The sequence below is a fragment of the Rhipicephalus microplus genome, chromosome X (genome assembly GCF_043290135.1).
Source record: "Rhipicephalus microplus isolate Deutch F79 chromosome X, USDA_Rmic, whole genome shotgun sequence".
Lineage (NCBI taxonomy): Eukaryota > Metazoa > Arthropoda > Arachnida > Ixodida > Ixodidae > Rhipicephalus > Rhipicephalus microplus.
The window spans coordinates 105,771,554-106,009,261 of NC_134710.1; the positions used below are offsets into that span (position 1 = coordinate 105,771,554).

Below are 237,708 nucleotides of genomic sequence, written 5' to 3' on the forward strand. Positions count from 1 at the left end.
GTGCAAGCGCGGTCGCAAGAGCAGTTATTACCTTTTTAGAAACAACTGGACTATGTGCGCGGCTATAAGATGTGTCTCAGCTAGAAAGAACACTAGATACTCACCTCTCTATCTCACCATCGTCATCCATTAATCTCTCTTTTCCCCTTTCCTTTCTCCCAGTGTAGAGTAGCAGGCTAGAGCAAGCTATCGCTCAGGCCGACCTCTCTGCCTTTCTGTAAATAAACTTACCTCCTCCTCCTCCTACCTGCACTCACTTGCCTCATGACTGCCTCACGCTTATGTCCTGGGAACGTCCCTACTGAAACCCTCTTGTCGCCTCTTACCCTGTCTCCCATAACCCTCGTTTTTTCTTGCTTGTCGCCGACACACTCTTCAGCTCGGCAATTTTCATCAGCAGTTCACCTTCGGCAACCATCATTTCCCTAATTTTTTCTTGACCTCACATTGCATACACTTGGCATCTGCTTCCTCTGCATTCGCGTGCACGTATAGCGTCATCTCTCGTCCGTGACAGTGGTGGTCTCTTTAACTAAACGAGAAAGAGTAAAAAAAATCATATCACGTGAAAAAAGCTTGTTATCGAAAACGACCCCCATTTCTATACAACATATATTTAGTTAAACATTCTGTTAAAATTATTGTGGCGCAGTAAAAATCACGTGGCTTCCGAGAGTGTTGCATATTGCCGCGTTATAATATCTTACAATAGGTCTACTTCTGCTTCTTATGGGCAGTGTTCAGTTGTGTGCAATAGCACATTTTATTGTCCGATACTGCAATTTTACCAACACTTTCTATTAGATCTTTGTTGTATAGATCCCGGAGTCATTTTTGATAACTAGCTTTTTTCAAGAGACATTATTTTTTCGGCTATTTCCTATTCAATCATGGAAGAATGCCGTTGCTGCAGCTGAGAGCTGACACCATGTACAGGCTGTGAACACTGTTGCTGCGAATCAGGTGACGTGAAGTTTCAGTGGTCCACCCAACAGAAAGCGTGCAGATATTGGACTACTCGGCTGATGAGAAACACGGGTGAAAATGTCCAATGAATAATGATATGTGGGGTTTAACGTCCCAAAACCACCATATGATTATGAGAGACGCCGTAGTGGAGGGCTCCGGAAATTTTGACCACCTGGGGTTCTTTAACGTGCACCCAAATCTGAGCACACGGGCCTACAACATTTCCGCCTCCATCGGAAATGCAGCCGCCGCAGCCGGGATTCGAACCCGCGACCTGCGGGTCATGTCCAATGAATAGCACAAGCGCACCACACAATGACGCACCCGGCCCACGCCTTGAAGACTTCGCAGGGCGAGGGGGTAGAGTCCAGTGGAGAGGGAAGTCGAGCTCCTGTGGGGAGAAGATGGCCGCTGACACGAACGTCAGCAGTGGTCCATGACTGCGCTCAGCTACAGCGTTTCCAGAAGTTTCTCGAACTTGGCAGGCCAGATGCTCGATCCCTGAGAACTGCGACAGCGATGCCTTCCCACGCTTCCGAACTGTCGGTGCTTTCGTCACAACCTCGCATAGGCGACAATGGCTGAGTGGAGAGGTTGACTCCTTGAAGACTTCAACAGGGGCGCCGTCTCACGCTGTTTGACCCCGTTCAACCAAAGAGTTGTCCTCGAAGCTTCTACCTTCTGTCGAGTTCACTGTAACCCGACCACAGTGAACCGCCTGCTGGCTCCTCTTCATGACAGCGTGTTGCTTCCGACTAGGCACCGATATGGGGGTGAAAAGCGTCCTTGCAGACCGGCTCACGCAAAATGGTATCTGCTGAGACAAACTGCCGTGCGAAACGTAAAAGCAGTAAGCACAAAATGTAGTTTTTCAGAGAGTCTCAGTAAGCTACACATTTTTGCCGACCTATGGCCGCCTATCTACTCCGCTTCAGTAATGCTACCAGTCTTATGGCGGCTCACGCTCATACTCACGTATACGCACATGTACTCCCACGCACGAGTGTTAATGCACCACCTCAATATATATATTTATAGATCAGATGTGTAAGTTACAGGAGGGGTGCCTTCACCCAACCCCCGGGAAGTTCTTGATGAAAATATCTCGCATGAGTCACATCTTTTAAAATAAAACTGTCTTACTTCATTTCAACCACTAATAACGCGTATTTGGGGGTACGAGAAGAATAAAACGACAAGTAGTACACCGATAATGTGAGATATTGATGTTAAAGAGCATAAACACTATGTTCGAAAAAGCCAGGTATACGCTCACAGACTGACAAGCTGATCAACTCAGACACACTTAGACTCAAATAGAGTCGTGAGTCCGAGTAATATTTTGGTGAATTTTAATACTTGCGATTCCTATACGCGCGAAATGTATTTTTTGAGTGAGTCTGCGTAAGGTCCAACATTTCTGCCGACGCGTGGTTGTCACCATACCTGTAATTTCTACCATACAACTCTTTCGAGTACCAGTGACTATGCGCACGGTTGTACGCCTGCCAGCACCATCTATGCGGTGTGAAATTGGACGTCAGTGCGTAGAAACTTCAAGGAAAAAAAAAAGGCAAACAGCATGTCATACTTCTATTAACTTATTTTTTGTGTTTATCTCCTGAAAGAACACAGTTAGTACCGTGCAGGAGTACGCGCTAATTAATTGAACGTAAACATACTTTTCAATCAACGGCACCCATCATGTCTGTTTATGTCAGCTCATTATACCGTAATGCAGGTGCAAGTGATCCTGGTACATACTGCACCTGAACATGGTGTGCAAAGTAATGCCTAGAAGAAGGCTTGACTCCAACCCACATACTGCGACTTGCCACAGTTTCAATGGACCCGTGCACTCTGTTGAATGAATTGTTCGCAGTGAAAAAAGGGACAAATAAGAAAGTGCGCAGCTTGCACTAGACGCGCAAGGTTATAAGCATTAGCGAAGCCAGTGTTCTACCTTAGCCAAGTTTTTGCGAGAGATGCTAAGTTTTTATTAGTAGCGTTAAGTGTAACTACCCTTAGCTAGACTTCCCTAGACGTGCCATGTGACTACCTAATTGATTGATATGTGGGGTTTAACGTCCCAAAACCACCTTGTGAATATGAGAGACGACGTATAGTGGAGGACTCCGGAAATTTGACCACCTGGGGTTCTTTAACGTGCAGTCAAATCTAAGCACACGGGCATTTTTGCCTCCATTGAAAATGCAGCCGCCGCAGCCGGGATTCGATCCCGTGACCTGTAGCAGTATATTATGGTTGGAGTGGCCTGACCAGCTGTTACGTGGTTTTTGGTGGAAACATGTCAAGTGACTAGTAGCCAAGTATTTACGGAGGGTGAATATCCCGTGACCTACGCGATCTTGCGTGAATCCAGTCACGTGATTGAGATTGGCTTTTGGTCGCGTGACTAGATGCTGCATGATGTTACCTGATGTTACATTATTGTAATGATCGCATGATCTTACGTGATTTTTAGCCGTGTGACTAGCTTTTACGTGATATTACTCGGTCTCAGAGTCGTGACTCAGCTCTTACATGATGTTACGCGATCTTTAGGGACGTAACAAACAGACTTGCGCTTCTGTATCCCACGCCAGAAAAATTGGCGCGCATGTTGTGGCAGTGAAGGAGAACTTAAAAAAGAGGAAGTGAGTACGTACTGATTCACGATTATGCATAGTTCATGAATTCCTGCAAGCACTACCCGGTGCAACTAAAAGCTTGAAGTGTTCTACTCTTGAAAGCTACGTGACGTAAGGATGGAACCTTAAAAGGACATGAAAGGCAAATATTAAGTCGATCTTGATTGCTGAAATAGCCTTGAAGCAACTTTGTGGTGCTACTTTTGTGGCAAGGAAGTGCTTATTTTGAAATAAAATCACGTTTTAGTGGTCGGCATCGCGTTAGCACACTTGAAATTACCCGCCACAAGTGGTGCCTTTACGTCACTGTTGCCGTGCACAACATTCCCCGGCATTACTGCATGGCCGCTGACTATATAGTATAGCAGTGGAACGAAAGTAGCGGGAGCCACAGCCGCAACAACATCCGTTGAAGAATTTAGTGCCATGGCCTCCGAGTTGGTCGGCGTACTTGGTTCAAATGGCGCCGCTAGATGGCACGACCTGTCCAGTTTAACCAGGCGAAAATTGAACTTTTGAACCAATCACAGCATTCCACACAGTGACGTGCGACGGTTCTTTTTTGCCATGAATTAAACAGAAATGAACAGGCAGCATCTTATTCCGTCTCCTAATGCACGGAAGGTTATTTATTAGGAGGAGCTAGATCAATTACCAGTGAATAATTTTAGGTGGTAAGACGTACGTAATCGGGATCATTTTGCGAAATGTCCGACTCGTGGCGCACGTGTTCTCATGCATTTACCTTAATTTCTCGGTAAGTAGGGTACTGCTGTTGAAAATATTGTTGTTTTATACGTTGTCATACATTCAGCTTTCACTTTCGCTTAAAGTGTTATTTATTATTACTGTCCCTTTATATACTGATACTTATGCACATTATCCACAGACGTAGATACATATTGATTCAACACTAAGTTATGTAGTACCATATTTATTCTAGTCTGGGCCAGCTTTTGTTCTAGACAGGTCCTCATAATCTTGAAGCTCAAAAGAATGAAAAAAAAATACCGCACGAACGTTAATGAGGCATTCGATTATAGAACAGAGCCTGTAACGTAGTCGAGATAATACGCTCTCGGAATGTTTTCATCATCAGCTCCGCCCGAATATCATCTGATGCTTACAGAAATGGCTGGAACGTTTGCGACATCTTTCGCTTGCACGTACGTCGTTAAGAGGATTACTACATCTGTCGGTACCCTGATGAAATCACCGACATGTTTTTTTTTTATTTTCATGTTGCGCCACCGATATCCTTTTTGTGCATGTGTGTGTATGTGGGCGTGCGCGCGCGTGTGTGTGCCGACCGTGTCTGGTGGGCGCGTATCCTTCAGCATGAACCAACTACATTATGAACGCGAAGCATTCTTAGCGAAGCCTCACAGATCTTACTTACCGTGTCTGATACTCCTGCGGTCGTCTAGACGAATATATCGCACATTGAAGAGCACTCGCTTTACCAATCGGCTTATATGATACGCAATACTCTCTGCACTATATCTACAGATGCACCAGTGTGCCGCTTTATTCTCAATGGAATTATGCAGCGCAACAACGCTACCTAAGTATATTCGACAGGTACTATATTCAGTCGGGAGAACTTTTTTATTCTTGTGTAGCTGCATTTTCGTAAGGAGGGTTTATCGCTGAATTAAGTACGACGACTGCAGAGGAAGCGTAATCCGTGGTTGCGCGGTAATGAGTACCGTGCATCTTACCGTACTGCCAAATAGACGTATGCAATGGCTGTTGCCAAACACCACACCGAAAATGAATGGATGAATGAATGCGAAACTTTATTTGAAGTCCTGAGGTGCACGACTGAACGCGCAGTGGGCCGCTCCCACGTTGAGAGAGTCAGGCAAAGCCCAACCGCCGCATCGTGGGCCCTCTGGACAGTTCATCCCCGACATCGGGGCTCTTCATAGAAATATAGTTGTATAGTAACCGCGTCTCGAAAGCTTCTCTTGACGATTAGTGAAATGTGTTTCGCTTTTTGTCATGGTGAAGCTGTCTAATAATAATAATAATAATAATAATACGTATAGATTTACATCACAAAACCCCGATATGATTTTGGGAAAAGCCGCAGTGCAGGGCTCCGAAAATTTAGACCATTGCTGGCGTTGTTTAACGTGCACTGACAGCTCCAAGCCACGCGAACACACACGGAGCCATAAGTACGAAAATTAGACAAATCCGTGTACTACCCATCATTTTTATGCTCGCTGAAGCGCATAAGCGCCGTGCGTTGCAGCTGTCATGGACAACAGCGCCAGAGTTCCCTCTAGTGTATATTAAGGACACTCTATGGTTTGTGTGGCCTATCGGGTATGGGCAATTGTGTGGAAAGCACACAAAATAAGTTACCAACATTATTAACAGGTATGTGCCATGAAAATTGGGCAAATCCCTCAACTCCCAACTTCTACTGAAACGGAAGAGGGTAACAGCCCAGCAAGTGACTGCTCAGCAACGGCGTATAGATCCGAAAAGCCCGAGTACGTACAAGAAGCGAATACTAAGGAAATGAAAAGGCAATGGTGGGTGCGAGAAGTTCCCGATACGATGGAAGGTTAATGCCAACCACGGCGTGCCTCTGTCGTGTCTGTTATTGTCTGTCGTTTAACTTGAACTTCTCTTCGCTGAGAATCAACGTAGAAAGAATTTCTAGATTGACATAGTTGAAGCCCAACTCCGGCGATTTTTTGACCATGTCAAGACACTGGTGTTTTTATGTTCTTGATACACTCTTGTCAAGAGCCCAATAGCTGACATGCTCAGGAAGTTCGAAAATAATTTTTCAAAAGCAAAAACCTGCAAAACCGAAACCGAAACCCGACCGTGTGCCCTGTCTGCGTATGACGTACTATTTGGTAGGAACCGGAGACCATATACTGGTCCCGCCGGTGCGTAGTATCAAACCTGTGAAAGCCAGACCAGCGAAGCGCCGTCCAAACACCAAAGAGAAAGGAAGGAAGCTTTCCCGTGCTACATTCATGCCAAACATCGCCGCCGTCACCTTGTGGCCAGCACAATAAACGCCGTAGCGGCTGAAATAGCGATGCCATCGGCTGCATCACTTCAGTTGACATGCCAAACATGACGACACACAGACAGTGTTGCCAATGATTCTGGCAAGCGAGGTGAGCTTTTTGAGGCAACCTTTCAAATTAATTTCCACGCAATCAACGCATCTCTTAAGCTTGTAATTTGGCACAAATGGCGGAAGTGCGCAAACCCACGTACTCAGTGAATTTCATTAAGTTCCACTGACCTCTAAATATCGCCGGAGTTGGCCTTTAAAGCGTACTAACGCCTCGTTTGTGGCATATACCCGCATACCACAACTTGCGGATTGCGGGTATGTACCACACATGACTGATGGCAAGCCCCGCCACGGTGGTCTAGGGGTTAAGGTACTCGGCTGCTGACCCGCAGGTCGCGGGATCAAATCCCGGCTGTGGCGGCTGCATTTACGATGGAGGCAGAAATGTTGTAGGCCCGTGTACTCAGATTTGGGTGCACGTTAAAGAACCCCAGGTGGTCGAAATGTCTGGAGCCCTCCACTACGGCGTCTCTCATAATCATATGGTGGTTCGGGACGTTAAACCATACATATCAATCAATTAGATATTTTGTTGCACATCTTAAGCAAAAGAAAACTAGAATTTCACAGGCTGCTTGCGCTGCGTAAATTTGCGTGAATAATTACTCTGCAATAAACACATTACTCCCAAGAGCGTCCTATGCCAACAAATTTCTAAATTTGGCATCGCTAGACGTAATTTGCGTAGTTCAGCGACATCGAACTCGTGTACCTCGGTAGGGCTTCGATGTCACAGCAATCATTAGGTAATAATTATAGTTTGTTCTAAGGCTAATTAGTTTTTTTAACCCAATGAGACTGAACTCGGTTAGTAACGACCTTTCTCAGCTTGGATTCTTTGAGCTCATAGAAATTATACCTCCATTACTTTATTTGGTTTTAACAAGAAGTTGCTTAATTAAGCTAATTATAATCAGATTACTTTAAGTTCAACTTGGCCTAATCCACCAAAGCCAAGCTGAGGTGAGAAAACTTAATTTTATACGCTTGGCTTCTCCAGGTTTTGCAATGTTAGCTACGCTTGGTTATGCTAATCAACAGTTTTAAATAAAGACGCGAGCCCGGCGTTGGAACCGGCCCCATCGCAGCAGCTACGTAAAAAAAAAAATCGGCACAAATTCGATGAAGCAAAGAAAGCGACACCTAGTTGTCGTTTTTGCTACGACTGTTGTACCCGCCTCAGAGAAAGCGACATGAGGGGCCAACCGATGTGACGGTACGCGCATGTGCACCGCAGAAGGTGCAGCAGGTTTCTCGTCGCTAGATAACGCTTCGATGCCTTCGGCCACTCAATCCCATGGTCCACACACTTTTGCTCACGCCTGTACGCACATCACGCGTATTGGTTGTTCTGACGGCGCGGCGAACCAAGAAGGTGATCACGCTTGTCACCTCAATATAGCCTTCGCACGGGGAAGGAAGCCGCCATAAAGAATCTAGAGCAGCAATATTCTGTCTGGGCGTTGTCAACATGACTGGAACTACGGGTGCATCATGTGTTATCATTGTGCCACCCAGCTGGCAGGGTTAGCTTTTGTCCTTTTCTCTTTCGCATATGCGCGCGACGTCTTAAGGTACAGGATGCCAGACCGTTCAACAACTCGAGGACAAAACAAATTTTGCACGAATATAATGTGGGCACTCTTCAGTCATTCACGTAGAGACGTAGAAATGGCCATACGTAGAAATGGCCGAGTGGGCACGGCGGCGTCGTAAAGATGCAGCCTTCAAACCCGTTCCTGTTTATCCCGCAGATTGGAACCCTGCTGCTTCTTCTAGGCCTTTCTGCAGCATGTGCGGAGCGACAACCAATGCTTCGACCTACTTTCAACGGCGATATGGATCTGCTGATAAACCCAGCCTCAACTGACGAACGCTACCGGTCCTTCAACGATGGCGCTGGTGTTACATCGTCAGAGCCTCTGGGATCACCGATGACGTCACCATGTAACGATCCTTTAAAAGACAGCGCTTACGGCACAATCGGCAGTGGGCACGGCGGCGTCGTAAAGATGCAGCCTTCAAACCCGTTCCTGTTTATCCCGCAGATTGGAACCCTGCTGCTTCTTCTAGGCCTTTCTGCAGCATGTGCGGAGCGACAACCAATGCTTCGACCTACTTTCAACGGCGATATGGATCTGCTGATAAACCCAGCCTCAACTGACGAACGCTACCGGTCCTTCAACGATGGCGCTGGTGTTACATCGTCAGAGCCTCTGGGATCACCGATGACGTCACCATGTAACGATCCTTTAAAAGACAGCGCTTACGGCACAATCGGCAGTGGGCACGGCGGCGTCGTAAAGATGCAGCCTTCAAACCCGTTCCTGTTTATCCCGCAGGTGAGCAGACGCTATGACAAGTCTTTTCGCAGTAACGATGTCTGCCTAATTCTGCTGCCGTGCCCACGGTCGCTTCGTGAAGCCTTTTGTAAACTGATTGTTTCCTTGCGCTGGTTGCTACTGTTGAGCGGAGATGTTGAGTTGAACCCAGGCCCTGCACTAGACGCCATAGCCGAACAGCTAAAGCAAATTGCAGGAGACATTCAAGATATTAAGAAAGAAAAATCCGCAACAAACACCAGACTTGACGCGATTGACAAAAAACTTGAAAAGATAACTGGCCTTGAAAAACAGGTCACTGAGTGCAATAAACGAATATCTAACTTAGAAAAAAACCTAAAGGCTATGCAAATGAAAGTGGATGATCTAGAAAACCGGAGCCGTCGGTCCAACCTTGTCATTTACGGTGCTGAAGAACAACAAAATGAATCGCCAGACATGCTTGTCGAGTTGGTCGAAAAGAAGATTTTAGATGGTGTGCTAAAGATAAAAACCAAGGGAATCGAAATAATCCACCGTCTAGGAAAAAAGAAGCCAGTTGGTATATCTAGACCCAGACCCATTATTCTAAGACTACTCGATCATCGAGACAAAGTTTCAATCCTCAGACAGTGTTCAAAGCTGAAGGGCTCAGGTTTCTCTATCAGTGAAGACTTTTCTCGTAATACTCGGGACATTAGAAAGAAACTGTGGGATCGAACGAAAGAACACCGGGACAGGCAAGAAAGGGTGTCACTGGTGCGCGATAAAGTGCGAATCAACGGTCAACTTTTTGCTTGGGATAGTGAACGAGAAGATATATATGCAGTGAAAAAAAACGAAGTTGGCATAGAAAAAAGAGTCACTCGAAGTCGACAGAAGTAACCCTGCTGAATGTGAACGCACGTAGTCTTGTAAATAAAGTAGATCAATTCGAAGCTCTCCTTCTAGAAATTAAACCTGACATAGTTGCTGTCACGGAAACATGGCTGTACTCGGACATCCTAGACCATGAGGTCACGCCGCCAGGTTATGTGATTGTGCGCAAAGATAGAGAGACTAGAGGAGGGGGCGTGGCACTTTTTTTCAAGAAGGAATTGCGCTACTCTGTCTTACCGGGCAACCCTAGCATTGAAGCGGTATGGTGCAAAGTGCAGCTGCAAAGGGGCTGTGTATTTGTTGGAGTTATTTACCGACCACCTAATGCTGAGACAAGTTATCTGGAACTTCTTCTGGATTATATGCACGATCACGTGACGGGTGGTATGATCATCATGGCTGGAGATCTCAATCTGCCTGAAATAGAATGGTCATCAAAAAAAGTGCGAAGTGCTGCAAATGACGTCATATTAGATATGTTGTTCAATTTTAACCTCGAACAACTGGTGCGCGTCCCCACACGTGTACAGGGCGTATCCAGCTCTATTCTAGATGTTGTGCTCGTTAGTGATCATTTTCCAGAAGACCAGGCGCGCATCGAAATCTTAGACGGAATATCTGATCACAACTCAGTCCTATGCACACTGCCTCTATCTGGTCTTTCTAGAATCCATAGCCCCGATAGACACGTTCTTGCCTTTAACAGAGCAGACGACGCAGCAATAATAACATATCTTAATCACGAATTCCTTGCCTTCTATGATCTTTGCATGGACAAAAATTTATCAATGGATCACATATGGTTACAATTCAAGGCACGTGTCATTCATTGCATTGAGAACTTTGTCCCCACACAGCGAAAAATTACAAGAAAGCATAATGCCTGGATCACACGTGACATAATTCATATAAAACGTAAAATCAGTAGGCTGAGGAAAGCTAGGAGGTCTAGCTCACGAGCTGGCTACACCGCTCAGATCGCCACTTTATCAAGAACACTGAAAAGCAAAGTACGCTCTTCAAAAATTCACTATTTTGGTACCACGCTAGCAAAATTCATCAAAACCTCGCCAGGAAAATTTTGGCGCTATGTAAGTGGCAAACACAGTGGCCAAAACGCCTCCCCCTCGATAGACACAAAAGATAAGGCAGACAATTTCAACCGCTACTTTCAGTCCGTCTTTACGATCGATAATGGGCTAGTGCATCATCCCGAGATTAGGCCTCCCACTGACAAGAAGTTATCTAAAACTCCGGAAATAACTGAAAGCGGTATACTAAATCTGCTGTTAAACCTCGATGATAAAAAGAGTTGTGGTCCAGATGGGATACCGAACGCTTTTCTCAAACGGTATGCGGAACCGGTTAGTAAGTACCTGCGCTTACTATTTACAAAATCTATTCAAGATTCGCAGATTCCCTCTGAATGGAAACTTGCAAAAATAATCCCTGTGCATAAATCTGGGGACAAATCGACTCCATCAAACTACAGGCCCATTTCCTTAACTTGCACTAGCTGTAAGCTACTCGAGCACATTATCCTTAAATTCATTACAAAGTTTGTCGAAGAAAATAACCTATTACACCCCAACCAACACGGTTTTCGGAGAGGCCTATCGACCGTAACGCAACTAGCTGAAACAATTCACGATCTGGCCGAAGCCATTAATCAACACTCCCAAATTGATATAATCTTTATGGATTTTTCAAAAGCGTTCGACCGGGTTTCCCATGAAAAGCTAGTTTTCCAGCTGGTTTGCAAACTCGGGGATGGGCCAGTGACCCGTTGGATATCCAACTATTTGTCCGGTCGCCAACAATTTGTACACTGCAGTGATCACGTCTCTGACACATTAAACGTTACGTCCGGTGTTCCTCAGGGATCCGTCTTGGCACCGATATTATTTCTTCTATTCATAAACGATCTAACAGTCAACATTAACGCAAACATAAGGCTTTTTGCAGACGACTGCATATTGTACAAACAGGTTAAAAGCTCCAGAGACCAAACTGAACTGAACGATGCCCTGAACGACGTTGTACGATGGTGTTCTAACTGGCAAATGGTGATTAATTCTGACAAAACAGTCGCCATGCAAGTAACAAAAAAGAAATCACGTCTACCTTTCCATTACGGTTACAACAGCATCGTGCTACGAAATGTAAGCCAGTATAAATATCTTGGTGTGACTATAACTTCCGATCTCAGTTGGACAGTACACCTAGAAGACATAGCCGAGAAAGCCTTAAAAAAATTATTCTTCCTTAAGCGGACGCTGCGCCACGCTGACCGCGACACTAAGCTTCTAGCATACGTCACACTTGTCAGACCAATCTTGGAGTATGCGAGCATAATCTGGTTTCCATTCACGGATAGTGGTATCAGCACGCTTGAAAGAGTGCAGCGCAAAGCGATTAGATTTATTTTTAACCGGTATCGTCGCCTCGACTCCCCAACACAATTACTACGCCACGCAGATTTGCCGACACTCGAAAGTCGAGCAAAAATTCATCGCCTAAAGTTCTTATACCTGTTATTGCACAACTGTCTTAAAATAGACCACGCTAAATACGTGAAAACCAAGACAACAAGGCAAACACGTCACACACATGATCACACACTCCAAGAGTACTCTTGCAACAATAACACATTCTATTATTCTTTTTTTCCTAGATGCATTCGAGAATGGAATGCTCTTGACCGACTTATAGCCGAACAGCGTACAGTTGATGACTTTCTAGCAATGTTGCAAAATACACATAGCACTTAATCATAACGCTGATTACATAGTATGTATTGTATTTTCATTTCCTTGTGTACTTCCTTGAATTGACTTGCTTGCCAACATTTGTATTTGCACCAACTTTTACAGCTATGATTTATTATCCTTCTTTTCTTTTCTACGGGTGTAAAATATGTTTAATGCGCCCACTACCACTTTAACTCGTACATGCAGCCTCCTTAATTTGAACTTGTTGAGAAAGGCTGCTCGGTCCAAAATTGATTGTTACTATTGATGTGAATGTTTTCTGTTTTTCTTTTGTTCCCCTTCGCTCCCACTCCTGTAATAACCCTGCAAAGGGTTAACAGTATGTGAAAATAAATAAATAAATAAGTGTGCGCATGGGGGGGGGGGGGGGGTTGAGGACAGGGGCGGGGGCGCCCTCTATAGTCACCTAAGAGTTGCAGTGCAAAGTCTGCCTCATATTTTTATGTGATAGGGGAGGGGGAGGCTACCATAAACCATCGCCTCTCCCCCCCCCAAAAAAAAAAATTGATACGGACGCCTCTTGGCAGTAGTCGGCAAGGATTCTTTTGCATCGGTTGCTTTCGTTTCGCTCCGCTCATACAGGCCGAGTGGCTGGTCCAGGCGACGATGGTTTTCGTGTGTTAATCATTCAATTTTTATTTCTTTTCATTTCAATCCCTACACCTTGTTATTGTTTTTGTTTTTTAGACATGTGATTTAGTCGCTAGAGTTTATATTTAACAATTGGGATAGTAGGACATTTCAAGGCTTATTTTTTGTGGCAGGTATATTTCAAAAAGAAACAACAAACAAAAGAAATGTGGCAGCGAGTCAGCGCTGACGAGGGATCAGAAGGAAAAGCGAAAACGGTTCGTGAAAGACGGCCCCTCGTTTTCTCCATAAGTGAGCAAGTAGAGAGGGCCCGTAAGTTACAATGTCTTCTCATATGGCACACCTCACACTGCAGTCGCGCGAGATAGTACTGAGGAATCCGCACTTCTTTCGCCTCGCTCATTATGAATGAATGGGTGTTTCGCACGACACATTTAGCAGCACCTGGAGGAGGCAATTTTAGACAGCAGTGAGTGGCTTGACCTTAGGAAAATAACACAAATAAAGAAAGCTTGGCAACCCCCACCTCGGAGCTCTTGTCACAACACTATTGTACTCTATTTTTTTTCATTCCTCTTTGGCTACTGGCCTTAAGAAAAAGATGAATCGTGCAAAAGAGGGTATCTCCAACCTATAAACTATACCGTGCTGGGTGTAGAAATTAGCTCTGGGGGACAGTCACCCTTCAATGAAGGAAACTTGCGTTTGTACGTTTCAGATATCTTGCATGAGCAACAAGGGAAATGAGCGTTTTACGGCACTCGATAGTAAACACTGCGAAGGCAGGCTTATCGCTAGTATGTAGAGCCGACCTTCATTATCAACCGAAACCTTGGCAGAATTTTTTTCCCTGCATGCAATGCTAGATTTTAGTTAGTTGTGTGTCTGACAACGCTAACCTGTTACGCCTTCCCTACAAAGCATTTGACCTTTACGCCTTACAGCTCAGGTTTGCTGAATGTAAGACCAACTGTTCGGGCAAAGTTTAATACAGATATAACAATCGATGAATGAGCTATTTAAAATATTCTCCGAGAAACGAACGTAAAACGAAAGGACGTGATAGTAACAGATGTGAGATTGCGAAATACACTCAGGGAAGGGGAAGAGATTCTCTATAGCACATTTTCATTAAATACTGTTTTGATCAGTGTAACAATAATTAGGCACATTTCTTAACTTGAACAAATATTTCCCGAGAAATTGAACATTCATTTAGTTATTCCGATCAGCCTGTCGGTAACATTCGCGTCGCCTACGAATTAGATTGACTTGGTTGACACTTCAATGCAGTGTCATGACGTTAAAAGGTGTTCACAAACATTGAACGTGTTGCAGCGGATTGGTATGAATCTTTTATGTTGTTACACAGAATATTACTTAAACACTGTGTCTTAAATATAGTTAAACACAAAATTAGGTTCATTCACTCTTTTATTAACGTTAACAGCGGTACTTTACGTCAAACATTGAATCATTGAGGAGAAAGCTTTATATGCCTCATGAGAAATTGAACCCAGCATTACTCAGAAACGGTGAAAAAATACCACGTGACTTCCAAAACGTGGCTCAAAGCGTGCGTTCACTTCCTATTTGCGGTGTTCGCGCAGCTGAAAAAAAAAACTGCGTTCTTTTCAAGTTGGCCTCAAGGCACGTTAACTTTGTCTTTGCAGCGTTCGCAGCATGAGAAAAGTGCCATAACAAGATACGAAAAAGTATAAAATATATTTGTTAATCAATTTAAACGAACGTTACAATCGTACAAAGAATGTATCAAGTGCGTTATGTGCTCGTTTTGAATAGTACTTCTTATGCACGTATCAAAAAGGGCATATACGCTCTTGCCTTCCACTCGTCTTAAGTTCATATCAAACAATGATAATTTATCATGGTGTAGTGTAAGTGCTAAAACAATACAGAAGTTCATTTATTAACTCAAGTACGATCATTCTGTAAAGATAAATATGTAAACATCCTTGACTTGTACGAGCACCGACGAGATTTTTTTATAGTTTTGCTTGTGTGTATTGCAATCATGTACGTGTAAGTCTTGTTTTGTTGACAACAGCTTGCCATTTAACCATAGACACCATTTTCCAGCTACTGGGTTAAGCTCCCGTTAGAGTGGAAAGTTGGGCAAGATAGTATGGTTCTATAAATGTAGATGGCTTCCACTGACGTCACTAAAACGGCCACATTGGACCACCAACATAATGGGGCGCGAACTTTAATGATGTCACGTTAGTTTTCTCATTAAATCGCATGCTGCTTCATTCGCCATTAATGATGTACAGAGGTGCAATAACGTTCCGGTGACGTCGTTGTCACACTGAAACAGTTTAATCGCTACGTGATTATACTGCCATCTTGAATCCATGTCGTGTGTCTATGACATCACGGACAAGCTATCAATAAAGAGCGCGGAAGACAAGGGATGAATTGACAGGAAACCAGGACAGTGTTTGTCCTGTTTTCTTTCCAAACTGTTCATAGTCTCCTGTTTTTTCAAGTTTCCAAACCATCCATGGTCTTATGCGCTGCTTATAATCATAGACAATTTCCTTCCATATATGCTAAGAGCAAGGTTATGATGTTACACTAGGCTCATTTTGAATGGCCTTTCTACGCTTCAGCCATTACGTGAAGTGACAGACAGATAAAAAATGCAGGAAAACAAACACTAATTATCAATCCTGAGTGTAAAAATTATAACGTACAACTGAACATCATCAGCTAGCAAGCAGAAGCAGCCCACGGAGCCAAAGCAGCATGCCACAGACGTACCTCGCGATGAAGAGGAGAGGAGAGAAGCTTTATTTCAACAGAGGAGTTTGGAGCACGCAGGCTCCTGGGCCCCGCACGATCCCGCTGCGCTCAAGCGTTCATTTGGTGGTGCTCTATGACGCGGGCAGCCCGGTCGGGAAGCCTTTGTCTGCTCAACCGGGTTCTCAGAGCGCTGTAGGGTCTGCCAGTCTTCCCAGTTCTTTAGGCGTTCTAGGGCCCGTGGGGGAGGATCCGCCGGGCAGGGAGAAAGGATGTGTATAGCAGAAGCATGAGATTCGAGGCATAGAGCACAGGCTGGTGTTAGGAAAATGGGGTGATAGTGACATAGAATGAGAGGAGAAGGAAGAGTGTGAGTCTGTAGCTGGCGCCAGAGGGTGGCCTGTCGGTTGATGAGGAACTTGTGCGGTGGAGGCTAGAGAGAGAGAGAGAGAGAGAGAGAGAGAGAGAGATATGATGTGAAGAAAGGCAGGGAGGTTAACTAGAAAGCAAGTGTCTGGTTTGCTACCCTGCACTAAGGAAGGGGCAATGGGAGACAGAAAAGTATAAAAAATGGAATGAGCAAATGAGAGTGGGACGGAAGCGAAAACACACAAACACACTGAAACGTCACAAACGTTGACGAGGCGGGTTGATGGCAGAAACTTTAGAATGGCCTTCGTCGCTTTTCGGCGTGAAGCTCGATCTTTCCGGTATTTCAAAATTAATTTTTCGGAAAGCGGCTGGTCGTCGAGGCGTGCGAACACTGCTGACATGGATCGGCTGCTGACCCGCAGGTCGCGGGTTCGATTCCCGGCTGCGGCGGCTGCATTTCCGATGGAGGCGGAAATGTTGTAGGCCCGTGTGCTCAGATTTAGGTGCACGTTAAAGAACCCCAGGTGGTCAAAATTTCCGGAGCCCTCCACTACGGCGTCTCTCATAATCAAATGGTGGTTTTGGGACGTTAAACCCCACAAATCAATCAATCAATGCTGACATGGACTGTCTCTGACAGTTGTACTGAAGGCATTGACACAAAATATGTTCAACAGTTTCGTCAGCGCCACAATGATCACACGCCGCACTGTCTGCCAATCCGATGCGGCAAGCAAAGGCGTTCGTGTAAGACACCCCAACCTACATACGGCAGAGAACGGTTGTCTCATATCTGGATAACTCAGATGGAATGGAAACTCGTAGGTATGGGTCCAGACGGTAAAAACGGGTGTGTGAAAATCCGGGCGTGTTCCACAGAGGCCTGATGACATCGCGCGCGAGCGTATTAATTCTTGCTGCTGCGTCGCTTCTTGACAGTGGAATGAGATCCATCATGCCATGTGAGTATCTTTTCTGCATCGTAGGCATGCTCGTTATCGATGATTCCGCAGTGGCCTGGTAACCATTGAAAAGTTACATCATGTCCTTTCTGTAGTACTTGCTGATACAATTGTCTTGTTTCTAGCACTCATTGGTCTTGAGGTCCACGACGTAGCGCAGTTCGAATACAATATAGAGCTGGTTTCGAATTGGTGAAAAAGCACCATTTTAGAGGTGCTTCTTGATCAATCCTGTGGAGTGCACAGCGGAGTGCTGCTAGCTCTGAGGCTGTCGATGTTGTTTTGTGAGACGTTCGAAATTGGATGGTTTCGGCTTTTGCTGTGAAGATCACAGCTCCTGCAGATCCCGTAACATTTGTCGAACTATCCGTATAAAGTTTAACGGGGTTTTTGTATCCATGGTGCAGCATAAATAAAGTAGGAAGTTGAAAAGTTGGGAGATGGCTGTTAGGCGTTTTTAAGAGGGGCCACATGGGGACTCCAGCAAAGATTTTGATCAATTGTGACTCCCAAGAACCTGTGTGTGCGTGTGTAGCAGACAATTTGTTCATTGATGGTGATGAGGTATCACGTCATTGCCTTTCGCGTGAACGCAACCAGTGCCAATTTGTCTGGAGAAATCTCGAGTCTTTGCTCTCTAAGGTACGCCGAAATAGAGTTTGCAGCTTTCTGAAGTTTCGCACGTATCTGCGGATGCGTTACACCAGATGTCCAGACACCAATATCGTCTGCATAGACAGATATCTTCACACACTCTTGTATAGTTTCCACGAGGCAGATCATGACAAGACTGAATAGTGTGGGGCTCAATAAACCACCTTGGGAAACACCACGGTGTATGTAATGCTCAGATGTCGGCCCATCATCAGTTTCCATAAATAATGACCTCATATGAAGGTAGTAGCAGATTCAGTGGTACAATCACCCACCCAAGCCAACGGACTCGAGGGCATCAAGTACGGCTTCATGGGAGACATTCTCATAAGCTCCTTTGACATTCAAAAACAACGCTACAGATAGCCGTCGGCTCATTTTCTGGTGTTGTACGTATGTCACGAGACCAATGACGTTGTGTATGGAGCTACGAAGACGACGAAACCCGGCCATGGCGTCTCGACAGACTCTGTATCGTTCTAAGAACCACTCGAGCCTGGCAAGAATCATTCTCTCTATCAGCTTGCCCACGCAACTAGCCAGCGCTATTGTTCAGTGTGACGTCAGTTCTAAAGGTGATTTTCCGGGTTTGAGAATTGGAACCAAATGGCTTTATTTTCATCATCTGGGAAGAGCTTCAGCTCGCCAAGACTCATTAAACTCGTCCAGTAAAGCACTACGTGCGCGATCACCGAGGTAGCAGAATAGCCGGTATGATATACCATCTGGCTAGGGCGACGACGATTGATTACAAGAAGCAAGAGCAGCGTTTATAACGCCTCCATCAAAAAAGGCAGGTCCATGCACGGATCAAGGGAGTGCGGTACGCTATCAGCAGTAAGGACCCCTGTGCAATGTGATGGTCCTGCAATCTTCCTACAAAAACCTTGCGCTATCTCGATGTCCTTTCTACGTTGGAAAAGTGCCAAGGCTTTAAACGGATAGCGTTTTTCGGGAAATGTGCGTAGGCTTGGCATGGTTCGCCATATTTGAGAGGGTGGTTTGCGAGGGTCTAGAGAATCGCAAAAATTCGTCCACCGTTGGAACTCTAGTTCATCAATACGACGATAGATCTTATTTTGAATGCGCTTTGGTATGCGCAGATCTTCAATGGACTTTGTGCGCCGATATCTGCGCTCTGCCCACCGATCAATCGCGCGAAGTCGCTCTAACTCTACATCCATTTCCGAGGGCCTTGAAGAGCACGTCAACGTGCACATCGTGCCCTGCGCTGCTTTTTTGATCGCTTGCTCAATGCCAGAAGATAAGCCATTTGCGCATGCGTCTTCGGTGTTGGTTGTGACTGCAGAAAAACTGATCCTCCGGATGGTATTCGGTGGTTCAACACTGGCGAAGCCAATGATGTTGAGATAACTGGGGATGCCTAAAAACCACTTGACGCTTGTGGCGAAGCGACGGGACACAAATATAAAATCCAAGCAGCTGCTGTATATATACGCTGTGCCCTATAGGCCTGGGTCAGCTCGTTGAAAGTGTGCGCGTTCTTCTTCGAGAATCTGGAATCGGAGGCCGCCAGTGCCCGGTTTGGAGAACCTCGAACTAAGAGGTTGGCGGTCTCGTTTTCAGGATTCCCGGAGTGCGCGGGCATCCAGATAAACTCCACACCACGGGGCGGGGGTGCAGCGGGCGAGTCCAGTATGCGAAAAACAGGAACGTGAACTCGGCCTCGCGCGAAATTTAGAAGTGCAGTTTTGGAATCGGATAAAAGATGCCATGCTTCAGTGTTAACAATTGCTAAGGCAATGGCTTATTCCTCTGAAGTTTCGCGGGAAGTGTCTGGAAGACGTGTGTGTGTACCTATTGGGGAGAGTGTGTGATCCACCATGGTGGTGACCGCCTAATCACCCACGCAGGCTGTGTCCAGCCATACGGTGTCCGGTTCAGAGACGAGACATCAAGAAAGCAGCAAGGGCCACGAAAGCCAGCAGGAACGCGCAACAGCAGAGTCCGGTCGAGGCCAGCCCAAAGCGTACCGCGCGACGCTTCCGAGTTAGTAGGCCTGTGCATTCTTGTGAGGCAGCATTATTTTTGAATCGAAATTTCCGTTGCCAAGCCAAGAGTACCGACACCACTGACGACAAAATTTCAGTCCCAGTAGCATGACATCATAAAGTAGACTGTCCAATTCTGAGCAGGCACGGAAATCGCCCAGTTGGCAATATGGCCATCGTCTGAGGAGCTATAGTCGTAGGTTCGATACTACCTTTATACATACTACCTCTGTTCGTGTTCATTCCACCTTTATACATTACTTTTGTTATAACGATCAGCGAGGTGAAGTTGAAACGTAAGAGCACGCGCGAATAACACAGGTTTGCGAGGATTACGTAACTTGGCAGTGATGCCCTCTTGTAATAACTAGTGCAAGCGTCTCCCCCACCCTCCTATAGCTGTGTGGAAGCGCGCACGTAATAATACATCGCGGCCAGCAGACGCCGGTTTTTTTTGCCCATTGAGGCATTTGGCACCAAACGCTGGCATTTGGACGATAGCGCTTAAAAAAGGTGCCATCAGGTTAAGAGAATAGACAATCACCTAAATATGAATAACTCCTAACTGAACTCAGGTCTGCAAATTGAAGCTTCGAATGTGTTATCAACTTTTCAGCATACGATTCTTTTTTATAATAACGCGGCACATTTAGCTTCGCGTTAGACAGTGATCGCGACCTCCCCAAGGTAGCCCCACCGCAGTGGTCTAATGGCTAAGGTACTCGGCTGCTGACCCGCCGGTCGCGGGATCAAATCCCGGCTGCGGCGGCTGCATTTCCGATGGAGGCGGCAATGATGTAGGCCCGTGTGCTCAGATTTGGGTGCACGTTAAAGAACCCCAGGTGGTCGAAATTTCAGGAGCCCTCTACTACGGCGTCTCTCATATTCATACGGTGGTTTTGGAACGTTAAACCCCACAAATCAATCAATAAATCTCCAAGGTATGCCACTTGCCCGCCGCAACTCTGGTGCCGCAGAAGAGACAAAGTGGGTCGTTCTTTTCGCAAACTTCTCGCTACTGCACAGCAGACTGGGCGCTTTCTTGAGCTTTTCGTGATGAACTGTTAGGTGACTAAAGAAAAAGATGCAAAGGGGAGCGACAAGGGCGAGAGCGCAGGCATTCCACTGGACGCATTCCAAGCCGCCGGAGGGCTCCTGCTGCCAGAATAAGCGCACAAAGAGAACACACCCGCCGTCGGCCGTAGTAAAGTGTCGCCTTTGTGGTTGTGTAATGGCACGTCACAGTGCGTCTGGCGATTTCTGGCTGACGTAATGACGTTAATAAAAAGAATACTGGTCTATTCAAGGTCGATTTATAGATCTATTATTTGTCAGTGGGGACAGAAAAAAGCCGACAGACACAAAGCTAGAAACGTTGAAAGAGAAAAAATTGTTGACGCCTGAAATGTCGGGTTAAAGTTAAGCGCAAGCGCAAGCGCACTAGGCACCCTACGAAGAAACGGCATGACACGCACAAGTGCTGACTATCAACTCAGTTGACAGTCAGCGTTTGTGTCGCAGAGCGTCTTCTGTGTTTTCACTGTGGCCTTAATCTGAGGATTATATACTAACTAAGCCTAAACAAAGTTTTGACGAAGCGTCAGGCACGAAGGAAAATGCACATACATGCGTTTATGCATGTATAATACATACGCAGCAGGGAAAAAAATTGAATATTAGTGGAGCAATAAATAAACGAAACAAGAAGTCAGTTGACTCCAAAAATGATAATAGAATTCCGATAGTAATAATGAAATGATGACTGGGTATATTGAAAAATGCTCCACACAATAGCAGAAACACAATGAAGTAAAATAAAATAAAACATATCAGCTGGCCTGTACACAACTTGCGAGCAAAAGTTTATGGGCAAAAAAAAGCTTGTAATAGTATACGTTTGTAAAACAAACAGACACAAGCTAGGTTGTTAGGCGACAACTTTGAAGTGCGCTTTGTGAAAAAATGACTGACTCACGGAAAGACAAAAAAGATGGTCGACTTCGTGCGTTTACAGGTCACATAATGGTCTGGTAATTGATATGCCACGATGTGACTTTTTATTTATTGCCATCAAAACAATTAAGAAATTACTATGTAATGCAATAAGGGTTATTGCATTGTTTTAAAACGGCAACTACACCAAGGAAATAATTTGATTTCTTTAAAAACAACAGCGGAGCTGCTGAGGCGTGTTCAAATATTTGTGGCATGCATATTGTCCACCATGAAAGAAAGTAATAACATGAACTGAAAATTTTGATATGTAAAAGTTTCTAGTCTTGAAAAAATATGAAGAAAATTCGGTTTTACTTAGCCTTTTATTCATGCAAGTTTTCGCCCCGCCACGGTGGTCTAGTGGCTAAGGTACTCGGCTGCTGACCCGCAGGTCGCGGGATCAAATCCCGGCTGTGGCGGCTGCATTTCCGATGGAGGCGGAAATGTTGTAGGCCCATGTACTCAGATTTGGGTGCACGTTAAAGAACCCCAGGTGGTCGAAATTTCCGGAGCTCTCCACTACGGCGTCTCTCATAATCATATAGTGGTTTTGGGACGTTAAACCCCACAAATCAATCAATCATGCAAGTTTTGTACAGTGAAGGTAATTGTGAAAAAATCTCTCTTAACCTGCTTCCTTACTGTCTGTTTTTCCAGAAGCCTTAATTTTTTGTGCATCTGAATACCTTTGCCTCTAAGGCATGTTTATCCGCATCGTCTTTGCTTACTATACCGTTGTGTGATAGCGACTGCTGAACAACCAACCACGCCGCTTATTTTTTAAACTGTGCGTTACGTAGCACAGGATCAGACACCTTATTAGAAGCAACCCGCGCAACAGTAATTTCAAGGCAGCCTCTGTTTCAGCTTGGTGTCTTCAGTGGTGCCAGCTTCACTCCTCATAAAGGACGTGGCGCCACCTGTTCTGCAGCTTCCTTTCCACATTGGCAACCTCAAGAACCGTTATTCAAGCTCAATTATCTGTGTAAACAAAACTGGGGGTATATAAATGTACAGTATCAATGGAAAAAGATTGGCACAAGGGACCAGTTGCCAGAGCGACAAGGTTATGATACGCGGCACAGCGTTTTTCCTGAGCCCGCCGATATCTACAGTGCCAAGTATAGTACAGTGGTGGTCACATCTGTGTAGAGCATTAGAGCAGCCGGTTTTCGAGCGGGCATCGAGGCACTCTAGGCTTTCGTAAGGTCCCTACATAAAAAAAGTTTCCAAGGTAGCGACACCTTTCCATTTCTTCCTCACCTAGGTTCATGGAGTGCCACCTAGGAGGTTCAAAACTTTCATCAAAAAGTGAATATTTAGGTTCAGTTGCTACGGTGAAAAGATGTAAATGAAACAAAATAGAGCGAAATGAGTCGTAGAATAATCGGTTACCTTATGAACATAAACGGTACAACACAAGAGCAAGCAAGATGTGTGTTACTCAACTGGCAATGTTGTGCAGTGCTATATTTTACACCACTAGCCATAGCGTCTAGCGTTGTACATCGTAGTTCGTCCAGTTGTAACTAGTACAGTTCTCCGAAGCTGTTTTGTTCGTGCTGGGACACAGTGGACGCGCTTCTTGTTGGATCGTGTCAGTGACCACAGGGAGTGACGTTATGACGGGTGATTACAGCCAGCTTGTGCACAGGCAAGGAAAAACCACAGCCAGACTGCTAAGAACGCTTCACTAGCAGCACTGCGATGGCGATGATGTTTTCTTTATATGTGCCCATTTTGACAATCGTGGTGTCAGGTGATTCTGGTGTGGTGCGCGAATCTTCCTGAAAAGTGCGAGTTCTACTGGTGAGGTCTCCCGAAGCAGTGCGTTTCGGCTCCTATATATGCCGCAGACTGGTCAAGCATGAAATGTTCCTGAAGGTGCGTTGATTACACGCTGCAGCTGTTCTGTATACGTGCATACGCACAAACATTTGTAACAACTGGCATGCATTAGACGCTCATTAGACGCGCTCCTTTCGTTTGAATAAAAAAAACGACATATAAACTCAATTCGCAGATCCGCGTCGACGTAGGTCGACGGAGTTGCACGAAAGCGTTTGCGTGAAATGTTTCAGAGCAATGAGCGACGCTACTTTGTAAACTTGTTTCATCTAGGGACCTTAGGTTTTCGCTATGCGGGGTGCCACCTGGAGGCAGTTGCGAGCTCTGACGTGTTGTGTTAGGAGCATGCGCGGCCTAGTAGTCAGGCTGGCCACGTCAGAGCCTGAAACTGCCTCACGGTGTCACCCCGCAGAGCAAAAACTGGCTGCTCTCGCACTCTACACAGACGTGACCATGGCTGTACTACATTCCATTTTCTAAAGTAGGGGTTGCCGGTGGAAAGCGCACCAACAAGCAGCTTTCTCTGGGCAACTGCGATAAATATACGGTTGCCACAACTTCGATGAAAAAAGTGGGATATCGTGTGCATATAGCCACATCTGCCAATAAGCAATGAACAAAAGTTTCCTTAAGATAGTGGGCTTTTGGATGAGCCAACAGCAAGATCGGCTGCTTTCTGGCGGTCTACCCCCCCCCCCCCCCCTGCAGAAAATGGAATGTACTTGGCAATCTCGTTATTGGCTTGCTCGGGAAAAGCGCCGAACCACGTGTCGCAATATTGCGTCTCCGGCCACCGTTCACTTGCGCTATTCGTTATCCGTTGATAATGTGCAGAACTGTCGTATACATTCTGCCAATGCGATCTATGACGAAACACCCTGCTTCTGTCGCAGGTGCAACGCACTTGGTGCAAAATGTCGGTGATAATGTTACGAGTAACTTATTTAATGATCTATTTACAGCGCACAGAACTCGACGAGTAAGATGGCGCCAGACCAGTATCCAACGGCAAAAAAACCCACTTCGTCCTCCTCTTTCATGCAGCCGTGTTTAGCGGCTGTTTTGTATCATAACCCCCGGCGGTAGAAGCACCATCCCGGTGCTAAATGTACGCAGATGATGTCGAAGGGGGGTAATAGGGCTTTAGCCGAGCCACGTGAACAATGTCGCTCGGAGCTGACGATGACTTTGTTGGATCAGTTGGAACAATCTCGTACGTGACGTCTGTCACTTGGCGAACGATACGGAATGGTCCATTGTAGGGCGACAACAGTTTTTCCGGCAGTCCCACACGCCGAGTAGGTGACCAGAGGAGCACGAGAGAACCCGGAGAAAAGTGCACGTCCCTATGGTGAGAATTGTAGAGCTGTTGTTGGCGCGCCTGTGAAGCCTGTAGACGGTTACGGGCGACCTGGCGCGCGTGGTCGGCGCGGGCAATGGCTTCACCAGCATATTCAGTGGCCGCAGGTAGTAACGTGTCTAAAGGTAGAGTTGGGTCCCGGCCATATAGTAGATAGAAAGGCGAATATCCGGCAGTGTTGTGACGAGATGAGTTGTAGGCGAATGTCACATACGGCAAATGAATGTCCCAATCGTGGTGGTCTGGCGCAACGTATTTGGCAAGCATATCGGTTAGGGTCCTGTTAAGGCGCTCCGTGAGGCCATTTGACTGGGGATGGTACGACGTAGTAAATTTGTGCTTGGTATGACAAGACCTCAGGATTTCATGAACGACAGCTGATAAGAACGTGCGGCCACGGTCGGTGAGAAGTTGACGGGGAGCGCCGTGCACTAATATTATGTCGTACAGCAGAAAGTCCGCAACGTCGGTAGCGCAGCTGGTCGGGAGTGCTCGTGTGATTGCGTACCGCGTCGCGTAGTCCGTGGCAACAGCAATTCATTTATTTCCGGCTGTGGAGAGTGGAAAAAGGCCCAACAGGTCGAGACCAACTCGAAAGAAAGGCTCGTTGGGAACGTCGATCGGCTGAAGGTAGCCGGCTGGGAGGGCAGATGGCGTTTTGCGACGCTGACAGGGCTCACAAGCGGCGACATAGCGTCGAACAGAGCGGGCAAGTCCAGGCCAAAAAAACCGACATCGTACTCAATCGTACGTGCGAGAAACGCCCAAATGGCCCGTTATGGGAGCGTCATGGAGTTGATGCAGGACAGAGGAACGCAGGTGCGCTGGGATGACGGGAAGTAACTCTGATCCGAAGGAATCAAGGTTTCGGCGATATAGGATCCCGTCTTTCACCAAAAAAATTCGTAGGAACGGGTCACGTGGCGTTGACTCCAGTTTGTCAATGATGGCTCGTAAAGAAGCATCCCGACGTTGCTCTTCGCCGATGTTTAACAGCTCCGACACGGAAAAAACGTCCGTAATAGCGTCGGTATCGGTTGCTTCGTCAACAGGGTAGCGGGATAAACAATCCGCATCCTGATGTAATCGCCCTGTTTTGTACATTACAGAGAACGTGTACTCTTGAAGGCGTAGAGCCCAACGAGCGAGACGTCCCGTGGGGTCCTTCAGGGAGGCTAGCCAGCAGAGCGCGTGATGATCCGTGACAACACGGAATGAGCGCCCGTACAGGTATGGGCGAAACTTGGCGACTGCCCATACAAGGGCGAGGCACTCGCGCTTCGTGATGGAATAGTTGCGCTCGGCTGGAGATAGTAGTCGACTTGCGTAGGCTATAACACGGTCGTGTCCGCGTTGTTGCTGCAATAGCACAGCTCCTATGCCGTGTCCACTGGCGTCCGTGTGAACCTCGGTTGGGGCTAATTGATCAAAGTGAGCCAAGATTGGTGGCGTTGTAAGCAGTGTCGTAAGTTGCGAAAACGATGACGCTTGATCATGGCCCCAGGTAAACGAGGCGTCTTTCTTCAAGAGGTCTGTGAGTGGGCGTGCAATGGTCGCAAAGTCCTTAACAAAGCGTCTGAAATACGAGCACAACCCAACAAAACTGCGGACATCCTTTGTGGTCCTCGGAACGGGAAAGTTCGTGACTGCACAAATTTTCTCTGGGTCTGGACGCACGCCTTGGGCATCGACAAGGTGACCAACCACGGAAATTTGGCGACGAGCGAAGTGGCACTTGGAGGCGTTAAGCTGGAGTCCGGCTCGACGAAAAACGTCCAAAATAGCTGACAAACGATCAAGATGCGAGTCGAATGTGGGTGAAAAGACAATAACATCGTCAAGGTAACACAAGCAGGTGGACCATTTCAACCCTTGGAGCAATGAGTCCATCATTCTTTCAAATGTGGCTGGTGCATTGCAGAGTCGAAAGGGCATCACCTTAAACTGATAAAGACCATCAGGAGTGATGAATGCGGTCTTCTCGCGGTCCATCTCGTCGACGGCTATCTGCCAGTACCCTGACCGAAGGTCAATAGTTGAAAAATAGGTGGCACCATACAGGCAGTCGAGGGCGTCGTCGATGCGAGGTAAAGGATAAACGTCTTTTTTGGTAATTTTGTTAAGGTGACGGTAATCGACACAAAAGCGCCATGTTCCATCTTTCTTTTTAACAAGGACGACTGGAGAAGCCCAGGGGCTGCATGAAGGCTCGATGATGTTTTTCGCAAGCATTTTGCCGACTTCATGTTGTAATATTGCACGCTCCGACGCCGACACACGGTAGGGGCGTCGGTGAATGGGGGTTGCATGGCCAGTATTTATGCGATGGGTGACAATGGTCGTTTGGCCTAAAGAGTTGCTGGCAAAGTCGAAAATGCTACGATAGCCCTCAAGAACGTGGCAAAGCGCTGAAGCTTGCTCAGACGTGAGGTCCGATGACACCATTCGCTCAATGTCGGCACCCCAAGAACGTGATGGAGTGGAACCACTGACTGAGCTGCAGCAATCGTCAACTCTGAAGGGCTCGACATGGTCATCTTGGAGAGCAGTAATTTTGGCCAGGGAGATACCCTGTGGCAGAACTTGGGTGGTGAGTGAAAAGTTGACCAGTGGAAGGAAGGTGCGGTTTCTCTTAATCGTCAGAATCATATGCGGCACAGCAACCCCATGCGTAAGCATCACTGCAGGAATCGGGGCCACCATGTAATCACCATCAGGTACTGGCGGCGTGGAGGATAAGTCGACATGTGTGACGGAGTTAGGAGGGAGACGCTTGAAATCAATGCAGCAGAGGCTGGTTTGCGGTGGGCTAGGTGGGTCGGAAAAGAGGGGTAAATCGAGATGGAGAGAGCCAGCTGAACAGTCTATGAGGGCAGAGTGCGTGGCTAGAAAATCCATACCGAGAATGAGTTCATGAGGGCAATGTTCAATAACGGCGAAAAGAACGACAGTGCTTCTCTCCCCAATAGACACTCGCGCAGAGCACATGCCAAAAATTGCGGCAGTTCCTCCATCGGCGATTCGTACAGCTCGGTTGAGGGCGGGCGTGACAACTTTTCTAAGTCGGCGGCGAAGGTTAGCACTCATAATGGACACATGCGCGCCAGTATCTATCAACGCACTGACACGAACATTGTGGACAGTAACGTCCAAAAGGTTCCGGTTCGTTGTTAACGTTAATCGAGGATTTTTTACGAAGGTCGTCAACGCAGCTCCACCTCCAGAAGCTGCACGGCCTAGTTTTCCGGTCGGAGATGCTGCGAATAGGTCGGGGAGGCAGCACGGCGTTGTGGGGCGACCGGGACTGACGACGAGCAGGGGACGGTGACCGGTCGTAGCGAGGTCTGCTGAGAGGTGTTGTAGGAGCGGAAAATGTGGTCGGTGTTGATGGAGAAAGTGATGGGGACGATTCGCGAGCAGAAGTGGTGTAATACTGAGGTGCATAATGGGACGGTGGAGCCCAGCGTCTGCGGCAGTGACGTGCGATATGACCAACGCGTCGACAGTTGAAACATATGGGCCTGTCATCAAAGGTACGCCATTCGGACGGATTGCGTTGTATGCGAGGAGCAGAAGGGGGACGAAAAGGAGGCGCAGCAGAGTATACGGCAGGTACAGGATGTAGGCCGACATTCGATAGCTCTTGACGAACGACGGCTTGTATCAAAGAAATCGTGGTCGGGGAAGGCGTAGGCGTCGGTAGTGGCGTGGCTAGCGGTTGTGCTGCCTCGACCTCTCGACGAATGATGCGTGTGAGGTTGTTACATGGAGGGGCCTGGTGGAAGACGTCGTCACACGAAGAGGTGGCCGCTGTGTTCGGAAGGCGCACGATGTTTTGGGCTACACGGCGGGCTTTAGCTTGTTCGAGACGTCGGCATTCTTTAAGGATGTTGTCGATGCTCGAGATGTTGTTAAAAACCAGCAGGTTGAAAGCATCGTCGGCAATGCCTTTCAAGACGTGGTTAACCTTTTCGTCTTCCGACATGGACTGGTCGGCCTTGGAACAAAGGGCCAAGACGTCAAGAATGTAAGAGACGTACGATTCGGTAGAAGACTGGGCCCGTGTGGCGAGAGTCTTCTTCGCAGCGAGCTGACGACCAGATGAATCGCCAAACAGGTCACGTATCTTTTCTTTGAAGAGATCCCAGCTCGTTATGTCGGCTTCGTGGCTTTCAAACCATGTTCGCGGAGTGCCGTCCAGGTAGAAAAGCACGTTGGCGAGCATGAGCGTAGGATCCCAGCGGTGAGTTGCACTGACGCGCTCGTACCGCTTCAGCCAAGTGTCGAGATCGATCGTACCATCACCGGAGAAAGTGCCGGGATCCCGGAGGTGCGGGAGTGTGACGTAGGTGGTGGCTTGGACTGACGAGGGCGGCGTAGAGGAAGTACCAGCAGTCGAAGCAGTCGAAAGCTCGCCGATGGTGCGACCGCTGCGCGTCTCCATCGAGGTACAGGGGTCGTCCACCTCCACCAATAATGTTACGAGTAACTTATTTAATGATCTATTTACAGCGCACAGAACTCGACGAGTAAGATGGCGCCAGACCAGCATCCAACGGCAAAAAAACCCACTTCGTCCTCCTTTTTCATGCAGCCGTGTTTAGCGGCTGTTTTGTATCAATATTTAGCTTTCTGCACTCTGATACGCGACGGCCGGTTGTTCGAGATGTACTGGTTTTATAAAAAATTGCATCAGAAATGGGAGCACTGTGTTCAGCGCTTTAAATGTCTTTATTTCTAGAAAAGAGCGCTGACAAAGTATCTCTGCATCGGTGACTGAGCTCTCGCGACTGACTTCTGTGCGTTTTTTGTAACATCGTTGTTGCTATGCTTCGTGGTTTACTCGGCACTGACGTAGACAGCCAATACCGTTAAGGACATGTGAACGTTCCGACATTTGGTACGTCTTGTGGCTGCTGTGCGACTCTTGGGCACGCTAACTGATAGCGACCTCGATTTACCACGCAATAAGCACAGACAATTGAAGAAGAATACAGACTCCCGGGACACACGTGTGCAAGAAGTGTGAGCGGTCCGCCTGGGTGACTCAGTGGTTAGGGTGCTCGGCTGCTGACCGGAAGGTCACGAGTTCGATCCTGGCCGCGGTGGGCGCGTTTCGATGGATGCGAACTGGTAAATGCCCATGTACTGAGCGATGCCAGTGGTCGTTAATTGTTCTGTTAATCTTGTCGAGCTTTCGTGCTTTTTTTTCTTTCTGGTGTCTACACCTATACGCATTTGGTGTTCCCTTCTATTAAAATTTCAGTTGAAAGTATAGCACTTGTCCTGTGTCCTTCGCTCGTCTTACGCACGCGCCTTTAGCGCTTACAGAAGTTGTGAAAGAACACCAGATGGTGAACATTTCCGGAGCCCTCCACTACGGTGTCCCTCAGAATCATATCGTGGTTTTGGGACGTAAACCCACACATAGTAAATAGGGCGAAGAAAAGTGACTTGACCTCCCGTTTACAAACATTTTCCTCGTGATGCTTTTTTTTGTATCTGATCCACTGTCCTTTGTTTGTTTATTTACATTTTCTTTCTTTTTTCTTCTTACCCTCATTTCCTCTATTGATCCCCTCTTCCTTAAAAAGTAGCCATGTGCTCTCGCGTTTTCAATTGCCAAAAATTCTCTGTCCTTTCTTCATGTTTCAAGCATTGCACCAGGAATAACATGTTTATAGCAAACAGATGCTAGGTGGGAGCTGACAGCCTATTCCTTCATTGCTTCCATTGAGTGCGTTTGTGTTTATTTCTTGTGTATTCGTGGGAAATATTGATGAAAAGTATTTTTGCTTATTTCACTTTTGCGTTGTCTAAATCGGTCAACGTAACGGCAAATTCACTGGTACTGGCTGCACCCGAACATAACGACTGCGCGTGGAAACGTATGCTGGTAGGCTAGTTGCTATATGACTATACAAATGGTTTGAGGCTCAATACAAAGGGAGGACTGTGAGTAGACAATTCCAAAGTTTGCTTTATTTCGCGAATCAAGCACCTACTAATCGAACCGATCAATATCAGATTCACCTGCCAGGAGAATAAGGGGCCCGGTGCTGGACTCAAACAGGGTCAATGTTGTACCTTCGTGCGATAGAGCACCTGTGCGCGCAACCAGGGAGTGCTGTAGACAATCATCGCGTAATTTTTCAGTTCACCTCTCACTTAATCTAACTTTCCTTGTGGAGGAAAACATATTTGATAAATGTGCTTCGTCCATATCGCATACTCACTGTGATACGGCCACTTCAGATGCAATGTTAGTGTGACACTTAAGTACTCGAGGTTATCAACTTGTTATATGAACAGTACTCTGCTAAGGTAGAGTGTTAATCTTTCTAGTGGCGTTCAAATAAAGAATATTCCCAATTTTATTGGCCTTTATCAACACACTGACCACCATACTAATAAATGCAAATTATTATTAACAATTAACTGCCTATATGCGCGATCATCTATACTAGTCTAGCGTTGTCTGTTTTGGAATAAATAATTTTGAGATTGGTGCAATATACCAACACATGCAAGAAAATTGAAGCATGTGAGAACCTTGTTTGATATTGCCATTTGCTAAGTACGTTTACCTTATGCGCAAACTACGCTGTGAATTTCGTGTGTTATGTATAAAAGTATTTGTGTTAGAGCTCCCGAAGTGAAGTATGATTGAAAAAAATTAAAAAATGAGAAATAAGAGCGCTGAATGCTACTTCAGCAATGGTTTAGATCCACACCCGCGTTGTGATAAAATATAGGCGCAAGGACACTGTAAGACTGAAATTCACAGACATACATACACACTCATACGGGCGCACATTCATACATCAGACGCATCCACGTATACAGACACACACATCACACACGTGCACGCGCGCGCGCACAATCAGCGAAGTCAGCGTTTCACTCCGAATACCCAAGGAACGAGGTTATCGCGCTACAGCGACCGGAGAATCCTCTGAAAACTCCGAACTTGAGCGTGGGCGCTCGAAGACATCCCTGTGAAGCAGACGATCGACGTTTGTCGAAGACCAGGAGCTCGTCGGCAGAGACCTGCACGGCCGGCTTGCAGCGTCGCTGGAGCAGCAGGTGTGAAGGGGTGGTGAGCCCCCTGTGAGTGGGGTGTGAGGGCGAGTGAGGTTACCGCCGTGGCTGCCTGACCAGTGCCAATGTGGCCTGCTGTGAGCGGGCCCGAGCCGCCGACCAACCAGCCGAAATCTGTTGGCTTCCTAAAATACGCGCACAATGAAACGCAAGACCCGGCCTGTGAGGCACCACCTAAAATAGACCGCTCGAGGCCTAGACGTAAGGCTGATGTCAGGCCGTCGGAAAATAGCCGCTAGTCGGCAGAGCCGAGGGTCGTCTCTGTTTTGCCCTCCTCCGCTCTGACCCTCCTCGAGGATCCCGGGACCGCCCCAGCTGCTCCAAATCTGGCTCGAAGTGGCGAGGAAGCAGGCACCGCCGCAGTCGCAGTGCCCGTCCCTGCTAAGCCTAAGTCGTGCGGCCGTCCCCGTGGCCAAAGCGCAGGACAACACCGGCGCTGCTGCGCGTGAAGAGGCCGGCTTCGTTGGCGTGCTGTGGGCTTTGCCGAATGTGCTGGATTGCCTCTGATCACTCGAACGGAGCGCAAGGTGAGGGCCACGCTCTGCGCGCGAAAGCAGGTGCCCGCTCGCCGCTGACCCGAGGTACGCTGTCAGCCGCAGTGACAGGAGTGTCTTGGGCCGCCCGAGCTGCGCTCAACATTTTTGCATACTGCGCTTACACCGCATCCACAGAAGCGGGCAAACGCGATGCAAGGCTCTTGTTTCGTGTGGATTCTGCTACTGCCATACAGGTTTCTCTTCTTTAGCCCCCAAATGCTTCAGTGTTTACACAGTTGTAGTTTGAATCGTTTTGCTTGTATCTGTTCAAAACACTCAGAAACAGAACGATGTCGTCAGTGCTAGGCGTACTGTCTGAGTAGTAAAATATTTATATGTTTATCAGTAAACGTACAGGCTTCGTTGAAGCAAGTTCCGGCGCTACTTTGAGTTAGCGGCTGTCGTGATTGATATGTGGGGTTTAACGTCCCAAAACCACCATATGATTATGAGAGACGCCGTAGTGAAGGGCTCCGGAAATTTCGACCACCTGGGGTTCTTTAACGTGCACCCAAATCTGAGCACACGGGCCTACAACATTTCCGCCTCCATCGGAAATGCAGCCGCCGCAGCCGGGATTCGAACCCGCGACCTGCGGGTTAGCAGCCGAGTACCTTAGCCACTAGACCACCACGGCGGGGCAGCGGCTGTCGTCTTTAGCTTGATTAAAAAAAGATTTAAATGGCATCTGCATGAAAACAAGACACAGCAAAAAATATATACGTGACGCCTCATATGTATACATAGCTTGCATTTGAATGATACTCGTTTCTTTCTTTAGTATCAAAACCTACGTTCCGAAATTGTGGCATATGAATTCATGGCTTCCAAAATAAAGGAAAGAATTATCGACATTGTATGAAGCTGACGGTCATGAATAATTATAGATCACAGTCTCTCATAATTTTTTATCGTCTTTATTACTGAGTTTGTTTTTGTTGCCCGTGTTTATTAGTTCAGACATTTGTGTAACAACCATCCTGTTTATCGGTTTTGCAATTCATAAGCAGCTAAACTTTTAGTCAGCGTTAATTCTTGCTTAAAGTCATCACTGGGCCCTTTATGTTCGCTAGATTCTGCATTTCTTTATTGGCAGTGAAAATGTGCCAACAGTCCCTTGACAGGAAAGGAACACCACCGATCATTTAACGATTTTCGTCATTTATATATTGAGATATGTTGAATAATAACTAACGCCATGTTCTTAACAATTTTGTAAAAAATAGTTTGTATCTGTCACTCATTTCGCAGTAAATCATCAAATTTGAAAACTGAAACAGTGAATGGTGAACTGCTTCTTGTGCTCAAATGACGCATATGGCCAGGTGAAATTTCAGAGAGGCAGGCGTAGTTCTTTCTGTAAAGCATACGGTTTGTGCATGTAGATGTTATTACCTTGGACCATAACGAATGTCTGGCAATTCATTCTGTGCCTACACCACGTCCATGAGTTTGCAATGTGGTAGTGCTTTATAGCGATTCAACTATTTCACTTTTTCAAAAAAATTCGTATTCCGGAAGAAGGCATTGTATACCTTAAGTAAAAAAAATGCTTTATTCAGTGAATACCAATAATTTGTGAATTCCAAAAGTTGGAGATTAAAATCGAGATCACTAGCTCATATGAACATTCTTCATCCAAAAACTGTACCCGCAGCTGCTTTTTTTTTTTGCTACACGGAGTTCAGCAGCAAAGCAAACAATAATTCGTGTTGCCATTTTCACTGCGATATATCAAGCTCTTTTCAGTGGTCGGCAATTGGTATCTGCTATGCGACTCTTTCGTGCGCGCAAGGATTCAATCTGTGTCACATTAAACCACTCTTGAGAATATTTGAAAATTTTATATCGTCGATACTATTTGTCTCAGTACAAAAGACTTCTTTATACTAGCGCATCTATAGATCGAGCAAAATTAGAATTTAGATTTGGCTGTTCGGTGTGTATGCTCTTTCACGCAAAAGCGGTTCCCGGCCACAGCCAATTTACAGCACCCGAATTATTTACGTGGCCAATTGCCAAGGAAAAAGCGCGGTACATTTAGAGGTAAGCATATTTCTCTCTATGCTAAGATTTTAGCAGCAGTCTTGAAGTTGATAACGAAGTTGTCTATAACTAATCGCAATGGGCAGCTCGTAAGAGACAGACTCTGCAAGCAGCCCCACTTCCTATTTCCCTGACAAATTAAGATTACGTTACTAGCAGGGAAGTGCAAACATCAACTTTCATCCGCCAAAGCAATCTAAATGCTTACCGTTGGAAGTTGCCTGCATTGAATTACAAAGAAAGTATGGCACAACATTGAAGTTCTTAAATGTTCGTGAGTTCTCATGAATGTGGCATTCACTTTAGATACATAGCGAGATGGCTCCCGGCGTAGGAAATTATACTTAGTACTTGCATAAGCACAAAAGTGGCAGGTTTCTCAGTTTCTAGTGTGTTTTTTATACAACTGAATTAGATAATTCCGCTTGTTTACAGCAATAACTACATATCTCAATATTCGCCCAAGGTCACACCAAGAATATCAACTATTGCCATTCGCTAGCTTTATAGTCGGAGTTCGACAGTGAATGCGCGCTATTTTGATGGCATGAAAAAAAAAACGACTTTTTCAAATGACATGGCTCGTTCTCTGGTGACCTCACAGAGAACGAGACTCGGTTGTCCTATATTATTTGCTCTTTTGCATTACCTTAAAGAGACAGAAAAAACAAGCCTAACGCACTTATCATAATCTGGAGCGACTCATGAATACAACAAATATTCATTGTGATAGCTGTTGGGCCAAATTCAGAAAGGTTTTCAGTTCATGGTTCAGATTGACGGCTCCCTTCGCTATTAATACGTGCAGCATTACGAATGGCCGGTATTTTTTTTTTCGCGTGCAGCTAGCATCAATATAATTATGAATAAAACAGCCAAGAGCGGGATTATTTAATTTTTTATGCCAAATTATAGTAATTCAAATTAACTAACTTAAACTTACTCAAGAACAGAGACAAGAAAACGAACTTTTTTGTCTGATTTGGTGACCAGCAACGACATATATCATAACTGACGCGCGTTCCTTTTTAATACCAACAGACCTCACACAAGGGTAACTGCTAAATCGAGGCGCAAAATCTGGATGACCTCTCGGAGCTCGCGTTGCACCTCCGTTGCCACCGCGAACGCAACCATGCACGGAAAGTGCTCGAGTGCATATCGCGGCGCTGCCAAAGCGTTTTGCGCCCCCAGGAACTTATAAAGCATGCGGTGGGTGTATTTATGCCCCGGCGTCTCCCGGACGCGCTTATACCAATGCGTGTTTTATGTTAGTGAAACCAAACACTCGCTCTCCTTGGCTTGTTGCGTTGCTGGAAAAGTGGCGTGAAGCGTCAACGAGGCGGCCGCGAGCGTATGGCAACACGGCACACTCTCGAGGGTTAAAAAGAGATCTGGAGCGCTGGTCCGTATTTTTGGCACCGCCTGGTGGCAGCTTGGGCTGAATGCGCGCCGCTCGTGTCACGATATGAACAGACCCCAGTAATAGCCCGTTCAGGCCAGGCGTTTTCGGAAGGAAGAGAGGTGGTACGGGAAGCTGTGCGGGCTTCGCCATCTGGAGCGTGACCAGCTTGCTCCAAAAAATAAGCTCATAAAAAATACACGGAGGCACATTGGGACGCCAAGGTTGGGCGCCGTGAACGTATGCCAGACGGCAGCCAATGAACTAAGCCGTTGTGAGCTTCTTTGCGAATAGCATTGCGTCTGAGCCAGACCGGTTTTGCGAAGATGCTGCCCTTTGTCTTTTTATCCGTATTTGCTAAACATCCCTTACGCAACCTCCTTCAATCATAAACCTCCGCCCCGCGGTTTACCTCGTTATCCGGACAGTCGCTGTCGTGAGCAGGCAGTGTCTAAACGCTGGTACGTCAGGAAATACTGTTGCGTAAGGGAAGCTCTGTAAAACACGGGACCGCATCAGCATTCGACTTGATGTGACCTCAATGTTCCTTCTACCATATGTCGTGCAAAATGAATGCCAAAATTTGGCGAATATCCAATAATAAAGCTTTGATGGCATGGCAAGCGCTCTATGAGAGTGGCTGAACATTTGTGTAATTCTTACGCAATTCAAACGGCTGATATGTTTACCGTGTTTCCTCGACTTCCGGTACAAGCAAAACGTACAGGCAAACGGTACAGGCAAATATAAAAGTTTGCTGAAGAGAAGAGGTAAAATGAAGCACTAATGAATTCAGGAGTACTTCCCCGGACAGTACTATGCCCCACAACAAAACAGGTGCTCTTGCATGTTAGAGCTACTACTGATTGCACGATAGCGGGAATTGTCTTGAATATTTATCAGGGCGATAGTCTTAGATGTCTCATCAAACGCAAATATTGACTGATGGCGTTGAAGTCTTCACGAGTAATGCAAAAGATGATCACCCCGGTATGACGTCGCATACCAAGACATCACATGAGGACGTCATTGCATGACGTCCTCATGACAACAATATTACAAAAGCAGTACTGAGCGAGCTGCGCTAGTTAGGTTTCTTCTTTATTTCCCTACATGTCACTGCCTCTTGCTGTATGTATCGCGATATTGTAGCCTATAAACTTTTCGGTGTTCATTTCGTTCTCCTGTGACCATTGTTTTGACTCCAACACCTGTGACAATCAATTAATTTGCACGCCTTTGAGTTGACCTAAAATACTGAGCAACAGTCGCATCGCAAACGTTCCTGCTTTGTATATTTAGCAACTTTTATTCATCATCATTGTCAGCCTGACTACGACCAGGCAAAGGCCTCGCATATGTTTTGTCAAGCAACTGTGCTTGCCGATGACACCTTCTACCTGGAAACTTCTCAGTCTCCCCCTTACAAACTTTCCGCCTCCCCCTTACGTCTTTGCCTTCCCTTGGAATCCCAGTCTGTTACTCTTTATGGCCAGGGCCAGCGGCCATCTCTCCCATACATGCGCCCCGCCGTGGTGGTCTAGTGGCTAAGGTACTCTGCTGCTAATTCGCAGGGCGTGGGATTGAATCCCGGCTGCGCCGGCTTCATTTTAGATGGAGGCGAAAATGCTGCAGGCTTGTGTGCTCAGATTCGGGTGCACGTTAAAGAACCCCAGGTGGCCAGTATTTCCGGAGCCCTCCACTACAGCGTCTTTCGTAATCATATGGTGGTTTTGGAACGTTAAACTCCATATCAATCATCAACCTCCTATACATGCGGCATGCCTTGCCCATGCCAAGTTTTCTTCTTAATTTCAAGAAATATGTCCTTATCTCCCATTTGTTCTCTTACCCACGAAGGAGGTCGAGTTTCTGTGAATGCCTCCGATTTTATGGAGTTCTACACGCTGCAGTGAATTTACTGTCTGTCTCTCCCTTTTCTTTTCCTTCTCTTCCCTCTTTCTCACTTTTCTAGTCCCCTTCCCTAATGCCCCAGTGTAGGGTAGCTGACCGGATGTCTTTCTGGTTAACCTCTCTGCATTTTCCCTTTTGTTGCTTCCTTACTCCCTTCCTTCCTTCCTTCCTACCCACCCAAGTTTCTTCTTGTTCTTTAAGGTTCCACCTATCATATTCATTTTCATTGTTCACTTAGTCGTTCTCAATTTAAACTAAAGCCTCTCTATAAGCCTGCTCCATAGGTAAGTACCAGATATATGTAACTGTTATATACCTTCTTCTTGAGAGACATTGGTAAAGTACCATTCATGATATGAGAATGCTTGCCAAATGTGGGCCACTCCATTCACATTGTGTTTATTTCAGCCTCATTGCTCGTAACCAAAGTCACTATCAGTCCTAAGTAGGCTTATTTACAGCTTTCAGTACCTCATTACATATCGCAAATCACTATTCTCTTTCACGACTGTTGCATATAACCTTAGTCTTCTGCACATTATTTTCAGACCTACCGTTCTGCTTTTCTTATTAACTTCAGTGAACATAAGTCGCGATTAGTTCCCTGGGTTACTCATCAATCTCATAAGTGAATCGTACGTTACTTTGGTACTTTTCGTCAACTCGCATCCCCAAATCTTCACAACCCAATGTCCCAATGTAGGGCTCTGAAAACATCCTACTAGCAGGCAGTGAATAGCATTGGGATTTGGGAAGATGCCTCACACCATTCTTTATTGGAATCTTGTCCCTTTATTTATGGAGGACTATGGTGGCTGGGGAGCCACTGAAGATTTCCACGAGTATTTTTATATGTTGTTCGTCCACGCCCGGATACCGCCGTGCCTACACGACTACTGACATCTCGACCGAATAAAATGCCTTTTTATAACCTAGGAAGGTTTTATATAGGGGTTAGACATTTTTCGCGCATGTGTCTATCTCCTGTATGATAGTGTCAATGTGGTCTGTTGTGCTGTGTTCTTTTCTTAAGGAAGTCCGCGCTCCCCTAAGAAAAAATGTGTTGATGGCTTTCATAATTGGACGTGTTTTAATGAGGCTTTTCGTCTGCTGGAAAAGCTTGCCCACTCGCCGTCTAATGACGGTACCTCTAATATTTATTGTGGGCTCCGTAATGATAATTGCCCGATTATCATTCACTGCATCAGTGCCAAGTACGGTTTCTTTGGTTAGAGGAGAGTATCCGTTGTGAAGCGAGATCAGTAATTCGTGCACTTTCCATCTGATGCTACCTCATTAGGTGGCTTTGTCGGTGTCAGATATTTAATGATCCAAGATAATCAATTGGAGAAGGCAAAAAAGAAGAGGATAGAGGTAGACGTAGAAGTGGCCAGCAGAAATGTAAATAAAATGGCTGAAGGCAAACTGATTGCGTTGGAACTTAAATTTGGCGCAGCCGACAGGACAAGATCAAGGAGGCGTCTCTCTCAAATATACTTCCGTACCATTTCCGTAAAGATTAAAACAGGAGTATGGGAGAAGGGTGTAAGGCAGGGGGACACAATTTCCCCAATGCTGTTTAGCGCGTGCTTACAGGAGGTTTTCAGAAGCCTAGAATGGGAACAGTTAGGGATAAGAGTCAATGGAGAATACCTTAGTAACCTGCGCTTCGCCGATGACATTGCATTGCTGAGTAACTCGGGGGACGAATTGCAACTCATGATTACGGAGTTAGACAAGGAGAGCAGAAAAGTGGGTCTTAAAATTAATCTGCAGAAAACGAAAGTAATGTACAACAACCTCGGCAAAGAGCAGCGCTTCGAGATAGCTAATAGTGCACTTGAAGTTGTAAAAGACTATGTCTACTTAGGGCAGGTAATAACCGCAGAGCCGAACCACGAGATTTAAGTAACTAGAAGAATAAGAATGGGGTGGAGCACATTCGGCAAGCACTCTCAAATTATGACAGGTAGATTGCCACTATCCCTCAAGAGGAAGGTATATAATAGCTGTATCTTGCCGGTACTTAGCTACGGAGCAGAAACCTGGAGACTTACAAAGAGGGTTCAGCTTAAATTGAGGACGACGCAGCGAGCAATGGAAAGAAAAATGGTAGGTGTAACCTTAAGAGACAAGAAGAGAGCAGAGTGGATTAGGGAACAAACGGGGGTTAAGGATATCATAGCTGAAATCAAGAAGAAGAAACGGACATGGGCAGGGCATGTAGCGCGTAGACAGGATAACCGCTGGTCATTAAGGGTAACTGACTGGATTCCCAGAGAAGGGAAGCGGGTTAGGGGGAGACAGAAGGTTAGGTGGGCAGATGAGATTAAGAAGTTTGCGGGTATAAATTGGAAGCAGCAAGCACAGGACCGGGTTAACTGGCGGAATATGGGAGAGGCCTTTGTCCTGCAGTGGACGTAGTCAGGCTGATGATGATGATGATGATGATGATGATGATGATGATGATGATGATGATGATGATGATGATGATGATGATGATGATGGGAGAATATAGTGATCCAAGAGAATCAGTCAGTGAAGGCAAAAATGAAGAGGATATAGAAAGATGTAGAAGGGGCCAGCAGGAATGTAAATAAAATAGCTGAAGGCAAACTGCTTTCTTTGGATTTTTATATGTTATATTGAGCCTTACCGAATCAATGGAAATGACAAAAATGAAACGAACCAAAAACTGTCTTCTTTATTATCTACAACCCCATTATATACCATGCTTCCTCGTTCTATTTTCGTTCCTTAGCACTACCTCACTCAACTGATCCATTAGGACGTCATAAGTGCATCGACGTTTTGTGTGGGCGAGCAGAACTTAACCTCGAAAAAACAGTGAATGCACTAATTGAAAAATGTGAGAGAATTTTAGTGATAACTTAGAAGAGTGGCGGCTTGGGTTAGTTGGTCAGTCATAACGATTGCTATAGCGCGAGCTGAGATCGACGACAAAGGGACAAGAGGAAGCGCTCGTCTTCTTGACTCATTTTTTGTTGTTTTCCTCTGCACATGGTTGGTACCCGATGGTGGGGATTGGCCGATTGTCGTCGTTCTCAGCTCACGATATAACAATCGTTTAGCAATAAGCGCTAAACGCCGAGACCTGCAACGACACTCGTAATGTCACGCCAGCCTCAACACAAGCTAGACAAGTGTAACTGCCTGTTCCCAGAACTCAATTTTGAGTGAATTTTGAACGTCATTTGCATTACACGTAAGATGACGTTACCATCTCCCGTCCACCTGATAAAGGCAATGAGCCCCTGATGCACTTATCTATTTATTTATGTATTTATTTATTTATTTTCTTATTTACTTAGGTTCAAGTGTTTCTAAGCTAGGTCGCTGAAAATGCCCTCACTGCTGGCGTCTGCCAAACGTGTGTTCGGAAAGCATGACGATCATACCCCCGGAACTGCCGACAGCCGCCGTAGCAACCACCTAACTAGTCACTGCAACATAATCTTATACCTTCTCTAACGACGTGCATACGCGACGTATGAGAGGGGAATCTCTGCTGCCGAAGGGGAAGTTCCCACTCGAAAGGGACAAGGACAGCGCATACATAGGATTAGGTCACGCGCTGCGCAAGTGCACCGACGTCAGCAACACGTGGCCGCCTACAAACAGAGTGTGTACTTGTCCACCGTATCAGACGGCTTTCAACACAACTCGGCAGCACTACTCCATAACAACCAACTCGCAAAAACAAACGCTTCCATGTTCTCATCTCACAAGAGAATACTTAGGGGCTCTGCAACTTTATTTATTTATTTATTTATTTATCTATTTTTCATTTATTTATATGTGTGCTAGTAGATTTTACCTGCAAGTTCGCAAATGAGTATTTTTTTAACAGAATACTTCGAAGCGTTAATGCGCTGGTTGTAAATTTGGAAGTGGAGGCATCGCGCAAGATATTGGCATAAAAAGAGGTCCTGCTCTATTCGAATACTAAAAGCATAGGGGGTATCTTGTTACCCCTCGGCATCAAGTTGGAATGAGGTGAGTTACATGAATCAACTTCATGTAAGCTGTTCCCAATGTTTGTTAGTGAGGGCTCGTAATGTGTTTATCCTTTTTGTTCTAGCGAATTTCGCTAGAGTAATATTCTCTGACAAATACACACACTAAAAGAGTTCTTTTCAGCGTTAACAGTTTGCTACCGACACGTACAATATACCACCATAACAGAGGAATCAAAGCCCACCATGACATTTTATTTCTGTGTTTATTAGAATGTTTTCAATGCACTGAGAACGCATTAAACCGGGTGTTCAAAGTCAAGCTTTATGACTCTTTTATAATTAGGCACTCGAAGGCCCGTGAGAACCACTTGTGCCAGTAGGTTAAGCGGCCAGGGGGACAGAAAGTTAGATGATAACTAACGCTGTAAGCAGCACAATTAACCAAAATTTATTAATTAACTTTTTACTCCCGGCGATAAGCGCATGTTTATATTAAAAAAGCTGTACGCGGTGGTGTTTGTACGCAGTTTCAATTGGAGTATTTTTTTCCCACCACGTCTGTGCTTCGAGATTTACGGCTCCAAAGTTTAATTGTCTTTCGCGTGAATACGCACATAAGAGGGTGAGGGTCCGCGCAAGGCTCCTCCACAAAGTGACGCATCTGTTGGGTGCACCGTTTAGTGTGTGAAGAAGGTGAAAGCATAGGCATAGGTGATAACAGTTAGCCTTGCTGCCTCCGCCGTCGAAATAAGAAAATCGAAGAACTCTTGCAACCAGTGTCGTAACACGCAACTGCAGAGCCTCTAACGATAGTGGCAGATACCATGCCGAGATGATTGAGCGAGTGAATAATCTGGATGCCAGTGCACGTGCGTAATAATGTCTAGAATACTCGTCGTTGCCTGGGCTAAGCGAATAGCGCGACTGCTGATATCTCAGTACTGTAACTTTGATTGCAATCAAGAGCAACAACTCTACCAATAACAACTGAAACAGTATTATCCTTGCGAATGCATATTTCCCGCTGCTACATAAGCTTATTTTGGTCATGCACGAATCTCACCAAAACTTTTCACCTCTCAGGTCGTCAATGCCCCAAAAAGTGTTCAAAATGCTTGCCTTCAGCAGCAACGCAAAGCATGAACCACTCTCGCGTCGACTTGATGACTCGGCGCTTTACTTCTGCAGGAATACTCGCACAGGCAGATGTTATTCTGTCCTTCATGTCATTACCATCGCTGGGGTCTGTTACGCAAACTCGACCTTTAACGTAGCCCCAAAGAAAAAAGTCCAGCGGAGAAAAGTCGGGAGATCTTGCTGGCCAAAACATTGCTCTTGCGCGCCCAATTCACTGTTGTTGAAAACGTCTGTCCAAACAGTTATTCACCGTGGTAGGAAAATGTGGTGGTGCTCCATCGTACTAAAACCATACTTGGTGCCGGTCATTCAGGGAAAGACTGCAGGCAAGGTCATAAATGACAACACCTAATATTTATTCTGTGTACATCTCTCCGTTGTCCTCAAAACAGTGAGGTCCGATGATCCTGTCTCGGAGTATGCGGCACCACACATTCATCTTCCAGCGAACTTGATTCTTGTGCATGCTGCCTCAGCCAGTGCGTGTTTTCTTGTAACCAATAATGGGCGTTGTGAAGAGGAACACTTTCATTTCGACAAAACTGAGCTTCATTAGTCCAAATTATTCTGTGCAAAAAGTAATTTTTTCATCAGTTTTGATGAGGCCCCAATCACAGAAGTCAACTCGCCTTTCAAAGTCCGCCCCATTTAGGTCTCGATAAAAATAAACGTGATACGGATGGAACTTGTGCTTTCTTAGAACATTTGTGACTATTCTGATGCTGCCACCACACTGGTCGGCAATCTGTCAGATGCTGAGCTTTGGCATCGAGGTTACGCACGCGACAACGTCAATTACATAGTTTTCATCGACAATTGCCTTCGTGGTCCGTCTTGGAAGGTGTGGACAGAGCCTGTTCTGCAAAAGCGTTGACATAGGTTTATGAAAGTGGGCCTAGTTGGAAGGGGACGGCGTGGGTGGCGATACGCGTGAAGCTCCATTGCTAGCGAAGCGTTGCTATTCATTTGAGCCATTGCAAGCACCACGTCCACTTTTTTCTTTTCTAAAATAAGTCACGACAGAAGCAGCCATACTAGCTCGAAAGGACTCACGTGTATTTCCTTGGTAGACCTTCAATGCAGAGATGCTGTGCTACCGGAAGCACCCTAGTACAGGACGGTCAAGCCAACGCGTTCACACGATGTCTCCGTGTGATCTAAAGTCACGAAAAAACGTCGCGAGAAATGATCTCCTGTTATCGCGTTCATCAGGATCATGCGTTAGGCTCGTGGCGCACCACGCTGCCACATTTTGATTTCGCCGGCCAAGAGGGCAAGGGTAACTGTTATCAAGCATGCCTACGTTTCCACTCTCTTCACACACTAAACACCACACGTGACAGATGCGTCACTTTAGGGAGGAGCTTTGCGCCAACCCTCACCCTTGCATACGTAATCATATGAAAGACAAAGACAAACTGAAACTGTGTACAAACACCACTGTCTACAGTTTTTTCAATATAAACATGCCAACTTACTGTAGCCAGTAAAAAGTTAATTACTAAATTTTGGTTAATTGGTCACCTGACAACAATAATAGTGACCCAATTTTTTGTCCCCTTGGCTGCTTAACTTATTTGCACAACTGCTTCTCACGTGCCTTCCAGAGCCTAATTTTCAAAAACTTATAAAGCTTAACTTTGAACACCCAGTATATAAATAGAACTTATATTCAACGCATATTGACACTGAAGTAGTAGCGGCATTTGATTCCCCCGAGATCATTAGATATTTAGGAAAGAGATGATTCGACAACTTTTAAAGTTCCTCCCCAATACCGGGCTTTTGTGGTCAACTTTGTTATTTACTAAGCACCATAACATGTTGCTGTAGGTGTAATTACCATCTTATTGTTCCGCGTTTGATTGGTCGCGCATAGATGAAGCATTGACGGTGATCTTTGCAAAACTATACATGGCTGAATTCATCCTCTTCAGGAACGAGAGCTCGTTTTGCCCATCTTCCTCGATTTGAGAAGTTTGAGAGGCGTGCGGTTGCGGCGTGACATTTTCACGACTTGTGGTTGCAATCATGGGCAATAGTTCTACCACCTGTCGACTGCCAGCAATGGAGGCTCACTATGTACACAATAACCGCAGATGCATTAGAAGAAGCGTTTAGATGAAGAAAAAAGTTCAGCCTTGCCTCGATATTTCAATAAAAATGAGAAAGGTGATTAAAAAATTACATTTTAAAGTTTTACGAGTCAAGTAAATTTTATGAATATGAATCTATATTAATTTTAACCACTTCTACATGAAGAAATTGAAGTGTTTTTTTTATTTTATTTTCCACATAGTCAGCCCCTCATGAGCTATGGCAGGAGTCACATCAACATCACATGTCTATTGCAGACATAGGTGATTGGTAAAGCGCGAATAAACCCTGGATCCATTCTAACGTTCAATTTTTCAAAGAAAGCAGCTGTAATGTGAAAACTAGCTCTACATTTAGGTGGTAAAAGATTAAGATTTTGTATGCTACGAGCACTGCAGCACTGTGTCCTACGAGTACGATTAAGGTTGAGCAAATATAAAGTATTGATTTAAGCGGGTACAGTATGGTGAGTTAATATTTGCGCGCAAAAATTTCAAGCTTTCGTTGATGTGGCGTGTTTTCAATAGTGATCGATGTGAGATTAGAAGAATGTACGAATTATCACACAAATCTTCATCGACGACAGCAGAATTGGTGGCTATCTTTGAAGCAGCTAAACTTACCTGCGACAATTCTGAGCCACGAAAGGGGGTGATATGCACAGCTGGCAAACCTGCCCTTCAGCAAATCAAAAATGCAAGAATGTTTTACAAGATTGGTAAATAGCACAATGTATTGCAGAACTATAACTCACGGCCCTCTGTCCCCAGCAGCTGTGAAGCAACTGACCACGGCGGCGTTCAGATCTGCACGCAGCAGCGGGTGCTAAGAATCTCTGGATCCGGACAGGCCGCCATTGGAACCTGAACTTGGCAACGTTTAACGCTGGAACCTTATCTAGTGAGGGAAGTCTATCTGTACTATTCGAGGAGCTAGAGGGTGTTAAATGGGATATAATAAGGCTCAGTGAGGTTAGGAGGACAGATGAGGCCTATGCGGTGCTACAGAATGGGCACGTTCTTTGCTATCGGGGCTTGGCTGACAGAAGAGAACTGGGAGTGGGGTTCATAATTCACAGAAACATAGCTGGCAACATAGAGGAATACTATAGCATTATTGAAAGGGTGGTAGGCATTGTAATAAACTGAATAAAAGATACAAGATGAATGTGGTACAGGCTTACGCCCCTACATCAAGCCACGATGACGCTTCAGTTGAAAGCTTCCATGAAGACGTGGAATCGGCAATGAGTAAAGTAAAAACACAGTATACTATACTGATGGGAGACTTCAATGCAAAGGTAGGGAAGAAGCAGGCTGGAGACCAGGCAGTAGGAAATTATGGCATCGGTACTAGAAACGCCAGAGGAGAGCTACTAGTAGAATTCGCAGAACGCAATAATTTAAGGATTTTGAATACCTTCTAACGAAAACGAGGAAACCGCAAATGGACATAGAGGAGCCCTAATGGCGAAAATAAGCAAGAAATAGACTTTATAATGAGTGCACACCCAGGCATCGTGCAAGATGTGGAAGTGGTTGGCAAGGTATAATGCAGTGACCATAGAATGGTACGGTCTCGAATTCGCCTAGACTTCAAGAAGGAACGACCGAAACTGTTACGCAAGAAGCTAATCAATGAGCTAGCAGTCAGAGAGAAAGTACAGGAATTCATAGTCTCGCTTTAGAACAGGTACTCGGCTCTTAGTGAGGAAATCAACCTTAGCGTAGATACAATGAATCATAATCTGACGAGTATCATTACGGAGTGTGCAGTGGAAGTTGAAGGCAAGGTAGTTAGACAGGACACTGGTGAGACGTCCCCCGCTACGCCACCGATTACCAAAGAGAGGGAAGACCACTCAACCCCTTGTCTATCCGGTTCCCTCTTGGCTACGTGTCTCAATCACTTTCCACATACAGGGATTCGTGCTGGAGCCGGGAAGTAAGAGACGCTACGACCTGTTTCTGTTTACTGATTCATTAAATTTAATACTAACTGCAAACATTGTATACCCGCGTACATCAACCACTACACAAAATTTTAACACAAGATTTACACACTCGTGATGTGCGACGCAGGATACATAAGGGAAATAACTTTGACAATACAATGGTGCGACGATACAAAGTAAACACAAGCCGACACAAATGATAAAGTCATTAATTAATAAAACCGCGCAATGTCTCAATATGCCGCATCCTTTCCCGCAAAGTTCGTTCAAGTAAAGGAGGTGAAGTTCGTCTCAAAAATGGTCCATGTGGTCAGTCTTCACCGTCTTCGTCGTCTTCATTGTCTCTCTCGGCGATTTCCATCTTAATGTTCTTTCATAACGTCCCGCAATCACTCGTTTCCTCGTTTCCCATCTCTAACTCTCATTCCTCGTCATATCATGTCTGCCTCAGTCACCATCCCATCGACTCTCATTGCTATCTCTTCACACCGTTATCTTCCTTTTCCATTCCGTCTCTCTACCATCTCGAGCTCATCGCATCGTATCTCCGACCCTCCTCGCATCGTCTCGTAGTCCCTTTTTGTCGGACCTGACTCCGCCCTACCGGAACACCAAACCAATCGCCACTATCCACGCGGCATATTTCTCTGTCAGTCGGTGTGTGTCGCCCCGCCGCGGTGGTCTAGTGGCTAAGGTACTCGGCTGCTGACCCGCAGGGCGCGGGTTTGAATCCCGGCTGCGGCGGCTGCATTTCCGATGGAGGCGGAAATGTTGTAGGCCCATGTGCTCAGATTTGGGTGCACGTTAAAGAACCCCAGGTGGTCTAAATTTCCGGAGCCCTCCACTACGGCGTCTCTCATAATCATATAGTGGTTTTGGGACGTTAAACCCCACATATCAATCAATCAATCAAGTCGGTGTGTGTCATCTTCGACGGCCGCTCCCGCGGCCCGCACCAGCAGAAAACCCTCTCCCAAACAAAGCCGAGCAAGTAACAATGTACAAACTTAAGCCTCAGGGAGAGTGATGGGCGAGCCGTCCGAAGACACTTTAATTACGGGCGAACAATGGTCCCGATGCTTCCGGTACTTGGTGAGCCGATGTCCAGACCACGTCTCAACGTTTCCATGCAACTTAGAAGTGTGGCAGCTTGGGCTAGTTGGTAAGGCATTACGATAGTTATAGCGCGAGAACAAAACGACGACACAGATACAAGAAGGTCGTGTCTTTCGTGTCCTTCTTGTATCTGTGTCGTCGTTTTGTTCTCGCGCTATAACTATCGTAGTTTCCATGCAGCTCGGTGTCTCCTGCAAAATTCTCCGTAGCCGCCGCTTCTTCGTCATTCACTGCCGGGGGTGGCCATCCACGCAGAACGCAGTAATGAGCCCTGGAGCCACGGAGGCTGACAGAAGTCAGACCGGACCCGGCACAGGCGCTGCGGCAAAGGTCACATTCCCCGAACCAACAAAAGGTGCTCTGCTGCTCCCCCATGCCACAAATCTGAAGGGTGCGCGCCGATTATCTCCGCCGTACACTGTCACGCGGTCTGTAGACGACAAGAAGCCGCCTGGTCCTCGTGTTTGCGCGGGGGAGCCCGTGAGAATAGTAGAAATAATCCTTCTGGTACTTCACTCTGTGATGCCCATTCGTTACACCGAAGGTTTTCTTTTCCTTTTTTTTCATGCGTGGGTTTGAGAAACGAACGAAAACATCTTGAAAGGAGCGGGGTTTAGTCCGTGTTTGCGTGGACGTCACACTGGCAAGCTTTCCCAGGAAACGAAGAATCTCATTAAGAAGCGTCAAACCCTGAAAGTTTCAAGTACAACAGACAAAATAGAACTGGCAGAGCTTTCGAAGTTGATTAAAAAGCGTGAGGTATGCGATATAAGAAGGTATAACATGGAGAGATATGAACACTCTCTGAAAAACGGAGGAAGCGTCAAAGCAGTGAAGAGGAAACTTGTAATAGGAAAAAAACGGATTTATGCACTAAGGGACAATGAAGGCAAAATAACTACCAATATTGATAGATTAGTTAAAATAGCGGGGGAGTTTTATAGAGATCTGTACAGTAGCCGGGACAACCTCGACCTTAATACTATAAGAACTAGCAGCAACCCAGATGACACACCACCAGTAATGATGTAAGAAGTCAGAAAAGCTTTGTAGAGCATGCAAACAGGCAAAGCTGCTGGTGAGAATCAGGCAACATCAGATCTGCTGAAAGATGAAAGACAGATTGTGTTAGAAAAACTAGCCACCCTGTTTACGAGGTGTCTCCTGACAGGAAGAGTACCAGAGTCTTGGAAGAACGCTAACATCATCTTAATACATAAAAATGGAGATGACAAGGACTTCAATAATTACAGGCCAATCACCTTGCTCTCTGTAGTATACGAGCTATTTACAAAGGTAATTGCTGACAGAGTAAAGAAAACATTAGAATTCAATCAAACAAAGGAACAAGCAGGATTTCGAACAGGCTACTTAACAATCGACTACATTCATACTATCAATCAGGTAATAGAGAAAGGCTCAGAATATAACCAACGACTATACATAGCCTTCATAGATTACGAGAAGGCGTTTGATTCAGTAGAAATATCAGCCGTCATGCAGACACTGCGGAATCAGGGCGTCGACGAAGTATATATAAACATCCTGGAAGAAATCTGCAGGGGATCAACTGCTACCATAGTGGTTCACAAAGAAAGCAACAGAATACCAATCAAGAAGGGTGTAAGGCAGGGGGACACAATCTCCCCAATTCTATTTACCGCGTGCTTACAGGAGGTTTTCAGAAGTCTATAATGGGAACAGCTAGGAATGAGAGTTAATGGAGAGTACCTTAGTAACCTGCGCTACGTCGATGACATTGCATTGCTGAGTAACTCAGGCGACGAATTGCAACTCATGATTACGGAGTTAGACAAGGAGAACAGAAAGGTGGGTCTTAAAATTAATCTGCAGAAAACGAAAGTAATGTACAACAACCTCGGAAAAGAGCAGCGCTTCGAGATAGGTAATACTGCACTTCAAGTTGTAAAAGACTATGTCTACTTAGGGCAGGTAATTACCGCGGAGCCGAACCACGAGATTGAAGTAACTAGAAGAATAAAAATGGGGTGGAGCACATTTGGCAAGCACTCTCAAATAATGACAGGTGGATTACCACTATCCCTCAGGAGGAAGGTATATAACAGCTGTATCTTGCCGGTACTTAGCTACGGAGCAGGCACCTGGAGACTTACAAAGAGCACTCAGCTTAAATTGAGGACGACGCAGTGAGCAATGGAAAGAAAAATGGTAGGTGTAACCTTAGGAGACAAGAAGAGAGCAGAGTGGATAAGGGAACAAACGGGGGTTAAGGATATCATAGTTGAAATCAAGAAGAGGAAATGGACATTAGCCGGGCATGTAGCGCGTAGACAGGATAACCGCTGGTCATTAGGGGAACTAACTGGATTCTCAGAGAAGGCAAGCGGGTTAGGGGGAGACAGAAGGTTAGGTGGGCAGATGAGATTAAGAAGTTTGCGGGGATAAATTGGCAGCAGCAAGCACAAGACCGGGTTAACTGGCGGAACATGGGAGAGGCCTTTGTCCTGCAGTGGACGTAGTCAGGCGGATGATGATGATGCTGCTGCTGATTATGATGATAATAATAATAATAATGATTGCAGAGACTGTGGAATATGCCTCAGCGCAGGGTCACAACATCGTTTTCCAATGAATACCCAGTCACATTGGAATAAAGGGAAATGAAGAGGCTGACAGCCTCGCCAAGAAAGCACTGAACGAAGGAGGGGATTGCGCGATCCCTATGTCGGGGGCAGATATTCGACACTTTATAACGCAAGGAGCAAACCATTTTTCGATGGAGAAGGGGTTTGATAGCCATAAATCAAAGAAAACAGTACTTTGTGAAGTTGATCCACAGAGAAAATGTTTCATAGCGACAGATCTCCCACGACACACAAAGACATTAATCCACACACCTCGATTGAAACAAGCATACACAAACAGCTTTCTGCACAAAAACGATCAACCCAACTCCCCGTAATGCCATTGTGGTCATGCAGAAAAAAAAATGTTCGTCATATTCTTTTGAAGTGCGTTAAGTGTGCGAATGAAAAATTAAGAAGCAAATTAACAAGTTTGGGCAGACGGCCCCTCACATTAAAGAAATTACTTGGACCATGGCCTGAGATGCATCTTCAGAAAAAGGCAAACATCTTCCTGACAGACTTCTTAGTGGAGACTGGACTGGATAAGTGCCTGTGATAGACAGCCGGGAATTGATATATATGAAATGTGTTAGTGCATATAGTGATAGTAGAAAAGGAAGGTGTGCGTGCGAACAGTTTATGACAGTGTGAACTGCCACAAGCAAACTGCACATTGACATGATATTTCCACTGGTTTTAGTGTGCTATTATGTTTTTTTTATTGTCCAGTTTTGGGTGCCGTTCAGCATTATTTTTTTTTGCTGCAGAACCTATTGATATGGAGTAGCAAAGGCAATATAGACCTCAATCTCTCCACAGCGAAACGGTTAGAACAAAACAGAACAGAGATCAGATAGATTAAACTGGGGTGAAAAGTTGTCATAACTACGATAGATGAAACGAAGTTTTCTTTCCACTAGACTCAATTTCGTTATTATTGTTTTTATGAAATTAGTTCCAAACAACAGATGTATATTCAACTGCTGAATGTATTAGTGTTTTCTTTTTGTTTTTACGGGAGCAGTTTTGTTTCTTGCATTACACCCCCATTAGGGCGTAGCCGCGATGGTCAGAAATCGAACCTACGTCTTCGAGATTAGTGATGCAACAAAATCGTGCTTACGCAACCGGGGTAGGAAAGATGATGAAAAGGAAATCTACAAATGTATGTTAAGGTTCCCAGAATAAATACTTAACACTCTGCAGTCTAATAGAAATACAGCTTGAGGGAAATATGAGATACAGCTCTAAGCTTCGTTGTCCGTCTACCAGTCAGCTGTGGCGAGGCAGGCATTGACATTCCGTTAGGCGCTTTCAAACAACTGTCGGCTAATTATTGCAAACATGACTATTTTGCATGACATTCATGACACATCACGTTGTAGATGTTCTATTCTGTCGGCACCACGTCCCCACAGGTCTCCTTTTCTCGACAACGCTTCCGGACCCAGACTTGGACGCTTAAATTTGGCACGCAGCCGCCTTCAATGAATGACACAGGGGAAAATGCGACTCTATAGTCACGTGTGCTAGAAAGCGTATTGGTAGCCAAGTTCATTCCAATGTTTAATACATTCAGTGTAAAATTTTATATTGCTCTAAAGAATGAACTATCAAAGCATTGTTGAAATCGACACTGGCCTATACGATATGATGCATGGAATTCAAGTACTCTAAATAATAATAATAATAATAATAATAATAATAATAATAATAATAATAATAATAATGAACTGGCCGATCCCACGTAAATTTGATGATACGCGAAGCACTAATGAGGAAGGTTGATATGTCACTTTAAAATCACCACAACGTTACGAGGGCGATGAATGTAGTCACAGTAAACACAAGTAGAAATTTCATGCGCACCCAGGTAACTAGATAAGATGCAACTATGTTGCTTATAGTCGCGCAACGACGGAACCCCTAACGTTTTAGTGCAAGCCCCAGCAGTGGTAGGCATGTGAATTATGATACATGACTTCCATGTCATGATGATCATGTTTGCGCCTCGCATTTGTGTTCGTCGTCCCTTCGCGTCACGTGATAACGAATTTGGTATATGTGAAGCTAGTGAAACGAACGCGAGCAAACCATGAGCGTATCGCATGCAGTCATGACTTACATGACATGCATGTCATGATTTCCACGTTAGGGCCCGCCACTTATGTTCGCCATGCAGTCATGTCATACCAAACCAGTTTTGCAATGTCATGCGAACGAAACTACTACATGGGTAGCAGGACCACGACATGAAAATCACGATACTCATGATATACATTTCATGATTTCAATGTTACGGATAGTAATTTATGCTCATCATACAGAGATGTTATGCCTTAAAAAGCCTGGTATAGGTCCTATCATCGAAACGACCAGACCTAAATGTAGTAGGTGGCTATATGGATGGATGGATAGATAGATAGATAGATAGATAGATAGATAGATAGATAGATAGATAGATAGATAGATAGATAGATAGATAGATAGATAGATAGATAGATAGATAGATAGATAGATAGACAGATAGATAGATACGCTGAAAGTCGCCAAAGTTCGCAGAGAAATTATTCGCATTTCATTATTATTATTATTATTATTATTATTATTATTATTATTATTATTATTATTATTATTATTATTATTATTATTATTATTATTATTATTATTATAAAATATCTGGTTTTGTGACCAAAAACCATGATATAATAATGAGAGACTGCGTAGTATACAGGGCTCCGGGAATTTCGCCGTCTGATGTTCTTTAACGCGCACTGACATCGCACGGGCCCCTACCATTTCATCAAAGCATTTCTAGCAATCCACCTCCACCCGAGGCTGCGACCTGTGGGCCTGCAGCCGAGCACCTTAACCACCATGGCACACGCAGATACTTTAGGGCACATCGCTGAAGAAAACAATGTTACGGTGACTCTAGGTTTTCACGTTTCCGCAATTGCAGTTGCGAAACCGCGAAGCTTCTTTTTCTTCGCAACTGCTCGTCGACATTTCCAGACCACCTTGCTCACTAATAAATCGAGCCTGAAAATTCGCCGGAATTTTTCTTTACGACCGCTTCTGGAGGAAGTTTAGGTTTTAAGTGCATAGCGCTTCAAGAGTTTCGGCTTGTGATCCGTGGATCTCATGTGGCGGGGTCACACTCGCATATAAGCGATCTATACAAGACAAACAACAAGGTTCACAGCCTCCTAAACAAGTTAAAATAGACAAACAAGATCTAAACTAATAGAAATAACTAAAGCAACCAACAATTGATCCAGAATAATTTTCTTAAATTCGCTACGGGAACGCTTTGGAAGCATGCCGCTCACACCTGAGCCGCGGAAGCGCCACTACTTCCTCGAGCGAGTGATTGCTCCTCACACCGGCGCTTCTTCGGCATTTCGCCGCTACATCTGAAAAAGTAAACAATCTGACAGATCTCGCGGCAGACGACTGGTATCTCAAATGCCGTAACAAGCAGGAACTCGACAAAGTTATACTGTTATTAATTGGTGTTTAACGCCCCAAGAGAGAGAGATAAAGATGCAAGGAAACGCAGGGAGGGCGCCCCAAAACCACCACATAACTATGCGAGATGCTGTAGAGCAAGGTTCCGGAAATTTCGACCACCTGGAGTTTTTTAATGTGCACTTAAATCTAAGGACACGAGCCTCAAGCATTTTCGCCTCCTTCGAAAATGCGGCTGCCGAGCTGGAATTCGATTCTGCGAACTTGATGTAGCGTAGCAAAACTTAAGCACGCATAGCTCCCGCCGAGTTTGCGAATCTCTTTAACTATAGAGATGTCTGAAAGAGAGGGAAAAAGAAACGAAGGGGAGAGCCAGGGAGATTAACCAAGCTATAGGCATGGTTGGCTACCCCACATGTGGGCTGGGAGAAAGAGGGAATAACAGAATCATTATCTAATGCCGAAGACATGGCACTTGCTTACCTGAAACACTGATGTTGTCGGTGGTTTGGTAAAAGGATAGTGGGGACTCTACGAAAAGAAATCGCTGTGTGCGCGTATTACGTGCCCTTCCTCAAGTGTCACAGTAGTGGAGCTGCATTTAACACCGCATTTAGGACTATAGCAATCTCTACACAAGCTTTCTTTTTCGTTCATGCGAGCCTTGGCGCCAAATTCGCAAAGCTTTTAATTATTAACACCTATTTGTTATTGCGCGACCACATTGTCCAATAATATTCGCAACATCACACTTGGCAAGCGCCTATTTTAGGGAGAGATTCTAGCGTAATAACCCATCTGTGAATGCTGGTTGACCAATCGTACACAGAAATGTTTCCCACCACCCACCGTGGTGGTCTAGTGGCTAACGTACTCGGCTGCTGACGCGCAAGTCACGGGTTCGAGTCCCTGCTGCAGCGGCTGCACTTCCGATGGAGGCGGAAATGTTGTAGGCCCGTGTGCTCAGATTTGGGTGCAGGTTGAAGAACCCCAGGTGGTCGAAATTTCCGCAGCCCTCCACTACGGCGTCTCTCATAATCATATGGTTGTTTCGGGACGTTAAACCCCACATATCAATCAATCATCAATGTTTCCCGCCAGAAATATTCGTCAAAGTGAATTCCATGCATTCCTGACGCAGGACATAACGTTCGCGAATCAAAACGACTAATGAACAAGAACACTTAAGGCACATTCATACATGAGAAGCGAAGCGAAAACAAGAACGCCAGAGCGGCCGGAAACCCACATCCGCACGCATCGAAAACGTTCACATTCGTGCTGCCCCTCGTACATAAAAATAATTCCATTTTGCCCGTTTTCTGAGCTTTAAATTTCGTACCGACTTAGAGTTATGCATGCAAAACACTCAACATGAACAGTTTGCACTTTTTCAAGCGTTGTTACAGGAGATACGCCAGCACAAGTGACACGAGCGGACACTGCAGCTGCAATGGCCGCGATGGATTCAGTAGGCTGTGCAAAAGCGAGTTGGGACTGTTGGGGCTGCTGCCCCTTCCTCGACTTCCATCCAGTACGCGTTCTCGGCTATCATAATCCAAAGCAAGCCCTCGATGAACGCGTCCCTGTCGAGGTCATCAGCTTTGTCGTGATACTTGGGTAGTTCGCTGCGCCTATGCGAGCCACCGCCTACGCCTTTGCCGCCATGTTGAATTTGTGGCCACTTGTTTACATCACGTGATTTGAGCTATAGAGTAATGCCAAAGTCATGAACAGGATAGGCAATCTGCCATCGCGTGACGCAAAAATCGGCCTCGGACCTATTTGTTCCGCATGTACCTGGCGGTGTGGTTTTTGGGCAATTTGGGCAGAGAAGCGAGTGAATTTACGGAGAGTTTTGCTGCTCTCGCTTCCTTCGAGGAGAAGTTCGAACGCGCCTTTAAAAAAATTGTTGTCATTCGGCCTGTGTTATTTTATTTATGATCGAAATAAACGCCACGATCAATTAAAAGCGAGTATTAATAAGCGTCAAGCTTAGTCCTCTGCAAAAATGACCACTCATATAGGGCTGCGCATACCTGATTGGAGAAATGCAAGTGATTTTAACGTTAGCACGAGAACTTCTTGAAGCGTATCACCTGCACAAGAAGGGGACGGGTCCATCAGCGTTCATTCTTTCCCTCAGTATAACAGCGAATGCTTAGTTTCAGATCACGCTCTCCGATAATTTTTTATACTGCTGTGTTATATTATGCATGTGCTGCGTACCCTTTGTGTGAGTGTTTCTAAAAATTTATATCGACCCTTTCACTGATTACAAACGCACGTCCTTGATGACATGCGGTCTCGTCTATTGGTGTGCCTTAATATCATCGGTGGGCAAGAAGAGCTTTAGAAACTAGCCCTCTCATCTTCTACCCTTTTCTTTCCTTATTTTGCGAAATATATTCAAATAGATGTTCTTTTGAGCTACATAAAAACTATAAGAGATTTTGTTGTACTTATCGCGCGTTGCTTTATGGGAAAAACTAATGAGAGACTTTTCTTTCCCTTAAAAAAATAAACTTGAAAACGTGATTTCAGTTTTGACGTTAGAAGCTGGTAAATGAGGTGACCGGAAGTTTTTTTGGGATGCAACGCTTGTGAACTTGAAACCTTCTATAGTCTAGTCATGCAATTTTTAATTATTATGCATGTGTTAATATAAAAAGTAACTGTTCTTAAAATACACACGTAGAATAGCCTTCCTCCACATTAACTTAGCAATGGTACATCTAGTTGGCAACAAGCATGACCCCCGCTTTCAGAAAGGTCCACGTAGAGCAGGCGGAAAAAAATTGGCGTTGGCCTTTTTCACCTAAACTATCTTACGTTCATTATCGACTGGCTTTCATTCAGTTTAGGTTGAAGAAAGAAACGAGTGCTAAACTTTTTCTTTCTTAATTGATTAATCTAAATTAAGTGCTTGTATATTTTGCAATTAGCTCCTCGTAGAAAATTACACGAAGAATGGAATGCCTTTTGCAGTGATACTCTGTTCGGCAACTATTTGCGCAGTTGCTCCTGCCGAGAAAAAAATTAAAGGGCACTTAACCAGAGTGCATCGAAAACTCTAGTTGACTGCGTAAATCTGCAAAATGTCTTTCAGCGAGCATTCTCTGACGCAAGAGTTTATAAAAGGGTTTTGTAATAGCGAAGGTAAGAGCAACCGAGAGACGGTGGTTCGACGAGTACGGCTAACTTCTCAGCAGCATAGCGAGCTCTCTTTCTATTACCGCGACCAGAGATCACCGTCTGCTTCTCTAACGGAGCCGAAAGCCCACGCCAGGCTTGCGTCACTGCCTCGCGTTTATTTTTTCTCCCCCCTCGATTTCTTGCTGCGTTTGGCATTTCCGGTGATGCTTTCGCATGCTCTCCAAACAGGAATACCCGAGTTGTTTGCGTTGCCGCTCGCTATACTTACGCTGCATGGGGAGCGTGTGATGCAAAGGTGACACCAGTGACGTCATCGCTTCTAGCGTGAAGAGCGCCTCCGCCGACCAGGAAGCAGAGTGGGTTTTCGTTAACGCTTCAGGCTCTTGTCGCGGAGTCGCATTGTTGTAACATACTCCAGACACAATAGTCATCGTATGAGTATACACACTATACTTGATCATTTGTACTTTCAAATTTAATGGATCATATATTTGCTGCGGGGACACTTGCACTGTATCTAAAGAATCTCTTTTTCTATCCTCAGAAAAGCGGGTTTCCTAGGTTTAATTCGAAATTGATTATTCTACCCATATACTGATGACGTAAGTGTGCTTGTGAGTTTCTAAGAAGTTTACGATGGCGTAGACTGTTTTGCGTGGTAGCTTAGCAGGTAAATTGTCACGCTGTTAAAGTTGACGGCGTGGGTTTGATTCCCGTGCCCTTGACCTAAACAGCGAGCGCAATTCGATGGTGGTGAAATGCAATTATACTCATATGGTTACATATTGGTGCACGTTAAGAAAGGCCAGGTGGTCAAAATTAATTCGCAGCCCCTCCCCCTTAGAGGGTGCCGCATACCATGAATTTTTTGCACTTGACACCCCAAAAATTAGTTGACTGCACACTTTCAGAAGGATATTATCATTGCTACTAGAGATTCAGGCAAAATGAAAGAGGGTAGGGAAATAAACGTTTAATACTTTGCATGGGACCTTTCACTGCGTGTATTGTGAGAGAAGACGGAGAAGCGCAAGAAGTAAATAAGCTTGTGTACTGACAACAATCAGGTTTAATCTTAACTTCTTCCCGTGCTACGGCTGTGGGTAACATGCTGTAAGCGCAGTATAGGTACGAATCAACAAAGATGTAGCGATTTGGGTAAGAAGTAAACAAGAAGTGAATAGTGCCTTGAAGTGTAACATAGAAGTGTAAACAAGAAGTGTAACATAGTGCCTTGAATGACGGCACAAATTACTTGCATGTGTGAAACACAGATGCGGTAGTTGGTTCGGAGAGCGTGTGTTTATTTTTCACGCTTTTCACTCGTCATCCATAGCTTTCCCTTTTTTGGTGCATTTGTTGTCTTTCAAAAATGATAATAGCATGCCAATTCAGTATTCATTCTTTGAGACGTGTCATTAGGGCCCACGAAATTAAACTGCCTGGCATTTATTTTCGCTAAACATCAAGGTAATCCCTGATTTTGCATAGGTCGAAAATTCTAGCATACTCCTTATTTGTGGGAATAAGTTTCATGCAAAGCACCGCTCAGCAAGTAGCCGATGTGAGGCTTTTTTTTCTTTTTTTTTGTGGCTTTCAGATAAGCTTTACAGGTGGATCGATGTTTTTGTTTAAATTAGAAGTGTGAATATTGTTAAATATTAAGCATGTTGGTTACAGTGGCATTTAGAGTGTAGGTTATGGTCTGACGAAACGTCTGCCGTTGCGTTACAGCACAGATGTCAGTTTTGCCGACCGAAAAAATAACCAGTGTTCTTCGTATGTTCCGTACGGGACGAACTACGCTAAACAAAATTGCTTACTGGATCGTCAACATTATCATTGTATCGCGCGATGCGATAAAGCAAGACGCCAGCCTCGGGTTGCTGGAGAACGGCCACTGCCTTTAATCGAGTGTGCTTATATACATGTGAGTGGCAAGGGTGACAGCCTGCGTGGAGCACTGTCTGCACATAGCGCGGGCTCGCTTCATATAACACACTCGATACAATCATCTTCAGGCTGACTACACCCACTGGAGAGCAAAGTCCTTTTCCATGATCTACCAATCAAGCCGATTTTGTGCTTGCTGCTGCCACGTTACACCTGCGAACGTTTAATCTCATTGGCTCACCTAACTTTCTGTCTCCCCTTGACGCCTTTGCCTTCTCTGGGAATCCAGTCAGTTATCGTTAATGACCAGCGGTTATCCTACCAACGTGCTAAGTGCCGGCCCATGTTCACTTCTTCTTCTTGATTTCAACTATGATATCCTAAACCCCGGTTTGTTTTCTGACGCAGTCTGTTCTCTTCTTGTCTCTTAAGGCTACACCTATCATTTTCCTTTCCATCGCTCGCTGCGTCGTCCTCAATATAAGCTGAACACTCTTTATAAGCCTCCAGATTGCTGCTCCATGGGCATGTACCGGCAAGATGCAACTGGTATATACCTTCCTTTTGAGAGTTAGTGGCAGATTACCATTCGTGACTTAAGAATGCTTGCCGAATGTGATCCACCTCATCCTTATTCTTCTAGTGATTTAACTTTCATGGTTCAGCTCCATAGATACAATATACATGTCCTAAAAAGACATATTTCTTTTCATTTTCCAGCGTCTCTCCTCCTATCGCAAAGCACTGTTTTCTGCCGAGGCTGTTGCAATTGCTTTAGTTTTATGCATATTAATTTTCAGGCCTACTCTTTTGCTTTCTGTGGCCAGTTCAGTAATCACGAGCTGTAATTTGTCCCCTGAGTTACTCATCAAGGCAAAGTCATCAGCGAATCGCAGGTTACTAAGGTACTATTCATTAACTCTTATTTCTAACTCTTCTCAGTCTAGGGTCCTGGGAACCTCCTCTAAACACGCGGTGAACAGCATTGGGGAGATCGTGTCTCCCTGCCTTACACCCTTCTTTATTAGCATTATGTCGCTTTCTTTACGGAGAACTATGGCGGCTGTGGATCCACTGTAGATTTCTTCCAGTATATGTTTATGTATGGTTCTTCGATGCCCTGATTTCGTAGTGCCTGCATTATTGCTGATGTCTCGACTGAGTCAAACGCTTCGTAATCCATGCAAGCTATCTACAATGGTTGGTTGTATTCCGTGCATTTCTCTATTACCTGATTGATAGTATGAATATGTTCTATTGTGGAGTGGACTGCACGAAATCCTGCTTGGTCCTTCGGTTGATTGAACTCTAATGTCGCCTTAACTTTATTAGCTATTATTTTGGAAATATTTTGTAGAGAATGGACAGTAAGCTGATTGGCCTGTAATTTTTTAAGCCCTTGACGTTTCCTTTCTTATGAATTAAAATGATGTTGGCATTCTTCCAAGATTCTGGTACCCTCCCCGTCAAGAGACACCTCGTATATAAGGCGGCCAGTTTTCTAACCCGATTTCTCCGCCATGTTTCAACAGGTTCGTTGTTACCTTGTCCTCACCAGAGGATTTGCCTCCTTTCATTACTTCTAGGGCTTTCCTTACTTCCCCTGTTGTTAGTGGTAGGATTTTGAATTTGTCTAGGCTATCATTGCTTCCTGCGATATTATCCTGGTTATTTCGGCTTCTGTATGGCTCGCAGTAGAACTCCTCCACCTCTTCGACTATCCTATCCATATTGGTTATGACAATTCCTTCCTTGTTCCTTAATGCATAAATCCGATTTTATTCTATGAAAAAGTTTGCCTTCGCAGCTTTTAGGCTTCTGCCACTTTTTACAGCCTGCTCAAAGCTCTCTATGTTACACCTTCTGATGTCGGCTACCTTTCGCCTATTGATTAACTTCGAAAGCTTCACTAGCTCTATATTGTCGGTTGCACTTGTGGCTTTTATTGTTTGGCGTCTGCTAGTGAGATTTTTTCATCTCCTCAGATAATTTGCCAGTGTCCTGTCTTGTGACTGTACCTCCGTCTTCCATTGCGCATTATTCAATGATACTAGTAAGATTATCGTTGATTGTGTGAACGTTAACGTCGGTTGCATCGTTTAGAGCCGTGAATTTGTGTTGAAGCGAAAACTAGTCATAGGAGTGCATATTGAATGTTTACCATGTTATCACAAAGGCCACAGTGTTCTGTGAATCAAACTGTTGGCCAGCCGTTGATGCAATATAGTTATTTATAATCTGTACCATGATCTCTGGCAAAGCTTCGTTGCAGCCCTTTTGTTATCGTTTTTATAGCACATTAAAGTCACCAAATATAACAAATAGAATACATTTCTCTCGTTTAACTCACCAAAAGTGTTATCAAAATTTTAATATCTATACTTGCTGCTCCTGGGTTGATATTCACTGTGAATCACGTTTGACGCCTACCAACATACTACAGGCCGCGCTATGCGGGTATACGCCACTCAACAATGGCAAAGGGTTTATGACTTACACGATAGGTATGTCACGTTATTCATGACATGAACTGTGAATTGCATTCGCTGTACGCCTATCTATATTTCCTTATATTTTAGGCTAAAGACATGACCACGAGAACACCCAGACATTGTAGAGTCTGGCTGCACTCGCAATTACAGCACGCATGACGCACATACGTTATCGAATGGAGAAGAACTGCACCCCGGTAACCGCTGTTTTGAACAGTGACGTCTGCTTGTTGCGCTCTTCGGTCCATTGGTCTAAGTTTCGTCGTAGAGTTTAGGAGAATTAAATTGATTCGTAGTTATAATAGAGTCTGTCTGTTTTTTTTCTGAACTTTCAAAGCATGCAGCAATGGGTTTTTCGGATCAAGGACTTCGATTCTTTTATTTGACGTAACTGCCGAACTCCACTAACTAAAACAAATTATTTCATTTATCTGTCCTAATTACCGTTACAAATGATGTCTTCAACCTTCTTATGGTGCCTGCCGCTACAGAAAAACCAACTGTGAATACAGCAAGCAAATAGCGTTTTTTGCTGACTTTTAAACAATATTGGACACATTTATTCAAACATCCTGTATAGTGTCTTAAGTGAACAGTGAAAAGGAAGTTCTTTTTTATCCTAATGCAGATGGGTCGCTTTCACTGGAATGTTCTCTTTTCTTTTATATATATATGTACAAACCAAAACTACCAATCGGTAGCGTTTTCGTCCCCCGCTCAAAAAGCGTCCCAAGGACTCTTCAAACTAGGTTACGTAAGAATGTTTCAAGCTAAAAGTTACCACCAAGGCCACCAGGTAAATGAGGTGCAAACAATATTCTGTCAGTTTTTTATGTAAGCTACAAAAAACTGCTTGTAAATGGAGGAAGGAACAGCAAATTTATGGGCTCATTTGCTTTGTTAGTTTCTAATATTAATTAGACATAATTACTCCAAGTAAAGGGTGTAAATGGACGTCTTGAGCGCGAAGTGTGGCATAAAGATACGCACCACAACTTAAAAGCTCATTTCGGTTTAGTACAGTGGCAAGAAAGACTTGACATTGTGTCTCTTAAAGAACTTCAAATGCAGCCTTCTGTTTTACGTTCACCCGTATGTAAATGTGCGAACCCTTTCAACTAGGCATTATGACCTCGAAAGTATGAATACGCATATTGGCAAAAGTGTCGTGGTATTTACACAGTCACTGCCGGCGCAAAAAATATCGAAACATCGGCTCGCTTCCCCACGCAGGCTTTTTGCTTTGCTTTTATAAATAAAGGCAGCAGAGGTCAGCAGAGGCAAGCAATGAACAGCAAAGCAACGCGACCAAATGTAGCGATGCTCAGAAAAGCACGTTCTAAAAGGTTCGTACTTTCATAATTCACCATGTTCTCAACATGAAAAAAATTAATGCGTTGCCTCCCACTGCTTCACTGAAAGTTTTACGCCAACAGCAGAAGCTTGGCGGCAACTGAATCCAGTTGTGCGCTGTACGTTGCAGCGAAATGCCTATCGTTATTGCGCCATTTCAATGCAGCAACACCCATTTAGTTTCTAGGCGCCCGTTGAAAGGGCCACTCACCAGGCTCTCAAGATACAAAAAAAGAGCGCAATATTTTTTTCTGATATTTCTCGTCCTTCTTGGCGCGCTACTGTGACGTAGACAGTAGTTCTCGTGTCATATGCAGCGTACATGCTCTTGATTCGTTGATATATGCGAGATATCACAAGTTATTTCTCGCCAGCACTGCTTTTCCAGGCAGCCGCTCATCCGTTCTTCTTTGTCTCGCATGAATATTGGGCACAATCAACCGATCAAACTTCATTTTTTGGGTGTACAAATGCGCAAGCGATGATAACAGTGTGCAGCCGAGAAGCATGAAATCCTGATAGGCTCTAGCGCTTAGTGCTCATATTGTTCGCGTGCATTCAAGAACTAAGGGGCGAGGAGGATGCATCGTGTGTATGAAAGAGAGAAGGAAAGCACCCCATCGTCTTCAAACGCGGGGTGGTGAGTGGCCCTTTAAGGCCGACTCCTGTGATTTTTCGAGGTCAATAAATCTCAATGAAATTCGCTGGGTATGTTCCTTTGCATATTTTAGCCCTTTATGCCAAGTCACAGGTTTGAGTGATGCACTGATCGTTTGCAAATGAATTTTAAAGATTGCCTTGAAAAGCTGACTTCACTTGCCAGAATTATTGGCAACACTGTCTGTGTGACGTCATGCTTGTCATGACAACGGAAGTGACGCAGCCGATGGCATCGCTATTTTGGCCGCTACAGCGTTCACAAGGCGACGGTGGCGGTGTTGGGCTCGGGTATAGCACGGGAATGCTTTCTTCCTTCCTCTGTGGTGTTTGGCTGGTGCTTCGCTGGACTGGCTTTCACAGTTTTCATACTCCGTGCCGGCGGAACCAGTATACGGCCTCCGGCTTTACCAAGTAGTACGTCATACGCAGACAGGGCGCTCGGTTGGGTTTCGGTTTCAGTATTGCACATTTTTGCTTATTAACAATTATTTTCGAATTTCCTAAGCATTTCAGCTATTGGGCTCGTGACAAGAGTGTCTCAGGAACATAGAAACACCATAACCTTGACGGTCAAAAAATCGCTGGAGTTGGCCTTTAAATGTCAGATAGTGAAAAGTAAACATAATTCATTGCAACGTCATCTATCATAGCCAGACCCACAGTTTTGAGACGTACGTAATTACAACAGCAACAGCTTCAGCCTATAGTCTCATAAAGATCTTAAGCTAAAATAGTTCGTAGGAGTAAAAGCAATAAATGTCGCCCACTCCTCATGTTTGACGAAGCTAGTAGACAATGGCACTGCCTCGACCCTCACGAAAGCAGGCATCTGTGAACTCAGCTTCGTATAAAGAACTCCATGTATGCTGTTGTTATGTCAGGCCATGAGAAAAAAGATAAACACACTAGGTACAGTGTAAATGCTTCGATCAGTTGAAGCTTTGCAGTTTGCCGCAGCAGCACCAAACTGGCTGCTGTTGAGGATGCCGCACATCTATAAACGATAATCCCTGTGTGTATTTTTTCACCCTGTTCTCTTTCTGACGTAGTATTCTTTTGCGTAGGTCACCTTCCGGCTTCGTGGAATCCACGAAAAAAATAGTTGGTCTTTCTTTCGCGCAGCTCTAGGGTTTTTTTTTTTATTTTAAATTCCAATATCGTTGTGTGGCTGGGACACCTCGGTGAGAAGTGACGCTCTTAGCTGACGTAAATGCGTAGAAATTTGCATCGTAACGCAGTAATTAAGAGGGTTTTTTACACCCACTTGTCAACTAACTATTTGGGATAAACCAGAGGGGTATGTACGTATCATCATTCCTCCCCTCCCCCTCGCAAAGAAAAGAAGGCGTTTTGTTTTGGTAAACTGCTTCTCATTGGGTGATAAAAATGATTCCAATGCAGCTATACTTTAGCTTGATATGTAAGTGGCCTTAACAACCTTTTATTACAGCCAATTCGGTCTGCGTAAACGCGATTCTTTTTTTTTTCTTTTTTTGCCGCGTTGGTCTAGTAAGTAAGGTACTCGGCTGCTGGCCCGCAGGTCACGGGATCAAATCCCGGCTGTGGCGGCTGCATTTTCGATGGAGGCCGTCTTGCAAATAAAGAAGAAAAAGGGGGCGGCGGGCACGAGCACGAGCACCAGCCACGGGCGCTGGCTCGTTCAGTTGTTTCCTTGACCTTCAACGCAGCTAGACGATCGGGTTCGGGTCCCCTTCTTCGTTTCTCACACTTCGTTCTGGTGCCGAAACCCACCCGGTCGTCTGCCCTCGACTTCGACAATGAATCAACTCCGAGTACAGCGTGGCTTCTACCGGACAGCCATCACAAAGGACATTTCGATGCTCGACGCCCTTCTTGCCGACTCAACGACCCCCGCTCTCAGGCTCCAGGAGCTCCTGGCAATTATCGTCTCGAAACATGCCCACCTAATGAACCTTACCTTCACTAGGAGGACTTGTTAGCAGACTTGACCACCGCCATTCAGTTTGAGGACAAAGTCATCTGCGCTCAAATAAGACTTCGCTGCACAACCAAGCCACGGCCACGAAACCAACCCGTATTCGTTGCAGTCACATCCACCCAACTCGGTACGCCTATCGCCTACGCATCGCCGCTTGCCGCGACGTCGTCTTCGATTAGCCTTTTGACCTCTCTCGTCTCGACATCGAAGCAGGCAGCTACTTCATCTTCATCCGGCCTGTCGACTGCTCTCGCTCCGACATCGCAGCAAGTAGAGACTCCACAGTCAACCGCCTTCATGACCGCTCTCGTCTCGACGTCACACCAGACTGCGACTTCTTCTCCGTCCAGTCTGTCGACTCCTCTCTCTTTGACGTCGCAGCAGGCCGCGACTTCGCCGTCAACCGATCTCACGACTCCTCTCGTCTCGTCATCCCAGCTGGTCACGACATTAACTTCTGAAGGCTTCCCCACTGCAACGCCAGTATCTCGCATCGGACTAACCTAGGCTACGCAGTTCGTCGCGCACAAGCCTACTGACAACTTACCTCGAACCCATCCCCACCAGTTGAAGAGTTTCGGGTACACGCTGGAAAAACTATCACTCTCCACGCGATCCACGGTGCTTGGGTGCAAAGACTCGTTCGGAAGGTGTGTCATGGAGATTTCGAAGGCCAAGGGAAACACCGGGCACACCAAGTGCTTCGACTAAAAAGACTCGGTTTCTCACGTCCTGAACCACAGATTGCTAAAGCACTCCTACTTCCCAGAACGAAAGGACAAGCGCATGTACTATCCGTCGTGCGGTCCAATGTACCCCCATCGAAAACAACACGTGGAGCCCTACTTCTCGTCCCACATGCGCCTCGATCTTATCCTGGTGGTAGGGTCTCCAGTTCGTCTTTCCTGAAGCCCAAGGAAGTCGACTATCAGGAGTGCGAGCGGAAGCGCTGCTACGAGCCACACTCAACCAGGTTCATGGACCCCATGACCGTCTACGACGCCACCGAACATCACAAGCAGATGGCGCCTGACGCCAGAGAACTGTGCTGGACGTACGAGCGCCACACCGCACAGCTCCAGTACTACGTCACGCACGTCATGCAGGAAACTGGCGCAAACGAGGACCTTCGCCAAGCGGGACACACCATGATCGAGAAGTCGTCGGGAGACTCCCGCAGCGATGTTTCCAAAAACACCATCTTAACTCCCACTCGTGTGCCTGAAATTGTCAGTTCGATGTGCGCAATCGCTCGCGATGCCGCGGCGGACGCCGGCAATCGGCTCTCGGCCACAGAACACGTAGACGAATCTCAGCTGTCTCCGAACGTCGCCGAGATTCCCGCTCTTGGCGATATCTCCGCCCGACGGAACCAGGATGCTTCGGCACCATCGTCATCCTCGTCAAGCAAGGAAGAAGAATCGTCATCGACTTCGGATTCACTTGTCGGCTCCAATCGGATACACCAGCGTGGCGGCGATGACTTCGAGTACTCCGCCATAGCTCAGAAGCTTTCAAACGGAGACGTCAGCTCGACGTACGTAATCGTTCGTAACCCCCAGACAGACTCCGACAGTCCACTTCCGACAACAGCGCACATGAACGTGTATCCGACGCCATCGAAAGCGGCCAAGATGCCCCTGCTTGATGGGGCCGCTGCACGGAAATGCCCGAACGCTTCTGCATCGTCGTTGTTCTTATCAAACGAGGAAGAAAACATCGTCGATTCCGGAGTCTTCACCCAGCTCTGATGCGTTTTCCTGCCAAGAACACGCGAGAGACTACCTGACCCCTCCCATGGACAAGCACCAAATGACTGCACACCTACAGAAGCTTCACATGCAACACCAGGAGTAGATGATGAACGTCACTCAAAAAAAGCATGCAAGTCATCAAGAGACTTCACGATTTTACGAAAGTAGGGCAAGATCAGACTCCTCATGCTACAAGCGACGCAAGAAGTGCGAAAGTCCCCAGTATGACCTGAAGATAGCTAACAACGTGGCCAAGTATTCTTGACATCATAGCGACATTGGACGACTTCCCCCGCAAGACAAGCCACCGCCTCCCCAAAGCCCTCCATCATCGCCGTGTAACAACACCACCTTTTCTATCGTTCGCATCTTGCTCGCCAATGTCCGCCTCAACTTCCGCCGCTGAGCACCTGAACATTGCTGCGAGTTTCTGCGGCCGCGGCAGTGGGTTGCAAATAAAGGAGGAAGAAGGGACGGTGGGCACGAGGACGAGCCTGGGGCGCCGGCTCGCTCAGTTGATCCTTTGACCTTCAACGCAGCTAGACGATCGGGTCTGGGTCCCCTTCTTCGTTTCTCACAGGCGGAAATGCTGTAGGCACTCAGATTTGGGTGCACGTTGAAGAACCCCAGGTGCTAAAAACTTCCGGAGCCCTCCACTACGGTGTCTCTTATAATCATATGGTGGTTTTTGGACAATAAACCCTACACATATCAATCAACATCAATCAGTTCGGCCAGGGGGAGGAATACATAGGAAGGCAGAGAAGTTAGCTGGTACCCACACTGGTTTTCTATTATCAAATGGTGCTACACGTTGCCATGTTGGCCATCCCTTCTTCCTTGGTGATTAACTTACTTTGTGGTGTTTATGGCACGAAAAAACAAAACCAAATTACTAAGTAATACATTCTTCCGAAACACATACCGAAGTTTACATTGAGCTGGTAGACTGAAATAATAAGAATTATTGCTGACAGAATTAGGTACGAACAAAAGAAAGGGAAGGAAAGAAAAAAGTAACTACACATGAGTGTAACTTAGCACGCGGCACTTTTTCGAAGTTCTCGATCAGTGTACAGGAATTCTCGCTTGTGGAAAAGGGCTATATTCAAATCTACTTAAACGATTTGCAAAAGTAATCGAAAGTGGGGTTAGTTGGATATGCATGGCATAACTGTAGTTGAAGCGCACGAAGAAGCAAAAAGCATCACAGGACTGTGTCCTGTGTTCTTTTTTGTTTTAAACTACAGTTATACTATTTAAACGGTTGAGCATTGTTCTTTGAACTTACTCTAACGAGGCCAAATGTGGCGCGCTACCCTTTCCACGCGGCCGCAGCTGTCACAATTTGAAAGGTAGCCGAGCATTCCGATTCGAAATGAATCTGTTTGTTACGAATTTCAGCGAGAATTTGCTGAAATTACGCTGGAGCCTTCTAGATGCGTCGGTTATTGGTAGTCGCATACACAGTGGTCACCATCCCGGGCGGATTGGGTGGCCACATAAGCGCGTTCCTTACCACCAATGCTGCAATGGCGCAGTGTCCACTGATACGCTATGTCGTGTCGTTTGTCAATTGCACGGCGATGGAGTATTCTCATGATGACTACTAACTTTTACAACGACATTGTAAATCTTTTCACTATACGTGTTAGCGTCATCAGCAAGCTGGTCACCCTGAAAAGGCATGAGCCACAGAAAGCGGGCAATACAAGTCGCATTTCCAGCTTGGCCAGTGAAGGTCAAACTCAGGAAGATTCTAGTTATTACTGATCGAGTCGATCCTAATTATTCACAAATAACACTCATTAGTGTTAATTAGGACAAACCTTCATTAAGCCTAAGAACTTGTATGTAATCGGACCAAGCCTACCCAAGGTACCTCAGTTTCATGTGAACTAATTGTGCTAAATAATTTTAAAGAGTCATGAAACGAAAATAAAACTTCCCGGTTACAGTTTTCCTTGACCTAAGGTTTATACATACCGATTCCGAAATATATCGGCACAATTCTGTAATTATTGATGCTCGTTTTAAATCGCATTTTTTGGGGCTCACTAGCCCCAATCGGGATATAATAAAACAGTGACACAAGATACTGGAGTGTTGAAAGGTGCCAATCAAACGTCCTTGTGACCGGTCTTATTATTCCAGGGAAGCATGGATGATGCTGTGTTCTGCTACTCGATGACCCCAAATGATATTTTTTTTTAATTGAAACTGGTGGATATAAAAAAATAATAACTTCACCGGCCAAACTCGTAGGGAAACACAAAAACCACACTCGTGTCAATGTGAAGATGTCCACTGTTTTTCTTGTGCGGGTCTGTTAAGGAGCTAAACATGACCTCAGGAGTACACACATGACAGCGTCCGAGCTCATATTGTCATATCCATCGCGTAACAAGAATAGCACATTGAGTTTCCAGTTTTTTATGGTTAAATAAAGAAAATTCAGAGACACTAAGGATTTTTGATTTCAAAATAATGCTTACCTTGTTATTCAACGTGTTTTCTCAGTATGGGATTCTTTGTTTCACAATAATATAGAGAATATAGAGGAAGTGCAAAGTTTTAGGTGTTTGTTACGCTTTCAATATTTATGGGAGCAATTTATGCGCGATTCCTGTTAACTATGCCCCTGACTGCAAGTCACTGGAAAAGCGCGGAGGCGTGTTTACACTCAACTTTTACGGCATATTGTATTTTAAAAAATGGCGTAAATTAACTTGTCTGAACTTACTGATATGTAAATACGCAGGAATCACACGTATGCGAAGTTCATTAGTAAAACAGACACAACACGTTGCTTATATATATATATATATATATATATATATATATATATATATATATATATATATATATATATATATATATCGCATTCAACCATTCAACACCCGCTCCTGATGATGTGGCGCCCAGTTGCTAAACATATCAAAGCATCATGCGTCCCAGTATGGCCACCATGCCACCAGCACTTGACTCACAGGTTGCACCCTTCAACCCAACCAACGCTAAAAAAGTCATTGAAGGGAAGCAACATGAAACACTGAAATACTGAAGTAAACACGGACGAAATTTGTGAGATTATTTCCAGTCCAAACAATCCTGAAAGTATTGCTCATTATGCTCTTCCACTTTCATATTCTTCGGAACATGTTCTTTCAGAGATATTGCCTTTTAGTAGCGTGATTTCGCTATAAAGCAAGACCAGATTGTATTATACACGTTCCATTTCATCGCTTCACTGCACGATGCAGACGAGTGCCTCAAGTTTCAATGTTCATCTATGAGCGCCGGCTGAGTGACCGACATCTAAGTCCGTATAGAATGATGATGATGATTTGTGGCGTTTAACGTCCCAAAACCACCATATGATTATGAGAGACGCCGTAATGGAGGGCTCCGGAAATTTCGACCACCTGGGGTTCTTTAACATGCACCCAAATCTGAGCACACGGGCCTACAACATTTCCGCCTCCATAGGAAATGAAGCAGCCGCAGCCGGGATTTGAACCCGCGACCTACGGGTCAGCAGCCGAGTACCTTAGCCACTAGACCACCGCGGCGGTGAGTCCGTATAGTATGGCGAATAACTTCTGGTTCACTAAATTCTTTAACAACTGGAGGCCGACTCGATGATTTGTTGTGTGGACGATTGTGGAGCTCTCAGTACCACACGAGAAAAACATTTTTTCTTTCTTGTTTCCCAGAAACACTGTGGGTGGTGAGCAAAGAAGTGTCCTTCAATCTTTTGACGTTGAGAGAAACTTGACTGTGTGTTTCATAGCGGATTATCCAAAGGAGTAGCAGATGCTGGCAGGGTCTACCAAAGACCCTCCTAGGAAAACACCATCACAACCCCCAAAATTACCTGTTCAGGTTAAAAAACCATGTGTTTGCTCAGAAGCTATCCTGGTGTATTTTTGTATTTACATGTTCATTTTTTATCGAAAGGCTACGGGGAATCATGTTTTATACGTGATGGGTACTATATATTTTTTAGTTCTCAAGTTTTCATGTGTGCATGATGGCACGTTATCGAGTCAGTGCAGAGATATTGCCGCTCAAGTATCATTACTTCATTTTCGTATTTCCAGATAGGCACTGAAAATGTCGTACTCAAGGTCATCGTACTCAAGAACATCTAAATACAGCGAAGGTAAGTGGCTAAATCTGCAGTGACACTTCTTAGATCTTGTGAATCAACGCACCATGTTATATATTGCAAAAATGACTCGTTATATGTCATCATAACTTGTTGAATGCGGTAGATGGGACAATACACCTTCGTGCCATGCACTCCTATATTGTGCACTTACTTGCCGTAAAAAGCAAGCAGTAATCTACTAAACTGATGCTGAAGGGAAACAAACACTGAATGAATTTCTACATTTCAGTCGTTAACTAAACACTCTACTCGTGCTCTTCACCCCCGTTTGCGCCAATGTAGTCTCCCGCTCACTGTCACAAGAGCTTTGTTGTTTTGTTTTTTTCACACTTTTTCTGCAGCAGAAGAGTCAGAGTAGGAGCTTGTTGGTTGTGCATGGTTGATACTTGTGACGCACTTCTCGCCAACAAAAAAGAGAAACAAAATATACTCGCTTGCTTACATAAGACAAGTGCGCTAACCTTTTGTGCATACGAGTGTGTACATATGCATGTGTTCTTTTTCTGTTCTCTAAGTGTTCGAGCAGCGCGTTGCAAGCGTCGACCTTGCAGGTTCGAAATTCGGGTAATTGCTGCGGCATTTCAAAATCCGTGTTCTGTCACTATAGGACGGGACATCACAAGGGGAAACATAATGAATGCCGTTTGCATGAAAATATAGCCGTGTACGTATACGTACATTAATAATTTACTGAATTTAACTTTTATGGATGTAAGCCAACGTCATGTCTGTGCTCACTCGCTGTTTTTCGCACTATAGAATTTTATTGCATCCTTGAAGCATGCTAAATGTTGCAGTTTTACCAGCTAAAGGTTTGGCCTAGCGTTTAAGTTGCGTGTATGTGATTTTTTTCCTTCTGTAATAATTCCTGGTGTGTTCTGTTTTTTTTAATACTTTTTCTATAGCATAGCAAGCACTGTTAATCCAGCCAAATGCTTCGTCGAGCATTTTTATTAAATTCAGATGGGGGATGCACAGAATAGTGAGATCAGAAGCAGATGTGCCTTCTGCTACTTCATTTCACATCTGTATGTCGTGATAGGCATTAAGTGACGAAAATCGTTGCCATTTATAAGGGCAAAAACTGAGCACTGTCCGTAACACGCCTTTGGACAGTGAAAGGGGAGCTATACTACAAAGCAGTGGCTGACAGGTTGTTGCTACACAACTTTTATGAACTTATAATTTTTTCATATGACTAGAGATTGTCTGAGAGGCAAAGTCGTGTTCTGCTCTCTTTCGGCAACTTATTTCAACTTGGCGAGAGTGTGGGTGCCAGGCGACATTACACAATTATCTTTTTTTGGCGAAAATACTTCCGGAACGTTTTTTTTTTCACATGAGACGTAGTAACTATTCTGCATGCTAGAAAATTCAATGTCGAAGTTTTGTTTCCGGACTATGTCCTGAACGTAGACATAACCAGTATTTATTACTAAATTCATCTTTATAACAGCGTGATAAAAAAGAAGGTTCAATAGGTGGGTCGAAGGTTCGCGGTTATTCATACTTCGTTTGTGTTAAGCCTGTATAATGACCTTCACATTTTTCCTGCAATTATTGACGTTGAAGGCAGCACAAAATAATATTAGTGAGTCTTCCGCAACATGAACTTCACAAGCGTTTGAAAAGCATTCTAATTTAATGTATGAAACTATGCTATCAAATAACATGGTGTTTTACTGAAGTATCTTTCACGACTTTATCATTTATCTACCTTGTCCTTATTAAGGCAATGCCTTCATATCAAGATCGTATAAACCCCGCATCGCAGATGGCCACAAAAGGACCAACCTGCCAAATCATCTTTTTTTTATGCGCATAGATGCAGTCACTCAGTCATGTGTAGGTTCATTCATTACTCAGAGGTCAACGTCTGGCTGCGTGAACTTTCACACTAATAATACAAACTCTCCAGCCAAGTTATAGTCCAAAGATAAAAGTTAAAAACTATGAATTGGCCCTACGTTTCGGGACCGATTAGTTGCCGAAGCGTCGGGTCAGTTCACAGTCCTTAACTTCTATCTTTGGACTATAACTTGGCTGGAGAGTTTGTATTATTAGTATGATATGATATTTAGGTGGCACATAACTTATGCATACGCTTGCATTTTGACTTTTAACTAGTACACAGACAAAAAACTTTTTTGGCCCCTATAGGTCTATAAATTTTACCTTGCGTACTGATGGGCGGATTGTGAAGCGGATATCCTGCGTATAGATGAGGCTAACGTGGTGAATTTTACGAGTCACAACCACTGAGATCCGTTCTACGTAATGGATTGAAAGTCTTATGTGCAATAGTAACAAAAGCAGTTAGGGTAGCTACAATCGCCTTTATTTGCAGTGCTGTGTTATTGTGACTTCATTTTGTCGTTTTGCATTTTGTGATGTCACAACTACTTGAAGGATGACATTCGTACGTAATGCACGTGATAAATGTAGATCGGTTACGTTTTTTTTGTTGCTTTTAAATATTTTTCTGTAAATAGCATATAGTTTGTTCGTGTAGTTTTGCATATTTATGGGGAAAAGATGGTTAAAGCTTTATAAGAAGAGCCGATATGTTGTGGCCAACATTCATTCAACGGTTACTGAGTAGTGGTTTTACTACAAACTACATACCAAATTTTCGTTTTTCGTGCTGTTTTAAACATAAATTCGCCTATTAGTATTTCTTCTTCTTTAGTTCAAAAAACGGTAGGAAGGGGAAGATGCAAGCTTGCGATGAAAAATTCGTAAACAGGGCCAGGCGCGTACCCAAACATTTTAGGGGGGGGGGGGGAGGGGACACCACCTTGATTTCGGGAGGGACGCCCCTTAAAATGGTGATTTTTCGCTTTCTATGCCACGACAAAAAAAATCGGGGGGGGGGGGGGGGGGCTTGTATCTAGTGTGCCACCCCTGTGTTACTCCCCTGAACAGGGGTTGTGTTGAGACGACGTTTCGACAAGCGTACTTGTCTCGTGGTGCGATTACAAGTGGCTCCACCCTGGCTGCTGTTGCAGGGCTGTCGGACGAGAGATCCAGCCGGACCTCGGCCCGCAGCTCGTCACTGATGGACTCGGACATCAGCAGCAGCATGTCTTCGACACGGCGCATGGTGCGCACCACGTCGTACGGTGACGATGGCGGCGGCAGCTACTCGTCCACCGCGGTGCGACGCAGCTCGCGGCTCTCGGCGCTGGACGACGACGACATCGGTTCGAGCACGAGGATGCAGAGCAGCAGCGTGCGCACCTCGAGGCTGAGCTCCCGAAACGACGACGACTTTGGATCCTCCGCGATCACTCGAAGGGCTCTGGCCATATCGAGCGGTGACTCTTTCGAGAGCAGCCGCAAATCTTCGCTCACGTCGAGCATCCTCGGCGAGTCCATGGACAGCGCGGCGTCCCGGGCGCTGCGGCGTCTCAGCAAGGACGACGACAAGGAGAGCTTCAGCAGCAAGCGCTCCAAGCTCACCTCCAAGTCGTCCTTCGATGTCGATGAATCGAGCGCGTCCGTGCGCTACAGCAGCACCAAGATCAGCAGCACCATCGAGTCTAGCGACCTCGGGGGCGCCAGCTACGTGGCCAGCAAGTCCAGCTACAGCTACAGGGACTCGGCCGGCTCGGTCACCGAACCGGAAGCTGGGGTAAGCACTGATATTCGTTGCTCTCGAGGCTACTATCCACCAGGCACATCTGCGTGCGTCGCAAGTAATCTATCGAAGGAAACAGGAGAGTGAATGTTAGGCCAAACGAACTTATCCACTAAGCTCAATCGCACTAGTCAAATATGAAGTATCAGTTGTACTCACACTACTGATTCACTTAAGTTATGCGCCCTACATTCTTACGCCTTTCAGCAGTACTTCTTCTATGATAGCTACACTTTCAACCACAGCTTCCTAATTTCTTATGCTGAAGCAGCCATGCTTTGATCGCATAAACCTTTTTAGGCACATAGGTAGTGATAATTTCACGGAACATATAGCTGCCTGTTTGAAGCTTATACCGAACGCAACACAACGTTATGAGGTAAGCCACTCTTTCTGTTCCTATATGCTAAGCCATTTTATTGTGATATCAATTATATGGGAACTCTCCACGAGTATTGCTGTCACCATCGCCATCATGTTCGGCGTAAAGTCCAAATCGATAACATCCTCTCGCGCATCGTATGTTTTACCCGCGGGTAAAAGCACACGAGTGGGGGCAGAGATTAAGAAAGCTCACCCATCTCCTTTCCACCGAAGGTGCATGCGGTAACATCAACCTACCCGCGTGCCAGCCTTGTCATCGATTGTTACTCAAGCAGAGAGGAAACGCTTTCAAAAAAAATCAATTGAACGCGTGGAGGGGGGGGGGGGGTGGGGGTGGACGTGTTACTCAAGCACCAACAGTGAACATTGACTTTAAAGGTACGGTCGATATCGCTGCCACACATGATATCTCGGCAGGCATGCAGAGACTGCTCGTGCACCCTTGTGCGTGCTGCGCTCTCAACGCAGAGGTCGTGCGATTATTGCTTCTCTCTCTGGAGCGGGCGTATTCTCTTACACAACCGTTTTATAGAATTAGGCGACATCTTATTGAAAAGAGTTAAATGCCAGCCTTACTTCGTATAATATTATAATGTGTTGCTTTCGCATTCATTGTTTCACTTTTGCGGTGAAGCTCTGACTTTTTTTCGTACTTATAAATTTTGACATACCACATGACCAAGTTTTCGATACGTAGCGTTCACTGGCATAGTCAAAAGGGAGGGAGGTTCAACCTCCTCCTACCCCTAATATTTTTCAACTTTTTGTATATATATATATATATATATATATATATATATATATATATATATATATATATATATATATATATATCATCATCATTATCATCATCATCATCAGCCTGACTACGTCCACTGCAGGACAAAGGCCTCTCCCATGTTCCGCCAGTTAACCCGGTCCTGTGCTTGCTGCTGCCAATTTATACCCACAAACTTCTTAATCTCATCTGCCCACCTAACCTTCTGTCTCCCCCTAACCCGCTTCCCTTCTCTGGGAATCCAGTCAGTTACCCTTAATGACCAGTGGTTATCCTGTCTACGCGCTACATGCCCTGCCCATGTCCATTTTCTCTTCCTTATTTCAACTATGATATCCTTAACCCCCGTTTGTTCCCTAATCCACTCTGCTCTCTTCTTGTCTTTTAAGGTTACACCTACCATTTTTCTTTCCATTGCTCGCTGCGTCGTCCTCAATTTAAGCTGAACCCTCTATGTAAGTCTCCAGGTTTCTGCTCCGTAGCTAAGTACCGGCAAGATACAGCTGTTATATACCTTCCTCTTGAGGGATAGTGGCAATCTACCTGTCATAATTTGAGAGTGCTTGCCGAATGTGCTCCACCCCATTCTTATTCTTCTAGTTACTTCAATCTCGTGGTTCGGCTCTGCGGTTATTACCTGCCCTAAGTAGACATAGTCTTTTACAACTTCAAGTGCACTATTACCTATCTCGAAGCGCTGCTCCTTGCCGAGGTTGTTGTACATTACTTTCGTTTTCTGCAGATTAATTTTAAGACCCACCTTTCTGCTCTCCTTGTCTAACTCCGTAATCATGAGTTGCAATTCGTCCCCCGAGTTACTCAGCAATGCAATGTCATCGGCGAAGCGCAGGTTACTAAGGTATTCTCCATTGACTCTTATCCCTAACTGCTCCCATTCTAGGCTTCTGAAAACCTCCTGTAAGCACGCGGTAAATAGCATTGGGGAAATTGTGTCCCCCTGCCTTACACCCTTCTTCATTGGTACTCTGTTGCTTTCTTTATGAAGCACTATGGTAGCAGTTGATCCCCTGTAGATTTCTTCCAGAATGTTTATATATACTTCATCTACGCCCTGATTCCGCAGTGTTTGCATGACGGCTGATATTTCTACTGAATCAAACGTAGAAGTGTGGCAGCTTGGGCTAGTTGGTATGGCATGATGATAGTTATAGCGCGAGAACAAAACGACGACACAGAGTCCTTCTTGTCTTCTGTGTCGTCGTTTTGTTCTCGCGCTATAACTATCATCATGAATCAAACGCCTTCTCGTAATCTATGAAGGCTATGTATAGTGGTTGGTTATACTCTGAGCATTTCTCTATTACCTGATTGATAGTAGGAATGTGGTCAATTGTTGAGTAGCCTGTTCGAAATCCTGCTTGTTCCTTTGGTTGATTGAATTCTAATGTTTTCTTTACTCTGTTAGCAATTACCTTTGTAAATAGCTTGTATACTACAGAGAGCAAGCTGATCGGCCTGTAATTCTTCAAGTCCTTGTCATCTCCTTTCTTATGTATTAAGATGATGTTAGCGTTCTTCCAAGACTCTGGTACTCTTCCCGTCAGGAGACACCTCGCAAACAGGGTGGCTAGTTTTTTTAACACAATCTGTCCTCCATCTTTCAGCAAATCTGATGTTACCTGATCCTCACCAGCAGCTTTGCCCCTTTGCATGCCCTCCAAAGCTTTTCTGACTTCTTCTATCATTACTGGTGGGGTGTAATCTGGGTTACTGCTAGTTTTTATAGTATTAAGGTCGTGGTTGTCTCGGCTACTGTACAGATCTCTGTAAAACTCCTCCGCTATTTTAACTATCCTATCCATATTGGTAGTTATTTTGCCTTCTTTGTCCCTTAGTGCATACATCCGACTTTTTCCTATCCCAAGTTTCCTCTTCAATGCTTTGACACTTCCTCCGTTTTTCAGAGCGTGTTCAATTCTCTCCATGTTATACCTTCTTACATCGCATACCTTATGTCTATTAATCAACCTCGAAAGCTCTGCCAGTTCTATTTTGTCTGTTGTACTTGACACTTTCATGATTTGACGCTTCTTAATTAGGTTCTTCGTTTCTTGGGAAAGCTTGCCAGTGTCCTGTCTAACTACCCGGCCTCCAACTTCCACTGCACACTCCGTAATGATACTCGTCAGATTATCATTCATTGTATCTACGCTAAGGTTGGTTTCCTCACTAAGAGCCGAGTACCTGTTCTGCAGCGACACTCTGAATTATATATATATATATATATATATATATATATATATATATATATATATATATATATATATATATATATATATATCGCAGATACAAACGCATGCACGAACATCCAAAAAAGTATGGTTGAACACCCACGCCCCTCTCCCCTCTCTCGAAGAAAATTTCTGTTACGCTGCTGACCATGTTACCGTTACTTCTACGAGGCATGTTAACACAAGTATAGCCAAGAAACGCAGTAAGAGCCACACTACGAAAGCATGGTAGTAAAAGCCCATGTAATATTAGATACGCTGAAACCTGCAATGCACGCTTATTTTACTTTATTAGTAACTTAAACAAAATGTGCTCGTTGTCGTTTTGGTTTTTTTTTTTCTATATGCGGGAGAAAAATAAATTTAAAAAAACTCGAGCACAGAGCGCTGAACGAATGTGACCTGGCGAGTAGACCATCTGTCAGCATGCCCTTTAGCCAATCTATTGTAGACGTAAAGTTGATTAATATGTAGGGTTTAATGTCCGAAAACCACCATATGATTATGAGTAACGCCTTAGTGGAGGACTCCAGAAATTTTGCACTCTGGGGTTTTTTAGGGTGCACCGAAATCTGGTTACACGGGCCTGCAGCATTTCAGTCTCCATTGAAAATGCAGCCACCACAGCCGGGATCCCATCCCGCAACCTGCGGGTCAGCAGCCCAGTAGATTAGCCACTAGACCACCACGGCGGAGCGTAGACAAAAAGTTATAAATGAGTTTGTAATCATCATCATAGTATAGAACACCAGTCTATTTTCTGTTCACTGTAGGACAAAGGCTTCTCCCAACAATTTTCAATTTGCACTGTCGTGCGGGAGCTCATTGCATTTTATGCCTGTGAATTTCTTCATTTTTATCACTTCGCCCAATTCTTAATCTGGTAACGTGTCTCAAGCCTTGGTATTCATTTCATCGCTTTAACGTACCATTATCTATACTACGCACTACGTGATCCGCCAGCGTATCAAACACTGTACCACACCACCCTGACATTAGAACACTCATAAAGTCATTCCCGTCGCGAAGAGTAGTGACTATTGAAATTAACAGGAAAATGAAAGTGAACAAGAAAAAACATGCCGGTGTTGAAGACCTGAGCCCATGACCTTAGCATTGCGCGTGCGATATTTTGTCAATGAAGCAACGGCAACGATCAGTACATTCAGGCGAAATCATGAATGTGTAACGCAGGGACTGTTGACCAGCGCCACACCTAGCCATGGCAGAGAACGTGAAGCGTTCTTTTTCGGGGCACAGCTCCTTAGTACCTACGCTTGCTATTCGTTGTGGTTACGGTATAGAACCCTTGCTGTAGTCGAAACATATGTGAGGAACAAAAAAAAAGGTTTTACAATAAACTTCAGCGTAGACATGGGTTAATTATCAGGTGAGAGATCATTGTTACCAGCGAAAATAACCTATCAAGAAGAGTATTGATGTGTTCATCTCTAATAAAAATTTGCCCAGATGTTGAGGCTTCTCAAGAAAGCCTGTAACACAAAGGCACACGTTGGGCACTGTAGGTCCTAACAAAATACCCATATTCAAATTGTATCTTGCCCCCGGTAAAATGGCGGATTTTTGGGTGCGTTTTTGAGGCATATATCCCCCGCTCCAGCAATTTTCTAAATCCTCCTTAAACTCGAAGGCGAAATAAATATACATTTCAACATACACTTTACGTCACTAAATTTACATTACATGCGGCAACACTGGGGTAACGTATACGGTTACTCACCGATACGACACTCAGAGCTTCGCCAAATCATCATGATTCACTTCCTAAAAACGCACGGATTTTTTTTTCACATAGCGTCACGTAACACGTGAAGCCTCTTTACACTCGTACTCGTGGCACACACTCGTACTACTAAATGTAGTAATTAAATATTAAAAGTACTGTAAGTTCAAGCCTACTGTGTGCCTTCCCATCCACTTACATATCACGCATACATATGATTTCGCTTTCCGAGTTCAGTGTTCAATAACTCGTGAAAAGATTGATTGATATGTGGTGTTTAACGTCCCAAAACCACCATATGATTATGAGAGACGCCGTAGTGGAGGGCTCCGGAAATTTCGACCACCTGGGGTTCTTTAACGTGCGCCCAAATCTGAGCACACGGGCCTACATCATTTCCGCCTCAACTCGTGAAAAGTAAAATGACATTATTCTTTATTATAAATTGTGCCCAGCCCCGCCGCAGTAGTCTAGTGGCTAGGGTACTCGGCTGCTGACCCGCAGGTCGCGGGTTTGATTCTCGGCTGCGGCGGCTGCATTTCCGATGGAGGCGGAAATGTTAGAGGCCCGTGTACTCAGATTTGGGTGCACGTTAAAGAACCCCAGGTGGTCAAAATTTCCGGAGCCCTCTTCTACGGCGTCTCTCATAATCAAATGGTGGTTTTGGGACGTTAAACCCCACAAATCAATCATTATAAATTGTGCCCAGCGGAATGGAGTACTCGAAGCTGAGGTGGCATGAGTGCTATTGTACTGGTGGTGCACTGATGACGCAGAGCATGTCATGACTTCTACTCCAACAAACACCCACACACACACAAAAAACCAAGGCATTTGGGAAGAAAGCAGGAAACAGCGTGAAACACACGTCAATGAAAGAGACGCACAAAACGCTGGTTCTTTCTCTTTGATTGTTCTATGTTTCGCGCCGTTTCCGGTTCCCTTGAATATCTACCAATAGGCCTAATTAGGCATCCCAATGCAAGACCTTTGTATTTTGCTCGGGACAGTTGGAGTATCTGAACGCCTTACGCCACTCCCCCTCGCTTGCCCACCACCGCTACAGCCCAACCGACTTCGTAACCCACACCAATGGAATCCTTTTCTTCGTGAAAGCATACCCGAACAGACTTGTCGTTTCGTGCTGTTTATCGGCACGTTCCATCGCTGAAGGTGATTAGCAGTACTTATCGCCTATGTTGCTACTTAGAGAGAAATTACACGCTGAGAACTTTGGAAGCACAATAAAAACAGAAAACGCACCAGCTGGAACAAGAACAAGAATGGATGGGATGACCCTACTTCCATGCCGTGACCTCGTCCAACAGCCAACTAAATAAGTAAAAACGCCCCAGTAAGTATAAGCCTTGTTATTGCTGTGCATTTTACAATTATTTTGTAACGTGCCACACGCACACGAATAAAACATGGCGACATGTTTACAGCCCCCGAAACACCAAAACAGCTTTTGGAGGCTGAATGCGCTGTTTTCATCTGGAAGTGTACAATTGGCACCCCGGATGTTCAACCAGAGTTTCTCTGAATTAAACTCAGGCTTCCTTCCTTTAGATCAACTGGTGAGAAAACGTTATTTGCACTGACCAGATGGAGCCAAAATGTGATGGTCTAGCCGTCGGTACGTCCACATGATAATAACATACCACCTGAAATTGTCGACTACGCCATCATAGGGCATTTGTATGCGTCACTGGTTTTGATTGATTTGATTGATTTGTGGGGTTTAACGTCCCAAAACCACCATATGATTATGAGAGACGCCGTAGTGGAGGGCTCCGGAAATTTTGACCACCTGGGGTTCTTTAACGTGCACTCAAATCTGAGCACACGGGCCTACGACATTTCCGCCTCCATGCGTCACTGGTTTTCGTAGCTGGGCAATTTCATGTAATTTATTATGGTTGTGACTTGCGCTTAACAAAGCTTCACAGTGCACTTGTAATAATAATAATAATAATAATAATAATAATAATAATAATAATAATAATAATAATAATAATAATAATAATAATAATATCTCGAGTTTAACGTCTCAAAACCCCGATATCATTATGAGAGATACCGGAGTGGAGTGCTTTCCGACCACGCATCTGGTGTTCCTTAAGGTGCCCTGACATCGCACAGTACAGGGGCCTCTAGCATTTCGCCTCCATCGAAATGAATGCGAATGCCACAACCGAGATCGAACCCGCGACCTTCAGGTCAGCAGCCGAGCAGCCACTGTTTCACCGACGCGCACCACAGTGCGCAAATGCAGTGTAATAGATATTTAGACATTTTCATAATTATTTAGTTATTTTTTTAAATATAAACTTTCCGATTACAATTAGCGCATAGGTCGTGTTGCTCGTATTGGATCTTGCTTCTTTTTGTTTTCTAATGCCGTTACTTACCAAATTAACTGCCACCAACTTACTTGCGCAGCTCAGTAGTACTGCGTCTTTGTGTCTTAGCTGTTGCCTTTTCGGATTCGGGGATTAACCGCTTTTCAAAGCAAGTCTGCTGGAACAGGCAGTGGGATGGTAATCCGTTTCAAGCGCTTGTAACGGCCTGCCATTCACAATCGTTCTGCGTGGTTTTTATCTTTTTTTTTCACTGACGTGTACTGATGTGCAGTTAAAAAAGCGACATAACACCATCACTGTTATTTGACTTTGTGGGGGAATAAGAACAAGAGCTCAAGCAACATAAAGTATCCTTCACTGCGGACTGCTTTTAAAAGCAAGCCAATTGGTGCGGAGAACGTGCAAATTTTCCCCTCAAGTGTAGCATTTACCATCTTTGCAAAATTTCACTTGTGTATAATGTCACTCGCACCTCTATGCGCGCCGAGGACTGCGTTGATAAAAGTCATCTTGCATTTGAGGCTAAAGTGAAACGACCAAGAGAAAACCACACTTCGGGACATTCGCTTTATTAATGGGTCTTTAGATTTCTCTGAAGACAGACATGCAACGATTTGTCGTAGCCTTGTCATAAGGTCTCAGTCAACTCATTTTTTTACTATTCTGACTAAAACAACTTAATACAAAAAAAAGAAATAAAATGTGTTGAAATAGGACCAATTTCTTACGTGGGAGTGACAAGGCACCTTCAAAAACGTTTGTTTAGCACAAAAATGCACCAACTCGCGCATTTTTTACACACGCATGTGCTCAGACACACACTACGTGACCTACAAATACAATCTCTCGGTTGTTTTGCTTCAGCTGCAAGAAGAGACAATAGCAATGCTTATTTTGCCCTAGGTAAGGTATCCCATAAATATTCTGAGTTGGATGTATACTTTTGTTAGTTTTTTTTTGGCTACAAGCATGGAGCGACACTCGTCTCGTCAAGTTGATTACAAAGCTTCAAGGAAAGCTCCTCAAAATGAGCTTATTGGTAAGTAGACCTAGCTACAGGTTCACTACAGAGACAAGAAGACAGGCCATCGATCAACTTTATGTAAGTTTCTAACTCGCTGCTGTAGCAAGAGCTTAACCATTCAGACATTGACAAATGTTCTTACTCAAAGATTCTGGTTAATGTATTAATCAAGGATCTCACATTTTGTTTACCTAACATCACCAAACACTTGATAAATATATTAGGCAGCAGGTAACTTTCAGCACAGCTTTTTAACCGCACTCGCCCCCTTCGAAAATACATGTAAGCTCGATTTTCATTTCTACATTGTGTTGCAAGCGATTAGAAGCACTCGATTATGGGTAGAAACGGTAAACAACCACAACAACAACAACAAAAAGTTGACTCCACCAGTGTCATTGGTTATAAAACACAGAGGCTTTATTCAGGAAGACAGGGGTGGGAGGGGGGGGGGGGGTTGTACTCGGAGAAACGCCCTAAATAAGAGCCGCCAAGAACGACGTTTTGACTCGTTTGTGCTGCGCCTCTCGAGCAAATCAGTGACCTTCACTGTCTTCGCTATAGCGCGCAGCTAGACACAGCTGTGGACACGGTAATATGCATGTTTACAAGTTCTTTTCAATGACAGAAAAAAAAGGGGGCTTCTCAGTTTGGAAACCCTGACTGTTGCTCGGCGTGTAGCGTACAGCGAGCGGAAAAAGTTATACTATGAAAGAAAACTACAGGCATGCATGCATGCATGTATTCTTCTCCTATTGTATAGCTACATACATACATACATACATACATACATACATACATACATACATACATACATACATACATACATACATACATACATACATGCATGCATACATACATACATACATACATACATACTTTCATACATACATACATAGATACATACATACATACATACATACATACATACATACATACATACATACATACATACATACATACATACATACATACATACATACATACATACATACATACATACATACATACATACATACATACATACATACATACATGCCTGCATGCCTACATACATACATACATACATACATACATACATACATACATACATACATACATACATACATACATACATACATACATACATACATACATACATGCATGCATGCATGCATGCCTGCATGCCTGCATACATACATACCTGCATGCATGCATACATACATACATGCCCCGCCGCGGTGGTCTAGTGGCTAAGGTACTCGGCTGCTGACCCGCAGGTCGCGGGTTCGAATCCCGGCTGCGGCGGCTGCATTTCCGATGGAGGCGGAAATGTTGTAGGCCCGTGTGCTCAGATTTGGGTGCACGTTAAAGAACCCCAGGTGGTCGAAATTTCCGGAGCCCTCAACTACGACGTCTCTCATAATCATATGGTGGTTTTGGGACGTTAAACCCCACATATCAATCAATCATTACATACATACATACATACATACATACATACATACATACATACATACATACATACATACATACATACATACATACATACATACATTCATATATACAATGATTGATATGTGGGGTTTAACGTCCCAAAACCACCATATGATTATGAGAGACGCCGTAGTGGAGGGCTCCGGAAATTTTACATACATACATACATACATACATACATACATACATACATACATACATACATACATACATACATACATACATGCATACATAAACTCTACGTCTATAGGCTACATCGTATGAAAGACCTATCACGAAAAGAAGGGCCTGTATTTCGCAGGAATAGTGCCTTAATAGCGCTCAACATAGAGGCAGCACACAACCACGTTCTACGATGTCTTGCAGCTGAAGTCACTTTCAAGATGTGTGTGGAAAGTAAGTTTTTCATGTAATCTGTGTGGTAATCCGTGTAAATAAAATTTAGAGGTATGCAATATAGGAACGCACTGTAATGCTTACCAAGTTCTCTTGGCACATAGGTGTCATACCTTGGCTTCAGCAACTATAGAAGCGCATTCTCGCTTAGCAATACGAGAAGCGCGCTGCTGCTTAGCAATTTGCTACAGCGCGAGTGGAACGTAAAAGATGTAATACAAGCCATACGATACTTTAAATATATTAGCTCAGATAATCCATAGTGAGTTTTTACAGCGTCATCAGCTTTGACATTACGTACCATGCCACAATTGTGCGAATGACTCCCTGGAACAAAAATGGTGGCTTAAGCGGGAGGACAATCAATATAAGCCTTCCTTATCTGTAATATGTTTGTGCATGTGCACCGACATCTCAGATATCTTGTAGTTACCTGTGAGTCATTGAGGTCCATCACACGCTATATGGAAGTCACAAATTGTAAATGAAGGCTGACCACCATGCAATCAGCTCAGTACTTGTGACTTAGCTCGAGGAGATGCCATGCGATCAAACAACTGCTAGGGAGCCCAGGTCCCAGGTAGAGTGGCTGGGTGGTATTAATTCATCGAGAATAAGCGCGAACAGGTAGACAAACAGATCTGTACAAAAAAACAAACGCCTGCCACGTTAAGGCTTTCTGTGTGTTTGTATGAGCTCTTTTCATGCAGTAAACTGAATAAAGAGGAGAGTCCTAGAATTATTTATATTCCACCACTCCCGACAGAGCTATATTGGCGATAAAGTAAACGAACAATCACGCCGCTCCGTGCACTGACGAAGTGAAGGCACTGAACAGAAGAGCGATTGGAATAAAGTAATGTTGTCCCTGTTTATATGTTGCGACTCAGTCATAACGAGGAAAAAAAAAAGAGAACGCACAACCCAAAGCACCGTCGTGAAGCTCTTTCGTCGCGTGCGTTTTATTATTTCCCAATAAAAGCCTTCGATTTTCTTCGTTCTCTTCAGAACAGCCTAACATAACATAGCAGAAAAAAAAAGAACCATTTTATCCATCCCTTTTTTGTCATTCATTATGATAGTTGAAGCCTTAAAAAAGACAAGTCCGCTTATCGACGCGTCGGCTCTAGTGACATGACACACCGTGCTTATAAATATTTTGTCCCAGTATGACAGCGGGTAGCCAAAGCGGAGTTTCATTGAGCAAGGTTTCTGAGATGCTTTGTTTTCCTGTGTATTGAATTCAGCTCACGTACTTGTCATAGAAGCCTTTAATTGCTCATATACGATACTGGCCACCCAACTTTCTCAAAAGCGCTTTTTCTTGTAGATAGGTAGGGCGCGTCGTGAGGCTCACAGAAACTCACACGAGCATCCAGGCTGTGCGGTTTCACACAGAAACCGTCCACTCAAAAACGTTCCACACAGAAACATCACACAGCGTTCAGGTCTCACACAGAAACGAGCGTCCAGGTTGTAGACGGTGAACAAGTGAGCTGACTTTGATGCATGCGAATGCTACGCCCATGACAACAATGACCACTCTGCAAAACAAGTACCACTTCAAACTCCTTTGTTTTAAAGATATGTATATCTTGAAACATATCGAAATTCTGGAACATATCAAGATTTCGTCGTGGTAATAAATTATTTTACCCTTGTTCTTTGTCAAATGAAAATAACAAGAACAGTCAAAGTGTAAACCCACCGCGTGCTTTATAGAAGGAATTGTCAATGAATTATCCGGCACCCTTAATTAAAGATAGTCGTTAAATAATGGTGGTCAGTAAACAATGTGATGTAATATACTCAAGGTAAATATAAGAATTAACTTTGAGAAGAAAATATTTCACAGCAGCGCTCTTATGGTCGAGGTTCGCTGAGTGTAGTAGATAGAAAATATTTGTCATAATGCAACGGCATGCACGCGCTCATTCATCGCCCAAGCATAATATACAGATGGTTGGCAAGATAAGCCGAAGCGTAGTGGGGTTCGTCCAATATCTGTGATTGATTGATATGTGGGGTTTAACGTCCCAAAACCACTATATGATTATGAGCGACGCCGTAGTGGAGGGCTCCGGAAATTTAGACCACCTGGGGTTCTTTAACGTGCACCCAAATCTGAGCACACGGGCCTACAACATTTCCGCCTCCATCGGAAATGCAGCCGCCGCAGCCGGGATTCGAACCCGCGCCCTGCGGGTCAGCAGCCGAGTACCTTAGCCACTAGACCACCGCGGCGGGGCATCCAATATCTGTGGCACATTGCAGTGTTAGAATTTTACTGCAGAGCTGCTATGGTCAAGGTTTGCCAAGGGTATAGTCAATAGAAAAGTATTATAACCATAAACCGGCAAACGTTCAGTGAATTCCAAGCACTCTTTACAGACGATTAACAAGAGAAGCTGAAACATGCCCACCATCTCTGCTGCGAGCAAGGCTTAAATGACTTGATGCAAGCAGCGCAATTTTTTTTTAATTTCCTTCAGGTGGAAACTGGTTGATTGATATGTGGGGTTTAACGTCCCAAAACCGTCATATGATTATGAGAGACGCCGTATTGGAGGGCGCCGGAAATTGCGACCACCTGGGGTTCTTTAACGTGCCTTCAGGAGGAAATTAAGCTGCCTCAGTAAAAAAAAAAAAAGACTACTTCAACCTTATGTTTACTTGAGTTTATGCATCCTATCTTCCCAGTCAGGATAAGTTTTTTAACCACCACTATTATAGTGAGTATTGCTCTTTCACTTTTAGTAGAAACAGTTTAAAACTGATTTCAAATAAATATTTATTATTTCAAGCAGCATATATAGCGTACCAGTGTATAAGAACAGCAGAAAAGATTAAACTCGAGTACGCGTTGAAAGCGGGACAAAATCGTTCCCCGCATGAATGATATCACGTTCGGAAGAAGCGATATGAAAGTTATTGCGCTAAACAATGCAGGGAAAAGAGATTGAAAACGAGTTAAGCAGTCCGGGACAATTAAGTGTTCACTGAAATGACCCTGAGTCATACTGATCAGACGCACGTGTTCACCGAAAGTTAGACACAAGTCTAGGATTATAGCACGGCACAAAGTTTTAAAATAAGTTAGATTTATGTAGCGTTCACAAGAATAAAGAAGAAAAGGAAGGCACCTGACGATCACTAAGAACACTTTTTCCACGGGACACATCAATGAGAGAATCACCAGGCATGGATTGCGATTTCCTTGACAATATCTCTGTTTTCTAAAAAAATGCAGGGCGTGCAAACACAGTGACAAGAAGGAATTCAGGACACCACACCTCTTTCCAGCTGTGCATTTTTCGATAATCTATTCTATAATCTAGGTTTCAAATAACTTTGGACAGCCGGGCTCTCAAATGGTCCCTGCGACACTTTTTTAGCATGGTCAGGAGACACTGCTGGTCGCTAGTCGAGGCTCTTGAGAACCCGCGAGCCAGACATTGTGGATCAGCACGTGGCCCGGAGTTCTGAAAGTCTGAAAATCAGCACGTGGCCCGGAGTTCTGAAAATCAATTCTGAAAGTACGCTAGAAATGGTTCCTCTTTTTTTTTCCACGAATGATGCCATATACCCAAATGACCATGCCGTATACCGAAAGAGATGGCCACTGACTGAATTAAACACCGTGAGCTGCATTCTTACCGTGACCGCCGCGAGATGCCGCGACGTGCCCACGCGCGCGCGCGCGCGACCGCAATGAAAGTAAAAAGCACACTCGAAGAAAACAAAAAAGTCCTTTAGGTCATGATGCACGCGGCACGTAACTTCTTTAGCAGGGCCCGTATCATGTCTTCCTCCTAAGCTTTCAACGCGCTCATAAGGACGAGAGAAGAGAAAAGGCATGCAATTAAAGGGCGCGACTAATATCTGTAACTGCACTCGCACTTGAAGTATTCTAAAAATTATCGCGGTGGACGATTTGTGAAATAATAAACTAGTATAATGAAGCCGTTTATTGGTTACTTGAAAAGTTGCACGGTCCCTTCAGGACAGCGAACTACCTGAAGCCGCGTGGAAAAAACGCGCATGCTCAAAAATTGTGGGGTAGCACTCACGCTCGCTAACTAACAGATCCAGTACACACCGTAGTGCAAAATCAAACGTACATTTATTTGCACCTTTTACACAATACAGCGGGCCAAGTCATACCGACCAACGTCCTGACTTATTGACATTGCGAGCCGAACTATACTAACAACGCAATTGAATGCCAATATAACGCATACAATGCAACACAAATCCGGTGCCGTCGGTGTTCGACTCGCCATGGGAGGGAGTCCGTGGGGATGGTCCACGGAATGTCCATGCGGATCTTTCAACGCCTGCTACCATTCGCTACCAGCCAAAAGGATGCAGCGAGAACGGGCCTCTCTTCATGGGCGCACGCGGCACCAACGCTAGGGTTCCTCGATGCGCGCCCCCCCTAAAGCGGTGGAGGGGGGCGCGCGCATCGAAATACCCTAACCAACGCGGAAACGGAGCGTCATCTCTCGCATCGACTTGTCCCGCTGCAAGCCAGTGCGTAGGACATGCGAGCGCCATGCGGGAAAACCAACTTAACGGGGGTACGAGCACCCCAATCGACTACAGAATGCAGTGACCAGTTGACAAGCTTGATACCCTGTTAATACAGTGCGTTGTATATTTTGTAATTTCAAGCCATACGTCGGAGAGTCAGAAATGAGAGGTTAGTAAAGGTACCGAAGTGTAACAAATAAGCACCTGACACGTACTCGACCATCTCCAAGAAAGCGACAGGTAGGCAGCCTGTTACATGGTTGCCCCTGGTGCAATGCTAACGTCCTAATCACCAGCTAGTTCCACGGTACTAAACTCTGCGGTCCAGTGTAAGATCAAAATGACAATTTTTTGTTTCAAATTAAAGATATCGTTCTTACTTCGACGCCTGTGAACACTGCCTAGGTTGTTTTCAGAAGGCCTGCCATGACGAAAAACTAGCACGTCTGTCTCTTGTGCTTAATTTACCGAGATACGACGATTTATTGAATCTTCTCATTTTTGTCGCCATGTTTTATCATTTACAAGCACGGTATAGGCAACATGGGAACAATTTTCTTACTACGCATTTTTTGTTATCTAAGTGCGGCCTTTTTTTTTGTCACTGTCATACAAACGCTTGCCTAGACGTAGAGGGATTTTTAATTATTGTTCGTGAAATATCTCCTATTCATTCTTTTTCAATAATTAATTTCTTCTAGATGCTCTGAAGCCGCCACCACTGAGCATCCATTTTAATATTGTTTTTCGTCTCCTTTTATGTATTTTGTTATTTTGTTGTGCGGTGAGTAAACGATGATGCGACGAGTATTACGGACAAACACAATTTATGAATATTATGTTTTACAACAGTTTTATTTCGGCATCCAACACACAACACGCCTTAGAGCAGCACACGTTAAAAGCAAGTCATATCTTTGCCGGATATTGCGCAGACACTTATTTTGACAGCACAAACGAAAAATGATTCGGTGCTGAAGGAAGATGTCGCATTCTATAATTTGTCCTTTTTTTGTCGTCTAGTAAAATGAGCACCCACTTCAAAAAATATAAACCAATTATCTCGCATGAGAACTACTGTACAAATGCCTGATTTCACGTGTAATAGCATTCATTCCATCTTTTCCTAAACGTTTGTGAAGAGTAAGCTACATAGATGGGGTGTGAGATTTCGTATCAGCTAGTCTGTTAAGAAAAAGAAAACATTGTCATCTGTGCTATCTTCCGCGAATCCTAGACCAGTGCTTCCCCCTAGCAGTGACTCAACGAAAGAATCGCTCTGACGCAACGATGACGTGTTCTGTAGGTAGAGGAAGGGAACTTGAACGCCACTTTCACTTGTGGCTCCATTTACCGGCTTGAAGAGTGGGGGCCGAGCTAAGTTTAGAATCAGGTGCATGAAAAAGAATAAAATCCATCCCACGCTCATAATAGAGAACCGCACAAGAGATAACATCAGTTGCCTCGGCTTGCTTCTCGGTTTATTTCATAGGTGTCGCTCAAATGCAGCGTTCGAGACCCATGAAGCCGCGAATGTCTGTTAAATGAGCTCATTTAATTTTACGCGATATATTGCACCAAATCTTAAATGCGAAGCATTTAAGATTTGCCATACCGAAATTGCTATGCCATACCGAAATTCTATGGCATAACATGACTGTATGACGAGAATAACTGACTAGCCATAACAGGAAAATCATAATATGTAAGTCATGAATGTGATTATTTGTATTTCATGGTCTTGCTGTTCTTGCGGCGGCTTCGTTCACATGACATATTGCAAAACTAGGATGGTATGACATGACTGCATGGTTAAAATAAGTGACAGACCCTAACTTGGAAATCATGATTGATTGTTATGTAAGGTTTCACGTCCCAAAACCACCATATGATTATGAGAGACGCCGTAGTGGAGGGCTTCGGAAATTTCGACCACCTGGGGTTCTTTATAGTGCACCCAAATCTGTGCACACGGGCCTACAACATTTCCGCCTCCATCGAAAATGCAGCCGCCACAGCCGGAATTCAATCCCGCGACCTGCGGGTCAGCAGCCCAGTACCTTAGCCACTAGACCACCGCGGCGGGGCAACATGAAAATCATGGCATGCATGTCATGTAAGTCATGACTACATGCTACACTCATTGCACTCGCGGTAGTTTCACTAGCTTCACATATACCAAAGTTGGTATTACGGCCTGCAAATGGATGACGAAGGTATATGACTGGAGAGAACCTGATAATCAACATGCATGTCATGTGATACATGACTGCATGCTACGTTCATAGTGCGCTCATGGCCGTTTCGCTATCTACACATATGCCAAACTTGATATTACGTGGCGTGAATAGACGACGAAGGTAAATGACATGGCGAAACATGATAATCATGATATGCGTGTCATATAAAGCATGACTACATGCTACGCTCACCGCGTGCTCGCGGTCGTTTCGCTAGCTCCACTTATATCAAATGTGGTATCGCGTGACATGAACAGACGACGAAGGTAAATGACACTTCCGATAATGATCATCATTACTTCCGTCTTATATAAAACATGACTACACGCTACGCTCACAGCGTGCTAACGGCTATTTCGCTATGCCCACATATACCAGATTTGAGATCACGTGATATGAATAGACCGCCAAGGTATATGGCACGTTCAAAGATGATAATCATGACACGGGTCATGCGCAGCATGGTTTACGCCCGCTTCGCAACTTTGTGCTGATATTAAAGTGACGTATCCACATTCCTCATTCGTGTTTCGCATATCATTGATTCCCACTGTACGTGGGATCTGCCATTTTTTTAAATCAAGTAAGCCAGTTTTCTTTGCATTAGGTTTATTATTATTATTATTATTATTATTATTATTATTATTATTATTATTATTATTATTATTATTATTATTATTATTATTATTATTGCATTTTTTATGATATAGAAGGTGCCCCAGCTATCTTTAGTCAGAGTTAAAAAACTACGCCGACACACGCAGTTACGACGCGATCAAATGCATGTTGCTGACTGTTGCCTGGAGTTAGTGAGACTTTTTTTGTGTTTCAAACATTCTTCAATTAGATCTGTTTAATTAACAAACATTTGAAGGGACGAACATGGATAAAAAGTCTTCATGAGGAAGTTGTAGACCGGTTTACAAAACGTCCGATTAGACAGTTTCTAACTTTGTAAATGTTGTTTATTGGCGTTTTTCTGCTAACTACAAATGGCCGCGAAATACAAAACGATACCATGTGACAAACACATCAACAAACCACCAGCTCTAATTGGAGATGTCAGGAGAATAAGCATGTTGTTTACACGAACGTGTAGAATTATATACCCAATCATACAAATCATATGTTTCACAGGCATTCCTAAAGGCAGCCACATGTTTTTTTTAGATGCTGAAAGAAGAAAAAACATAAACGCCCGTTAGAAACTGCAATTTTTCTCTGGACACATGTTCTCGGTGACATTCTTCGGAAACATTTTGTTTTTTTTATTTTTTCGCTACAGAAAAAAATGATCCCAAAAATTAAACTCTGGGAAATGTAAAGCTTCGCCTTCTGGCATATTATAGGAAGGATTATGTGGTATTCAAAAACCCAGTTACAGTCGCTAACAGGACTGCGTTATAACTTGATCTATAGATAAGGGACAATCTCTAATCACTTTGCGTCACCACAATGTCATCGTGATTGCATTCGTAACTGCAGCACGTAAGCTCGTTTCAAGAAGTTATCAAGTCACTGAGCTGGCTGGGCCCGTTGCCCCAAGACCCCTACGGTATAGGAGAAGCATCAACTGTTCCGTCGCTTATGCGCTCAGTAAGGCTGACCTCGCACGCACAGAACCCAGAGCGTATTGTAACGATAGCACTTACGCAGTACGTGATCGTATAAAGTATTCGCGTAAAATAAGTGGCACTATAGGTTTTGCTCGACTTAACGCTTTTACAACCATTCCAAAACGTCCTGTGTACACGCGTTACCATGAGAAAACATAAATAGTTCATAATCACTGTAATCTGAACTGCGATATCATGAATGCGTAGGTTGACGGTCCTCACACATTCAACGTTGAACAACGGTGACACTTGTCGCGCGCAGCTGCTTACAAAGCGTGGACTAATGGCAGCGTCAGCCTATATCTAGATAAAAGTAAACTTTGAGCGAAAATCACACGCGTCGCTGTAGGCTAATGAGCTCTAGGGTAACAAGCTGGAAGTAGTCCAGTTAACCTCTCTATCTTTCTTTTATTCCCTATTTCTCTCTCTCTCTCTTGAGCGAGAATCAGTGTGGGCTTCCTATGAGTCTTGATATCATGACCGCTTATTCGTGCCACTTAAACGTATTGATCGGTTGTGAAGAGATTTCAAAGCCCCGTAGAGGCGCCAGCTCCTTTGATCCTACGTGCAACATACGGGAGCTAGAAAAGTCTGGCAAGAGCAGGTCGTTAAAGATCAAGTGTTCCTGCAACTAGTGCACGAGTCGTGCACATGTTATTCTACCGAGTGTTCTCTAAATAGGATTGCCCGGTATACAAGACTCACCCAGCTGCAAAATTTTGCAGAAATGTGGCTTTTACATTTTGCTAGGTTCCTCTGTTGACCTTGCTAGGTTTCTCAATAGCAAAATTCCCCTGTTGCTCACACCAATACAAAACCCCTAAGAAATAAAACAGTGACAGTAAAATTTAATCTTTCCAACAGCGGCACAGATTATGGCTGATTTATTTATTTATTTATTTATTTATTTATTTTTGTTTATTTATTTCCTCAAGGGTCTCTTATGAAACTTTACATGAGTGGCTTTGATTCTGATTGCTTTATTATATAGTATGGGTCAGTGATGGGTTCCGCCGTTACCGAGAAACAAAATATAAAAGCAAATAATGAAATCTTCTGAATTCGCCACCACCAGAAAAGAACAGTGCCGTTATCAGCTGAGCGTCTTCTGGTACTGCCTGGTACAGTTCAAACAAAGAGGTAATAAATGTTAACCCATGACACAGGGCTCCTCACCAAGCTGTGAGATGTCATCGAGAACAAAGCTAAGGAAATCTAGCCGTCTAAATTCAAACAATCTCAACGGCTCAAATAGCGCATTTGACAATGGCACACGTCCTTACGGGTTATGAAATTTTCGCGCGTCTCTCATCTTCGCCTGACGAAGCACACAACGGCTTCTTGAGTTGCCTAGTGGTAAGAGCCGTCTATGAGGTATGGTTGTATGGAATGAAAAGAAAGGGTTATTTCAAGTGAAGTTCTTTTCTTAACTGTCCAAACGTGCAGTTCTGTGCTGTTATGCGGCGGCTCATCCATCGGTGGTATCATATATATAGTCACGAGACCCACAGGGGACGGTATTTGGAGATGAAATACTGTTCTAGCTAGATATGGAATGGAATGAAAAAACTTCTAGCTAGGTATGATCGCTTGATTTTCGAACTTTTATGGCAGCGTTTTGAACATTACGAACATTTCTCGGACAAATGGAGCTCCTCTTTAGGCAACACTTTCTGCATATTAATAGGGACTGGTGGAGAATTGAGCAGCCTTAGTGCGTTCGAAAACAGCCCCAACGGCAACAACGGCCACAGTGTGTAGGCCTTTCGTAAGCTGCACTGTTGAGCCGTATCCGCGAAGTTCAGAACTGACAGCTGCTCGTAAAATAGACACCGTTTATTTTCCACCCGTCGATAATTCTCCGCTTCCTGTTCAATAAAAGTGAGATGACCGTTGATCAATAGTGTAACAGCGTGCACTTTGTTCGGAATTTTCATTTAAGAGCACATGGAGAGCGCTGAAAGTTTAACCGGTATTCATGAAGTAATTCCCTCCTCTACTTTATATAGTAAATTCACTGCTGCGAAGAACTTTTCTGTACGCTGATAATGCTGCAACGTTTCCGTCGTATACGTGTAATATATGACCATGAAACCGTCAGTGCTTCGTCCGTCGATTCTCAACGTATACGAAGCACTGAATCCGCAGAAGAATACATACATACATACATACATACATACATACATACATACATACATACATACATACATACATACATACATACATACATACATACATACATACATACATACATACGTATGTATGTATGTATGTATGTATGTAGGTATGTATGTATGTATGTATGTATGTATGTATGTATGTGCGCGTGCGCGTGCGCGTGTGCGTGTGCGTGTGCGTGTGTGTGTGTGTGTGTGTGTGTGTGTGTGTGTGTGTGTGTGTGTGTGTGTGAAAACCATTATAGCGCCAAGACAATGACGTCTGACTCAGGTTATATGAGAAAATTACGCCAACCTCTGTGAGGCTAACAAAAACTGAGGTGACCATAAATGCCCGCAAAAATTGCAAAGTGGTGAATTATTAAAAATAACGAAAAAGACACAAATTACCACCAGGGATATTGCACAGAAAGGCGACATAAGAAAGTAGGAAAATGTGCGTAGCGTTGGAACTCAGGATGGAAGATGGAAAGTAATGCAGGCTATGCTAACCTTCTGTATTTGGTAACAGCTTTTAGAAGCTTCCATAAACTACTGTGCAATGTCATATATATATTGCAAGGGGGTTTAATAGCGACGTCAGGTAATAGGCAGCAGACAGCCGGTACTGAAACAAATACTCGGGAAGTCCAGCGTCTACAGCTCATGCACCCGCTCGCGCTTCGCACTCAGCGATGGTCCTACTAGTCATTGCCTTGCGAATTCTCCACTACGATGCCCCGGCGACGAAGACGAGCCATCCTGGCGACTCAAGGTGACGAGAGAACAGGAGGGTCGTAACAGGGCTTGAGGCGACTGACGTGGACCGTCTCACGACCAAGGCGGCGCTTGCCCGTGGACGGCTTGAGCGGTTCAATCACATAGGTGGCAAAAGAAGGGTGCTGTATGACGTGGTAAGGGCCCGTATACTTCGGTGCAAACTTGGCAGTCAGTCCAGGAGAGTGGAAAGGCAGTCGGAGCCACACGAGAGAACCGACGGGGAAGGTATTCTGAACAAGATCATGGTTGTGGCGATCTTTTTGGAGGGCTTGGTTATCGGCTGTGAAGGACCGTGCAAGCTGACGACACTCTTCGGCATGTTCGGCCATTTCAGAAACTGGGCTGAACTCGGAGGCATCAGGATTGTATGGCAGAATTGTGTCGAGTGTGTTACATTGGTCACGACCATATAAAAGAAAAAATGGAGAAAAGCCTGTTGTTGATTGAATCGAATCGCCGTATTGCAGGCGTACGTCACGAAAGGAAGAACAACGTCCCAGTTGGAGTGGTCAGAATCAATATACATAGCGATCATGTCTCCGAGGGTTCTGTTGAAACGTTCCGTTAGGCCGTTCGTCTGAGGGTGGTAGGCTGTTGATGTGCGGTGTACCGTACGGCATGAATGTAGGAGCTGCTGCAGAACTTCGGACAAAAATACACGACCTCTGTCACTCAAGAGATCCCGTGGTGCACCATGACGAAGAACAAACCGGTGCAAGATGAAGGTTGCAACGTCACGAGCGCCAGCCGAAGGTAGCGCAGCCGTTTCGGCGTACCTACTCATATGGTCGGCAGCCACAATCACCCATCGATTACCACCAACAGAGCACGGTAGCGGGCCGTATAGGTCAATCCCAACACGGTCAAATGGGCGTGCAGGACATGGCAAGGCTGCAGTTGACCGGGTGAATGAGGGAATATCTTGCGCTGCTGACACTGAGAACATGAGCGAATGTGTTTGCGTACAAACGTGTACATACCCCGCCAGTAGTAACGTTGGCGGATCCACTCATACGTCTTTAGCGCACCGGCGTGTGTGTGTTGTGGTTCAGCATGAAAATATTTGCAGATATCAGACCGCATATGGCTGGGTATGACTAGCAGCCATTTACGACCCGCCACTTGATAGTTGCGACAGTATGACAGGCCATCCTGTATGGCGAAATGCGTTGCTTGGTGGCGAAGAGCACGCGGGTAACCGGAAGTTGATGCGTCAGAAAGCATATTCAAGAGCGAGCCAATCCAAGGGTCCTTCCGCTGTTCGGATGGCATGTCTGTAACGCTGACGGCAGAGAGGGAAAGGTCAAGGGCTGGTATATCCGTATCATAAGATTTCACGGGTGATCGTGAAAGCGCATCTGCGTCAGAGTGCTTTCGCCCCGATCGGTAGACGACGCGTTTGTCGAGTTCCTGGAGGCGTAGTGCCCAACGTCCGAGGCGGCCAGAAGGATCTTTCAGTGAAGCCAACCAACAGAGTGCGTGATGGTCAGTTACCACATCAAAAGTTTGGCCGTACAAATAGGGGCGAAACTTGTTTAACGCCCACACAATCGCGAGGCACTCTTTTTCCTTAACAGAATAGTTGGCTTCTGCCTTAGTGAGGGCGCGGCTGGCATAGGCGACCACATACTCCGTAAAATTTGGTTTGCGTTGCGCGAGTACTGCACCAAGGCTGACGCCACTTGCATCCGTGTGTACTTCGGTTGGCGCAGTGGGATCGTAATGGCGCAGTACGGGTGGTGAGGTAAGGAGTTGGCGCAGTGTTGCGAAGGATTCGTCACAGGCTGCTGTCCAATTCGAAAGATCAGCAGGGCCAGCAAGGAGTTTGGTGAGTGGAGCGATGATGGAGGCAAAGTTCCGCACAAACCGACGAAAATAGGAGCACAGGCCCACAAAGCTCCGTTGTTCTTAGTCGGCTTAGGAAATTCGTGGTCGGCTTAGGAAATTCGGCAACAGCACGAAGCTTGTCAGGATCGGGAAGGATGCCGGCTTTCGAGGCGACATGACCAAGTATGGTGAGTTGTTTAGCCCCGAAGTGACATTTCTTCAGGTTAAGCTGAAGCCTGGCGTTCGTAACGCACTGTAGAATCTTACGCAGACGTGTGAGGTGCGAAGTGAAATCGGGTGAAAAAACCACTACGTCATCAAGATAGCACAAGCAAATGTTCCATTTGAGACCGCGTAAAATGCTGTCCATCATTCGCTCGAATGTGGCAGGCGCATTGCAGAGTCCGAATGGCATGACGGTAAATTCATAGAGGCCATCCGGTGTGACAAACGCCGTTTTTGGACGATCAGACTCAGCCATTGGGACCTGCCAATAACCCGAGTGAAGGTCAAGCGAGGAAAAGAATTCTGCACCTTGGAGACAATCGAGAGCGTCGTCCATGCGGGGAAGAGGGTAAACATCTTTCCTCGTAATGTTGTTTAGGCGCCTGTAGTCTACGCAGTACCGGATTGAACCATCCTTTTTTTTTTGACGAGTACAACTGGGGAAGACCAAGGACTACAAGAAGGCTTGATGACTCCACGCTGTAGCATGTCATCTACTTGTTCTGCAATTACGCGACGCTCCGCCGGTGACACGCGATAAGGGCGCTGGCGCAAAGGAGTACTCTTTCCTGTGTCAATTGTGTGCACAACGGTGTTCGTTCTTCCTAGCACCGCTTGGGGAAAGTCAAACGAATGCTTGAATTCGTGCAACTATATATATATATATATATATATATATATATATATATATATATATATATATATATATATATATATATATATATATACTTCAACGTCATATAGACATCTTTGTCCAATACTGATCCTGTTATGGCTCTGACTTTTACTTGGTGAAAGAATAACGCTAAATTCTCCTTAAGTCTAGCCTGCACACGGTGTCCTTCTCTGCATGTTATGTGGCTGCAAGCATCGTACTGCGTATATGTTTATTCAATAACGACGTCAGCTTTCATTATTGTCGAAACAGCTAATACAAAAAACTGTGTAACGTTGCATGGTGAAGCTCGCCACGAGATTTTTAAACTGTTATGGTTGCACACTTTAGTAATTTTGCAAACCATAGGAAAGAATCATTTCGCAGGGTTGCGAAGAAATTGATCTAACAATACTTTGACTGGCGTATCTTAGCAGGACATTGGTGCTTTACATTTTGTTTCTATTTAGTACAGTCAATGGGAATTAGTTTTTCTGTCTTTCTTAGACTTTGCTTATTGCTTTCTTTTCGCCACTGACCCCTTCGAAACCTATATTTTGCGAAATCAAAAAAAAATATGTATTCGGTGTCTCTTTAGAGAGCTAGGTGTCAAAATGTATACTGTTATATTTTTGTTTCCAACGCCCCCAACCTCAATTTTTCTTGTGGACGCTTCTGACAGCGCGCAGTTTGTTTTCTTGGCAGTAAATGTGTGTGCTTGCCAACTTCTTGGTTCTCCCTAGCTTTCTATCAATATTGTTTTTCTGCGCTCCATGCTGGCTAATGGCCAGTCAGATAGCGCCTTGCTTACTGCAGGGAGCTTTTCTGTGTTCAACCTTCACTGAGATTGAGGACACGTCCTGGACAACTTCTTTACGTTTCTCCATTATTATTGTGACAGCAACAACTAGTATCGAATTTCCACCTCATAAACACTTCTGCAGAGAATACAAGCGACCAGTAGAAACACAGATGTGCAGTATTTTAGGTACTTTTTTCATGCACCGTTCGCACCTAGGGCACTGGTTGCTAGATCACAGAACGATATGCTTATGAAGTGTGAGTGGAAGTAATCTGGGGCAAAAACAGCGGGCAGTTGAGGAAAACGGACAGAATTAGAGAAAGAGAAATAGAGAGGAAAGGCAGGGAGGTTAACCAAGCTGGGCTTGGTTGGCTGCTCTACACTTGGGGTGGGGGTAAGGGGAATAATAGAAAGGAAAGAGGTATAGAGATAAGAAGAAGAGAGTGAACACATGCGCTGACTAACTACTGGCGTTTTATTTTTCGCACGCCATGGTAAATATACAGCACGTATCAACAATAACAACAACATTTACAACAAATGAGGCATAGCGAAACGAGCAAAGCCTGACAGATGCACACCGTTTTCGCCTCAGTGTGCTCAACGGACTCGCTGGAGATGTGCCATTCCGAAGTATTCTGCTTTCTGCACGGGTATGGAATTTACGGAACTAGGCACGATCTTTAAAGCGGCTATACTACGTTAAAGAAGGACTGACTTGACATACAAGTCATCTCTCAGTTGTGTCGGTAAAAATCGCAAGCAAATAGTCTTCGTATACCGTATCGACCACCTACGGCTTTAAGAAAACTGCACCTCAAAAAACACTCGCTCGGCGAGGAAGTCTTCCCGTGTTTTCTCTCTCTGATAATTTAGTCCCTTATTCTAGCAGTCCCATTAGATTGCTAGATAATATACAAGGGTTACTTCATGTGATGGTGCACTAGGTGCTCTGTCAATTTCAACCCACGCTGATTGAATGGGGCTCGGTAGCAGTGATAACGACTGGCAGCACTTCCCCATCTCTTTCGCTCTATTTAATCAACGCGTGTTGAAAATGGTGTACCTAGTGAACACTCACGGAATACCATTTCAGGTATCACGAGCAGAAAACACGTTGGAACAGCGAACTGGGAGCGCGGGGGTAAACACAGACACAAAGCAAAGAAGAGGCACACAGCATGAGCGCTCGTGCTGTGTGCCTCTTTTTTGCTTTGTGTCTGTGTTTACCCCCGCGCTCCCAGTTCGCTGAACCATCATGAGTTACCAACTAGCCCACCTTTTCATCCTGTAACACGTTGGAAGTCAGACTTTTTTATTTTGTCCTACAGCTTGCCATCCATGGTAGGATCACTATTGCTCAAAATGCTAATTCTTCTCCAACAAGAATGTAGTTACCCGACGGACCGAATCGGTGTTCTAGTAAGAACTGGGCTTGACATACTCTACGGTAGCGAAAGAGCAGCAGGAGGCGTGACGCTATTTTTTGTGTGACCATAAGCTGTGCTACGTCACAATTCTGCTCCCCCAACTGCTCACGGGATTGTGTCGGCCTCTCTCGCTTCTTCTGTCTTTCTTTTCGACCTTCCGTTCTTTTCCCGAGTGCAGCGTAGCAAACCGGGCGTGCTTCTGGTTAACCTCCCTGATTTTCTTTGCTTCTCTCTCCCTCCTCAAAAGCGAATTGGCGCTTGTGTCCCACCGTCTAAAAACGCTGACCTCCGCAAAAAAAAAAAAAAAAAAAAACATGTGTCTCAGTATCACCAGTCCTCTGAGGAGTGCGACGCCGCTGAGATGGAACTAATCGCGCCACAAGCAGCCCATGAAGCTAGTCAGTGGCTTTCTTTCGGGCGAAGTGATAAGGTGGGCGCTGAGCCACGTCACGCTTGTCCACATGAGTGAAACGGCGATCCGTCTCGCTTATGTAAATACAGCTTCATCTAAAGAGATTCCGGTCACACTCACCGTTCCAGTCGACGCTTTTTTCGGTGGTCATGAAATTTTTGGCAAGCACTTGTATATCATTGGCGTCTTAAGGACAGTGGGCTGCTACGAATTAATTGCTCTTGGGTGTTGGTGTTGAGTGGTGGTACACTTGAGAGGTTACTTGCCGCTGCACTCCGTCGCCAAAGAAGACCTCTTGAAGGAACGCAGCCGGCTCTGGCATCATGATTGCGTGGCTCGCAGCTTCGTGTATCTGAGATTCGTGGGCCCTCGTGGTGAGTCTGGCACCACTGCAGTATGCCCGGTATAGGCCTGCCAACTGCACCACGAAGTCTTGAGTGGCCGTGCCAGAGGGATTCGGTCCAAAAAAGTGTCACTTGCCCTAAGTTATGAAAAATACTGCCTGACAGCTGCGCCACTTTAACGCAAACTGTAGCGAAGGATATCAACAGAGCGAAGCGATTTCGATATACTTACGAGCACGAAAAATTGGGTCATTCGTACGTGCCAATCAACTAAGGTAGAAATCGTAAAAGTGAAGAGAGACAACACAGGGCACGTGGGATTTGACTGCTTGGCATCAAGATGTGATTATTCACGCGTTGTGGTCAAGCTTACACCGCGAGCAGAAATCAAACATATTTATAGGTTATAGGACACAATAACCACCCACCAGGACAAGTTGAAGAAACAATACCAGGAAAACAACACCACTTGATTTATCCAGTAGTTCATGTTTCAGCATTTAATAACAAGGATATTAGATGCTCACAAAAATCTCCAGTTATCCACTCTTACTGTCTATACTAAAGCCGAGATACCCTGAGATGGCGTAGTTTGTCTGTTATAGATTTTAGCTTCGCCATGGGTGCACGCTAAAGAACACCAGGTGGTAGAAATTTCCGAGGCCCTCCACTACAGCGTCTCTCACAATCCTATGGTGCTTTTGGGACGTTAAATCACACGTATCAATCAATTACATTTTAGCTTGAAGTCGTCGAGCGTCAAGACGATATAGCATGCAACGTTTCGTTGTTTTTTTACGTTAAGTGCGAAAGCCACGAACGTAACTGTGCTTCTCAAAAAAACTGAGATGGATTGGTGAACACTCAGGTGCAAAAGAGCTTGAAATATCTCAACTTTTTTTATTTCACACCCGTTTGTTACGTGTACCTGTACGAAATGTGAGTAGAAGGGATGAATCTGTTATCAGTCACCACTAAACCCTTCAGCGTCCGCACCCTCCTCTTGACCACACACTGGAATTTAAAATAATAATAATAAAGACGTAATATTTAACCCTAACTTCTATTTGTTTACTCATCTTTATTGCATGAAATTGGCCACGTGCACAACAAGTGTGTCACCCACTCTTCTACCAAGCTAATACCCACAAGTACTAGAAGCGTAGTTCACAAAACTAGTTAGAGATGCATATCTTAGCCAAGAGAAACGATTTCAGTGCGCAAGAAGTTGAACGAAATGGGCGGATAGAGCACGCTGTCGTCACATCTCCTTCATTTCTTTCAACTTCTTGCGCACTAAAATAGTTTTTTTCTTGTCTAGGATGTTACCCCTATTAAGAAAGACCAAAATATTGTGTTGTGGACAATTATTGCGTACGAACGCCTTTTCGAATACGGACCCAGTTCGCTTAAAGGGAACTTAGAGGTTTGAAACAAAAACACTTATGACCTTGTCCCTGTCCCAGAACCATCACCATGACAGGCGCATGGCCGCGATGGCGCTGTTTGTTGTCAACCATTTCCGAGCCCGTGACAGTCATTAGCTTGAGCGACTTGGAATCTTGGCGCCGATCGCAAAACAACGTACAGAGAGCACGTGTCGGTTCCTGTTTACTAAGTGGCCTCGGAATAAGCAGAGATACAACTAATTTAATGATTCACTTCACTCTCTCTCTCTCGCTTTTTCTCGTTTCATGATTACATTTTCTCGTAATAGAGCAGAGCCTCAACCACAAAGTAACGAACACCAGTTTCATTGACGTCAACGCCCCACAAAGTTTTCTTGCCAACAACGCACTAACCCGAAACGCTATGTTTAGCCCAAACCCCGTGTATATACGCTAAAGCGGACAATAAATACACACGCTGCCCAGTTGTGGTGGCGTACCTATTATTAGCGGCGTCGGTCGGCCATTAAAAAACAGGGAATCTATTGACAAAGACCTTAATTTGTAAGCGCCCTTCGATATTGGCCAGTTTTCTAAGCTAATGTTAGGTGCAGCGCCAGCATTTTGCCGTAATTATGTGCGAGAAGTCATTCTAGCCCAAGAACATTCTGTGAATACGGGCCCAGGAGCCGAACTAAGGAAGCCTGTCATTCGCAGTTGGTATGTTTTGCCATTGGCCTGTAACCCTCATTAATAATGAGGATCATCATGATTAGCCTCTACATAACACCTGTCGTTGCAACACTTATCTATGGTGCATACCTCATCTTACGAACTATTCTAGGTTAAGAACTTGTGTTTTCCTTAGAAAAGGCTGGAACGAATAACCCCAGAATTCACCCGCTGCCTCTTGGGATAATGTTAGTACACAAGCTTCGTATTGTGAGGCATGACATGACATGAAGGATTTAACGTCCCAAAACTACCATATGATTATGAGAGACGCTGTAGTGGAGGGCTCCGGAAATTTCGACCAACTGGGGTTCTTTAACGTGCACTCAAATCTGAGCACACGGGCGTGCAACATTCCCGCCTCCATCGGAAACGCAGCCGCCACAGCCGGGGTTCGATCCCGTAACCTGCGGGTCAGCAGCCGAATACCTTAGCCACTAGACCACCACGGCGGGGCTGTTTTGTATAGGTAACTACTATAACAGCTTTGTGTGAGCTGAACGCAGTGTTTGACTCTATGCTCGTGTTTCACCAGCTTATTTGTGAATGCTCAAGGATTAACGAATATAACACAGATTATAATCAAAATCTAGGTGTCATGGCCCCTTCAAAGCATGCGCAGGGGAGCTGCGCCAAAAGCCGCGATTGCAAGAATGATTAGCATGAGCCTCTATGGCAGTTCGACAGAGCTTGAACGTTCACGTATCATCTAAGCTAATACAGGAACTTTACTAGCTCATTCTTACTAATGGCACTATCAAGCTTAAACAAAATTCATTGAAGGGAACAGGTCGAGCTTCTGACGGCATGTTTTGCACTGGCACTGCTCCCTTATCTCACTTGAATCAACTTTCCCGTACCTGAGTGAAGAGACGGGGTGCCGAGTCACAGCCTGCTATCTCGGCACTCCCGTCAAGCTAGTAGTGCTACGTGGCAAGGCCAAGGTCCCGATTTACTCCAACCACTATAGCATGCAACAAGGCACACGGAGTGCGGGAGCTCCGAACGAAACGAATCTCTTGTTCTCGGGTGCCTGTTTGTTAAGCGTGTCTCTCGGTAGCTTGTCTCATCCGGCTTTTTTTTTTATTTATTTCTTCGCGGTGGAACTGTTCCAACTGTTTCGTTTGATGTGCATGCGCGATTGCCCCACTCTTCTGGTTTTGCCAGGGCTTGCCTCGGCACATATACGCTCGATAATGTCAGCTGTGAAACCGAAACTGAACTTAATACAAACGAAGCAGAAGATTACCACAGTTATGCAATTTCTGGCAAACGCTGTCGTTCAACTTTGGAGAGTACACAAGCATTCCTTATTAGTGTGTACTCTACCGGATTACTTATTTGGGCGTGTGGCTGATCGTATTGTGATAACTTATAATCTTCGCCTGTTGTCAAATTTCATTTTTAGTGAAAGATCACACTGCACATATCTTGCGTTTGTATAGGAAAGCAGGAAGAGGGTGTTTGCTGTGTGTTTCATTTTATTTTTATCTTTAAAGAAGCATTTCTATATCCTCTATCGCTATAAATAGCTTTGCATTCGGAGGGGCGCTGAAGCACTTTTTTGAATAACCATGGAATTAATTTACTGGAAAAGCGTATTACGTACCTCACAAATTCAACGCCGCAAAAATATTAGAAATCCATCCAGTACGAGCGGAGTTACGAAGATTTGTCACACGCTGAAATCGCATTCTCCCTTCTCCCGTCCCGACGAAAGCGCTGGAAGCTAAGCAGGGCGAAATGGGAGGGGCAAACAAAAAACGTCACGCGCGCTTCGTGACCTTGAGCACTTTTTTTTTTTTTTGATCGAATACGCGGCTTTTTGGTGCGACTGCGCGCGAACGCGTGGACAAGTGATGGCCTCTCGTGGTGATTTCTGTAACAACCAAGCGTGCCATGTTTAAATCAGCCAATGGCTGATAGATGGGTCATCTACGTGTGATTTTTGGGTATATTCCGTGATTTTTCGAGGAAAGAGAAAGCAAATTTCAGCTTATTTTCATAATTTATTGAGAATTCTAGGCCACGTGCTGCGCTATAACACTTGGCTCGCGTGTTCTCGGAAGCTTCTACTACCCATCGGCAGCGTTTTCTGCCCATGCTCACAAAGTGTTGCAGGGCCCTTTTAAAGAAAAAAGGAACGAGCCGCGAAGCAATGGCATGTACAGGGACATGCGAAGTGAAATCATTAACCTGCCATTAAGCAATGTGTATTCACAAGACTGCATCTACATCACAAACTTTATATGACTTGTTAGTCACAGAACTTAAGTCAGCTTTGCACTGGTGGTTCCAAGACTGAGAAAGAGAAAGAAAAAATATAAGAAAGGTAGCGAGATTAACTAAACCACGCCTTCTCCCCACGTCTCCCCAAAGTAGCCAAGAATGAAGTCAGTACGGAGCTAGGCACCCTCCTTTGTTTAACTTTTCTTAGCATTTTAGCATGTTTTTGCATGTTTTAGCATGTTTAGCATTTCTTAGCGAACTTCGATAACATTAGGCGTATCTATCTATCTATCTATCTATCTATCTATCTATCTATCTATCTATCTATCTATCTATCTATCTATCTATCCGCTTACTTGAGTGCTCTCGTGGTAACCTCCTTAACTTGGCGTGAACCAAAATTAGCATAGGAAGGTAAGATGGTTTGACGAATACGATGCGCTGGTCAGGACATGAATAATGTCACAATCCCGTCGCGTACGTCATCAAACACTTCCAGCCAGACAGTGGCACATACCCTCGAGTGAGTATGTGCCACAGGTGATTGACACCCAGGAACGACGAGAACACACATGGGTAATTTTAACGTGCGAGCATACCCGACATCAGTGGCATCATTAGAAATACCCGACATCAGTAGCGTCAACCCGACGAATGCAAAAAATAAATGTCAAGTTCCCAGCTGAAATCAAACCCAGGCATTATGCGTGGCAATGAATAATTTTACCACAGAGCTACGCCAAGTCTCGGAACTACTTTTCAAATAGACGCTAATCTTCAATAAATGTCAATAGCAGTTGCAGTGCTGCCTACACAATTTTATAAACATCACATATGTAATCCTTTTATACAGCCGCCAAGCCGGGTTAACGTCAATTGTGGTCAGTTGCCATGCGCTGAAGTTTATGCAGCAGTGTCCAGGGCTAGCATCCTCGCAAGCATCAGCGCTTCATCACAGCTTCTGGTGTTGCTAATACGCATGTTCCAGTTCGCATCATCGCGCAACTGCACACGACTGGTTATATAAGCATCTGCAACTCTTCAACATATGTCTGTGCGTGCAACATTTGTACATATATTTAGCGTCATTTCCCGACGTGTCACTCAATAAAAAAAAAAAGCTGCAACACGGTCACCTTCCCTGCACATGCTTCGCATAACGTCGATTCCCAGGTACGTGGGATCAGCCGAAATTTCCCCTTTCTTTCTTCATCTCTTTCTTTTTTTGTCAAAATAATATTTCTGGCTAACTGGTTTAAATATAATTAAGGAAGTCATCAATATCATGGATGCCGAGATTTCTGCAAGAAATGCCCATAAAAACATCTTGTGGGAACCCGTTACACCGTCAAGAAATGACGCATCAGCTATTATTCGCACCCTGGCACGTGATGCTATACACGACCTGCGTGGAACAAGCCTGGGTTATTATATATTCGCATCCATCACTTAGACTTATACGTCAGACTCCAAACCCGTACACAACCTAGACCCGAACGACCACTCCTTTGACTCTCGTATGATAAAAGGCCTTTTCAAGCACGTTCGCTTACTGCACCGATGTGGCAGACAGCGCCTGCAGCTGTTGTTAGGTTAATCATTGAACTCATCATCTGTAATTGTTGTCCTCGTACATATATATATATATATATATATATATATATATATATATATATATATATATATATATATATATATATATATATATATATATATATATACAGTTCCAAGAGATGGTCTCTCACAGCAGTGTTAGCACACCTCAATAAGCAGTTGCTGTACGAGCGATTTGTAAAACGACAACCAATCTTTTTGCGAGCAATTCGGTCACATATAAGCTGCAAATGTAGTAACTGGTATGTAAAAGCCTTGTCCACGAGCACATTTGTTTCACTCGCGTTCTTAAATTCTTACACAATAAGTGCAATGCGTCGTGTACATTAGCCGTGAGTATGGGAGGTGCGATTGGATCTGCGTCTGTGCTAACAGTCAAATTGCTTGCATGACCCGTGGTCCTTCGCTGTTGACAGCGTCTGACGAGCGCGAACAGGTGCGCACCGAGTGAGACCACGCTGGCGCAGCAATCTGAACAACATCAGTCAGGCCTATGACGCCATGGCGAGCGCGACGAAGCAGAGGGCACATTTTGTCGACGCTCGTTCCATCGTTCCCGGCCAGACCGCGACACGTGACGGTGGCAGAGCTCTACAGGGGCTACCGGTTGTTCGCAGCCCTTCCATCAGCCCTCCAGTAGGGGCAAACAGGTCATCAGTCTTCGTGGCTCAACCACCGGCCACTGGTAGCAGCAGGTCTTTGCCAAAATGAAAGTGGTTTCCACGTTCCGTTCAGGCGTCCAGCGCCCGTCTCCGCCCCTCTTATAAATAAGATGAAAGCGAACGCGTAATAAAGACCTATTCTCTCCTGAGCATTGTTAGGCTTCCATGCAGGCTTCTCTGGTGTCACCATGCGCTTTCGGTCGGTAGGCTAAAAGAAGGTAGCACGACGAACATGTTTTTCTGAAGAACAAAAGAAATGAAAATATTCCTTGAGGCGATGATTAGGCAGAATTCACAAAACGATAAAACCAGGTCTCTATTAGCGTCTATGTTCGCCCTTCAAATATAGACTCTCATAAAGGACTGTACAGAGTGGAGGAGGCAGAGTCGGCTTGTGGAGTAAAATTATTTTTAGAGCGTCCATGGATGTTGCTGTACACTGGTCTCCGCTGCGTCAGTTTTGCGTCCTCGCAAACCTAAACAAAACACATTTTACTTAAAAGAAAAAAAAACAATCAAAATGAAGACGCCAACAGCCCATGTTATGGCGTCGTCCTACGACGAATTCTTTTTACAGCATCCTTCACGTGCTTCTGGAGCCTGACGTGCAAGCACGCACATGCGCGTTTTTATGTCGCTCACTTGTAAGGAACCAGTTGGGGGCCACATAGCTATAGGAAGTTGATAAAGTAGCACCACTTTCATAACCTGTATTTGTTTCTTCAATTCATTTATTTGTTAAATGCTGAGAATTTCTCAGTAGCACGACGTCGCGCTTCGGCGTTGGCGGTGGCGCCGTCTACACCCCCACTGCGCATGCTCGCGTCTCGCACCTCGTGCCGCATGCTCGCGTCTCGTGCCGAGACGCGCATGCTGGTGTCTAGTGCCGGCCTAGGAAGACACCCGCAAGACTTCCGCTTCCCCTCCCTCTCTCTCACCTCACAAGCACGATTCAGACAGCAAATGCTAGTAAAAAAAAAAAAAACTGCTCGCGCTGCACAACCATTCACTGGCCACTCCTTATATTCACTGGACACACTGAATCGGGCGTTCCTAATTCAGTCAAGGGCGTCTTTACTTGGCTTCCGCCTGACAATAAAGGCAACGCTTTTCCTTCATTCAATAAATAAGAATAATAAAGACGAGATAACAATCAAGCATTCCCAAATCATACCCAACTACGCAATACCCACTCTGCGACGTAATTACTCGAGTCCCCTCACCCCGTGGGAAGATGCGGGCGGCGCTGTTTTTTATTAGTTCAGTGATATCACTGACGGCACTTAAATTATAGATTGCGATATTAGCAGGCACCATGGGCAGCCGTACAACGCCAGTGTGTGAGTTTTAGCAAGAATTACTAGCTGTGGCACTGAATTAATACGAAGCACGTGAATACAAGACGGTCCGGGGCAAAAACGGTTGTGCCATGCTCGGTATTTACATCTTTCAGTAGCTTAAAAGCTTTCATAAATAACCGAACAACGCCACAACTGTTAAACCACTGGTATACCGCTGCCACTCTGAATGCATGCTTACTAATACTAGGGCCTCGAGAGAGGTATAGAGTGTTACGTGATTAATACATTAAGAGCACAGCAAAACATGACCTGCAGCTTATGGTTACCTTAGCATGTTAAGATAGCGGTAAGAGCACTCTTTATGGGCTCTTGAGGCAACTGCGCCCTTGCCAGCGAGCAACGCACTTGATCTTTGGAGCCAAGTCTGCAAGGTCCTGACGGAATTAGTGCATTCGTTGGTACATCCTACAAATTTCACGATATCAAAACAGTATGCGAACTGCGACTGTTAAGACACGCTGGCATAATGATACAAAATTGCGGCCTCTCCAGCACCATCTTCCCACTTCTACTCACACCGAAAATATGCTCAAAGCGGCGAGGTGGCCTAATGCTGCTGCCTGAGAGGCACCGAAAAAGGGACTACGAAGTATAATTATACGAGTGTTTCATTTAAATAAGACTGACATTCTCTCGAATGTTCGCACTGACATTGTATCATGATGTAATTCTTCTCTCCCCTGCCTCTATCCGTTTCACATCAAAATAGCACGTTTTTTGTGTGTGTTTTTTTTTTGCCAAAGCCCGAGAGAAATACACCAAGCGCAAACCCTCCAAAATCGTGGTATGAAATGCTAACCACGTCCACTTCGGTGGCACAGTGTTCAAGTTTCTCGGTTCCCTGCCGTTAAGATGATCGGTTGCATTCCAGCCATTGCAGTGGCATTTCGATGCTTGGAGGTGAAATGCTAGAGGCTCGCACATTTGCAATGTCAGTTCACGTTAAAAAAAAACACCATATGCTCGAAATTTACGGAGCCCTCCACATTTATACGACGTCCCTCATAGTCATACCGTGATTTTGGGACGTAAAATTTCAGAGATTATTACCGAAACGCTAACCACCCGGCCAGCTCAATGTTACTCCAGAGCAGCATCTGCCACTTTACGTAAAAGACTAAACTCCCGCTATTGGTGGCACTGCTAGCTGCTCTTTCGGATGATTACTAGGACACTGCGATGCGCATGCAAGCCCGGGTTACATGAATGCGGCAGTATATAGCGCGGCGCGTTTGCAAGTGCGTTTCAAAGCGACGACGCGGCATCATCAGAGCCGCTAGACGCGGCTCTGATGAAAAAAAAAACGACAGCATTTCGGAATGTACAATCACGGGACATCTTAGCAAGAAATAATCCTTTGCGATTTTCGCTGCCACGGTCGTTGGCCACGATACTGATCCCGCAGTCTGCATAAGCACCAGGGACTTTAAACTTGTCTATAACGAGCAGCTTCAATGCCCTCAGTGAAAAAAACCGCACAATAAATATGTCGTCTGCGGCTTGTATATTTACTCCATGGCAGTCTTTTTGATATCAGCCGACCTAGTGTACGAACCGCTTTTGAACAGGACCCCAATAAGTGAGCTGTCTCTAAAATTACAGAATCGTTGCTTATAATTGCGAACATTCACAAAGCCATCCACACCCACCGACATCCGTAAAATCGATGAGCATTAATATAAGTTTGTATTTGACCATGTGTGCCTTTTTGAATACATAGATGATCTTGGAAATCCAATTTTTTTCCATTATATTGCGTAAACCTATTCATTCCCAGGTTACATATGGTAATGCCTTTCATTGTCATAAGAAAAATCCTCCCATGGCCTTTCCTGAAATTTGTTCATTTGCCGTAGTTACATTGCCTGAAATTTGTAACTCCACGAGGAAAGACGTGCGCTTGAGGGCGCGCGTATAAAATATACGGTGACAGTATTTTTGCGATTTGATTTCCTAACCGAGGAGGGAATAACGCCCTTTTCAACATTTAAGAGGGCATCTTTTAAAGTTTGGCAAGGGCCAATGAGTAATCTATGCAGCCACCATCGCATGCTCCTTTTTGGACCTTTGGACAACGCTACACGGACTGAGTAAGCAGAGCAAAAGGAAGTGGAGACAGCAGAGCAGGAAGCATAAAGCTTGTGAAAATAGCCACTGACAAAAGTGTCATAACTCTCACCTAAGCCACGCTGCGAGTCCGTGTTGTCTTAAGGCCAACGATGACGTGAAGCGGCAGCCTTAGGGTTCGTGCCTGCCGAACATTTAACTGCACACTGGTAACAGGACCACACCGCTTAGCCGCCCCGCCCCCCACCCTTAAGTCACATGTAAACACGTATCTGTCTAAAAATAAACAAATCTGGCTGATCAGTTTTCCGGTTCATGCAAAAAGTTTCAAAATTGCGAATCTAAACAGCCTAGTATAAGAAGTATGTATACCTTAACGGAAAGCTAGAAAAGCCAACTTTCACCGTTGAACAGTTTAGTTATAGGTTCGTATACCATGTGAAGTCCATTTTACTTCGCCGTGCATAGTCTCCCTCTTGGAGGACCTATTACAGACGAGTAAAACAGTGCTAGCGTGAATAGCCACTCAAAGAGAGAGAGGGAGAGAAAAAGATAGATAGCCAGGTTAGCCAGCACAGCTGTCCAGTTGGTTACTCTGCATGGAAGAGGTGGATGGGAGCATAAAGAAGAAGAGGGAAAAAGAAACAGAGCACGTGCGCGTAATCGGTGCTGTTCGCAGCAAAATATGGCCCTTATAAGCAGTACAGCAGTCGTCCGTGCAAGTTTGATGTTTGCAAGTATTGCACTAATGCATCTGTAGCCCTCTAACACGTAACAGTTATTGTTATGCCTTGCCTGCCGGATTTGACTTTGTCTAACATATTTCCGTTAAATCAGAATCCACCTGTTTTATGAGTTACTTTCTTAAGTTTGGTGCCTGAACATCAAATCGTTTGCCCTGATTACCATCCCGTGAAGATAAATTGAATCGATGCATTGATGAGTGTTAAAATAGCATAACTTTAGCGCAGTTACGTCGAGCATGTTTTTTTTTTTTTTTGCAAGTCCAGACACAACGTGGCTCGGGATAATCACAGCAGACAGGCGGTGATTATTTTTGAAAGCAGCTTCTCACCTGACTTCCCGCTGGTGTGTTGTTGAATCCGAGGAACAGTATACCGAACGCTGAAGAAACAGCGCGCAGACCTCAAACCGCTCGTCCCGCGCCATGGAGCACGCCAAACACTTCTTGGTGGCTGCTTGTGAGGCTTTTGTTGTCCCGCAGCCCGACGCCAAGAGTTATTTTGCCCGGCCTTTGTAACTAGCGTTCAAAAAAAGCACCCTTCCCCGACTCCATGCCAGAGCTCGTTGCTGCCGACATGCGACTTTGCCAATGCCCTCCGGCAACGCAAGGGAGTCCCTGTTAACGCCGACTTGTCTTCAGAAACGTCTGGGAGGCGCCGAAGAGTGTTATGCATGAGCTTTTCAGAAAACGTTCTATGGGAAAGCGTTTATTATAGCGCACATGTATGTCAGACTTTGCCGCTACTGCATTCGAACATATTTTCCACAGGTGGATTGATCGTTCACCCATGCACTGTGATTCCTTTCCGTTTATGCCCAGATCAGTCATGCCCAACAAATTATATGTGCATTTTTTGTTGTTGCTGTTTGTTGACACCGTCTACACTGACATACGTGTAAGGTGACCAAGATAGCCTACAGCTGATTGATCAGCGTTTCCCCTATGGTCTCCCGCAACATTATTGTTGTAAACAAATCAATAAATCAAATCAAATGTCATTATTATATTGTAGTATATTATCAGGGTATAGCAGACCACAGCGAACTATTACTCAGGGCGACCTCTCTGCCTTTCTGTAAAGAAATTTTAAAGGCTACAAATAACGACTCCTGCACCTTTCTTAGCATTGGTTTCATTAGGTTGTGTCTTACAAAGTATACAATAAATCATTCAATTTCTCCTCTATCCGTCATTCGTAGCGAGGGTCTCGTTCCGGCAGATTTGTTACCTTAGGTAGTATGCGAGAGTATATTGGCAATCTTCCAGCTCGTAATCAGAGATCACTTACTGTACATGACACCAGCTGACAAGAAAATAGTGGGCCACACCGGCCATGACGGTTGCCAGCGGCACTGGCTATATCTTACTGCCAGTAATGCATAAAATATAAATACCCAATAAAGGATGTGAAGAAGCGACCACCACTACAGCTAAATTATGTACAGCATCGGACGCACCACCCGAACGTTGTAGCAGGCTCTGGTTGTAAGTTTAGTCCCGGCCCTGCAGAAAGTGTATTTTTTTTTCTTCATATTGTAAAATAGCTCGAAAACACACGGACACAAAGAGAAGATGACACGGGCGTTTATTTTTTTTTTCTCGGAAAGACAACACATAGGTTAGCCCTGGGTCATCTTTTCGCTGTGTATTTTTGCATTACCAACAAGCTCGGCTTCTGTACTACTGCTTTTCATTCGCTTTAATTCAATTACATTTATTTCATGATCACTGTACTACACTTAAGAACAACTGTCTTTTAAGTAGTCTCCGCGTGGCGCGCTCCGCGTGGCGCGATAGGGGCTCAATGATTAAAGCTTATAGTTCACTGAAAGCGGTGACAAAACGTGACGTTGCATCTCTGTAGTTGGCTTATTAATGCGAGCTATATCATCTGTGATCCCTCAAGTTTTCTAGCAATTGGGGAGGGGAGTCGAAGGAGGGGGGAGGCGGGAGCTTATGATGTCTATTTATGGATGATCGGGTCTCTCATTCGACCAAAAGCATAAAGTGTGCCTTACATATAAGAGAAAGGCAGCGTGATTCCAAGAGTTTACATAGCATCATGTCCTGCTGTAGCCTTTCGTGTATAACAAGGAAGATCAATGGATTGCCTCGCTAACAGTTTTTCCCAAGAAACTAGTACGCGAGTTTTAGAAGTCGAAGTAAGGCACCACTCCAGCAGCATTTATCAGTTCTTATTGAGTGGAAAATCGAGAACAACAAGAGAATAAAAATTCCATAACATAATTAGGCAGCTGTACCCACGTACTTGAGAACTTCACTGCCGCGTTCTATCTTTTTCTTGAGAAACGGACACATGAAAGAGTTCAATCCGAATTTCGTGGCACTCTATGAACTTCTCGTTTGTATTTTCTTTTTCCAATTGAACTTTTTGCGTTTATATATCAGCCTAAACTATACGCAGCATCATATAATACGTCAAAAATTATGTCTGTCCCCAAAACGTATGGACAATAGTTTAGCATATCCATCAATCGATGGCAAAACTGACATGTGCAAGTGTGGGTCAACAATAAGATTGTAGAAGTGTTCCAACGTGTGCCTGCTCATTCGCGTCGCATATAATCAATTTATCACGCAAATATACTTTTTTAGAACTATTTTGCCGTAATGACTAAATAATGTCACATACGGACAAGACTTCTAAAACTCTTTTCATGAACGGGGAAGACAAAATTATCCCGAAATGTGTTTTTTATGCCATTCTCTTGTTTTTTTTTTCCTTTCACGAATATCAGCATTTTTATTATACGTTAAACTAAATGCACGTCGAGCACTTTTCGCAGGCCTCAGCAACACCTTCATGCATTCAGTTTAAATAAAAAGAACAAAAGGAAGTGGGAAGGTGCGCCCTGCGAAAGGTGTGCATGGCGACATGCACTGTGAAAGATTTTCGCGGTGCATGCCAATATGAGGAATTTGTATATCTGCAAAGCTATATGCAGCAACTTTTCGCAGACTTCGGAAGTACCACACACCTGTTTGCTGACTGTTCGTATGATGAATAATAAACGATAGCCTGGTACTAACGTTGCTTGACAGCGCCTGCAGCTTTCCCTGCTCCCAAAACTATTACTAACCTCCAACATGGAGCGCGTTTAACGGAACCTGAGCAACAAAAATAGACGCTGGTTGAAAAATCGCACGTATAGGCTGTAGTCTATTTGAATGGCAATGTACGCAATGTAACTTTTTAAATACCATTATCTTTTATCATTATATTTCAAAGCAAATTTAGGGCTTCTGCAATGGTTTTGTTGCACACGCGTTTGATAATACGCTGTCGCCCGGTTTGGCTCTCACAGTCGCGCGAAAAGCGTTCTGAAACTCGTTTCAGCCACTTCGCTATAAATCCCCATACAGCCGCTTGTGCACTTCAGATTAGGCGCTGCTCTTTTTAAACGGGACCACCCCGCGTGCACTGTCAAGGGCGGGTCGGCGATGGATAATTGTGCAGACCGCAGTTCTGGGGTGAAAAACGTTCCCCTTGCAGTATGCTAAATAAGGTGAGGCCTGCCTCCGTGCCAAGCTCACGCATCGAGGTGTGAAGCAGACTCCAGACACAGTGTCGCTGGGACATGAGCCAGGAATAATGCGTTGCGTGTGTACACGCTGGTTACCGTGCTTGTTTGGCAATTCGGCACACTGTCTGTCACGGATCCTTGCGTTGGATCGTGGCCGAATGGCAGCGCCGGCCTTTTATCATACTGCGAGCCAAATTTTGTCTAGCCCCTGTGAAAAAGCGATGACAACGGGTGCCAAGGTAAAATGACACTTTCTCACATTCGGTGAGTTATATCTTTGCAAAAACCAAGACTGATCGACGCCCTCGCTGAAAGAGGCTAGCAAGTGCAATGTGCCGTGTGCGGTACGCACGATCAGTGAGTGGGGATCAAATAAATATATCGCGCATGCGTGTTCTAGAACATACATGAAGGAGTTTACATTACGGATTGTTCAAGTGTGATAGCGAGAATAACGTCATTTCAATATTCGTTACTATATTGCACTGATGGATCACAGCGAAGTAACAGACAATGAATCTTTAAAACAGTCACCCGTAAGAAATTTCAGTATAGGACCTAAAGTGTTGCAACTTGAGGCACGAGGCTTATAAACTAATTTCGGAGCTTCGACAAATTACAAGATGCTCTACAATCAGTTTATAATTGCCTATATACCACTTTATTTCCGGAATCACGTCCCTGTGTTTCAAAACGTTCTTCCTTTTTTTTATTTTTTCTCACAAAGGTAATCACAAATGAGCACAATTAATTAACGCCATAAGCTTCCCCTTAATGAGCCCGAGGCGTCATTATTTTGTTATTTTCTTACCAGCAATGACCCGGGAGATTACTCAATTTGTCACGTCCATGTAATTATCACCATCGGCGTTTCTGCTGACGACACTGAAGTACCCAGAAAAGCCCCCCCCCCCTTTTTTTTGCCCCACTGGGCCCTCATAGAACACTGCTGTGCTCGCATCTTTGAGTCACGCTTCTAGCACACGTGACCATGCTTTATACTGGTCGTTCGAGGGGAGTCTAGCGTGAGGTAAACAGACACCTAACCGTCGCAGTTCTAATTAGCTTGAGCGCAAATTAGAGAGCCTGAAAAACGGAGCCCATCGTCGACCATGTAAGCAGCGCTAGACGGGCCGTTCTATTTGAAGGATGGCGCGTGAGTTGAGCTAACGGCATCTGAGGAATGCTTCTTCCGTGTTTTCAAGGCTGATGCAGCGGCGATAGATGGTTGCGGAGGAGAAGCACCCCGTCGCAGCCCTGCCTCGTTTGGAGGCCGGTTAAATTTGGCCGAATAAGAATTGCTATCTCGCGCTGTTTGTCCCGCAGGGTGAGTAAGCCGGCAAGATGCAATTTGTAGTTCTTTTTTGCACCAGAACAGAGATGCGGTGCAGCTAAATTTAATCTCCGTAGTCCGGGCCAATAGGGTGCGCCGAAATAAGATTGTAAAAATCTAGGGAGGAGCACCCTAGGGACTTGAGGCCAGGATTCCCTGTTCGTCGTGAGACCCGTCTGAATTCTTGAGCTTTGGAGAGTATCCATCTGCGCCAGGGGTGCTTTCCGGCTCTGATTGGTCGAGAGGGAGCGCACGCCTCACGACAGCTTGGCACCTCCCATTATTTGCTTGTGCTTTCACGCCGCGTTAACACTATATGAGGCAGCCTCGTGTTTCATCGCGTAGAACGTCGCAATCACAAACGGCGTCTAGCCGGAGGTAGCTGTGATCGTTCCCGTGCCGGCGTCGGCCCCTTTTCACTTCAGCCTCTCCCCGTACTCCTCAGTCAATCGCCGACATGAGTGTGGAACTCCCGCTGGACGAAGAGGCCAAAAAGAAGCTGCAGCAGCGGCGCAGCAGCAACGTGCGCAGAGTGTCCGGCGTGGACTTGTCCGTGCACCACTACGTTCCCTTCATCCCAAAACGCCGGACTTCGGTCAGCAGTGGCTGCAGGATCACGGCCAACAGTGAAGTGTTCGCCGACTACAAGCACATCTTTCCCTACATCACGGATGACGGCAGGACTACGCTGGTGACCGAGTATGACTTCCACAACAAGATGTGCCGTAAGTACAAGGCCCTGCTTGGCGACACCTACATCTATCCCATTTTGGGCACGAATTTGACGGTGCAAGAGGATCTGCTTTGCGAGCTCACCAGGGACGACAAGAAGTTCTTGGAGTTTCTTTTCTTCCCTGAAGTTGAAATTATGATACCTGGCGGCATCTCCACTATCCGCACAAACAACAAAAGGATCGGCCTTTTTATCATCGGAAAGAGGGGAGACATCTTCCCAGCGGGTCTCAAGACAATAACTAATCGAGAACTAAAGCAGCTTGAAGAAAAGCTCGAGACTTGGGCAGTGATTAAAAATTTCGCAGTCCCTGACCTCGGTGAGTCGCCAACCAGCGACCACGTCGTCGAGCAGTTCGTCCAAGGCATGGACAAACCCCACGTGAGACGAATACGCGACGTGCTCGGCATTATCGAAAGCCAGGAGGAGTTCATCGCCAAAATGGAAGCGTACGGCATCTTCCACACTTACGTCGAGCAGCTAGACTTGTCCACATACTACGAGAGCGTCCGAAATCGCAAGAGCCGCTTCGTCGACACCGGTGACTGGAGGGAGTACAAGGACGACGAGCCGTTCGATTGGAGCGAGTGGGACGCCATGAGCAAGCGTCGAGGCACGGAGACCAGCGAGGACAGCGGCATTGCGCACGACGACGTGCCCAGCTCTCCGAACTCGGTGGTCATCTGCGACTTGCCAACATGCGACGGGAATGGCGTCTGCGGCCGCAAGGGCTCCAAGCAAGACGAGGAAGTACCCCAACTCGTTAGCGCCAAAGACGACGACGACGTCTTCATGAGCCACAACGGAACAGGCGGCAATTAAACGAGACCATGAAGTTCGTGTGTATACAGCTTTCAGCGGAAGTCAGTGATGTGCCCGTGATTATGGCAGCATTCGCTTCGTAGGACCAGTTAAGTTCGTGCCAGAGAGCCGCCAAGGAAGCATTCAGCTCGGGACGCTTTAATCTCTGTGCTTTTTAACGTTGACTCGCTCTTTCGAATCTCTGCTATCATTGTACAAACTTTCCTTATTGTTTTTGCGTCATACATGATGTACGTTTCAGTTTTAGAATAAATCGTATCTCATTATTTAAATGCATTCACATGCTTGACCTGGCTATTGTGATGACTGTCAGTAGATGCAATAGCGTATTTTCACTGACGTCGTGCAGATGCACGCTAGACTTCATTCATGTTCACATGCTTGATCATTATTCCAGCAATCTTACATTTAAACACACTATAGACGGTAGAATAAAAGAAGCTTAATGCTTTGCATACAGGTGTTTCGACGCAGAAGAAAGGTAACAAGCTTAAGTCAACGTTTCACAGCGAAAGCTTTTATGAGATCGGAACACAGGTGACATGCGGCGCCGTAGTTGTCCGCCGCCAACGCCACAAGTGTCCGTAACCAATATGACAAAAAATAACAGAACAAAACTCAGTTTTTTATTGGTATTCGAACCCAGATCAGGTGCGTGCCAGCCCAGTATTTTACCACTGAGCCATGCCGGCGCTTGAAACTCATTTCAAAAGTGGCTTTAGGCAGGCTTGATGTCGGGAAAGTCATCGCGCTAATACGAGTAATAAAGCATTTTACAACATCATAGGAACAACCAGTCGTCATACAATGCGAATTGTGTAGAGTGGGTCGTTCAATGATCCAAACAATTACAAAATTCTTGTTCTTGTGCTTGTTCTCCTATTAACTGTGGCACATACTCTTTTATGGCATATTTATTTATCGTCGTCAGCCACTGCATAAAAAAATTGCACAATATTCCTAGCAGGTGTGTAGCGGATACCGCGCTTCCCCGAAGAATAATGAGTGAGACCATATGGTGACTTCCAGCCTACTACACAAACTTTATGATTATTTGTGGCGTAGTGGGTACCCAGCAAGTATGTTTGTAGCAGTTACTCAAAGAGTGTTAAGAAAAGGCTCTCAAAGGCCGCCCTTTGAGCTTTCACTCTACGCATTCAACCATACACTTATAAACGTATGGTTTGCATAGCTAGGATCAACGCATTACTTTTGCAGGCTACAAATGATTGACTTGGTATAGGACTTAATACAGCGAGTTCTTTTGAGTTAGTCTCAAAACAATCACGCACTTTCACAAGCAGTCATGTGGCACAGACATAAAAATACACATCGCCAAGTCGTCGTAAAGGTGTTTACTCTCTGCGCGGAACGCACTGAGCCCGGAAGGGTTGCATCATTTAGAACGGCGACAGAAGAAGAGGCAGACTCCGAAGTGGTTGTTCCCCCACCGAGCGGCGCCCAAACAATTATTCGAAGCTGACACCTGGCTGGTACCTGCGTCTCTACGGCCCACGTTTTTCCCCCTCGCAATAAAGCGAGGAGCACAAAGCGCGGGGCGCAGAACCTGGATTTATGCCAGAAAGCCGGCTTGTCTTCGTTCTCCTGACTCGCACTGGCGCCGCGAGGAAGCGCACGCCTTTTCCAGGCGCGTTCCTTTGTCCGCGGCCATCCGCATTCCGCCCTTGCACGCGGGCTCGCATCCGCGCCCGCTCCGTGTGCAGTTTCACGCATGGCACCCACAGGAGCCCCGCACGAACTGCACGCCCTGTAGCAGCCACTCCCTCGGTGTAGCCTTTCATTAAACCATAACGCGGTATAGACACCGCACAATCTCTGGCCTCGAGCGTTCACCCGCGGTTCCTAGAGCGCTCAAGGCGCTCAAACGAATGAAAGCACCAAAGTGATAAAGCTTTGCGTCGTGAATCACACACACTCGCAATGGTAACCTGCCCAATTGAGCACGTTTTGCGGAGGCGACATAAGCCGAAATCTCTGACGCTCCGTCTCCGCGGCGCCCTGCTTTCGTATTCTCGTTGTAAACGCTCTTTATATTCGTCCATCCTTTACACTTAACCGTAATTGTTTCCTCAGCTGCATATAATCAGTCTTCTTCCTTACTCGTTTTATATCTCCCAATTTCTCTCCCCATGTTGCTGGAAGTAAAGTTCCCCTGTTTCCGGTGACTGTGCATCACGCACGTAACGTGGTGACCTTTCCCAATCAGGTCATTTCACGGTACTAATTCAGACAGCGTAGCTTTAGCCTCCTATATGTTTCCTGATAGGCGGCGGTAGATCCTGATATTGAAAACATGACGTTTACTACCGGTAACTCATTGTACATATCTACCGTGGTCCGTCACATCCTTACTATAATGTAAAAAGGCTGCGCATGCACCACGCGCATTGTGCGAAAGTTGCCGTTTAAACTCTCACCGGTGACCGGCTTTTTCATCCTTTCTGGAAACATTTTGTTTATCTGAGCACTTAATTGTTATCACTAACTACGGAGTAGAATAAGTATATAGAATATTTCTCAAAGATTTTTTAACTTCTAAAGCTACCGGCTTCATAATATAATTGCATGCAGACAGCGAAGCTTTTTCTTGTCACCTTACGCTTGCACAATCGCACGTTTCACATGATCTGTATAGGCGCGCAAATGACAACCTGTGTTCGACAATTAAAACAAGCTGGCTAATAAAAAACATAGACGGGTGTGGCAACCCATAATGTTTTTTTTTTCTAAAATCCACAACGTCAAGGGTGGTAACTCCAGTCAATTCCACCCGCCGCAATACAGCGGTGAGGCTAGTTGCGTATAGCTGTGTCAGCCGATGCCGTTCTCAAGTCAAGCGTCCACAATATTTTCGATTGGGCATGGAAATAGCTGCTCAGGACCCACCTCGGTTGCCTAGCGACTAAGACGCGCTGATAATGCCCACGTCCGAAAGCGCCCTCTTTTTTGAAGCGGCGAAATGTCAGAACGCCCGTGCAATTGTGGGCACTTTAACGCCAGAGCCGTAAGGTGCCTTCAGCGCATGGGCAGTAAGGGGCTTTGCTTTTAAGGTGGGTGCACACAATGAACAAAATTTGGTGGATCATGAGCTTGAGATAGCTCTGCTCCGCTGATACCCTCAGTATACGATACAAAAGTAAACGTATCACAACGCAGGCGCTATACTGAAGTTCTGGAGGTGTCCATGGTTAGGAAGCCTCCACCAGCACTTTACAGACGTGTAGAGGTGAAGAAAACAGGAGTTCGCGGACTGAGCCAGTTATTCATAAAAATGGGAATGCAGTGAAGGGTGCATTGTCAGGATACCGCAGACGAACCGCCTGCGGTGCGTTAATCCGTTGTAGCTCATCGTCGTTGTGCTTCTCGGTGGACTGAACCAGCGATCCGGCTTTTAGCCTGAATCAAAGTTTACTTTTGGTACTTCCGCTTATTCTAAAAATATACGCACCAGACTTGCGCGCTGAATCTACGGTATAGTACGGTCATTCGCAGAGTGTCCTTCCTTTCCACATGGTCGTGTGTTTTAATAAGTACGTAACTGCTGAGAGGGTCAAATACTTCTCGACAGAACGGCCGCACAGTACTGACGTGCGTAAGACATACACTCCCTGATATTCGTCATGCTAAGCTACTTATCTCGTCACCTATTTCGATATACAAATTATCGTGCAACAATCAAAACATATTTTTCTGTCATATCTTCCCTTCGGTACAACTGGGCACGCACTTTCACGGAGGACTTCTCACATCAGTCTATAAAGTACAATGATATCTTCCTTTTCATTCTTTTCTATTCCAGGTAATTGGTGGAATCTACGAGGCCATCCTCGACTACAAGCCCCTGTCAAGCGACGACGAAGGGCTGCCGCTAAAAGAAGGACAAGAAGTGGAAGTAATAGACACCTCGAAACCTCGAAAGTAAGTCGCAGGTTGTCAGAGCGAAATTCGTAGCGCGCTGTATATTGATCATTCTTGCACACCAAAAAAGCGTGGATGCTGCAGCCTAATGCATCAAAGTACCGTACAGTAAAGAATTCAGAGTTGAAATTTTCAATCATGGCTTTTCAATTAGAGCTGAAAACAGCTTTGTTTTCATTACTAGAAGCACTCGCATAACATAATGCTTATAATTTTTTCGTGTGCGAGAGAAGATAAATAAATTGGATATAATAAACTCCTTTACTGAAGTATTTGGCGCAAGAGGCAACATAAAGTAAACGCTATCACGACGAGAGTGATAATCGTTGCAGTAAACACTATAGCGTACTTTCTTTAGGAGAAAGAAGTGAGGTGTATTTTTTATTGTTGCTGTTTCGTTCATGCCACATGAGTACCAAGCGATGTGTACAAAGTTTTCTTGACGTTAATCACGAGACAGCAGTGCCGATCGGAAAACGACTCAGACCAACTAAAACGACTTGTCACGGTACGCGTACTGGATAATAATGTTTGGCTGAAAAAGAATTGGAATGAACGCTTACAAGTTCCTCGCCGTCCCTGCGGGCATGGACATTTATAGCAAGGCCTAAAATATTTACTGAATTGAAGCAAGAAACAAACGGTGCTAGAATTCTTGTGACTGTAATGGCGCGGTGTTGTTACACCTTCAAGCACAAGTAGCTTCCAACTAAAGCTTCCAATTAGGTAAATTACCATAAATCGCGAATTTTAGACGACATGATCAAGAAAGCTTGCTCACTGGCGGTAAAGAAAATTTCACAGCATAAATGTTCTAATTAACGGGATTCCCTGAAGGATCATGAAAATTAATTAATCGCACACTACTATTTAAGATTTTACGTGCCTTGGTATGGTGCTAAAAAGCAACGTGATATGCGATGTTCGGTCAGGGCACCGTAAACATCTTCTTATAAGAGCCGTCGCCCCATCCATGGTTTGAATGGCAGCTACCAGTGTACTTTACCCACCACTTAATATGAAGGTGAATGTGATTGACACTTTTTGTTGGAATCCAAAGAAACAAGCACTCACAGATGGTTTCGTTTTGCAGATGGCGCGTACGGACCAGATCGAGTCGAACAGGAATCTCTCAAGAAGGCTGGGTCCCCTGCTGTTACCTGGAGAAAAAAGAAGGCGCTGTGGTCGAAGAACATGTCGCTCCCAAAGATCGGGAGTCATACGCCAAAAGAGAGTAAGGACTTTCGTTCAGCATTTTTTCTCGTCTTTTTTTTTTTCTTTTATCACGGCACCATGTGTTGACTCAAAGCAGGCGATATGACATAAAACGACAGCCACCTTGTAACTGGTCGCGTCGCTTGCACGTTCACGTGTTCCTTCTTGTCTGTCTTAACTTTTATTTCCGACTTACTCCGCTCCTGCAGCACCCTTGCGCGTAAGACATCGAACTGCGTTGTAAAGTGCACCCGACAGGTTATGACTGAATGTTGCGATTCATGGCAACAAATGAGTTTCCGTGAAAATTAGAAGTTGACGTTCCCGGCCTTAGTGGGAACGACGAAAAGAGAGGCGTATATAACACGGGATTAGCACGGCTCGTAAGCATGAACTAACACCAATTAGCTGCATTCAAGGCCGTATCGATCAAAGCGAAGCAATACATTGATGTGCACAATACAAGAATTGATCAGCAGGTACGTTGAGCGATGGGTGAAAGCATGGGCCTAGAATGCTGTACGGTGTGATTCCTTGGCGACACCCACGAACAGCTTGGTGTAAGCGTTGTGGACGACGGCGAGCAGTCAGCCATAGGGGAGATTTTTAAGGCTATTACGGCACACGCGCTAACAATACATATGGCCTGATTATACAGTGAAATTTCACATACAAAAGGAAAATGTTGAATAAAAAAAGCTTTCTTAAAACTACTCGCAGCATGCCTTGAATACGATTAGTTAACAAACAGTGATGTCAATGTTTTTTCTCATCTTCAGGGCGGTTGTGAAGGAGCTGGTTGAAACCGAGGAAGATTTCTCGAGAGATATGCAGCGTGTTGTAAATAATTATTTGAAAGAAATGGAAAACCCGGTTATGCCGAAAGAGCTGAGAGACCAAAAAGACGTCCTGTTCAGCAACTTTAAGGACATCTGTGACTTCCATAACACGTGAGTAAGCCTTCCCTGTGCCCAGCATTTTCTTTCAAAGCTTTTAAATGAAAAGCGTGCTGGGTGTCACGTCTATGATGTGACACCTAGCCAAAATTATGTACGAGCAGCTTTTTCTGCAAATTCAGAATGAGCCCAGAAAATTGGTTTATGCTAATAACACAATACCTTATATGAAAACCGTTCACAACGCACCCACACGACAACCTTGAACGGACATCTTTTGTGTGGTGTGGACAAAGCAAATGCCACAAACAATCCCTCTATAAACGCTGCCGAATTAAAGGGCGCAATTCATAAAGTCAACGCTATAAAAATTAACACTCAACAAATTCAGAGCCCTATTTTTTTCGTCCAACAAGTTCAGAGAAAACTGTAACATTTTTATTGAAACAGAAATTTTATGTAGCTGCTGCGATTGATGAAACCAGCACTGAAACAGATCTATATATTGCTGCCTTAATCTGTGATGTATTATCATATATCAATAATTTTACTCTGACCTTTGAAATGCACACTAAGGAAATAAAGGTTGCGAAGGCAGTTTCTACCTACAAAGACGGCACGCAAGATGGCCTATAAAACTGTCGGCATATTCCTGTCCTAGCCATTTTTTAAAATATTTTTTGAAGATGTCATATTGCAAAGAATCAATACATTTTTTTGAAAACCATAATGTTATTGCAAAAAGCCAGTACAGTTTTCAAAAACACAAACCTACGGAACAGGCCCTTTCTTACATCAGAAATAAAATAAAAAGTAATCGAGAATATTCAGAAGAAAAACTTTACCCTGTGTCTGTTCTTCTATCTTAAGAAAGCTCTTGGCTCTATCGACAATGAGATATTATGAGTAAAGTTAGAAAATTGTGGCACCACCTGGAGGGGCGAAGACAAACTTCAACTATAAACACCGTCATCATCAGTAATGGAAATTAAACAAGGTGTACCACAAAGTTCCAGAATAAGCCCGCTGCTATTCCTTGTTTATAAAAATGACAGAGTTGCTATTCCAAATTTACCAGAGACAATTAAGTACGCATACAATAACAATGTATTTTTGCATGAAATTAGTTACATGAATCAGAAGAAACGATTTATACATGCTTAAAGTCACTATCAGTTTCAAAAACAACCTACATCTATTCGTATCACGTATCGAAAACGTATCATGTATCACCTATTCATATAACGTATGAAAAACAACCTACATGTTATTCAGACCTATCAGCAAAAAAATAATTACAAGTCATCTATTATCTTTGATGGAACCAGCCTCACAAGAAAAATAGAATACGAATTTCTGGGGTAGTGGCTTAGCGAGGACGTATCCGAGAACAACCTTATCAAACACCTTTTTAACGATATATCTAAAGTAGTAGGAACCATACACCAAGTAGCACACTTTGTACCGATTTACGTAAAAGCCTTACTCTATAACGCACTCTTTTATTTAAAGCTCTGTTATAAAGCCTTCATATGAGCTACTACCACTAAATCTATTTCCTACTCGTGGGACTACAAAAAAAAGTTATCCGCCTTTATATAAGTTACCCAGGGTCATTATAAACCTGAGAACTGCGCCGCTGTTCGTGAAATGCTCAATGGCAATTAATGCAGATAATGTGTTCGAGCAAAAGCTGTACCATGCAATGAATCAGAGTCGTTCTGTAATGTACTCCCTTCAACACACGTGCACGCAGCTCCATACGCCACACACGAGAAATAAGAAGAAAAATTTTTCATCCCTATATGTTTGCGTTTTAAACAAAACAGGCCAAGGTAATTACGAATGCTTCTCCATAATTAAAAAGCAAATTAAACCTTCAATAATTACAACTGGGTTACATTTGTTTTTTTTCAAATTTTCGATAATAACAAAATTGTTGCCGACTGTTAATATAATTTGTTTATCTTATATTTATTCAGTTCTCATTCGATGTGATATAGCAATGTGTGTGGTCATTAGGTGTATAATCTATAATTATTACACATAGGATTGTGCGTTCAGAAGTTTGTGTTTTTAGATAACTTCTAAACTGTATATAAATATGTAAATATTAGGCACGCGCATATTTCCTCTATTCAGTTCAAAATATTACCTTTTTTAGTACCGCTATGCCTCGTATTTCAGTGTATTGTAAAGATTGCTAAACGCTGTCTCAAGTGTATGTGGAGAAGGGGGTCCTTGTCAGGTTTCCAACAATTTAGTCCTCGCAGCCCTCTTGATTGTTCAAGAAAATAAAACATTGAATTTGATGATAAGTGTCATGGAATGGAAGCACTTTCAGAGAATCATGCGAATCTAAAGCGTCACAAATTGCGATTTCATTGACGTTTCAAATGTAAACACACGCCATAATTGTCACAGCAAAAAAAAAAGAAAAGAATTTAGAAATGTGTTTTCTATAGCACTTTTGGTGACGGGAAAACCATGTCGGCCAACATGTACAAGCCATTTGTGCGAGATTTGGCGTCGCTGTACCACAGCATAGTAACGTCCGCAGTCGGGTTAGTTTGTGCATAGCCAGGAAAGATTTTATTTTGTGCGCAAAACAGGACACATAATGAACACTTGTACGCTTGCCCATGCCTATTCAAAAGTCTGAGTCTTTTGCTCGCCTACAACACCCTTTCCAGCAAATTAGTTTATTAAAATTGCCATTACTTTAACGTTGATGACACTGCATGCTTACGTTTCTTTCCAAACGAGGTACACCGAAAATGAGCTTGCCCTGCTGCTAATAATACAGAAAGCCATGTTATTTCCCCAAGTAATTGAGTTACCTCTAGGAGGAGTGCACTTGTCTAAGCTCAATATGCGACTTTTTGTAACTTTGATTTGTTGTCTCCTCTTTGCAGGGAATTGATCAAAGGCGTGCAGTTCAATGCAAGCGAGCCTGCCAAACTCGGGGTTACGTTTCTGAGGCTGGTAAAAAATCTGATCATTTTTATTACTAGTAACTAATCGTAGTTCGAGTTCTACGCAATTCGTTGGTGCACATGTGCTCTCTTTATTTCTTTCTATTTCCTTCAGGAGCGTGACTTCGACAAGCACGTCAAGTATTGCGAAGATTTTCCGCGTGCGCAAGAGTTGCTGGCGTCTGGACCTCTTAAAGAGTACTTCGATGTAAGTGAGCAGGCGAAGCGTCAAGTCGCGTCAATGCTAAAGTACTTTCATTATCCTGGAATAGTGGCTACGTATTTCTTTCTGGTGTTCGCTTTGTTTTCCAGGATTTCAGTGCCAGAATAAATGACGATAAGACTCTATCCGATCATTTAAAGCTCCCCATCCAGCGCATCAATGACTACCAACTGCTATTAAAGGTAAGGTATACCAATTTGGTTGGACTTGTTCTTACCTTTTTGATTTAAAATAGGTTGTCTCCTCGGCGCCGCGGCTGCCGCAGTGCATGGCTGTGATATCACAAAGTTATCTAAAGTGATGAAGTAAAGGAGTTTTGTTAAAGAGCACCACATTGTCGGTACATGCGTGAGGCTCAGCTCGGCAAAGGCGTCCTGTTGCTGTGCTCGGCGATACCGTCTGACATGGGTTTGATTCCATCCAACGAAACAATAGTGATAATGCTCCTCGTATTAAACAGGTTGAGAAAAACTGATGTATATTTCAGTAGTGTCAGGAAGAAAAAGCCTGTGAAGTTGATAAAGAATAGTAATCGCTTTACACTGACAAGTGTTTGAATGAAATGGAATGGTTACGCATACGCAAGTCCCAATTTCGATAGTAACGCCTTTTAAAGTTATATTGTTCGCCTCTTGTGAACAAGTATTCATAAGGACATGACAACTAACTGTTCCAATGGAAGGAATAGCGGTAAAGAGGAAGTAAAAAAAGATGCAAAGAAACTTGCAATTATTTAGTTTTCTGTGTAAGTCCTAAGGCTTCAGACCTCAAAGCGTACGGATTGATAAAATAAGACAGAAAAAAGGGTGTTTGTGTTCTACTTTCTGTAACTCGAGGCAAACTAGAATGACAACAGAGCATAGGTTTATAAAATGTCTGCCAGTCTGCTCGCAATCACATTTCTTACTTTTGCTCATTCCACCAGGAACTCATCAAGTACACAGCACGCCTGCACGAAGACTATTCAGATCTTCAGAGGGCATTAGATTTCATGCAGGCAATTCCTCAGCGGGCTTCAGATCTTCAATACATAAATGCTATTGAAGGATATCATGGAAACATCCACAACTGGGGCCGAGTCATCAAGCACGTAAGCAGCTTCACTCGCAGAACTGATTAAGAATTAACCATATGTCAGTGCTACTATAGTACTACCATAGTGCGTCATAACGAAAGCAACTGAATACCAATCAAGAAAGGTGTAAGGCAGGGGGATACAATCTCCCCAATACTATTTACCGCGTGCTTACAGGAAGTTTTCTGGGGCCAAGAGTGGGAACAGTTAGGGATAAGAGTTGATGGAAAGTACCTTAGTAACCTGTGCTTCGCCGATGACATTGCATTGCTGAGTCACTCAGGGGACGAATTCCAACTCATGATTACTGAGAGCAGAAAGGTGGGTCTTAAGATTAATCTACAGAAAACGAAAGTATTGTACAAAAACCTCAAAAGAGAGCAGCGCTTTGAGATAGGTAATAGTCTACTTCAAGTTGTAAAAGCTAGGCTATGTCTACTTAGGGCAGGTAATAACCACGGAGCCGAACTACGAGGTTGAAGTAATTAGAAGAATAAGAATGGGGTGGAGCACATTTGGCAAGTACTCTCAAATTATGACAGGTAGATTGCCACTATCCCTCAAGAGGAAGGTATATAACAGCTGTATCTTGCCGGTACTTAGCTACGGAGCAGAAACCTGGAGACTTACAAAGAGAGTTCAGCTTAAATTGAGGACGACGCAGCGAGCAATGGAAAGAAAAATGGTAGGTGTAACCTTAAGAGGCAAGAAGAGAGCAGAGTGGATTAGAGAACAATTGGTGGTTAAGGATATCATAGTTGACATCAAGAAGGGGAAACGGTCATGGGCCGGGCATGTAGCGCATAAACAGGATAACCGCTGGTCAATAAGGGTAACTAACTGAATTCCCAGAGAAGGCAAGCGGGTTAGGGGGAGACAGAAGGTTAGGTCGGCAGATGATATTAAGAAGTTTGCGGGTATAAATTGGCAGCAGAAAGCACAGGACCAAGTTAACTGGCGGACCATGGGAGAGGCATTTGTCCTGCAGTGTACGTAGTCAGGCTAATGTTGTTGTTTTTGATGATGATGATGATGATGATGATGATGATGATGATATGTCACTGCTTACAAAAACCAAGCCTCAAATTGTTACTTGCATTATGTGCGTCATACCATTGAGATCTCACTACGTACTCTAGTTAGCATAAATACCGTAACCACATAAGATGCTCGACATATAACCGGGGCACTGCCACAATTGTTTACTTTATAACCTTGAAACCCACTTCTTATAAAGAAGTCTAAACTTCTATAGGCAACATGGCAGGGGCACTATTTGTGTAAAATATATTTTCTTTATAATTTTTCGACACAAGAGGACTCAGAAAAACTTAGCGCATTCGTTTTTATTTTTATTCGGTGAATTTTCCTTGAGGCATATGTCCCAAAAGTTAACAGAAGGACCCCAACTGATTCATTAGAAGCGGTCATTTGCACCATACGCGTTCATATGTCACGGCATTTCCACAAACGTGATTACCGCAAAGCCTTGTAATTTTGCAATTCACGTGGGAAGTTTTCTGAGTGGCATAATACTGAATAATTATAACGTATTTTGCTCCAGCATCACGCTTCGCACGATATTTGATGCATCACGTGTACGCTTTCTCGTGTCATAATTTTACCATTTCATTTGGTGTTCCGCATGCTAAACTCTGCCGCAGCTCGAGGGTATGATTCATGCACCTAACAGTGTAATTTCGGTATCTGCTGTAAGAATGCGCTCTGGTGCTAATGCTTTCCTGACATAGTGACTTCAGCGAAAATTTTGTGGCAAAACCGGCTTCTAACTCAACCTAAATTCCCTTATACCAATGAAAAAAAAAGATGTTCGGGTGTTTTGCGCACCCTATAGAATTCTGACTTTCATTTGCATTTGCACGGTGTGTTTATTCTAATAATTTTTGTCTTTACAAATAAACAGTAAAGCTACATGCCTATTTTTGAACTTGATTAGGTACTAGCCAGATTCTTCAGAAAACAATTTCTGGGGTAAGTATTGCTTGTGAGCTTTCAATGTGAGCCTGAATACCTCTAAGCTTGAATTCATTGTATGCACACTAAGTCGGTACCCCCCACGTATGTATTTTTATTTCCTCGTTGTATATTTACCGGCATTCAAAGAGTAGGCTACAAAAACATGCAAATGGAAAGATAGGAGGAAAGTCTGTGCCTTTAACACACTTTTGACATTAATTTCATAGAATTTATTTGGGTCCTGCATCATTCTACCAAAGATTCACTTTTCGAAGGTCTGTGTAATCCAAAACTTCAGCCTCGTTAAACCAAAAAATGACGTACGAAACACCGGAGACAAGTGTAACATCTGTAGCCGTGATAGCGAAGGATATACGCACAGTATGTGGACTACTGGGGTTCTTTCGCAAATTTCTAGCTCCAACCATGTTTATTGTGTTTCGGTACAGGGCTCATTTGATGTTATCGACGCAAAAAACTGTGAACAGCTACGTTATCTCTTCCTCTTCAAAGGAAGGTTATGCGTAACTGAGGTGAAGAAAATTAGAGCCAACCGAAATATCTACCTCCTCAAGAATGTGATCAAGGTGAGGACGCGCTGTGAGAGACACTGGCGTTGCGTCCGTCCACTGTAAAATCCCTCCCTTAGGTCACGTGTTGTGCGTCACTGAACCACTCCCTGCATTCTGCCAAATGTCTCCTAGATTGCAGACGGCTCGCGGGCTTTGGAGTTTTCGATGTCATGCGGGAAGGCTGGGTATTAATCAATTTCGGCAGGGTATCGCAGGTGGATCTACACAGCGTTTTTAATGGGACATCGGCATTCCTCGATGACGTCACAGCAACAGCGCGTAGGCCGTCTGTTATCTGCATGAGATACTGATTCACCCTCTTCAGTGTCATTACACCTCCAATTCACTAAGCTAAGCGAGACCTCCGCATGTGGAACGAAGACTAGCATGCTAACTACACCTTGGCTCTTGGTGCTTGCCACTGCGTTTGACTTACACTCAGGGAAAACTTGGGGGTGATTATCTTAAATGGGCAGAAACCATTAGAGAATGTTCTTCTACGCCTTCTCGATCATTCCTTCACGACAGCATTTGTGCGAGTTGTTCATTTTATGTGGCGGCCAATTTCGCATTCCTTTCCGCATGCTCCGCAGCGCCATGACGTATCGTGTTGGTTCATATGACCTGCACGCCCTGTATTGAGCCCATGCTGCATGCAAACGAATGTTTATTTTTGAACACGTTGAAGAAGGCTGTCTCGTTTATGGTGTTCAGTCCCAATTAATATACAAAATAGTTATGACTCATTTTAGCGATACGGGTATTAGGAAGTATACACGCACGCAAACGTGTAAGACAGAAAGCATTGAGCCAAAGCAGCAACATTCCTGTTACTTATCTACCTATTACCAAAGAACATTCACTTTTCAACAATGCTTAGTTTTTCCTCACAAAGCACACCTGCACAGGGAAATAAAGCATGTATACTTGTCGCGGCAGTTATTTTAGATAAAGAAGGTATGTTTAATGTGGTCGCGCTTTTCTTCAACAGGTAGCCATGTACTCGATAAAAAACACTGTATAGCCGAAAGTACAGTTTTATATGACTGCACATTCTCATGTGAAATCCTAATGCGGATTTATCTTCATTGTAGACTACAGAGTCAGAAATTGTTGATGACGGCGAAGATGAAGCGACGCTCAAGGTAATACAGAAAGACTCTTCTGGTCAGGATGTGCCAATCACTCTGCGAGCGAAAGACATCGAACAGAAAAAGGAATGGGCTCGGGAGTTGCAGGCTTCGAAGGTGTCGAGTGAAGGTAACGTGCCGAGTATACTTCTACGAAAGTATTCCCGTTTTTAAGCGTCTGTCAGTTGCCGCAGCGACGCGTAGCGTCCGTAGGCGAAGGCCGTAGCTGGCTACAGCCATGGCTGTTCGGCTCTTTCTGTTGCAGTTATCGAAGAAATGCAAGTGGATGACGCGTCTGAACACCAGCAGGAAAAGAGCAGCTACAGCCGCACGACGTCGCTTTCCGAGTCCACAGCGGTACCCGTGAGCCCCGAACCCGCCTCGTCTTCTATGCCTCGGGTTGAGCTCTTCGAAGCCAGCAAAGAAGCTACGAGTGCTGCCACTCAGAGCATCCGATCCGGCTCGGTCACCTCAATAGACGGTGCGTAAATGAATGTTTCTTCGCCAGGAAAATTTCGTGAGCCTAATGAATGCGAATGAAGTCAGCCCAATAAAGATCATTCGTGAATGTTTAGAGAGCATTAAAGACTGCACTGACGTATTTTTCTAAGCGCTTGTTCTCCCCTCACACTGGGATACATCGAAGTAAGGAATAAGACTAATGAATCTAATATAAAATCATACAAATATTCATTCTATTCGAGCTCAGAATGATCTCTTGCAGCGTACATGTCTTTATAACGTACTCTTAAAAAAAGTTAGTAAAAAGGTAGCAACTGCAAGCAAATAGGTAGTAACTGCAGCGGTTACTACCTTTCTTCGACCGTTACTACCCTTTTGCTACATGTTTACTACCTATGTTAGTAAACAGTTACTACCTGCAACCGTTACTAACTCTTTGCGACCTATTTACAACCTACGTTAGTAAACAGATAGTATCTGAAATGAAAGAGGTAGTAACTGCAGCCGTTACTACCTTTCTTGCCCCGTTGCTACCTCTTTCCATACGACTTCTGACTATCTATTCCAATATAGTGTGTGAATGCAATTCTGGTAACTTATGAGAGGAATTGTCTCGACGTATAATCATTACCCGGAAAATGACGCAGAAGGTATCCATAGATCAAGAAAATACATTTTATTTAAGTTACGCAACCGATATATATGAACGTCATTCTGATATTGTCGAAAGGAAGAAGTACAAATTAACGAACCATAAGCAAGTGCTACACGTATTGTAATAGACAATGACAACAAACTTAGTAAATTACAGCACATATTAACAAGACCGGCAGATCAAAATAACTGGACAGTCTCAATTAGCCTCGCGAAGACAGTCACAGTTAATCCACTGCGGCGTGTCTCCAAATATTATCATTGTTTTGGCGGGTCAAACACCCAAAACGATTATTACCTTTTAAACGCTGATATTTTAGTCGTGTGAAGCATTCGAATGCTCTGAGAATGAGTTCGGTACATTGCTCAGGCCATTGTACACAATGTCTTTTTGGGGCCATTTTATAATATATTTATATATAAGATATATTTTTATAAGTAAGACTGATTAAAAGTCTTGTGCCACGTCACGAAAGACACGTAACCAGGTAGTAAAATATTGTGCTATAGGTTCGAATTTCTTATAATTCATCCTGAAACACAAGTGCTCCCCTGTACCAGACATGCCCTTGCAAAGTAGGGGCTATATATACCCCACGCTTACCTCTTACTACATGTACACGTAAAAAATAGTGAACTTGTTTGGTCTATGCATTCATCGCATTCATGGCACACCCCGCTTGTTACCCGAGTATGTCTAGTTGTAAGACATTGATTAGCCAACATATCAGTGGAGAAATAATAGGCGAAAATAAATGAACGACGTAGTATCGGTTACTACATTTTTTCTTGAAACCTTTAAAAGTTACTACCAATGGGCGGTAACGGCTAGGGTAGTAGCAGTTACTAACTGCTGGTAGTAAGAGCAGAAGTAGTAACTGTTACCACCTTCGCCGTTACTAACTGCGCTTACTACCAGGTTTGTAACACATGTGACAAACCATTACTACCCCAAAGTTAGCAAGTACTACCACCTTTTTTCTAAGAGTGGCACATAGCACATACATTGTAACGTATGTCTCACGAAATGATGTCGGCAATCGCGAAAACGTGATATTTTGTCCTGCCCTCATTCTGAGGCTGCTTATCAAGTAGCGTGTGCCTCTCATTATGCGGTGTCAAGCTTTACCAAAATGAAATAGTTATCTCTAAGTAGATTTTAAAACTTTTACTGCGCTTTTTCGGGGTTGAGGTAAAGAGTGCCAGGGAACCAGAAAGAACTGCTTGTATAAGTAAGGAGACTTTCTGGCACGTATACGATTGAGTATTACTGCACGAAAAGTTTTAGCGTGCGTTTCCCACGGATTTTTTTTACAATATAGATTCAATTACACGTTTTATGTAGCACACCAGTAAACATATATGATGCTGTCGTGCGATGTAAGGCTAGACGGTTAATAATGAACCAAGTGCAGAAAAAAAAGTGGTCTTGTCCATCATACCCTGAATGAGGTTTTCATACTTTTTCCTATTGTTCTTCCAAACTGACAGGCTTCTGTTTAGACTTTAATAATTGCCTAAATTGAAATATTGTATACTTTCTTTTGCGATATTATTGCGTTTTTTTCTCGTTACTCGTTGCGTTCTTTTATTTACTAGCATAGCAACTTTTTGGATCTTGTCATTATAATAACCACTTAATAAACGTTTGTGAGAAGTACATGCGATGACACGTTGAATAATGCTGCTGACTCTCGTTTCATAACATCTGCGTATACAGCGCTAGCTAACTACTCCAAAAACATCAGAAAACAATTTCTAATTTCGCCCACTTTTATTTTTTCTTAAAAAGTTGAGGCCCCGAAAATCTAATGGTTCTGGAAACTAGTCATACTTTGGTAGCTTACTATGCCGTCGCAATATGAAATCAGAATCAGGCTTGAATCTCTAAATTCAATTCAGTGGCGTTGAGCTCCACACAAATTTGTTGAACTGTTGTTTCTGAAACGAGGGTCAACAGTCATTGCCGAAGGTATCTCTTTGAGTAGCTGCCTTCGCCAAGTGTTAGCTTAATGCATTGAAATGTACTTCTCGTGTTCTGGTGCTTTTCAGAAATTCAATCTCTGAATTCTTTTGCTGAAGACGAATCTGTTTATTTAACAGCATCCAAGAAGGATGCCACAGGGAAGCCACAGTTCCGCAAGGCTCTCCGCGGCCTCACCTGCTCACGTTAGTTTCTTTTTTGTCTTGGTCTTGTCCATGCTCACCTGTGGCGTTCACGAACTACTCTCCGTGTCTCGCTTTTTTTTTTTTCGTGTAGCAAGTAACAGTACTGGGACCTGGCGCTTTCAAGTCTACGTGTATTAACGAATAATAACCTGCCTCTGTTGACACTATTCGGTCATATGTACCGGCAAGTGCACGGTTTGAAGAGGACCCACTGCTAAAACTGTACATCTTTGTAACCACCTCACTTCCCAAAGTTTCCCGCAGTGCTACCACGGATTTGCTTCCAAGCCAAATGCATCATGTGTTTGTGTTCTTTTTAAAAGCGTACCTTTTAAAAATAAAACTACAATGAAAATCGAGATAAACTCGCTGCTGCAAGAAAAAAGTGGACTAATGATTTTTTTAACATTAAACGCGGTACTTAGAAATACGTTTCACTTTTTCATGAACTCTGATTAGTACATCATGAGACATGATACAAAAGCTTTTACTGTACGTCACAATGTTCTGTAGACATAACTGCAGTACAGGCATTTTTCAGCCACCACAGTAGCCCCGCGGCAAGGGCGTCACCCTTCCGAGGTCAAAGTACCGGGTTTCATTTCAGCCCCGGTGGCCACATTTCGATAGACACATACTTTGCTTCATGAACACACTTAAAAATTTCCCATTCATACCAAAATTATTCGAAGTGCTTGACTATGGTGTTCATACAAATAAGATTGTAACTAGGGAAAATGAAAGTCAATTTAGCTTGGCTCTTTCATTGCTCATAATTTATCTGAACGCATGTGTATTTGCAACTCGGAATAGTCTGATTAGGTATAGACAAGCAAAAATGTTGAATAAAAGATGTGCAAAACACTCAGATAATTGCTTCTTTGCCTTACTTAAATTATTATAGCTGGGAAGCACGTGAAAATGCGCTTACAAGTATTTCAGCGGTACCTCTCATGCATATGACGATATCATCGTCATACGCAATGCACACAACAAGAGGTCTGAAATATTTACTTGTGAAAGATATCCATCCGGACTTTTTTCCAAATCAATTTAATATGACCATAAAATGGCGTATAGCTAGCAAAATCTCATGCTTTCCGTCGTGTGACAAACGCATTTGGAATGCATCACAACATCACCTTGGCTAGTATTATGTAATTTTCTGGTATTTTACTGGCTAAGGCATTGACTACAGAACCGGTGGACATCTCATTCAGGCACTAAGCAAACAGCACAAGTATTATGCAAAAAAGCCATCTTGAGTACAATCTCGTGTTTAAAAGCTATCCTTCACAATTTATTTCTCTCTCTGTAGGCTTAAGTAGCTCATGGTAACAATACAAATTAATAAATGTATTCCATACCTAATCTTGGGCGTTTAACTAGACTTCAACTGCGTTACTCTTTTACAGTGAATGACAACACCTTTTTGGAATGTGAGGTGTCTTCTCCTGAAAAACCTACGATACATTGGCTGAAAGATAACATTCCTCTGAAAAGGTCGGCGCGCGTTCAAACAACTGAAGAAGAGGGGAAGTATAAGCTTCACATCAATGACGCCTCAACCGAAGACTCTGGAATGTACACCGTCATTGCGTCGAACTCTGAAGGAACAACTTCGTGCAGCGCGCCACTCTACGTTAAACCAGGTGACAGATGCTTTTTTTTCTATTATACTTAATTATTTACGGAGTTCTCGGTCTTTCTGATATTCTATTTCAGTGCTATCAATACACGCACATCCAAGAATTTGTGTTATGACCCTAACAAAATATTACGTTTGAATGCTGTCATTGCATACAACTAATGAATATACGAGCTTACATAAGCATACAAGCTGATGGCCGAGGTAATCGTGCGTTGTTTTGTCACTTGAACAAGTTATGAAAAATATTTCAAAGCATGCCACCAACACTACAACTACATGCCTCGCATGCCGGAATCCCCGAATAAAATCACAAAACTAGAAATTACAAACTGTTACTTCCACGCTCTGTTCCAGCGCTTAGCGTTTCCAAACCAGACTCGAGGCCCACTAGTCCGGGCGGGACCATACTTCCACACGCGCCAGTATTTAAGGTCCGGATGAAGGACACGGAGCTCTTAGAAGGCACATCGGTTCGCTTCCAGCTCGTCGTTCGAGGCTGCCCAGAACCAGAAGTTACAGTGTAAGCTACTTTGTGTCACAATGAACTTTCTGCGGCTTGTTTGCTGCTGAAGGACCAAGAGTCCACTAACGGTTTTTTTTTTTGGTCGTTTGAATAAGACACATTTTGCACATTTACCGGGTAAAATGTGCGTGTGTTCTGCCATTTATCAGCTACAAGGATGGGAAGAAGCTAAAAGAAGACGACCGCGTTCGAGTCATATTTGAAAGCAAGGAAGTTTTCGAGCTCGTCATCGACCACATTTGCTTTGACGACATGGGAAAGTACACCTGCGTGGCGGTGAACTCCGAAGGCAAAGATGAGTCATCAGGAAGGATCACGGTCACAAGTAAGTCGGCTTATTTTCTTGCAGGTCACCAACCAGCACGTAGCGAAAATTTTGCGGACTCCAATGGAATTGCAGTTCTCTCAAGTTTGTCCAATCTCTGCATTCTGCCTGGGAACGCCGCACCGTCGTCTGGTCCATTGTCCTTTCAGTGCGCGAGCTGTTCGAAATGCAGCAATGAAATTCGTATACATGTGCAGTGCGATGTGTTATCTAAACATTAAAAAGTTAGTAGTACTAAAATACGACAGAAAAAAAATGGTTTGAGGAGCTCATTTCGTTGTCAAGCGCAACTAATGAAACCAACAGACCAGCAAGCCAAAGAGAGCGCAGGAGATATTTCTTGGTTTCTTTTATAATTCTGGCGTAATGATTTCGACCTAAACTGGAGGGAATTAAAGTGCACCGAAAATTATTCCCCCGACAGAAAAAGAGTAACTTTTCGTCGTAAATGAAAGAGCAAATACAATACCATATGCTTTCTTCAGCTTGGTTGTCTGTCCGTTTCATAAGTAGTACAATAAAAAAGAAAGGTATCACTTTTGCGTGAACCAGGCTATTTTAGTACAAGATTTATTTATTTATTTAGTTAGTTATTTATTTACGTTTGGATAAATGACCATTGTTAGGGTATATATATGGTTGTGCAAGTACGATCGTATTTAGCAGTTTTTTTTTTCTCGCGTCTGCACATTGCAAACTATTACACGTATCAGGGTAGCAAAGAAATGTAAGCTGGTTAAGGTGCGTTCTATAACAATCACCTCGCCTTTGAAGATTCGCTAAAACTACAATATAGCGCCCCCCCCCCTCTCCGCCACTCTCCCCCACCTTATCTTCAAAGCTATACTATTATGGTAGCTTTCCTCCGTTGTATTTTTATGTTCATTTTTGATGTAGCGACTTTTTCAGTATGAGCAAGTGTTTATAAGAAAGTATTTATAGTAAATATATGCAAGCAACGCTATAACGTTAGCTCCTCAAGCATATTGTCGAATGCTCTCATCGTTACGATTTACATAAACCAGAAAACTATGACCTAGAATAACGTAGTCATCTGCAAAACTCTAAGTGCGTCAATCGTTATTTACAACTATGCAACTCATATAAATAAAGCACAGGGCGGCCAACGGCGAGAGAAAATTAAATAATTGATGATTAGTGTGAAACTGGTGTAGAGAGCGTCATGCGTTACCTGCAATAAGCATGCCACGAGTGGAACATTTTAAATAAGATCTCGCCCATGCGTTAAGGGACTGGTTTGTGCGTGCTGGCAGTAATCCATGATGAAGGTATGTCTGTCTAATCTCCAGTGCTCTTTTCCAGGTCTGCGCAAATTACCGTCATCATAAAAAAGGGGATACAGCTTGAATGAACTTTGCTTCCAGAAATTTGGAGATGACTTTCGTTAATACAGTGTATTGCGGATTTCGGCGATCACGGCTGCTGATAGGCGATAGAACAGAATTTAAAGCCACACTTCAAGAAGTTGTACGTGGATTTCAACAAAGCTATACTCTCCTGGGGTGTTTTAGTAATGACATATTATTTGATGTTATGGTGCACGTTGCAAAACTGAAGCCGTATGTGCCATCCAACTTTACACTTCCGTGACAAACGCCAGATCAGCGCTTTTACGCCGCGGGGCTTGTCACCGCGCAGTAGTAGGTTTCTGGCATAAGGCAGTAGAAGGTCCCGGTCTGAGAGGGATAACTACGAAGTGTGAAGACGGGCTTCAGCCTGCCATTCTGTCAGCCATTGTCTCCGCCAGGTGGTATTCTCTAAATATACGTTTTATTGTAACATTAAATTAGTTAATTGCACGAAAATCGTGACGGCAATAATGACATTCAGATATATAACTGCACGTCTGTCGCGCAGAACTTATTTCTATAACAAAATATCTGCTGCAGAAATTATATCTGATCTCATACGACAAGTCAGGCCTTGAAAGCACACTGTAGAAACGTTAGCTAGGCATTTGTCAGCTCATGATATATAAGAGAGCTGCGTGTATTCAAACGTCTCGCGCAGGACCACTTCAATGCAACCCGACCTCATCTCTAATATTAAAAATGTTATACAAAATGGTGAGGGGTACTTTCTGATGCTATAAACATTTACCATAAAGCTAAATAGCCTCCGCTGATGCCCTTCTGTTTCAAGAGATATTAAAACACTTAACCAATGCAGCACCACCAGAGTAAACTGAGTGAACAGTCAACTGTAGACGGTACGGGCCCTGAAAGTACGCGTTTAAAATGTAGCGTTCAATCATTTTTAGAAAAGTGTAGCGTCTATCGGTGCCACATGAACTGCATGGCATTGCTAAATGACAACGAAAAAGGGAAGTCTAAAGCGTTTGAGTCTAGCATTTCATGATACACACAAAGACAATTTACACCAGCCAAATATACGCACTGGATGTTTGCCGCAGACGTGAAGGTGTAATTGCGAATTCGCCATATCTCTAGGTAAAGTTCGCGCCGAAATTACGTAAAACAAGGCATAACCTCATATGGAGATGGATGCTCAAAGGGACGGAAAATTGTAGAACAAGGAATGTAGCTGGATTCAACGTTCTTCCTCCCACGACATCACCTGTTCTCCAATTTTTCGTCGTCTAAACACTAGCACCACGTTGGTGCAAAGGCAATGGCTTCAACAGCCAAGGCATAAAGAGATGACTGGACTTTTTATTAAGCTCACCTGTGCTCAGGGAAGCAAGTAACGCTCAAAGTACAAGACTGTCGGTGGTGAGCAGAGTCGCTATAGCTGTAGAAATTTTGTGCACAGGTGAAACATGTCAGTGCATCATTGTTGTCAATCGGCTGTGTTACATGTGTTATCGGTCGGATTGCGTCAGTCCATAACACGTAAAACGGTTTTGGCAGATGAAATCAGGACAAAGCAAAGCAAAACACAACAGGCAAAGGCGGCCACAGAAACTGCGATAAATCTGGATTTTAATGCAATCAGTTGGCTCTGGATGTCGCCCCAGAAGTGAAGCCATTCCGATTATCTCACTGGCGAACATACGCAAGATGAGTTTAGGTGCTTAGGTGATCCGCCCAAGTCTGAGAAGCCGCTTAGTGTGTCTCACACATTAGACAGATTTTGTTGCGCGTCCGCAGCAGACTTACGGACGCAGCCTGCTAGCCATTCTCAATGACAGGCAGCGCCCGTTCCCCCTAAGCACGCCTTGAGCGTATTCCCCTCAACCCATTAATGTTAATCGGCAAGGAACGCCTTTTATTATTTCAGTTATTATTCGCGTTCATGAGAGACGCACTAACACAGCTGTCATGTTGTATTTTTAGTTGAGCGGAAGATGCTTCAGGGGTGGTCGCACTAAAAAGCACTTGCCTTAACGGCTTTGACGGCTCGAAGGCCTCAAGGATGCATACGTGCTATTTCCCCGTGCATATATATATATATATATATATATATATATATATATATATATATATATATATATATATATATATATATATATATATATATATACTGCGCATGTTTCTAGGCTCTTTTACAGCAAAATTAAGTCCATTACATCCAGTTATACCATATCAATTGTAAATTACTGATCATCGTAGACCACATATTATCATAATAAAAATGAAACTCGCAAAAATCACCGTAATAGTTTGTTATTATTGTTCTGAATTACGTTCTAAGTAAACCTACAACGCTATGAATGGCCGATGTCACGATCATCGAGTACTTATGGGAATTAAAAAGGGCCACTCTTCACAAGTCCCACCAAACGCGTTGAACTTCTGCCTCTTGTTTGTTCTGTGTTTGTGCGCCTTACTGTGTTGCACAAACACTAATTTCTCGCAACGTGGCGGAAGTTTTGTGAAAGATTCCATTTCTTCTTTATGTAAAAACGTTTTTTCAAGTTGTTAAGCAGCTGGATTTAATAAAGACAATAACATATAGCTGCAGCAGATAGTTACAGTAAGTTATCTGGAAGTGCTTTCTAAGATTAATTATGGTAATCACAAAATTATAGAGCACATGAAATGACTAAAGTAAAAAGCAAAAGAGAGAAGACAATATGGTCGCTGGGGATAGCGGAATGAACTCCTTCAACTGGCATTCATTGTTTCATCAAGTGGGCTAGGTGGTTGTTTCTCTTGTGTGTGCTATAATGCATATTTGTTTGTCTGCTTAATGCAAAATACAGGGTAGCAAACCGGATGCTACAATTCTGGTTGACCTCCCTGCCTTTCTCTAAATTTATTCTCTTTCTCTCCCTCCCTCCCTCTCTCCCTCTCTCTCCCTCTCTCTCCCTCTCTCTTTGTCTGCTTACTGTAACGCGTATATTTGTATCACATCTCTATGGCACGCAAGCTTACAGAGTTAACGCACGCTTCATTACATTTGGTGCCTGGTAATATTAGCACAAAAAAAAAAAAGCCCCGCCGCGGTGGTGTGGTGGCTAAGGTACTCGGATGCTGACCCGCAGGTCGTGAGATCGAATCCCGGCTGCAGCGGCTGCATTGCCGATGGAGGCGGAAATGTTGTAAGCCCGTCTGCTCAGATTTAGGTGCACGTTAAAGAACCCCAGGTGGCCTAAATTTCCGGAGCCCTCCACTACGGCGTGTCTCATAATAATATAGTGGTTTTGGGACGTTAAACCCCACATATCAATCAATCAAATATCAGCGCAAGAAGTAGGAGCAACACCGGCCACAGATGAGTTGACGGAGCATCAGTGCCATTACGCGGTGGCGCTATAGTTTAAGTAGTCACCCTTACGATGACGTATTTTTTTTTCTTTTTATTCAATCGTATTTAGTCTGTGTTCATAACGATTTGAATAGTACAGCGCGAAGTACGAGACGAAGAAACACATAGGGAAAGCGCTGACTCTCAACTGGAGGTTTATTGCATGTTATATGGTCGTGAAGAAGAAATTGATAGGGAGCAGAATAAAACACGAGAGGTCCTACAATCTCATCCCACCCACACGTGACATTCCAAAATACAATTTCTTTATCATTTAGGGTGTTAGAGGGCTTGATGGGGCACTTCGCTCCATTTTTGTTAATATGGAATGTCTCTGAATGTTTCGTGCCGCCGTAGCTGTCTAGCACTTCAGTATTGATTAACAGCAGTTGCACTGATGTTCAATGAGAAATCAAATTCGACAACCGATCTTTTTTTACACTACTTTTGGTGCCCACTTTTGTCAAACACTTGTGCATATTCTCGTCTGCACAATGCAACTGTTGCCGCATGATGGGAGGAATTCCGCGCCCTATTTCGGTTGCACACAGGATGAACACGTCCTTGTCTTTCAAAACACATTCACCTTTCTTTTTGGTCGTGCTTCCTGCCCTACGCTCCACGCGTGCGCATGTGCTGCCCAGCTTCTTGAAAGCCGTAGAAATTATTTTCAGCTTGTGAACGTAGGGCAGTGACGCGCTGCGGTTTCCATTATCTTTCTCATAGTCTTCGCGCTTGCCGTATTATTTGATCCATCCCTCCATTTCAGGCAAGACCAAAACGAAAGGTGAATGTGTTGTGAAAACACAGAGGAGCGTTAATCCCGAGTGAAACCGAAGTAGAGCACAGGATTCGTCCGTCACGCGGCAACAGTTACATTGGGCAGACTGGAAAATGCACAAACTTTTCACTAAGTGAGCACCAAGAGAAGCGTGAAAAGAACGATCGGTTGTCGAATTCGGTTGCTCATTGCACACAGTATCAATGCAAGCCAGTGTTTAAATAATACTGAAATGCTACACAGACACAGCGACAAAAACAAAATACTTAGAGACGAACTATATTAACGAAAATTGAGCGAAGTACCTCATCCAGCCTCCTAACATCTTACATGACAGAGAAAATAAATTTTGAAATATAACGCACAGGCTACAGAGAGATTGTAGTACCTCTTGTGTTCTTTTCTTTTGCTCACAATCAATTGCCTTTGCGCATTCGGGTACATGTTCACGCCCATATCGCACGCAATAAGCCTTCAGTTGAGAGTCGGCGCTGTTCACATGTGTTTCTTCATCCTTCGTCTCGTATTTTGCCCCGTATAAATCAAAGCGTTATCAACACAGACTAAACGCGATTGAATGAAAAGAAAGGCCATCAGCGTAGGGGTGGCTACCTAAATTAGTGCCACAGTGCGACGAACCTGATGCTCCGTCAAACGAGCTGTGGCCGTTGTTGCCGCTACTACGTTCACTGATATTACCAGGCACCAAAAGAGATCAAACGCCACTATCCCCGTAAACCTGCGTACCAGACCAACCGGCCCGGTTGTCCATTCTGTTAATCTACGCTTTCGTCTTTTATACTGTCATATATACTTTTAGTGTACCGAGTCTACAAAGCCTTTACGTTTGTTTTGTTTTCTGTAATAACGACTGTCGACACTTTCACGCTTGTAATCATTGCAAGAAAACTTAATGATTTGCCGGCATGAAACTGCTTTTTTATCATCTATTCATATCTCTTTATTGAAAACATGAGTGTTTTGCCACAGTGGTTTCAAGCAAGACCACAGCTTGCATGCAGTTCGTAATAAAAACAGAGAAAGCCACAAAGGCAAGACCCAATTTCTTTCAGCGCCTTCTGATTGAACATTAGCCAAATATTACGTCTGACTGAATTATACAAAAAAGCAGGTCTGATGTATCCATTTTACCAGAATTATTTACAAAAAAAAACCATATACAACAGATTTAGGAGCTTGTGCAGTGGCTTTTTCTGTTACTTCACCTATCGAACGCAATACGGGACACTAAACACTAATCATGCAAAAAATATCGTATGCAACATTGCTTGTACAAAGATGCAAGAGCAGTATTAACCATGCTTTCTATACTTGAACTTTCAGGTGATGTTCTTGCTTACTAAATAATTGATTTTCGCAATTTACGCACATGCCTATACTAGAAAAATGGAGACTCAAGTTAAACATTTTTCTAGTATATCAACGCACGCGAACTACGTCGCGTTCCGTCAAATCATACACACGCTTAACTACATTTTTCACCCCATTATGTGCTTCGAAATGAATAAAAGTATAAGTAGATTTGCCTAGACTTGCAGCACTAGTGAAAACAACGGGCTTCTTTCAAATGTGCGCCTATCAGAAACTATCTCATAAAGTAAAACAAAAAAGGGTTTTTTGATACAGCGTAGAAGTAGTAATAATTTTAATTCACTTACTAACGAGTGTGTCCCGCTTAAAATGTAAAAAACAAAACGGCTTACGCAGCATTATTAATACATAAATTCACAATGACTGCTGCCACACCATGCAATACAACAGGACTGGTGTGAATGTTCTTTATATCCTATGATTGCGAATTTGCCATCAGACTTGCATTGTTCAAAACGTTGTGCATAATTTTGACCTCCACAGAGGACAAGATATTATTCCAAGGGCTAACTGCAGACGATAGCACTGCTGAAGGGTCAGGTCCCTTAACACCTCCACCGAAGTCACCCCTGTTTAGATGGTAAGGTGGATTCTTTGAAACTAAAATTGCAGTTGTATATCATGTGTCGTAATGTCCATGAAAACTTTTAAAGCAATTTCTAGGGTAAACTAAGGAGTTATAATAAAAGTTGAATGATTTCTTCTGTACACATTGATCAGTGTCCGCGAAAATTTTTCAAAAAGTGTACATGCAAAATCATTATAGCATACCTAACATTGCAAAAAAAACATACATATAGACAAATTATCGTCAAGCATATTATTCACATTACATTACCAATGACGAGGCTGAATTACCAGATTCGGTTTTAATTATCATTCTAGGTTCAAGGATGGTCAAGAATTTGAAGCCAGTGAACGGTTTCAAGTCACATTCGATGATATCGAGGACACGCTATCCTTGGTCTTTCAACATGTCACGCCAGATGATGCTGGTCTCTACACGTGCGTTGCCAGCACATCGAGTGGGAAAATTTCCTGTAGTGCCGAACTAACTGTTCAAGGTTTGACAGTTTTCATTCCCGACCTTTTAACCCATAGGGCTTCCAAGCACTATGCGTGTTGCCCTGCTGTGATTAAATATTATGTCCCGTTACCTTCCCGAGTCATTCGTGACGCTTAAAAGTCGTTTATAATTCGGCGCTCTTATTATTTCTGGGCAAGCGATTACAACGCGAAGTAGATCACGCCACTAAGCCAATGTGAAACAAAGTACACCATATTTCCAGCCTGTACAGATTCGCTGCATTCTGTATGTCTCGACACTTGCACTGAGCAACCAACTAGTCCTTACCTCTAAATACCTTAGGTGTAAATAATCTGGTTGTTCGACCTGTGCAACATTTACTATTGTCATCTCACCATAACTTGTTCGTTTTTGCATTTTTGCACGCTTATCGTGTCTGTGCATGATTGTTGAATGTGTATGAATTAACAACCTATAAAGGGTGATTATTTTAAACGAAGTTGTCTCTAGCCCATTTTATGCCGTGCTTCTAGGCACTTCATGTGGACACAGCTGAAATTTATTCGCATGTATTTTGTACAGCACAGTACTGTGAAATATTTAAGATGAATTTCTTGTTCCTGAGTACAAGCTCTGCCTTAAGCTACTCATTCATCAGTACGATTTGCCATCAGAGCCAGATGCTTCTGTGAAACACATTTAAAATAAGCACCCTATTTACAACATTAAGTTGGCATGGAAATAAGAATGAAAAATTACGTCACACAAGTCAAAGTAGTGCATTATTGCTAGTTGTTGCTCGTATGTCTATGTGTTATTCGTTAGTTCCGCAACTGCATGTTGATGGCGTAAAGGAAGTATGCTTGAAATAAATGTCGTTCGCTGTATCGTACGTAGAACGCCGCAGATGTTCTATCGGGGCCGCATCATTTCCTCAACAAGCACAATTTTGCCATAGCCAAAAGAACTCAGTTTTTTTCAAGCCATATTTTTCAACACATTCGAAGATTATTATCTGTCTCTGCTCTGTATTTTTTCTTTATAAAAGTACTTCGTTTTTTTGTTTTTCTCAGAAAATAACATGTAACTCATTCATAAAAAGTGAACTTACAAATACGTTCTGTTCTCTACAGCCTATTTCAAACACAAGTCTTGCGTTTTCAGGCTGGCCGATAAGTAATCAGCGCAAGAACCTGGCTATACTTTGTATTTTATTCATATAAGCTGTCATCCTCGTAACTTCATAAGACAGTTCTTTCCGATTCCATGTTTTCAAATTACTTTTGGACTACGCTAATACAAACTATTTTAGCTAGTCCCGCACCTATTATGAACGTTATATTTTTGCAAATTTTATTAAAACAATATTAGTACTTTACAGCGTACACACTATACACCTAACTTATATTCACCGGCCCCGATAGTACGCCTGCTGTACATGTAATGAAACAACGATAGCCAGCTTACGAACGTAATCTCTGCTCTCCCGTTGATTCCGTGGGAGTGCGACTACGTTCGGATGCGTGGCTTGGGACTGGCTTTGCTCTAGTATTGTAGTGTATATGTCAAGCAATGTTCGTTCGTACCTGTAGTAACCACAATAGTATAGCTACAAAACACACTTCCCAGTCATTGCTGTCGTCGTTGGCAAGACAAATTAACTGAAGCATGAAATTCTTACACCAATACACTATAAATAAACCTGCATCGATGAAAACTGAACGGTGCTAAGCGCGATTCATGTTTTATTTATTTTAAAGTTCTCAAAACAAAGTTCAGAATGCAAGCGAATATGTCTGCATAGCACGATAGAGTCTGCAAGTAATAGCCTCAGATAAAGAAGTCATGGATGAAACAGTAACAACGCCGACAACAATTCCACGCCGAGTAGCTGTCAACTATCGTTAAGTCTGTCATTCCTAAACTAAACGTAGTGAAAACCTGATGTTAATTGGTACTGGTTCATTTCTAATTTGAACGTTCCCTGTCGCCAACTTTAAATGCCCAGTCGGCGACACAAACGCATAATATTCAGCAGCTGGGTTCTATCACAGGAGGCCTCTGTCACCCCCTAAAAACAAGCTCTGTGATTAGAATTCTTCGGCACGTTCAGGCCTGCCCTTAATTGTGCTATTTACTCAGTGCGCCTAATTTTTTGCTTTTACTTTCCACATACAGGTGCTGTAATTAAAAAGGCTCCAGAGGCTCCGACAATAACTGCTAGTCTAACAGATGTCGAAGTAAATGAAGGTGCCTCTGCAATGCTCGAGCTCAAAGTGAAAGGATATCCGAGGCCAAAAGTAACGTGGTAAGATGTCTTGTACTCGGGGACCACAGAATCAAAAATAAAACAAACACTACTTTGTTTCTTAATCCAAGTTGTTGATATCAAACACATATTACTCGCAGGAAGCACGAAGGAAAAGTGATTGAAGCAGGTGGTCGGTACCGATTTTTGTTCGAGGATGAAGAATCGATGACTTTGGTCATTAAGAACACTAAGAAATCTGACGCTGGTACATACAGCGTTGTGGCTGAGAATGAATCCGGGACTGCCAACACTCATTGCAGACTGACTGTTAATTGTGAGTAGACAGCAGCTGCTTAAAAATTCAAATCAATTACACTATTTTTAAGTGAGCATATGCACACAATAGCAAACTGGAACGAGTGAAAGACACTGACAATTAGAAACATATTAAACATTTTTACTCGTACATTACACGTCCAGTTACACTGACCTTGAAAAAATGAATTTGTTGCAGCTTCAAAGATTGTAATTTCCGATACCTTACATGTTATATGAGAAGCGCAGAAGTTCAACACGCATGCTTATAATTATGCACTGTTTCGATCTCTGCCAGAGCCGCCGAAAGCTTACACTATCACGAGTCTGACTGAAGCGTTATCTGAACTTCACAAAGCCGGACGTTTGCCTCCAAGAAATTCAAGTTCGCATCTATACATAGCTAAGGGAATTGTTGTCACTGATGATCCGATAAAGACTGTATTTCTGCACAAGTTTGAAGACTACGTAGTATTGCTGTATTTACTGCGTACCTCCCTATCCGCACCTGACAGCTCAGTTCCGAAAAGAAAAAAGAAAAAAGGAGGAAAAGATTTCACTACATGTAGAATTCTGATAAAGAATTCTACATGTAGTGAAATCTTTTCACTACATGTAGCTGCTGTACACTTGTCATTTGAGCTGAAAGCCATTTGTTGGCTGCGACATCATAACAGTGAACATTACCTCATTTTTCTTTACTGCTGCGTTTTGTTTTATTTTTCACCGTTCGTTCTACCGTTAAATAATGAAGATTGGGTGGAGTTAAACAAACGGCATGATATTTGTGTCAACACTTCGGGTCTGGCTAAACGCCAGCAAGGAGACTATGTGAGTATGAGAAGTTAAAACAAGAAATCATATGTGAAGGCCAACGTAGCTGAAACAGCTATTCGCTTTTTTGTTCTTAATACAAGAAAATGTATTGATACTCTACTGACGTGTATCAGAGATGAATGTCACCAGTGTTCCTGAAGTTTGGTGGCAATGATGCTATTACATTTTCGGTGTTCTCTGTTCTACGGGATTTTTTTCAGCGACTCCGACTTTTAAAAAGGAACTGAAAGACGTTTCTGTCATGACCGACGATGTGCTGAAGCTTGACGTCCAAGTTCAAGGAACTCCAGCACCCGACGTCAAATGGTGAGAAGACGTGAAAATATTGATTCACTCGTGCCGCATAGCAGCTTTAAACGAATCGTAGACTTCCGAGTGTTCTCTTCAATGCAGGTACAAGGACGGCCAAGCTGTAGTAGAGGACGACCGCGTGAAGATTACGCAGCCAGCAGAAGATAAGCATGCACTTATCATTGAACACGCCAAGGTGGAGGATTCGGGCAATTACTCGTGCGTCATTAGCAACACTATGGGAACGCAAACTGGATTCTCAGCTGTTTCTGTGAATGGTATGTCTCGTTCGCGCTACAGGCAGAAATCATCGTTCTGTAAACTCGACGCAAATATAACGTGTCAGTTAAGTCGTCAGGTGTAATCACAATACGCCGTACGTCTTTGATCTTCTCTTCTGCACTATCATACAGCTGTAATGCTGCCCGTGACAATGTTTTATTAATATTGGTGTTGAACTAATTTGGTGGCAAAAACCTCTCTTACGTCTTTTCCAGCACCACCAAAATTTCTTCAGAAACTGAAAGACTATGAGGCATCTGAAACTGAAAATGTGACCTTCCGTGTGAAAGTATCCGGGAACCCCAAGCCGAACGTGTGCTGGTGAGTATCCACTTACACAGCATTACTTTGCAGAGCTGCTTTTATTATAACAGGTTTGGTCCAGACAACGCAAACCTTGCGTTAGTGGTTACATAGGTTTCGGCCACTTTAATTCGCGTGATAATGATCGTATATCCAGATCTACAAGAAAAGGTGCTCGTATTCGGAGCAAGAGCAACAATATTCCGTTGACGTGAAGACGTGAGAAATACATAACACACCCCGGCATTCAGTCGCACATGAAGAAACAGCATCATTTCACGCCAGTGAATGAGCGAGGATTTTCCACAACTGTTTCTTCAGAGTCGCTCTTGCAGCATATTGTTTATTAAGTGCCATCTCACTGTAATCTCACTCATTTCACTGTCACCTTCTCTAATTCTTTTAAATAGTTTGACATTACAGCGCATTTTTAAGGCTTTCAAGTGAAGCACGCGTTATAAAGATAAGTCTCCATGCATCAAAAAGCGCAATGATTAAAAGTAATAGCTCAAGCATTGGCTGGGCACTTTTTTTTCATATCAAGAAGCCCCCCTTATCTATGTACTGCCCCGGAGTTTAGAGTATGTGAATGTAAAGTGACTTCCGTAATCGGAAGGAACGCTATAACGATATGTGAGAACGCCATAATGACTCCCAAGAACAAGTACCGGTCAGCAGGCACGGACTTTGTATAATATTGCCGTTAGTTAGAAACGCTTTTATGAGAAAAAAAAAGAGTTCCGAGAATTCTTCGTGACTAGCATTAAGCCCGACTGTTCGATAATAAATGAGCCCACTTGCAGCTAAAAATATACGAAGCTTTGTTGAAACCACCTTAGTTTAGGCGATCACCCCATGCACACGTGCATTTTGTGTTTCGCGACGTTTGCACTCGCTCTCCCTGAGCGTTCTTATCGCTGCAAAGCTATCAATTTCTTTCGGCAGGAAAAAAGATGGTAAGCCCATGAAACTAGACGGTCACAGGTACCAGGCAATAGAAGAAACGGAAAACGTCCACTGCCTCATCATCGATGACGTGCACAAAGAGGATGCAGCGCAGTACACTGTCGAAATCGCGAATGAGTATGGCGTTGAAACTGACAGTGCAGCTCTGACGATCACATGTGAGAAGCCCTACAATGCACGCTTTGTTTGTTTATTTGTTTGTTTGTTTGTTTGTTTGTTTGTTTGTTTTTGTTGCACCGGTGATCAGTTATTATTTCTCAATGCTTTCAGGCAAGCCGAAATTTAAGAAGCCATTGTCTGACGTGGAATGCTGTGAAAGAGACACGAACATCAAAATTACAGTTGAAGTAGAAGGTGCGCCCACGCCAAAGGTGAAATGGTGAGAAATCTGCTGGTTTCCGTGCGTAACATCATAACTGTTGATGTATTATCATGTCGACTCGCTTGCACCGTAAAAAATGGGGTTGTCTACTTATAATGATGCACATCTATGAGCGAAGGCGAGCAGTCCAGAGAGGCCAGTTTCATAATGCCTATCGCATTGATTGATTGATTCGTTGATCTATTGATTGATTGGTCAATTTGAAGCTATGACAAACTTCGCAGCGGATTACCGCTGATGAGTTAACTGAGGTTTTCTTTCTTACCTACACCCTAATGCCAGTACCGACACACCAATAACTTGCTCCGTTAATGCCTAAAAGCGAGATACATACGAAATGTCTGAGTGAAGTTGTCTTTTTTTGATAGATTTCAGATGCAAAGGCCTATATCCCGCAAGGTGGACGTGACCCAATGAGTGTTATTCAGGCACGGGGTGTTTGGTTTATCGCCATCATCGGCTATGATAGTTTTACACCCATGATGCTGTGTATGCATAATTGATCATATCATCGCAGCAATTACAAGTTCATTAAAGCTCATGGTGCACCACGTATTGCACTGCTGAGCAACCAAGCTTCAATTTCTTTTATTTGTTTGTGTAGAATGGGCACAATCCCTAACTTCAACGTGAACACAGGAACAGTAATCAAAACAGTGTTTTTGTGCTTGGTTGATAGTAAAGCATGCCACGTTTGATCGAGTAAGTTTATTCTTGTGCGTGTGACATGCTCGCTGTAGCTGTCGTTTTATAGGGTCTAAATTGCTGTACTCCCGAAGTTACATTTTGTTGCCATCTTATAAAGTGCCAACATAATTCGGGGCTTAGTTATGATAAAGCGGCGAAGATGCAATTATAAATGGTTAGGCTTGTGCGAATAGTGAATTTCAGGGTCGAAGCGAATTCGAAGCGAATAGAGATTTTGGTCAAATAATTTCGAATCAAATTCGAATAGTATGTATCACATATAAAAAAGGGAATATTTGTCATGACCTAACTAACCTGCACGATCTTTCTTTCGAATTGAAATAGGAGATCTATGCAAATGCCTTTTTTGTTGTTGTTGTTGAAAGGAAGTCGAAACAACCTTGATTAGTAGTTTCGGTAGGATCCGAGTGATAACCTGTAAGATACATAACGTTTTAAAATTTATTATACTTAAATCATATAAACCATCATAACAAGCTTAATAAAATGAAGGATTGATTCGAGGGTAACATGTTCCTTTAAAGGGGCCCTGCGACACTTTTTCAAGACTCCATGGAGCCAGTAAACATGCGAGTCTCCTCACAAATTTACCGCCGCAAAGTATCTAGAATCAGTCCAGTACGAGCTGAGTTCCAAAAATTTGTCGCATGCTGCAATTGCATCCTCCATTCTCGACCCGTCAGATGATCTGGAAGCTAAGTAGGGAAGGATGGCACGGGAATAGGAAAAAAAAACATCATGAGCGCCTAGTGACCTTGAGCATCTTTTCTCTCTCTTTTTTCTTCGAATACGAAGCCTTTCAGTGCAATCATGCACGTACTTGTGGACAAGCGGCGGCCTCGCGCGGTGGTTTAATAACGACGAGCGCGCTATGCTCAACTCAGCTAATGACTGTGACCAGAGCCGTATTTTCTTTCCTAGCTGTGATAAGTGATTTCTGAGCTTATAGTGTCATTTGCTGAGGGAAGAGAGCAATTTTTAGCTTTGAAAATTTATTGTGAATTTCAGGCCACGTGCTGCGCAATAATACTTGCCTCGCGTGTTCTTGGTAGCCTCTACTACCAATCGGCAGCGTTTACTACCGATCGGCAGGGGAAGAGAACTTGGGGAGAGAGTTGGCGTATGCGCAGTGGGGGAGCGGACACGCGCGAGGGAAGGACAGACACAGCCCTGAGCAAAAGCTGCTTCGCATCTAAAATTGGTTGTCGCTTCCTCTAAGATACAGCGCCCATAATCGAGAAGAAAGTGAAGTAAACTGTTTTAGGGCTCCTGCCAGTCACGCGCTCGAGTTGGACAAATGTTGCCGCGCTTACATCGAACGTGCGAAAAACCTCACACCAAGTTAGTCGTCACTTGTACTGTCGCCTTCGTCTATATACTTGTTTTGACAGGGCGCACGATCAATAGTCTTCGCCAGCTGCAGTCATTAAGAGCGAGCTTTGGTTCGCAATGTTCAATATTCTAAATGCTTCTCGCCTTGGGATCTCGTCATCAAAGTGCCTACATTATCTTGCTCTGACTGTATCGGTGATTACTAAAACATATCAATCATACTTCTAGGTCTCTCAACGACTCCCTCATAGTCGAAGACAAGTCCTTCAAGTTTGAATCCGTTGAGGAAAGTGGCAAGTACACTCTGGTGATCAAGGAAGCCAAAGCGGACATGACTGGCGAAATGGCATGTGAGGCTGAGAACGTGAAGGGCAAGGACAAGTGCTCTGGAAATTTCACTGTTAAATGTGAGCAAACCTGCATTTCTTCACACAAGTTATTTAGCTTAACTGTTTGCTGCCATGCAAATGCTAGACATAACATTTAACTTCTTCTTTTGTAGCGAAGCCAAAGATTGTGAAAGGATTGGACGATATCGATGTCGAAGTTGGCCAATCGGCCACATTCAGCGCCAAGGTTGCAAATGCAAAGGATGCCAAGGTGAAATGGTAAGCATAGTAATATTTGAGCTGTAATGTCTGGCTGCGCATGGCCTTCTTTCACGCGTGCTCTTGTAAAATATGGTGTAAGAATTTCCATATACTGAATCGATGACTTAGTGACACTGTGACATTCTATGCCGAACATGTATACTTAAAGCCGGAAGCATCATAAGCAATAATATTGTTTGTCGTGTTCCCAGCTCAAACTACAGGAAGTGCCTCGTACAGTCAGTGTATGTGTACGTATATATTCAGTCGTTATAAGGAACGTATTTGTTGTGCATTTCTATTACGCACCCACGTATCCTCCATTCTACTTACTTTCTTAATGTATTGCCATAAATGAAGTTCGGCCTGTGATATTCACTCTGCCCTTCCTTTCCTAAGAAAACGATCATGTAGCTATGCAAGTTCATCATGCATTTCAATAGCAAATCGATATATTATACTTCAAGTGCCCTGTTACCGAAAATAGTGTAAAAATACAAAGCGTGAAAACTTCGTTGCCTGGCAGCGCAGCACCTTCAATATTTGCTAAGCGGTGAATTGGCCTATCCGGTTTGTGGGAAAGCCCCTTCGGCAGACCAACTATCTGTAATATTCTTTCTTTTGATAGCCTCAATTCGTAGCTCTATTCTTTGAAAAATGATTTTCGATACGAGTATTAGCGCCCCACATGGAATAAAGCCACAGACGTGTCTCATTCTTCTTGCTTAGCGTGTCTCTGCTGGCGATCAACGTCGCAAAGTGCGCATTTTAAAGGAACCTTCAAAAAACATTTCCATAATGTTTGCCGTGCCTAGCAATGACAGATACGACTGTAGTATAATGCTCGCGTGCCAAAAGTTTCTTTCAGCAGCGAGTGATCATAGCTAGATAGTGCAGACATAGTGCCCGGCGCTTGGGTACCATTCCATTCTTCGGAGATCAGCTTGCTTCTTGTTTTCATGTGCATTATTATTTATCAACTAGGTTGAAGGACGACTTCGAAGTCACCATCGATAACAAGAATGTGTACGCGAAAGAAGAAGCCGACGCTACGTTCACGTTGGTCATCAATTCCGTCAAGCCGGAAGATGCAGGAAAATACACATTCAAGATCAAAAATGAACTCGGAGAAGATTCGAGCACAGGACGCCTCGGCACACAAAGTACGTGGCACGCTACTATTACAGCCGTTTCGTGTGCGATTGCCACGAAAGGTTGCTGACATCACTCATTTTTCTTCTTTTGTTCATTTACTCTAGCGCTTTAATCAACCAGGCTCATCTCAACGCCTTTAAGTCGGCTAGTGTAACGTACAGCGTCAATTGAAAGTGAGCTAACGAGAGGCCATTACGTTTCCGTTCTGCGTCTATGGTTAATTTTTTTTCTTTCAACAAACATCAGTGTACGTAAAAAAGAAAACTAAGTCACTTGTTTTTTTTTTCACATGCTGATTTAGTACTGGTAACATACAAGTCCAATATCACATCTTGCTTTCATAGTTGGGACTACTGATTTTTTTATCCTTTGGATTCTCTCTCTTAATTAGCCTTTCACTTTAGTGAAATCTTGTCCGCTTATGGACGCTTTGTGTTTCCAGCTAATGCCGCTACGTAATTCTATTTGCAGAGAAGCCAGAATTCAAGAAGAGGCTACAAGATCAAGAAATTTCCGAAGAAGACGTGGCAGAGTTTACAGTTGAAGTAGTCGGAGAACCCAAGCCAAATGTGAAGTGGTCAGTGTATCTCTAAATCATCTTCTACAGAAGACAATAAGTGTAACAAAGTACAGTAATTCTCCTCATGCGTCATGTGTAATTGATTCAGGGTGAAGCGATAGTACCTATAATGAGTGGTAAAGCTACCAGTAAAAAAAGGAGAGAACAATCGTTCATTTTTGTTTTTTAACGTTGACTGCGCATTATTTGAGCCATTCTTTCATTCCTTTAGTAAATATTTGTATCTCGTTTTGTTCATTCTTAGTGCGCTATTTTCATATAGGTCTCTATCCCTTTCTTTTGATAACTTACATCACGTGCCTGATCGTGCCTGATTTTCTTAGTCTATGAACTGAGCTGGTTGTTCATCCAGTAAGCTAGTCTTTCTGATTGTTGTAAAGCGTAAGAATGGCAGCTTAAAGCGAGTTGGTATGCATTCATCTTGGTTGAACAGCGCACACGAGATGAGGATAATAACACAGACAGGCGCTGACTCACAACTAAAATTTATTTGGGAAAGAACAGCTGATATATAGGTGAAGTGCAACTTGACAAAAAAAAGCAATAAAAATCTCCATCAGCAAAATATCCAAACACGCCGCAAGCAAGAAAAAAAATCGTATGTGTTACTGTTTGAGATTTTTATAGCTTTTTGTTCTGCTAAGTTGCACTTCACCTATATATCAGCTATTCTTTCCCAAATGAACTTTAGCTGCGAGTCAGCACCTGTCTGTGTTCTTTTTCTTCGTCATCGTCTCGTGTGTACTGTTCAACCAAGATGGTTGTAAAGCGTTTTGAACTAACGAACTGTTCTTCGTATAGGCCAACCCGGTGACTGATGCCCTCCCCTTTGGAAGTGCTTCATGATAGTTTGGGAAGTGACGGAGGCCACGCTAAGGCTGAAGAATGGTAGCCTTCAGTGCAGGGGAAACGGACAAGCCATGCATTGTCCGTAACGCGTACAGGCTTAGATTAAAACCCTGTGTTTGCACCGTCGCAAAACTTACCAAAATCCTATGTATGATGTATCAAATTACACCGAATATTGAGTCAAAGATTTCGTTTTTCCATAGGCTGCACGGAAAGCGTGAGATCAAGGAAAACGACGTCTACCAGATGACATCTGACGGAGACACGTACACGCTCAAGGTGAGGAAGCCGAACAAGGAGCTTGCCGGAGAGTACACCTGTGAAGCACAGAACCCTTATGGCAAGGAATCCTGTGCTGCGAGCCTGACCATTCACAGTAAGCGGACAACAGCCTCCCGTTGGGGTTCGCTAGTTATCTTGCTCCTTAAACATACATGCAGGCAAAGCTTAATGCACGCATTTGCAGCATATCAAGAAGTAAAGCTTACGAACTATAGCACCACCACGTATGACACCATGTGGGCATTTTTTTTTCTACTATCAGGACGTAGACAGTGGCCACTGCCGCACACAAAGGCGAAGGTGAATTACTCAACCAGGAAAAATTAATCGACAAGTCAGTGTTTGGGGACACTGAACATAGGCAAATAATTTCTGGGAAAATCAGCGAAAGCATGCATCGTCTTCTTTCAGCTTTCTGATTTTTGGACAATCAAGTTACTTTTTTTGCTGCCACCTCATTTGTGACCCATAAAAGCGTCACTTTGCCTACGTGCATGAAATCAGCGCTTATACAGAAAAACGTCTATTTCACGTCACATACGCGAATCATCGATAACACTATTGTGATTCATGAGCCTAATAGAAACTATTCGCTGCGTAAGTTAATGCTTTCTTTTTTTCTTTTTAGGCAAGCCAGAAATACTCGAAGGTCTAAAAGACATAGAAGGAGAAGTCGGTGACGCCGCTTTCTTCACGGTGAAGATTGCAGGATCTCCGACTCCAACAGTTGTCTGGTAGGCTAATCTTCCTTTTGTACACATTTTTTGTAAAGCATCTCAAGCGTACGCTACTCCCAGCATATTGCTTCTTAAGAAGCAGTGTCGTGCATTGGTGATCCAACAAAACTAGCCTGTGTAATTGTGAGAACACATAAAGGGTCCCTCTCTAGCCCCTGCCTTCATATTTGCTTGTGGCTCTGTACGTTGCCTCCACGTTACTATCCCGATCACGGCAAACTACCTCACTATCTTTCTTCTAGGAAAAAAGACGACGAAGAAATTACCGTGGAGGCCACTATTAAGGAGATTGCTCAAGGAAAATCTTACAAAGTGGAGTTCGACGAATTAACGCTCCAGCTGGCTGGAAACTACGAATGCGTTGCTACCAATAAGTACGGTTCGGCATCCTCACGTGGGAAGTTGAGTGTCCAAAGTAAGATCATCAGTAGTGCTATGGCTCATCTACGCAGACCTCAACATGACTCACTTTCATTCAACTTACACGCGTTCACTCAAAAAGATTGGACGGTCGAGATTTATAATCAATAAAAGAACAAAATATAGATTTCAATCGTAAACAAAGCTCGCGATGGAATGGCATTGTACTTGCCATTAATGAGTTTACCGATGAGGGCAAACATGTTGCCCGTGCGCTTTTCACAGGGCTGTGATTTCCGGTTGGCACTAAAATTTACGTGTGTCTATCCTCAGTCGTCCTCTACATAGGACATGAATAACAATTTCCCTCATAAAGATTGTTTTTGAACAAACTGTCATAATGGAGATGACAACGTGGTGACGTTTCCTTGCAGGTGCATTTTACGCATAAATTTCAGCGCGAATACACAAGGTAAACGTTTTTCTCGAAAACTACAACAATAAACACACCTTGAGTTCTTCTTTGGAAACAACTGAACAGCCAGCAAGTGAGCTCTGAACACATAATAAAGCAGTGAGATTCATTTGTTTTTGATATTCCTACAATTTATGCGGTGAAAACGCAGAAACAATATAATCGACTACTGCTACCAAAGAAACATGCTAAACAAAACGTATTCGTTACGAACATTACTTCTGACTGAGGTGATTTGAAGTCAATTACATAAATGACTAGTCCCGTCGGTAAGGACGCTGTCGCTATCAATGGTAGGTATGCCTATATCGCTACATATTGTTGATCTAAGTTTGTATTCACAGTTTGTATGAACACTTCAGTTCATATCCGCGAACAAAGCTCCCTTTAAGTGACGTATTGACAGAGAAGAAGCTTTCATCATGTTGATCCAGCTTTCTTGTTCTTCCTTTCAATTTGCAGGCAAGCCGAAATTTGAAAAGAAGCCCGAAGATCAGTGCGTTTACTCGGGAGAAGAGTGTGTATTTGAAGCGAAAGTATCCGGTTATCCTACACCCACAGTCACCTGGTAATTGCTGTTACAATCTAACGTTCAAGTTTTTTTTCTCTCATTTCTCATGGTGTGAAGTTTATGTTTTTACGTATACCTATATCAGTTGCTTACTTGCGCTCAAACCACTGCAGGTCTCGAGATGGTGAAACCATTGAAGAGAGTGAAAAGTTCACGATCACGTCTCACGATGGCACCCATCGCCTCATTGTTAAGGACACCAAGAAAGATGACGAGTGTTTCTACACGTGCACAGCAAAGAACAACCTTGGACGGGTGTCGCAACAAGCGGAACTCACCATCAAACGTATGTTACATCCACAGGATCAAGCACATAGGAGTGTGTTGAAATAAAAAAAATGCAAAGCACATTGTAAATTCTCAATGTGTAACGTGGTAAAACTGCAACGAATGCAAATGAAACAAACAGATGCGATTTTTATGAATTTCCAAAAGCTTTTGACAAGCTTCGCACAATAAATTAGTATACAAATTAGAAAAAATTCTCGGGAATGATCAACTTATTAAATGGATATCGGCCTACTTGAAAAACAGAGAACAGTTTGTGGATTTTAACAATCATTCCTCTCACAGGGTTTCCGTTTACTCTGGCGTCCCCCAAGGGTCGGTTCTGGGTCCCCTTCTATTTATTTTATATATTAACGACATAGTAAACGGTATACCTGTAAATATAAGGCTCTACGCGGACGATTGCGTTATTTATTCTGAAATAGAATCCTCAAAGGACCAAGTTTTGTTAAACGAGTCGTTTAAGAGGGCTGTTTCCTGGTGCGAGGCTTGGCAAATATCCATCAATCTTGAAAAAAACAGTGTACATGTCCATTTCTCATAAGAAAAACAAATTAAATTTTCAATACTTTACAAACAATGCCATTCTTTCCGAGGTTCAATCCCACAAGTATCTTGGGTTATGGATAACAAATGATCTTAACTGGACAAAACACATTGACATAGTAACTTCCAAGGCTAATCAGAAACTGTTCTTTTTACAAAGAACTTTGAAACTCTCCCCTCCATCTGTCCGTGTTCTTGCTTACAAATCGATAGTCCTCCCCATACTTGATTATGCTGCAGTGATCTGGGATCCATTTACTCAAACTAACATTCATAAAGTCGAAAAAGTACAAAGAAGAGCCATTCGCTTCATATATAACAGTTATGGACGAACCTCGGTAAATCAACTGTTAGTAAGAGCTAACTTACTTTCACTTTCAGAAAGAAACCGCATATGCCGATTAAAATATTTATATCAAATAATTAATGGGCAATACAAGATAGATATTGGAAAAATTATTTCATTTTCTTCAGGTTACGCCACCAGACAACGCCATGATCGTACAATAACTTCCTTTCGTACCCACAATAACTGCTTAAAATATTCTTTTTTTCCCCAGAACTGTGCAGGATTGGAATAGTGTAAATAACTATCAAGTCACAACACAGTCTTTAACACCCCTTGCCGCTGGTCTGGAACAACAGAGAAAATAATTTTACTTGTGTGCTAGTTCTGTTTGCTTTTCTTAAAATGAGAGTGATGTGTCATCGGTAAAATTTTGTTACGTTTGTTTACGTTGTAAAACGCAAGTGATAGTTATTTGTTTGCTGTGTGTTATATGGCTGCCTACTATGTGAAATGTGATAGGCTGTTCTATCTATTGGCCTGGTGTTATATGCTGATGTTTACGTTTTTTGTACCCACCTGCTAAAATCCCTCCAGGGGATTGCAGTACCAATGAATAAATAAATAAATAAATAAATAAATAAATAAATAAATAAATAAATAAATAAATAAATAAATAAATAAATGGAGACACTGTTCCAACATAGAAAGACTACTGTTTGTTTTTTCTGCGTTCATTTTTTTTTTTTTACCTTCTACTATTTCTTGAGACCAATTCATAATGATTTTCCTTCTCCCGTGATGAAATGTTAGTCGTTTCGACTGGCACAGGAGTCTGTCATTTGCCGAGACGGAGTAATATTAGCGTGTTCTTTTTTTCTTCATTGAGCTGTTCCGCAGCACGCATATGCGAGACACACGCCTGATATAGTCTAGTCACTATTATTCATCGAATGCCAGCGTCTAAAAACATGCAGTTTTTTCGTCACTTTGCGAGGTCACGCTTTGATAAATGTGGGTCTTAGTACGAGCTGTACATTCTGCCTTTCCCACTCAGTTCCAGACGACGCTGAGGCCCCGACATTCATTCGGCGAATGGCGGACACCGTGGCAGTAATCGGAGACAAGGTTCGCTTCGAGGTCAGAGTAGCAGGAAAGCCAACGCCTAAGGTCACATGGTCAGTTACCAACTTCTTGCTTCTTGTTTATTTTTTATATTTCTCTTTATGAAACCATCAAGCACCAATGCAAAACAAATACAACAACAAGTTCGCGATAAGGCGAAAAACAAGGGTGCGAGTTACATTAAAACTTCGTCTTTCTCAGGTACAAGGATGGAGAAGAACTACTTGAAAGTAGGCGAGTAGAAATAAAAGAGGATGGTGATACTCACACAATCACGTTGAAGGACTTAACGATGCGGGATGAAGCCAAATATTCATGCAAGGCGGTTAACCAAAAGGGCGAGGCAAGCGACAAGGCTCAACTCACCGTGAAAGGTCAGTCATGTTATTTTTATCTTTTTTACTTCATTTTGTTTTCAATGCCTACTTGTTGATGTTTACCATATGGACGTCTAATGATTGTCATTTTTTTTTCATCGAAGAACCTGTTGCTCCAGCAATAAAGGGATTGAAGGACCAAGAAGCTAGCACAGGGTCCACTGTAAAGTTTCAGGCAACTATTACTGGAATTCCGGCACCAGACGTTGTTTGGTAAGCTTTATTTTGTCGCGTCTCTTTTCTATTCTATTTTACTTCTCTTGCCTTTTTTCCTAGTGCAAAGTAGCCAGCCTGCATACATTTTTACTCATGTCCCGCTCAAGGTGCTAGATATGGTCAGGAAACCAGACAGTTTTTTTTCAGTTTCCCGGATATAGCCAGCATTTAGCCAGCATTTGATTAAGAGTGAAATATTTTGTTAACTTTCCTATATTTCCACCTTGTTATTTCTTCCTCCTCATTCTTGTCCACACTTCCTTCACATTACACGTAAATTTGACCTAAGCGCTGGCAAAGCGTTTCATAGGCGCGCTGGTATTGACTATGAATTATTTTTAGTAACGATTAATTGTGTATATTTATTCAACCAAACGGAAAGTGCCTCATATAGGCGCTCCCCGAGAGAGTATACTATACCGAATGAAGTTACAGCGTGCTTCTACGTTGTGTCAGCACTAAATAGTAGCCCTTTGAAGTAGCTGCATTACCGTTGTTGGTTATCATCGGCCGTGGTATTTCATAGTATTTTTACAGCGAAAGCTCGTATGAGATCACAACAAGGATTACGTGCGCCGTAGTTGTCCGCCGCCATTGCCACCGGTGTCTGTAACCACTATCGCGAAAGAAAGAAAAACCAGGTAAATAAAAAACACCAAGGACAAAGTGGGATTCAAACCCTGGTCCCCTGCGTGCCAACCCAGTATTCTACCGCAAAGCCACGCTTCAAACTGGCCTTGGGCAGTCTTTTTTCTTTTGTTCATTATTTGGTCACACGAAACAGCGCTACCGCTATTGCTGCCATCATTTATGTAGCGGGATATACGATGATAATTGCATAGAATCCAACAAAATTAATCCTTCCAATATGGTCCGCTTGAGCTGTCTTGAAACGAATTGACTACAAACCGCAAATATGATGCGACAGTTTTCGCTGATATAAAACTTGCGCATGGTGATTGTGAGGGCAGTGTGCTTTGAGACACTCTGATGAAAACACTGGACATAATCAAAAACTTAACACGGTTGCTAAGCTTGAAAAAATATGTACGTATTCGGAAGTTGGAAGGGGAAGCGGGGGGAGGTATTGATATTTCCCGTAAAATATCCCCGTCCTAATGCGTTCATTTGTTTTTAATTTTTTTCCTAGTAATTCTCACGGTAAATGATGGCTATCTTGGCAATTGACCTTAGCTACATAATGTTAAGCAAGATATTCCTGCTACCACTCCACAATATATATAGATAGATATGTGAGGTTTAACGTCCCAAAACCACCTAATTATTATGAGAGAAGCCGTAGTGGGGGGCTACGAAAAATTCGACCACCCGGGGTTCTTAAACGTGCACCCAAATCGGAGCACACGGGCCTACAACATTCCCACCTCCATCAAGAATGCAGCCGCCGCAGCCGGGATTCGATCCCGCGACCTGCGGGTCAGCAGCCGAGTACCTTAGTCACTAGACCACCTCGGCGGTGCTCCCCACTGCACAATTGGAGATAAGCAATCGGAGATGCAAACTGTAAATGTGTCTTGGTTATTCTAGGAAGAAGGATGGCAAAGAGCTCTCGGCATCTCATAGAATCACAATTTCCTCGGACGTGGAAAGCGAGTCGTACAGCCTTATCATTCAAGATGTCGACGACGATTTTGGTCAGTACACTTGCAAGGCATCGAACAGTGCAGGAGAGACTGAAGCCAATGCCATGCTGACACTTAAAGGTGCGTGCAGACCTTACTTTTAACACCAGCTTTACTCAATTGGTTATTTATTGTTGTAGACATGATGGGCTTTGCGAATATCTTATCACGCAGACACTTTTAGACAATATATGTTTGATAGTTCTGCTTGACGAGATTAGATAGTAAAAAACATTGCTTAAAACCCTGTACTATACTGTATTTGTTTGCGAACGACCGACGAATACATTCTACTTCACTGCCTCTCGAGATTTTGTCTTAATATTGCTGGGACGTTAGTGCGCATAAATTATCCCATTAGTGAAGTTAAATTATTTTCAGTGAGTGACTGCGTCGTAGATCTAGAACCTCGCTGCTACTTTATGCGTCTAATGCACTGTTTCAAACATTGCAGTAATGTTAATGCTGTAGTGTGGGTAAATATTGACCTTAGTGTTGACTTGACCCAGGTGAGCCACCGGTGTTTATCAAGGAGCTTGAAGACGTCCGGATTAATATCAACGAGGAAGCAGTATTCCACGCAAGAATTAAGGGAAACCCAACACCGTCGGTCACCTGGTAAGTACCGGCGATACACTTTGTAATGCGATTCACCTATATTTTGCTTGCAAAAATGACCAATAAAGGGTCGGCAAGAAGACAATGCAATGATTATATCAAGCTGAGCCTTGCAACACAACAGAATGTACTGTGACATCACAGAAACAAATTTTATAGTCTACTGCACGTTTTTCGACCACTTATTTGTCGAAAATGAGGCGTGGCAAGTTACATTGGGACAATGAGAAAACAAAGTAGTGTGTAATGCTCTTGAGAAATGGGACCTTCTACGGTAAAACGGATTCTGCGTCTCATTAAAGCGAAAGTTTTCGAGCACATGGTCCAGTTAAGACAGTTTTCAATATTCGTGTGTAATACTATTTCGACGATATTTCATTGATAACAATGGCTAAGGGAACGTTGAGATGGTTCCTGGACAGGAAACCATGCTTCCATCGTGAAATCATTAGGCGGATATGTGTACGCGACCTGCTTTGCGCTAAAAAGCAGTCCTCACTAAGAGTCAAATCAGGAAGCAAAAAGTGTTAATTCAACCATATGTTATCCATTGTAAGCAAAACAAGCTGCTTCATTTGTGCACCCGTCCTCGTCGCACTCGTACGAAGCGGTGGGGCCATTTTTCTTGGATCGATATCAATAGCCGGTGCTATGCTTATTGACTAAGACGTCTCGTTTGACCTTCACAGGCTACTCAACGGAACTATACTGAACGATTCAGAAGAGACTATACTTACTCAGCAAGGAGATTCGTACACCCTTAAGATAAAGTGCGTAACATCCCACGAGATCGGTGAGGTGGTGTGCAAAGCCAAGAATACGTCTGGACAAGCTTCATCAAAGGCTAGCCTTACATTAACAGGTATTGGCATTTACTTTATGGTCCATCTTCTACTTTTAACATGACCTGTCGTGCATCTAATCTACGAGGTTGTCACTGTTTCTCTAACAATAGCTTGGGGCTTTGTCATCTGCAGCAGCACCAGTAAGGCAATCAGTTCAAACCTCAACTAACAAAATCTTCCTTTGCATTTCTAGAAAGTGCTCCTACCATAGCACAGAGCTTGCCATCTAAGGTCCGAGTGGAAGACGGGGAACCCCTTAAGCTGGAGGCCAAGGTTCCCGGACATCCCGAACCGGAAGTGCAATGGTACGTGCTTCGGGCTGGTAGCGAAGCCCTAAGAACCAGAATACATCCCCTTGGGGAAATTTGAATGCAGAACATGTGAAAAACTTCGGAAGTAAGTGACATACAGATAAAGGAGTGTCACAACGCTGGTGGCAGCAAACCACACAACTTCAAAAGAAATCTAAACAAAGCAGGTGTTATTTTGTTCAACGACCGAACCAAGTTACAAATTGTCTGCAAAGTTAACTATATCAAGCTGTTCTCTTTGTCAAACGCAATATGTTTGTTAGCCCGTTATCTATGAATTTACTTGGAAAATAATAATGATAATATTTGTTGGGGTTTAAAGTCCCAAAACCATGATACGATTATAAGGGTTGCCATAGCAGAGAACTCCGGAAATTACGACCACTTGGCGTTCTTTACCATGCATCTCAATATTAGTACATTGGCCTCAAGCATGCATTCTCGCATCCATCGAAAATGCGGCCACTGTGCTTTGCTTGTAAAATACAAGATGTTGCACATGATTTCAAAGGAGGCAACTTGTCCCCCCAGACACTTTACCAGTTTATCCTTTACTTCAAGAAGCTGTTCGGTTACGTTAGTGTGAATGTCGTTCTTTAGCTGTCATTGTTGTGTCATTGCTGTTCTAGAAGTTTTTACATGGCTATGTTATAAATTTAGCGGTCATTTATTTTAACCATGTGACAAAACAATAGCGATTGGCCCGCTATAGCTTCGGTACTGCATTCGTGTTCATGTTCATCACCCTTGAGAAAATAGAACAGTAAGAATTTTTTTCTTTGTGCCACCACAAAACTATTTCATCCTTTATTCTGATGTTAATCGAGCAATTTCTTACGCTTATCCTATGAATTGGATGTGTGTGTTCTTTTTTGTGAGGATTCACGCTTAAAATGTCATTGCAACACAAACAGAATACCTGGCGAGGCATTGTAATTGCAGGAATGTGCGACTCAGAGTTACATTTTTTGAAAGCTGGAGTGTACAATGAAACAATAACGACATTAGATGCGCTAATACGGTGGCCACGCAGATAAAGCGCTTCACTATCATCGCGGGCCCTGTAAACACACACGAAGCAATTTGTGAGGACATGCGACATTTGTTTATTTTAGCCAATTATATCAGTTTCGATCATTCCCAAGCTAACGCCTTTTTGCTATTATGGCAGGTTGAAAGATGGCGAGCCAGTCGTTCCTTCTGATCATATCAAGCTCACACAAGAACCAGATGGCACGGTTGCCTTGGAAGTCGATGAAATCAGCCCTGCTGATGCTGGTCATTATGCCGTTGTGGCAAATAACGACAAAGGAAAAGCAGCCACAGAATCTGACGTGGAAAGTAAGTGAAATCCGTCGTATCCTCAAGATATATGTACGCATGTTAGCCAGTTTTCACACGTACTGATTTTTTTTCCTCTGTGGGACATTTTCTGCAGCCAAGCCGAAAGGCGACGACAGCGTGAAATCTCCTGCTTTCTCGGAGGGACTCAAGGACGCCACGCTGACTGAGGGTGCACCTGGACATTTGGAGGCGAAGCTTGCCAAAGGCAGTGCTCCTTCGGACGTTCAGTGGTAAGAGTTCTCATCAGGTACTGCTGTACTTGTCGTATATTTAATTAAACGGTCATTAGTAGAGGATTGTAAGTAACACGCTGGTTGTCATGTACTGCGAACCTATACACGGTCCTATCGTCATTGACTATTTGGGAGCTTATTACCTTCAACTTGCGCCACCATCGCAGGCTGAAAGACGGTGAGCCGGTCAAGCCATCCGACCACATTAAGATGGTGGAGAAACCTGATGGGACCATTGCTTTGGACATTGACAAAGTTACACCAAGTGACGCTGGTCATTACAGTGTGTTGGCTGAAAATGACGAGGGGAAAGCTGCGAGCGACGCCGATGTCAAAAGTGCGTTGCGCTTGTTTTGAATACGTATTGTACCCGAAATCATATTGCAATAAACCGTTACTTACCCGCGAATGTTTCTGGTGCAGCCAAGCCATCAGACTTGGAAGGAAAACCAGTTTTCGACGAGGGTCTCAAGCCAACCACTCTCACTGAAGGGGAGCCCGGACGCCTGGAAGCGAAAATGCCTGCCGCGGCCGCCACCCCTGTAGAATGGTAAAGGATACAGTTTTCTCGCGAAGTGTAGCAACCAGAAAAAATTGCGTATACAAGCAGCGCTAATGTGGTGCCAACGTATGCATGCTTAGAATAGCCACTATACATCATAACTTCTTAACGTATAAAACACATTCCCCTGCCTTTCATGTTTACATAATCAAATTACTAGGCTGATACTCAGTTATGCATTCTGGCTTGAAGCAAATACCTCGCGATAAAATATCGTGGTTGACATTTCTGTGCTTCTTGCCTAACAGGACCAAAGATGGCGAGCCAGTGAAGCCAACAGACCACGTGAAGTTGGTTGAAGAACCCGACGGAACTGTTGCTTTGGAACTGGACGAAGTCATACCCGACGATGCTGGTCATTACGCGGTTAAAGCTACAAACGACAAAGGCTCAACGTCATCTGAGGCGGATGTCAAAAGTGAGTTAAAACAAGCAAAACCATGTTATCGCAGAGGTTAATATAAAAACTCATCATGAAATCAAGCTTAGCGGTTACTTAACGCTAACACGCGAGAATGCGTTGGCGTAACACTGCCAATTCCCATTGCGGTGGCTCAGTATGGTAACAAGTAACGGCAGCCACCGGGACGAGCACCAAGCGACAAGCCTACAAGCGAGCGTGTGGTAGGTGTTTCTGCTTGATTCTAAAAGAGACAGGCGTGCGAACACGGACACAAGAAGGCCTTCCTTCTCGTGTCTGTGTTTGCACGCCATGTCTCTTTTAAAATGAATACGTATCACCTAGCTCATCTCTTTGTTATTACAAGTTTCTGAACGAGATAGTAACGGCTCACCGCGTCCAAACAAAAGTGAGTGCAAACGAAGAGAGTCGTGTATATAGCTACTTCATTCGGGGCATCCTTTTGACGCCAAGAGGAAGAAAGGCGATAAAAAAAAACCTTCAAAGATGTGAACTAGACGTGCGTCCGGTTTGCTATCCTATACAAGAGGAGGAAGCTGTGAATACGCTTAATTTGAATGTGCCAATTGGCATCATATTAAGTCATCAAGTACTGCAGAGGTCGCTTTCTGAGCTTGAAGTTTACTGTATTCTGTGACTCCAAGGCATCCCTTCAGAGCTTGCAATCAGCTTTACGACAAAGAGAGCATCAACAACTAGTGAATGAAATAAGATACATGATTCACGAAGTTTTATCGAAAGGACATGACGTGGTGTTCCAGTGGTTACCGGGACATTGTGGTATTGTCGGTAGCGACTTTGCTGATAATGCTGCCCGATCCGCCCACGCGGACGCCCAGACAACACCAATTCCATTGTCGAGAACCGACGCTGCAAGGGGCCTTCACTCGTTCGCTAACATCATGTCGGAAACTTGGCTGAGTGACCCCAGTGTCAGGAACCGCCGCCTACACAAATTGGACCCATCGAGAAAGCTTCAAGTTCTATTGGACCTCTCCCGCCAGAATGCAACTTTACTGTGCCGCCTGTGATTAGGAGTAGCTTTTACAAAGGCGTACTCCTTTCGCATAGGAATGGTGGATAGCTCCCGGTGTGAATCGTGCGACACTGACGAGACAATAGAACATCTTCTGTGTTCATGTGAACGTTTTGCGAGTGAACGCAACTTGCTACGCGAAACGTTAGAGACACTAGACAGTAGACCTAATTTCCGAAGAGAAGATCCTTGGTTCATGGCTCTACGCGTCGCAGGCCAGCAAAGCGACGCGCGCATTGCTAAGTTTTCTAAATACGACCGGACTACGCGACAGCTTATAAGCGTGCAATGGACAAGGTCACATCTACACACACGTTGCCCTTCACTTCTCTCTCTCTCTCTTCTCCTTTAATCCCCTCACCCCTTCCCCCAGTGCAGGGTAGCAAACCGGACATGCGTCTGGTTGACCTCCCTGCCTTTCATTTTTTTCCTTCCTCCTCCTCCTCCTACTACTATATTCTTGGCATGGGATTAGGCATCGTATTGTGAATACATACGAGTTCTACAAATACAGAAGTGAACATTTTGCGGTAACGCCGCACGTTGAACAGTTAATTGGGGAATGCAACAGTTATTGAACGAATTCGTACTCTACAGGTCAACTAAGGCACGGCGGTCTGGATGATATATAGTCTGTGGAAACGTTTCTATGTACGGACGCAATTGAAGACATGGTGTCCAGGGTACATTGATACATATTCTCAGAGTTATGTTCATGTGCGCACTGGAAGTATGCGAGCAGTGGTGGTAGAGCGTTCATTACCCCTAGCACATTTTGATCTTGGATGTGTTGATCTTGGTTGCTTTTGCTCGTATTCTTGTGAATTTTCGTGTAAACTAAGACGACGCACTGATACCTGCACATCTGCAGTACGAGGTTATCAGATGGTATTCGATGGTGGAAACCTTTCGCTCACAACGAGTTCACAACGTCTACATGCAGGCTTTTCCAGTCAATTTTCAGCTTTACGCTATGGTCACTTGAATGAATAAACATAATTCGCCTACTGAATTGTGACGGTGGATTTTCGCACAACTAATTCCTGGAGGTTTCTAAGGAGAGCTTAGGGAACAATGAATACCGGCACCAAGAAAAACAGTACACATCTCTATCCTTGCTTTCAATGTCTTCTGCAGTATCAGCTTGCCGTTACTGCAATATGTATACCACTATACCGTGAAAGAGCCTTTCTGGACGTAGCCACATGTTCACTTGCTTTAAAAAAATGTGTTCCTGAAAAACTAAAAGGCTTGATAACAGAGGCACGCACGGCGAGTGTGTACAATGACAATATCTCTGTAACGTTTATCAAGAGAACTTACAGAGACATGTATTGCGAGTATTTACAATGACAAGTATACTCGGTAACATTTATCAAGAGAGCTTCATTATTTGCTGTGTTACAGCGGAACCGAAGAGCGCAGAGCCGAAGAAGCCACGCTTTGAAAAGGAACTGAAGCCAGCTACGCTGCCTGAAGGCAAACCGGCTCACCTGGAAGCCAAAGTGGCACCCGACGCTCTGCCACTCAAGGTTGAATGGTAAGCACTTTAATTTTATTGAACATTAAGGCATCATGCGATGCATGCGTTCTTTGCAACTTCTCTTATAAACAAAGTGAGATGTCTATTTAGTGTCGGAACACATTTCTACTTTAATTTTTTACAGCATTTTTCCACTTTTGTCTATCACATTTCAGGCTTAAGGATGGAAAACCGGTCAAACTGGATGACCATGTACGAGCAGAACAGAAACCGGACGGCACGTTGGCGCTCAGTATTGACAATGTCAAACCACAAGACGCTGGTCATTACGCTGTTGTGGCTTCAAACGACGCCGGAAAGACACCATCCGAAGCAGACGTTGACAGTAATGAATCCTTTTGACCTGCTTACTTACTTGAAAACAACCAGTGCTATTTATTACTGACCGAGTGGTCGAGTACATAACGCTAGAACTATCCATATTTCGCATTCGAATGTAAGGTTACGCATCTTGTGCCGTCGCAAGCAAAATAAATGCTATGCTCAGCGCAATCTAGCTTGTAAGAAATCAACCAATCGTGACAATCGAGTGTTTCCCAGAATAAAACCACGCTTAGTTTTAGCGTCATAGCAGTCACAGATGGCCGCTATCTAAACCGTTATTACTGTGGTTGAATTAGAGAAAATATTTTGGGTGCTGCTAGAGCTAGATCTTGTAATAGTATGTAAAGTCAGGCGCCTTTCATATTCCCATCTACTGTGTGCACGCCGAAATATTTCCTAAATTTTACAAGCATAAACTGTTTTGCATCGTTTTTTTTACACGTGACTTCTTTTCATCGTTTCTACAGCGACTAAGCATAAATCTGTTGCTCATGTCGATAGCAAATCAATTTATTGGACACTTGTGATGTGTCCTTATCTTCTCCCATCAAAATGTTTCGGCTATGTTGTAACTTTTTAGGAAAAAATAAATGTTCCTACACGTTTCCAGTGCCAAGTTTCGAGATCGCTTTGACACACACTGCGTGCAATGAGTAGCACACTCGGGCAATTAACGAAGCTACATTTTCGTTTTTCATTGCAACTCAGCCGTGCCGGCGAAGGCAGCAAAGGACCAAAAGCCAGTCTTTGAGAAAGGTCTTGAACCTACCGAGCTGATCGAAGGAAAGCCCGGAAAGTTGGAAGCAAAATTGGCACCTGGAGACAAGCCGCTAGACATCGAATGGTAAGTTGTTAAAAAGAAAATTAACTTATGAATGTCTTCATTATTCATGTTACCATTTTAGGGCATACTCATTGTTCTCTCTCCCTCTTTCTCTTCGTTATAGTTAGGCCTGTGATTTTACAAGAAAGAGTCAGTTTTTCTCTAGTTTTTTTTTTTTTCGTAAAACGCCAGCTTAATCACTGCATGGTCACATTTTTGTAGATAGGACCACAATTCAGTCATCGTTATTTCGATGTACGCGAAGCACACTTAGACTTTTGGTTGAATATTTCGCTATGTGCACTTCGCCATTCCGCTAATGACAGGCTCAAGGATGGCAGACCCATAAAGCCGAGTGACAGGGTGAGGCCTGAGCAAAAGCCCGATGGAACTGTCCGCCTTCACATCGATGACGTGAAGCCGGAAGATGCTGGCCGGTATTCCGTGGTTGCCAAGAACCCCGATGGAAAGACATCCTCAGAAGCAGATGTAACAAGTAAGCAAAGCAGTCATTTTCGCGCTAGCGTGGTTTATTACTTGCGAAATTTAAAATTTCGTTTTCATTTCGATTCCTTTGAGTGGCTCTTACTCTCTCTACCACAACCTATTTTTGGATGTAAGTAATACCCTGTGGTGAATTATGTTTTCCCTTGCGTAGCAAAGCCAGAGAAGCCCGGCGCCAAGCAGCAGAAACCCGCCTTTGAGAAAGAGCTCAAACCGACAACGTTGACTGAAGAAAAACCTGCCAGGCTTGAGGCAAAGCTTGCTCCGGGCAGCAATCCCACGAGTGTTAAGTGGTACGTGACGTTTTAGCTAACTATTCACACAAGTGAGAGAAAACAATGCCCTCGGTATTTTAAAACATTCCCTCTGAAATTAACCCATTACAGCAAAGGGGTATAAAGTGAAAGCGACCAATACCATATAAATAAAACTACTTTTATACGATGCTTAATTGCAGTGCGAGCATATTTCAGAGACCGATACAGACGAAAAGTTATGGTACAGTAAAAGAAAACAAAAACACATGAATTTTATTTATAATTGCCTATAAAAGTAGTCATGAGCATATACAATGTCTAATTACTAAACTAGAGAAACGAATGTTAAACGATGTATACAAACAATAAGAAGTACTAATGACTATAAGAAACTAAAAATAAAAATTGAGTACTGAAATTTTCATTGTTGAGTGAGTGGTCATATTGCTTCCACTTCAAAGTACAGATAACATGCACCTGTAAAAAGGATTACTTTAGATTGTTATGTAACTGCCAATAACAAAACAAAAGATTTCTCCATGATGAGTCACATAGCATGTATGCCTTGCTCGACAAAGCGCTCAACATATTTTGACAACTTTGGTAACTGCCTGAAAAATGACCAGTTACAATTTGCACCCTAAAATTTATCACTCTCTTTCACTATTGTACTGTTTCACTATTGGGAAGCGTGTTAAAAGCAATGATGATTGAACACGTCAATCGATGATGCAGCATACAGCTGCAGCATTGCATGCTGTCTTTGGTGAACGAATTATATTAGAACGGTAAAATCACTGCCAGTGTTTGCTTGTGCATATGGTGCTACCGGATGGAAATGCCTCGTTTCTGAGCTGAGGAGAGAGTCTTCACGGCAGCGTCAATTTTTCGCTATCTATTTCAGGCTCAAAGACGGCAAACCCATTCGCCCAAGCAGCCGAGTGAAGACAGAAGAAAAGCCTGACGGCACGTTGGCCCTTGTCATAGACGATGTGCGACCAGAAGACGCCGGAAATTACTCTGTGGTTGCTGAAAACGATGCGGGAAAAGCAGAATCAGAGGCTGATGTCAAGAGTGAGTATTATCTTACCTTTTTGCTTTACTTTTTTCAAAAAATACAAGAGTATAAAAACTTCTTGTACTAGTTCACTGTCATTGTGGCAACATCGTAACACTAACTCACACGTCAACAAGGGTGGTCCTTGTTGTAAAAAAGTGTCAACTCAATACTTTAAAACTTCTATGTAACAACGTGCCGGAGATCATTGATACTACGTGTACCTTCCTTATAACTAATCACGCTCTTATTCTGAACCAAAACATACAATGTATTCAATAGCCAAATTTATCTTCAATAGCATAAATGCGAGTGAAAATGCACGTTGCACAAGTCTAAGTATTCATAACTACATTAAAACCCATAATTACATTACGATTGAATGAAACTTCTGCGATTTTTCGCACTTATCTCTCTGACATACCTATCGTCCTTTTCTGCCCAACTTGTAACATGTATAAGCGTTATTTTTGTAATCACGAGATTGTGTCTTGTTTTCTACCAGCTGAGCCAGAAAAATACCGTAAGCAGCGTAAACCAGCCTTTGAAAAGGAGCTCGAGCCAGCGACCCTTCCGGAAGGAAAGCCTGCTAGGCTCGAAGCCAAACTGGAGCCTGACAGCAATCCAACGAGCATAAAATGGTAAGCGTACGATTTCGGCATTCTGTCATGGCTGGCGTATTATGATGTGCGTATAAACACGTGACTTTCGTTTCTGCATAACTTTAACTCAACCTGTCTATGGTCGGGAAATGTGCACGCTAAAATTTTCATGCGTGCGCTAACTCGTGAGGCCGTCTATAAACGATATGTTAAAATAACTGTATCGAACCAGTGGCGTTCGGTAGATATCGCTCACGCACCTTCTGAACACAACACTCCGTTGCTCTACAGACAAGTGTTCGGGAGGCTATACATCATTTGAAAGTAGGAAAGCTGTAGAACGTAAACTATTCGAGAGCCCAGAGTAGTGCCACTCTTACCAGCTGCGATACAGTTGTATGAATTCATGCATGGATATAATGGAAGGATACAGGGAGCAAAACTATGACATCGCGGGAGGCGAGGATGAGCATTACAACGAAAGCGTTGAACTGTCTTTTTAAGACATTGACCCAGTGAAGGTCAATGTCTAAACGTCAAAGTATAAAAAGATAACATACATTTGCTTGCAACATTACGAGGTGAAGATGACAACTTTAAGAAGCTAGATGAATAATCCTGGAAGAAGAGGGAGGTCATGTTACATGACGAATGTAACATGACCAGCATGGCGTCCAAATGAACCCGTGAAAATAATATGTACGTGTTCAAGCGTGTTTCGATATAAATCTCAAAATCACAGCACCCACGTAGCTTATCTTCAGTATTCTTTTCATCGCTGTCTTGCCTTAGTCATGTTATCAACGAATTGTGAAAGGTTTGCAAAACATGTTGATTGATATCTGGCGTTTAACGTCCCGAAACCACCATACGATTATGAGAGACGCCATAGTGGAGGGCTCCGGAAATTTCGACCACCTGGGGTTCTTTAACGTGTGCCCAAGCTTGAGCATACGGGCCTACAACATTTCCGCCTCCATCGGAAATGCAGCTGCCACAGCCGGGATCTGAACCCGCGACCTGCGGGTCAGCAGCCGAGTACCTTAGCCACTAGACCACCGCGGTGGGGCTGCAAAACATGTCACTCACGAATTATAAAATTAGAGTTTAGGTTATCAGAGAGATAATAAACAATGCATGTCATGAAATTTATGTGGCAAGCCTCTTTGCGTCATTTTGACCCGCGCAAAAAAAAACTAATTTTGAGAGGCAATCAACCCGCAATGTCTTTTTGACTTGCAGTTGCGTAAGAACGTAAGAGAACGTTAAATATATTTTCCAGCGTTTTGTTTTTCTGCGCTTTTGCATTCACAAATCCTGCGCCATGTGAATTAAACTACTGCTTGCGCTTGGCAACAGCATCCTCTTTGTCAATAGTTTCAGTTCTTCAGAGAGCAACCATCTCCGTGCCTATTCGTTATATCTACTTCATAGCTCTCCTATCTTCTTTGAAAGTGTGAGCGTCAGTGTTCAAGCGCGTTTTTCACATAGCATGGCAAACATTTTGGCAGGGTAGCGAATTCACAACGGAATACCAAACACGTGCGCTTGAGCAACATGTTAAAATCACATTTCGTTTCTTAGGCTAAAGGACGGCCGTACGTTGCGACCAAGCGATAGGATCAAGATGGAAGAAAAGCCTGACGGCACGCTGGCATTGCTGATAGATGATGTGCAGCCTGAAGACGCCGGAAAGTATGCTGTGGTCGCCGCCAACGACGCGGGTGAAGCAGAATCGGAGGCAAAAATAAAAAGTGAGCTTCTTCGCGCTTCTCAAGCGATCATCAGTCCTGGTGCACAGCGGTGTAACTCCGTATTTCACGTCACTGACGCAGCCGAGCCTGACAAATACCGCAAGCAGCGAAAGCCAGCATTCGAAAAGGAGCTGCAGCCGACGACACTGGCCGATGGCAAACCAGCGAGGCTCGAGGCCAAGCTTGAACCGGACAGCAACCCTACGAGCATAAAGTGGTGAGTTTTAGCCGGGTACAGCCGTTATCACACAATATCTGGTTATTTGGATTTCGGTAAGTCGTTGCAAACACTCCATTAAACGAAAATCCTTTCTCGATGCGCAAGAGCCACAAAATACCAGAAAAAAGGTTGCAGGTTCGTACACCATTTCGAGAAAAGAAATGAGTTCAGCGGTTGCTTTTTACTCATAGAAAAGCTAAGAACACATCTAAGTGTGGCGGTAAGCATTTGACTTTCGCGTAATTGACAACATGTCACCAAGGTTGACTTAAAGTAGGTGGCACGATTTTGGGGTCATGCATGCATTCCAGGGTCGTTGTACAATATCCCGTGCTGGCAACCTTGTTATCATCGAGACACCACATAGTCATGCTGTTAAGAGTGCGTGACCAACTATACAATGAATCTTGTTCGTGAAAGACATTTCCTATCATCTCATCACAATCGCTGATATTATGGCCCCCACCGCATTTGACCAACACCTGTTTTTCTGAACAGTTCTAGCAAATCAATTTCTTTTGTGTGACATCCATTTCAAGGTACATGTATCTTGAGGCAACACGGCAGCTAGTCGTAGTAACTCCGGCTCTTCGATTCAAACGCCCCTTATATTAAACACGGAGTAGAGCCCCAGCACTCATTGAACATATATCAACGTTGTTTAACTCTCCAACCTCACTGCATGACAACGACAATTTTACAGGCTGAAGGATGGCCGGCCCATTCGTCCGAGCGACCGAATCAGGACAGAGGAGAAGCCTGATGGCACACTGGCCCTCGTTATAGACGAGGTCAAACCAGAAGACGCTGGTCACTATACCGTGGTCGCCGCCAATGATGCTGGGGAAGCTGCGTCTGATGCCGACGTGAAAAGTACGCTCCAGTTCTATCACACATTTATAATATTCTTCCCTAAGAAACCCTACGCACATTCTTTGCTGTCCCAAAGAAAAGTACGTTACCATAGTACTCGTGCTAAAACGGACAAAATTTCTTCAGGATTTCCTCCTACGCTAAACTAGTAAACAAGGAACAATTCGAACCCGCAGGTCGCGGGATCAAATCCCGGCTGCGACGGCTGCAATTTCAATGGAGGCGAAAATGCTGTAGGCCCGTGTGCTCAGATTTGGGTACACGTTAAAGAACCCCAGGTGGTCGAAGTTTCCGAAACCTACAACTACAGCGTTTCTCATATTCATATGGTGGTTTTGTGACGTTAAACCCCACATATCAATCAATCAAGGAACCATTCGATAAACTATGATGGTGGAGTCTACGTAGATTATTGGTTTACAATGCACTGCCACAAAGCGAGGGCGAATAGACAGGCTGCGTGGGTCGCTCGCTATATGCATACGGTTAATCTAAGCCAACGCGATCGTACAACAGACCTATAGCCGAACACACAGAAGCGTTTGAGCGTTAAGCCATAACGAATGACGTCAATCCCTGCTTAAGGCAAAAGTCCTTTTCGTGCATTAAAAATAACCGCTGGCTAAACATTTTTAAGCCCTGATGTAAAGGGAGAGTTCTGCGTCATCAACACGGCACAGAGAAGCAGTAGTAGTTTCCCTTTACACGACGTATCCTAATAGCACGCTCCTTAATTAAGTCACTCAGAAGTTTATTAATAGCTTTTCGCAAGTGTTCTTGGCTTCAAAGTTAGAATTTTAGTGATATTAAACGACTGCATGAAACGGGAAAAGGTAAAGAGTTAATTAATCACTGTGTTATCGCCAACTGGTGAATGATATACACGAGCGTCGTTGCCTTTCGCTCCCATTGAAATGCGGTTGCCATGGTTGGAAATCAAAACTCCAGCATCGTGTTCAGCAGCAGCACCCAAGAAATACTGAGCTACGGAGTTGTGTAAACACTGCGAGAAGCTCTCGGGCACTTCTCAACCTATGGTCGTCATCTCCTGCTGTCCATTGCTACGTTTAATAACCTTAGTCGACGTGTTAGGTGACTGGTTCTTCTTTTTTTCATTCAGTGGGAGTAAGGGCACGATTTTTTGTATTTCTACAATATATATATATATATATATATATATATATATATATATATATATATATATATATATATATATATATATATATATAATTTTCAATATGTCATTAATGCACTGCTATAATTTATTGCTCGACAGCCAAGCCTGAAGCGCGTGTTCCTGGCGAGAAGCCTGAATTTGTCATTGAGCTAAAGAACGCTGATCTTCTGGAAGGACAACCGCTGCATCTTGTGGGTAAAGTGAAGAGTGACAGCCCATTCACTACGGAATGGTGCGTATGTATTTTTAAGCATGAAAATAAATAATTAGTCTCATATGTTGAGCAGCCACTAAAAGAAAAAGAGTTTTGTGCTGAGGAGACATTTATAATCTTTTTTTTATAATCGGAGTAGTTGGGTAGGGACAAGATCATATACTACGTCACTGGATTTAGAATGCAAGGCAACACGCAGTTCCACGACAACCATGCACATTGCTGAGCAGTTGAAAAAAAAATCGAAGGCAGATAAAAGGACTTATAAAGGCTCGCCGCAATGAATGTGCCTGGTAGTCTATCTTGCAGAAAGGACGCCCTGTTCTCCTCAGTCAGTTTCACTAACTCCATGCAAGGCACCTCTTATTCAAAGTAATTAAAAATTGCTCCATGATGGGATATAATAAAGTGGGTCAGGCCCTTTTAAACCTTATTCCACCGAATTAAGTATATCACCATTGTCTTCATCATTATTATCAGTCTCGTCATTTCTGATACAATTAGCAGATAGTTAGAATAGTATTACTTTAATTTAAACGTCGTACATGCTTTCCAGGCTCAAAGACGGCGAGAAACTAGAACCTTCTTCGGGGGTAGCGCTGTCTCAAGAACCGGACGGTACAGTGCTTCTGTCCATCGATCATGCTACACCAGCCGACGCAGGCAAATATGTTTGCGTGGCCAAGAATCCAGAAGGCAAGGCAGAAAGCAAGAGCACCGTGAAGGTGGCTGGTAGGAACCAAGAACATGACATATTCTGCATGCAATGTCAGTCATATGTGTAGCTCGATTCACAGGCAATCTTGGTGGTTATTAAACTTTTCTCTGAATATATCTAAACTAGCATCCTTTCTTTATTACATTTTTTTTCAGAGATAAATTCTACTTGATGTTCGGGCGTAAACTCCTGTTTTCAGCAATAAATAACTATATGTTCTTATTTTTTTTATTTTAGAGCTTCCGAAGTTCGAGCCCAAGATCGTAGACGAGCTTAAGCCAGCAGTTTTCACGGAAGGTGAACCCGGCAAATTGGAAGCCAAGGTGTCTGGAGACCCCATGCCCGACGTCAAATGGTGACTCTTTTTTACATCCATGCAAACAGCTTCGAACTTACCGACTTGTTTTTCACAAACTGATGCACCAATCTTTATGAAGCAAGCGGTCTCTCATTGCTCAGTGCGGTCAGTAAAGCAGCCCTCGTAGTTGCAAAGCTTACCGTGCGTGGTGACTTGTGCCTTATGCGCGGCGTTCCCATGACTAAGAAGAATTCGAGAGATCATGGCACCTCGTTCTTCATAGCACCATAGCATAGAGGACGGGCTTACAAGCAAACTCCCCCTCGCATTCACTTTGGAGGGCGCATTTGGAGAGCGCATGGCCGCTGGACGAAAGATGTCTCAAGCTTTTCTCGGGTCAAACGAAAGTAGCAACACAGTGCTGTATTTTACCCGGGAAACAATATATTTCACGCGTTTATAGACGATAGTCCTCCTTGGGATACTTCGACGCAAAAATTCTGATCTGTCTGTTGGTGTCTGTCCAACAATTCAGCCACCCGGAGAAAGTTTAACTCCATGCTCAAAGCCTACCCACCTAGATATTGTGGCTGTATTCATACTTGTGAACATTGTCAATCAAAAAGCAAATATTGCGCACATTTTAGGCAAACATGAATACGTAAGTATTATGTAGTGTTTTTTTTACAACACATACATGTGAAATTTTAAAGACTGCAGCGCTTATTACGCTGTGAACGAAAATTTGACGCTATGAACGAAAAAGCGGGCGTTTCCTATACTACACTGAAAAATTCAAGGGCTCTAACTGCTGTCACCTACCAGTGGGGTCTGCATTCTAAAAAAAGGTTTTGTTTATTTACATTACTGCCAGATGGCGCCATATCTCACGCGGCACCTTCAGACAGAAGACTATCGTATTTCAACGTCCTTTGCAGCAAAGCAAAGCGATACGCGGCTATTTTTATACGCGCTTTATTCAGCTTCGAAGTATAGCCACAACAAAGTATCCCGTGACAGTGGTGCTTTCAGCTTGGCTCCACTGTTTACAAAACTGCAACATTGCCTTAAATGACAAAGAAAAAGACTATATTACAAATCATTCAGTTATTACTGCCGCTACGTTGTGTCTATGCATGAAATGCCTTGCAGCATTTGGAAAAGCTTGCGTTCTTTACAAACACTGCCTTTCTTGACGTGCAGGATCAAGGACGGCAAGGAGTTGCCTGATGACAACCGCATTCGTTCCACAACCTCACCCGGCGGTGACGTAGCCCTCACGATTGACCCTGTGAAGCCAGAGGATGCCGGAAAGTATGACCTCGTTGCCGCTAATGACGAAGGCGAATGCAGAACCTCCGCTCCGGTGACTGTTAATCGTAAGTGTTCCCACAGACTCCGCGAGTACATTCATTTGTGCTTACATTCATTGCGTGTTTGATCTTATTACTCTGTACTGCCCCTGTTCTCGAACAATCTGGTGTCCACTTATGCTTCTAGACGCGCCAAAATTCGTCAAGCCTTTGGAGCCTGTCGAAGTGGTGGAGGGCTACCCAGCCAGGCTGGAAGCGACTCTCGCTGGTCAGCCTACTCCTGACACAGAATGGTGAGTTTTCTGTGGAATGTCAATGCTTCAAATCGTTCCTTCTGTTTCATTCCTTACTAGTTACCATCGAATATACGTATAATTATCTCGTTATGCTTTTATGAAACCTTGTGCAATAGTATTTTGTTTTGTAACGCAATGAGAGCAACACACAAGATCAGAAAATACTGCATCAAGAATTAAACAACCTTATTTATCTGCGTGTACATTCGTGCCTATACACCTGCACCAAACACCTAGGCCGCACCTTCAGTGCTCACGCCTGTGATGACGCACCTTGGGGTTTGCAGTGTCCCCACGCGGTTTGTGTTATTGTGTCCAGTGTTCGTTTTGTTCCGTTACTCAATGTTTCCTTCGTGCTTCGTGTTTTCTTCCCGAGTAGGTTTTGTAGCACTCAAACAGCACGCCTTACAGAAAGCTACCTTCACATATTCGCTTGAAAATATTTACTGCCTAAGTCTCAAATCTCCCTTTGTGGGCTCTAGTCATGCTCAGTCAAAATAATACTAATAAAATAACGATGTCCACGCACATTTCCTGCTCGCAGGCAGAAGGACGGTAAGCCTCTGATTCCGGACGGAAAGAAAATCAAGGAGACGAAAACGCCGTCCGGTGACGTAGCTCTCGATATTCCCAAGGCAACACCGGAGGACGCCGGCGTTTACACCTGCAAAGCAAAGAACCCCCTGGGAGAGCAAGAGACCAAAGCTCCGCTCACTGTTGCAGGTAACGGCACTTGCAAAGACATTGTTGCTCTACTTGATATATAACCTCAGTGTCAATCTATTCGCTTGGCACCTACATAATAGCCGCGTGATAAGCACATCGAGGAAAAGAGCGCAAGCGGAGCTGCTGGACAGATCGTGACGACAAATTCTGGAACAGTAGCAGCAGAAGAAGAATTAATACCAGGAGTGACTGTCCACAATGAGAGTGATATTTTTGCTTGCCTGTTGTGTAGTGTTCTTCACGGACCAACTTTTTTTGTTGTGATTAGAAGCCAGTATTGTGCAAAGATAATGACTACTATATTTACTTAATTTCTATGTGAAGAAATGTTTTTTAATACTACAATGTACTTCGGCACTTTATTAGGTGATGGCAAACGAACGCTATGCAAAGTGTCTTACGAAGCTCGGCACCATCAGACTGCACTTCTTTGCCTTGTTTTTTAATCAATGGTGCAACATTCTAAAGATTCTCGTTCAGCTTTTAGTACATTATATCAACTATCTATATCACCTGCAATTGAACTATTTAATATTTCAAAGCAACGTCAGAGCAGTGAGGGATGACGTTGCGCAGCGATGTTTTTTCATCAAAAACAGCAATGATAGTTTAGTGAACCCATAATGATATTGTGTGCCTTCTTTCATCTATCAACAGCAAGCGACAGTGGTGACAAAGCAGAAGAAAAGCCAACCGTTTCCCCTCTCGACGATGTCGAGGTGATGGAAAGCGAACCATTCACTCTTGAAGCTAAGATCACCGGAAACCCGACACCTGAAGTAGAATGGTTCTTCGGTGGTAAGCCCATTCCACGCATCGCTGATCTTGAGACGACATTTGATGGTCGCAAGGTGCGCCTCTTTCTTCAACCCTCGTTATATTTTTCTTAGCTATAACAAAAGCTTAAAGAGGACATTTGTTCCTCACAGGCAAGGCTTTCTTCAAAACACAGCCTCCCGAGTCATGCTGGTCGCTACGAGTGCCGAGCGACAAACAGCGCCGGAAAAGCTTCATCCAAGGCGACAGTTGGCGTCACGGCAATGAGCAAGCCCTACTTTACGAAACGTCTGACTGATACGGAGGTAATGCTGAGCATGCATAGTGTACATATACGGCGCGTGCTGTAGTGCTGCATGTTTGCACAAAGCGAGACGTTTCTAGATGGAAATCCTGCCGACTTGGTGACGAAACAGGTGGTCGCAAAGCAAAACACCCACAAAAGCTTCGTTAAAACCAATTCCTGTAGCACGTGGCATCACACATTTCTGCAAATGTTAGATACGGCGGATTTTGTGGTATGGTAAAATCTATACTAGACACTGCATATATGCAAGAACTTCGGACTGATATATTGCGGCAGCGAAACACAGCAGAGTGTATCGTATCTGTCTGTCTTTACGGTGTACTCCGTGCTTTTTACTACAAATTGAATACTCGTGAATACTTTTTTACAAATTGATAAATAAAGATGGTCTTTAGAGCTTATAGCATACTAGCTAAATGTCTACGTTTCTTCAGCGAAAAAAAGTAGTATACGGTAAAACATTGCACTGTTGGAAGAATGATAAAAATCAGCAGAACATAAAAATTTAGCATAATTAGCATGAAGATGGCACTTAATTCACAATATTTTTTTTCTGAGTGGCAACGTTGGTTTTCTAGGCGTCTCCAAGTGAACCCTTGAAATTGGTGGCCAAGGTCAAGGGTTACCCCGAGCCGGAGATTACTTGGCGCTACAATGGAAAAGTAATCGAACCCAGTATGAGATACACCATGAGTAAAGAAGGCGAGACTTGCACACTCACAATTCCTTGGCCGGAAAGCAAGGACTGTGGCTTGTACGAATGCCTGGCGAAAAACCCCGTGGGAGAAGACAAGTGCAGTGCTCGTGTCACAATCCGGTAAGTGTTGACGCTCGAGGATGTTATACATGATGTAATATTACATTGAACACTTGTCAGCAGACAAGCAGATACTTCTGACACGCAATAGTTTTTGCGTTCATTTTTTGTGCTTAAGCTTCTGGGAATATGAAGTTTTCGAATAGGAGCCCCAAAGCTTTTTGCGTGTGAACGCTTTGGGTCAAACAGGAGCGTAGAGTTTTCGAATAGGGTCTGCGGCACTTTGGACACTGCCCCTATTTCTAGGTCAATATAGTCTTGGCTGTGAGCCGTCACTTCAGTGGGTGCCGTTACGTCTGACGCAAAGCTTTTGAGGCAGGCTTTGGGGCTCCCGCTAAATTCGAAAAATTGCGTCCCCAACGCAAAACCAACACCCTGTTAGGGTTTCACGCATGTGCAGTGGCCTCGATGCTATTTCTTTGAGGCTCCAAAACGATTGGCGCCCCTATTCGAAAACTCTCTGATAACATCGTAAAAATCAACGAAAAACAGCCTCGCTAAGCCACTGTACGTATCACGTACTTTCATCAATAAACTGCACAAAAAATCATTTTTATGTAAATTATCAGGGGCAAATATGTTGCATGTGTGCCAGGCTCCCACTATTTCTTGGTATTCATGTGAGCCTTTTTTTTTTTTTGCAGAGAAAAGGGAGAGCCACCATCATTCGTTAAACGGCTCGAGAACTTGAGAGTCCCCGAAGGTGATACAGCAACTTTCACCGCCCGCATTGCTGGCTCCCCCATGCCAGAAGTAAAATGGTGAGTATAATATCGCCTATTATTTGCGCATTAGTGCATTTTACCGGTGAAATGGAGCACCCTTAGAAGTATTTACTCTAACTCATCGTAATTCTGAATAAACAAGCGCTGACTGCGCCTAATTTGGTCATCTATCTTGTAACCATATATAGATCTTGTATAGATCTATATATAGATCTTGTAACTATATATAGATCTACAAGAAGTTACGCTGCAACGCTTGTATCTTCTTTTTTTTCGAAGTAATATATAATGTTTCAGAAAATAAAACAAAAATATACTAAACTCGGCACAAAATTTACAAAAAATCTAGATTCCAGTAACACTATTTCAACTATTTATACTTCAAAAAGCAGTATTACACTTGCAGTAGGTCTGAGGACTTCGTTTCTGGCTTCACCTTTTTCCAACATCAGTCAATGTGTATCTGAAGGCTGACTCTGCGGCTTGCTTTTGCCCAGTTCGATGACACTTTGCTTACTCTTTTTTTCGTGGCGTCACCGTGAACTCAGAGAACGTGAATCATTACGTGGTACTGCACGTGGGGCCAGTCAATCACTCCTGCTTCTAGTTTCGATTTTTTGTCAGCTCTGCAGCTCTTGCGCGTTTTCATCGTTTTTCGACAGCGAATAAGCTTGGCTCCGACCACTGCCGTGAGCAATCATGTTCTTTCCGAGACTATAATTAGTTAATAATCCTAAAGTCTACGATCTCCAATGACAATCAATACGCAATGGAACGTAAACATTTGCAGCCGATTACCCTGCATAGCAACACGACACCACGGGACATCTGATCATGACCAAGCAGAAAGGTGCATTGATATCGAACTGTAAGAATAAAACTTTTGTCATACGAACGCACAGCGCAACTTCCTAACACATTGAATCTTGTCCCGCTACATCGCAAAGTTCACAAAGATAATCATTTCTACGAACGCACACATACAATAAATAATGATCTTAAAGCATTTGTTAGCTTTCATGCGTCATTGTCGATATTCAAGCAAGTCATCAGTAAATCTTTACGTTAATACATCTGCATATGCATGTATACAAGGTCAGAGTTATAACGCAGCAGCTATATGTCGTATGTCACACACTGATGGCTGCAGAGTGAAGTTTTTATTCATCTCTACGGTGTACACAGGGGACCTTTCACGAAGCGCACATGTTCATGTTATGGGCAATCGGAGCGTTTTGTTCTAAATGATGGTGCTATTGAGTTTGCATGTTTGGAATGTCCCTTGAAGGACATGAAATTGATTTCAATATGGGCAATACTAAGAGGAAACCACAGGTAATCGGTCCAACCAGATATTACTTTCTATCAGGTGTAACTCATCGCGCGACACGTACCACAGGTTAACGTTACCCATCTAAATTTTAGTAACAAGAAGTACACCAATCAACTAATTTCAAAAGGTTACTAGTAATTTTTCATCAAAAAAACATTAAATGTGCAAACATGCGTTGTTGTAAACGTCGCTGTATTTAGCGCCTAACAGTGGTACACAAAAAAGAAACTAACTGACGATTCTGTCATGTTCTTCTTGGCTGTCATTGATAATTTTAGCACCCTGGCACTATTTTACAGTCGCTAATTAGACCAGCCCAGGCCTAGAACTTTAGTTTGACTTGGTTTTGGTTTATTAAAAGCATAACTCGACACAAAATTGCCTTGGAGTAGACTGAGTAATTTTCCTGACTGGGTCATGCCACCCTGGAAGCAAAGCACATGCAGAAGACACTCTAGTAATCAATAGAAACAGAGAACATATAGCACTACAGAACTGAGTGCGTATTACTGTACACAAGTTCCCAAATGGAACCTTAAGAGCTTGGAACAGAAATTATTGAATAAATCTTTTTTTTATTTGATGTACTCCGTATCTTTGCAAATACAGACAGTGGAACAGTGAAATTCTAAAGAATGTCCACAAAGCCACAGCCTCATAACTTCTCGACCACGGGTAGTACTGAGCTCATGCATGTTGAAATAGCGGTATATTTAACACTCCCTGGCTCCCCGCTCAGGTTCAAAGACGGCGAAGAGCTCGAATTCAACCGTCGCCACAAGATGGAGCTGGAACCAAATGGAACGCTGCGCCTGACGATCCGCGACTGCAAGCAGGAGGACCTAGGCGAATACCGAGCCTCAATCTACAATCCGTACGGAAGTGACACCTGCATGGCCACCCTGAGGGTCGAGAGTAAGGAATCCCTTCTGTGGCATTCGCGGCTGCTGCTCATGGATCCGCTTGTGCCATGCCTCGTTGCGATGGGCATCGTAATGTCCATGCTTGTGATTATACTGTCTCAGAGGGAAATTCCCGCTCCGTGTGAAGAAGCCCCATTCTTTGAGGACCTCAACCAGTACGTCTTCACCTGTGCGAGCAAGCAATGCGATCTTTGAGAAAGCAAAAAAAAAATTAACTCAGAGTTTGGTGAGCGCGGGCGCCCTTTACAGTTTGAGCTTCTTCGGCCTTTGAACAGGCCGTGCTTTCTCATTGTTCCTATCGCGCGACATCGTGAGAATTATTACCTAACGCACAATCAAACACGGAGTATTTACTTGGTGTACATAGCTTGTACTATTGTATGACTTAGTTTGGCACCAAAAAAAGTACATAATAAGACCTTTGTTCATCAACCTTGAGACAAGGCTTTGAAAAGGTAAAAGAAACTAAAAGTACTGTTAACTTTTGATTATTTTTACGACACTAAGATGTTACTTTTCTTTCATATTTTTACCAGCTCGTTCTCGTAGATGATGTTATTGATTGTGTTCGTAAGTGTCCTACTTTATCAAGAACTGGAAACTACCATTTATCTCCTTTTTTTACACAGCGAGTGCGCATTCTAAATTGGCTCCTCCTACTTCCTTTCTAGCGCATCTACTAAGCAATCAATTTTCTCACAATTCTTCACAAAACTTGCCATATGAACAATGAATAAGATAACTTTCGGAGAACACTATGCACACGTCCAAAAACCTTAGATAATTGAGGAACACTGCATGCGCTAAAGAAGTTGAGCTAAATTTCTCAATGCGCATGCACGTGCATGCATAGCGACATTTACACTTTGTAAGTACACTAATGCTCGTAAGATATTTGAGCGACGCTGTGTAAATTTCGTTGGCTTTTTGAACAGAGCCATAAGCAGTGTTAGCAGATGGTGTGACCTGTTCAAATTTAGAATACACTCGTTGCTCGGGTCAGCTCGCGTATTAGCCACAGGGTACATTGTTTTGCGTAACTCATATTCATGCCCAGCATGGCTCTGTGGAAGTTCCACTCAAAAACACTTGTTGCAGGATGTTTCACTACTAACCAAACAAAACAAGCATTACTTTCTCTCTCTCTATCTTTCTCCCTCTCTTTCACTCTATCTTTTGTTTGCAAGAAAACTATGAACACAGCGCGCTTACAACACTTTCATTATATGATGGTACTCCAATATGCTAAGATATCAAAACTTCTGGAATAATTTTTTCGCACCTTCAGACATCCCGAAATTCTTCTCATGATTCCTCGACAGCCGTTTAATGCAGGACACTTCACCCGCTTTAACACCCATAGTTGCTCTTCAAATGATTTTCTATAATTGCCTAACAGCTAGTGCTTGTTCAAATTTTAAAATTTTTGTGGCAGAGTGCCGCTTGCAAAACCAAGTCTTAACGTTGGAAGACCATGCTCTGTTTGAGTGGACCTTTTAGGGTAACTGTATTCTGCTGATATTTGTCTTGTGAAACGACATTCTATGTATGTAATTTTTACGTTTCTGTCCGATGTGCGGGCGATTCCTAGAAAAACTAACTTATCGAGCTCACCGAGGCATGCCAACAGTGTCACTATGTAGATAAATCTTAAATATGTACAGAACTGTGTATAAAACTATCGAATGTACATTTTACTGTTCTGTTCACCAATTAGTTGTTCATTAAAGCTGGTATGCTGTAACTATTCTGGCTTGTGGATTTCTCTACTGAAAAAGCAGTGTTACCTTACACAAAAGTTACTTCCACTGCAAGAAAAAAAAAGATAAATTATTAAAGGTTTACTGTTATTAGGGTAATTATTGTCTAAAAGACAGCGTTGGCATGGCGATACGCCATAATGTTGGGCTGTGTCGGGAGCTCGAAGTTCTGAAACTTTTGTGTAGGCAACACTAAAGCTTTTGAAGCAGTAGAAGTAGATGCTTTATTTGTAACCACTGCACGCCATTTTAGCCAAAGCAAAAGGAAAAATTCAATCCCGAGCTAGTCGTGCGCTTACTAAAGCTTTACAATAATTTTTTAGTTCTCGAAAAGTAACGCCTTCACATCTACCATAAAAAAAGTTGCATAATTATGTGTTTGTCTGATATAAATAACTCTTGTGTTGCCGAGGCGCCTCAATTGAAGTGTCTAGAGACAAGTTCAGGAATGGCCTGCAATAGAGTATAAGTACAAACTTTCTTTTGCATCGCGAAAATAAAAATGTACTAAAAAAGCGCTTCAGCCATCAATAAAATTCCCGGTACCCACCAACACCGTTATGTTTGGAAGCAGTGGTTATGTAACTATGTTACTGAACAGTATAAAGTAAACGCTTAGAATGCCTCTCAAGACATTTATTCTTGAGCACCGTTTTCGCCTGCCACATCTTATATTGTAGCCTCTATTTCACACTCTTCTGAACAGAGCTTGCAATACTGTCACTATTCTTGTGTGAGAAATTCGGCAGCAACAAATGTTGCTCGTTCTGAAGTCTTAGTCACTCGGGTTATGCGTTTTGGATCAGTGATTGTTGCCACCACGTCTTCCAACACATCCCGCTAAAGCGAAAAGGTAAGTATTATTTTGGCGACAAACCTGTAGTGGCTACCCTGTAACTGAACCTGTAATCTCAAAGCATCAGTTAAAACGCACGGTTTGTGCGCTTTCCTCAGTCGGCTTTTCGTAGTGAAGCATTGTTTACAAAAAGCGATAGCGATAGTCTCTGTAATCATCCTACCCACCATGTGTGAACATTATCGCTTACATCACTTATTGTACAAAACTAACGCGCAATGCACTGGCTGCACACATAATAACGTAACAAGCCGAGAAAGTAAGGTATAATCTTTCCAATACTCGAGCGAAACACAAATATTTTGGCAATAGAGTCCTTAAACAGACATTGTTAGATGTTAGTCTTCAGAGTGGACCTTAACACTCAGTGAGCATACCTGCTCAAGCCTTCATTTCTCCTAGTGTATTAACACTCACAGGCTAACTGAAACTGCAAGTTTGATAAACCATCGAGTACTTTCAACGAAGCTTACTTTTTTGAAGATTCCACAGAAGAAACTGTCGCATGGTTTTTAATAATTGAACGCATGGTGTGGAGTGGTTCCTTAAACGTCTGTAGAGCAGTAAGTACGAAAACTTTGCAGCGTTTACTTTGTACTTTGGTTTGAAAATGCACCCGAACCTAACAGTTTGATAAACTACACACCGTCCAGACGCACACGGGTTTCATCCTGAGCAGTGTGGTGAAAATACCTGTTTTTACGGAGCTGTACTTTTCCCGTTCGACCAGGTCCATACGATGACGGAAAGCGGCGGCCGTCAACTGACAAGTACCCAAGCCGCGACATTCCTGAAAAGTCTGGTGAGATTTCTGGGCTATAATCAATAGTCAAGTTAAATGTCCATTTCTTGTAAGTGTCAGCGTTCACTTCTTGTCAGTGTTTGAACAGTGTCAAAACTGTCGGGTTTCTCAGAATGGACTACAGCTTTCTTGCTTTTGACCTCATAAGAGTTGAGAAGTTAAACAATTGATACAAAATAATTACTTAAGCAAGCGAATTGAAAAAAAAAATGTCTGATTTGCTCCAAGTGACCGCAAGGAGAATTACCTTCATCCTGTCTAGCTATGTTGTATTTACGTATATTTAAATTTTGGCACAATGTAAGTGGGACGTCTAGTGTAACTTTGTTTGAAGTACACGAGCATCTTGAAAGCCCCACTTGCACGCTCCCCTTATGTGTCTCTGTCGTTTCGTTTTCCTTTTTCTGTCTCTAGAATTGATTACTCCCAAATGTACATGTAGCATATCTTACGCACGCATTGCACGCGTGGATAGATTTTTCGTCAATACCTGTGTCGTCGCCCATGTCGAACGACCAAGAGGAGTCCTGCACTGTGCATGTGTTCTTTGTATTTTCCAGACCAGCGGCGCGGTAGATCACCCTCCCCACGCCAGTACCCCGAAGTGAACGGCTATAGGCGTTCACCGCCGCGAGACGATCGGCGGCGCGAGCCCTACAGCGGCCCCTATTCGCATGAACTGCCGCCCTTGTCACCCCTCCCGTCCCGGGACTTTGACCAGCCCGATTACGACCCTAAGTCTCGACACCCACCCCACCCGAAATACGATGACCTCGACAGGCCGTACGACCGCCTCAAGCGGCCGGACCTCGAACCCGAGCCATACTACGCAGGCGTTCCAGATCCGCTCAACGACAAGCCGTACATCCGGCGCATGACGGACCGTGACTTGACACTGGGCTGGAAGCCGTCACCGCCCAGCAGGTCCCGCATCCCAGTCTCGTACACGGTGGAGATGGCGCCACTTCCGGATGGCAACTGGTCACCCTACAGATCAGGTGAGCTCTATTGTGGAGACTTCGTTCTTTGCGAAGCTGATGATAAAAGGCCTTTGAACGGCACAATTGGCCTCACGTTTAAAAAAAACGTTTGAACATTTCTGCCTTACCTTGAACTTAAGCGCAATGTATATCAACGTAACTCACTGGGCAGCATTTTCTAAAGAATCATGTTCCAGAAAAGTGGCTGAGTTACGATTACAGGTTTCTGCTGTCAATGTGCGGAGAGTATTACTTTATAGTAACGTAAGCATTTACGTCACTTCAGCAGAACTTCACTGCTTCATGTTCTGACAGATCCAGAACTCCAGATTACCTGATTTAGGCATAATTTCATGTATGTGACAGTTTATTCCACTATTGAGTGCAATTCAATGGTATTTAATGCGTACAGTGAGCAGAATAATGGCGATGACAGCGTAAAGCAACATTTATATCCAACTGAATCTTGTTTCCCAAAGGTATTCGTCTATCCAATTGAAGTCAATGAGAATTTTGAAAATATATATGTACTTGCACAAAAAATAGTTCATTCACCGACAGTATATACGATCGACGAACAAACTTTTTTATGCCGGAAGCCTCTGAAATAAAAAGGTAAAGCTACAGAGCCCGCAGCTTCCTACATTTAGATCCCACTGCCTACCTTATTTTGACAGTTTGTTCGCGAAGTTGCATATGCGACGCCAGTGTTCAACTATTCATCTCACCATGACGTTTTGTTGATTGATTGATTGATTAATTAATTGATTCCGATAGTTTCACATTCCAATTAAAGTTAGATAGTGAAAGAGTGGTACGTATAGAACTCAGTTGAAGCAGAAATGTGATGAAGACCACGCTTCTAGAAGCTTCGTGCTCGTCTTGAAGCCTTATTATTTCACCAGGCGTGAAGGACACACAGCTGGATGTCCGAGGACTCGAACCATTCAAGGACTACCGCTTCCGCGTGCGTGTGGGCAACAAACATGGCCTCAGTGATCCTTCACCTTACGTGACAGCTCACCGTAGTCGTCTTGGAGGATCACCGCCTGTTCCTAAAGAATTCAAGCCGAAGGACTACGAAATTCCGCACCCTCCGCTCGATAAACCAGGTAACCTGCTCCACTGATACATGCTTTGAATGAACTTCGCGTGCACCATTGAGGATAATGCTGTTTTCCACCATTTTTCATAACGAACAACTTTCACAGGAGACTTGCTGCAGGGCTAAAATGCAGAAGAATGCAACGTTGTGCCCCTATACAACGACTAAAGGATGCAGTGAAAGCAAGAATTCTTTTGACACTAATAACTTTAGAATGTCTTAACTTTTTAATGTGCGTAAAAGGGGCTTGAGGACAATGTAAAGACCAAGATGCAGATTACAGCTGTCTCTGCAGCATGCAATCAAACAAAATAATTTGGTACATTTTAGTATCACACAATACATTTAATATAATTCAAGCACAGAGATGTGAAATGCATAGCAATAAGCAGGCATAAGGTGAATAATGCTCATAACTTGGCCATTGTTAGTGAAGGCCGAAAAGCTTGCGGGCGACGACGATATATTAAATGCGGTTGTGCCGGTGGAAAATATACTGTCAGCAAAGAATTAAATGCGAACAGAGGACAGCGTGGCTCGTAGTAAGCTTAGCAGAGTCTCAGAATAAAATATGGGCACCAGCGATAATTCTTCACTAGCTCCTATACCTTCGTTACAGTTTGAGCAGCAGTTTTTGCTTAACGCCACAAGGAGCTGTAGGGTCGTGCCTCTGATAGCACTAAGGCGAAAATCGTAAATGCCTCGTCAGACGCTGGCCTTTAAAAACGTGGCATGAGGCACGCAAACTTACATGACGTCACGTTATGTAAGTTGCGTCACGTCATGACACGTCATGTCGGAGTCATGTCAGTAGATGAGTCACGTTTACCGATCTGATATTGTTTGATAGAAGCGTATAATTACAACAGGCGTCGCTTCATGTTAAATGCTGAAATTCTCATATGACACGTATGCTTCGTATCCAATAAATTTATATCAACACATATGAATCATATGTGCTCTCACATGATCTTACGAGATTATTGGACGTGTGTCATACGTGTCATGTGAGATTTTTCGATAGCGTATGATTAAGTGGTTCGTTTGAAGCTGCCAACCCAATGAAAAGGGCCTGATCAGTAATTCATAATCATCTTCAGCAGACACAACAACAACACAGTGTGCAACTACGTAGGCGTACATATTGCGTCACGTACGCATAGTGGACGCGAAGTGGATACTTCGCTACTTCTCAAAATGATGATAAATTGTGGTGTACCGGTTGACTTTCGCTTTCGTGTCGTCTTAGGCGAATGCATAAGGGACCCTGTGAGCTTCATGTTTTAGCTTGCTCGTTCGTTTAATCATCATCACCTTCCGACTCTATTGTCTGTACTCCAACAGTACCTTGTATTTTCATTGCACTTGAATTTGTGATTCTCATGAAACCTTAGCAAGCAAATTCTTTGGATTTTAAACGTCAATTGTGCGCTAGTGGGTGCGCCCAATTTTCGGTATTCTTTCCTACCAAAGTAATTAGCTGACCATTAACGGCAGCATATTGCCCAGAGCTGGACTGTGGAATAAAACAAGCATGAACACGTCATGCACGCAAAGCACAGAGGCCAAAACAACTTACGCACCACACTGATGTTCATAACCAAGGCATGAACGAGATGATCAATGTGCCAGCAGTTCTTCTCCAACAACATAATGTGTCCGATCACAGGACATTGTTTTTAGAAGCGGCAGATTGTCATAAATCCTGCTGCTCATATTTTGTAGTAGTCTGAACTGCATGCAAATACGAAATGATGTGTATTCCGCTTTCAGTCTGCGTTCATAGCCTGTCTTTTTTTTAGCATCGCAGTAACAAATGCTTCCTCTGTACGAAGTTTCCGACTTGAATACTCTTCATTTACAGGTGAAGCTCCCGTATTTGTACGTCATGAAGAAGATGTCATGTATGGTATACGTGGACATCCTGTAAGCATCGAATTCTGGGTCTACGGCAACCCTCAGCCAGATATTAGCTGGACGTTCAAAGGAACAAAGGTGACTATTCTTTTTCTTTTCTTGAAACTTCAATATCGAAGTCCTGCGTGTCCCACTTACGCGATTCGTACTTGTGTTTAATAATGCAACTTGCTCTTTGCGTTTAGAAATTGTGCGTCAGGGGTAGAGAGAAAATGTTAATATGGCAGAACTGAGGGGTCGGCATGAATCAATATTCTTGCCTGCTGCTCAGCATTAAGGAAAGAGCGGGGGTGAAATAGGGTGGAAACAGAAGCTGCTGATTATGAGAAGCACGGCGGTGGCGATGAAGTAAAGCTTTGAATTTCCGAAAACTATTTACAGCCTTTTGTCGAGTTTTCTGTCGCGCAAAACCTTGTTCAGCACTTTCAGAAAATATTATGATTGATTGATTGATTGATTGATTGATTGATTGATTGATTGATTGATTGATTGATTGATATGTGTGATTTGACGTCCCAAAGCCACCCTATGATTATGAGAGACGCCGTAGTAGAGGTCTCCGGAAATTTGGACCACCTAGAGTTCTTTTTAGTGCATCCAAATCTGAGCACACAGGCCTACATAATTTTTCCTTCATCTAAAATGCTGCCGCCGCAGCCGGGATTCAATCCCGCGGCATGCGGGTCAGCAGCCGAGTACCTTAGCCACTAGACTACCACGGCAGGGCTTTCAGAAAATGTCATGCTGAAGACGAGGTGGCGGTTCCTACAGAAGTATTATTGAAATTTGTTGCTTCGTAGACTTGAACAAGACGGTGGCTATTGAATATACCTGTGTGATATACCCAGGGCAGACGTACAATACTAGTCCAATAGTTTCAGGAGTGTCATTGTGTATTTCGGACTATCTGCACGGCCGATAAGGTGTAGGTAGTGAAGATTGAGCACAACAACCAACTGTAATCTGCTCAATAAATTTGTAGTGCACCTCTTGATGGTTGGTTGCATTCTAACATGCATATCTGGGTTGAGTCTGTGAAGATGACAGTGACGATGACTTGGTATAATGACCAATATACTGCAGTAGTTTCACAGAAGAAGCACAAAATGGAACGGACCATAATGTGGCGTCGATGATTGATATGTGAGGTTTAACGTCCCAAAACCGCCATATGATTATGAGAGACGCCGTAGTGGAGGACTCCGGAAATTTTGACTACTTGGGGTTCTTTAACGTGCCATAATGTGGCGTTATCGTGAGCAATGTTGGCCTCCACATAAGCTAGCTTGCTTCCATGTAGGCCGCAGCGCTCTAGAACGTACTGATCTATTTACAATGGCCAGTTTTTAGGGCTAAAATATGTAATTGGGCCACTTCTTGGGCAACAAGATAATGTGGCCCTCGTTTAAGCACCAAATCTACTACTTGAAACACTGCGTTGAAACACTACTACTTGAAACAAGGCTGCGTTGATATATTTCTTCGCGGATGACCACAATTTTTGCCGCCATCGATGTTGTTAGGTGGTCTAGACGACAGCGTTCACTGGCCTTCAAACTTCATAGAATGAACGTCGCTGTAGAAGTAGTGGGCATTAAATTCCTATCACTAAACAAATGTAGCACGCGCATATATATATATATATATATATATATATATATATATATATATATATATATATATATATATATATATATATATATATATATATATATATATATAATGCTTATTGTTTTTGGCCCCATGAGGGTATCCACGATGATATTGTTACACACTCCGAGAATACAGCAGTGCATTTCACGCCTGGATAAAGCCCATATGTCACGAGTAAAAAGAAAATTAACCCTAGTTACTGTCGCCGTTATTAAAGAGGCGGTTTTAATTTAAAAATATATCTTATTTTTTGTACGAAATACTAACGAATGAAGCCCTTCACTCCACGAACTTCAGCTTTCTCTCTTACGTACCGAATTACCTTGTCATGTATCTGCGTACTTTACGTTTCTGTTCAATTATCCGAAGTCCTTAATCTAAGTCTAGTATTGTCAGCAAGTAAGTCAGGTGAATCTGTAACTATTGTTTTCAAGTAAAATCAATGCTGATTATTAGATGCATGGTTACCTGGCGTTCTTTACTTTCCCAGGTTGAAATGGGTGGACGATACAACAGCATGCAGGACCGGAACGGTCAGGTTACACTGTTCATTTCTCGAATGACTGAGGATAACGTCGGCCCATACACCTGCACTGCAGTCAACGAACACGGACAAGCCACAAAAACTATATACGTCGAACTCGCAGGTAAGCCACTCGCAATTTCCATGTTAACGTTCCCGCCGATGATGCAGCCCAGTGCGTGAACATAAGCAATTTTTTCTTATTAACCAAACACCTTCACTTGCAAACCCTAAAGCTGGTTTCGCCACAATGTTTTAATTATTGAGAAGAAGACGACTTTAGCAATATTTCTTATTTAAGATGCAATAGCCAGCCCAGTCCAAAGATTAATGTATGCGTGTAACCAAAATGCAGAAGTTAGAACATCCAACCCCTCGTTCCTCTCGTTACTCGGGATAGAACTCAGCCTATTACGTTATAAGGACGTCGGGCACTTCGGTGAATTAAGAAGACTCAATGCATTGCCACACAGCCTACGGCGCAAACGTGAGGTATCGCGTAAAACGCCCGATACTGTGGAAGTGGCGTAACAAACGAAGTGTATGGAAGTCATGGTGGTAAAATCGAATTCCTTTGGTGTAGTGCTCTTGAACGTTTTCGGGAATAATGAAATAAAGGCAAGTGCCAGGTGTATTGAAGGAAGACCCATCGCTCTCACTTATCAGGATAAGGCAATCGAGTAGAAGCATAAGGTTAAAGAATAGAAGTAGGAGGGATCGCTTTGGCAGGGCGGACGATGTTTCAAACGGTTGCTGGGTATTTCATGCACTGTCTTTTGCGCAGTAGGGTGAAAATATATCGGCTGATTTCACTATTTGTAAGTGAGAACTGTATACGGTAATAGCTACATATCAGCTTATCCAAGCTACATAAATTCAATTTTAATGTTGCTTGAGTAGAAGGGCGAAAAAAATAGAAAGAAAACTAACGCCCATCAATAAGGCAAGAACCTTCTTTTGTTCGTGTTCTTTCATTTCTTTTCCGTATAAATTAGCGAGTTTCGACTTGAACAAAAAGGAAGCAACGCGTACAGAGACTAGTTCTGTTTTAAAATACTACAATTTTCAAAAATAACCTTTTTGCACATACAAACCACAGAGGAATAAATTTTGTGAAGCTCTCGCAGCAGTTTCTTGCTCATACCTGAACCATTGAAGTCAAATAGAACAAAAGGAACTTGTGTAGTCTTAATGAACTCAACTTGAAAGATGCGCCTTTGTAAATCATCATTTAAATATCTTTTTAAGAACCATCTTGCTAATTCGTTTGCCATTCACGTGCACTCAATTGCATCACTGATTATTTTGTGTATATTATTCAATGATCACCTCGATGCTCCAGATGGCGCTACGTAACCTAGGAAATCAAATTTCCGTGGACGTAGTCCTGTATTCACGTAAAAAAAGATGAACAATTGCTCTGCACTAAATTATTCCATTTTATCTACTTACAGAGGAGCCAGTCTTCACAAAACGACTGGAACCGACAACCATAATGCTGCGACGTGGAGGAGAGCTGCAGTGTCGAGTCATCGGAAAGCCTTACCCCAAGATAAAGTGGTTTAAGGACTGGCAACCCATCTGCAACAGTTCTCGTGTCAGCATCATATGGGAAGCACCCGACACTTGCACCCTGGCGCTGAACAGCTCCATAGCTCACGATGCCGGCCTCTACTCGTGTTCCGCCTCCAACATCGCCGGCACGGCTTCATGCTCGGCTATGCTGAGTATTGAAGGTAATAACCCTGCCCCGAAGTAGAGTGATAACTTGACAGGTTAAGCGATGTTTGGATATAACTGCGCTCTCTATTGTTTGCGGAGTTCAGCAGAGACCGTTTGCTTTCGCCCAGATAGTACTATTACAACAATGAACTCTAGTCACTGCAGTATTTGTAACTGCACAAAGTACGCTCTCAGAGAGTAAAGCCCAAGAAACAGTGGAAAATATACGTCAGAGGCATTTCACTAATAGTTCGCGCTTCAATTTTTATTATATATGCCACAAACAAGTATATGTATTTTCTTTAAGCACATGTAATTCTATTAATAGTCGACAACACTTCGCGTCCCTCGTTCACAGCGTCTATTAATTTTTTTTTTCACTTAAACTGACAGCTATGAAAGCAACACCACACGCCAAAGTTGTTATAATGCAGCTTTAACACTAGCTGTTGGCTCGAGCAAGTTAAAGTAGATCTGCTGATATACACCTGTGCGATATGGCTAAAGTGCAATTACCACAAATTGATCTGTTTCGGAATGCACCGACATGTTCCACGATAATGCAGGCGTGCCATCTGTCATCGATGCGGCCTGACCATAAATTTTGTGTAAAAATGAAGCTAGCTCGCGGCCTTCTTTATTGTGCCTATTAGATTAAACACACATCGCTATGTATTGCGAAGAGCCAAAACATTCGCTAACGACTAACCTTCCATTATTGTGCGTTATCAGTGCCTGGCGAGTTCACTTCAATTTAAGCAAAAAACTTGTCTGACCATATTCAAACTCCTTTTTGTACACCCAAGTTTCTAGCAATATCATCTTTTTTTTATTTTTCTAAGGCAAAGAGTTGTGGGATCAAATTTGCCAATAGTGTTACCAATTGTATGAAAGGGCGAATCATACTGCAGTATAAATGCTTAGAAATATAAACTGTGAATAACGCAAGATATTATGACTTTTCTTTTAATTTAGAGGATGAGTCTGAGTTTGACCTGAGAACGTACCACCAACCAAAAGTGATTAGGCCTAAGTCGACTCATCTGGAGGACTACTACAACCTTGGTGATGAGCTTGGACGGTGAGTTGTCCAGCACTCTTCATTTTGCTAGTTGTTCACTTTTATGACACTCACCTCACTAGATCAAGTTAAAACAAAACAAAAGCTGAAACAGTACAAGAACAAGGGAATGCGCATGAACTGCGTTCACCGTGCATCTGCCTTTTAGTTACAAAGCATACGTCAATATATACACCTCAAGTGCTGAGATGCGCGCATGAAACCCAACGCTCACCAACTGTAATCAATAGTGCATATCAATAGTATGTCATTGGCGACTCATTCGCGGTAGTTTCAATGATGCCTGATACATGTATCACAACACGTGCAATGAAATATGGCCGCAGTATCGAGTAAGACTGTATTTCATCTTCTCCATAGTTTGATTGATTAGTGAAATGCTATAGCACTCACCGCATGTGCTAGAGCAAGTACTCTAGTAGTCTATTCGTAACACGTATTTCATTATGCTCGATTCGTTACTGTCATATTATTCTCGGGACCTCGTAAATTCACGATACATACAACCATTCGCGCTGAATTTTGCGGGCACATGACAAATTTTTATTGTATTCTTTCACGTTATACGAGTATGTACAGCTTTTTTTCTACGCTATCTTCCTTTCAATTCATGAAACTATGTTGCCTCCGTGGTCTCAAAAATTGAAAGAAAAGAGCCCGCGGTAAGCTGATTGAATCTGCGACGTTGAAACCTTTTTCCTAAATAAAGATCAGGCAGCTTTCGTTCCGCTGCTTTTCTTTCATGCTTTGCTAGTTATTTTTTTTCGCATGAAAAATTGTTTTTTCTGTACTTGTAGGGGTACACAGGGCGTCACGTACCATGCCGTGGAGCGTTCGACAGGCAGAAGCTTTGGCGCGAAGACTATGCACGGAAGGGGCCAATTCAAGGACTGGATGAAATACGAGCTTGACATGATGAACCAGCTATGCCACCCTCGACTGATTCGTCTATGGGACGCCTTTGAAACGAAGAACTCCATGTCGCTCATCACAGACTTGTATCCTTTACAGCGTTTCATTCTGGATAGAAAAAAATCTGCAATGCAATCTTCAACACTTGATTTTTTTATATCAAAAGAGTTACAATAAACTAATCCCACACATTTACACTCCGATGCTAACCTCTATGTAAAAATAACGTTCGTTGATCTGTCCATGTGAAAAAACTTAAAGGACGTAAATCAACAGCTTTGTCAGCGCCACCAGTACAGGCCAAGAAACTCGGAGAACCTACTCTATCGCGAATTATTTTGTCATTTTTGAAGGTTTATTTTTTTAATTGCTTTGTTAAGATAATTATTCAAATTTATCAGGTATTTTGTGTTAAGGCGATCGAAACCACCGTAAGCATTAACACAATTTCTAACCCCCTGTTCTTACATGCACGACATTCTAGTTGACTTTAGCCAATATTTAAAGCTATGCCAAAGTATTCAAAATGGACGTGACTGAATACGCTGTTCCTTGTTGCATAGAAACAGTAACACGGTTTTAGTTTTGATCAATTCATGTAACTCGTCCAAAGTTACTAGCCAACTTCCCAAAGGTAAAACCTAACGCAACTTTTATCTATTAGAATATATTGTGAAGTTTGAAGAAACAAAGAATTCAGCAGCTGCTAGCTTCCTGCTTGCTACAACATTATTATTTTTCACGTTCCTGAAGGGCTCCTAAGCTACCTCTAACATTTGTTCAACAATTTCAAATAAGCACGCGCATCGTGTTCGGAATGCTGTCACGATCAACGATGCCACACTTGGCCACGCTACAAGTCACGGGCATGCCTTAAATTTTAGGAAACGATCCTTCCTTCTCTCTAGGCCCTTCTGGTCAACCCTGCGGCGTGTGCGACGTAAGCGCGTTTTATATATGATACTCTCAGAAAGTGGTGCTGCAATTTGTCGAACAATAATACCCTACGAATTCCGGTTAGTCAGCAAGCAGCTGTCCACGCTCGAGTGGAGGTGCTCTGGCACGGCATGCCACCAAACGGCTCCATCATCGTGACGATTCTTTGAAGGCGTCGACACTACACAGAGTCCATGCTGGCCCGATTTCTGACAGCACGGGCCGGCGTGGCCACAACAGTGGTTAGCCGAGAACATGCAACAACAAAAAAAAGACGCAGAGAAGTACGTAGTTGACGGAGTCGCGGCAACCGGAAGAGGTAGCTGTTTTGAAAAGCACGTCAGCGATGACGTATGTCACGTCATATTGAAACGGGCAAACGACGAGGACGAAAAGCGATTCTGGGAGAGGAGACCAGTTGATGAACGAAAGGTAGCGACGGAAAAAGCAAAACGAGCAATCACTGTGTTTAGATCATCGAACGAGTGTAACTCCACTTTTACGACACCATTTCGAAACATTCTCACGGATACATGTTCCTTGTAGACTCGAGCACTACTGCCACACACTAGCTAAATCTTGATCTCTGGGTGGTTTGGGGGCCCTTTAAGAAATCCAGAAAACTGTGTCGTACTCTAAAGTACAGCACATGACATCCCGTATTCTTTGCCGTAATATTGGCCGACTCAAATGTGCTGCCATGAAGAAACAGCAATTTTCACAATGAGCGATGAAGCCATAAAATTTCAGTTCTCTTGCAACACCTTATAATTCAACACATTTATCTAATGTTCAAATACCGGAGGTTTAAAGGGTCTCATTTATTTTCTTTCCCACATTCACCTACTGTAAACCCACTGTATCACTGTAACGCCAATCATGGCGGAACGACGCAAACGATGGGAAATTGGAATAACAGCACGAAACGCAGAACCTTACACTTTGTTAGCTTCCTGTAAAGCGTGCACTGCCACCTTAATTTATTCTTGCGGTAAAGCAGCTGTGAAGGGTCATTTACTTCGCATTTGCGTGCAGTCAAACAATCACAAAGTTTAAACTAGCCTCAGCTATCTTCATAATTCAACACACTTAAGGCAACTTCACAACTGCTAGGTATATAATGCGCGCATCACATAGTATTCTCCGACATTTCTCCACTTCTCTGAATTCTTTCACCCTACGTATCAGTCACTTCCTGTAAAGCGTGCACTGCCACCTACATACTAAAATTGCGGCAAAGCAGCTTGGCAAAATTATTTACTCTGCAGCGACACTTGACAGTAGAGGCACAGACAGTAGAGACACAAGGTTTCAATTACCCTAAGATTCAGTCTGTTTTATACTTTGGGTAAATCTCGAAGCGCATGTTATCGCGATGCCACGAGCGCTGCAGTCAAGCGCAGGCACCAGCTCGCCCTGGCGCGGAAGCTCGAAAGGCGCACTGTTGAACAGCGTCCTCTGCTACGACGCCGCGCGCTAGCCACATTTTCGAAAGTGCACAGATTCTATCGCTGCTGCGATAGCTGAGTCGATACTCTGTACTAAACGCTCTCCAACTAGAACCTGTCAGCCTTTATTGGCGATAATACGGTTCCAGAAATTTTGACACCATACTTTGTTTGCTCTTTCGAAACGCCTTGGTACTGAGTGCGTGTCTGTATTAAGTGTAGAAGCATGACGAGTGCATTTTCACGCCGACGGAAGAAGCCTCCATGGTGCAATGAAATGCGGTCAAAAGGAAGCTCGCCCAGGTCGTTGTATAGACCGAAAGCATTCCTGAATTCATTAACATTTGTTTTATCGTGTTGAACACCCATAGCTGCACGGCAGTAACTGTTATATGTCTTGCGTTCCTTTAGCGTCAAATAAAGACCGTGTAGAGTACGCACTGATTGTGGTGTCTTTCTCGTTACGGTGTATTGCGGGAGAACATACAGCAAACTAATATACGTGCTCGCACTCCGTCACACGGTGTTTCGAAAGGGGAAACAAAGTATGCTGTCAAATGAAGTTTCTGGAACCGAAGTTGTCACCACTGAAGGTTTATGTGTTGTCATCGCACATCTAGTAAAAAAGGGCAGTTCAATAATTGTCGCTGTAACGATTATTTTCGTGCGCTGCCCGACAATGCGGCCAGCGTGCGCCACGGCGGCAGACGACGTGGTTCAACACTACGCCCCCCGAGCGTCTGCGCACGCGGGAGCTGCTGCCAGCGCCATACGCTTACGGACCACTATATGCGAGAAAAATTTATTTTTCCAACAGAATGGAACAATAACGACTAAGAGTACGCAACACCATGCTGTTCATGTAAATAGGTTCACTAGTAAAACATGTTATTGGACTATTTGGTACATGCGCACCAAAATACAAAAAAAAGACGAGTAGCGAGAGAACCGAAAAGGGCACCCTTTTCTCTTTTGTCTTATCCCTCATTTGATGGTACGCATTTTTCTTGTATTTCATTAAAGCAGTACATGCTGGAAAGTTGGATAACGAGGAGAAGTACGCGGCTTTTTCTCAGAAGCAGTAGATTTTTATGAACATTTTAAGCCGACTATGGCTTCTTCGAGTTGAATTGCAGTGGCTCTTCATCGCAGCCACGCTTCTGAAGCTGTAATACTAATATGTTATCTGGAGCGATAATGTCATCAAACGCAGTCCCAACATTGTTTTAATGAAATTTACAAGTGCCTGTATTTCTGGGTCTTCCTGGCATTTCAAAGCTCTTTATTTGCTTTCGGGCAATCAATTCGCACTTTAAACATCTTTGTTATTTGTTCTTGTGTAATGACCTAAACTGAAACATACTCATATTATGCTTACTACGTTTTGAACGTAGTCGCAGATATTTCAAAACGGTAAACATTTTATGCTTTCAAAATCCTCTTGCCCACAATCATGTGGTCAACATGCACACTGTTTCTATCGATATTTTTACTTGACAACATTTACTAGCTGCGGTGGGGGCCCACTTTTGGACAATATCATTAGCCAAGACAGGGTGACGGAACACCAGATCGCAAATTACATCAAGCAGATCCTGGAAGGTCTCAACTACATGCACGCGCAAAACATTGCACACCTTGGCCTTACGGTAAGTTGCAACGTATCTGTTACAGTGCATTCATAACTTCTTAAGCAAGCAGCATCCTTTTCTAAGCACTGAAGTGTTTTAAACGCACGTTACGTTATTCTTCCTTATTTTGAGATTCGACCTTGGTCTTCGCCTATACAAACGTTTCACTTTCGGCACCGCTAAAAATTTATTCATGTGTCTGAGCCTTTTGTGCAGTCTCGCCGCTTGTTGTTTTTAAGGCCTCGCTTCACTCTATTTGTCTGACAGGTTTGACAGCGTAATAATTTTGCAACCGATTTTAGGCTGTACACTCAGTTTATTCACAGCCATAACGCTTAAACCGCGCTTAAACGCAACCCGATCTTGTCAGGAAGCGAGGATGTCACTCGAATCACCCCAAAAAGTGCCAACTATTAAAATATGTCTCCTCTTCAGTCTGTTGACATCTTTTAATCATTCTAAAAACTGTTCATACTTTTTTTTTCACTTGCGTACCTTTTTAGCTTGGCGATGCTCTTGTGGCTCGTGAGAACAGCGATGACATCAAGATTGGCGACTTTTCGCTTTCTACGAGGCTTCCAAGAGGAAAAGTAGTCATTCAGGAGTATAGACACCCCGAGTTTGTGGCACCGGAAATCGCCAATAAGAAACCTGCCAGCCTTGCCTCAGATATGTGGTACGCTACCTTATCGAACAAAACATCCTAAATATTTCTGTTGATGCTACAAAACCCAACTCATACTTTCTTTTGTTCTTCGTTTTTTTTTCTCCTTCTCTTCAGGAGTGTCGGAGTGATCTCCTACATTTTGTAAGTAGCACGAATGCACGCTCCGTGCGTCTCTGCCGAGCGTCGCTATAACCAGTAGCTGTGAGCATGCATGTCGACATTAGCTGTGCATAGCGAGGAACCACGATGAAGTAGTTTCTGCATTAGGCCTTAACGTCACGCGACTAACGTGCTTGCAAAGACGAGAACACTTAGATAGTTTCACATAAATTACCAGCAAGTAGTGGTACCACCAAAGGCGCAGCTAATGTTATGTGTTAAGCTGCTGAATACTATTTGAAGTACCTATAGCGCTCAATATCTATTCTATGAACAATATTTAAAATTGATTATCGGTCTTAATGTAACTAGGATGAAAAGCAAGTTCGTTTTGTCTAAGAAATTTCTACAAATCAAGGACGTCACTTGTGCTCGCGTACATTTCCCTTTTTATGGCACATATTTTTTTTAGAAATTATGGCTACGTGTTTGAGTTAGCTTCTCTACCACATAGAGACAATAACTATCACTCAAAAAAGTAACACTATTACGAAGCCGTTTGTGAAGTTCGACCTCCCTGTATAGTGCGACATGGGAAAAGTGAAGAGAATATTCGTAAAACACAAAATTTTTCTTTCTTCCAATTCAAGATTTTTTTCCCTAATGTTCTCACTTAATTTTACCGCATCTCTTCATGAACAATGTAAATGCGACTATTCCACTGGGTCCACTCTTCAATAACACCACTGCTCGCACCGAATCAATGGCACTGTTTTTCGTCGAATAGCCAGCTTATGAAGGCCGGGTCAGATCTTTGTGCGAGCACCTCAGTATCAGGACTGCATGTGGGCCACATGTGTCATTTGTTCTTGATTCTTAAAGAAACTAAAAGTCAATATGGTCTGCGTTTGTCGTGAATACCTAGACATCTGGACATGGCATTCTAGTGATGTGGAATGTTGGCCTTCCTAATGGTTCGCGTTTTCATCGCAAGCGTCATGCGGGTGATGAAAAGAGAAGCTCTGCAGACAAGCAACGCGGAAGAGCATTGCAGAATGTAGCAGCATAACTACTCCTGAATACTCGCAAGGCCTTCACTACTCAATCTTACTACAAGGAGGAGGAGGAGGAATAAATGAGGAAGGACAGGGAGGTTAGCCAGTTCTCAGACCGGCTGGCTACCCTGTTGTTACTACAAGAATTCTCGTTAACATCTGGACGAGATCGAAGTTGGGTGCCATGTTGCACAATTCATGACAATAGGTACAGCAACGGATATAAGTGACGATCCGTCGTCTTCTCCTACGCTGTTTTCATAACTACAATTGCAAGGAATTCAACAAAGGAGTTCGGTATTTCGACACTCTGCTTTTTTTTTCCCGTTTCAGGTTGAGCGGCATTTCACCGTTCCTAGGACAGAATGACCGAGAAACATTGAAGAATGTTCAGAACGGCAAAATTAACTTCCTGCACGATGGATTCGCCAAGGTTTCTGATGAAGCACGGGACTTTATCTCCAAGCTATTAGTATTCGAACCAAGGTTTGTTTAATAAATTATTTCTTGATGGAGATCAGAGTGAAAGACATGATTTTCTAAGTAGTTGCAGGATGCTTTGCGGTGCCACCAATTAGCTGGTAAATGGATAAAAACCACGACCTGTGCTATCCACGTTTGATGGTTTTGTTCCCATTTCGAATGATTAATCATTCCCATCACATGAACTCCTTACGTAAGCGTGAGCTCCTTCTCTGACTGTCATATACGCGTCTTTTCAGTGAAAGGATGGACGTGAGGACAGCTCTTGAGCACCCATGGCTTAAGGTAAGGTGATCGCAAGAGTGAATCACCTTTGATAGTTTCGAACGTTCCGAATGACTTCAGTGTAAAAAAAAAGCAGCAAACAGAATGGCTGAAGTTGTTCTGTTTTTAAGGAACCGTATGAGCCTGAAAATTTCTGTTTTCACAGATTACAGAGCGTCTTGACAGAGGTGAGAGCCTGTCCAACATCGACAGACTAAGAGAGTACCAGAGGCGCTGGAGAAGCTGGGTAAGCCAGTCATTTTTTTCTGGTAGCTAGTTACCCCAAACGTCTCCTGTGTAACTAATTTGAGTCAGCTCAGAGTGAAAAAAGATTAGCTCAGCTTGCCAGAGTGTCGAAGTTGTCGCTTCGCCTCACGCAGTACTCGAATGCCTCTTGCCGCAACACATACCGGAGGAGACCGATGGAGTCATGCTTCACGCACCCAAGCAAGATGATATACCCGCCCGACGAAGTTTACACGCCGCCAATGAGTCCTGACCGAGAGATCACACGTTCTAAGGTCAAGTCTGCACCCATCGAAGGCCCCGGAAAAGGACCGAATGACCGCCTGGACATTGGTTCCGAGAGCAGGTACGTCTGACTAGTACGCTGAGCCTTCCGAATTAAATTTTCGAATCCCAATGGTGGCCTCTTCACTGCATTTCCCTGTCCACTATGGAACATATGGCGGCAATCTATACCTCTTGCATATTCTATAGGCAAGTAAACATACCCTCTTAGGTGAACACTTAACTTTAAAACAAGAGTAGTAAAACGAAACTATACAAAGTAGCATCTACTTCTGGGCTCAAATCTTTTCTCTACTTATGTTCACTGTTTTCTTCGTCTACTTCGTCAATCACGCAGTTATCAGAGTGGACCAGACACGTACTTGCTTCAACTCCGAGACGTCGACTTCCCCCTGCGAATTCGCCAATACTTGAGAGTTGGCGCATCTCGGAGCCCCAGCCTTGCTGCCAGTCTCCGAGATAGGCACTGGGGAGGATTTGACGTAAGTTCTGAAGGGCTTGTATTCAAATGCATACTTTTTATATTGACGTCTGCTGAAGTTTCTACGCATTCCTCCGAAATTTGGCCGATATTTCTTTTGATTAAACTTACGGGAGTATGAGCTTTCTGTTGCAAGCCTAAGTTTAAGCTTTATTAGTAAGCTTTGTCTTACAAGTGTTGCACGGAATGCAATACTTGTATCGTTGGTTCGAGCTAATTCAGCGACGTATGTTTTTTTTTTAATTTGACCTACTGCAGAACACCTCCACGTGTACACCTACTTTTAACCGCAAAGTGATCAAATGTGGTGTATATTAGGCTTCCTCCAAGTTCTAGAAAAATTTCATTGAAATCTTGCTTTCTGTGCGGTCTCTTCTTTGTTACCACATACTCAACCAAAAGGAGAGGTTTTAAATGTCTGTTTCGTTGGACCTATTAGGACTAAGGTGCGTTGGAAAGAACTAGAGCAGTTGGCAGACAACGTAGGGTACATCCACAGCCTAAAAAAAATGCTATCTGAACCACTTATTGGAATCGTTCACGACCGCCTCTGGCAAATGCAGATCAACGAGCGCGGTACAAGGAACGTGTACCCGCAAGTGGTGGTCCGAGAGCGCAGGAAGTTCGTGGACGTCATGGACGAGGAGATCGACGACGAGAAGAAAGGGCTCGGAACGAGGACGCTGCCGCTGAGGTTGCAGCGAGAAGTGGGCAGTCTCGGCTACGCCCACCACCAGCTGGAACACCTCAAGCACGAAGCGTGGAAGGACAAAACGTCCAGGGAGAAGAGCATAGGTATGGGGCATTCACTTGTTACTCGTCCACGTGTAATGAACGCGTGGTGGCTTTTTCTTTACCTTGAGCATGCAGACCTCAATCCAGGTCTTGCAATCTGTTTCGTAAATTATCAAAACTACTCCAAACTTTGGCAGAATACTTTTACTTTTCATTCGGCGCACACACACACAAAAAACACCATACTATTTAGTAAGTACCTCCGCAATTGTACTGTAAAATAGATATTTCTAAGGGGTAAAAAAATGAAGTGCGCTGCTACTCCAGAAGATGAAAGCGTGCTTCGCGAGCCTTTTCTAATATTATAGGCTTCACGAGGAAAGAAAGTCTGCTTTTCGATAACTATGGTTGACTCGCGCTGGAAAAATCTTGACAAACATTAGTGTGGTGGCAAATGCCCGAAATACACAAGACAGAATAACGGTGTAAAATAAATAACTGCGACATAAATGTCGAGCGTATGGGCAACCTGTATGTAATAACGCCTTAGCACGCACGCATGAGTGCATGACTAACGCTTATGTAGATGACATATATAGACATTGATTTTATTATTGCGTTTTATTTCATTTTTCACCAGATTTTAAAACAAATTTCGCGTATTGCAATAGTTTTAGTTAACAAAGATTCATTTATGGTTGCGATTTTTATTCCAGGAATGGCACCTTTCTTCAGGGAGAAAATAGAAGACTGTGTTATCCTGGAAAACGACGAAGTAGTGTTCAAGTGCCTAGCTGTTGGAAACCCAGCACCTCAATATACTTGGTTTAGGAACGACAGCCTTCTGATAGAAAGCAGCCGAGTTCAGGTGAGAGTCTCACTCTGTATTTCTATTTGATATCATAATAATCGATCACGTAGTCCTCCATTGTCCTCAATGATTTTCTTTTATTATAATGAGAGGTTTCACTTTTCCGTATTATTCGATTTCATGTGATCGGAGCTGCAGCGTTACGCGAACTAATCATTTTGAGATGATTAAAGGCACTGTATAATAATAAACATCTAACTCCGTTTTGTTTGACTATACAGTATTTAGCTAATACCGTGACGTTAGTGTAGCTCATATTCAATTTTTAACATATAAAAAAAGAATGAAAGGCATCCCCAGAAGAGGTCAACACAATTGTAGCAAATAAAGTGATAGGCTTGAAGGTAGATGACATAATTCACTAATGGCCGCACCAAACAAAATCACATAAAACACACTTGAACGCTTTAATGGGGACTACTCGTTTTAATAGTTCTCATTATTCAGTTTTCAGTTATATTGTGTCTAACAAAAGAAAACCGAGCCCTCTAAATTGACACTTTATTTTTTTATTCCTTTATTGAACGCTTTCAATTATATATACGGGTGTGCTCAGATGAAGTGCGCGTCTCTCATCACAGATAATAAATATTTGATAGAAATAATAACGTCTAAACTAACTTATTAACAGTGCGTTCTCCCTGTACTGTGTATTTAGATAGGCACTTTTTTTCTATCATCTTACATGCCTTTAACACACGAGTTAAATAAAAATATCAAAGCTGAATGGCCATCTTGCAGAATTCATTGTAGTTTATATTTGACATTACGTCGTGCAGCAGGAAACGAGGGAGGGCACATACTCAGCTATATGTGTTTGCCGCTGCAGAAAGTTCTACATGGTGAAAATGTCAACAACCAGCAGCCTGAAAACATTTCCTGTTTTTCTCAAACACGCATAAGTACAGTTCAGAAACAAGCATGGCTACCTTATTCGCTCGCTCTTACAGTTCCCGTAAATTTAAAAGAAACATATCAAGCAGTCCGTCTTACCGCGCCTGCGGGACCGCAAAGTTACTCCTCTTCATTGAATTTCTTTGCTATTTGATCTGCGTGACAGGCTTTTGCGAACCTAAGTTACATTTGTAATCTAAGCCTTTCGTCACCTAGCCTCGCATAAATTGACGTGACGCGAAATTTGTGAGCACGTGGTGCCGCTATAGAGCGAACGCGAAAAGTTTTGGGCAGGCGCACTCTTTAGGGCTGCGACTGGCAAGTCTGCCTGTCGAGACGTCGCCTCCAGCGACACCCACGTGTTCGAGAAGGTCATTGACGATAGTCTTTCTTAGGGTACTTCGACGCAAAATGTTTGGTCTGTCTGTTGGTCTGTACATTTGTCTGTTTGTCCACCCTAATATTATCTCCGACGGCACCAAACGATACCCCAAACGATCAACCCCATCCGCAGCGCCGACCTAATATTGCTCAAGTTTCAGCATTCATACTTGTGCGATTGTCAAATAAAAAGCAGTTATTGCGCATGTCTGAGGCACCATAACAACACGTCAATATTTTGTATGTGTGTCTTTATACTAGAGAAGGCATACATAGGTAATTCAAAGGACCATAGCGTCTATCATGCTGCGCTCTAAAAGGAAACTTGTTTCCAACGCTTTGCTAAGACGACACGGTGGTGGCACCTGCCCACCGCTTTGCGTTCTACACCTTATCACCTCCAAGATAGGCACGCACACCTTCCTTCGTTTTCGAAGATAACTGCCACATAGTGCTCATGTCTAACGTGCCTGGATGCGCTCGTTTGCCTTCGCTGCATGGATCGACACTCTGACGCAGCGCTTCCAGTATACAATTCACCGATTTTTTTCGTTCAGAACACCAAATAAACATTTTGTTCACTCTCTCCAGACGCAAGATTATCGTTTTTCGACGACATCTGCAGTGAAACATGCAGATACTGGGCCAAAGTTTCTTCACCCCCTTCAAGCTTCCCTCTTCCCCCAAACTTCTGTCTTTTTTAAACGTGACGCAGTGAGATGCGCTAATGAATACCAGAACATTATTTCTATTTGACAATTTGACACGTATTTTGTTTCTCGTGTGTTTGCTTCAGATAACGCAAGACGCCGATGGCAGGTCTGAACTGCGGCTGAAACCTGGAAAAGCGTACGACGTCGGGCTATTCAAATGTGCCGCAAGAAACAGTCACGGTGTCACCTTGTGCCACGCTAGGCTAAAGATTGGCGGTAAGAATTGTACCTGTGACGTAGCAGTAGTCGTTGAAGCTCTGTGATTTTTTGCAGCATTCTACACCAGCTTTCGTTTATACAGCACAAAATCTGTTTTTGAGAAGCAATGTAATCATACCTTGAGCAGTAATTCGATTTTTTGTGGTTATCCTAACTGAATACTCTACCTTAACTATAATACCATTCGTCTTGGAAGACATATCTTCATCCTGGTCCCTTAGGTTAATTTAGGAGCAAAAACAAAATGTGACTGGAAACATCTGGCGTGCTCCCCGGTGCCCTGTAGCCGTCGTTGCAGATTAAACAAGAAAATTTTGGTCAAAATTCACAATAATTTTTGTTCATAAGTGTTTCTTTTTCTATTAGCCAGGCTCCTTCTCAAGCAGTATTTCTTGCGTCAGCGTTGGCAGATTTTTTTTTTTTTTTGTTCACTACCTCTAAAATCCTGCCATCCCGGGGGCCCGAGCGAAGGCCGTCGGGTTTGACATGATGACCCCCGAGTAGGCCTAGCTAACTGACACAAAGCTGTTCCACTCACTCACTCATTCAAGAAAAATACTAGAGTAGTAAGGACTATTTGTGAATACTGGCCCTATTTCTTAGCGTGTATGGTATCTAAAGATAGGACAAACATTTGAACTAATTAACCTCACTTACTGTCTCCACCCTTTTTTTTTTCTTTTCTCTTTGACTTCATTTTTATATTGGGTGCACATTTGCTACACTTTCAGAGCGTCCTGCCCGGCCTGAGCCACCCATCTGTAAACAATGCTCATCCCACCAGGCATACGTTCAGTGGTACAGCCCGAAGTACGACGGCAACTCGCGCATTTTCGCTTTCTGCTTGGAATACAGGCAAGCTGGTAAGTTTTGAACACTGAGCTATACCGAAATGCTTTTTAGCACACCTGTAGTATTCACAGAAAGTCATATTTTCTAAGTAAGTGTCCTGTCATTATAATTAGGATATTTAGATAATTCATCTTCAATAACACTGTTTACAACCAATAACAGCAAGAAAAAAATGAATGCAAAACACTTCTTTTTTGCAAGTCCCACTGCAGAAGATAGATCTTTAACAACTAGCCTCATTCGCAATGATAGGTTGAACTTATTTATATCAGTGGTGCACAAAAAAAAACACCCATTTACACAAGGGAAAAGAACACGCACACGTCGTAATTACCGTTTCTTTTGCAAACTCCCGATCTAAGATGAGTAACCAACTCAGTGAGCAATCGACCCTACTGAATTGAGTAAGTTGAAGTTGTTATAAGCCTGAGCCAAGCTGGCCTGAAAAGGTACTTCATTTACTAATTGATGTTCATACCTTTCTAATCCTGAGAGTCTTCGAAAAATTTGTCAATTTACCTGCTACTTCACTAAATTGCTTACGTTATGTACGCGTCATACTTCCAGATTTATCAGCTGCATTATGGCGGAATAAAATAAACATTTTTTAACAACGTTTAAAGGAATGCGTTAAATAGTGCTAGTGGGACACAATTAAAGCGAAACTTCTTCGACAAGTTTTTTTGGACAACCTTTCATCATGCACAGTGGCATTTTATAGCGTAGTTTTATAGCGTCTCAAGCAACACTGAATACCAAACATATCGAACAAATTCACCTGTGCCAAACCACAAAGTTCATGCGCTAACTAGTTCGCCAAAGTGCCAAGCAAACGACATAGGCTTCTGTCTATGAGACGAGAAAGCATGCACGCTTTCTCAGGTAGCCTAAGTCTCGAACGTTCTGCCGAACGCGGAAAATATAAAGAAGCTTTCATCAAGCGACAGCAACTGCTTCTTTCTTGCAAAAGTAGCATGAAAGAAGCTCTAACTCCTTGCCGATGCTATTTTCCCATAGCAGACAGGAAGCTCTTCAGGCCCATACATCGTAGCGAGTAAGTTAGGCGAGTTTCAACTGAGCATCTAGTAAAGAATTTAACCCAATTATTTTGAACCTTTGAATCCATTGATCAACCGTAAAACCAACTTGCGGATTAATATCTGTTAGGTAAAAATTGAAACAGCTAATTATTAGATGTAAACTTTTAAAAAAATGCAAACCACACTGTTTGACCACACAGTCACGTTTAGTATTAGGTCAGCGACACCTTCTTTGTTTACTAAAACTTGATCTCTATTCGCCGAGCGGCAACAGTGCCTGTAGTCGACGCCTACGTGACTGTTCCTCTTATTCTCTTCTCCTCTCTCTCTCTCTCTCCCTCTCTGTGCAGAGAAGGCCATTTGCACGCTCTAAAGTGTCTATTTTTTTTCTCAGGAGGAGAATGGACGAAGATTTCTGATGTGATAACGCAAGAGTTCTGGGTGATTACCGATCTGACGCCATCTACGTCATACACTTTCCGTGTCAGCGCCAAAAACAAGTACGGTTGGAGTGAAGCCAGCCTTCCATCCGAGCTTTGTACGACTGAAGCTGATGGTAAGTTTACCTTTTACAACCGCATTCTTTTGGTTCGTAACAATGAATTCCAATGGAACAACCACTGCCTCCTGCGTTTGAAGCAGTATCAACCATTCCATGATCGATGCCCTATTTAAGAACGAAACAGTTTTATTCGAATGCAAGTGCCTCGATAGCACGCATTTTACTGCCTTCGTTGTTGTTACTGTTGTTAACAAACTGCTGTTGTTAACTGATACTGTTGTTAACAAACCGCACTAATTAACAGTAATAACAAGCTAAACTACAAAATGTAACATTAGATTTCGGGCAAGACATTTCTTCACCTAACGTTAACAAACTGCATATACATGTAACATTCGTCGAAGACTGGCCCGTTTGAACTCACCGACAAATCAAAGAAAATCTGTTTTGAATTTTTTCTCAGTAGACCGAGTTCTTCACGCTTTACTTTTGTATTGACAAACCCAAACGCAGATAAGAAATGATGGACTAAATAATAGAATATTCTCTAAAGTAAAGCATACAATTAAAGAAAAAAGATGGAACTCTGGTGGAGAGACGTATGCTCATTTCTCAAACTAAGGTACTTGGCTCAATTTGGGGAGATGAAAAGTCCAGAGAAGAGGGACACGTACTGGCATCATAAATAAACCAAGGAGATGCAAAACAGGGCATAAAAAGTAGATTGGTATAAAAAAGCTGTACCAATTCATTAACAGGCTGTCAAGTTCTGTAATGCTGATTGATGTTTCACGTATTGTTACTTCTAAAGGCGGAGAGGAAAACGCGTCGTGATGGCCCTGCGTTTCCACTCTTTCGCCTCTTGTAGGAACGACGCAGAAGATCCAGCTCTCTCGGGAGCACAAGCACCAGGAAGAGATCTTCGAAGGAGAACACGAGCAGGAGGCCAGTGTTCCGCTCGACTACAGCCAAGAAACGTCCCCAGTGCAGCTCGAATCAGGAGGGCTCAGCGAGTTGTACACGTTCAGCTCGGAGCTCGCCGTGTAAGTGCTTCAACGCCATGCGCAGGCTGCATAAGGCCCGCTTTGCCTCGGCCACGGATGCACTTAGATCCCACGCGTGGGCGCGGAAGTATCAAAATATAATATGCGCTAGATGAAAAAGTCAACTTGGATTGGGTTGTATGAACATTTGGACCGTCGGGATAAACAACTGAGCGTATAACAACGATAAACGACTCAGCATGTACAGTGTCAATTGTATTAGATCAGACCAAAGGAAACTACAGGTTACATCATTAGTTACCCTTAATTAATGCTCCATTTCAACTTGAGCTAAGCGCATATTAAAGCTTGTATGCGCGGTTCCCAGCTTACGTATTCTTCACGGCCTGAAGAAAAACGCGGATCTCTGATAATTCACATGCGTTTACGGGACACACGTACGTGATATACTACGTGCGTGTGTGTCTGCACACTCGCCTGTTTCTTTGTTTTATTATCTTTTCATTTCGAATAACCTTGTGGCTCTGGCGAAATTTTCTCCTTCACCTGCAGTGGAAGGTTTGGTGCTGTCGTCAGCGGCACGTCGAAGAAGCTGGGCAGCAGCCTCGCCTTGAAAGTTGTCTTGACCAACACGGACCCCGAAACGTCAGCCCACCGAGAGTACGAGGTCTTGAAAAGCCTTCGGCACGAACGGATCATCTACCTCAAGACTGCCAGCGTACACGACGACGTGGTCGTTCTCGGTTTGGAAAAGCTGTGTGGCATGGACGTGCTCACCTACCTCTCTATGCGCCACACGTACACCGAGGACATGGTTGTACGCATCATCAAGCAGGTACGTACACATTCTTGTCCAGCTCAATGGCGACAAATTGAAAGACCACTGATGACGAATAGGGAGGGAAAAATGGAGGAATGAACAGCCCGATTTAAAACTGATATCCGCATAGGTTACCTATCAAAGAGAAACTTGAACAACGCTTACTTGAACGTATGTTTATGGCACTGGGTGATTTCCAGCTAGTGGTCAAATTCGATGCAGCATGCTTTATATTGATGTTACGGCCATCTAACAATATGGCGGTGCCCTCTTTCTGTTCGTAGGTTTTGGACGGCTTAGAATACCTCCACTTCCGCAGCATCTGCTACATCGAACTTCAACCTGACAACGTGGTGCTGACCGATGCTCACAGTTGCAACATAAAACTGGTAGACTTCGGATCGGCGAACTTCGTGCCAAGAACTGGAAAAATTCTTCCCCTGGACACAAGCGCCTGTCTAGAGTACCTCGGTTAGTACTTACACTGTCGAAATATTGAAGAACAGAGCAAGGAACAAAACAATAGATGCGGGTCATGATCTAGCGCCCTTCGGGATATGAGAGACGTAACCTGCAATGTTTCCAATGAATTCAGTTAAAAATGTCCTCGTCTAGGTCTGGGTCCACCGCTCTTGTCTAGCTGTTATGGTGCTCGGCTGCCGACTCGAAGGTCGAGGATTTAATTGCGCCGGCCACGGCGGCCGTATTTTGATTGCGAAGAAACACCGGAGGCCTTTGTGCAGTGCACGTTAAAGAACTGCAAGTGGTAAAAGGACAACGTCGTCCTTCAATCATACCAAGATTTTGGCATGCAAAAACTCACATCATATACGTCCAAATCTGGACAGGCACTTCAAACGTATACCTGCACTATTCACCCTCTACGTTTTTTTTTTTTTTCAGTTCTACCAGTAAGTTGACGTGAACAATATAATTTTGACACCTTGTGCAATAACCCAAATCCAGCTCTAAGATAACCAATCGTGTCTCTTCTCCATCTATTTTTTTCTTCTTTTCAGCACCGGAGGTGCTAAAAGGAAACGAGGTCTGCCACGCCACGGATGTTTGGGGAGTCGGCGTACTGACGTACATACTGTGAGTATGCGAAGCCAGACGCTTAGGCCTGCAACAGCCTCTCTGTTCGCCAGCAGCAAAAACCAACGGAGCTTGTCGAAATTTCTTGCAGGCTTAGCGGCTACTCTCCATTCCTCGGAATCGACGAAGAGGACACGAAGACCAACATTCTGTACGTGCGGTACCACTTCGACAAGCTCTACAAAGAAGCATCGACAGAGGCAACGAGGTTCCTCATGCAACTGTTCAAGAGGACGCCTGAGTAAGCTTAACCTCTGTAGTTTTGTTGAGGCTATCTAACAAAACAAATGTAATGCCAACAAAACACCCGCAAGACCGCATTCAATATTCGAATAGTGAGATAATTTTATTCGCACGCTTGTAATGGAAAACCAATAGCTGCAGGTGTTGTAACCTAGCATCAATTTATCGCTAACAAGATCACAACCTCGATTGTATTAGAAATTCAAAAGTCATTCTGGAAAGTGCTCCAACGACGCCTGTTGTTGCCAACCGTCCGAATGCATTGAAACGTGGCACAAGTACGCAGCGCTTTTATTGTTTGGTTGGTTAGTTAGTCAAACTTTTTTATTGTCATCGTGTATTTTCCGAAGACTGATTTACCGGTCGAACGCAAAGCCATAAACAGCAGTAACACCAGAATATCGGAAATAACGGTCAGTAAAGGTCATAAAGGTCACATAAAGCAAGTTGTGTGTCTATCAAGCTCAATGAGCTTCAGACTCCAGAGTGCTTTTGTTACAATCACGACTGTCTAAAATGTCTTAACACGCGTCAAATGGTTATATGTTCGTTAACGTTTGTTAATTTAGCTGTTCAAGTGCTTTTCCTTTTTTTATCATTCACTACACGTGTTTGGCTAGAAGAAAGCATATCGCTCATATTACCCTCTGCGAAGTTACCCGTTCAGTGGTGAAAGACACTGAGACTATGCGAGAAGCGTGGCATATAACCTAGGCTTCAAATTGATAATGGAGACTAATTAGTGAACGTATTTTATAAATAATTACCTTTGTTATTGCCGGCTGCCTTCATGGCAATAATTCGTGCTACTAGCCTAACAACAATGTTCATGGCAATTGTTCTGAAAACAATTCCACCACAAAAGCTTGCTATGATTGCAGCAGCTGATTTCTCTCTCTCTCTTTTCTCTCTCTGTCTCTCTCTCTCAGAAAACGACCTGCCATTTCGGAATGTCTTGAGAACAAGTGGATGCTTCCAAGTGAATTCATGCTTCGAAAGCGCGAGAATTCTGTCTTCCTGTCACACAAGCTGCAAGAGTTCGCTGCTGATTTCCACATGAAGAAAAAGAACGCCAGCACTGCCGAGAGGCTTTCGAAGCTCCTCGGTTTGCAACTTTCAAGGTATGAGGCATACCGTTTGCGTAGGCATAGCGAATGCCCTTTTATCTAACCAGCACCAAGCCTACTTTTTCCACAATAATTGCTTTCGAAAAATCGCATGCGCGAAATACGAAATATTATGTGCCTAGGAAAGCTCCAAGAAGAAATCCAACCGATTCCATCACTCAGGCACTGAGGAACACAATGGGTCAATATTAACCAGCCTTACCTCTGTCATCGATGCCATGGCTTTCATGAAAAGTCCTCCCATGTTTCAGAACGCGACATGCAAGATATAGAGAGTTGTCAACGATGGTTACGATTAACATGGAAATTGCGATGTTTGCTGTGGGTCTCTCGACGCGAGTATACATTGGCGCTATAAATTGGTTTGACATGGTACTGCACATTGTTCCTTGGAATTCACGCGTTTTATCGCTGAATAAGTCTCCTTATTCTGTGTAAAGTTTACCATAATGGTAGCGATGCCAATTCGTCACTGAAATTTGTAACTATTTTTTTTCTTGTCGTGTCTTTTTACCTTGCTGGCTTATGAAAGCTTCGCGTACATATTTTTCTAGAGCACATCGGGTGTACGAACTGTTATTTGTGATATTTTTGATTGGTCGTTCATATGTCTGTTGCATTTCGTAGCTTAGCTTAAAAGGTAAGATTTTCATGATTTTCTTCGTGCTGCGGAAAAAAAAACTAGCGCTTGTGGTGATTGCGTCTTTATTTAAGCTTTCAAAGTCAGAGCGGCCCACATTTATACTGTTTTTTTTTTCAGGTGCTTTTTATCCAGCGTGGATTCAAGTGGGGATGTTTGAATGAACATGAAGCGGATCAGAAAGCGAGAGTTGGGAGTCCTGTTTGTTTAAAATTTTCAAATGGCTGTTACACGTTGATTTTGTCATTACACATGCACGTGGGTTCCGGCTAAGTGGGTGCAGCCGACCATGTGGACGACGTCGTTTGTCGGGGTCCATCATGCTGGCACTGCGCTCGGTTGCAAATATTTGTTCAAGCGCGGCTAGAAAAGTGGCGGTAAACGAAACCAGCCATTCTTCTCACACTCGTCAGTTTTTGTTGAGTTTTTGGATTGTTGAAAATAAAGATATTTATATGTGTACAGAGTTGGGCGCTACACCAAGGACAAGAAGGAGGGGAGAGAGGATTTATTTCGACAAAGGCTGCAGAGAGCTCGGAACGAGCTTGTGTGCCCTAACCCGTCGTTTTGCGACGAAGATGAGAAAGCGAAGGAAAGATGGGCCATTCTAATGGTACCAGTGACACGAGTATATTGGTGGTAAACATAGCAGTATTCTTGAAGCCATAAGTGCAGCTAGGTGTCGTACAAGAGTGTGCCATATCCTGTACTGTTAATGCAGCACATCCTGAAGTGGGTCAAATACCCAAAATAAAGTCATCTGAGTATGCTTCAGCGTTGATTTTTGCCATCTGAGATACTGAAGTCCGTTGATTCATGTATGCTGTGCAAACACAGGATACATACGCGCCCTTGATAGTATGGCAGTGGTCGCAACCTGAGACAACTGATTCAATAACTGAGTGGTGCAATACATTAGTGTGAGTACATTGACGCAACAACAAAAAACAAGATAAAGTAATTTAACAGTAAATTTTGTTAATCTACGAATGCGAATAAAATACAAAATAATATACTATTTTGTTTAACTATACCACAATTGATCATGATGCTAAAAAAGTCGCCCTGCCACGTGATCCAGTTTTTGATAGCCATTACTCGTCAAACGTACTAGTCATTACAGGTCAGGTGGCGTCACAGTATTCCCTCGCCCCCCGCCATAAATTTGTGCCTGCCTTAGGATGAGTAATGATTCGTAACGTAATACAGCTGGTAGAAAAACTTCCTTTCTTGTCGACAAGAAGAAATGGTGAGTATATGGGAGTATAAGTATTCGTATGCAGATGCGAGCAGCCTCCCCATGCATGTCACTGATTACAGCGCGCTCACGTCTCTAAGACGTGTGCATTTTTATGTTATTATGTAATTAGCTGTGATTTGCCGCGCTTGTGCTTGAATGCGTACTGGTGTGGAGTCTTTATTTTAGTCCAAAGGTGGCAAAGGCTGGACGCGATCGAAGGTCTTGCTAGCTCAGCCAGGTGGTTACACCAGGATGGTGCCGGAGGTCAAATCTCAACATTCGCGTAGCAAAAACGGAAAGGTCGTCCACCCTACCCCGTCACACGTACAAACCCGCGCATTAACATACCCAAAAGGGTATGTCCAGTGAAAGTATGCATACAGCATGGACATACCCAAAAGGGTATGTCTATGCACCCCCTTTCCCCGTAACTAATTTCTGACTATACCCTGAATATTATTAGGGTATTCTTGTGAGTAGCATGCTGCAACGAAAAGTATGTAAACTGAACAAGGAAGTCGTATGGTGAAGCTTAATCAGGCAGAAATGCCCCGTGTTGAGCCTGCAACAACCTGCATGAATCCACTCGGCATGGCATTAAGCACCGTATGTCTAGGCAAAGATGATGAGCTTTCTATGACAATCTACTTGATAGTGGCGCACGATAAATACAGGTGCAACAGAACAGGCACCCTCCAGAGAAAACAGACACACTAGATAAAATGTCGAGTGTGCCATATCTCTTGTACTTGCGCTACCATCAGGTAGAATGCAGTAACAATAAGCCAAACAAAACGCCCCAATACCGTGCTGCAGGCCATCGACTGCATTATAATTTTGCCCCTTAGGATTAACAAGCAGTTCAATATAACCTGCCCTTTGATGGTCCAACGGCGAAGATACTGTTCCGCAAAGAAAGCACTACTGCCTCTCTTTGACGTTCAATACAGCAGTATTACTAAAACAAGTGATAAGGATCTGTATGACATGCATTATTAGCTGCCAAAAAGCCCCCGCTGGAACCTCTGGATGACAGGCTATGCAGGGAAGGTGAGGCAAAGGCAACTTTGTACTAACTTGTGGTTATACAGATGGAAAAATTTTTTCTCCCTTAAAACAAAAACTACCTCTTCTGGAACTTTCTGCATGTCTTACTAACAAAGCATACTATGCAACAGTATATAATCCTTATTTTTACTTATATCGCTACGTTGCGAAAATCAAGTCGCATTGTGAGTCAAAACGTTATTGTTCTCAACTTCGTCACAATAACCTTACAAGGAAACGTATATTTGCGGATATTTGCGATGTTTACACGAGAGGACGATGGCTGGCACACTGACGGGCTGAGACCAGATGATGATGATGATGATGATGATGATGATGATGATGATTTCAATGCCATGGCTCGTACCCACTCAGGGGGATCGGACTAGTCTCTATCCACTTCGTAGTCTTTTCTTCCAGGCAGAGGCCCTCTACCGCTTTATGCCCCAATCCTATACTACTGCCTTGTGGCAATATGAAAATGTTTTTGGTCCATTGGCTCCCGAAGTATTTTATTCATTTATTATAGGAACATATAAAACAGGAAAACTAAAAATATCACAGGCGAAAAAATCTTCGCCTTTATAAAAAAGCGCTAAACATAAAGCATATTGCGATTTTTCACCAAGGCAAAAAAGAAAAGAGGTTAACACAAAAATTAATAAAGTATCACATTAATGGAAGAGAAGCACCTTAAAGTTGAGAAAAAAATTGTTTCGCAGTAATTGCCCAAACGAGTAATGATATCTAAATTATTTAGCGCGACAATTTCACGTCGGTGCCCAAAGTTTGAAGCGCCCTCTGGGCAACACAATTTTTTTGCGAGATATAACGCCTCAATAACTGCTTGTGACATTCATACATACCTGCACAATATTTTCTAACCGGGATCAGAGATGGTCGAAAATCAATCATATATGCATATATATCAATTTTTTGTGGACATGCCAACATCGTCTTCTTTTAAACATGCACCAGACAGGAGAGAAAAAGGTAATACTGGCACAAGACGCTTTAGTTGCATTATGCCAGTGAATTCAGTAATTTAAAATAAAGCTCAAATGGTAGCAAATTTTTTTTGCTACGACTGCACCTTGTGCAAAGCTGGGGTGACGAATTCTGCCACCAAAGGTTGTTTTATGGACGAGTACTTCAGTTACTCTTCGGTAACCGAACTGAAAGTAAAACTCTCTGCTGATAAATAAAACGTGGCTGATACCTCTGTCTAAGAATCGGTATAACACGAAAGTGAAACTTGCCTTCACAGAGGAAGTTGAGCGTTTATTGTGCATTGTTACGTCACAAGGGCGAAGGAATTAATGTTAAAGCGACAAAGTGCAATGTCACGTGAAGAAAGTCGAACAGCTGAAAACTTGCAGCACGCACCTCAAGCACCCATAGCACGCACGAAATGAGCATACAAAAGACAAGCGCGACTAACAACCGTCACAGCTCGACACTGCAACCGCACTGCTCAAACAGAAAGAAAGACGCACGAAATCAACGCATTGGTATACGCAGGACGAGCGCGGAAAACTCCCAATTCTTAGTTCATCATGTGTGAGCAGCGCGCTCCTTAAGGCCTGAGCCCACGTACCCCTTGCAGAGCACGGCTTTCTCTACGCGGTGCCACACCCTCTTTCCATGGAGAGACAGGGCGTGTGGCTACGTGATGCTGAGCGCCCTTTCTCTTCATAGGTAGAAGGCGCGGCACAGCGTCAAGAAACCCACGCGCTGACACGCTGCAACGCACCCGCATGGTCAGGTCATAACGCGGCGTTGCGCCCTCTCCCTATAGAGAAAGAGGCCACGCGGCTAGCGCTGTGTGAAAATTCCACGGGTTGACGCGCAGGAACGGGTGCGTGTGGTCAAAAACCACACGCACCCGTTGTGGCGTGTCAGCCCTTAGCTTTTTGACGCGGCGCTGCACCCTCTCCCCCAGGAGAGAGAGGCCGCGTGGCCACGTGATGCTGCGCACTCTCTCTCCATAGGAAGAGGGTGCGGCGCAGCGTCAGGAATGCCACGCGCTGACGTGCTGCAACGGGCACGTGCGGTCAGGCCTTCAGACCTTTGGAGTGCGCTCAACGCGCGCTCTTAAGTCGCGCCATCTCGTCAGTGGTCATGAAAACGCGCTGAAGTTGCCATGGCCTCCAAGATGGCGGTCACGTAGTGTTTCTCTCCGGACGTCTCAATCGCCGCGCTCCCCGAGAAAACCAACGCGTATGGCTTCACGTGCCCGGCTACCACGAGATGGCGCATTCACTGTGGATTCCGGTGGCGGCGAAGACCATGACAGAAAGCAGGGAGCACGGGATTCTCGCGTGCGAATAGTTTCACTTTTCCACGTGCGAACAAGAATCACCACCAGAATCTTCTGGCTGCACTGAAGCCAAGTATTTTTTTCGGTTATTGCATTTATTTTGGTCCAATTTACGAACAAAGACATGACAAGTGCTGCATTTTCTTTATATATATATGATTGTAAGGTGGTATCAATTTGTCTGTAGTAGTATCACTTTCTTTTCATTACAGTCCGTTTTGTCTCGAAGCTAAATACCTTATTTTGAGAAATATAGAGACATTCTAGCAGTTCTCCTTTCTGGAGACGTATGGGTGACAACTGAACTAATTATCGTCGTTGAATCATATTGCCCTCCGATCGTAACACATCGTTTTTATATTTCTTCTCACGTACGAACATTTATAAGGTGGAAAATCGAAGCACGGTTACACTCTAGACAACTGAGTTCTCTCGTAATGTCCCTAAAGTATTCGGAGATCAGTAATTACGCTGGAATTTTGTAGGATTAAGGCTTCGATTTGCCGACCTACATTTACCCCGACGTCTTTCACAGTGAAAGTGCCTCAGTTGTCATCCTCTCACTTTTAGTAATTTGCATTTTTATTACCTTTTGGTAGCACAATGACAATATCGTTTTCACTTACTGTACTCTCGACTGCATCAAAACCAAAGCGTATCACATGCAGCAGAACGTCGTCTTTCTGAAGAAAACGAAGTATTCGTCCAGGTATACTACTGAAGAAATAAAAAGAGCAAATTGTCACTGCTATGTAAGACACAGTGTTTCATACCGGATGCACCAAACTCTGAACGCGTGTTGGCTACTTCTTTCACAAGCAAAATATTTCGATGTTCGTTCTTGCATTGCCCAACGAATCCACTTAACACCGTAAAACTCACGGTGTGAACGGGCAAGCGTAAGAGACAAAAACGCTCAAAAACGTGTGCTGTCGGGCTAGTTGGTGTAAAGCTGTGTAGAAAATCGTTGGCGGAAAACCTGAAAGAAAACGAAACGAAAAAAGTCGTTCGTTTTTTTTTTTTTTCAAGTTTTGCGCCAACGATGTTTTACACAGCTTGACCAAACTGCGCATGTAACCAGCCTGTGATCGTCGAAGAACTGCGGCGTCTAGTATATGTCGACCGGCTGCATGTGCCCTCATCCTTGTTTCCAGCTTGTTGTGACGGGAGGTAGTTGGAAAGAGAAAGTAGGAAAGCCTCGCGGGCGGTTGCGAAGCGTAGTGCGCTATTCGAGCACGACTTTCGCACCAGCTGTGGTTACACCAGCGCGTCTGCGAGAATTCTTGAAACGGCGTTACAATGAAAAGCAGCGCTAGTTCAATGAAAGTAAAAAAAAAGAACCCATTTAATCGGGTGTAACCCGTGAGCGTAGAACGCGGCATTCCTCCGACTTCACTTGCGGATTGGGCTGTCTTTTTAAAGACGATAGTCTTTCTTGGGGACCTTCAACGGAAAAATTTTGGTCTGTCTGTCTGTCTGTCTGTCTGTCTGTCTGTCTGTTTTTCTGTCTGTCTGTCTGTCTGTCCGCCCTAACGATACCTGAAACGGCACTGAACGGCCAACCTCATTCGCAGCACCCACCAATATTGCTCAAGGTTTAGCGTTCATAGTTGTGCGATCGTCAATTTAAAACAATTATTTGCGCATATCTGAGGCGTCATAACAACACTTCAAAGTTTTGTATGTCTGCCTTTATACTAGAAGAGGCACACACAAATAACTAAAGAATGTAGCGTTTTAGCGCGTTGCGCTGACAGTGCAACGCGATGCTCAAAAAGTTGTTTCCAACGCTTCGCTACGACGTCACGGTGGTGGCACCTGCCCGTCGCTTTGCGTTCTATACCTTATCACCTCCGAGACTGGCACGCATCTTTCTCCGCGGGCTGCACGCCTTCGTTTTCGAAGATAACTGCCAGATGGCGCTTGCGTCTAACGTGCCTCGATGCGCTCGTTCGCCTCCGCTGCACGCTCGAGGCACTCTAACGCAGCGCCTCCATTATATCCTTCATTGATTGATTAAAACTTTATTTTTGTCCTGAGAAGACGCAGGGGAGACCCCGCGCCACCCGGCTAATCCCACATAGGGACCGTCAAGCCGAGCTTGGCGGCCCGTTCACGGGCACTCTTGACGGCCAGGGTTTGATCCTTAAGTTCGGGGCTACGTAAGAGCGCAGCCGACCTGTCCTCGCTGAGGGCGGGGCCGATGGCTTCACATTCCCACAACACATGATTGAATGTGGCTAACAGTCCACGAGCGGGGCAATCCGCACTTGGATACCGTTCAGGGTAGATGGCATGAAGAACCACAGGGTTAGTATACGCACTGGCTTGCAACAGTCTCAGGGTGACTGTCTGCGCCCTGCACAAGGCTGGGTGTGGGAGAGGGAATACGCTTCTCGACAGATAGAAGTGCTTTGTTATTCCGTTGAACGTAAGTAAGGGTTCCCAGCGAGGCAGAGGGACTGTGGAGGCGGCGCGGTCAGTGAGTCCTCGCGCGGCCTCGTGTGCGCCCTCGTTCGGGTTAGAGGTAGAGCCCTCAATCGAATCCAGGTGAGCGGGAAACAAAGTGAGACAATGGCGCGTGATACTCTTGACGCTTTGGAGAATGCGGAGGGCTTGAGGGGCTACCAACCCGGTGTCGTAGGCTTTTATAGCCGCCTTGGAGTCACTGTATATTGACTCTCTGCGACTATCTAGCATAGCCAGACCGATTGCAACCTGTTCGGCTATTACGGGCTTCGATGTGCGTACCGTGGTGGATCAAGTGAGCCTGGAATTTGAGTCGACGATGGAAACAGCGAATGCCTCTTGTTGGACATATGGCGCAGCATCCACAAAGCTTGCATCAGGGGGGTTGCTACGGACGTGTTCGAGCAGAGGTCTGCCCCTGGCCCTACGCCGACAGACGTTGTGCGCAGGGTGCATATTGCGGGGAATGGGTGCGATGCACAGTTGAGACCTGATGTGTCTGGGAATCTGCATGGAATCGGGGCACTGGTCAATAGAATTGAGGCCCAATTCATCGAGTATCTTGCGAGTATCAAAAGTATCTTGCGGCCCGATTTGGTTCCGGAAAGCCTGAGCAGCTGTGAGCGCTCTTGCACCTCTATTATCTTTTCGAGTGTATTGTGAACACCGAGCTTGAAAAGGTTTTCAGTGCGATTGCTTACAGGCAAGCCAAGCACGAGCTTGAAGACCTTTCTTATGAGGGAATTGAGCTTACTGCTCTCTGCAACATGCCTATTATACATGGCCGCCGAGTACGAAAGGTGGCAGAGCACAAATGCATGTATGATGCGGATGAGATTGTCTTCCTTGATTACCCGGTGTCTGTTGGTGATCCTCCGGATAAGGCCGAGAGCACTTTCCGTCTTGGTAGTGATCTGTCTGAGTGCAGCTCCATTAGTGCTGTTGGACTCGATATACATTCCCAATATTTGGAGCAAATCTACTCTGGGCACTGGGGACCCATCTCCAGTGAAAAGCCGTATTTCACTGGAGATACCCAACAGCAACCCTGTGCACAGCCGGGAGGCCCCCACTGCACGCGTAATCCAGAAGCGGGCAAGGAATTCGCATTGCGCCCGCTTACCAGCCTCTGCCGCAATACGCGGCACCCCTCTTTCTACGACGAAATGTTGACAGGGCTCCGAGTAGTTAAAGGCTGAGAACTTCCTAAAAAAGCTCTTTTTTGCCCCACACCGAACCGCCAGTGTCAGGAGGCGCCATCTGGTCGGGAAGAATGCGTTAGTGAAAGGAAGCATACACAGACCCCTGACATCAGAGAGGTGACGGGGAGAAGGGGGAGAGAGATGAAGGGGGAAGTGGAAGGAAGAGTGGAAGGGAGGCGCCCGGTGGGAGTCCACCTTATATTCTTTTTTTCTCTTTTTTTCCTTTTTCTTCTTTTCTTTTCTTTTTTCTTTTTTTTCTTTTTTTTCTGTCTTTTTCCTCTTTTCCTTCCTTTCCCTCTGATTTGAGATTGTATAAAGCTGAGCACCAACAAACTGTACCTTTAATCCTGATGAAGGCCAGACTCTAGGCCGAAACGTCGAAATAAACCACGTTGTGACCGCTCACGGAGGATCTACTGGACTATATGCAACGCTACGGCCACTCAACCACCATGCCTGCATATATATATATATATATATATGAAATAGATGATCAGAGTTTCTTCCGGCTACCGTAATAAAAGTTATAAACTTCGAGAATAGTGCAGTATAGGAAACAAAACAATAAAATATTTATTTAATCCTAACAGTTTCGGCTGGTGGACCAGCCTTCTTCGGAGGATGTAAGTGAAATGATACAAGTTCCCGTAGCAGAGGGTCACCCTCACAGTTTAAAGACCCTCCAAAAAAAAGAGAGAGAGAAAAAGACAAGCGGGCGAACGAGGTAGCAACAGACAACAAGAAGCAGAAGAAGGAGAGGAACTAGAAAGGAGCGACGGAGAGCCGCCGGAAACGAGCGGGTAATTCTGGCATTGTTGCTGCGTATAGGTAAGACGCGCCGCCAGCGGAGGCGACCAAGAAAAACGGAAAAATGTGGAACATGTTGCCGCTTTACTCGCATCCCACACATGGATCGAGTTTAAGTTCACGTGGTTCGGCGGCTGGCCCGTGGCGTCGGGCCACACACACACACACACACACACAAGAAGCATACGACCCGCTCCAGCTTTCGGAATATAATGGCCACGTTGGAAAGCTAATGTGCCCTCTCCCCCTCCCTCCACCTGCCCTCTCTTGCAGAAAAATGTACAACCAGTCATACTGAAAATAAATAAATGGGTATTCTTGTAAAGGATGAAAATATATAAAAATAAATAATACTAAAAAGTACTCAGAAATGAAAATAAAGTTTAATAATACTAACACACTCCGTTCGGTTTACGTAGCATCGAATTCGTTTAGTTTCGCTATATTGACTAACATGCGTGTGCGACTTCACGTATGTATAAATAAATTAATTGAGTAATTCAATTTATGTGTTTCACGAAACGTCGCGGAGACACGTCAGTCGCCCAGGGCTCTCGTTGATTCCGTGGGTAAGTGATCTGAATTTCTTTATAAAGTATGACTCCCGCTGTTCGCGCTCCCGTGTGTTCTGGAAGCCGGATTGTAGGAGTATGACACTTACGCGTTCGAAAGAGTGACCAGGAAGATTGATATGTTTGGAGAACGGCAAATTGGGGAGGCCCTTTACGTGTGCCCTGTGGTTGTTGAAACGCAAACGGAACGCGGTTTCCGTGTGTCCAATATATTCCTGTTTGCACACCTCGCAGCGAATTTTGTATACCACATTGGCTGAGTCACAGTTAAGGTCGTCTTTAATTTTGTACACATAGTCTGAACAGGAGGCTTCGGCCGTATCTGTGGTCACCATGTGTGTGCACACCCTGCAGCGAGGTTTCCCGCACGGTCTACAGCCCTGATGGTGGTCGGATTTGTGTGTTTTCGCCCTGACCAGTAAGTCTCTCAGGTTTTTATTTCTTCGGTAAACCACCTTGGGCGGAGTCTGAAAAATGGCAGAGAGGCGACTACTCTGTTTAAGTATGTTGAAGTGGCGGTTTAGTATAGAATTCACCCACGCACAGGAATTGAGAACAGCCTTCTTGCGTCAAAAGTACCCCGAAAAAATAATTGACAATGCAATTGAGCGCGCTCGCTCTTTGGACCGAGAATCAACAATGGGAGAAAAAGGTGGGAATAAGGATGATATAACTTCAGGGGCAAATTTAATCCTCACATACTGCGCCGCCGCCCCTCGGGTGAATTCTATACTAAACCGCCACTTCAACATACTTAAACAGAGTAGTCGCCTCTCTGCCATTTTTCAGACTCCGCCCAAGGTGGTTTACCGAAGAAATAAAAACCTGAGAGACTTACTGGTCAGGGCGAAAACACACAAATCCGACCACCATCAGGGCTGTAGACCGTGCGGGAAACCTCGCTGCAGGGTGTGCACACACATGGTGACCACAGATACGGCCGAAGCCTCCTGTTCAGACTATGTGTACAAAATTAAAGACGACCTTAACTGTGACTCAGCCAATGTGGTATACAAAATTCGCTGCGAGGTGTGCAAACAGGAATATATTGGACACACGGAAACCGCGTTCCGTTTGCGTTTCAACAACCACAGGGCACACGTAAAGGGCCTCCCCAATTTGCCGTTCTCCAAACATATCAATCTTCCTGGTCACTCTTTCGAACGCGTAAGTGTCATACTCCTACAATCCGGCTTCCAGAACACACGGGAGCGCGAACAGCGGGAGTCATACTTTATAAAGAAATTCAGATCACTTACCCACGGAATCAACGAGAGCCCTGGGCGACTGACGTGTCTCCGCGACGTTTCGTGAAACACATAAATTGAATTACTCAATTAATTTATTTATACATACGTGAAGTCGCACACGCATGTTAGTCAATATAGCGAAACTAAACGAATTCGATGCTACGTAAACCGAACGGAGTGTGTTAGTATTATTAAACTTTATTTTCATTTCTGAGTACTTTTTAGTATTATTTATTTTTATATATTTTCATCCTTTACAAGAATACCCATTTATTTATTTTCAGTATGACTGGTTGTACATTTTTCTGCAAGAGAGGGCAGGTGGAGGGAGGGGGAGAGGGCACATTAGCTTTCCAACGTGGCCATTATATTCCGAAAGCTGGAGCGGGTCGTATGCTTCTTGTGTGTGTGTGTGTGTGTGTGTGGCCCGACGCCACGGGCCAGCCGCCGAACCACGTGAACTTAAACTCGATCCATGTGTGGGATGCGAGTAAAGCGGCAACATGTTCCACATTTTTCCGTTTTTCTTGGTCGCCTCCGCTGGCGGCGCGTCTTACCTATACGCAGCAACAATGCCAGAATTACCCGCTCGTTTCCGGCGGCTCTCCGTCGCTCCTTTCTAGTTCCTCTCCTTCTTCTGCTTCTTGTTGTCTGTTGCTACCTCGTTCGCCCGCTTGTCTTTTTCTCTCTCTCTTTTTTTTTGGAGGGTCTTTAAACTGTGAGGGTGACCCTCTGCTACGGGAACTTGTATCATTTCACTTACATCCTCCGAAGAAGGCTGGTCCACCAGCCGAAACTGTTAGGATTAAATAAATATTTTATTGTTTTGTTTCCTATACTGCACTATTCTCGAAGTTTATATATATATATATATATATATATATATATATATATATATATATATATATATATATATATATATATATATATATATATACATATAATGAGATCTAACAGACAATAATGCCAAGGAATGTATAGGGGAAGTTAGTGGAACCAATTTAATGTAAATAAAAAGAAAGAAAAGTGGGTGAAAAAATAACTTGCCGTGAGCAGGAATCAAACCTACGACCTTCGAATAACGCGTTCGAACGCGTTATTCGGCTTGCCCTCTGAAGTTTACGACAAATTGGTGGGGAGAGCTTAAGCACTTCAAGTGCATCTTGGTAACGTCGGAAGATATGAAAGAGCCAGTAATTGTGGCGCCACCATCAATATTCATTATATGCATTTTCTACTGTCAGTGAAGGAAAAGAAGAAAAAGAAAAAAATATAAGATAAAAAGAAAAAGTAAGGAGGGGGGGGGGGGGCTGTACGACACCCGGGACTACAAATCTGTGCGTTCTGCCTGTGCTTTAAGTGGAACACGATTTCTCTATAGATGTATACGCTAAAAGCTTTGTTAGGCGGTAACAAGCTTTTCTTGTGTAAATTGTTAGAACATATGATATTGAAACACATAAGTATTCATTTAGAAAAAAATCATATACTGTCTCCTGTACAACGCGGTTTCCGAAAAGGCGTTTCAACGGTTACTCAACTTTTAGAATTAATACACGATGCAGCCAAGTCCATTGATAACCATAAACAAATTGACCTCATCTTCTTAGACTTTTCAAAGGCATTTGATCGTGTCTCTCATACAAAATAATAATTAAATTAGAAGTTACTCTTGGAGATAGCACCATTGTTCACTAGATTGATGATGATATGTAAGGTTTAACGTCCCAAAACCACCATATGATTATGAGAGACGCCGTAGTGGAGGGCTCCAGAAATTTCGACCACCTGGGGTTCTTTAACGTGCGCCCAAATCTGAGCACACGGGCCTACAACATTTCCGCCTCCATCGGAAATGCAGCCGCCGCAGCCGGGATTTGATCCCGCGACCAGCGGGTCAGCAGCCGAGTACCTTAGCCACTAGACCACCGCGGCGGGGCTTGTTCACTGGATTAAGGATTATTTAACCAATCGCTCACAATTTGTACAGTTACAGGGCACCACCTCTAGAATAGCAGCAGTCATGTCAGGCGTGCCACAGGGCAGCGTCTTAGCACCAATATTATTCACAATATTTATTAATGATTCGCCCCTCTCAACTGAAGTAAAACTAAGGCTCTTTGCAGATGACTGCGTACTTTACTAGGAAATTAATACTCCTATGGATCACCTAATTCTTAACCAAGCACTAGAAGACGTACACACGTGGTGCAAAAAATGGCAAATGTCCCTTAATATTGGTAAATGTGTCTCCATGACAATAACTCGCAAAAAACACAGGTCCAACTTTTCTTACACGATTGACAACTGCCCCTTAGCCACAGTCTCTAGCCACAAATATCTAGGAATAACGATTTTAACGACCTCAGATGGGATATCCACTTTGATAATATTACTAGCACAGCCATAAAAAGACCATTTTTGTTGAAAAGACGTCTTTACTTCGCCCCATCAAATACAAAACTAATAGCTTATACTACCCTCGTCATATGTGTATTAGATTATGCCAGCCCTGTCTGGTCCCCGTATACCCACCAACAGATTAATAAAATAGAAGCGATTCAAAGAAAAGCAATAAGGTTTATATTGAGCAAGTATAGACTGACGGACTCACCGACGCACCTACTCAATAACGCCGGCATTTTAACACTACAAAACCGAACAAAACTAACAAGACTAAAACTAATGTTTCAATTACTCAACAACATAATAAAAATAGATACCCCAAGGTATCTATCTTTTTTTTTCACGGCAGACCAACCCATCATAATCATTCCCATACTCTTGTAAAATACTCTTTTAACACTAATTGCTTTAAATACTCATTTTTTCCTCTAACTATTTTTTTAAAGATTGGAACTCGCTGAAACCCACCTTAAGCACTGAATCATCCATAAACTTGTTTACAGCTGCGATTGAAAGCGAATTGCTTGCCTCGCAAATCGCACTCACATCACATCATCAATATACAAAATAAACGAGTCAGTGTCATATTGCTAATACAAAAGTTTTGTTTTTTATGATTGTTATTTTCAAGTGACATGTTTTTCGATTAGTTTATTGTTCATAAATTTATTTGAATAAGTTATTCAACAAAAATGCCTACTTGTTTTCCCGACCCCATATTACAAATGCACGCATTATCTTTTCGCAGTCGTTTTCAACGATAACCTACTTCATGATTTTGTTTTGCTATTACTAAAATTGTTTGATTGCGTGTTCCTTAATGGCAATGTATAACCTATGATTTGCATGTAATTTTGTAACACCGGCTTTTTTGTGTTTTCTATCAATATGAATCTGTGTAAACAAATATTCATTTTCATATGTCTTCCCTACTATAATCTCTGATGAGATTGGCATTATTGTTAAATAAATAAATAAATAGATAAATAAATAAACATTATTGCTGTAATGGGAGGCTAGGGGCAGCTCACTGAATAGAGAGGAGCGTTTGCGTCTTTTAGTGATCGTAACGCTGACAGAGTGCCTGGGTGTTCATTTATTCCGTTTTTTATCGTGTTGAATTTGTAGATAAAGTGAGATTCCCGTTGTTCCCGTTCTCTGATTGTTCGGAAATTGCTTTCCAATAGTGTAACCCTGATGTCATCAAAGCTGTGGTCTTTTAATGTTGTGTGTTTTGAAAGTGGAAGACCTGGCAGGGAACGTACATGGACCCGATGGTTGTTGAATCTAATTCTAAACGGAGTGTCTGGCCCACGTATTGCGTGTTACATATACCACATTCCAGAAGGTATATGACGTTATCCGAGTCACGGTCCAGTGCACCTCTAATCCTGTGCTTAAAATCCGAGTGGGCGCCACTGTCGTTGTCTGCATGTGTTTGCATCCCTTGCATCTGCTTTTTCCGCAGATGCAAGGGATGCAAACACATTCAAACAGGGTGTCGTCCTTGCTTTTTCCGCAAGGACGACACCCTGTTTAAGACTTCACGCTTATCTTTGAATTTATCAAATGATCCTTTACACTTTTCGGCCGCCTGTATACAACACAAGGAGGAGAAGTGAAAATTTTGGATAGTCGCACGCTCTGTTGCAATATGTTAAAGTGTTTTCTTATAGGAACTTGTTTATGTTCGGAAGGTTGCTCATGAAAGTTAATAGCAAATTTTTGTTACGATGCTGGTCGGTATCTTTTTGGTGGTGTAGAAGAGTCTGGTGGTCCAGATTTTCCGCTTTTTTGATGGCGACATCAATGATAGCTGGCGGGTATTCTTGATGAAGGAGTACTTCGCACATATGTGTGCTGTTTTTGTGGAAGTCCTGAGTGCAGGGGCTGATTCGTCGGAATCTGTGTGCTTGGGAATAGGGAATGCTGGTCTTGCAGTGTAGCGGGTGGCAGCTTTTGAAGTGCAGGTATTGTTGCCTGTCCGTAGGTTTTCTGCATACGCTAGTTATCAACGCACCATCGTTCATTCGAATAAGTACATCAAGGAAGCTTAATTCTGTGTTAGAGTAGGAGTGTGTAAAATAAATGCTGGGGTGCACTTGGTTAAATGCCTGTATGAATTTGAGCAGCTCGTTTTCCGAATGTGTCCAAATCATGAATATATCGTTTAGGTACCATTTATAGATTAAAGGTTTGATATCACAAGATGAAAGAAAATTGTACTCTATATGGTGCATGAATATGTTAGCTTGTACCTATTGCCGTGCCATTGATTTGACGGTAGTACTCATTGTTAAATTCAAAGCTGTTCAATTCCAGTAGAAGTCTCATTAAAATTTCAATTACTTTGGGGTTGTGTGTGACATACGCTAAGCGCCCTTATAGCATCGTCATGTGGGATATTTGTGTAGAGTGAATTAACATCCAATGTTACGAGAAATGCACCTTCTGGAATTTCCACTTCCGATATTTCCCGAAGCAAATGGTTTGTGTCACGCAAGAAGGACTCATGTGTGGGCGGTCTCTCCTTATGAATCTTCGGTATAGCATGTAAAAACGACCAGGCGCCGAATGTATCGTAGTAAGTGCCTTTTTGAAGCTTCGAATCAATGGCGCATTCACGTGTGAGATCCTCTATGGTTGTTACAATACTTTTTTGTGCTCAGTGGTAGGGTCCGAGTCGAGGTGTTTGTAGAATTGTTTGTCATTTAGTTGTCGCCTGCCTTCCTCGATGTAGTCCGACCTATTCAGAACAACAATCACGCCTCCTAAATCTGCTGGTTTAATGACGAGATCTTCGTGGCTGCTCAACGCGAGTAGAGCCTCTCTTTCCTTGATATGTTATTCATACTTGGTCTGTGCATTTCATACGCATGTATGACACGGTTCAGAAAGACGGTTCGGAAAGATGTCATACATGAGTACAAGGTGCACAGACCAGGTATGAATAACATAGACGAAAATGCTGTAGGCCCATGTGCTCAGATTTAGGTGCACGTTAATTAAATAACCCCGGGTGGTCGAAATTTCTTGAGCCCTCCAGTACGGCGTCTCTCATAATCACATGGTGGTTTTGGGACGTTAAACTGCGCGCGATTTAAGGAAACGCTGTGTTCAAGTATATGTTAAAAAATGGCAGTGGCTTAGCTCAGCTATGCCAGGATATACGTAGCGTTAGCAAGGGTTCAGCTGATTATCCTTAGCTTTCCAGATATAATGCTTACAGCTGTTCCAGTGACACACACACGGTATACGTATTATGTGGCACATATATATTTATTTTGCCGGGCAACTACTTCGGGATCCGATGAGTTAAGCTTCTCCGCTCTACTGGACCGTTGAGCAGCATTTGCACTCTCCTTCTCCATGGCTATACCACAGTGGCAAACGCCAGTCAGAGGCGCTATCAAGCGGCTCCGGCGCAGTGTCAGATGGCGACTGCACAGGGAAGGTGCGCGCGTCGGCATCCATATGTATACCAAGGCTATGACGGCACTCCTCTGGAAAGCGCACACCGGCGGCGGCGAGTCGCGCGCGGCCGCGGCCGAGTGCGAGGGAGGTG

At 43.8% G+C, this 237,708-nt stretch overlaps 1 protein-coding gene across 6 annotated transcripts; it reads left to right on the top strand.

The window, feature by feature from the left end:
• Window positions 1-32,695: 32,695 nt before the first annotated feature.
• On the top strand, window positions 32,696-221,599 carry Obsc (Obscurin). Of its 6 annotated transcripts, none has more exons than XM_075877358.1 (96): window positions 32,696-32,888; window positions 71,995-72,056; window positions 75,074-75,699; window positions 124,194-124,312; window positions 125,406-125,546; window positions 126,307-126,477; window positions 129,339-129,408; window positions 129,514-129,606; window positions 129,711-129,803; window positions 130,547-130,711; window positions 133,123-133,260; window positions 134,340-134,505; window positions 134,641-134,856; window positions 137,544-137,660; window positions 139,076-139,312; window positions 139,666-139,831; window positions 139,984-140,159; window positions 147,547-147,643; window positions 147,949-148,127; window positions 150,269-150,398; window positions 150,500-150,675; window positions 151,694-151,799; window positions 151,887-152,062; window positions 152,282-152,387; window positions 153,315-153,493; window positions 153,606-153,714; window positions 155,986-156,164; window positions 156,260-156,365; window positions 157,332-157,510; window positions 157,974-158,079; window positions 159,135-159,307; window positions 159,842-159,947; window positions 160,193-160,365; window positions 161,248-161,353; window positions 161,470-161,642; window positions 163,534-163,654; window positions 163,803-163,975; window positions 164,083-164,191; window positions 165,743-165,918; window positions 166,347-166,455; window positions 167,145-167,317; window positions 167,494-167,605; window positions 168,783-168,952; window positions 169,050-169,185; window positions 169,356-169,525; window positions 169,612-169,738; window positions 169,999-170,168; window positions 172,615-172,747; window positions 172,906-173,075; window positions 173,783-173,918; window positions 174,224-174,393; window positions 174,556-174,694; window positions 175,563-175,732; window positions 176,221-176,356; window positions 177,902-178,071; window positions 178,153-178,288; window positions 178,995-179,164; window positions 180,441-180,573; window positions 181,112-181,287; window positions 181,511-181,628; window positions 182,775-182,950; window positions 183,072-183,177; window positions 183,725-183,903; window positions 184,564-184,757; window positions 184,836-184,988; window positions 185,569-185,807; window positions 186,452-186,568; window positions 188,605-188,780; window positions 192,135-192,206; window positions 192,767-193,204; window positions 194,092-194,298; window positions 196,156-196,286; window positions 198,352-198,508; window positions 199,839-200,120; window positions 201,082-201,187; window positions 201,985-202,185; window positions 205,994-206,132; window positions 206,618-206,790; window positions 206,896-206,922; window positions 208,269-208,421; window positions 208,658-208,703; window positions 208,849-208,929; window positions 209,063-209,274; window positions 209,551-209,695; window positions 210,258-210,489; window positions 211,146-211,297; window positions 213,372-213,504; window positions 214,239-214,370; window positions 215,794-215,955; window positions 216,770-216,944; window positions 217,458-217,740; window positions 218,010-218,196; window positions 218,745-218,820; window positions 218,912-219,061; window positions 219,993-220,184; window positions 220,951-221,599. In XM_075877358.1, exons 2-96 carry the CDS (start codon window positions 72,008-72,010, stop codon window positions 220,988-220,990), a joined length of 14,829 nt encoding a protein of 4,942 aa, XP_075733473.1. In that variant the 5' UTR covers window positions 32,696-32,888; window positions 71,995-72,007; the 3' UTR covers window positions 220,991-221,599. The 6 variants fall into 6 exon arrangements, with proteins under 6 accessions (XP_075733473.1, XP_075733475.1, XP_075733474.1 ...); XM_075877360.1 differs by having other exon boundaries at window positions 193,040-193,204; XM_075877359.1 differs by having other exon boundaries at window positions 137,595-137,660.
• Window positions 221,600-237,708: the final 16,109 nt, after the last annotated feature.

Coding starts and splice junctions, on each gene's coding strand:
- Obsc (XM_075877358.1), top strand. CDS start 72,008: ATGTCGTACTCAAGGTCATCGTACTCAAGAACATCTAAATACAGCGAA. Junction 129,804..130,546: donor ACTACCAACTGCTATTAAAG/GTAAGGTATACC, acceptor TCATTCCACCAG/GAACTCATCAAGTACACAGC. Junction 181,629..182,774: donor CCCATGCCCGACGTCAAATG/GTGACTCTTTTT, acceptor CTTGACGTGCAG/GATCAAGGACGGCAAGGAGT.